The sequence below is a fragment of the Bubalus bubalis genome, chromosome 1 (genome assembly GCF_019923935.1).
Source record: "Bubalus bubalis isolate 160015118507 breed Murrah chromosome 1, NDDB_SH_1, whole genome shotgun sequence".
NCBI classification, from domain to species: Eukaryota; Metazoa; Chordata; class Mammalia; order Artiodactyla; family Bovidae; genus Bubalus; species Bubalus bubalis.
In genome coordinates this window covers 188,465,691-188,748,753 of record NC_059157.1, presented here as the reverse complement: position 1 = coordinate 188,748,753, position 283,063 = coordinate 188,465,691, and the positions used below count along the sequence as shown (strand labels likewise).

Genomic DNA, 283,063 nt, shown 5'->3' with positions numbered 1-283,063 from the left:
GGTCTAGCCCCTGGAGTCTCCTACTGGGCACCTTTCTCCTTTCTCTGCCATTCACCCCTCCCCTTGCACTCTCACAGATACACACACTTGCGTACCCAGGCTCACCATCACACTCACACATATTTGCATGCTCACACTCACAAGCCACATTTGGGGTCTGAGTTCACTTTCTGGGAACTTTATGCTCAAGAATGAGCTTGAGATCAGGCAAAAGAAAGCTGGCAGTCTGCCTGCTGTTTAACTGCTTCGTTTTTGTTTGTTATGCTGCCCTGGTGAGGCATCCGTCTGGTTTTTGTTTCGTTTTGATTTTACCTCTTAGGAAATGAAACCAGTGATGCTGGGAAGGCATCTGATGGCAGGAGGCACCACCCTTACCCTCCTCCAGCGGGGTTGGGGTGACTGCAGGCCTCTCCCCATCCACCCTGGGGGTCCAGACCCCACCGCAGGAGGATCCTCTCATCTTGCCCCTCCCATCCCACAAGGCCCAAGACATTGCCAGGTCACTCCAGATTAGATGTACAAAGGACAAGAACCCCCAGGTGCTGTGGTGGGGGCAGGGGGGCTGGCCTGGGTCCCCCAAGGTCAGGAGAAGGCCCAGGGATCCTGCGGGCAGGGCCAGCCAAGGCAGGAGAGCCTTTCTCACTCAGGCAAAAGTACAAGTGGGTGCCCAAAACTCAGCAGTGGGATAAACAATATTTTAATAAATCAAAATGGATGACCACCCTAATAACAATAACAATTGTTATTGTTTATTAACAATAAACAAAATGTCAAAAGTTTAAGTAGGACATCTCAGTGGGGCAGTGGCTAAGAATCTGCCTGCCAATGCAGGGGACGTGAGTTCAGTCTCTGGTCCGGGAGAATCCCACATGCTGAGGGACAACTAAGCCCCTGCACCACGGCTACTGAGCCTTTGCTCTAGAGCCCGGGAGCCGCGCCTGCGGGAGCCCCTGCACCACGGCTACTGAGCCTGTGCTCTAGAGCCCGGGAGCCGCGCCTGCGGGAGCCCCTGCACCACGGCTACTGAGCCTGTGCTCTAGAGTCCGGGAGCCGCGCCTGCGGGAGCCCCTGCACCACGGCCTCTGAGCCTGTGCTCTAGAGTCCGGGAACCGCACCTGCGGGAGCCCCTGCACCACGGCCTCTGAGCCTGTGCTCTAGAGCCCCGGAGCTGCGCCTGCGGGAGCCCCTGCACCACGGCCTCTGAGCCTGTGCTCTAGAGCCCGGGAACCGCGCCTGCGGGAGCCCCTGCACCACGGCCTCTGAGCCTGTGCTCTAGAGCCCGGGAGCCGCGCCTGCGGGAGCCCCTGCACCACGGCCTCTGAGCCTGTGCTCTAGAGCCCGGGAACCGCGCCTGCGGGAGCCCCTGCACCACGGCCTCTGAGCCTGTGCTCTAGAGCCCGGGAGCCGCGCCTGCGGGAGCCCCTGCACCACGGCCACTGAGCCTGTGCTCTAGAGCCCGGGAGCCGCGCCTGCGGGAGCCCCTGCACCACGGCCACGAGCCTGTGCTCTAGAGCCCGGGAGCCGCGCCTGCGGGAGCCCCTGCACCACGGCCACTGAGCCTGTGCTCTAGAGCCCGGGAGCCGCGCCTGCGGGAGCCCCTGCACCACGGCCACTGAGCCTGTGCTCTAGAGCCCGGGAGCCGCGCCTGCGGGAGCCCCTGCACCACGGCCTCTGAGCCTGTGCTCTAGAGCCCGGGAGCCGCGCCTGCGGGAGCCCCCTGCACCACGGCCTCTGAGCCTGTGCTCTAGAGCCCGGGAGCCGCGCCTGCGGGAGCCCCTGCACCACGGCCACTGAGCCTGTGCTCTAGAGCCCGGGAGCCGCGCCTGCGGGAGCCCCTGCACCACGGCCACTGAGCCTGTGCTCTAGAGCCCGGGAGCCGCGCCTGCGGGAGCCCCTGCACCACGGCCACTGAGCCTGTGCTCTAGAGCCCGGGAGCCGCGCCTGCGGGAGCCCCTGCACCACGGCCTCTGAGCCTGTGCTCTAGAGCCCGGGAGCCGCGCCTGCGGGAGCCCCTGCACCACGGCCTCTGAGCCTGTGCTCTAGAGCCCGGGAGCCGCGCCTGCGGGAGCCCCTGCACCCTAGAGCCTGTACGCCGAAGCAGAGGAGCCACCCCAGTGAGAGGCCCACGCACCCCAGAGAGGAGGAGTCCCCGTTTGTTGCAACTTGAGAAAAGACCCCACAGCAACGAAGATGCAGTACAACCAAAAGTAAATTAATTAATTTTTAAAATTTTTAAATAAAAGCAGAATCTGGCCCTAGCTTCACCAACCTTTTCACTCACCTCTCCTGACCCCAGCCCCACTCGTGGGCAGCTTGACCCCCAAAGCAGAAGAGGAAGGGTGGCTCAGGGGCCCGCGTGTGGCTCAGGGCTCTCTGGGCTTTGCAGCTGGTCAGGTCCTCCTGTCACCCACGTGGCAGAGGGCTTTGAGAAGTGAGTCGGGGTCGTCCCCTGGAATCCTACAGCCGTTGCTCTGGGCATCACCAATACAGATGTACATGTGTGCACACACACACAATTTGCATCCACACGTGAACACGTGTGCTCAACAGCCGGCCTCCAGGGAGCCCCTCCTCGCTGCCTGTGGGCTGGAGCAGGGGCTGCCACGTCCTCATTAGCCAGAGCAGATTTCCGGGTCAAAAGTCATCTAGGCAAGAACTGATGGAGGCCCAGGCCACCCATGGGGCTTAGTCAATGACTCTCTCTGACTCAGGTGTCAGCTCTGGGCACTGACCTCCCGGCAGGGACACTTCTACGTGTGTGTGTGTGTGTGTGTGTGCACGTGTAGGTGTGCGCTCAGCGTCTACTTCCCCGGCTGGACGTGATGTGCACAGGGCACAGCCTCTCATGCCACCCACCCCTCCACTCTGCAGCACAGAGTCGCTCACTCTGCTGGAGTGAAGGAAGGCATGACGTGGGCAGGGGCTCAGCAGGGTGTGTGCCTTTCTGTGCAGTCCATCCTGTGAAGCCCCCATGTTGCAGGGTGGACTGCGGTCTACTGCAGGCTCTGCAAGACCTCCTGTCAACCCTGTGGCTCTTCAGGGCCGGGGGGGAGGCAGGTGGGCTCCGGGGCCAGAGGTGCGATTCCCACCGGCCCCAGGGCGGGGACGGCACAGACAGCAGCACCCACATTGGCTGGGCTGGGAGCCCCGTCTCGAGGCGGGAGCAAGGCAGAGACGGGGCTCTGTCCTTGCTTCCCTCCCAGCCGCGATCCTCCGGGCCTGACCCGACCCGTCATGCACATTCATTACCACTCCCTTCTCGCAGCTTCCAGCTCCGTCCGCCGCACTGTTTATAGCTGACTGTTCTGGAGACACAAATGGCCACTGTGACTTGGCCTTTAAAATCCACTGAAGACACTGGGCTGAAACGTTTGCCATCGGACTTGGAGTCTGGAGGGAGGGCAGTAAAACTGTCTCTCTTCTCTTCAGTGCTGAGTGTCCTTTCATGTCCCAAGAGGCTTCTCCAAAAACACAGCGTATTTTAAATAAACCGCCCGCTCCTCCTTCTCCTAACCCACCATCCATGGGAGAGAAGCGTCGCTTCCATTTACGGGTTTAGGAAGGTCCCAGCTATTCCCACGTGGCCCCAGTTTTCCCAATTTCACAGCCTCTCCTTTGTCCTTGGAGGGCAACCTCTGTTCAGCACAAGCAGAGTGAAAAAAAATGATAAAACTTATCCACAACTTATCCATTATCCACAACTGCTCTGGGCCCATGTGCCTCTAAGTACTTTACACGCATCATTTCACGAATCCTCAGAAGACCCTGAGCCGGCGCGTTGCCAATTCCCAGGTGAGAGACGGGAAACAGGGCTGGCTGGCAGCGCACCTCATCCCGAAGCTGCTCTGGGCTCGACGGTCCTGAGGTGCCCGGGGCCTGAGCCCTGTCTGCCCCCTCGTTGCTTGTTAGGAGGCACCGGGGGCTGTGGGCTTCTGACCAGGTGAGTGTGTGAAGTGTGGGGGGTGAGGTGGGGAAGACCCCACGTCCTGGGGGCTGCTCACCAGGGACACTTTCATGAGCTTCCAGCCAAGCCATCCTAAGTGCCCACGGGACTGGTCCAGAGGCAGAGAGGGTCTCTGGGAGAGCCAGCTCACCTGGCCTCTCAGCCGGCCCCTCACCCCAGGCGAGGGGATCCCCCATCAGCGGGTCTCCCCCTCCCGCTGGGTTGCCGTGGCTGCCGGACGCTGCCCCCACCTGCACTACGGGCTGGATCAGGCTGCTGTCAGCCTGCTGAGCAGCCGGGCAGGTGGTGGGAGGGAAGCGTGGCTGCCGGCGGCTCTCTAGCCCAAGGAAGTACTGAGCGGACCTCCCGAGGCTCGTGCCCCAGGCCTGCAGGGCCAGCGCCCAAGAAGCACAGGGAGACAGGCACCCTCGCCTGAGCCGGGCGTCGGCCTGTCCGCCTCTTGGAGACCGTCACCCAGCCCTCTCCAGGAAGGAGCTGGCAGATACCCAGGCAGGAGACAGCAAAAGGGAAAGTCCAGTGAGACGACAAGTCGGACGAGGATGGCAGAGCCTCAGTGCTGGCCGGGGAGCAGGGGCTACCTCCTCCCTCCAGGACAGACGGGCCAGCTTTCCTGTACACACACACGTGCACATGCACACACACACCACACCACACACACACACACACATTCACTCTCATGCATACACTAACAGCACACACACACACGCCCATGTACATACACACCACACCACACCACACCACACACACACACACATTCACTCTCATGCATTCACTCACAGCACACATACCCAGGTTCACACATGTGTGCATACACACAGCATAGATACACACTCACATGAGCATGTGCTCCCCTGACCTGAGCTGTGTGTGTGGTCCTGTGGACCCATGCCAACTATGAACACAAGAGTGCATGTGGACGTGGGTAACAGCCCCGCCCCCACCATGGTCACACTGAGGACCTGGGACAGCAGCCCGGAGTCTGCTAGGCCCTAGGGGGCCCCAAGCTGAGACCCTGATCACACACACACACACACACACACACACACACACCGGCGCTGGTGCAGCGAGAATGTGTCCTGGAGGTTTGTGGCAGTGCAATTGTGGGTGTAGGCAGCCCAGGCCATCCAGGGGGCTTCCCAGGTGGGGAAGGGGCTCCACATGGCCATGAGCCATGGAGGAAGGGATGTCCCCACTGCACAGGGGAAGCCTCACAGTCAGTGTGGGAGTTAACAACGAAGGGGGGATGAAGTTCCCGTACAATGACATATACGTGGACCCAACAGGCGGCCCTGCAGCGGAGGACCCACCAGCAAAGTCTAGGAGTGGACAATTGAGGTCAGAGAGAAAGAAAGGGATGGAAGAGGGGCTCTGGGTGAAGAGGTATAGGCATTTCAATCTAAAAACAAATGAGTAAGTCTGGCAGCCCTGCAGCGGTTAAACGGAGTTTAAATAGAATTGAAAAGAGGTGTTCAAGACTTCCCTGGAGGCTCAGTGGTAAAGAACCTGCCTGCCAATGCAGGAGACACAGGTTCCCTTCCTGGTCCAGGAAGATCCCACATGCTGCAGAGTATCTAAGCTCACGCTCCGCAGCCACTGAGCCTGCGCTCCAGAGCCCATGCTGCACGACAGGAGGAGGCACAGCAGAGAGAAGCCCGCACACCACAACTCGAGAGGAGCCCGCACTCCCCGCAGCCAGAGGAAAGACTGGGAGCGACAAAGAGGCAGCAAAGCCAAAATAAATATTTTCAAAAACTGTGTCAATAATCTAAAAAAATAGATGTTAAAACAAAAACATGTCCTCCCAGGAGAGGGATGAAGATGGACCTGCTCCCACGACCATGGTGAAATCACAGCTATTCACAGAGCAACTATTGGTGAGAAAGACTGGAAGCTGAGCCGAAAATACCCAGAGTAACACACCCACGGAGATAAGAGTAGCTTAGTGGGTGTCAGGGGCTGAGGCTGGGTGGGGTGATAGGTAATGGTGCAGGGCTCCTTTGGGGTGACAGAATGTTCCAGAACTAGGTAAAACGGAGGGTGGCACCAACCCGGGGATGTATGAAATGCTGCTGACAGTAAATGTCACGTGATGTGTGTTTCCCTGCAATAAAAACTGCTTAGGAAAACAAGAGCCAGACCAGAGTAAACTACTGGCTCTCAGGAAGCAGGCACACTTGGGCCGTGACCTGTTCAAACACACAGGCGGTGATAACCGTGATGAAACCGAGTTTGTAGGTGAAGGATCCTCTCTGTGTGTTCGCTTGGGCCTCTGCCTCACACCTGAACCTGACCTCCTTCAGGGCGGGAAGTCCTGCCCCCTGAAAGCTGGATTCATTCTCTGCCTTCTGATGCTGGCGATGACACCGCTTAGAGGAGTGGCTGTAGAGGGTCGCGGTGGCCGGCCACGCTCTGCGTGCATGCTACCTGGACTCTCCACCCCGGTGACCTTGAAGTAAAACGCCAGACCCTCATTCTGATGGATAATCCTTTGTCTCAAAAACATCCCTGAGCGTACTTTCAACTCCTAGCAGGTGGTCAGTGCTCAGAATTTCTGAGAATCTGCTTCTCGGGTTAGAATCCTGAGTTTGGAGTAAAATTCCCTGTTTGATTCTTCCCATGGCCGTGAACTGAATTTTCCTGGCCCATCATGAGAAGCTGGGATGCTGGTTACCTGTGTGGCTGGGCGCGGCGTGTGGAGGGGCCTTAAGGCAGGACGGGGCAGCTTCGGGTACTGCTGTCTGGCCTGGATGGGCTCCCCCCATAAGCACGTTCCTCGTGGTTTCTATGTCTGGTTTCTAGGACCACAGGCTTCTGGATGCGCCCTGATGGCCGTGAGCCTCATACAGGGCAGCTGCTTGTCCCCTCCAACACACACCTGCTGCCCCTCACCTGCTCCCTCCCCATGGCTTCCCCGAGGGCTTGCCCATCTGTGGGTGCCTCTAAGCGTCTGTGTAACCCCCAGAGGAACAGCCAGCTGGCTCCTCTGAGCCCACAGACACGTCGGAAACAGGAGGAGGCAGGGCCGGCCCCTGCTCCCAGCCTCCTGTGTCCATGGGCGCTTGTGGGCAGAGCCAGCAGGAAGCCAGCAGGGGCGGGGCGGTCCTTCAGAGAGACGCCTGTCCTGAGCTGAGGACACAGGTAGGGGGCAGCCAGGCTGAGGGGGGAGCACTGTTCCATGCCCAGAGCCTGGCCAGTTCCTCAGCGCGGCTGCCCCCGGGCTCCCACGTGGCTGTCGTGGTGGGAGGGCGGTCAGTGGACGGGTCAGGGTGCGTGGTGGCTGTGCAGGCTGTGACTGCGGTCCGATACTGAGGCTGGGGTGACCCCGGTGAGCCGAGGAGGGAGCTAAGATCACTCAACGTGAGAGTGCACGTACTTCTCTCCAGGCTAGTCCTGGAAGGAGGTGGCTGCTTGCCATGGTAGGTCCCTGTCACCCGGGGCACACATCTGACCCATATCCCAGAAGGGCCTCCTGTGTAGACAGTGGGTTCGTAAGTAAGCAAGGGGCCAGCCTCACACAGGACGTGGACTTTTCATCTAGATTTAGGCTTTCTGTGTATAAACCAGAACAGGATGATTTAAAGCAAAATGATTTTACTTTTACAACATAATATAACCAATTGATCTACTTTGTTTTCATGTAAATGCTTGGCTTTTTAAACACATCCCATTTCCAAAGGTGGCAATAAAAGAGAAATCATGAAAATGATGTTTTCCAAAGCTTTCTTTTCCTTCTCACGGAGAAGCAGGTAACATCTCAAACAGATGAAAGAAGAAAGAATCGTACAACAAAGCCCGATGACCTCAGTGTCTCCCCACTTGAAGACTTGCGTGTGTCCTTCCCACAAGGGTGCTCTTGACCTTCCCTGGTCAGCCTGGAGGTCAGGAGACACGGGGGTGGGTGGCATCCAGCCTTTGCTCCTGCTCGAGTCCTCTGGGGTCCTGTGATGTCCTTAGGATCAAATCGGGTTCCCTGAGATCATCACTCTTCCAGCACAGTCCCGGCGACGTCTGCGTTTTCCTAGTGTGTTTACTGGCATCATAGATTCGGTCTATAGATGGAGACCAGCTGGTGTCTCCATTGTGCTTCTGCAGCACCCCACCCCCAACCCCACTTCTTTTCCTATAGAGTTTCTGTAAAACCAGGCTGCTTGTCCTGTGGCGTTTTCCCTGGACTAAAGGACACATTTCTATAAACAGGTGTCCGCTCTGCAGACCTAATCCATCCTGGATTCCTCTTCTTTCTTTCTAGACTTCCTTGCAGGCAGGGGTAGGGTCTCTGCCAGGAGGCACTACGGCTACTTGTTTCTCCTTTCACATTCATTGGTTTCCATCCCCCACACCCCATAATTCATCAGGGGCTGCACGATTCTTGGTTCTATCCTCCTGTCTTTGTCTAACTCTCTGTAGTCATCTCTCGACTGCCCTTGGGCAGGGGAGGGTCTGGGGGGTCTGGACAGGAAGGGTGAGGTTGGCGTGGAATCCTCAGTGGACCCCCCAGTTCAGTTCAGTTCAGTCGCTCCTGACCCCATAGACTGCAGCAGACCAGGTTTCCCTGCCCATCATCATCTCCCGGAGCTTGCTCAAACTCATGTCCATCGAGTCGCTGATGCCATCCAACCATCTCATCCTCTGTCGTCCCCTTCTCCTCCTGCCTTCAATCTTTCTCAGCATCAGAGTCTTTCCTAATGAGTCAGTTCTTCGCATCAAGTGGCCAAAGGATTGGAGCTTCAGCTTCAGAATCAGTCCTTCCAATGATACTCAGGACTGATTTCCTTTAGGATTGACTGGTTTGATCTAGTTGCAGTCCAAGGGACTCTCAAGAGTCTTCTCCAACATCACAGTTCAAAAGTATCAATTCTTCAGCACTCAGCTTTCTTTATGGTCCAACTCTCACATCCATACATGACTACTGGAAAAACCATAGCTTTGACTAGATAGACCTTTGTTGGCAAAGTAATGTCTCTGTTTTGTAATATGCTGTCTAGGTTAGTCATAGCTTTTCTTCCAAGGAGCAAGTGTCTTTTACTTTCATGGCTGCAGTCACCATCTGCAGTGATACTGGAGTCCAAGAAAATAAAGTCTCACACTATTTCCATTGTTTCCCCATCTATTTGCCCTGAAGTGATGGGACGGGATGCCATGATCTTCATTTTTTGAATGTTGAGTTTTAAGCCGTCTTTTTCACTCTCCTCTTTCACTTTCATCAGGAGGCTCTTTAGTTCCTTTTTGTTTTCTGCCATAAGGGTGGTGTCATCTGTGTATCTGAGATTATTGATATTTTCCCCAGCAATCCTGATAACAACTTGTGCTTCATCCAGCCCAGCATTTCGCATAATGCATAGAAGTTAAATAAGCAAGGTGACAATATACAGCCTTGACATACTCCTTTCTCAAGTTGGAACTATTCCCTTGTTCCATGTCCGGTTCGAACTGTTGCTTCTTGACCTGTATACAGATTTCTCAGGAGGCAGGTAAGGTGGTCTAGTACTTCCATCTCTTGAAGAATTTTCCACAGTTTGTTGTGATCCACACAGTCAAAGGCTTTAGCATAGTCAATGAAGTAGAAGTAGATGCTTTTCTGGAATTCTCTTGCTTTTTCTATGATCCAACAGATGTTAGCAATTTGATCTCTGGTTCTTCTGCCTTTTCTAAATCCAGCTTGAACATCTGTAAGTTCTCAGTTTGTATTCTGTTGAAGTCTAGCTTGGAGAATTTTGAGCATTACTTTGCTAGCATGTGAGATGAGTGCAATTGTGCAGTAGTTTGAACATTCTTTGGCATTGCCTTTCTTTGGATTGGAGTGAAAACTGACCTTTCCCAGTCCTGTGGCCACTGCCGAGTTTCAGCCCCATCCAAAGCCCACAGGTGAGTTCGCACAGCCCCGTCCACAGAGCTGACGTCTGACCCGTTAACCCAACAGCAACGTCCATCCTGGTGGATCTTCTCCATCACCTCCCACCTTGTGCCATCAAGAGCTGGGTGAGTTAGTGACATGGCACCAAGAACAGAAGGACGCTGACATTACGCTGGGGTCAGAGTTTGCACGCTGGGCATGACCTCAGGCTCAGTGTGACAAGAATGGAGGGAGAATGAGTGGGCAGGCTGGGGGGCCGTCCCCTCCCCACCCTCCTTTCTGAGCTGACTTCAACACAAAGCTAGTGTCTGCCACCATTTCGTTTCGTGCTGCTTGCGTTGGGACGGAGCTGCTGGGGGCTTCTGAGAAGCAGGGAGACTCTCCCCACCTTCCACCTCATGCAAACGCTGGCTGGTGTTTGGAAATAAAATCTGAGCTTGGCAGAGATTAAAACAGGCCATGAATTTCACAAGATGCCTTGTGGTCTGGGGACACTTGAGTTTCACAAAATAAACTGGCTTCTGTTTTCTGTTAGAATCTACAAGTGTCCATCTGGTCCCTACCATGAAGGAAAAAAAACAATCCTCAGAAGGATGTTGAGAAATACTTTAAGATTATTAATTATTTTCAAAATCACTGCCAAGGCAGGAGAGACCCTCTCTCTCTTATTAAGGCTTGGTTACTGCGCACCTCTGAGCACACTCCTTAGATACCACCAGCTGCCACCAGCTGAATGTGCCCCCCCAAATTCATGTGTTGACATCCTGACTCCCAGCATTTCAGAGTGTGACTCTGTGGAAAGAGGCAACTGAGGTCAGATGAGATCACCAGGGTGGGTGTTCACTCCAGATGAGTGTGTCCTTATGGGAAGGAGGTCAGGACATGGACAGGTACAGAGGGATGGCCTCACGAGGAACCAGCCCTGCACACACCATGGTCTTGGATGTCCAGCTTCCAGGCCGTGAGAAGATAAATTCCTGTCATCTGAGCCCCCTGTCTGCGGTACTTGTTAAGGTAGCCCCGTGACTGCCCCCTGTTACCACCCACCTCACCCTCCAGCCCTCCAGCCTCCTTGCTGTTCCACCAGCAGGCACAGTCCCCACTCAGGGTCTCTGCTCCTAATATCCACTCGACTCCTGGCTTTGCCCAAAGGTGGCCTCAGAAGACCACCCTTCGCCCTCTACACCTGATCCTTCTCCTCCCTCTACTGTCTCAAGACCTGCAGTCTCTGCCTCTAGAGTGTGGTTCCATGAGGACAGAGTCTGGCTGTATGAAGAGCCCCATCTGGGGAGCCCACGGCAGTGATACCAGGATCCCTGGGGGCAGGGGCCTAACTCCACTGCTGAAGCCTGGGTGGTCACTTGGGCCACTGGGCTCATGTCCTGTTTGAAATTCTGAATGATTATAAAGAGGGGCTGTAATCATTCATAATCTGCCCTGCCGATTCATTCTTTAGACAGGATCCTGCAAACTGTGGGCCTTGGGGACCCCACCACATTCTAGACTCGTGGGAACAGGCTACCAGACACCAATACCTTGAATGTTCTCATCAAGGTTGTACCCCAACTCCACGGTCAATGTCAGATTTGGCGGCCTCCCCCAACCAGCTGGCCTGGCCTCAGGAGAGTCCAACTCCTTAGCTGCCCTGCTTCAGGGCTCCCATGGAGCCAGGTGGGAGCAGGTCCCCAGCCAAACCAACGCGCAGCCACTCCTTCCCAGTCCAGCCTGCCTCCTTCCCTTCTCCCATCAGTCACACAGATGAGAAACCACTCCAAGCCATCAATGTCCCCCAGACCCCCTACAGGCAAACTTGGGGTCCACATTCCCCTGGGCTGTGTATGCCCCAAGTTCATGCAGAAACGGGCGCTTTCACAGCTCCCAGAGACCTGGGTGCAGCCGCCTCACTGCCTCAGGGACCCATCTGGCCTGAAGCTGGCTTCTGGCCAAGAGCCTTTTCTCCAGAGTCAGTTCACCGCCTCCTTCCTGGAACCTTCTGGAACGTGCTCAGACTCCACAGGGTCGTTACTCAGAGGGAGACAGGCAGGGACTTTGCTCTCATTTAGAGAGAAATGCATGAATGTCATCAGGACTTTCTGAAAAGGAATTCTCTGAAAAGGAAAAATAACAACAAAATAATAAAATCTCACCAGGCCTCTCAGCTGCTTCCAGCCAGGAGAGGAAAATGCTCACGTCAAATAGGCAGGAGCATAGCCCAGAAGGAGCAGGCCCCCGACTGACCACAGTCACCGCGCTGCCCACACGGGGAGGTGGGTGAGTCAGAAAACCCACCCGAGTCCTGGACCGGGGGCTTCAGGAGAGGGAGGGACGGTCAGGCCTGATGTGTCCTCAACAACACTCAGCTGCAGAGCTGACGGCCTGACTGCACTGCGTTTCTTCGCTTTGTTGCAAGTGCTGACCCTTTAGAGAGGGAGCCTGTAGATGTTCTTCACTCAGCCCACTCGATGCCTCCATCACTGCAGTGGTCCCAGAGGCTCTGCGGCCTGTGGGTGTCAGGGTGAGGCCCTTCCTCTTGCCAGTGGAGGGTCAGGGCAGTGTGAGACTCGGGGCCTGGGCTGCAAGCTCGAGACCTTCCCCAGTGTGGGTGGTCAAGGGCACAGGAACCCTGGTATGAGGGGACACCAACCACACAGGTCTGAGGACAAAGGACTTGACCATTGGTGACCTCACCTGAGGCCAAACAATTCCCAGAATCCTCAGGGGCAAGCCTGGGAACCCCTCCCTTGTGTAAGCCCACATGTGTCTAGGTTCTGGAGTTAATGCATTCTGAATCCAAAAGCCCCCCACTTCTGAAATTTAACCACATCTCCAATTCACATCAAGGTAGAATTTACTTAAGTTATTAAAAGGCCAGGGGCACTTCCCTGGTTGCCCAGTGGTTAGGACTCCACACTTCCATTGCAGGAGGCATGGGGTCACTTTGGGGAACTAAGATCCTGCAGGCCACATGGCATGCCACCAACCCCTCCACCAAAAAAAAAAATTAAAAGAACAGACACAGACTGCGATGCCAAAAGCCCAAAGCACAAACCCCTTGGCCTGAGAGCAGCTGAGGCCAGTCTCCCCAGGGAAAGGGGCTGGAGGCAGAGGCTCAGACTCGGACTGGGGTCCTGGTGAATCTGCTTGGCGCCAAGTCAAAGGAGCTGTGAGAAAGTGAGAGCTGGTCGGGCTGACCTGGAAGGCTCATTTCCTTAGAAACCGTGTTGCTGAGAGAAGTGCAGCCAAGCTGAGTGCCCTGGGCACAGAAAGCCGCACGCCGACGGCTGCAGCAGAGTTAGGGTTTACTGCAGGCGCCAAGCCAGCGAGGGGAGACAAGTCGGGACCCACCTCCACCGGGTCTCTGGGTTGGGGAATGTGTTTAGGGGAAGAGCAGAGCAGCTGGGGTGAATCACAGTCTCAAGACATTTCTGAGATGTGGTTTTGGGAGGCAGGAGGTTTCAGGTGGTCCATGGCTCAGGGGTTTGTGAGCTCATCTTGCCCTGGAGAAACTGCCTGGATGATGTGTACATTAAAGACCATGTTACAGTAGCAATTTAAGTACCTGCACGATGTTATCGCCAAGAGTACTCTCAGTCACCTGACTGGCTGACTAGGGTAGTTAGTGCAGGATTGCGGTCAGAGGGGACAGAAAGGGGGTAAAGTTTTGGATGAGAGATGAATCATAAACTCAGTATGGGAACTTGGCTTTAGGGGACGGGGTTCCAGAAGAAGGACCTGGCCTGGAGGGTAGGGAGCCTGCTCTCGGGGGGGTTCACGGAGTGCTTAGGTGAGAGCAAAAGCAAGACGTTCTGTCCTCACAGTGGGAGGGCTGTCAAGGTGGGCACCAGCCAGCCAGCCCCCACCCCCTCCCTGGAGGGACTCACCCCAAGGCAAGGCCCAGGCTGCTCAAGTGTCGGGAAGCACATAGGGCGCCTCCCCAGCACTGCAGTGTTCTCTAATCCTTTCACTCTCTGGCAAAGCTCCCAGGGCAAGCAGCTCTCCAGGGGCAAGAATCTTCTGCTCCTGGGTCAGGCTCTGAGGGTAAGACTCAGGAGAGAAAGAGGACATGGGGCCTATAGCATTGGATCTCAGGCGACACAGGATGCTACCCTGGTCGTGACCTCCTCCCCACCGCCCCAGGGTGTGCACACCTGCAGATACCCTCCCCCAGCATGGCGGGCCTGACCTCATCAGACGAGCTGGGGCTCGGGACGAAGTCAGAATGTGAGGCTTTCTCCTGCCAGCCACCAGTACGTGGCCAGGAACTGTGGGCCCATGGTCAGGAGCTGTGGGTGTGTGGCCAGGAGCTGTGGGCAGTGGAGGAGCTCAGAGCCAGTCTGGCTGACAGCCAGCAAGAAAATGTGAAGGAACCTCAACCTCGATCTTGGGTGCAAAGGGTTGAATTCTGCCAGCAAGAAGCGAGCTGGACAGGGCTCGGCAGCCCAGAGACCCCTGACCTACGAGGCTGCTGTTTTCATGCCACACTCGCAGTAATTCATGAGGGAGCACGGCTGTCTCGTACAGGACTGAATAAACATTTAGGCAGGAAAAGGGCAAGGGGACAGGGCAGGAAACAGGCAGGAGGGGCGGCTGTGGAGAGGGGTGGGGAGCTGGGCTGCCAGGGGGACCTCAAGGCCTGGGGTCCAGCTGGGGAGCACAGCCCCCCAAAACACCGAACGTCAAAGTTGGAAATCACATAGCTTAGACACCCCCAGGTGAGGTGGAGGAGGGGAAAGGGCGACCTAGGTCACCAGGTGGCATGTGGGCCAGCATAGCCCAGGCCCCGGGGGCGGGGTGGAGAACCACTGTGCAGACCGCCCAATTCCCATCCTCACTGTGGCTTGGTGATCCGGCGCTGGAGCAGTTGCGCCACACTGGGCAAACCCTGACTAGGGTGACTGCCTCCCGGAAAGGAGGACAGAGGTAAAGCTGGTTTCCATCACCTCTCCCCCAGGACCGGCCAGTCCACGAATCAGGGACGCTCTGTGAAGTCACCTGAGATCAGCAGCCCCACCCCGCGTACAGAGGACACAGGCCCAGAGCAGATGGGGACACTCCAGGGTGGACCAGGACCCAGGCTTGGCTGCTGGCGGGTCTGTCCCCAAGCCCACTCCATCCCATTGCAGCGGGGGTGGGGTTCGGGGGGGGGGGGGGGGGGGTGTGTGTCCCAAACTGCTCTGGCTGGTCCCTCCCCTGTGACATGCAGACCCCGCCTCATCCCCTCCCCCTCCCCCCGCAGCCTTTAGACTCAGCCGGGGCCAGAGCTCCCCACTGCTCGCTGCTCCTGTTACAGTATTACTTTGCCTGGCTCCAGCTACAACAGAGGGAGTTTGGGGAGAGTTTGACGAGCAAGCCATGGGCTGATGTAAGCACTTTAAGAACTCTGGGCTGTTGTTTTGGACCCTCCTTAGCAGGCCAGGATGAGAACAGACTTCAACCCGGGTGAACCCGGGTGGGAGCTGAGAAGCCACACGGCTGCCACCCTTGCCTAGCAGGACAGAGTTCCAGGTGGCTCCACAGGTGCTGACGCACAGAGGGGGCCCGGAGACGCCACTAGTGGACATGCTCCAAAGTCTGTCCAGCCTCCCGGGAAGACAACCATCAATGGAGCTGTTTAACCACAAAGCTGTAAAACACGCTTGCTACCTGACACTCTCCGGTCACTCAGACACAGGGCTGTTTGTTCTAGACCCCGGCTGCTCCAAAAAACTGTTAAGTGAACTCCCTAGTCTGGTGATCAATAATAACCACTGGACCTAAAGCCTCCCCAAGGGTAAGGAAACCCTGAGCACAGGGTTCCTTTGGGGGTCGATGAAGATGTCCTAAGAGGGGCCGAGGTGGTCACGCACGACCTTATAAATATACTAAGAACTGCTGGATTGCATCCTTTAACTGGTGGACTGAATGGTTATAAAGTAAATCTCAATAAAATAGAAGCGGCCCCAGTAGACCCTCATCCACAGCAGTTCCTCCCAGGGCTGGGGCTTCCTGCCGAAATGAGGGGTAGGGAGCGAGAACCTGGGAAAGGGTCTCAGGAACTGGCCTCAAGTTTCCCACTGGAGACTGAGCTCAGGATTAACATTCCTGACATCAATTGAGTACATATAATCCACTGGATTAGACAGGGAACCAGGAGCCCCTGACACAGGAGATCAGTGAGTAAGTAGCAGTTTGATGAGAAACAGTACCAGAATTTCAGATTCCCTTCTACAACACTGTCAGCCCCAGGGGGAAGGCCACTTTCTCAAGACCCGCCCCTCTCTCCACACACACACACACACACACACACACATGCAGGCAGGCAGGTGGAAACTCTGCCGACTGGACACACGCACACACAGGCGGGTAGAAACTCTGCAGACTGGGCAGGATCCGGGGAGAAAGCACATGAGATCTGGGATGTTCCCACCCGACGGCAGATCTGCACAGAGGTGTTTACTACTCAGCCCCAAAGGGAATGAAGTTCTGACACACGTCCCAGTGTGCGTGAATGACACGCACACTGCAGGAAGCCACACACTGAAGGATCCCCCCAATCTGAATATCCAAAATGGAGAAATCAGCACAGGAAGTAGGTCTGTGGAGGGGGGGGAGGCGCTGGGAGGGGACCAGGCATCCTGGGGGGTGGAAATGTTTGATGGTGCATTCATCACGTCTCAATAAAGTGCTTTAAAGGGCGGGGGGGGAGATACACAGGGAAAATAAAAACAATGCCCCCTTTTGAACACAAGTTTTCCAGGGGAAAATGGTTGGCATCTTTACCCATCTTGCCCAATGGGAACGTTTCCCAACACTGGAGAAACACTGCCCTTCAGAAAGACAGCAACCCACCGCCCACCAGCGCCCACAGTGACGTAACACGGTTAAAGTTGAAGGATCCTGAAGACACAGGAGGCCGTGGTACAGCTTGGCCTGGAACGATGACAGGAGCAGGGTGATGAGTTACGGAGGGCCAGGGTTTGAGAACTGCAATCAGGCATGACGCTTCTTCTTCCCCCCAGAAACTTCTGCAGGGATGATGGTTGCTTCCTTACTTTTTGATCAAAGGAATTCCACCGAACAGAAACCCATACCCACCTGCACCCACAAAACAGCGCCAAGAGCAGCAGGACCTCCCTCCCTCCCAGGGTCCCTGCTGAGGAGGGAGTGACGCCTGAGGGCGTCAGGCAGGCAGCCCCTTAACCAGCCCTGCTGCCAGCCCTGCGTCTCCTGAAGCTGCTCTGTGGAGATGACAGGAATGTTAACCCACTGAGGTGAGGGGAGGACATTCTGGCTTGTACAGGAGTTGACCTGCATCTCATGCGAACCGCAGCAGTCTGATAGTGGCCTATCCAACATACACCGTGACTGCGCTTTAATGACCGAAGAGAACGGCAGTCGTGAGAAGTAAGAATTCAAGAGTAAGCGCCTCTTTTCCTGGGACGCCAGTCCTTTCTAAGACTCCTGCCCGGTGCCGCGGCCCTGCTGGCTCACTGTGCACCTGCGGGCCTGGTTCTGAAACCGTGAAGCAAAGTGTCCCTGACTTGTCGGTACTTTGTTCTGACAAGACATAAACCTGTGTGGAAGACTTCCCTGGTGGTCCGGTGGTTAGGACTCTGCACTCCCAACACACAGGGCACAGGTTCAGTTTCTGGTCAGGGAAGACCCTGCAGGCCAGGTGGGGCAGCCAAAAAACAAACAAATTGTGCTGAAAACCTCGCTTCTCTCGGGCAGTGCCTCGGCCCTCTGAGAGGCTGTCCTCTGGGTTCCAGTCCTCAGTCTGGCTCAGATAAAACTCTTCTATTCCTATCACAGACTGTTGACTATTTCTGTCAACAGGGGAGAGAAGCACCGTAAACTTGGGGACTTAACACTCCCCTCCCCTCCAATGTCCCCCCCCGCCAGCCCTGACCTGGACTGGAAGGGGGCCACTGGGGACCTCCTCCTGGGGGCACGAGCCTGCACACAGCTGGGCTTTGTAAACTGTCAGCTCCAGCTTAATGGGCCCTCCCGAAGCTGGGCCTCTCGCTGGACTCAGCCTCACACCTCGGCCAGGGAGAGGCCAGCGAGACACCCACCTGAAACCCAGGCAGCCCTCTGCTGCGGGAACAGCTCCACCTGGAAGCCCCCCCAAGCCCACACTGCACTGCACCCCATTTCTATTTCCTGTCTAGTCAGGGCTCAGGCCAGGAGCCGAACCCCAGGGGAAAGGAGCAGGGGGCCTGGCGGGTAGGTGCCCATGGGACCTCAGGCCCAGCCCTGCCTCCAGGTCACAGAGAAGGGGTGGGTGGGGAGCCGACCCTCCCACCCACGTGACAAGGTTGGCGCAAAGCACCAGAGCACTGTCAGCTCTCACCCCGAGCTGATGAAATACACGTGCAGACGACACTGTTAACACTTGGCATCGTCTCCAGGGTCTGAGGAAGATGCAAACAGGCTCTGGGGGCACACCACCAAAACCGCCGGGCCCCTGCCAGGCCACGCGACTGGACATCCCGTGAAACCACACCAGGGCAGGACCAGCGTGTAGGCACCACGTGGCACGTTTATTTATCGACACCCGCCGAGTGGCCAGTCTCCTGCCCAAGGAGGGTGTCTAAGGGGCCTCCAGTCCCGGTTTCACGGCCTGGCTGCGGTCAGCACAGCCGCAGTGTTTCTGGAACGTGGGCACCAAGTGAGGGCCCGACCCCGTGAGTCCTGGCCTCGGCTGCCTCTTGACACAGTAAGATGGGGAGCAGTCAGTTTCTGGAGTCTCGGGGACCCGGCCCAACTGTCTTGTCCCCTCATTTTCCCAGGGGGCCTGGGAGATGTCACTTCTGGCCCTCTGGGGTCCGCTTCCTTTTCGCCTTTGGCTCCTGGCAACCGGCCATCTTTGCTTTGGCCCCCACCCGAGGCCGTCGCTGCCTCCTGGGGGCTCCTCTCCCGCCATGGCCCCCAGGCCGCTCCCGGGGCACAGAGGGGTCACTGCCTGCTCTCTGCCGCCGCCTCCTCCTCGTGGATCCTGGGCTCGATTCTGAATGTAAGTCCTCCTTTGCGTGTCTCCCTGAAACACAAGGCTGAGTGAACGAAGCATCAAGAAGGTCAGCTCTGACTCCTGAGATTGTCTGGGGTGCTGGGCCCGGGTGGCAGGGACACAGTGTTCAGCACGACGGCCCTGGGAATGGACCTGAGTCAGCCACCCAGAGGCCTGCATCAGTGAGACTGGAAGGTCCACAGCCACCAGGTGGGCACACAACCTATGGAGACTGGCCGGCAAGTGGGCCTTTAGGATGACCAGAGTGAGGACAGGACCGGGAGAGAGGGACATAGGCGAAGACGAGATGGACGGGGGGCCCAGGCTCAGTGCACGGGGGCGGGGGGCTGCTGAGAAGGTGGGGCTGGAGCTCAGTCAACATGACAGCTGTGAGTGGCATCCAGGGCCCAGCCTGGCGTGGGTGCATAAGACGTTCAGACTGCAGAGCAGCCTAGCATGAATGGACCCAGACAGGATTGGCTTGGGCTGGTGCAGGGGTGAATGGAGACCCTTCACAGGGCAGGTCACATTCCAGCCACTGGTCTGTGTACAGCTGGTAGGGAGGGGAGGAGGGAGGGAAAGGGGAAGGGGAGAGGAGCAAGAAGGGTGGGAAGGAGAGAGCACGGGGGAGGGGAGGGGGAGCCTCTAAAATCAAGGGGGTTCCTAAGGATGCTGCAGAGGAGCAAGGGGAGGCATGGAGCAGGTCAAACCAAAGACGGAAAAAGGTCAGGAAGAGGCACCAGACCAGGCCGCAGGGAAGGAGAATGGGGAGGACCGCGAGGGCGTCTGGGCCAGGGTGCCACATCTCCAGGACATGTGGGCAGTCGGGGGTGGGGCAGGGAGGCTTGCAGCAGGCTGGGGAGCGAGGCAGGGAGTCACGTCTAGAGGGAGACAGGCGGCAGTCACACGAGCAGGGGAGCATCGGGGAAAAGAACACGGGTAACGAAGCCAACATCACCAGGACTACCTGTCTTGTCCTGTAGCTGGGATCCGGACAAGCGCTTCTTCATTCTCACCCGCCTCCCACCCCGCGGATTCCGGTATGCTTCTTCTGGGATGTCAGGTTCAGGGAAGAGGCCTGCGGACCAAGGCAGGCGGTCAGGAGGCTGCAGGCCAGGGTACTTACGGTCCATGCGTCCACTGCCTCCAGCACCCCTCAAGCACCACGGCCATGAGCTTTGGACAAGGAGTCCTGGTCTGATTCCCACACGGCCAAGGGCAGCTCATGGGGCATTGCCAGACACTGTCTGGAAGAGCCCACGTGGAGCACTGAACATGTCACGCTCCGCCTCACACACACTTAGCTGGGGAGAGGCAGAAGATCCTTCAAAATACTGACAGGTTTGGGTCACATAAGCATACGTCAGTCAAAACCCACCAGACGAACCCCATGTTCATGTGCTCTGTAACTTCACCTAGAAAGTACTGCCCCAGCATGGAGTATTTAGAAAGTACGCTCTGACTGAGGGGTGGGGGTAGATATATGATCAATCAAAGATGAGAAAACGCTGATAGTAGAATCTAGCTACTCACCGTAGAATCCCTGAGACTTTGCATGTATTTAAAATTTTTCATAATGAAACGTTGTGGGGAAAACACTTACACCTTCAATCTTACGCTTTCTAGGAAGCTGTCTTTCAGAACAAGCCATACAGCTCCACTAGCCACACGCCGAGAAGGGGAACCATATGTTGCACCACAGGCAGCAGCGTGGCCGGCCCGGGGAACTTGCTAGAAATTCAGGTTCTCGGGCCAGCCACCCCCCACCCCGCACACTCAGCCCTGAGAACCCCTGGGCTTCACCAGGACGAGAGCTGCAAAGGCCCGCAGCAGCCTCCCCGAAATTAGCAGCATTGGCCTCCCCACAGCCACCGGTGCTGGGGGGTGAGCACGCATGGCCCGATCCACTCCCGGGAGGACGAGATGCCATTGCGCCTGGCGCCCAGTGCTCACCTTCTGCGAGGGCCTGCAACCTGGAAGGACAAGAGAGTCACTCACCACGCGCCTGACGAGGAGGGGTCACCCCGTAGGGAAGGCCCTCCCAACCTGATCTCTGAAGATGGGTGGAGCAGAGGGCTGGGGCACTCACTTCCGGATCACTTTGTAGAGGCGCTTCCGGTTCTGCGGAGGGGTGTCCTGGCGACTGGCCATCTCAAACAGTCTGTCGGCAACAGCCTTGTAATCGAACTGTTCAACAGAGAGATGCCGTGGAGGCTGTCAGCCCCCAGGGGCTCCCAGGAGGAGACCCACAGGGAACAAGCAGGAGGACCAACGCTCAGCCGCCCGATGCCCCCGCTGTGCCCCAACACCCTCCTCCACCCGGCAGATGCCAGCCCCAGTGGACATGAGGGGCTGCACGGCGAGCCTCTGCACAACTGTAAGTCCTCCGGGAGCCACGTCAAAACGAGCAGGATGGAACAAGGAAAATTAATCTGGTGAATTTAGCCCAAGACATCTAAAATCTTATTAACTCATCAAGTAATCAACATCTGACACTGACTAGGAAGGCCCCTACGGGTCCAATCCACCTGAAGTCCCCGATCTTGTCTGCTGAGCTCAGGCTCCGATGGGGACCTGAAAGGCCCCCGCTCAGCATGCACCACCCCAGTGGCCCCAGCACCCAAAGGGGCCGGGAGCAGAGGCGGGGTGACTGCCGAGCAGGGAAACCTGGGCTCAGCCTCCCGGGGCCCTGTCCCCAACTCCCCTTTCAACCAGTCTGTGTTCTGCAGATGAGCCTCTGGGGTCCCTGCCTCCCACCCAGTCCCAGGTGGACAGATGCCGCCCTACCTGATGTCCAGAGCCAAGAGCTCAGCCCACAGACCCAGCCACACACCTGGAGGACAGTGCTGGTGCTGTCCTCGTCGTCTTCTCCCTCCTGCTGGTCCAGGGGGCGCTGAGCCCTGCAGACCGAACCTAGAACAGAAGGGCCCCACGGACTTAGACACGCCTAGTACCACGGGAGTTACAGGCCCAACCTGGGGCCCAGGCACCCCGCCTGCCAGGGCCACAGCCGGGCTCAGGAGCTCACAATGGGATGGCAGGAGCGCTGAGGGCCTTGCCCCAGGGCAGCGGTGCCTCCACAGACCGGGAACCAAAGAGCCGTCCCAGAGGCGGTGGGGACTGATCACTTCCAGTGAAACCGAGAGGGGCTGACAAAACAAGGGTGCACCTCAGGCAGGACTGGCGGGCCAGGAGCCCCAGGAGGAGGAGGAAGGGGGCTGTCTGGCCACGGGGAGGCCTGGACTAAGAGGTGAGCAGGGAGAGCCGTTTCGGGTGAGGGAGCGGACACCAGACGCTTGGGGCCCTGCCGTCTCCACCTACAGAGGACAGCTTTGATCACCAGCTGGCCTGAGGGGCGAGCACATGTGGCAAAGAAAGACAACAGCAGGGTTGTGGGCAGGCCCTGGGCCACCATGGGCCCCTGGGTTCATCTGCGCTGGTCACTCAGGCTACTGAGGACAAGGAGGAGGGGAAGGAGGGCCAGGAAGGACGTCCAGGACGGCTGGAGAGTGTTGAGGGGGATAGCTGACCAACGAGAAAGCCAGGAGCGCCAGCAAGGGTGTCGGACTCAGAAGCTGCAGCAATCAACTCTTGCTCCTACCATCCAATGACCTCCCCCCAGGGCACAGGACCGTCCAGGGGCGAAAGGACGGTCCCTTCAACAAACGTGCTAGTATACCCAACATCAACACACAGAGAAAGAAGCTGGACCCTTACTACCACCACAGACTAAAATTAACTCAACACGGACCAAAGACGTAAAGAAAGAACCAAAACAGCGAAACTCAGATGCAAACATAGGGCAAAAGCCTCAGGAGACTGGGTCTGGCCACGATTTCTTGGACTAAAGGCACAGGTAACATGGAAAATTAAGACAACCAGACATGATGAGAACTTTCAAATCTGTACATCACGAGACCGTGAATAGGGTTAAGAAGACCACCCATACAGCAGAAGACTCCTGCACATCATAACCTGGGGAGGAGCTACAGCCAGAACATGGGAAAGAGCAAGTGTCCGACTCTCCGCGATCCCACGGACGGCAGCCTGCCAGGGCCTCTGTGCATGGGGTTCCCCAGGCAAGAGTACTGGAGTGGGGTGCCATTTTATCTCCGGTCTCCTGCATTGCAGGCAAATTCTTTTACCAACTAAGCTACTAGGGAAGATGCCAGAACATACGAAGGCCTCCTAAAACACAATGAAAAAACAATGACTCAAAAAATGGGCCAAGGGCTTGAATAAACATTCCTCCAAAAATACGTGAAGAGCCAACAAGCGCATGAAAAGGTACCTGACACCAACAGTCACTAGGGAAACGCAAACCGCAACCACGGTGATAGCACCCGCACTCAGGAGGAGGGCCGCCATCGAAGAAGGCGAGAGACTGCGAGGCGGAGGAGCCGCGGCCCTCTCGCGCTGCCGGCCGGGACGCGCGCGAGGCCGCCGCTGTGCAAAGAGGGTGGCGGTTCCTAGAAAGTTAAGCATGGCTTACCCGAGGACCCAGCCATCCCACTCTGGGCACAGACCAAAAGGGATTGAAAGCAGGGTCTCAAACAGATACTCGTACACTCGTGTTCATAATAGCACTAACCACAACAGAGAAACACGGAAGCAACCCCAAACTCCATCTACCAACAAAGGACAAAACATGAACTACATGTTCAGTGCTGTATCGCTCAGCCTCAAGCATTCCCACACACGATATGGCATGGCTCGGGGAACTCAGCCAGACACAAAGACAAAGACTGTGAGAGCCCACTGCTATAAACACAGACGCCGACAGGCGCTCACAGGACTGACGGCAGGGCGGCCGGTGCCAGCAGCTGGGCTGGGCAGAGGGAGGCACGGGGACAGCTTCGGTCTGGGAAGATGAGACGTTCCAGAGATGGACAGTGATGACAAGTATACAACGTGAACACACTTAGTGCCGCTGAGCTGTGCACTTACACACGGTTAAGCTGGTAGACCTCACGTCACCTGTGTTCCACAACAAAAGGCCGGGGTGGAAAAGTCTGCAGCTGGTGGAGGACACGCACCCCTAGAGGCACAATGACCCACCACACAGTCCCCCCGAGGACATGGCCATGAGCCTAGCTGGTGCCCCCCAAGGACCCACTTAGCACAAGGTGGACGGGCTGGACCGGACAGCGTCGACGCAGGCCCACGGGCCCCGCCTCCAAGGGGGACGCTCACTCGAGCTGCCTGCTACTCTTCATTCATACCCTCTCCCTCATCCAGCTCAATCCAGCGGGCCCCACTCCCAACACCAGGGACACACAGCTCCCACCCTGGTGGGTGGGGCCGGGCACCCAGTGGTGGGAGACAGGCCAGAAAGATGAGCAAGTGACTTATGTAATTTTAAGTAATTTACTCCAAAAAGTGATCCACCACGGAAATGCCCATTGAGCAAGCTGGGGAGGGACTGGGAGGCTGCACTCTAAATGGTGGGCAGGGCAGGGCAGGAGTGACGGAGGGCAGAGACCCCACAGGGGCGGGGCGGATACCCGGTGACAGGAACAGAGCCTGGGGAGTTGTGAGGAGGCGGGGGCCGTGGAGTGGGCCGGGAGAGCAACCGACACGTGTGTTTGTTTCCAAGGTCAGCCCAGCTGCCGCACTGAGAACAGACTTCAGGGGCGAGAGCAGAAGCGAGGGGGTGGGACAGGAGAGGAAGGTGGGGGTCCACCGCAGGCTGGGACCGGGACAGGCTGTCACCCTGGGGTGTGCGGTCCTCACCTTTAGGGGGCTCTCTGGACAGCACGCCCGGCTCCTGTGCCTCCTCCTCCTCCGACAGCTCCTCTTCCTCTGACAGCTCCTCCTCCTCCAGTTCATTCATGAGCTCTTCAATGGCCAGTGGGGCCTGCTCCACGATTGTTTCAAAGATGCCTTGAGCGATGTTGTGCAAAACCAGGGAGCTGAGGGAAAACACAGAGCCGCCGTCAGGCTGGACCATGAGCCTGCCCCTCCCCATGCTGGCCTCTGGACCTCGCTGGACTGTTGTGAGCACACGGCATCTTCCAAGGGCAGCTCCTCAGGGACTCAACGGAACAGAGGAGGCAGGCGGGAGACAGCACTCACTCCTGAGTCTGGGCAGCGATCGTGCAGAAGGGCCCGATGAGCCTGAGGTTCTGGTCCGCGGTCAGCTGCAGGGAGAGGGTTGGGGCTCAGCTCCCGGGCCACAGGCACCGAGCAGCCTGGCTACTGCCCCCTTGCCCTGCCCGGCTGCCGACCACCTACCTCGTGGGCGCCCACTTTGGTCAGCTCCTCCAGGAAGATCTCGATGAAGTGGCTTTTCACCCCGTTGGGGGCTTCACTGTCCGGGTGCAGGATCTCTGTCGTTAGCAGCTCCAGCATCCGCTCGGTTTGTCTGGGGAAGAAGCGGCAAGTCAGGCAGCAGCACCAGGGGCCGCTGACACCAGCAACACCAGGGTGCTGTCCCTGGACCAGAAGTGACCCAGGCCGGGGCCGGAGACCTCTCCTCTAGGCCATGACACACACATACTTACCGAATGTCACCCTCAGTCTATTACATGTGTGAGAATGGAAAAGGGCCAGAAAAGCAGATAAACTAGCTGTTTACACAGGACAACGGGAGGTTACCAGCTTTTTCATTAAGCATCTGAGGCTGAATTACCAGCAACAATGAAGATGGAACTACCTTCCTAACAACACCCCCCAAGTTAACACAAGTAATACCATCGCTTCCACTGAGCCCACTGCAAACCCTGCACCACCCCTGCCCCTCGACCAAGACAGCAGAGCCCTAAATCCTGATATGAGGGACACTGCCAGCCTCAGGCCTTCATAGGATTTTTAAGGATGAAAATTACTAAAAACCAGAGGCAGCCTGGCCCTAAACGTGGAGTCAAGTCACCCACAGCCATTCTCAATGTAGAAAAACAGCTCCAGTTAACTACAGTCCAACTCCTGGTGATTTTTATTGGCTGGAGGTTAGGCCAGGGGTAAGACTTGGACTCTGTGACCCAGAAGATGGAGAAGTCCTATAGCAATGCGGGCCGTAAGCTGCCCTTTCCAGTCTGGCAGCTGTTTTGACATCTGGTTCCTAGATTTATTATCCTTATGCTTAAAAATAAATTACTTTACCATCACTTTTTAAACACAAATCAATTCAAAATCTGCTGTTTCTAAGCCCTTTCCCCTAGCACCCGCCCTCCCCAAATTTGGTGGCGGCAGGACACTCAGGTGGGATGTTTGGACACACTTTCAGTAAAATAAAAAAGCAGTCTCTATAAATTCCACACCCACCTCCATGCCCCTTTTGTACCAAGCACAGAACACCACCATATTTTAAGAGTAATTGTCAGAGAGTCCCCTGGTGGCCTAGTGGATTCTGGCTTTCACTGCCATGGCCAGGGTTCAAACTGGGGTTCAAACCCTGGTTGGGGAACTGAGGCCCCACGACCCATGCAGCACAGCCAAAAAAAAAAAATTTTTTTTTTAAATACCTGTCTGCTGGAATTAAAATTGCTTTTCAATGTTTTTAAAAAGTTTTTCTGGGTTCTTTATACTGAGCACACATCCCCCCTATCATTAAAAAAAAAAGTTTTAAAAAAAATTTAATTTCAAAAACTTTATAACATGAATCTGCAAACTCATTTTATGTTGTAATGTCAGACTGCCCCCTGGAGGTTTGGAAACCTGCTGGCTGGCGGAACCAGGACGCAAGGCGGCGGGTGACAGACAGGTCCAGGCAGCAGTAGCCCCGCCCATCTGCCCAGGGAGCCCTGCCCACCTGTCTCCAGGAAGGACTAGCGGGGAGGGGTAGCTAAGACCAGCAGAGCCCTGCCCAGCCCCACTGGAGGAGTCCACCCAGCTGCCAGTTGCCAGGGAGGCCTGAGGTGAGCCAGGAAACACAGTCCCTCAGTCTGGAGGGATACAGATCACCCAGCAATGGGTGTGAGCAGCATGCGCAGCCGGGGCACCCACCTCTCGTCCCATCCCTGCGTCTGCAGCACCGTCAGGGCCTCGCGCAGGACCATCCGCATGAGCTGTGGCACAGGAGGAGACCCCGTGAGCAGCCCAGCCCAGACCTCCCCGCTGCCTGCCATCTGTGTGCCCACTGTGCACCATGGGCCCTCCAGAGTGGCCGGGGGCTGGGCCCGGGGCCGGGATGCCAGCCTCCCAGGAGCAGCAGGATGGATGCTGGGGAGCGACCGGAGCACCAGAACTGATGGCTATGATGGATGTTCCCAAAGTGAAAACAGGACGAGAAGAAGCCCCTCTGCGGGAGCGGAGCCTCCAGACACACAGGTCTGTGCTATGCGGTGTTTACCCCTCAGGGGCCTTGCCTTCGCCACTGTTGGGCAGGGGCGCCAAGACCAGGCGCCTGGATGCCGAGCTCGGCTCCGGGAGCGCTGTTCCCCAGCCCAGCACTGTGGGGCCCCTTGCGGGGAGCGGGCCGCATCCTCACCATGTAAAACTTGTCCAGACGCAGCCTGTCGATGCCCGGCCACTCACGGTTCATGGTCTGCCAGAAGGTCTGAAGGAACAGGTGCTCTGGGGGAGGGACAAGACCAGAAGGGTTGGGGGGAAGCAGTAGCCACCTCTGGAGGGCAGGGGAGAGCAGAGACCATGAAGAAACCTGGTCAGGAGGTCCCACACCAGTGGCCTTGGGGGCCCTCGGCCTGAGTGCGCTAAGAGCAGTGCTGTGGATCTGCCTTAAAAATGGGACTTTCAGGAACCTCAGACAGAAGAGTACAGCCCAGCCACAAGCCTGAACCATAGCCACATCCTCTGAACATCGAGCGTGAAGAGAAGGTGAGGCCTGGCAGGAGAGGCACTGCCCAGGCCGCACCTCCCCACACCAGCACTGCCACTGCGCCTGCCCCAGCACCAACTCCCCACCCCACCACTTACCCCACTGGATCCACTGACCTGATCAAACACAAAACCCTGCCAATAACAGGTGTGTCAGGACCAGGGGGCTGTGGGTTCAACCAGGTCCCCCGAAGTCCTAATCCTCAACTCTCAGTATATAACTATACTTGGGAGACAGCTCTTTAAAGAGGCGATGAAGAGAAAAGGCCACTGGTGATTCAAGACACAGATATGCACAGTCAGACGGCCACGTGAGGACACAGGAAGAGACGGCCATCCACGCTCCCAGAGAAGAGGCCTGAAGAGATCCTGGCCTGCTGATGCCCTGACCTCAGGACATGAAGGCCACCACTATCGCCTGCTGCAGAGCATCCCCAGAGACAGGGCTGGTCAGACAGCCCAGTGAAGGACAGAACTGCGTCCATTACCTCGCTCAAGTGTCACCAACTGGACGCTCTGTACCTGCCCTCATGCTGAGCACGGAATCGCTTCTGCACGTTCTTAAAAGGTGAAACTTACAGAGAATGGATCTCCTCAGAGGCAGTAGAGAGTCTCCCAAGAGAAGAAAGTAGTGTCTGTAACTGCACAACCCCTGCTTTTGATGTCTTTGGCTACTTAACCATAACCGAACTACACCTACCCACACAGCCAGGGCACCACCAGCAACTGTCCCAGTGGTCCCAAGGTCCAGGCCAGGAGCAGGGTAGGGAGGTCACAGATGCTGGCACATGGGCCCCATCCCCATAGCTCCGCTCAACAGGACCAGGGTCTACATACACATCAGGATTTCTAAAGACACAAGGCATGCCAAAGGGCAGGCGACAGGGCCGAGCATCCCTGATGCTGGTCCGAAGAAGACTCAGGAAGACGCACTGCAGGGAGTTCACACCTTCAGCTGCGGATGCTCCACAGCTTCCACCAAGATTCTAAATGGAAGGCATTAGCCCTCCGGATCTCAGATGGCTCCAGACCTCTGTCCTGGGTGAGTGAGGAACACATGCTGGAAAGCAGAGTAGCCTCTCCCGCACCAGCAAACGCTGGCTGGGATGGGGCCCTCGCTCCCAGTCTCAGAACGCAGGCCTCGTGTTCAGGGGCTGGGTCTCTGCGGATCCAGCCTCACTGCTGGGGCTCACCGTGGCAAGGATACTTACGTGCCTCTGTGGTCTGGAAAGCATGGACAAGCTGGGAAATGGTCCGGCCAAGTTCCTCCTGCACAGGAAACAAGACAAATGCCCTCAGTCCCTGAACAAATGGGATCCTGTGCAACAAGCATCGGCAGGAAGAAACTTAACTGTCCTCACTCATCGTGGGATCCGGCTCCACAGGGCCCCGCAGCCCAGCAAGCTTGGGGTCTGGAAGTCTCACACCACTAGAAGAGGCCTCCCCTGAAGGCCATGCCCACCTAGCCTCACAACAAGCAGGCGCAGGGACTGCCCTCCTGACCAAAGCCCAACACTTAGTAATGGAGACTGACAGTCAAAGAGGGGAGGGCAGCAGGAGCCTGAGAGCACACAGCCACCCGAGAGGGGGCTGAGGAGACCCCCGGTTAGCAGCTGCCTGCCGCCTCGGTGTACAAGCCCACCTAGGGCACTGGGCCCCAGTGTAGCATCTGAACTTCACTAAGTACCCTCACCACGCAGGGTGTTCCAAACTGCGAACAATTCCCACTGAGACACACCCCAAGAAAGGCGTGTCTTGAGGGCAGTGACACCACTCTGTAAGGTACACAGCGATGGACACACGCCATGATACACGTACTCAACCCACGGGTGGTACAACAGCGCAACCCTCACGGACTCTGGGTGCTGATGATGTGCTGGGTGGGTCCATGGATTATGAGAAAGGGCCCACTCCCATGGGGGTGTTGAGTACGGGGGGAAGTGGCATGTGAGAAATCGCAATACCTTCTCCTCTCGTGTTGCTGTGAAACTAAAACTGCTCTAAAACATAAGGCCTATTTTTATAAAAGACAATTAAGAAAAAAGGCTAGGGACTTCCCTGGTGGTCCAGTGGCTAAGACCATTCCATGCTCCCAATGCAGGGGGCCCAGGTTTGCTCCAAGTTAGGGAACTAGATCCCACACGCCGCAACTAGGACCTGGTGCAGCCAAACAATTAGAAAAAAGGAAAAAATACTTGTCTCAGAAGACTTGGATGCTGTCCCCTGGTTTCCAGCATTTTAGCACTCAGCTCATCATCTCTGACAAACACAAAACAGGCAACCCAGGGACTTCTCCAGTGGTCCAGTGGTTAGGACGCTAAGCTTCCTCTGCAGGGCGATGGGTTCAATCCCTAGTCCTGATCAGGGTACTAAGAGCCCACAACCGCTCCCACCCCCGGCCAAAAAAAGCCAGAAAACCCAATTTTCAGCCACAATGTACCCTGGCATTCACCAGCATCGCTATGGTGCCCAACTCACAAAGTGTGAGACCCTCCCTAACCCAAAGCCATGGCCCTCCAGGCCTTAAGGAAAAATAGCATCAAAGCTATAAAACTGCGCTCAGTACGTCTGCTGCAGCAAAACGAGGGCTGAAAACATGCTCGTCCACCCTCCCACTGATATTGTGGCCCCGGTGCCTTCTGTAGCCTCCTGGGCACTCACCTGCAGCAGTGGCTTGTCCTGCATCCACATGCAATAGAACAGCCCTTTCCACACCTTCAGCAGCTCATCATGAGTAAAACCACCTGCGCCAGAAACAGGACCATTCAGACTAAAGGAACACCATCTTTCAGTGCCAGAACAGCCAGAGAACTGTGACTGCCTGAATCAGACCAAAGTCCTCTTACTGTACAGGCGCCTGGCCCTCGCTCTCAACCAATCCTCTCAACCCAGAACCTGCTGGGCCAGTGGCTGCAGGGTCTCCTGCAGGTAACTGTTCTTTGATTCATTCAATAAATGTTTACCGAGAATCTCCAAGTATCAGAGACTGTGCTCCATTTTTCAGATTCAAAATTGAATGAGTCAGTTTCCTGGGCTGGATGGTGGCTATGCATGGGAACCTGTTGGCCACAGGTCACCCAGTGTTACACCCGGGCTTTGCACACTTTTCAAATTTTAAAATTACACATTTCCTCATTCAGGCTCGTTATGACAAAACTAGACAGCATATTAAAAATCAGAGACATTACTTTGCCAACAAACATCTGTCTAATCAAAGCTATGGTTTTTCCAGTAGTCATGTATAGATGTGAGAGTTGGACCATGAAGAAGCTGAGCACCAAAGAATTGATGCTTTTGAACTGTGGTGCTGGAGAAGACTCTGAGAGTCCCTTGGACTGCAAGAAGATCAAACGAATCAATCCTAAAGGAAATCAGTCCTGAATATTTATTGGAAGGACTCATGCTGAAGCTGAAGCTCCAATACTTTGACCACCTGATTAGAAGAATTGACTCACTGCAAAAGACCCTGATGTTGTGAAAGACTGAAGGCAAGAGAAGGGGACAACAGAGGATGAGATGGTTGGATGGCATCATTGACTCGATGGACATGAGTTTGAGCAAGCTCTGGGAGTTGGCCATGGGGTTACAAAGAGTCAGACACGACTGAGCAACTGAACTGAATGACAAATATATAAACTGACTGGTGAAGACAGATATATAAAATCACCCAACAAGTATAGACTGAGGTCTTAACTATGTTCTGGCAGTTCCAGAGCAGTGGTTCTCAGACTTTATTAATAGGATGGCATCACCTGGAGGGTTTCTTTAAAGATTCTTGGGCTTCCCAGGTGGCATGAGTGATAAAGAACTTGCCTGCCAATGCAGGAGACATAAGAGACATGGGCTCCATCCCTGTTGGTAAGATCCCCTGGAGGAGGAAATGGCAACCCACTCCAGTATTCTTGTCTAGAGAATCCCATGGACAGAGGAGCCTGGTGGGCTATGGCCCATAGGGTCACAAAGAGTAGAAGATGGCTGACAAGACTAAGCACATACACAGCCCATCTGCCAGAGCTTCTGATTCAGCAGGGATTGGATGGGACTCACAAATTTACATGTCTAGCAAATGTCCAGGTGATGCTGAAGCTGCTGATGGAGCCACGTTCTGAGAACCACTAAGGAGCGTGATTTCTGACAGCTGTATGCTGCAAGAAACTCAGACGACAATCCAACAATTACACAAGAAAACACTACCAACAGTGACAAATGCCGCTCTGAGAGAAAAAACATGGTGCCCAACAGTGGAGAGCAGGGCTAGCGGGATATACGGGTTGACAGGATCCTGCTCCCAGAGTAGGCAAGTCTGAACTGGAAATAGATTAGGGGCTTGGCTGGGGCGGGGGGTGGCCCTCCGCAGACGGACATATAGCGGCCGAGAACGAGGTGACGCCGCGCACCTTCAAATCAGTCAGCGTGGATAAGGGGATCAGGGCCAAGCGTTCAGGCGGGAGCGCGAGCGGTGGGGTAGGTGGGAGCATCGCCACGGCCCGACCAGGCTCCGCCCGGCCGGGCGGACCACGTGGAGGCTCCACGCGGTTGGAAAGTCAGCTAACTCGGGCCACCGGCCCCCAACCCGGGCCCCCGCGCCCCCAGCCCGGCCCGGTTCGCGAGACGCCCCCCGCCCACATCTCGCCAACCCCGCGCCAACCTTCGGCCCGCTGAGTTCTGGCGACGATGTATTTCCGGAGCTTCCTCACCGCCCGGTCCCGGGTCACCTGCTCGTTCCCCGCCAGCCGCTGCGCCAGCTGGATTTCGGGCGGGAGTTGTACTCGCGGACCCATGGCGACCGTGCAGAGACCCCACGATACCAGTTACCTCGCCGCTATGCCTGGGCGCGTTGCGTGACGTCACATGCCCGCGCCGGACTCGGTGGGATTCAGTGTGACGTCACGCTCTCGCGCCAGCCTCTCCAGCACTCGGAGTGACGTCACATGTCCGCGCCAACCTCTACCGGGTCGCACGCCTCCGTCTCCTAGTGGCAAGGCCCCGTAATGACAAGTGCGTGGAGCTCTGGCTCCATTCATTCTGCTGCTGCTGCTGCTGCTGCTGCAAAGTCGCGTACGACTCTGTGCGACCCCATAGACGGCCGCCCCCCAGGCTTCCCCGTCCCTGGGATTCTCCAGGCAAGAACAATGGACCAGGTTGCCATTTCCTTCTCCAATGCATGAAAGTGTAAAGTGAAAGTGAAGTCCCTCAGTTGTGTCCAACTCGTAGCGACCTCATAGACTGCAGCCTACCAGGCTCCTCCATCCATGGGATTTTCCAGGCAAGGGTACTGGAGTGGGTTGCTATTGCCTTCTCCCCATTCATTCTCAGTTGAGTTCAGTCGCTCAGTCGTGTCCGACTCTTTGCGACGCCATGAACCACAGCATGCCAGGCCTCCCTGTCCATCACCAACTCCCGGAGTCCACCCAAACCCATGTCCACTGAGTTGGTGATGCCATCCAACCATCTCATCCTCTGTCGTCCCCTTCTCCTCCTGCCCTCAATCTTTCCCAGCATCAGGGTCTTTTCAAATGAGTCAGCTGTTCGCATCAGGTGGCCAAAGTATTGGAATTTCAGCTTCAACGTCAGTCCTTCCAACGAACGCCCAGGACTGATCTCCTTTAGGATGGACTGGTTGGATCTCCTTGCAGTTCGAGGGACTCTCAAGAGTCTTCTCCAACACCACAGTCCAAATGCATCAATTCTTCGGCACTCAGCTTTCTTTATAGTCCAACTCTCACATCCATACATGACCACTGGAAAAACCGCAGCCTTGACTAGATGGATCTTTGTTGGCAAAGTAATGTCTGCTTTTGAATATGCTGTCTAGGTTGGTTATAACTTTCCTTCCAAGGAGTAAGTGTCTTTTAATTTCATGGCTGCAGTCACCATCTGCAGTGATTTTGGAGCCCTAAAAAATAAAGTCAGCCACTGTTTCCACTTTTTCCCCATCTATTTGCCATGAAGTGATGGGACCAGATGCCATGATGTTAGTTTTCTGAATGTTGAGCTTTAAGCCAACTTTCTCACTCTCCTCTTTCACTTTCATCAAGAGGCTCTTTAGTTCTTCTTCACTTTCTGCCATAAGGGTGGTGTCATCTGCATATCTGAGGTTATTGATATTTCTCCCGGCAATCTTGATTCCAGCTTGTGTTTCTTCCAGTCCAGCGTTTCTCATGATGTACTCTGCATGTAAGTTAAATAAGCAGGGTGACAATATACAGCCTTGATGTTCTCCTTTTCCTATTTGGAACCAGTCTGTTGCTCCATGTCCAGTTCTAACTGTTGCTTCCTGATCTGCATACAGATTTCTCAAGAGGCAGGTCAGGTGGTCTGATATTCCCATCTCTTTAAGAATTTTCCACAGTTGATTGTGATTCACACAGTCAAAGGCTTTGGCATAGTCAATAAAGCAGACATACATGTTTTTCTGGAAATCTCTTGCTTTTTCAATGACCCAGCGGATGTTGGCAATTTGATCTCTGGTCCCTCTGCCTTTTCTAAAACCAGCTTCAACATCTGGAAGTTCATGGTTCACGTATTGCTGAAGCCTGGCTTGGAGAATTTTAAGCATTACTTTATTAGCGTGTGAGATGAGTGCAATTGTGCGGTGGTTTGAGCATTCTTTGGCATTGCCTTTCTTTGGGATTGGAATGAAAACTGACCTTTTCCAGTCATGTGGGCACTGCTGAGTTTTCCAAATTTGCTGGCATATTGAGTGCAGCACTTTCACAGCATCATCTTTCAGGATTTACTGACAAGTAAAAGGAGGCCAGCATTTGCCCGCCTTTTGGGAGGCGGAGAGGTGCTGTAGCTCACTCTTGGCTGCTGAGAGAAGGCTCTTCTTTAGCAAAGAATGCCAGCGAGCACAGACAGAGGAATGGTGGCATTGTAGAAAGCCCCCAGTGAATCCAGTGAATGTTGGTTCAGGCCAAGGGCATCAGAAAATGCCATGATGCCAGGGGAGGGTAGTCACAGCGGGGTTTGCGCGAGTATCACCTACGCCCACAGTGGCCTGCCACCCTGGCGGGGCCCCCACGCTACAGCACCGTCACCCTTGGGCACACTGCACTGACCTCATCCACCCTGTAGGTCCGCGACCGGCCTGGAACACAGAAAGGCGGAGGAGGCACACAGAGCAGGGGGAGGCAGTCGCGAACCTGTTCCGGGACAGCACCCTTCAGTAGCCTTTTTCAGTAAGGGTCATATGTCAGGGGGACCCAGGATCCCCAGATTCTTTTATTCACTAGGAAGGCTCTTGGCTGTGATTTATTATGGCAAAAGGATTCAAAGCACAGGGAAAGGTTTAAAGAGCACGTGTTCCCCTAACTTTCCAGCAAACAGCTATGACAACACATTGAATGTCAGAAGGAGCTTGTTAGAGGTCAGAGTCTGGAGCTTTTAGGGGACTTCCCTGGTGGTCCAGTAGTCAACACTGTCCACTTCCACTGCAGAGATCCCTGGTCTCCTGCATGACTCAAAACACTGCTAAAAAGTTAAAACAAAAAGCCCAGAGTTGTTATTATGAGCTGGTCACAGCACCCTCTACCAGACACACCCAAATTCCAGACTCCCACAGGGAGAGCAGATGTTCAGCACCTGCTGTGTTGTTGATCCAAACGCCTTAGGCCCCTGAGTCACTCTTATCACAATTAGGGTGATGGGGTTGTTGTTGTTCACTCACTAAGTAGAGTCTGACTTTTTGCGACCTCATGGACTGCAGCATGCCAGGCTTCTCTGTCCTTCACTATCATCCGGAGTTAGCTCAGACTCATGTCTATTGAGTTGGATGCCATCCAACCATATTATCCTCTATCTCCCCCTTCTCCTCCTACCCTCAGTCTTTCCCAGTATCAGGGTCTTTTCCAGTGAGTTGGCTGTTTGCATCAGGTGGCCAAAGGACTGGAGCTTTACTTTCAGCATCAGTCCTTCCAAGGAATATTCAGGATTGATTTCCTTTAGGATTGACTGATTTGATCTCCTTGCAGTCCAAGGGAGTCCAAGACAAGAGTCTTCTCCAGCACCACAATTCAAAAGCATCAGCTCTTCAGTGCTCAGCCTTCTTTATGGCCCAACTCTCACATGCATACATGACTATGGGAAAAACCATAGTTCTGACTATACAGACATATGTCAGCAAAATGATGTCTCTGCTTTTTAATACACTGTGTATGTTTGTCATAGTTTTACTTCCAAGGAGCAAGCGTCTTTTAATTTCCTGGTTGCAGTTGAAACAGAGCAGGACCCTGTGGTCTTTGCCCCCTACCTGCCCTCCATGTCTTCTGCCTGCCTTTTGTATGTGGAAAACTTTAGTCAAAGAATAAGTTTAATCAGAGAAATGAGAACATGCGAAAACAAAGAAAACAGTCTAAGGAGACTAAGTAATAATAGTATAGTTGTTAAGCATAGTCATGGACCTTTAGTTCTGTCTCAAGGGCTATAGATAACATTCTGAATCATATCCTGTGAGCTGTCCTATAGATACCAAAACACCAGGTGAAAAAGTTAACTACATGATGACCAGACTGTACCCAGGACCTGAGCTGCCACAACTCAAGAACTGGCTGCAAAGAAATGGGAATAAATGGACCCTGGAACTGAATATTAACTGTACCTAAAACAACCCAGATGATGCTGGTCAGACCACTGACGACCAATTTGAAGATGACTGTGCTCTTTCTGCATGTAAGCTCTCCACCCCAACTCTGTCTATAAAACCTCTCAACCCCTGCTTTTCGGGGGGTAGCAGTCGGCCTTTGGACAAATGTCTGCCACCCTACCCTCCAGACAGTTATCAACATTTGAAGTAAAGCAAACTCTCCTTTCCACCAACCTGGCCTGTGTATTGGCTTTTGAGCAGTGAGCAGCCTGACCCACACACTATTCAGTACCATAGTGACCATCTTCAGTGATTTTGAAGCCTAAGAAAATAAAATCTGCTTTACTTCCACTTTTTCCCCATCTATCTGCCATGACGTGATGGGCCTGGAGGCCATGACCTTAAGTTTTTGAATGTTGAGTTTTAAGGGAGATGAGGAAAATCCCCGAATCCAGGTTCCCAGCTAAGGGTCAAACTCATTTGCTGGACTCCCTAAGGATAGCAGTCAGGCGTTATATTAATGCTTTTCTGCACAGGCAGGGTAGTCAATATTTCCATCTTTGTGGGCCAAAACAACTGCCCCTTTGGTGCCTAAAGCAGCTACAGGCAACATGTAAATGAATGGATGCGACGCTAATAAAAATTTATTTACAAAAACAAGTGATGGGCCAGGATTAGGCCCAGTGATTATAGTTTGCCAGCACATGGTGAAGAATGTCTCAACTTTTAGGAAATAACGGTGACGTGTTCGGTGAGAGTTAAATGTCGTGATATCAATAAATGGATAAATGATCACATACATGTAGTACACAAGCAGATATGGCAAAATGGTAACAAGGATTGACTCCAGGGGAGGAATACAAGTGTTCATTGCCCTATTCATCCAGCTTTTTCTGTTTGAAAAAGCTATTTAAGTTTTTCACCAGCAGTGGCACTGTTGAACAGGACAAGATCCCTGCCTCACCAGCCAGGACTCAGCAGAGGTGCCAGGCAGTAAAGTAACAAATCCTTGCACTCCAGAGAGGACAGTGCTCTGGGAAAGCCAAAAGAGAAAAGGGACAACAAAACCCAAAGAAAAGGGCAATTTTAATAGACATTCAGCGAACTTCCAACACAGAATTTCACCAAAATAATATAATGAAATGGAGCAACATATACTTTAAAAATATTGGGTTGGCCAAAGAGTTCAATTGGGTTTTCCCCTAAGATGTTACGGAAAAAGCTAAATGAACTTTTGGTACAACTCAACATACTTGACAGTGTATATAGCTATTAGATGCTGACAGCTGATGAAGGATTTCTTGCATATTCAGTGGAACTAAAAAATGCATGTCTTTGTTCAGATGAAATGAAATTTATATTTTAAGGCAGGATGAGAAAATGAAGCATAAAATTCTGTCCATTCAGGCCTCCTTCTGCTTTTGATGGCCAAGTGCATCCAAATTATACATTAACCAGACCTCCTCAAAGGTAGGAATGCCTGTTCAATCATAAAGATCATTTTTGTTTTGTTTTGTTTTTTTCTGACACTGGCAATGTGACTTAGAAGAATAGCATTCTTTCCCAACTTCGTAGGGGGTCATGGTGACTGGCTGCTGGCTTTGCTGCCTGGATTATGTATCCTTGGTGAACTGTATCTAAAATGCCAGTATGTCATTTTGATGGATGGTTCTTTGTCTCAAAAATGTATATGACCATGCCTTTGACTTCTAACAGCCAGAAGAGTCTTCAGAATTTTATATAAGAATTTTTCCTGCTTTATAGTCCTCAATTTGGCTCAGATAAAATTCTCTTTTTTCTTCTTGTCAGCTGAATTTTCCTCGACAATTCTACATGCCAAATTATCCTTCTTTAGGAGACTTTCCAAAATCTGCTATGCTTCGCAGGCAAGAACCACCCATGGATATCAATCAGTGGCAAAAGGGTGATGACCAACATGATATTCTTATAGCCTCAAAGGACTTTTGGTTAATGGCAAAATTAGCAACGTTACAATGGAGAAACCCCGCAGACACACCTTCATTCAAGATTGCCGGGGTCCAGCCCCGGCTGATCCAGGGTATTCGAAGGGGAGATGGCGTCGGTGACTATTTATTTATTTATTCATCAAAGATATAAAGAATAATAGAATGAGGATAGCTCAGTAGGAAAATTCAGTGGAGAAAAGAAGCTGAGTAGCTTGGTTTATGTGGAAAATCAATATAACCCGTGACACCAGGTTAGCTCTGACCACGGAGACCGCAGGCGCCCTCTCGAATAGCGGAAGGTGCCCCACCTTAGACACCTTCTCGAGTGGGTCTTAGAAGCCCAGGCAAATAAATGGTCGCAGAGGATAGCCACACTCCAGATGGAGACTCAGCTGGAAGTTAAGGGGAAGAATGACATGGGGAGACCAAGCGTTGGTGAGCAAGGCCCGTAGCTTTATTTTCAACAGGGGCTTTTATACGTTAAGTTACACATAGAGGAGAATAGGGGATGCAAAGTCAGCAGTTTTTGATCCTTATCAAAAACCAGGGTTTCTTTCCTGCAAATTTATCGTATACAAATGGTTTAGGTGATTTACATCATCTTCTGGCCAGAAGGCCTATTAACATTTTATGACTCTTGACAAGGACTTATCAACAAAGACTTATTTTCTCTAAGAGTAATTATTTTAAGGTTTGGCACCATTTTCTGAAGATAAAATTGCATTCCTATAGGGTGGATGTGTAATGGGTTTACAACAAAGGAAAGAATTTATTACCTTAAGGGTCTAAAGTTACTAACACCAAGGCCACTACTTATTTTTTCTACATACCAACTATTAATTAATACATAGTCAAGGATACAATTCAGGGGATGTGGAAACTTGGCAACAAACATTGGCTCATCGATGAAATCTTTTACTAGTTTTATTTTGACAGTTTCTAACTCTCTGAGAGGCTCTAAGCTATTTGAATATCTTAAGCTTCCTGTGCCTCTCGAGGCTGGGAGACTGTAAACAATCGTATGCATAGCTGTAGGAGTCCGGGTAAACTTGTCAGGTGAGTTAGAGAGCCATCTGAGGGGTTTGGATTTAAACACTCCTAGTTGCCCAGGAACTTTATTAATTGGAGCTGTAAGTTAACTCTTTGACAGAGAGAGCGAGATGGTGGTGGGGGACAGCCCCCAGTAAAGTCAGAGGTGAGCGCACAAAGCAATAAAGTAGGCAGACTCTGGTTTTGTGGGGGGTAGATGCTCGAGAATATCCAGGGGCACTCCTGAGGCTCGATCCCACCTTTGTGTATGCCGAGCCTCCTTCCTCATGACCTTTGTCACGAGTGGAATGCCTCACTGGCTCCCGGCATCTCCCCCTTTTTTATTTCTTAAAACAGCCAGATGTAGCTCAGTCGCGAGCCTCTGAATGCTCTGCCGAAGAATCCTGACATACAAGGAAGAATGATTATGAGAAGCAGAATTAAAGCAGCCACCGTAGCATAGCTAAGGACGTTAGACAGAATACTCTTTTCTGAGATGTAGTTAGAGAAAGTATGGAAGAAATCATTTGCTGTTCCAGCGGCAGTAAAATCTAATCGGGAGTGTTCCATGGTTGCTATTTGATTGTGAAGCTTCCCTAAGTCTAAGCCAATGTCAGAGCTGTTCCAGATACCTGAAATATGGTTTTTAATCTTTTCCCAGTCAAAATCTGTCTCATTTACTTTCAGGGGTGTTACACATATCCACCGGTAGTCAGCATGACAGGACAATGCCATTTTCACCTTTAAAGCCTGCAATTCAGTCCCAATATGTATTACTGCTTCCTCTAGGGCATCTACCCTCATTTCTAATTTTCTCTCTATAGCTTCCTGTGTTGCCAATGCTAAAGAAACATTTTTGGACATAGAATCAACATATTGAGCAGTATGTACTTGTTGAGTCAATGATATTGCTGCCACAGTAACAGAAGTGATTGCACTTATCAAAGCTGCTGTTCCCAAGATAAGTAAGCCCACAAACCGTCGTGTTTGCATTAAATCCTGTAGTTGTTGTAATACAGCAAGAGCATAACTCAATAAGTGGTTACATCATAAGATAAGGTGGACATTGTAACATTACAAAGGAGCAAACATTATATTGAGGATTTAAACAAGATGAGAGCATACATTGTTCACAACACCACCACAAAGGAGCAAACATTATATTGAGGGTTTAAACAAGATGAACCAGGGAGCAGCTGTAGGCATCGGCCGGGCAAGTTGGAATGGGCTCTAATATGTCCCACAATATATTTTTTATCTCTGTGTTTAATCTCCTTTTGTAAATCAGATAACAAGGAGAAGATAGTAGTTTTAATTTTTGGAATATTAGCAGTTTCAATATGAGGAAACAACCCTACAATATATCTGGAGTCAGTCAAAAGATTAAAGGTGTGGTCTCCTAAATGTTGAAAAGCCTAAATAACTGCTCGTAACTCAGCCCTGACATTTTATTCCCTTGAATTAAAAGATCTTTTAAAGGCCTTGGAGCTGTAATTTCCTGTACCCAAAAGGCTAGACCACTAGATCTAAATGTTTTGTGGCTCTTAGCTTGAGAAGTCAAGTTTTTTCTCATCTGATAATAAGGTAAAAGCAAAAGCTGTGTTACTCTTTGACCTTTATTAATTTGTACAGTTTTGGTAGGCGGTGAGATCAAGACTTTAATTTTTCCAATATAATCAGAATCTACTACACCATGCACCACCGAAATTTCTTTTCTTTTTTCTTTTTTTCTTTTTCATTTTTTGCAAAGAAAGCGAGCTACGCCCCAGGACAAATCTTACAATGTCCTCAGATAGGGGGCCAGCCACTCCGGTTGGAATTGGAGTAAGCGGCACATCAGGGGTTAATATTGTTATTAAATCTCCTTGCCTTTTCGCTTTTCTCCTAGCCTGGGTGAGACCCCCCTGAGGGAGTTTTCTCCAAGGAGCACGCTCTGCATATTGTGTACTAAAAGCTCCTTTGTTTAAAAAACTTTTTATCTTCCTCAGTCTTAGGCAACACTTTGGGAGGCTTTGGGGGCAAAGTGGGGAACTCCTGGGTCCTGGGAGGCACAATCGAAGGCGGTGGCAGTCGCCTTAAATCAGAAAGTGGTGGATAAGTTTTTTAAAGGTTTGCGCAGAGGGGGAGGGAGCTCGCCAGGGCTCTCGGCCGCAGCGTCCTGTAAGCCCTCTCCTTCCTCGGGAGGTAGACCACTTTCTCCCTCCTTTTTTTTTTTTTTCAATGGCAGAAAATATGATCTGTGCAGTAAATGGAGACTCACCACCATCCACCGCTATAGCCTCTCCCATAGGCTATTTAACAGTCTCATGACAGGGGTCCAGGACATTTCTAATCATATTTCACAGAGCCAATAAACATTTGTCTATTCTTAGATGCAGAGAAACCCTTTTTTTTTTTTTAATTTTAGAGAATATTTTTATTTATTTTGTACCCTCTTTACCCTATCTAAACTGCAGAGGGGACTAGAAAAGAAGCCTCAAGGTGAGGATCAAATTCATCCTTGGGACTAGAGAAAACCCTTTGCCAGGAAACTCCTAGCGGAGGCCCTTTACCCCCACATGGAGGAGGGGGGATGGGAGCATCCCCTATTTGTCCTCTCCTGTTCCGGAGATCCTTTAACTGCTTGGTGACTAAATCTTACGGACGGTGTGATCGGGGATGTTTCCCTCAAGCTCCTAGGAGCAGATGGTCTGATTAGGGATGTTTTTCTTAAACTTTTAGGAGCATCTTTAGCTAAAAAAGACCAATCCTCATCAGAATGGCATCGAGCTGCTGTTTCCTCTAAATCTTTCTCATCTTGAGGGGAGAGCTGATCTTTCTTCTCATCCCTATCTTGTACATGCTCATTGGCAGTCATAGCGGTTAGCCATTCGTTTAGCTGTCGATAGCTAGGTATAACTTCTTCATTTTTACTTTCTTTTATAACAGGTACCTTTTCAGATTCGCTTTTCTGTTTAACAGGTGTTTTTGCAACTTCACTTTCCTCTTTAACAGGTACCTTTTCAAATTCATGAGCTGGATCTAAAGCATCTCTAGTCATGTTCCACAGAGGAAAGGTGTAAGTAGGGATTTTCTCTAAGCCATGATGAGCACAATAAGCTCTTAGCTGTTTCCCTACTTTTTCCCAGATATCTAGGTTAACAGAGCCTTCATCTGGAAACCAGGGACAGCGCTCTTGTACAAATGAAAAAAATGATTGAATGGCAGATTTTTTAACTTTGATTCCTCTTTTATTTAATAACTGTAAGATTACTCCTATAAAGAGCTGTCTTGCATTTGATTCAGTGTTACCCATGTCAGAAAATTAAGTATAGTAAAAGATTTTGCTTTTAGCTATCAAAAGATCAGGCTTTTCTTTGGCCTTTTAACTTCAGAAACTGTTTTCACTCTCTAAGTCTAACTCTTTAACACTTTCAACACTTCCCACTCCTCTCGCCCTGTCTATTCTACAGGGGGGTCCGCGGCACCCTGAGTGGGGTCCTAGCCATCCCGAACACTGGAAGAACAATAGGGCTGATGACCCAGATTGTTCGAGGGAGGAACAGTAGGCTGATGACCTAAACTGTTCCAAGGGAGGAGGAGTAGGGCTGATGACCCAAACTGTTCCGTGGGGGAACAAGAGAGCTGATGACCCAGTTGTTCTGAGAAGGGGGAGCAATAGGGCTGATGACCCTAATTGCTTTGGGGAGCTTACCTTCAAAACACCTGTCTCGGGCGCCACCTGCCGGGGTCCAGCCCCGGCTGATCCAGGGTATTCGAAGGGGAGACGGCGTCGGTGACTATTTATTTATTTATTCATCAAAGATATAAAGAATAATAGAATGAGGATAGCTCAGTAGGAAAATTCAGTGGAGAAAAGAAGCTGAGTAGCTTGGTTTACGTGGAAAATCAATATAACCCGTGACACCAGGTTAGCTCTGACCACGGAGGCCGCAGGCGCCCTCTCGAATAGCGGAAGGTGCCCCACCTTAGACACCTTCTCGAGTGGGTCTTAGGAGCCCAGGCAAATAAATGGTCACAGAGGATAGCCACACTCCAGATGGAGACTCAGCTGGAAGTTAAGGGGAAGAATGACATGGGGAGACCAAGCATTGGTGAGCAAGGCCCGTAGCTTTATTTTCAACAGGGGCTTTTATACGCTAAGTTACACATAGAGGATAATACAGGATGCAAAGTCAGCAGTTTTTGATCCTTATCAAAAACCAGGGTTTCTTTCCTGCAAATTTATCGTATACAAATGGTTTAGGTGATTTACATCATCTGGCCAGAAGGCCTATTAACATTTTATGACTCTTGACAAGGACTTATCAACAAAGACTTATTTTCTCTAAGAGTAATTATTTTAAGGTTTGGCGCCATTTTCTGAAGATAAAATTGCATTCCTATAGGGCGGATGTGTAATGGGTTTACAACAAAGGAAAGAATTTATTACCTTAAGGGTCTAAAGTTACTAACACCAAGGCCACTACTTATTTTTTCTACATACCAACTATTAATTAATACATAGTCAAGGATACAATTCAGGGGATGTGGAAACTTGGCAACAAACATTGGCTCATCGATGAAATCTTTTACTAGTTTTATTTTGACAGTTTCTAACTCTCTGAGAGGCTCTAAGCTATTTGAATATCTTAAGCTTCCTGTGCCTCTCGAGGCTGGGAGACTGTAAACAATCGTATGCATAGCTGTAGGAGTCCGGGTAAACTTGTCAGGTGAGTTAGAGAGCCATCTGAGGGGTTTGGATTTAAACACTCCTAGTTGCCCAGGAACTTTATTAATTGGAGCTGTAAGTTAACTCTTTGACAGAGAGAGCGAGATGGTGGTGAGGGACAGCCCCCAGTAAAGTCAGAGGTGAGCGCACAAAGCAATAAAGTAGGCAGACTCTGGTTTTGTGGGGGGTAGATGCTCGAGAATATCCAGGGGCACTCCTGAGGCTCGATCCCGCCTTTGTGTATGCCGAGCCTCCTTCCTCATGACCTTTGTCATGAGTGGAATGCCTCACCGGCTCCCGGCACAAGATGGAGATCTACATCACCAGCGAGACGTATGGACATCACATGCCCTCAAAGTGACGCACTCAAAGGACAGCATCACTCTGGTGGTGTCCCTGCCCCAAACACACAGCCTCCACTTTATCAGGAAAAACATCAGACCAGCCCAAACTAGGACCATTCCTCAGCACAGGCAATCCACCCTCTTTCAATGTGTCAAGGGTATAAAAGACAAGGGCTGGGAACCTGTCCCGGGTTGATGTCTGCTCAGAGGACTTGACCAGGAAGGGCCAGGGGAAGGAACCCGGGCCAGGAGGACTCTAGTGGGAGGGCAGTGAGACGGGCCTGGATTCTGGACGTGAGCTCCTCCCAGGGCATCTCAAGGTTCACTTCCTGCTTTGGTAACTGCTATGTTTAGGCTTGTGTGAGAGTTTAAGGGTGTCCCTGGTGGCTCAGATGGTAAAGAATCTGCCAGCAATACAGGTTCGATCCTTGGGACAAATCCCCTGGTGAAGGGACTGGCAACCCATTCCAGTATTCTTGCCTGGAGAATTCCATGGACAGAGGAGCCTGCCAGGCCATAGTCCATGGGGTCACAAAGAGTCTAATATTGGCTGAGCAGCCAACATTTCAAGAGTTTAACATTTAGGGAAACTGGATGAAGAATTCACAAAAACCCTGTAGTATTTTTGCAGCCTAAAATTATTTCAATATAAAAAGTTAAAAAAAAATAAAGTTTAAAAAGAAAGAAAAGCAAGGGACTTCCCTGGTGATCCAGTGGAAGACTCCCAGCTCCCAGTGCAGGGGGCCCACGTTTGATCCTTGGTCAGAGAACTAGGTACCTCGTGCTGCAGTGAAGATCGAAGAGCCTGCATGCCACAACTGAGACACAGGGCAGCCAAATAGAGAAATAAAAATGAATATTTAAAAATTAGAAAAGCAAGAACAGAAAATCTGAGAAGGCTTGGGGAAACGAGGTATTTTCCCATTTCTACAAGCATTATACACCCCCCACCCCAAGGGCAAGGCTTTTCTCTGTCCTGCTTGTCTGTACCCAGGACGGTGCCCACGAGGTGACAGTGTGCAGAACAGATGTGAATAGCTCACTAGGTACAAATTAACAGAAGTGTGTTCACGTATTCGACAAATAACAAAACCCAGCATCTCTCATCTCCTGCAACATCGTGCGGGGCCGCTTCCCATCCTGAGGTTGCCCTGCTTGTGTTCGTTTTCTGGGACATGGAAAAACCCCTGTTTGTAGATCCTGTGTGTCTTCCTAAGTCATGGTCTTTCAACTCCAGACCAGCTTGGTGCAGACCGGAAAGGTGCGTGTGACACCTCTGAAGCACAATTTCGTATCTGTGCTAGGAAGCATGTGTGTTGAACCAGGGAGGGACTCCGTTCCCTGGAGAGGCTATAACAAAGTGCCCCAAACGGAGTGGCTTAGAACAATAGAAATGTGTCATCTCCCAGTTCTGGAGGCCAGAAGCCTGAGATCAAAATGTCCGCAGGGCCGCGCTTCCTCTGCAGGCCCCAGCGGAGGGTCCTGCCTGCCTCTTCCTGATGCGGGGGCTCCTGGTGCTCCTTGGAGTGTGGCTGAGTCACACCAGGCTCGGGCTCCATGCCCACATGGCCCCTCCCCTGTGGCTCTGTCCTCACGTGCCATTCTTCTTTCTGTTTCTCTGTGTCCCCTCATTTTCTTATAAGGACACCAGTCACTGGATTTGGGGCCCACCCTCAGCCACTATTAACCTTACCTTACCTCATTACATCTTTGAAGAGCTCATTTCCAAATTAAGGTTCCTTTCTCAGGTTCTGGGTGGATGTGACTCTGAGGGGACACTATTGAACTCATTACAGAAGGGGTAAAGAAGACGAAATAACTGACAGTCATGGCCACCTAACAAGTGCCTGCCACGTGCGAGGACTTACTCATAAAGCAGATAAAATCTCTGTAAACATTAAAAGAATCCTGCAAGGAAGGGATGGATCTTGCACTTTTAAAATAAATATTCATTGATTTATTTGGCTGCACTGACTGTTCATTGTGGTATGCGGGATCTTCAGCTGTGGCATTTGAATCCCGGCCCCCTGCACTGGGAGCGCAGTCTTAGCCATGGGACTGCCAAGGAAGTCCTGACTTTTGCACTTTAGTAGGTGAGGTAGGTGAGCAACGGGGCTTACAAGGGATCCTCTTGCCCAGAGTCTGTAAGAGATAGGTGAAGGTAACACCCAGGCCAGTCTGTGTGCCCACCACAGCTGTGGGCGCCCCACGTGTGGGCCAGGACCGCTTCACTGGTGGCAGGTGGTTCCTGTGCCCAGTTAGCAGCATGGGCCTGACCACAAGGGCTGTGCCCGGTGTGGCTCAGGTTCTGCCTTCGTGAGATTCTTGGTACTTTTAGAACAAGGGCCTGAAGACTCATTTTGCACATGCATTAGACAGCCCAGCTGTGGTCATGGCCCCGCCCCTCCTCCTCCCAGAGCCCCCACCCCATCCCCCTGCCCTCTGCTGCTCCAGGACTCATACCCACTCACTCCATACTGGCTGCTTCTCCCCCCATATTCATCCCTCCGTTGTTATTATAGAAGATTAAGGAAATAGAAAAAGTTAGGGGAGGGAATCAACCATGGTCTCATGCATGGGTGCTAAGTTGCTTCAGTCAGGTCCAACTCTTTGTGACCCCATGGAGTGTAGCCTGCCTGTCTCTTCTGTCCATGGGGTTTTCCAAGCAAGGATACTGGAGTGGGTTGCCCTGCCCTACTCCAGGGGATCTTTCCAGCCCAGGGATCAAACCCATGTCTCTTATGTCTGCTGCATTGGAGATGGCATGTTCGTTACCATTAACACCATTTGAGAAGCCTGTGGTCTCATGGTCTAAAGGAAAAATTTCTGACAGATCTGTTCTCTATTTTCTGTGCATAGGATTTTTATTAATTATATGTCAATTAAATAGAATCTATCTATTGCATTAACCACATTATATTGACTGTTTTTGAAACTGCTTCTCAATAACACATCTAGCATTCTCCCATGATGTCATTTACTCCTCAAAAATGAACACTATTCCAAAAGAAAACTTTTTTTTTCTAAAAACAAAGAGTCCTGGGACTTCCCTGGTGGTCCAGTGGCTAAGACTCTGAGCTCCCAATGAAAGGGGGATGGGTTGGATCCCTGGTCAGAAAACTAGATCCCGTATGCCATAACTAAGAGTTCACATGCCACATCTAAGACCTGGGACAGCCACACAAATAAATAAACATTTAATTTTAAAAAAAGAGTCTTTTAAATAAAGCTTTGGAAACACAGAAATTCACAGAGTGTTGTTAAATACCCATTCCCCACCTCTAGTGATGGCTACTGTTAGCATCAGTGAGTGTACATCAACCCCACAGATGCCTGGGCCCCACCAAGCCCCAGGGACTTGGAATCTAAAGGGCTGGGAACTCAGGGTTACAACAAGCACCCAGCGCTGCCAACAGCAGGGCCCTGGAAGACACAGTTCTATAGACACTTTTTCCCAACTACACAGGGCTCCTGGCTGTGGACAGAGGCTGGGCAGTGAGGGGGCTTCTAAATTCTGGGATGGACATTCTTATATAATAGCTAAATCTTCTGTCTCTCCATTAATTTTCCTTTAAAAAATTCCTAGCATTGCCTGCTTTCGTTGTGAAGTTTTATTTTTGATTTACAGAAGTGTGTAACTGTAAATGAGCAGGACCCTATGGGGCCTTCTCGGAACAATATGTATATGTGTGCTCAGTCATGTCTGACTCTTTGTGACCACATGGACTGTAGCCTGCCAGGTTTCTCTGTCCATGGGATTCCCCAGGCAAGAAAGCTGGAGTGGGTTTCCATTTCCTCCTTCAAGAGAATCTTCCCAACCCAGGGATCAAATCTGGTCTCCTACATTAGCAGGTGGATTCCTTACCACTGAGCCACCTGGAAAGCCCAGACCGTTCCCTTACCATCCTCTGCCCACTTCTTGTCTGTAGAAAAAACTTTAGCCAAAGAATATATTTAATTAGAGGAGTGAGAATATGCAAAAGCAAAGGAAAGCAGTCAAACAAGACAAAATAGTAAGTTTAGCCATTAAAGACAAGGATCTCTGGGGAATACCCTGGCAGTCCAAAGATTGGGACTTGGCACTTTCACTGCTGGGGGTCTGGGTTCTATCCCTGGGCAGTGAACTAAGAGCCTGCCAGCCATGTGGTGTGGCCAAAAAAAAATAAAAGACAAGGACCTTTATTTTCCTCTTTTAAAACCTATGATTAACATTCTGAGCCATATCCTTTGAGCTATTTTAGAGATTCTGAAACCCCTACCCGGTGGAAGAAGTTAACTTCATGCTGACCAGGATATAGCCATGATGTGAGCCGCTCCATCTTGCATAATTCTGAGAACTAGCCTCAAGGAAATGGGAACAAACCAGCTCTGGAACTGAAGATTAACTGTACACAAAATGGTCACAGGATGCTGATCACAATACCACATGACTGACTCCAAGATGACTGTCAAAGGGAGTGCGTCTGACTCCAAGATGCCTGTCAGCGCTGACTGTGCAGTCCCACACATGGCTCCCCCTCCACCCTGGCCTTGCACCCGTGGAGCTCCAATTTGAAGCTCTTGTCCCTGATCAGCAAGGGGGAGTTGATTCTTTGGGACACAGGCCTACCTTCTCCCCCGGATTGCTGGCTTCCTCATGACAGCCATCTTTCCTTTCACCCAACACTTGACTCCTAGCACTGGATTCCTGAGTGACAAGCAGCTGAACATGAGTTCCATAACATAAAGAGTCAAATGTTTATTCAATGCCTCCTTTGTGATGGGTATGGAGGTACAAACAGTCCCACTGCTGCCTGTCTGCTGGGGACCTGGACAAGCATCCGTATGTCATTAAGAGACACACACAGAACAGCTGGGTTGGCCCAGGACAGGTCAACAGGTGTATCCAGGGTGTCACCTGCCCCATGTAGGTCCCAGTCTTTCCCTTCTGATTCTCCTAAGCTTAGAAACGCTTTTGCCTACATTAGCTTATAGCAACAGCCCTTCACCATGTACATCTGTTTCCTCCCCGATTTCGGCACCTCCCTCCACCTTTCAGAGGGGGCTCAGGGCTGCCTCTGCTCGAGTCGGCTGCTTCAAGCGGCCTGGCTCAGAGGTACAGCCTCTCTCTGCTTTGCCTCCAGCTCACCTAGGCTGTCAGGCCTGTGATGGGTCCTGATGCAGGAGGTGGAGCAGAGATGTGCCCACGTGGGGTACCAATTTTCAAGTTTATATCTACTGATATTCCCCTTGCTACTGAAGATAAATAGGGAAATTTAATAAATGCTCAGTTGTTTTGATGTGTCATCTTTTTAATTTTTTTCTCTCCATTCTCCTCCTCCCCACTCCCGCCCTGTCAGAGGATTTCTTGGGCTAGAATTTAATTAGCAACAGACTCTGGGGCTGGAGTTTTTGCCTGATGGAACAGAAGCAGCTGAACAGAACGGGACACAGGTGGGTGAGTTGCCCTCCTCAGCATGTCGACAGGGATGCACATAAGCTGGGGTGGGAGGGGAGCAGAAGACGCCCTTTTGAACTATTTTGAGCTGAAGGCAATCAGGACCCAGTGGATCCAGAAAACATTATTACCTCTTCCTTAACTTCCCTGGTGGCTCAAATGGTAAAGAATCTGCCTGCAATTCAGGAAACCTGGGTTTGACCCCTGGGTCAGGAAGATCCCCTGGCGAAGCTACCAGTATTCTTGCCTGGAGATTTCTATAGACAGAGAAGCCTGGCAGGCTACAGTCCACGGAGTTTAAAAGAGTTGGACGTGACTGAAGTGACTTAACAACATAACAACCAGAAGACAAGCTATTATTAACAATAACTTTTTTATCTGACTTACCTGCACAGCAAGGCAAGCACTGACCACCAACCTCGCTCTCTGTATCTCCCTGTGAAGAGCCCTTCTCCTTCAGGGAGCCCCAGGCCCCCAACCTATTCCTCAGCTCAGGGTGCCATAGAAGCCTCAATTGCCAGACTCATCACCCTTGGTCTCAGATCTTTGGGGCTCCTGTATGTCAGAAATTAAATTTATATTTCTTCTCACCGTGGTGGCTTCTCTTGTGGCAAAGCACGGGTTGTAGAGACTGCAGGCTTAGTAGCTGTGGCCTGGCCCACCAGCTTAGTTGCTCCACAGTATGTGGGATCTTCCTGGACCAGGGATTGAACTTGTGTCCCTGGTGTTGGGAGGCAGATTCTTAACCACTGAACCACCAGGGCAGTCCCCTCCTATTTGTAAAAGGTGAGCACATGCAGACCAGTTCAGCAGGGAAAGAGGTCACCACAGGGAGGCATCTCAAGGTGGGCCACTCCCCCCAACAACCCCCATCCCCCAGCTGTAGAATGACAAAAGCCACAGAACTGTTTTCCTTGCCCTTTTTGCTCATTATTTTCTGATGTTTTGATTTCAACACAGAGTTTTCCATTTTTATGGGGTCAAAACTGTCTCTCATTCACTTATTAAATTAAGAAATACAGGAAATGGAGTCTGGAAATGGAGTCCTGTGACTTCAGAGTCATGCCCAGGTGTCTCTCTTATCTTGCCTACTTGTCCTAGTCAGACCTGTTCCATCACATTCTGTCTAATCAATAGAGTAGTGCAAGTCAGGGGCCTGGTGCCAGCGTCCCAATCAGCATCACTGTGTGCTGCTCTCAGTCATCTTCCAGGTAAGATAACCTTTTACAGAGTACGCTGAGACAGCCCCGGGGTCACAGACCACCATATCAAAGACATCCAGGCCATAAATGATTAAGACGATAACCCCAGGGTCTTCCCTGGTGGTCCTGAGGCCAAGACTCCACACTCTGCAGAGGGCGTGGGTTCAATTTCTGATCGGGGAAATTAAGATCCTAAGTGCCAGGCGATACAGAAAAAAAAAAAAGTTCCAATTCAAGGATACCACCTGTTTTTAATAATCTTTTATTTATTCTTTGGTAGGAGTTCTTTATCGGAGAAGGCAATGGCAACCCACTCCAGTGTTCTTGCCTTGAGAATCCCAGGGACGGGGGAGCCTGGTGGGCTGCCGTCTATGGGGTCGCACAGAGTCGGACATGACTGAAGCGACTTAGCAGCAGCAGCAGCAGGAGTTCTTTATATATTCTTATCAGATATGCATAATGAGAATATTTATCCCAGTGGATGGTTCATCTTTTCATTCTCAAAAAACCATCCTTCAGTGAATAGTTCTTTCTTTCCATTAAATGCAAATGATCAGTTAAAATATAAATAAAAACTGCTAACTCAGAGACTTCCCTGGCAGTCCAGTGGCTAAGACTTTGCCTTCCAATGAAAGGCTGCATATTCAATCCCTGGTTGGGAAACAAAAATCCCACATGCCTTGCAACCTAAAATACAAAACATAAAATAGAAGCGATATTGTAAATATCAATATCAATAAATATCAATAAAGACTTAAAAAAAAAAAAACACAACTGCTCAATCAGACCAAGGAGGGTGGACCTGAGGCTCTCTCCCCCTCCCTTGCTTTGCTGCAGCTCCTGCTGTCAGAGTGCAGCTCTCTGAGCTTGGGCCTTTGCTGGGTGTCAGTTTCTCCTTCCTACCTCCCCAGGGCTCAACCTCACCTGACCTCCCATGCTTCCCTGAATTTACAGACCAGGCTCTGCCCTGGCACTTCCCAGTCAGGCTCCTCTCCCTACACACCTGTTCACCAGCCACTCCCACTGAGGCTCCACGCTGGGCCCCCAGGAGGCAGGGCTGGCCTGCACCTGCAGAGTCAGCCCCCAGGGGTGGCAGAGGCCCAGCGCCCACTGAGAGGCAGCTAGATCTTTCTGATAGGCCAGTCCTGTCCAGACAGCTCCCAGCACAGCCCCATCCTGCCCCCAAAAGACAGGGACCCTTTCTTTCCTGGATATTACACATACTCTAAATCCTAAGCCTAACGGCCAGAACCAAACCCTTTACTAACGCCCTCCCCATGACCCCCACCCGGGCCTGAGGCCCTGGGAGTCATCGCCTCGCAGCCACTGGACTCCTTTGTGCTTCTTCTGTCCGTCCACGTCAGCCCTTCACCCTGTCCTCGGGTCACACGCCCATGGCGTGCACAGCAGACCAGCACAGGCAGGGCGCTGAGCCAGGCTTAGGGATGAGGGTCGCCGGGCAGGGGCTTCTACTCCCCTCGGCCCTGGGCAGCTCTCAGGGCCAGCTCCCCGCTCCTCTGCGAACCCAAACACCTCTCATTTCAAGACCCATCACTGTCATCCTGTCTGCAGACACCGGGTCAAAGTGTGGGCACCTGGAAGCCAACACAGGAGAGAGGGTCTGGGGGCCCTGAGTGGCCCGGGAGGCCGGAAGGAGGCAGGCTGGACCACCTCCACCCCGCTCGGAACGCGGAAACCTAGACGAGACCCACCGCTCAGCGCCTACCCCCGCGGGGCGGGGACCACCCCTCTCCCCGGACCCTGCAGACGGCGCCCCCGCCCACACCTTCTGACTCAGCCGCCCGGGAGGACGACACCAAACCCCGGGAGGGGGGACAGCCCTACAGCACACGACCCTTGGTCCCTAGACGGTACTCATCGGGGGTCCCGGGCTGCGGCCGTGCTCCTGTCCTCCTCAGTCCGCACTGGCCAGGACGGCCCGCGCTCCATTCCCTTCCGGGACGCCCCGCACCCCATTTCCGGTCCCGGTTCCCCCCCCACCCACCCGCCGCGCGCTGTGGTTTCGCCCGCACGGCCCAGAACCGCCGCGCCAGGTCTGTGCGCTCGACTCCACTCGACCACTCCCACGAGCGTCCGCTGCTCCGGCGAGTGTCCGCCGCTTCCGCGTGACTGCCGCTCCCGCGTGACCGCCGCCCGGTGTCCTCACGCTCCCGCCCCGCTTGCCGCCAAGATGATGTGTGGAGGGCCTTCCGCCACGCAGCCGGCCACGGCCGAGACCCAGGCCATCGCCGACAAGGTTCGAGCTGTGTGGGGCCGATGGGGTACTGGGGGCCGGGGGCGTCCGCAGGCATCCCCGCTGGGACGGAGGCTCTGCGCCCGAGCGCATCCCTCCCTGAGTCGGGCTGGACGCGGGTGGATGCACCTCCCTGCCTGCGAAGCTCTCTGGTGCGGAGGTGTCCACTGGGTTAGGGGGCGCGAGGTGACAGAGAACAGCACTTAAAGAGCAAAGGATACGGCAGGCGGGGTGAGGTCCTCATGCGTGAATCTGGGGTCCGGGTCCCAGGCGTCCGAGACTCGGGCTGGACTGAGTGTAGCCGGTTTTGTATTTGGAGTGGTCTCCAATAAAATGTTTAGAAACAGGAAGTAGCTGGGTCGAGGAGGCAGAGCCCGGTTCAAACCCTGGTCAGCTGTCCGGCCCTGCTTCCAGAAGAACACTTAAACTGGAGGATCAGGTTGGGGTGGGACGAGCTGGGCCTGTCCTGCCTGTCATCACAAGTAGGGCCCAGGAGGCTCGAGTTCTGATAAGAAGAGACTGAAGACAAGCTTTTGTCCTTTAACCTTCCTCCCTGGCTGCTTCCTCCTAAACGTGGGCCATGAGCTCAGCCCTGTTCCTCTTCCATGGTTGGGACCACCTGTTCCTCTTCCATGGTTGGGACCATCTGACTGTGGTAAAGGAAGGGGCTGAGTCAGTCTCCTGAGACCTGTGAAAAGTAGGAATTTGCTGGGACTCCTGGGAGAGCCAGATAGGAGGAGATTCCTAGGTTTTCCCCTGTGGCCACTCGGAGAGCCCAGCCCTCTCAGCCTCTTCCTGGGTCTCCAGGCTGGAGACTCCCTGCTGGTCACCTGAGCTTTGAATGAGTGTGAGTTCCCTCTGGAGACGAGAGTTTCTGTCACTATGGCCTGCATTTGGGGTCCAGCCCTTGAGAGTGGACCATCCTCACTGCCCCTGGGAACAAGGAGACCGCCCATGTGCTGGGTGGGCTCTGTGAGGGGCAGGGGCACCATCCGGTCACCTTCTGTTCTGAAGTTTTCATCAACAGGTGAGAAGTGAGGCCAGAGACAGACCTGTACCCACCACATCCAGTCCTATCCTAGGGCCCTCCCTGGTCCTCTGCACACCTAGTCACTCTGGTCTGAGAACTGACAGCTTCCTAGTGACCCGGGGCCTTCTGAGCTTTCCTTGGCTCCAGTCCAACTCATCTTTCTCCTGGTCGGAGCTGTGTCAGTGACCTGCCGTCCTGCAGGCCTCCACTTCCGCTGCTCCACCACCTCCACCTGGGCTTCTCCTCAGTCCTTGCACAGGGTGGGGTTCTCCTGCCTCCACTCCTGAAACAGGTGATTCCATCCCAGACCCCCAGGAGGGTCTGTGGGTGTCACTCGCCCCTCCCTGGTCAGGTAAACTGTCTGAGGGTCAATTCCCGGCACACTTAGCAGGAACAGGGGCTACACAGGTGAGTGTTCAGTCGAAGGTGGGCACTGGCCCAGGGGGACACACCCAGCTGATCACCTGAGGGCCCTGGCAAACTCGGAGGGAGCAGGCAGCCAGATTCTCACTACCTGACCCTCCCTCTGATCCTTCCCTCCACTTCATTCACAGGGAGCGCCCCTCTCTGAAGGCCTTTGTCAAGTGACTCACTGGCATTTATGATGGTGATCCCCTCGGCTGTCCAAGCAGCACACTCCTGGTCTTAACTGAACTCCTCCAAGCCCCACAACTGGTCTGAGAATTCCAGTGCAGTCAGCAAGCTCCTGTGGCTGCCAGTGGTCCAGACAGCAGCCTGAGCACTCGGAAACTAGCTTAGGTTTTCAAGTCAAGACAAAACAACCTGCTCTCCCCTTCCTCCTTAAAAATTCTCAGTTCCCCAAAGGCCAAGACCCTGGAAAACATGACTGATCTGAGAGTAAAGATCTGACACCAAAGATCAGAAACAGTCTCTGCCCAAAGGCCCTGCAACCTAGAGAGACCATCTAAAGATGCAGCAAAGCATTTTTTTCCTACAAAAGTGCTTTATCTGCTGCATATTTTGTCACAGAAGAAATTGGGATTACGTAAGAGAATTAAGGCACATCAATAAGATGGAAGATTAAATTTAATATTAAATTTTAACATTTTGAAATGTTTTAGTTTTCAAAGAGTAATTAAAAACTACATACTCTTTCAAATGAAGGTTCGAGTGAAAATGGTAAGGTACGAACTTATATACACTGTTGTAACCATGAGAATATCAACTATCCGTGTCTGGAAAAGAAAGGGCTAATGATACAGGCAAATGATACCATTGAAACCTCAGAATTAAAAAACTTTTCTGTACTTGAAATCAGGGCAAGCATTTTAATGTCTGCTCAGCTGTGAAGAACAAACGTGCTCTAGAAAGTGTGTAGAATGTGGGCCTTAGAGTTCAGCTGTAACCTCTAATACAGGTGAGCTCACCTGTCTCTCCCTTCTCCCCTTTCCCAGGTCAAGTCCCAGCTGGAGGAGAAGGAGAACAAGAAGTTCCCAATGTTCAAGGCTCTGGAGTTCAAAAGCCAGTTGGTTGCTGGGAAGAACTACTTCATCAAGGTGGGGTGTCCCCCTCAAAGGAAGGTTGAGCCTGAAGTGGGAGCTCATAGGTGTCCAGGGTAGGAGTGCTCAGCAGGGTCCTGTGGGAGCCCTCAGCTTCAGGGAGTTGGTGGCCGTCTAAAATGAGCGTGTGTGTGCAGGCGTGTGTGTGTGCACGTGTGTGCTGCAGCTGCCTTGGAGGAGAGGACCAAGCCTCTTGAGGCCCGCAGGGCTCTGCTGAAGTAAGTGTGGGTGAGGGGTGCTGGCTGGGCACCCCCTGTACTTGAAGGAGGAAGATGGGAATGTCCTCAGCCCAGTCTCTGGGGACACGAAGGGACGCAGCCTCCGGGCATCTAGGGCCTTCCTGCCTGTCCAGCCAAGTCCAGCGGAGCAGGGGGACTTGGGGTCAGAGGCCCCACCTGCCCCTCACTGGACTCTCCTTTCAGGTTCAAGTGGACGAGGATGACTTCGTGCACATCCGAGTGTTTGAAAGCCTCCCACACGAGAACAAGCCCGTGGCCTTGACCAGCTACCAGACCAACAAAGGCAGGCACGACGAGCTGACCTACTTCTAGGCCCGATTTTGCAGAGTCCATCACCCACGTGGGTCTCTCCTCTGCAGACCTGTCTGGGACCAGACGCGGTGCCCCTCAGGGTGGGGTGGTGTCTCTGTTCCCTGCTTTCACTGTGTTCATTTTTTTCTCCCAATCCATGATTTTAACTAAATTTCCTTTGAGGGGGGCTTGTGTTATCTTTAAATAAACATGTGTTTTCTGTTTTCACAAATTGTCTCTGTTGGGGTTTTTTCTTCATCTGAAGCTATAATCACAGTAGAGAAGTGTCAGCAGGTGAGAGGTGTCCTGGGTGGAGCCCCCACTGGGCCTCCTGCCGCTTGAGCCCCCTTCCCTGAGGAGCCGAGGAGGGGAGAGGGTGGCCCAGGTGCCAGTGGGCAGGTGGTATGGTACACCCAGGGTTCCAGAAACCTGTGCTCTAACCACAGCTCCACAGGTTGTCATGGTGACTCTGTGTCGTGTCTCCAGGTCTCAGAACCCCCCACCCCATCGTGTACAGTAAGAGGGGGTGAGAAAATCTGACCCTAGAGCATTAGTTCTAGATGCACTCATACATTCACACATTTCTGCTCGGGTAGAGATGCACAGATGTGTGCAGGGAGGCTGTGACCCGCAGGGCCCGCTGAGTGCCATGTCCTGTGAGTCCGGCTCCAACTACCCACTGACTGCCCGGGGTATGCGCTGGGTCTGTCTCAAGGCTTCCTGGTTTCAGCAGCTGGTTACTACTGTTAGTGAAGTCAGTCCAGTGGTGTGTTTGCCATGTGTGTGCGTTCGTGTGCAGTAGAATGGAAAAGTGCACCCTGCGTTGTAAGACTCAACGCTGGGGACAGTTCCGTGTGGCTCAGGGTCCAGGTGGACAGCCTGTTCCTGAAGGCGAAGTCTGTCCCCTTCCTGTCTCCACTTCATCTCTGGGGCAGGTGGTGGTCTGTGTCAGGCCTACTGCTGATGGATCGGAGGTGCAGGTCATGAGGGCTGAATGCAGAGCAGGTAAACAGTCCTTAGGGAGCAAACAGATCTGAGAGAGCAGGAGAAGGAGACTCAGTCAGGAGCTGTGGGTGTCCTGCCCTATCCTGAGCTCTAGGACAGAAAACTTGCATCTTGGGCTCTTGGTCTGGGAAAATAGAAGCCAGCGAGCACATTTACATTGACTTGAAGATCAGCTGTATTTCCACCTGGAGACTTCCAGTGAAGGGGGACGGGATGGGGGATGCTATGTAGGTGCCTGGACAGGGCCGACAGCCCACATCTCATAGCAGGGAGCACGGAGCACAGGGACAGAAGCAATTCTGATCACCAGGTTCAGACAGAGGGTCCCCCAGGTGTGTTCTGGGGGTGACAAGGTTTTGACACTAGAAGAGGTGGTTGCACGCCACTGTGAATACACTAAACACCAGAGATGTGCACACTGTCATGGTAAGCAGACTTCCCTGCCAGTCCACAGGTCAGACTCCACACTTCTACTGTGGGGACCACAGGTTTGATCCCTGGTCAGGGAACTTAGTTCCTGCATGTCACACAGGGCTGCCAAAACTAATTTTTTTTTTTTTTTTAAAAAAGAGAGAACCTACTTCAAAAAATTAAAAGAATAAATGAAACAGCAAAGTGTATGTTGTAAGAATTTAACCTCAGTTGAAAATTGACTCAGATGCAGACAGGACACCAGAGGCAGTTTGGGGCAGGGTGGCAGAGGGTTTGGGGGACTGCTGGGGGGAGCTCTGTCATTGCCCCCAGACCCAGTATCCCCATCAGCTGTGGGCACTGACCCGGTGCACACCCCTGCTCTCTGGCCTTTGTGGTCATAAACTTGACTCTGGTTTGGGAGACATTTGCTGAGAGATCTGGAGATAATCAAGCCTAGGAAAGTAGGCCAGGTGAAGACAGAGGGGGGATGGAGAGCTGTCTCGATGAGCCGAGGACCCCCACAGGGCAGGGAGAGATGGGAGGGGCTTCCTGCTGAGCCTGGGAGGGAGCGTGGCCCTGCTGACACCTTGACTCGGGTCTCTGGCCTCCAGAACCGGGAGTAAGGATATTTCTGTCGCCTTACACCCCCAGTGTGTGGGGCTTGGTGCTGCTGTCCCAGGAGACCCATCAGCAGTGGAGTTAGTGTGCTGGGTGGGTGGCATCCTCCCCTCGCCCGACTCATCCTCTCTCAGCAGCCCTAAGGGGGTTCTTCCTCTCCTGTGGGTTCCTCTGTTAAGTTGATGATTAATCTCTCTATCTGAAACTTTATTCCTTTTGGTGTTCTGCACCTGTTCCTCCTCAGGACTGAGGAGTATCAGAGAAAATGGGAGTCAGGATGGAGCAGAACCTTGGAGCAAACCCCCACACCCGCCATCCAAGTAGGAAAGCAAGCAGTGAACAATCAGATGGAGTCGCGGACTCGGTGCCTGGTTCACATCCGGAGCTGTATCACAGATGCCGTGTTGCTGTTCAGTCGCTCAGTCCTGTCTGACTCTTTGCAACCCCATGGACTGCTGTATGCCAGGCTTCCCTGCCCCTTATACCATCTCCTGAAGTTTGCCCAAGTTCATGTCTATTACATCGGTGATAACCATCCAACCATCTCATCCCCTGATGCCCCCTTCTCCTTCTGCCTTCATTCTTTCCCAGCAGCAGAGACTTTTTCAGTGAGTCGCCTGTTTCCAGCACGTGACCAAAGTAGTAGAGCTTCCGTTTCAGCACCAGTCCTTCCAATGAGTATTCAGGGTTGATTTCCCTTAACATTGCCTGGTTTTGATCCTTTCCCTGTCCAAGGGAGTCTTCTACGGCGCCACAGTTTGAAGGCATCAATTCTATGGCTCTCTGCCTTCTTTATGGTCCAGTTCTCAAAACCGTGTGTGATCACTGGGAAGGCCATAACCTTGACTATATGGACCATTGTTGGCAGAGTAATGTCTCTGCTTTTCAACACACCGTCTCGGTTTCTCATAGCTCTCCTGCCAGGAAGCAATCATCTGATTTCATGGCTGCCATCACTGTCCACATTTTGGAGCCCAAGAAGAGGAAATCTGTCACTACTTCCACCTTTTGACCCTCTTATTTGCCATAAAGTGATGGGGCCAGATGCCATGATCTTAGTTTTCTTAATATTTTGTTTGAAGCTGGCTCTTTCACTCTCCTTCTTAACCCTCACCAAGAGGTTCTTTAGTTCCTCTTTGCTCTCTGCCATTAGAGTAGTATCATCCACATTTCTGAGGTTGTTGATGTTTCTCCCTCCTATCTTGATTTAGCTTGCAACTCATCCAGCTCAGCATTTCTCATGATGGGCTCCATCTCTTCTTGATCTCTTCAGTGTCTAAGAGATCTGTCCTTTATAATGTCGATCTTTGGGCAAAATATTCCCTTGATATTTCCCATTTTCCTGAAGAGATTTCTAGTCTTTCCCCTCCTGTTGTTTTGCTCTATGTACCTACACTGTTCATTGAAAAATACCGTCTTGTATCTCCCTGCTGTTCTTTAGAGTTCTGCATTTCTCCCTTGATTTTTGCTTCTCTTCTGTCTTCAGCTATTTATAAAGCCTCCAGATCACCACTTTGCCTTCTTGCATTTTGTCAGGCGAGTGTAGTCTCCTCGGTTCTGTCTTATCTCAACAAAAATTTGAAGCGATGGACATTAAAGCCCTTGGCACATCACAGCTCCTGGACAGACCGTGTTATAGCTCTTAGACAGATCAGTGTTACAGTTCCATGTTACAGCTCAGTTTTATTTAGAAAATAGCAGGAAAATACATCCTCAAGGCGTGAGGGCGTCCTGGCCCAAAGACGCGAAGAGAAAGGAGAGAGAAAGCGAGAGAGTGTGTTCGTGGGAAAAAGAGAGAGACCTGGCCCTTTGGCTCGTCTTCTTATAGGTTCCCCTCCCCCTGGGCCTGCCCTGTGTAAATTATGCTAGCCAGTAGTGCTGTTTGTTCTACCTGAGGTCCTCACTCCGGTCCTCAAACCTTCCTTTGACCTTCCTTTCTTCTATTTTTGCGGGCTTTTCCCTTCCTTGCCTTTTAGCCACTGCCATTTTGGACTCCTGTTTCCTATTCTAACTACCTAACATTCCCCCTCAGGAGATAGGAGGCCCAATTCTCTGGGAACAGGGGCGTCGAGGTCTTTCCGGCTACTTCCTGCTGAACAGGGATGGCGAGGGGCATTGGGCCTCCCTTCTTGCTGGTCTCAAGCCTCAGAGTCCTTATAGCAGTGTCCACCTAAGGGTGAGTGATATTTTCCGTGGTCGGCTGTAGTTTTATATATCTTTGTTGAACTGGCACTGCATGTTGTAGCTTGTTGACCTGGGCAGAGACAAAACAGGTTGACAATTGATAATATATGGAACAATCATAAGCAGCATCAATATGGCATAACAAGGCCTAGTAGGGGCATTAGCCAATTCCAAATTCCCATCGCCAGGATGGCTCAAGTCCCTCCTTGTTCAGGGATCAGAAGATCTATCTTCTGTCTGTTTTGGAGTACAATCTCTACCAAGATGTGTTGGCGCTTTAGATCTGTCCTGAGAAATCTTCTCTCCAGAAACTAGATTTCGTTTCATTAGAATGATGGTGTTTGTTTCATTAGAATTATTTGTTTGATTCATTAGATTCGTTTGCTTCATTGATTCGTTTTATTAGAGTTAGGGTGTCCATTAGAACGGCGCTCATTTGCAGTCCTGAATAGGCATCTGAGATCCCCCAGGGGCTCACAGGTGTATTGAGTGTCCTCTTCTGTTTTCTTCCACGGCTTGACTCTCGAGTAGTGAATCCAGGAGTCATGTCCTGGCACCTTGACTGCTGTGGGGGCAGAAATTTTTCAGGGTAGGGGCTCTTCCATGTGGGCTGAAGTTGAGCCTTTAGGGACCCATCTTTTCAGGCTTTAATTAGGACTTGAGTCCCTGGAGCATATAGTGGTGACTCTTTAGAATCTTTTGGGTCCTAGTTCATACCCCACAAGCGTATATTCTGTTGGAATTGCCCAATGGCCATGGTATAAGATTGGAGGGTCTGAGCCTCTGGATCTAGGAAGAGGTCATTGACATAAACAAAAGGTCTCCCATATAGCATCTCATAAGGACTAAGACCAACCTGTTCCTTAGGGGAAATACGGGTGCAGAGGAGAGCTATTGGTAAAACCTCCTTCCATCCCAGGGAGGTCTCCTGGGTTATCTTTTTTATCGCTGATCATAAGAATTGGTTGGCTCTTTCTACTTTTCCTGAAGATTGAGGTCTCCAGGCACAATGGAGATAATAAGTAATGCCCAATGCTTTCGAGACCCCTTGGGTGACCTTAGAAGTAAATGATGTCCCATTGTCAGTTTGTAATGACCTGGGCAGACCAAACCTCAGAATGATTTCATGAAGCTGTGTTTTTACCACCTCTTCAGCCTTCTCAGTCTGAGTGGGAAAGCCTTCAATCCATCCTGTGAATGTATCTATCATGACTAATAGGTATTTATACCCTTGAGAAATTGGCATCTGGGTGAAGTCCACCTGCCAGTCCTCTCCTGGGTATGTCCCACGTTGTTGGACAGGCTGGGCCAGCTGGGGTCTTTGAGCTCCTTGGGGTTGTTTAATTGGCAAGTGGGACAAGTGGAGACCACTTGTCTTATAGTCATTTGGAGGCCTATTCTTCTGAAGGACCTTTCTAGTAATCTTTGGAGGGCCTTTCCCCCTAAATGAGTGGTGGCATGTAAGGAGTTAACCAACTTCCATTGGAAGTTTCCAGGCAGAAAAAGGATTCCCTCCTTTTGCAACCACCCCATATGATCTTCTTGAAAGCCCTCACTCTTAACTTTAAGAGTCTCACCTTCAGTATATGAAGGAGTTTCTGGCAAATTAGTCTGTGGAACTAAGGTGGCAACCCCTATTAGGTCATTGTTCTGTACTGCTGCTCTCTTGGGTGCCTGATCAGCTGCTTGGTTCCCTCGTGCCACTTCTGTGCTCCCTTTTTGGTGTCCTTTACAGTGGGAGACTGAAACCTCAGTGGGCAGATGCACTGCCTCCAAGAGTCAAAGAATCTGATCACCATATTTGATTGGGGAACCTCGAGTGGTCAAGTGGCCCCTTTCTTTCCAAATAGCCACATGTGCATGTAACACCAGAAAGGCATACTTGGAGTGAGTTTAAATGGTTATTCTTTTTCCTTTTTCCAGCTCTAAAGCTTGAGTCAGGGCTATGAGCTCAGCTAATTGGGCTGAAGTACCTGGTGGCAGAGGCTTAGCCTCTGGTCTCAAAATTGGAGACTACTGCATACCCGGTTCTTCTTTTTCCATCCAAGACAAAGCTGCTTCCATCAGTGTACCAGATTTCCTCGGGACTGGTCAGAGGATCTTCCGACAATCCCTCTCGGGGTTTTGTCCAGTGGTCCAAGGTTTATAGGCAAGAGTGAAAGGGAAGAGAGCCCTCAGGGGTAGGCAGGAGGGTGGCTGGATTAAGAACCTCACAAGGGGATATATATTGAGGCCTGGATTTTCCATCAGCACTAATTGATATCTGAGGATTTTTTTGATCAGACATCCCTAAATGGCCTTTCCCATCTAGGAGTTGTTTTACTTGGTAGCTGGTAAAAATAGTTAGTTTGCCCCCAAAGGAGAGTTTTAAAGCATCTTCTATCAGGATTGCGATAGCTGCAAGATTTCAAAGGCAGGGAGGCCAGCCTCGGGCTGTTGGGTCGAGCCTCTTGGATAAGTAAGCTACAAGCTGGGGCTCAGATCCCAACCTTTGAGTTAACACTCCCAAGGCTATTCTCTCTCTTTCATGGACATAAAGTTGGGATGTTTTTTGTGGGTCTGGCAACCTCAAGGCAGGTGCCTGAGTTCAGGCCTGTTTTAGTGTAGCCTCTGCCGCCAGGGTTTTCCTGGTGGCTCAGAGGTTAAAGTGTCTGCCTCCATTGCGGGAGACCTGGGTTCAATCCCTGGGTCGGGAAGACCCCCTGGAGAAGGAAATGGCAACCCACTCCAGTATTCTTGCCTGGAGAATCCCATGGACAGAGGAGCCTGGTAGGCTACAGTCTACCGGGTCACAAAGAGTTGGACACGACTGAGCGACTTCACTGTCTTTCTTACACTTTCTGCCTTCTTTTGAGGAGTTCCCCACATCAGTGGGATTGAATCGTCCTGTCCTTTTAAGCTTTCATATAAGGGCTGGGCAATTAGACCATAGTTGGGTATCCAGATTCTACAATACCAAGTTAGTGCCAGGAAAGCTTGCAATTGTTTTTGAGTCGTCGGGGAGGGCAACTGGAGGATTCCTCGTACCTGATCAGAGGACAGCCTCCTGGACCCATGTGTAATCTGAACTCCCAGGTAAGTGACCTTTGTCTCAACCATATGCGCCTTAGCATGGGAGACTTTATATCCCCTTTCTGCCAAAAAGTTTAGAACCTGAATTGCATGTTGGCCATTTTTCTCATCTGGAGAGCAGATTAGTAGGTCATCTACTTATTGTAATATTTTCCCATTAGGTCCCACGTCCAGATCTAGGAGATCCCGGCTAAGGGCCTGTCCAAATAGGTGGGGGCTATCTCTGAACCCCTGGGGTAATACTGTCCAAGTCATCTGTTGGTGTTTTTCTCCTGGGGCCTCCCACTCAAAGGCAAAAAGATATTGGAATTCTTTAGCCAGTGGTATGCAAAAAAATGCATCCTTGAGATCCAAGACTGTAAACCACTTGGCACTGGGTGGGATTTCTCCCAAGATTACATAGGGATTGGGTATGGTGGGATGGAGGGGGACTACAGCTCTTGATGAAAGTGAAAGAGGAGAGTGAAAAAGTTGGCTTAAAGCTCAACATTCAGAAAACTAACATCATGGCATCCAGTCCCATCACTTCATGGCAAATAGATGGGGAAACAGTAGAAACAGTGGCTGACTTTATTTTATGGGCTCCAAAATCACTGCAGATGGTGATTACAGCCATGAAATTAAAAGATGCTTACTCTTTGGAAGGAAAGTTATGACCAACTTAGACAGCATATTCAAAAGCAGAGACAGTACTTTGCCAACAAAGGTCCATCTAGTCAAGGCTATGGTTTTTCCAGTGGTCATGTATGGATGTGAGAGTTGGACTATAAAGAAAGCTGAGCATTGAAGAACTGATGTTTTTGAACTGTGGTGTTGGAGAAGTCTCTTGAGAGTCCCTTGGACTGCAAGGAGATCCAACCAGTCCATCCTAAAGGAGATCAGTCCTGGGTGTTCATTGGAAGGACTGATGTTGAAGCTGAAACTCCAATCCTTTGGCCACCTGATGTGCAGAGCTGACTCATTGGAAAAGACCCTAATGCTGGGAAAGATTGAGGGCAGGAGGAGAAGGGAACGACAGAGGATGAGATGGTTGGATGGCATCACCGACTCAATGGACATGGGTTTGAGTGAACTCTGGGAGTTGGTGGTGGACCAGGGAGACCTGGCGTGCTGCGGTTCATGGCATCGCAAAGAGTCAGACACGACTGAACTAAACTGAACTGAACAGCTTCATTTATGATCCGGAGATCTTGGGCCGTTCACCAGGTTCCATCCTTTTTCTTTACTGAGAGGATTGGGGTGTTATATTGCCGGGGTCCAGCCCCGGTGGATCCAGGGAATTCGAAGCGGGGACGGCGTCGGCGAGGATCAGGAAACAACTGCTTAATTAAACTTTAATTAAGGATATAGAGTAATAGAATAAGGATAGCTCAGTGAGGAAATTCAGTGGAGAAAAGAAGCTGAAATAAGGATAGCTCAGTGAGGAAATTCAGTGGAGAAAAGAGGCTGAATAATTCAGCCAGAAGGTGAGAGAAAAAACATGGGGAGACCAAGTTTCGGTGAACAAGGCCCGCACTTTATTTTCCAAAGTAGTTTTTATACCTGAAGTTATGCATAGAGGATAATGGGGGAAGGGGTAGAGTCATGCAGCAAGCCAGGCTTTCTTCCTGCAAACTTATCATATGCAAAAGCTTAGGTGATTTGCATCATCTTCTGGCCCGGAGGCCTGTTAACATTTTAAGACCCTTTCTTCAGAAAGCTTATTTTTCTCTAAAGGTGATTGGTCAGGAGCCACCCTCCAAAAGCATTAGATAAAGTTGCATTCCTACAGAGCAAAGGTGTGGTGGGCTATAACAAGAAAAAGAATTAACTCAAGGGTCCCAGGTTACAAACATTAAAGCTACTACTTACACCAATTTTATTAATCAATACACTGCCAGGGACACAGCAGGTAAGGGATATGGAAACTTAGCAGCAAACATTGGCCCAACAAGTGAAAATCCCTTCACCAATACAATTTCTAATCAATCTTTTAACTGCTCAAAGGAATCTGTGTTTAGACAGTTTAGAACATCTCATGCCTCTCACAGTTGGGAGGCTCTGAGCAATCACATGTGGCCGGAAAAACCTATTCAGGCAGGCTAGAGGATTTCCAAAGGAGTTTGTAGGTTGAAACACTGTCACACCCAGGAATTGTTAACTGGAGCTGTAAGCTAACTCTTTTTTCAGAGAGAGGTAGTGGGGGACATCCCCCCGTAAAGTCAGAGGTGTAGGTGAAAGCACAAAGCAGAAAGTAGGCAGACTCTGGTTTTGGGGGGTAGATGCTTGAGAATTTCCAGGGGGACTCCTGAGGCTCGATCCCGCCTTTGCGTAGGCCGAGCCTCCTTCCTCATGACCTTTGTCATGGGTGGAGCTCCTCACTCTGGCTCCCGGCAGTGATAGAATTCCAGTTGAGCTATTCCAGATCCTGAAAGATGATGCTGTGGAAAGTGCTGCACTCAATATGCAATATGCACTCAATATGCAATATGCCGGCTCCCGGCATTATATGGAAAATTGTGGGGACCAATAGTCCACAAGCAAGGAATTTGTTTACTAAAGTCTGTAGTCCCTCCTGAGCCTCTCTTTTGAGGGGATATTGTACCAAGTGGGATCTCGGAGGACAATGATGACCGGTTCAGCTTGGTGGGCTCGTCCAGGAGTCCTCTGGTCCCACACCTGGGGGTTAATTTTGTCCTCCCATAGTTTTTGGTCCCTCTCTATTGGAGAGGGTGTAATGGGTTCTTAAGTAGTAACCAGAAGCTGTAGGGCTCTAGGGGCTGAAAAGCTTTCCATCACAAGCGTGGTCCCCAGTTTAGTGAGTATATCTCTTCCCAGTAAGGGAGTAGGACACTCAGAGACCACCAGAAACTGGTGGGAAAATATTTGTCCATCCCAGCAACAAAGAAGTGCTCGGGTGAATCTTTTAGTAGTTGTTTTTCGTGTAGCACCCAAAATGGTACAGTTTTGGGAGGAGAAGGCTCCTGAGTAGGAGGTCAGGACAGACTAGGTAGCCCCGTGTCAACCAAGAAATTCTCAGACCTACCTGCCACATCCAGTTGCACCCTTGGCTCCAGCCCCGTGATGGTTATCTGTGACAGGCGGGCTGGCTGCTTAATCTTCTTGAACCATCGTGAGGGAAGGCTTGGCGCTTGACCCTGAGGCGCTCGGGTCCCGAGGGCAGAGTGCCACCCAATGTCCAGTTGATGGCATTTGTAGCAAGCCATTTTAGGAGATTTGTCATGGTTTGGACACTCTTTGGCCCAATGCCCCGCCTGTCTACAGATTAAGCATTTGCCTTGTGCCTTATCCTTCAAGGACTTGGGGTTTGCCACAGGGCTTCCCTGGAGGGCGGCCAGCATCTGGGCATGCCTGGTCTCTCCTTCTCTCCCACTCCTGAGCCTTGGCCTCCTTCTCCTGTTCTCTGTTATAAAAGGTACTGGTGGCTGTCTGGACCATCTCATCTAGAGGAAGCAGGGGCCTGCTGCTGTGGCTGTTGTAACTTAATTCTGATATCTGATGCACATTGGGACAGGAATTTGTCCTTTAAAATCACCTGTCCCACGTAAGAGTCTAAGTCCAGATTGGTAAACTTTTGGAGGGCCTCTTTTAGCCTTTTCAGAAAGGCAATGGAGTTCTCATCGGGCTCCTGAGTTATTGCTGAGACCTGGGCATAATTGATTACCTTTTGCTGGGCTGCTTTCAGTCCTGCCTTCACACAGATTAGAAAATAATCCCTTTCCCAGATGTGTTCAGGGTCATTATAATTCCAGTTAGGATCGGAGGAGGGGACTGCAGTTTTCCCTGCTGGGTATTTGTCACTTGACATGTGAAGGCCCATTGCATACCTTCGGGCTTCCTTTAAGACCCTAGTATGCTCAGGGTCAGATAAAGTTTGACTAAATATGACCATAATGTCCTTCCATGTCAAGCCAAAGGCCAAAGTAATATGTTGGAATGCATCTATATATTTGCCTGGGTCATTTGTATAGCTTTCCACGTCTTGTTTGATCTGTCTTAGTTCTAAGAGGGAGAAGGGCTTATGGACCCGGATTGGTCCAAATTCTCTTCCAGTTTCAACTAAGGGACATACTCAAGCTGGCTTTTGTGGAGGGGGTGCTCCCAGATATGGGGGCACGTTTGGGTACGAGGAAGGAGCACTAGGCAACTCAGGAGCTGTGGGAGGCTCCAGTCTCTTTGGGGGCATGGGAGGTGAGCCCTCATGGGGGTTTCCTTCTCTTGGTTGCCTGTGCCTAACACCATTTGTCTAGCAGGCTCACTTTTAGGGCATATAACAATCCCATACTTAAGACAGAGTTCCTTCATATCTCTTAGTTGGAAGAAAATTTGGACATAGGGGATCTCTGTCAATTTCCCTTGTCTTTTGCAGAATACTTCTAGTTGCAGGATGGTATTGTAATTTAAATTCTTATCCTCAGGCTAGTGTTCTTGGTCCCCCAGTGGATACTGTGGCCATGCAGTGGCACAAAAGAATTTTAAGCGACTTCTCCTTAGAGTTAGAGGATTGAACAACTTTCAGTTATCAAGGATGCATCTCAAGGGCGTCTGCTGGGAAGTGGATTGGTTATTTCCCATCTGAAAGACAGTCATGACAGGGAGAAAAATAAAAATAAAAAACTAATAGGCCTCCTTCAGTTTCCATGGGTGGACTTCCTTAGGGGTGAGTCTTTCTGAAGCTTATCCTACCCAGTACTGTTGCAACCTGAGAACCAGGCATCCCCGGGTCAGGGTGCAGATCCCCAGGCAGGCTGAGGTGTGACAGCCTCCTGAAGATCAAATCCCCAGGCAGGTCAAAGCAGGTCGGCCTCCCGAGAATTGGGTCCCTGGGCAGATTGAGGCGTGATGACCTCCTGGGACCCCTGGACTGGCGGATCCCCAAATAGGTTGAAGTGTGACAACTTTCCAAGGACCAGATCCCTAGTCAGGTCAAAGCAGGTTGACCTCCTGGGAGCCCTGGACTGAAGCTGGGCATCCCCAAGGTCTCCAGCATGACCAGTGCTAGGTAGGATTAAGGGGTTGTAATTTTAACTCATTGCCAGTTTGTTTGCTGCCGATGGGAATAGATACCCTGATGTAAAGCAATCCAAGCCTATGCCTTGAGACTGGGAAACACTGTAATAGTTATAAGCCTTATCCTCTTACTACTCTAAGGGATTTAAGTCATTGATTTCTTCCCCTATCCTCCATAAGAGCAGGTTAGGGTATCTCTGATGGTAAGCATTTTGTTGTCATAGACCCACTTTAGAAGTAGTGACAAAGGAGTCGGTTAGCTGGCCCTGTTAGGGGCATTAAGGTATTTTAATAAAAGACTGGGTGGAGCCTACAAGGGGGCAGGGTCCAGATTATCGGTGTTAGTAATTGGTTTAAGAACAAATTTGTTAAGAGGCAACAGACCAGATGTTCCATAACAGTGGAGTGGAGATTTGATCCAGGGGTATGTTTGTAACTTTAGGAGAAGGGTGGTAAGGGTTTGGGCCCAAACGGCTTGTGGGGCTAACTCCCAAAGTGGCAAACATTATCCCTGGAAGCCCAATCGTCTTTGAAGTGATGCCAACCAATGGACTTCCAGCAGGCACTGTGTGCCTGTCGCCCGTCCTAGTGGGTCCACTGAGAGATGCTGATGTTGCACATGTTGTAGGAAACATGGAAGATGAAGGCCTGAATATCCAGAGGGATTGGATATTATGCAGTATTTGCCTCCCAAGGGCCAGCTATATTCTGGTTGTCCCTCCAGAAGATTGTAGAGGAAATATTATGGGCCTGGATGGGGCTCAGGAAAGGAGCATGAAACAGGAGGGAAGGGGGCAGGGCACAACCTTTGAAAGAACGACATAGCACAGCATGCTGCTGCTGCTGCTAAGTCACTTCAGTCGTGTCCGACTCTGTGCACCCCATAGACGGCAGCCCACCAGGCACACAGCATAACATAAACCAAATAAAATCAGTTGGGTCCAAGATGACAAGTCAAATTCAAGTAAACCTTAATCCCCAATCTGTAAGCCAAAAGATGCACCCAGAGGTGGCAGGACAGCTCCAAGGCACTGTCAAAAGACAGAGGAGTGGGTGGTTCCCCAATGGTTGGGATGATCCTCCCAACTCATTAGCATATGAATTCACCCTGCTCATAAAACCTAGCCAGGCTTCATTCTATGGCCTGAGCCCTTGCCCTCTGCAAATGCCCATACCCTGCAGAGTGTGTTTCTCTCTGAATCCTAACAAATCCACCTCTTACCTATCACTTTGTCTCTCACTGAATTTTTGCAACGAGACATCAGAGCCTGAGCTTCATGGGTTTTGGTCAGGCTCGAGACCCAGGAGAGACAGCTGAAGGACAGGAGGAAAGAGCAGTAGGAAAAACGTGCCAAGGAATCCCCTTCACAGCCTGCCATGAAAATCTGCTAAATACCTGACCTGTGCTCACAGTTTTCATTGTCTTGATCCTTGGCACAAAGAAGATTAAGGACAGAAGAACCCCCACTGGCTTGGGTAACAGCTACCGGGGCTCAGCAGATAGTGGAGCCTTCGGGACACACTGAGGAGTAGCCTCTCCAGAGTCCCTCAATCGCACCCACTGCTGCCCGTCTGTTCCTGGGGGGTTTGAGGAAACAAGAAACAAAAGATTGTAAAGGAATTAAGATTTCGTTAGGCATATGTCCCTCCAGTCATGGGAGCGAGGACCTCCTGTCTTAACCGGAGGTCTTCTGGAATCTGAGAATGAGCCGCGTGAGCTTTCTGCTGTGTTCGTTTTTCGCTGTCCCGGTTTCTAACACACTGGGCTTCTTGTCACTTCCCCTGCGCTGGGTTTTCTTGGTGTTCTGCTTCTACTGTGGGAGCTTCACAGAGTTGGGCTCCTGTTGTGCTTGGCCCCCTCCTTGTGGGGGCCGCGCCGAGGTTGTTTCAGCCAGGTTAAATCCGAGTCACGGCACCATACATGTCAGGCAAATGTAGTCTCCTCGGTTCTGTCTTGTCTCAACAAAAATTTGAAGCGAGGGACATTAAAACCCCCGACACGTCACAGCTCTTGGATAGATAGTGTTATAGCTCTTGGGTCTCAAACAGACCTTGTTATAGCTCTTAGACAGATCAGTGTTACAGCTCTGTGTTACAGCTCAGTTTTATTTAGAAAAGAGCAAGAAAATACATCCTCAAGGGGTGAGGGCATGCCAACCCAAAGACATGAAGAGAGAGAGAGAGACATAAAAACAGAGAGTGTGCCCGTGGGAAGAAAAGACAGACCTGGCCCTTTGGCTCCTCTTTTTATATGTTTTTTCCTCACCTCCCTGGGTCTGCCCTATGTAAATTGGGCTAGCCAGGAGTGCTGTTTGTTCTACCTGAGGTCCTCACTCCCGTCCTCGGACCTTCCTTTGACCTATTGTGTGGGCTTTTCCCTTCCTTGTCTTTTAGCCACCGCCATTTTGGACTCCTGTTTCCTATTCAAACTACCTAACACATTTCTTTTTCTCTGGGATGGTTTTGTTTGCTTCCTCCTGTACAATACTATGGACCTCTGTACATAGTTCTTCAGCCACAATCTTCACTAGATCTAATCCTGTGAGTCTATTTGTCACTTCCACTGCATATTCATAGGGAGTTCGATTTAGTCATACCTGGCTGGCCTAGAGGTTTTCCCCACTTGCCCCTTATTCCCCACCCCCCACTTATTTCTGAGAGAGTAACAGGCAAGAAGGCCAGGGGTCTCCAAACGGAGGAAACAGGCTGCAAGTGTCAGACCTTTTTTCTCCTCTCTCTTAAGCGGCAGGAGGAAACAAACTAGCGTTATATTTTTTCCCCTTCTCTACACAAATTTAAAAAGAGGTTTCTCTTAAAACACTGTGTTGCCATAACGACACCTGGTTCCACCTGAACTTAACTTTTCTCAAATCTTGAGCTAACCAACACATTTTCTTATGGAAATGTTTGTCTTAAACTATGCTAATGTACTATACATTTACCCTAGACTCTGTCTTCAAGTCAGTTCTGCCTGAGAGCTCAAATTTAGGCTCAGAACTGACTTGACAAACCAGTATGTTATCCTCATACATTGTTCTCCTAATCTATGTAAATGAAACTATTTGTATAGTAATCTGCCTTTCTTAAAGATTCCAGTCAATCATTTTATGGCCTGAGATGACTCACTTAGTGCCAGCATTATCTGAAAATGCATCTTGTGGATGAGGGGCCTGGTGCCATTCTCTGAGTTTTGAGACATTTCTTTCTTTTATAAACAGACTGCTAGGTGGCTCAGACGGTAAAGCATCTGCCTGCATGCGGGAGACTCGGGTTCGATTCCTGGGTCAGGAAGATCCCCTGGAGAAGTAAATGGCAATCCACTCCAGCACTCTTGCCTGGAAAATCCTATGGACGGAGGAGCCTGATAGGCTACAGTCCATGGGGTTGCAAAGAATCGGACACGACTGAGAGACTTCACTTTCACTTTCAGTAACTATATAACATCCAGCTAAAGACTAGCAGGGGGGCACTCTTTCTGCCCCCTTCTGATGTCTATTTCAGAAGCTTTCTCTATCCCTTTTATACTTTAATAAAACTTTATTACACAAAAGCTCTGAGCAACCAAGCCTCGTCTCTGGCCCCGGATTGAATTCTTCTCCTCCGGAGGCCAAGAATCCTGGCGTCTTTCATGGTTCAGCAACAATCTTTCATTCCCCTTAGTATAAGCATGAATTTGCTATGAGAAGCTGCTGGTCTGAGCCACAGACAGTTTCAGGTCTTGTTTTTGCTGACTGTGTATAGGTTCTCCATCTTGGGCTACAAAGAATGTAATCAACTTGATTTTGGTATTGACCACTTGGTGATGTCCATGTGGAAAGTCATCTCTTGTGCTGTTGAAAATGGGTATTTGCTATGATCATTACATTCTCTCGGCAGAATTCAGTTAGACTTTGCCATGCCTTATTTTTTCCCCCAAGGTCAAACTTGCCTGTTGCTCCAGGTTATCTCTTCACTTTCCACTTCTGCATTCCAAGCCCTAAAGATGAATAAAACATCTGTTTTAGGTGTTAGTTTTGGGCGGTCTTCTAGGTCTTCATCAGTTCAGTTCAGTTCAGTTTAGTCGCTCAGTCGTGTCTGACTCTTTGCGACCCCATGAATTGCAGCACGCCAGGCCTCCCTGTCCATCACCAACTCCCGGACTTCACTCAGACTCACGTGCATCGAGTCAGTGATGCCATCCTGCCATCTCATCCTCTGTCGTCCCCTTCTCCTCCTGCCCCCAATCCCTCCCAGCATCAGAGTCTTTTCCAATGAGTCAACTCTTCGCATGAGGTGGCCGAAGTACTGGAGTTTCAGCCTTAGCATCATTCCTTCCAAGGAACACCCAGGGCTGATCTCCTTCAGAATGGACTGGTTGGCTCTCCTTGCAGTCCAAGGGACTCTCAAGAGTCTTCTCCAATACCACAGTTCAAAAGCATCAATTCTTCGGTGCTCAGCCTTCTTCACAGTCCAACTCTCACATCCATACATGACCACTGGAAAATCCATAACCTTGACTAGACGGACCTTTGTTGGCAAAGTAATGTCTCTGCTTTTGAACATGCTATCTAGGTTGGTCATAACTTTCCTTCCAAGGAATAAGCATCTTTTAATTTCATGGCTGCAATCACCATCTGCAGTGATTTTGGAGCCCCCAAAAATAAAGTCTGACGCTGTTTCCACTGTTTCCCCATCTATTTCCCGTGAAGAGATGGGACTGGATGCCATGATCTTCGTTTTCTGAATGTTGAGCTTTAAGCCAACTTTTTCACTCTCCACTTTCACTTTCATCAAGAGGCTTTTGAGTTCCTCTTCACTTTCTGCCATAAGGGTGGTGTCATCTGCATATCTGAGGTTATTGATATTTCTCCCGGCAATCTTGATTCCAGCTTGTGCTTCTTCCAGTCCAGCATTTCTCATGATATACTCTGCATATAAGTTAAATAAGCAGGGTGACAATAGACAGCCTTGACGTACTCCTTTTCCTATTTGGAATCAGTCTGTTGTTCCATGTCCAGTTCTAACTGTTGCTTCCTGCCTGCATACAGATTTCTCAAGAGGCAGGTCAGGTGGTCTGGTATTCCCATCTCTTTCAGAATTTTCCACAGTTTATTGTGATCCACACAGTCAAAGGCTTTGGCATAGTCAATAAAGCAGAAATAGATGTTTTTCTGGAACTCTCTTGCTTTTTCAAAAATCCAGCAGATGTTGGCAATTTGATCTCTGGTGACTCTGCCTTTTCTAAAACCAGCTTGAACATCAGGAAATTCATGGTTCACATATTGCTGAAGGCTGGCTTGGAGAATTTTGAGCATTACTTTACTAGCATGTGAGATGAGTGCAATTGTGCGGTGGTTTGAGCATTCTTTGTCATTGTCTTTCTTTGGGATTGGAATGAAAACTGACCTTTTCCAGTCCTGTGGCCACTGCTGAGTTTTCCAAATGTGCTGGCGTATTGAGTGCAGCACTTTCACAGCATCATCTTTCAGGATTTGAAATAGCTCAACTGGAATTCCATCACCTCCACTAGCTTTGTTCATAGTGATGCTTTCTAAGGCCCACTTGACTTCACATTCCAGGATGTCTGGCTCTAGGTCAATGATCACACCATCATGATTATCTGGGTCGTGAAGATCTTTTTTGTACAGTTCTTCTGTGTATTCTTGCCACCTCTTCTTAATATCTTCTGCTTCTGTTAGGTCCATACCATTTCTGTCCTTTATCGAGCCCATCTTTGCATGAAATGTTCCCTTGGTATCTCTAATTTTCTTGAAGAGATCTCTAGTCTTTCCCATTCTGTTGTTTTCCTCTATTTCTTTGCATTGATCGCTGAGGAAGGCTTTCTTATCTCTTCTTGCTATTCTTTGGAACTCTGCATTCAGATACTTATATCTTTCCTTTTCTCCTTTGATTTTGGCTTCTCTTCTTTTCACAGCTATTTGTAAGGCCTCCCCAGACAGCCATTTTGCTTTTTTGCATTTGTTTTCCATGGGGATGGTCTTGATCCCTGTCTCCTGTACAGTGTCACGAACCTCATTCCATAGTTCATCAGGCACTCTATCTATCAGATCTAGGCCCTTAAATCTATTTCTCACTTCCACTGTATAATCATAAGGGATTTGATTTAGGTCATACCTGAATGGTCTAGTGGTTTTCCCTACTTTCTTCAATTTCAGTCTGAATTTGGCAATAAGGAGTTCATGATCTGAGCCACAGTCAGCTCCCAGTCTTGTTTTTGTTGACTGTATAGAGCTTCTCCATCTTTGGCTGCAAAGAATATAATCAATCTGATTTCGGTGTTGACCATCTGGTGATGTCCATGTGTAGAGTCTTCTCTTGTGTTGTTGGAAGAGGGTGCTTGCTATGACCAGTGCATTTTCTTGGCAAAACTCTATTAGTCTTTGCCCTGCTTCATTCCATATTCCAAGGCCAAATTTGCCTGTTACTCCAGGTGTTTCTTGACTTCCTACTTTTGCATTCTGAGGAGATACCCCTCATCCAAGGTAAGGAGCAGTGGCTGCACTTTGCTGGAGCAGCCGTGAAGAGATACCCCACGCCCAAGGTAAGAGAAACCCAAGAAGATGGTAGGTGTTGCAAGAGGGCATCAGAGGGCAGACACACTGAAACCATACTCACAGAAAACTAGTCAATCTAATCACACTAGGACCACAGTCTTGCCTAACTCAATGAAACTAAGCCATGCCCGTGGGGCAACCCAAGATGGGTGGGTCATGGTGGAGTGATCTGACAGAATGTGGTCCACTGGAGAAGGGAATGGCAAACCACTTCAGTATTCTTGCCTTGAGAACCCCATGAACAGTATGAAAAGGCAAAATGATAGGATACTGAAAGAGGAACTCCCCAGGTCAGTAGGTGCCCAATATGCTACTGGAGATCAGTGGAGAAATAATTCCAGAAAGAATGAAGGGATGGAGCCAAAGCAAAAACAATACACAGCTGTGGATGTGACTGGGGATAGAAGCAAGGTCCGATGCTGTAAAGAGCAATATTGCATAGGAACCTGGAATGTCAGGACCATGAATCAAGGCAAATTGTAAGTGGTCAAACAAGAGATGGCAAGAGTGAATTTTGACATTCTAGGAATCAGCAGACTCAAATGGACTGGAATGGGTGAATTTAACTCAGATGACCATTATATCTACTATTGCGGGCAGGAATCCCTCAAAAGAAATGGAGTAGCCATCATGGTCAACAAAAGAGTCCTAAATGCAGTACTTGGATGCAGTCTCAAAAATGACAGAATGATCTCTGTTCGTTTCCAAGGCAAACCATTCAATATCACAGTAATCCAAGTCTATGCCCCAACCAGCAATGCTGAAGAAGCTGAAGTTGAACAGTTCAGATATAATCCCTTGAATCTATTTGTCACTTCTACTGTATAATCATAAGGGATTTGATTTAGGTCATACCAGAATGGTTTAGAGGTGTCCCTCCTTTCTTCAATTTAAGTCTGAATTTTGCAATAAGGAGTTCATGATCTGAGTCACAGTCAGCTCCCGGAATTGTTTTTGCTGACTGTATAGGGCTTCTCCATCTTTGGCTGCAAAGAATATAATCAATCTGATTTCCACTCTGATTACACAAGAATTATCTCGAGTCTGAAGTGTCTCAGGGCAGGAGGAGGGGATGGAATTTTTAGAGAACCATTGCCTGAAACCTTCCCCCACCCCCGCCACACCCCGCTGGTAAAAACACAATAATAAGCACTTGCCTGAGTTGTCTCAAAATAGGAGTTCCCTGTAAGATGTATGTTACTGAGAAGCTACTGCCAAAATCTAACTGGAGACTTCTGTGGGGCCAGAAGGAGGTGGGTGAGGCCAGCCTATACTATGTCCTGCCAACCTCCCAGAAACTCTCCCGCTGGAAACCATCTTGCCTGAGAGATGTGTGCACCACCAGGAAGGGCCTCAGAGCACACCTGGGCACAAGAAAGATGACTGACCAAGGACGACCTGGAAAGCTAAGCCCACCGATACCCAACCCGAGACTGGGCTGACCACAGGGCGGAGTGGTTCTCCTGGGCTCCCCTGACTCTGCTGCCCGCCTCCCGGCCCCCCTTCCCCACCAAGGCCTTGGCCTTGTGTCTCACTGCATGTGTGTCCTCAGATAATTGGTTCCCCAGGGTTACACAAGAGCCCAGGCTTGGACCCCAGAAGGTGCCCCCGCCCCAGCCTGGGGAATAGCTGAACCCACTCTAAATCCTATCCCACACCCATCAGAACCAAGTCCTAGTAAGTAACAGCATCCGTCTGACCCCCATGCCATCTGAGGCCCTGCAGTCATTGCCTCCCTGCCCCTGAATCCTCTGTGGCTCTTCTGTCTGCTCACGTCAGCCCTTCCTGTGTCTCCAGTCACACGTCCATGATGGGCACAGCAGCCCATAGGACAGGCCAGAACGGGTGGGGCGCTGGGCCTGGCTGGGGGATGAGGGGCTCCAGGGGGCACAGGCAGGTCACACTGAGGCCCAGGCGGCCCCTGTGGCTCTCCTCCAGCTCCTCCAGGTTCTGAGCTGGCGGGGGCTTCTCCTCTCCGCCCTTGGCAGCTCTCAGGTCTGCTGTTCCCGTGTCTCCAGACTCCTGTGGACCCCGAAGGATTGGTGATCCCCGTCATCCTCCCACCCGAGTGGACCCCTTTCTCTCTGGAGATTCTGTCAGTGCTGACCCCCCCCACCACGCCCATCCTGCAGGGAGCTCCCACCCCTGCCTTTTGACTCTGCCACCCAGAGGAAGATACCGAAGTCCCGCCCCCGCCGTGTCAGAGCATGTTCCTGAATGGGACCAGGACTTCCCCTCCCTGTTCCCTGTGCCTCAACCTAGGCACCTCTCCTGGCTCCACCCACGCATCACAGGACCATCCCTCCAAGTCTGGCAGTTTCCCGTTAGCTCACCCGTCCTGGGAGTGTCAGCAGCTCCTACAGCTCACCCGCCCAGCCTGCCGACTGCTGAGATGTGGGCACCAAATCATGGTGGGTTCTCAGATACTCAGGATGCCACAGCCGAGATCCAGGCCATCGCTGACCAGGTAGGGCTGCTGCGGACAGAAGGGGTCCCGGGACCACGGTGGTCAGCAGTCATCACCTCTGGGACAGAGGCACTGCACCCTAGCACATCCCATTCTCTCTTGAGAAGAGAGAAGGGGCAGAGGAGTTGGAGGGGAGGCAAGGTGACAGTTGGGGAAAAGCACATGGAGAGCAAAGGGCACAGCGTGGGGGAGGTCATCAAGAGTGAGTCAGGGGCCCAGGCCTCCGAGACTCAGGCTGTTATTTTAGCACTTTTGTGTAGGTTTGAAACGCTCTCCAGTGAAACGTTTAGCAACTGAAAGTAGCTGGGTCAAGTAGGCAGAGCCTGGATCAGACCCTGGGCAGCGGTCCAGCCCCTTTTCCAGGAAAACTCTTGCACCCAAGGGTCATGTGGGGTTGGGGCCTGTCCCTCTGTCCTCACAAGGGAGACAAGTTCAGGGCCTGGGGTGGGGTATCGAGTTCTGATGAGAAGAGGAAACCTAGGTAGGTCCCTTATCTTTCCTGCCCACTGCCGCCCCCCTCCCCGCTCCACTGCTGCCTCCTACATCCCAGGACGTGCTCTGCCGCGTCCTCGATCCTACCTTTGGGACCATCTGACAGCAGTCATGGAAGGGGTGAGTCAGTCTTGTGAGACCTTAGACACTGAGGGATCTGGGGGACAGCCAGTGAGAGCCAGGCAGAGGGTGTTCCCTGTTCTCCCCCTCCATGGCCACTCAGCCCAGCCCTCCCTTCCTCTTCCTGGGCCTCCAGGCCTGAGAATCCCCGCTGGCCACATGAGCTTTGAGTGAGGGTGAGCCGCCTCGGGAGACGAGGGTTTCTGTCTTAGGGGCTGCACTTGGGGTCCATCCCTTGAGAGTCACCTATCAGTGCACCGTCCTCACTGCCCTGGGAGCGAGGTGGCCACCTGTGTGCTGGGTGGGCTCTGTGAGGGGCAGGGGCACCATCTGGGGGCCTTTTGTACTGAAGCTTCCCTGAACAGATAAGGAGAAGTGAGGCCAGAGACAGACCTGTACCCACCACATCCAGCCATCCTTGCACAGAGCAGGGCTCTCCTGCTTCCACTCCTGAGACACACACAGAGAGATGGTTTCATCCCAGGCCCCCGGGAGGGTCTGTGGGCATCACTCACCCCCAGGGTGGGTAAACGGTCTGAGGGTCAGTTCCCTACAGCTCCGTGAAGAAGGGCTGCACAGCTGAGTGTTGAGACAAGGGTGGGCACTGGCCCAGGGGGACACACCCACACTGAGCACCCTGAGAGCCGTGGCAGCCTCATGGAAGAGCAGGTGGCCCACCTTCTCACTACCTGACCCTCCCTCCTCCTGTCCTTTCCCCCACCTAATCACCAGAGTGCCCCTCCCTGCAGGCCCTTGCCAGGTGACTCACTGGCTTGCATAATGGTGATGCCCTTGGCTCCCCAAGCAGCAGGCATTTGGGCTTCACCAAGCTCCTCTGACACCCAGAACTGGTTTGGGGACTTCAGCTCAGTGAGCGCCTGTGGCTGCTGAGCACTCAGAAACCAGATTAGATCTTAAAGTCAAGACAAAGCAATCTGCTCTCCCTTCCTCCATAACAAAGCTCAGTTCCCTAAAGGCCAAGACCCTAGAAAACCTGACTGATCCAAGGGTATCATTAACGTCTGACACCAAAGATCAGAAACAGCCTCTGCCAAAAGGCCCTGCATCCTAGTCCAGTTCAGTTCAGTTCAGTCCAGTTCAGTTCAGTCCTAGGGAGACCATCTAAAAAGGCAGCAAAGGACTACCCTGGTGGCCCAGGGGAGAAGAATGCACATGCCAGTGCAGGGGACCTGGGATCCATCCTTGGTCCAGGATGATACCACATAGGGATAAGCAAGTAAGCCTGAGTGCCACAATTCTCGAGCCCGAGCTCTAGAGCCAGGGAGCCGAGACTACTGAAGACCCCATGCCTAGAGCCTGTGCTCTCAACAGAAGCCCCCACTCTTTGAAACTGGAGAAAAAAAAAAAAGAAACTGGAGAAAGCTGGCATGCAGCCTCAAAGACCTAAGGCAGCCAAAAAAAAAAAAAAGAATAAGCAACTAAAAGTTAACAATGGAAAACCCAGAGTTATGGCACGTTTAAAAAATAAAAACTAAAAATAAATAAAAATTTAAAGTAGAAAAGCATTCTTTTAAAACTGTCTGCAGAAGAAACTGAGATTCTTAAGAGAACCCTGGAAAAGGAAATGACAACCCATTCCAGTATTCTTGCCTGGAGAATTCCATGAACAGAGGAGCCAGGCAGGCTCCATGGGGTCGCAAAGAGTCCGACACCACTGAGCGACTAACATTGTCACTTTCACTTTTTTTTTTTTTCAAGAGAATTAAGGCACCTCTATAAGATCAAACCAGTCAATCCTAAAGGAAATCAACCCTGAATATTCACTGGAAGGACTGATGATGGAGCTGAAGCTCCAGTCCATTGGCCACCTGCCAAAGAAGAGCTGATTCATCAGAAAAGAGCCTGATGCTGGGAAAAATCGAGGGCAGGAGGAGAAGGCATCAGCAGAGTATGAGATCGTTAGATAGCATCACTGACTCAACGGAGATGAATTTGAGCAAACTCTGGGAGACTGGAGAACAGAGGAGCCTGGCGTGCCACAATCCATGGGGTCACAAAGAGTCAGACATGACTTAGCAATTGAACATTAACAACAGAAGATGGAAGATTGAATTTTTAATAAATATTTATTTATTTTACTTTGGCTGTGCCACGTAGTTACTTGCAGCAAGTGGCTCTTCCTTGCAGCATGTAGGATACCGTTCACTGACCAGGAATCGAACTCGGGCCCCTTGCATTGTTGTTATTGAGTCTTACCCACTAGACCACTGAGGAAGTCCCTGGAAAATGATATTTAATGTTCGATTTAGTTTAATTCTTTAAAATATTTTAATTTTCACTTTTAAAAGAGTAACTGAAAAATGGTATGTGTGTACTCTTTCAAAAGAACTAAGTAAAAAGAAAAACAGGGTGTGAACTTATACACATTGTCTTGATGGTGAAAATATAAAATTCCCATCCTTGAAAAAGAAAAGAGAAATGATACAGAGAACATTTTTCTGTCCTTTATCATCAGAGTCGACAGTTGAGTGTGTCTGCTCAGCTGTGAAGGGCAGATGAGGTGTAGAAACTGTGCGGTGCCCAGGCATGAGAGTTCAGGGGTGACGTCTAATACAGGTGAGCTCACCTGTCTCTCCCATCCCCCCTTCCCCAGGTGAAGTCCCAGCTGGAGGAGAAGGAGAACAAGAAGTTCCCGGTGTTCAAGGCTGTGAAATTCAGGAGCCAGGTAGTTGCCGGGATGAACTACTTGATCAAGGTGAGGTGTCAGCCTCTTGGGAGAGTCTGGCTGAAGTGGGAGCTCGCAGGTGCCCAGGGCAGGAGTGCTCAGCAGGGTCCTGTGGCAGCCCTCAGCTTCAGGGGTTTGGTGGCTGTCTAAAATGAGCATGCGTGTGCAAGCATGTGTGTGTGCATGTGTGTGTGTGCACATGTGTGCTGCGGCTGCCTTGAAGGAGAGGACCTAGCCTCTCGGGTGACCAAGGGCTCTGCTGGAGTGAGTGTGGGGGAGGGGTGCTGGCTGGGCACTGAGGGCGTCCCTTGCACTTGAAGGAGGAGGGTGGGAATGTCCTCAGCCCAGTCTCTGGGGACACAAAGGGACGCAGCCTCCGGGCATCCAGGGCCTTCCTGCCAGTCCAGCCAAGTCCAGCAGAGCAGGGGGACTTGGGATCAGAGGCCCCACCTGCTCCTCACTGGACTCTCCTTTCAGGTTCAAGTGGACGAGGACAACTTCGTGCACATCCGAGTGTTTCAAAGCCTCCCACACGAGAACAAGCCCGTGGCCTTGACCAGCTACCAGACCAACAAAGGCAAGCACGATGAGCTGACCTACTTCTAGGCCCAATTTTGCAGAGTCTGTCGCCCATGTGGGTCTCTCCTCTGCAGACCTGTCTGGAACCAGACGCGGTGCCCCTCGGGGTGGGGTGGTGTCCCTGTTCCCTGCTTTCGCTGTGTTCATTTTTTTCTCCCAATCCATGATTTTAACTAAATTTCTTTCGAAGGGGGCTTGTGTTATCTTTAAATAAACAGGTGTTTTCTGTTTTCACAAATTGTCTCTGTTGGGGTTTTTTTCTTCATCTGAAGCTATAATCACAGTAGAGAAGTGTCAGCAGGTGACAGGTGTCCTGGGTGGAGCCCCCACTGGGCCTCCTGCCGCTTGAGCCCCCTTCCCTGAGGAGCCAAGGAGGGGAGAGGGTGGCCCAGGTGCCAGTGGGCAGGTGGTACACCCAGGATTCCGGAAACATGTGCTCTAACCACAGCTCCACAGGCTGTCATGGTGACTCTGTGTCGTGTCTCCAGGTCTCAGAACCCCCCACCCCATCGTGTACAGTAAGAAGGGGTGAGAAAATCTGACCCTAGAACTTTTAGTTCTAGATGGACTGAGATACATTCACGCATTTCTGCTTGGGTAGAGATGCACAGATGTGTGCAGGGAGGCTGTGACCCGCAGGGCCCGCTGAGTGCCATGTCCTGCGAGTCCGGCTCCAACTACCCACTGACTGCCCGGGGTATGCGCTGGGTCTGTCTCAAGGCTTCCTGGTTTCAGCAGCTGGTTACTACCGTTAGTGAAGTCAGTCCAGTGGTGTGTTTGCCATGTGTGTGCGTTCGTGTGCAGTAGAATGGAAAAGTGCACCCTGCGTTGTAAGACTCAACGCTGGGGACAGTTCCGTGTGGCTCAGGGTCCAGGTGGACAGCCTGTTCCTGTGGGCGGAGTCTGCCCCCTTCCTGTCTCCACTTCGTCTCTGGGGCAGGTGGTGGTCTGTGTCAGGCCTGCTGCTGATGGATCGGAGGTGCAGGTCATGAGGGCTGAATGCAGAGCAGATAAACAGTCCTTGGGGAGCAAACAGATCTGAGAGAGCAGGAGAAGGAGACTCAGTCAGGAGCTGTGGGTGTCCTGCCCTATCCTGAGCTCTAGGACAGAAAACTTGCACCTTGGGCTCTTGGTCTGGTGAAACAGAAGCCAGCGAGCACATTTGCATTGACTTGAAGATCAGCTGTATTTCCACCTGGAAACTTTCAGTGAAGGGGGACAGGATGGGGGATGCTGTGTAGGTGCCTGGACAGGGCCGACAGCCCACATCTCATAGCAGGGAGCACGGAGCACAGGGACGGAGGCAGGTGTGACCACCGGGTTCAGACAGAGGGTCCCCCAGGTGTGTCCAGGGGGTGATCAGGTTTTGATACCAGTGGAGGTGGTGGTTGCCAACCATTGTGAATGCACTAAACACGCTGAAGTGTACACTGTCAAATGGTAAACAGACTTCCCTGCCAGTCCACAGGCTCAGACTCCACACTTCTACTGTAGGGAGCACAGGTTTGATCCCTGGTCAGGGAACTAAGTTCCCACATGTCACACAGGGCTGCCAAAACTAAGTCAGTTAAATTTTTTTTCAAAAGAGGGAAACTACTTTAAAAAATAAATAAAATAAAAAGAATAAATACAATGGTAAAGTGTATGTTGTTTGAGAAATAAATACAGTGGTAAAGTGTATGTTGTGTGAATCACATCTCGGTAAGAAATTGACTAAAATGCCAACAGGACACCAGAGGCAGTCTGGGGCAGGGTGGCAGAGGGTTTCAGGGACTGCTGAGGGGTGCTCTCTCATTGCCCCCAGACCCAGTGTCCCCACCAGCCGTGGGTGCTGACCTAGTGGACACCCCTGCTCTCTGGCCCCCAGCACCTGCTTCAGGGACCCCCAGGGACACCTGGGCCCTGCCTGATCCAAGGATATCCTCTCCAGCCAGTCTCTCACTCAGCCCCAGCCCCTAACGGTCCCCCACCGGGAAAAGAATCTGCCCGGTCCCTCTCTGCACACGTGCAAAGGGCCCCTCAGGTCACCCACCCTGAGTAGCCTGTTTCCCGGACCAGACTGAGGTTTGTGCACTGGGGAGACACAGACACAGTGGCCCTCCCCACTCCCACCAGCCAGCACCCCAGTTCTCAAGCTCTCCAGACAGGGAGGAGCCCCTCTGGGTGGGCAGGCACCTTCCCCTTGCCCACCCCATCCTCTCTCAGCAGCCCTTGGGGGCTTCTTCCTCCCCTGTGCCCAGAATTTTGGGGCAATGCTTGGAGGTTCTGCCGCCCGGGTCCCCAGACTGCTGAGTGGCCAGCCCCTGTGTGATGTGGAGGCTGTGTCCCTGCTGCGGGTGGGTGGAGGGGAGTGTGGGACCCTCCAGGCTCAGCTCAGAGAGAGCAGCCCACGGGCACAAGCTCTCTGAGTGCCTTGGGAACGCAGGGTCTCCACCGACAGATGAGGTCCAGCAGGTGTGGCTGGTGGGGTTTGTGCCCTGCAGACAGCTGTGGCCATGGCCATCTGTCTCATCCAGCTGGAGTGTCCAGGGGGCCCTAAGCGAGGGGCTCCAGGGCTTTAGAGCTTCCTGCTTCTCAATCACCCCCACGGCACAACCTGGTCAGGAGTCTTGTCTGGGCACAGCCGTGATGGACTCTGCCGAGCTGAGTGTTTGTATGCCAGACCCCCTACTGGCAGGGGCAAGAGTGGACAGCAGGGCAACCGGGACCCCTCTCTAAGGAAGCTTATGATGTCGTGGGTGACCAGACACTGATAGCTTCCCACCTAGATCTGACCTCCCCACCTGCCCTGAGGAAAGGGGGACTGTATAATTGGGACACATGAAAACCCACACTTCCCAGACTCCTTTGCAGCAGGCGTGGTCACACCTGGTGAGTCCCAGCAGGCGGGACTCAGGCACAGCCTGATCAAGGGCCAGAGTATGCAGGGCCAGAATCTGCAGCAGCTGGCGTGGTTTCCCAGAACTCCTCTCCCAGGAAGCTCTGTGTGACCACAGGGACCGGCATGTAGGTCCACTGGGGTAGGGGGAGGTCCTGAGGGCCAACTAGAGGACATGGCTCCTCAGGAGCCTGGTGCCTGCCCTGGCGAGGCGGGTGGGGAGGAGCGGAATTGCTGGGCCCCTTTGGTGGAACCTGACCACGTCTGCCCTCCTTCTCCTCACTCTTCCCCATGGGGATGTCCCCCTTTGCCGCCTTTAAGGATAAACCATCAAGGAGCACACACGGGAAGGGCTGCCTGGTGGCTGGCCTGGCCAGGCCCTCAGGCTTCACGTGGCCCTGAGCACTCGGAGGAGGACGAGTTGCAGCCCCACCCAGTACACAGCTGTCTGTGGATATGGTGGCCTCCTGGCCATCGAGCAGGTAGGCCTGACAGGGTCTCTGCGATGAGGGCAGGATGGGCTTTTCCAGGGGAAGCAGGCCAGGGGCTCAGACATGACTTACGCCCCCAGGAGCCCAGGCCAGGCCTAGGCCAGGGCACTGCTGGGTGACCCATCAGCAGCCAGCTCAGCAGTCCCGGGCACTGTTTGCCCCAGAAGGTCTTTGTTTGGATGGGGGGGGGGGGGGCGGGCAGCCAGAGATTTAAGGGGGTGAAGCTTGGGGGATGAGCAGTCTGGCCACCTCCCTGGGTGGAGAGGCACAGCTTCTAACCGGACTGGAGTGCTGTGGGAGGGAAGGGGGGAACTCAGCCAATTGTGTGGGTCGGAGTAAGCCTGAGACCTGAAGGGCAGAGGGGCTGAGACCTGGCAGGGCTAGCCCTGGGGGCCCTGGAGGACGTGGTCAGGTTTGAGCCGCATACCTGGCCGTGAGGTGGGGAGGCTGGGCTGCAGCCCTGACCCCTTTGCTTTGGGCCAGTGGCCAATCTGTGTGTTTCAGGGAGCCTCTCAGCAGAGCTGGGACCTTGGCTTATAGAGGCAGCTCTCCAGTTCCCATCTGTGTCTTCTCATGGGCTTCTTTCCTGAGTCTGAGGTCTTAGGGCCCCCATCCCAGGGTGATCTCATTTAACTGAACTGTATCTGCAAAGACCCTATTTCCAAATAAGGCTGCATTCACAGCCAGGGCAGGGGGCTGGGGCAGGGGGCAGCAGTTAGGATAGACACTCTGGGGACACAATTCGACCCACAACTAAAGTCACAGATGGCCCACATCAGCAGATGTTCTTCTGTTGTAGCTAACGCACTGCACCCAGCCCTGTCTCCCATCCCAAGACTCCCACCCACCTGGTGTTCCCCATGTCTGCTGGCACCCAGGAGCTGGTCCTGTGCTCCCAGGGTGTGTAGGGCCTTCCTAGCAGCCCAGGCTGTGCTTCCTTCTCCACTTGGCTGAAACCTGCCTGGTCACAGGCCTGGAGCAAAGGAGGCAGTGGAGGCCCACCCGAAAGAAACAAGCGTCAGCATCTGCCTCAGGTGTGTGACTGTTGCTTGGTCTCCAGATGAGGGAGCTGAGTTTCCACAAAGGCAAGGGTAGTGGTCTGCTGCAGCATGGAGCATCCGGATGAATTAGGCATTGGGTTCAAAATCCTCAGGTGCATCCTTCAAGCATCCCTATCCCAGGCTTCGAGGCCCTCTCCTCCCCTATGAGGACCCTACTTTCAATGCACTGGGCTTCCCAGGTGGCTCAGTGGTAAAGAACCTGCCTGCCAATGCAGGATATGTGGGAGATGCAGATTCAGTTCCTGGGTCAGGAAGATCCCCTGGCAAAGGAAACAACAACCCACTCCCGTATTCTTGCCTGGAGAATCCCATGGACAGAGGAGCCTGGTGGGCTATAGTCCATGGGGTTGCAGAGTCAGACATGACTGAGTGACTTAACATCAACTTTCCACGCTATCCAACAACAATCGACTTCCCATGCAACCCACAGTCTGTTTCCAGGGCTGCCAGGCGCATCACTCGTCTGCCTCCTCACGTGTCTGCTTCCCTCAGCATCTCGTCAGGACACCAGGTACCAGATTGAGCCCCACCCTGCTGCAGTGTGACCTCATCTTAACTAGTTCATCTGCAAAGACCATGTTTCCAAATGTCACACTCTGAGGTTCTGGCGGACCTTTTTGGAGGACACCATTGATCTGGGGGAGACAGCTATCAAAGCTAAACTTAAACATCCTTTTCAGGGTTGCTACCTTCATAACAAGACCCTGAATTTTCATTCAAAGAGGGCAAACTGAAATGTGAATTGATCTCTGTGAAACTTTTAGGAAGGAAGGGGGGCGAGGGATGGATGGAGGGAGGGAAAAGTGCCTTCTCTCCTCTCCCTCTCCTCCCTCTCCCCCCACTCCAAGGTCACACACAAGGGCCACACCCCAGGGAAAGCAGACCAACAAGACAGAAGGGGCCGGGGCCAGCCTTGTGCTGGCTAAGACCCTGCTGCAAGGGCCAGTCTGAGTCTGCACCTCATGGGGAATTTATTCAATGCTGTAATTTAGGCAGAATTTCAGACAGGATGAGACTGTGTGGCTATGATCCCAGAAGCCCTGGGAAAGCTCCCTGCAATGCACGCCCTAGCGCCTGAATCCTATGGATGTACCCTACACAGCAAAAGGGACTTTGCAGATGCATCTTAAAATGAGGAGTTGGTCTTGGAGTAGCCAGCTGGGCCCAGCGTCATCACAGGGTCTCCATGAGAGGGAGGCAGGAAGGTTAGTGTGAGGGAGACTGAAGAGGCTATGCTGCTGGCTCTGAAGGTGGAGAAGGAGCCATGAGCCAAGGGGCGCAGGTCCCTCTAGAAAGATGGAAAAGGCAAGTTAGAGATTCTCTCTGGATCCCCAAGGAACCAGAGCCACCCACCCATTTTCAGACATCTGACCTCCAGGCTGTGAAAGGGTAAATCTGCGTTACTGTAAGCCCCTCGATTGGTAGGAATGTGTTACAGCAGCCATGGGATCGGTGTCCCAGCCTCAAGGGCCACACTGGACTGGTAGAAGGGGATTTGAGAGGTGGAGTCAGAAGTGCTTCAGACAAGACCTCGCATCCTTGCCCACCTTCTCCCTGCCCATCCGATGGAGCCTGGTGCTGCCTGGAAATGACCCTCGGACTTATTTGCAAAGGTGTCAGTAGATGGCAGGGAGAGCAGGGACGGCCGGGTTCACAAGACCAGTGTGCTGCCACCAACGAGACATGAAGGGAGCTGCAAGGAGCGTGAGGCTTGGTCAGTGACCAAAGCTGCTCCTCAGAATCAGGCAGGCGGGGTCAGAAAAGGGACCTGCACTCTCTGATCCCCAGCCCAATTCTGGGGGAAGCCCAAGGGCCTGGAGCCCACTGCCTGGAGCATCCAAACAAGCCCTGCCCCCACTTCCCGGGCAGAAAACAGAGAGGAGAAAACAGAGGGTTAGATGGATAGGACGTCTGGCCACAGGGGAATGAAGCTCCTCTGGGAAAAAGAAACCACACTTCAACAGCATCACCATGAAAATATTTATTTGTGATAATCATAAGTCAGTAAGACCAGAACAGACAGACACAGCCTCGACAGCGCTGCAAGGGGTTTATGTTTAAAACACATCCACAGGCGCACAGTAGGTGGGGCTGGCAAGTAGAGCACAGGGCTAGTGAAACCGTCGCCGGAACTGCAGGGAGCCCCTCTGGTCCCAAGGTTGTATCATTTCCCCCAGATTCTGGAAGGACAAGGTCGGCACCAACTGGCCCGAGTCAGAGCCTCAGTCCTCCTGCGGGTCCAGGTTTGTAACCGTTATGGGAAATCCCAAGTGAAATTCTAGAAGTATGCAGCTTTGAAGCCAAAAACATTCAACACGCCACCCACACACGCCTTATCCTTCAGGGGCTGCGTGAAGTAAGAATTCACTTCCACCTCCCCAGCATCAACACTGACGCCTCCCATTACCAAGACAATGGTCCCAGGTATTATGCAGAAACGCACACATTGCCCCATCCCCTCTTCACTCTCTGGGGCGCACTGGGGGCACTGCCGCCAGGCTCATCCATTCCCTTCGTCTGTCCCTCCTCCATCCTGGTCACGACCCACACTCACCTTCCTTGTGCCAGAAGCTGGGGGCTGGGTGAGAAAGCAACAGTGGTCCCGAACCCGCTGACCCAGCTCTGTATCCTTGGCTGCATGAGGACCAAGACCCCTGTCTGGGGGACTCCTGAGCAAAGGGCCCGAGGGCGGCGTGCCCCGTTTGCCTGATCATGCTGGGCGGAGGGCGGCTCTCCCAGGACTGCGCTGCCCCCGGCCAGGCTGAGTGGCCCATGGCATGTCCTTCCAAGCATGTTTCCTGCTGCAGAAAATTGGGCTGCTGAGGGGCCAGGAGCGTCCTTCACTGCAACCCTGGAGCTTGGGGCCCCTCCCTGAGCACAGGGCTCTGCTCGGCTCTGACAGTGGTGAGCTTTAAAAACGCCTGTTTATTCTGCCAGGAGTTAAAAAGAAAATTCTTAAAAGAACTTTCCGTTCATATAAAGTTTTAAAATATTCTCTAAGCCAGACCTAAAATCACTTGCCAAATGACCAAACGAACACACCCTGTTGTGAGCAAAGACCTCTAGTAAAAGGCAGGAATGTAGCTTGTAAGACAACGTTTCTTGATCGGTGTCTTTGCACATTAAGAACAAGACGTCTTGCACCAAGAATGAACTGCAGGAGTCCAGGGGAAGACAGGAGCTAAGGAGAGCTCAAGGTTTTAGGAACTGAGACCCTGGGCCATGTGGCAGACTCACTCAGGGCCCCCTCCCCATGCAGCGAACAGACTACAAACCCCGGTTCCAATCGCCAGACAGGAGAGCCCCTGAAGAAACATCCCTAGAAAGGTGGCAGCTGTGTTGCATCACGGGGTGGGGGTGCGGGTGGGGTGGGGTGGTGCACAGCAGGGCCTGTGCCCTCACTGCCCCCTGCTGGCAGAGACCGGAAGCAAGGCAGGACTCAAACCACAGTGTTAAGTCGCTTTAGTAGTGACTCTGTGCGACCCCATGGACTGTAACCCACCAGGCTCCTCTCTCCATGGGATTCTCCAGGCAAGAACACTGGAGTGGGTTGCCAAGCCCTTCTCTAGGGGATCTTCCCGACCCAGGGATCAAACCTGCGTCTCTTACGTCTCCTGCACTGGCAGGCAGGCTTTTTACCACTAGCACCACCTGGGAAGCCCTCCGAAAACAACAGAGCTGTCTACAAAAGCAGGCTCCTGCTCAGGATGCTCATGGCTGCAGAAGCAGACACTGACTCAGGCATGGCAGCTCTGCACAAGGCTGCAAGGCCACACGTGTGCAGGCACTCGATCCCTGCTTGGTGCGGGACCAGCCTGACTGGCTCTCATGGGCAGATCTGGAGAACATTGCAGGAGGGGGGCGGATTCTTCTGGGGAGAAGACATGCATCCTGACCAAGCAGGCCCAAGTTCAAGGCTTCCTGGCCTTGAGCCATAGATCTGGGCTCCCAGAGGGAGAAGGCCCGCCTTCCCGAGGGCCAGGGGTCCCTGAGTGCCCCCTGGCACATCCACCTGCCACCTCCCTCAGTAGACACGGGAGTCAGCTCTCCAGGGAGTCAGGATGCAGACAGCTACTTGGGGTGATGAGAAGGGAAGCCCCCACCAGCTGGGCAGCGGGAGGTGGTGTGGACCCGAAATGGGTGGGCCTGGGATCTCAGAACTGAGTCTGGGGGCCACACGGCTGCCACCCAGACTCAGAAAGCCAGGACCATGTGGCAGCGGCCCTGCTGCTGCTCCTCAACACACTCTGCTCCTCAACACACTCCCCTCCTTCTGGCCCAGGCAGGTGCTGAGGGGTCCTGAGCAGACCCCTCCCTGCCCCAGAGGGAGACCTGAGACCAGGCGGGCAGCCAGGGCGGGTTATTCTGGCATGGAGCACAGCCCAGTTCTGTGGTCACAGGCACTGTGATTCACAGATATGGGCCCCGCTGCCCCAGGCAGGTGGTCCCGAGAGGGCATGTGCACAGTGAGGCCCAGGGGCCTCCAGACAGAACAGTGTCCCCTCCTCCATGCCGTGAACTGACGCGCGAACAGGAGGTCCGGGCAATGAGAAGGTCAGGAGCCCCAAGACAGGCTCAGCCACTGCGAAATTAAACACACTCTGAAGACTGGGTCTGACAAATTTAAGGATAACAGAGCATTGTTTTCCACAATCGCCGACACTTCTCACAAAAACAGCACAGGCGAGCCTGGCTGCCTCTGCAGGACTTGGCACTGATTCAAGGCTGAAGAAGAAGGACCATGTTTTGTAATCTGTCTCTAAGGTCTCCAGGAGAAGGTTTGAAATCTACACCCTGGGAATAAGCAAGCTATTCAGGGCCAATATAGCTCTCATCTTAAATTACTATTTTTTGTTACTCAACTATATAGAAAGTAAAAAAAATAAAAAGGTTTATTCTAACTTGGACCCAAACTGTATCAGAACCCACTGCCGCCGGGCACGGGTAAGTTCTGGATGGGAAATTCTGAGGAGACAGCCAGGACGTCTGCTGTGGTCACGACAGATGGACTAGGTCCCCAGGGAAAGGAGCCTGTGATACACAGGTTCAGCAACATCACGACAGACAAAGAGCGCACTTTGCTTGCGTGGGGAGGTTGGAGGTGGTTCTCACAGAAGCTAAGGGTCTCTCTGTGGGTCCCAAGCACCCCAGACACTCCCGGGAGCCCCAGTTTCCTTCTCCTAGTGCCCCAGCCTCTCCTCACAGCTGTGGCTTCATGGTTCAAGGAGACAGAAGAGCTCACGGTTTTACCGGTGGAACAGTTCTGATCTGTGTATGATACTGAGAATTAAGAGCTAAACCCACAGTGGGGGCCAGGACCAAGAAGCACACTGTCCACCAAGTGCATTCTTCTTTAACTTCACAGTGCACACAAAACAAGCTGCTACCCCCAACACCATGTTTTCAGGGGGGGTGGTTTACCATCTTGTTGAGATAATCAAGTTTCTTGCTTACAAGTGTAAGTCATCTTACACGTGCTCTCCCTAAGTTTTTTTTTTTAAAAAAACAGGAAACAGAAAGAAAGAAAAAAAAAAGATTTCCCACAGGCTGGCGGTGCGGCCATCTCCGAGCTCTAGTTGGCATTGACCGTCTTTTCCATGAAAGGCTTCGTGAAGGCCAGAGCCCTGTGGGACTATGGTGGGTCCCTGGCTGCCCTACTCGGGGGCTGTCCCCCGCCAGGTCTTTCTGCTCCTCCTAGGCCAGCGGGCCTCGCAGGGACCAGGAACCAGGACAAGGACACATGCCCTGACCCACTGGCCACTGCAGGGAGCTGAGAACCCTGACCCTGTACACAGAACTAATGCCCGAGTTACAACATTCAGAACATGAGTGTAGTGGGGGAGAAAGACGAGAAGGGGTGCACAGAGTCCAGGGGAGACCAGCCTGCCTTCATCCAGGGGCATCTTCAACACAGGGAAGAAGGCGGCCCTGAGGCGGTGAGCATCCTGGAGACACAGGCCCAACCTCAGGAGGGGTCCTGCCTGCGGGGCCAGGGCTGCCCTAGGACAGCCTGCTTCCCCAGGGATGCCCACCTGGTCCCCGACATCCTGTAGTCTCCCTGCTTCCCTCCAGGCTGTGGGCTTCCGAGAGATGCAAACCCCGCAGGCCCCAGAGTCGGGGGTGGGCTCTAAGCATGGGGACACCCTGCCAGGATCCATGCTGGGGGAGGGTCCTCAAAGTTCTGGGTGGGAGCTGGGGAGGTCACCCAAGCAACGGACAACGGGACTGATGTCAGGGCTTCGCCCCACCCACGGTGGGGAGGGGTGGAGCTGCGCCTTGCTTCCTGGCACCTGGCGGGCACAGGACAGAGCAGCAGGGGAGCGGAGGCAGGGGGACAAGAGAACTGGGGGTGGGGTTGCACACACCAGCGGGGGGCGGCACAGGAGCCCACCTTCGCCTTCTGGATACATCTGTCACCAGCAGTGGGTGGCAAGTGCACAGCATGTGACTGACTGGCTCGACCGTAAGGAGCCTGAAGACCCACAGGCGCCCTCAGCCACACACCAGCCTCCGTCCCGTGGGGGTGCCTAGGGACGCTGAGTTACACGGCTGGCCCCCTCCCTGAAACACGAGAGATGTGCAGATTTCCGGGGTCTTGGGAAGGTCCCCGCCAAAGTGACTATGCAGCGTTTGTGCGTCTGAGCTTCAGGAACTCGTTCATATCAAGAACAGAAGCGGAGACCCTGAAACCCCCAGGGGCTGCCCTGCAGCAAAGCAAGACGCAGAAGGTTCTGAACGGGGAACACAGAAGGTGAGCTCAGAGCAAGGATAAAGACATTTACATCATTTTTTGGACATAAACACTAACCCCTGACTCGCTGCGAGAGGCGGACACTGTGGGTCTCCCTGGGCCCCACGCTCAGGAAAGGGACATGCCATGTGCCCCAAGCCAGCCCGGGGCCCGGAGACCTAACACGGAGCTGGTTTTCCAGGAACCTTGGGGGAGGAGAGCTGGGGGTCCCAAATTACAAATCTCTGTGATCACTTTGTTATTTTTAAAAAGCACGACTGGCACATTTTCACAATTAAGACCAGTGGATGCTGGACACTCACGAAAGAAAACAAATACCAAATTTCAGTCACACCTCTAAGGCAGACATTTTTCACAAGGTCGGAAATGGAGACACCTAACACTGGGCGTGACGGAGGCGGGTCCACGCGGCTCTCACAGCACCGTGGCCTGGACGACGATCTCGGGGCTCTCGATGTCCTTCTTGCTCTGCACCATCCTCAGCTCCAGCTGGGCGGGGCTGGGTTTCACTCCTTCCCCAGACTTGGCTGCAGGACAAGCAGAGCATTGACGACAGGGCCAGGGCCGGGGGGAGAGTCATTCCGAATTTCTCTCTTCCTTCCCTTTGCCTTTGGGGTGAGCCCCAACGCTCATCCCTGAGTGTCCATCTCTGCAGGGATGGACATGCTGCTCCACCGTGCTGCCCCTCCCCAGCCCTGACGGCCCCGGCCAGGGCGACAGCGGGAGCCTCAGCCCTGCATGACGCCGCCCCACACCTTTGCCTGCCCGCCCGCCTGCCAGCCAGGTCTACCTTTTGCACACTTGATGGTCCGCTGCAGAACGTGGTGCATGGCTGACACGGTCTTCTCACAGGCTACCTGCAGGGAGGGGAGGACACTGAGCCCCGCCCACACGGGGTGCTCTGCCCCCAACCCCCATGCTGCCCGAATGGACATGGCCCACCAACAGGGCGCTGGCTCCACGATCACATGCTCCCCCCACCAGGAGAGCCGAGCAGAGGGAACTGTGCGCTGAACAGACCACAGGCAACCGTCAGGACTGCCTGGCACATAGTAGGTGCCTAATAAGCACTTCAGGAATGAATCTGTTATAGAGGACATACACAGGAAAGAGCTCCTGCCCCCAGGCTGGCCAGAGTCCCTGCGTGCTGGCCTTTCAAAGTTAAAGACAGGGTTCAGCAGTGCCGGGTAGGCAAGCGGACTCCCTCCCCGACACTGGGATCTGGGCTGAGCTGAATGCAGGCTTGGCAGAGGGTGGCCCCATGAGGCCTCGGTCTAGGCATCGGGCTTCCAGCGGGCCGTGAAGCAGGTCTGAGCTCACCCTCTGCCCTCCAGGGAGGAAGGAGGAAGAGAAACGGAAGAATGTTGGCTTGGAGTCACAGCACTCACCCAAGCCTTGCAGGTGATGGGAAGGGCCCTGTCCCACTCTGCATTTCACAACAGCAAGCGGGTCACCCAGCCATGCTGACCACCGGGGAGGGTGCACACATGCCCCCAGTGAAGGAGGGCAGTGCAGAGGGAGGTCAAAAGACACAGTTGTGTCGCCTCTGCCTGACCACGCAGCACACAGTAAAGACGCCATTCCCCAGGTTACCAACCCAGTCTTGTAATTGCTCGCCTGGCCAGCACACAGGGGCGCTGCAGACATTTACACACTAAGTTGGGGGAGGGACAGACAGGGGACATTCCGTAGGAAGAGATGGGTCTCCAGCAGGTCTGACCGCAGGGACTGCGTTCTGGGATGCCCTGCCCCTGGATTTCCCTCCCCAGGATGCTTTTGGACCTTGAGTTGCTGAGGCCACAGCTCCCGTGTCCCCATGAAGCCCGAGATTTCACTGGGTTCAGGACCTCCCATGAGTTGGCCCGGCCAACTCCAGCATCTTAACGTGCTGTCCCCTTTGTGTCCCACTGACCTTGAGGTTGTTGGGGTGCTTGTGTGTCCACGCCAAGAGCATGGCAGCAAAGAGGTCCCCGGTGCCCACGAAGACGGCGTCCACCTTGTGCATCTCCATGCGGATACGCTGCGTCACCACAGAGCCGTCGGGAGCCCCTGGGGGGAAGAGTCCAGCATCTGGGGCCCCCGATCCTCGGCCGGCAGAGGCCCCGCAGTATGGCCTGGGAACTGGCCAGCCCTCCCCTGCACAGTGTCGGGGGCTCAGCCCGCCTGGATCCCCACGCTCCCCAGTGACCGCCCATCCCAAGTGAGAAAGTGAGGGACTGGGGCCCCAGAGGGCTACACAGTCAGAGCAGCCTGTGGGGGACAGTGCGCAGCCTGAGGACGAGGGGCCAGCACAGGCCAGGCTGGTGCAGCAGGAGCCGCAGGAGATCTAGAGTTGTAGGGACCACGTGAACTGGCTGAAGTGGGGGTGCGTGTGCAGGCGTGTGTGCATGTGCGTCTATGAGTGTAAGTATCCTTTTGCACAGACAGAAAGCCACGCATGTGGGACTGCTCTCTGGGCCAGTGAGGTGACCCCAGGCTTCTGTCGTTTTACGCTGTGGCAGCTGCATAATTAAAATACTGACACGGCAGAGTGTGAGATGAACTCCCAGTGATGTCAACACCAGGACCAGCTCCGAGGTCAGGTGGGGTGAGGGTGGGGAGACGCCTGGTTTCCCTAGCAGCTGCGCTCCAGCTGGCTGGTCCCCGTGACCCTGGAGTCTGTAAGAGAGGACGCTATCCAATACTGTGCTGCCAGCTTGGCAATGGACACGGAGCACTGTGTGGTGACCCTGGGGGAGCAGTCAGCACCCCATGCTCACTGGATCCCAATTCACAGAAACCTCTCCTGATTCTGTTTCCAATCTGGTCTTGGGAGAAGAAAGGTGTTGGGAAAAGAAAGCTGGCCACTGCCAAGTCAGGCAGGATTTTCTTCCCACTGAACCCAACCTCGGAAGCCTCGAGGGACCTGCAGCAGGAGGGAGCGCAGCGCCGGGTGAGGACCTACGTGTCCTCTGGCTCCCCAGCGCCATCAGGTAGTCACTGCCCCTCGGGGACAGCAGGTCCGAACTGGTGATGACCACTGTGTCCGGGCCCATGGAGTGCAGCATGTCCATCACCTGCCGGACACAGGGATCCATTAGCCACGCCTCAGCCACAGCCAGGGAGCTGCCCCCCACCGCCCCCTCATACCCTTCAGACTCTTAGAGTCTGGATGGGAGGGAGGCAGAGGCTGAGAATGTGCGAGCCGCACCCTGGCCTCTCCCAATGCCCCCCACACCCCCGTCGCCCAGCACTGACCGCTTGGCCAGGTTATAGCGGTATCCCAGTTCCCCACTCCCACCCTGAACTTCAAGTCCAAGGGTGCAAGCCTGTCTGCCCCCACCCTGCACGCCACCTGTCCCCAAACCCTGGAGGAGGGAGCCAACCCGCCAGGCCATGGTCCTCCCGTCTTCCCTCACCAGGGCTCTAGGGTGGCAGGAGCCATGCCCGGCAACCCCCAAGCAACAATAGATTACACCCCGTCCATCCTGGGAAGCTTCGAACTCATCTTTTATTCGTTCAACAGACACATACCCCCTCCCTCCCCAGCAGCACACGCACCGGGGGGCACTGTGTGGCAAAGTGCTGCTAAGCCAGTGGATGGAGGGGAGAGGGTGGGGCTCGTGCCAGGTGGGAGGAGGCGACCACTACTGACCCAGGGCCTGCGGCAGGGGAGGCCGACAGCCAGAGGGTCATGTCCTAATGAGGAATGGACACCCTGTCTTCCCCATGCCAATGCCTCAGAGCAGTGCGGGTTAGCCCGCGGGTGGGGGCCTGGCCAAGCAGACTCTGGGAGACGAGTCCTCTGTCACACACACACACACACACACACACACACGTGTGCACCCAGAGCACACCCATGCACATCCATCTGCATGCACCTACACACTATACTCGCAGACACACAACACGTGCACATACTCTAAATGTACGCATACTCTCCCCATACACTACACGTACACACCCTGAAGGCACGCACAGGATCACAGCACCACAAGGGGGCATGCCATCAACACAGCACCCCTGCACCGGGTACCAGAAATGTCCCCTAGTTCCCAAGGCGGGCCAGTGAGATGGGGTCATCCTGACACCCCTGGCCACTCAGAGCAAGACCCTCAAAGCAGCGAAGGGGCTCCTCCCACCCCATCTCCTGCCCCAGCGAGCCCTCTGCCTATCAGGGAAACACACACACACACAGCCACGGGTCCAGGTGTGACCACAACTGGCCGCCACCAGCTCTGACCCAGGGCCCTGGCTCCTTTGAGTGTGTTTCCTGGGCTGTGAAGTGAGCACAGCCTCTGAAGAGGCCCAGATATGGAAGGTATGAGGCCCTGGAGGCCCTGGTGCTCTGCACACTCAGCCCAGGGGTGGTAAGCCCCACCTAAGGCGGAATCCTGGCAAGAGACCTCTGGACCTGAGCAAGTCCCGAGGGAAGGCTGAAAAGAACTCTGATGAAATCTCACGCAGGGCTGCAGGGAGGCCCAGCCCCTCCTTCCTGTATGGACTCCGGACTGTGGACTCCAGAAACCCCAGCCAGCCCCCGAGGGACAGATCCATTCTGTGCAAAAAATCTTCACCCTCATTGTGTAGACACACCCCCACGCACTCTCACATGTGCACACAGATGGGACACACCCTGTAGATACACACAGACTGGGGTGATGCCCACAAGCCTGGGAACACCGAGGACTGCAAGTCACCTCCAGAGGGTGGGGGACAGGCCGGAAGGGTTCTCCTGCAGGACAGACAGAACACGGCCAGCCCACGGCTCTGGCCTCAGGGACCCTCAGAGCAAACTTCTGTTGTTCTAAGGCACCCTGTCTGCAGCACTTCGGGACGGCTGCCCTGGACCCTCCTATGGGGACAGCTGTGATGAGCAGTGCATGCGCCCAGACCCAGCAGGCACTAGGCTGCCCATGACCAACAAGTGGCTGAAACAGCATTTACAACGTGTCCCTGGCTGGCTGACGGGAAGCTGGATGCTGGCCATGAGGGCACCCATCTCCCATGCCTGAGGGCACGTGGCTGTCCACCCCACAAGCAGGGCTATCTGTCCCATGCCAGGTTCTGGAAGGTCTCCTTACCTCTAAGGCTTCTTCCTGGGTGTGGATCTTTCTCCCAGTCAGCAACCTGGAAGACAGACAGGCACAGGTGAGCCACTGCTTCCCCGGAGCCCACCTGTAAGAGTCCGGGGCTCTGGCGCACTGGTGACCCCTCCTGCCCACTGGGAACTGACTTGGCATCTGCCAGCCATCATGGACCAGGAGGATACCATGTCTGGGGTTTGACTCATATTACCAAGTCAGCTTTAAAAGGGACTCACGAGTCACAGCGGGTGGTGAAATCCTAGATTATGGTTGATGTTTGCACATTAACAATGAGGAAGGGCGGCCAGGCATGGTTACAGCAGAGTGCCCATGAAGGCGGCTGGCGTCCACACAGTCAAACAGCTGTAACCTTGGTTGGCCACGTTTGCACGAGCCACCACCCACCAGGGATAGCTGGGCGAGCCGCCATCCCTCAGGATCGGCTGGTCCAGGTCAGGGAACCCCAGTCCCCAAGAATCCAGGAGCCCCTTCCCTACTTTAAGGGGCGGTCTCGGAGCCCGAGGGGCTGTGGCTGCCAGTCCAACAGAGCCGGACGCTATGGGGAACCCACCCACTGCAGCGCTTAGCTGGCCCCACGGCCCGGGAGCCTACTTGTCACTCCCTGGACACCTGGCTCCCCCAGTCATCAGGGGGTGGCGGGGCTGGGCATCCAAGGAAGACCCCTGGACACAGGACACTGGGCAGGGGGATCGGCACAGTCCTTTCAACCTCAGGTGGAGATTTAGGACATGGGCTTCAAAGCTCCAGGGCGGCCTGCATCAGCTGCTGTGGGCTCTCCATCCCATAGGCTGTTGTCAGCCAGGTGTGTCCTCGGCTCCTCAGGGCACCTCTGTCCCTTCCTGTCCCCAAGAGGCGCCTGCTGTTCGGGAACACGGCTGGGGGACAGCATGACCTCAGGGAGTCGGGGTGAGAAGAGTAACCACTGCGGCTGATGACCAGCATCTGCCCTGGCACTCAGGTGGGCCCGGCGGCTCCCCGACACGGGAGGACCTGCCCCGCACACTGGGGCCGCTCCAGTTCGGTCCCTGTCACTTTCCCCAAGGGGTAGGGGCCTGATGGCCCCAGGGTGGTTCAGGGGACTTACTCAGCCTCGAACTGGTTGGGGGTGATGATGTCTGCGACAGGTACCACCTTCTCTCTGTAAACGGGGAGGAGGTCATCGGGGACGTACTGTGGGGAGAAGACGGAGCAGGCTGACCCGTGGGAGCAGGGGTGGGACCTGGGGGGAAGGGGGCAGGCTGACCCATGGGGGCGGGGGCAGGACAACTTAGCAGGGCTTATGCTGCAGGGACCCCAAGGCAGGGCTGGGAGAGCCCTTCCATCCTGATGATCCAGTCAGGTCCCCACCAGCAGCTCTCCACCCCCTCTCCATGAGGACACCACCCACTCTACCCCTGGTCAGGGGCCGGAGCCCAGGCCCATTGCCAGCTGGTGTGTCATTGGTGGGCTAAGAGTGACTTCTATGGTTTTAAATGGTCATGGGGGGTGGGGGGGCAGTCAAAAGGAAACCAGTACTTTGTGACTGAAGGCAAAAGAAGGGGGCAGCACAGGGTGAGATGATTAGACAGCGTTACTGACTCAATGGACACAAGTTTGAGCAAACTCAAGGAGATGGTGACGGACGGGGAAGCCTGGCGTGCTGCAGTCCATGGGGTCGCAAAGAGTCGGACACAACTTAGCGACTGAACAACATTTTGTGACACATGAAAACTAGAGCAAATTTAAGCTCAAGTGTCCACACCTAAAATCTGATTAGAAAACAGCCACGTTCATCCTTTTGCAGATTATCTGCGGCTGCTTGAGCTACAACAAGGACGCATGGCCCTAAAACCCCTGCCCTCGGGCCTCCACAGAACCCCCTCTGCCAGCCCCGCTGCTCCTTCCTGACAGGGCAGCCTTCAGGTCTGCGAGCAGCATCTCGCCCAGGTAGACACCTAGAGGGCACTGGTACCCAGCCCCGCTGACCTCCCCTGGACACGCGGGGAGCACTAACCATGGCGCCCTCTCCGTTGCGCTGGTCTCCCATCACGGGGTCACACACTGTGGATACAAAGAGCGCCTCATCAGCAAACCTGTGGCTGGCCAGAGGAGCCCCCAGGCTTGTTTGGCTAAGTTCCACACACGCAGCTAAAACAGGAAAAGTGCACTTCCCTGGAGGTCCAGTGGTTAAGAATCTGCCTGCCAGCGCAGGAGACATGGGTTCAATCCCTGGTCCAGGAAGATCCCACATGCTGTGTAGCAACTAAGCCTCTGCACCACAACTACAGAACCTGTGCTCCAGAGCCCGGGAGCCCACGTGCCTCAGCTACTGAAGCCCGAGTGCCTTACAGCCCGTGCTCCACAACAACAAAAGCCCACCACAATGAGAAGCCTGAGCAGCGCAACCAACAGCAGCCCCCATTTGCTGCAGCTAGAGAGCCTGGGCGCAATGACGACCTGGCACTGCCAAAAATAAAATCAAACGGGAAAAACATAGCACCCCCATCCTCGTTTTCCTCCTTACCTGGCATTTTACATTTTCTGTGAGGGCCCCACCTGGGGAGTCTCTCATCCTAACCCCCCAGCGACAGGGTGGTCTCGCATACACACCCAACCTGACACTGATCACGGCCTCTCTCACGCATCCCAGACCGACACCAGTTTCACGGTGAAGATGCCTTTCAGGCTCTCGTCCCTGGAGGCCCAGCTGCTATAGAGCCCAAGTGCCGGGAGTGGCAGAACATGGAGTTGGGGCACCCAGAAGGAAGAGCAGCCCAACACCTACCATACACGAGCCTGGGGTTCTGCTGCTTCAGCTCCTGCACGATGTCCACCACCATGGCCAGGAAGGACTTGTCTCGTGTGTAGCCTTAGGGAGGGACAGAGACTCTTGTCACCCAACCACGGCAGAGGTGACACAGCGCCATCACAGCTACCTCCTGCAGCGTGGTGGGCAGAGCCCAGATCCGCCGCCGAGACAAGCATCCCAACTGCAGGCACCCAGGGGACACCATGGGTGAATGAGCAGCATTTTCCTTCCTCCCCTCCACTTTAGAGTAAGCATGTTCACATCTCACCACATGTATAAATAAACGCAACTACGTGGGATTACACACCAGAGGCCTGCACGTCGCTCACAGGAGTGTTTTCATCCCTGACCCCTTCCCAACACTGTACCTGTCCCCAGCCATGGGCACGGGGACCCCGGTGTGGAGATGTGGCACAGCCAGGACCCCGAAGGTCACTACCCGGACCTGGCAGTCACGAGGGCCCCACTGAGCTCCTCCTGGAGGCGTGACCATCCCTCCTCGCGGGTGGCATGAGAGGGAGCAGCCGGGCTGGGGTGCTCTGGGTCTCTCCACCAGCCCACCTGGGCGGGAGGCAGGCCTGGTTCCCCGTCCACGCCCCTGGGCTCACCTGTGAGCACGTAGTCATACTGATTCACGCTGTTCAGCTTCAGCCCGTCGTACAGCTCCTGGAGCTCGTCTGAGTTCAGCACTTGGCCCTTCCAGTGTGAGTAGCCTGGTGGGGGTGGGGTGGGGGGCAGAGCAGACCACGTGAGGCCCCGATGCTGCATGAAGTCACCTGGGCACAGAGACTCGGCGGGTCCCCCCCAAAGCACGTCCTGGGGTTGTTATCACTGAGTCGGGGACCCACCTGCCCTTCCAGTGCAGTGAGGCCCACTCGGCAGCCCCTAACGACACCTGTGCTGCCTGCGTTGCATTGACAGATGGTTCGCAGGACTGCGTGATTTCTGCCCGTCCTTCAGTGGGGCACTAGGGGGTGGCCCCACACATCACGGTCCCCAGCTTTGCCAGACTCTGCTGTGTGCATCCCCTATCCAGGCCAAGTGGCTTGAACAGTCACCTGGGCACCCTGGCAGGTAGGAGCTTCTCGCGTCTCCGCTCCCATCCAAGGTGAGCTGAAACCTATCCAAATCTCAGGCCAAATCCTGACAGAGAGCCAGACATGAACTGGAAGGAGGCTGCAGCCTGGGTTCTTGGCCCGACAGGCACCCAGGTGAAGCCCCTACCCAGGCAGGCAGTGGGCCCTCACCTAGTCACCCACCAAGGACACCCCGAAGTCCACCCATGGCAAGTTTGTCCCTGGTGGCCCTAATGCCAAGAGGTACCCCTTGAATGGATGGGTTTCTAAAGACATAAGGTAGAGCCTCGGGAGGCCTGATTTCTGCAACAACAGAGTTGAGTACCGACCACAAGTACAGGACCGGATGTGGGCCTGGCGAAGGGGCTGCAGGGCTCTCCATGTGCGTGTGGGGTGAGGGCCTGGCCACCGCAGAGCAGCCTCTGAAAAAGCACACGGGGCAACGCCCGACGACCCATCAGCTGTTCTCCAGGAAAGCACGGCCTCTGGTGGATCCCCATTCACAGGCCAGGAGGGGCAGGAGCAGGGAGGGTCCTGAGGCAAGGTGACCCATCCCTCAGCAGGCTGTCCCCACAGGTTCTGGTTCTGCTAAGAGCCGGCAGCCCTGGCTGGATCCCCACAGGTATTGCTGCCACAGAATTGCATGGTCCAGGTGGGAGGAACCAGAGTCACTCCCGACCCGTGGTTTTCTGAACATCCTTCCAGACAGGGTGGGTTGTTTGTTGTGGTTCTCATTGTGCAGATCTTGTGGGATCTCAGTTACCAAATCAGGGACTGAACCTGGACACTTGGTGGTGAAAGCACCAAATCCTAACCAGTGGACCACCAGGGAATTCCTGACATCGTGGGGCTTGACCCCACCGCATGTGTACCGCGTTCTTGTCCGAGGACTGCTGTGATCGAGAACCACGGGCCTCTGTGGTCTTCGAGGCCAGAGTCCAGGATCGAGGTGTCGCAGGGCCGGCTCCTTTGCGCGCTCCATGGCCAGCTCCTCCTCTGTCCTCACGTGGTCATCCATGTGTGTGTCTGTGTCCTGATCTCCTCTAAGGACACTAGTCAGATGGGAGCAGGGCCACCCCAGTGACTCCACTTACCTTTAACTACCTCTTTAAAGGCCTCATCTCTAAACAGTCACATTTGAGGTTCCAGGAGTCATGACCTTGACAGGTGAATCGAGGGGACACAGTGCAGTCCATAACACGCAAGTCAGCCCCTGCGGGGTCTCAAACACCCCCTACTCCCACCCTGGAGGCCAGCTTCCTAACGAGATGAGAAGGTTCAGGCTCACAACGTTCAGAGCGCATCCCCGCCCGCCCTCCGCACCACTCCCCCCAACTCCCGCCACAGCCCCTATCCCTCCTCTCCTAACTCAGGAGACCCTTCTGAAAGATGGGCACTGGAGTCCTCCATCCATGCCACTCAACTTATAATTTACAAATGAAAGAAACCGCAGAGGCTGACCCCAAGGGTCCCAGCTCCTCCCTGAGCACCTGATCCGACCCCCCAGCGGGGGACACCACCAGGCTGGCAGCTGATTACAACCACAATCACACTCTGAACTCTACGTGCTGGACGGCTGGCCTGCCTCACCCACCAACCTCCAGCCCCGTCCAGTTCCTTCCAGCCGCTGCCCAAGGGCTGGGATAGCATAACAGGAAACCCCTGCTGAAGGAGCAACTGGAGAATGCTGGCCGCAGGCAGGGGCTGCCCTGGAGGGGAGGCTTAAAGTCTAAGCCAAATTGGCTCTTTTACTTTAAAAACAAACAAAAAGAAAAAAGCAAAAAAGAGGGCGGTAAAACCTATAAGCTCGGGGGAGGTTCACTGGACTGACAACTTCTGGGGACGCATCCAAATGTCACTGTGCCCAGTACACTGGGGGAAGCAATGGCAGGAAAGGCTTTTTACTGAGAGCGGTATGTTCTCCAGCTGAACCCAGCATAGTTCCTCCTCCATTGATGTCTGTTACCCCTTCCCGCCAAGAACCAGGCACCTTTCCACATTATCTGATGCTGGGCCACCTGCCAGAGCTTCTGGGACATTCTGTGCTCCGAGATTCCGTCTGGGTTCATAGTAACTTCAAAGAAGGAACGTGATGACATTTCCAAGAACTGAGAGGCTTTGTCCCCCTGATGCCATTAACTCAGGGCAGGGCGGCTCCGAGGCCACAGGGCCCTTGCCTGGTGTCTCAGGGGCTTTCCAAGGGCCGAGACCTCACGAACCCGAGCCAGCAATCCCACGGGCTGTCCTTGGGTCCCCGTACACACAGAGACACACTCACACGGGGTCCCCGAGGCTCAGGGTCTTAATAGAGAAAGCCAGAAACTTCTCTCCTCCTAATACCATCGGGGCCCGGTGGGGTTCCTCAGCACAAGGCCTTTCGGTGCCCCCATCTCTTTGATTATAGAAAACAGCCTTCACTCAGCCTCCACGACCTTCCGAGTTCCAATGGGCAGATTCAAGCAGTTGTTCACATTAGGGAAGGGAAGGGATGCGAGACCAGGGAGAAAAAACAGTCAAGAGCAGCCTTGGGCAGGGTCCTGTTTCTCCATCGCCAGAGTACACACAACAATGTCTCCCAGCTGTTTTTGTACCTCACCACCCACCCCTCAGAAGAACGTGGAGCTGATCGCTCCCTCTTTTACCATAAAACTCGTCGCTGTCTTCCCCAAGTTGGGACACTGGGTTTTGATGGCATGTGCCCACTGTGTCCCACTTTGCCTGGCAAAGCAATAAAGCTCTCCTTTTCTACATCACTCAGAACTATCTCTGAGATTCGATTTGGCACCGATGTTCAGAGAAGTGGAGCTTATGGCAGTGCTCCAGCCCACGGTGTCACCCAGGTGGGGGGCCCCTGAGCAGGTGCTTAGATCACCAACCTCAGCTCAAGGAGGAAACTGGGGACCAGACGTCACGTCACCCACCTGGGTCGTCCAGTCACCAAAGCAGCTGAGCTGATCTAAACGTGGAGCTGGCAAACTCACCCCCCACATGCTCTATTTCCTGTCTTTAAGATGAGGGGGGCAGCTCTCCGAATCTAAGGGACCACTTCCCATGCCCACACCCGGCTCTGCCAGGATGGCTGAGACCAACACCTTACCTGTGTGGTTTGAAAACTGGACAGAGTTCACTGCATCGACCTCAAACCCCAAAACCTGCAAGATGGACAGAGAAGGAGCGGGCGTAAGAGAGCTGGCAGGCCTGCACTGACACACGGCAGGTGCCTGGCACGGCCTGGGGCAGGCAGGAGGGTCTCCGACCTGAAGAACAGGAGGAGGTTCTCCCCAGGGCAGCCTCGGCACCCACAACTGCAGGGATGAGCATGGAGGTGATGGGGAGAGCGGGGAGCAGCCAGCCCCAAAGGCCGAGGCTCAGAGGCCATGGCCCACCTGCTGGAACTGCCACCAAATGAAAATGCTCAGAGACCAGCGCGGGATCCATCTGTTCAAACACTAAGGGCAGTCAGGCCCTCTCTGCTGAGGCCCCCACCTGGATTGGGGGATGAGGCCAAGGGCTCCCACTCCCTCCCCGGGAGCCAGGCTTGTAGCCCCTGCATTCTCCCAGGTCAGCTGGGGAGAAAGGCGCCCGGCTGGGGCCCAAGATCCAGAGACAACTGCAGCCACAGGCCCGCCCCCAGACAACAGGGACCCCGCCCACTGGGCCAGCCTCACTGGCCCAGCTCAGGTCACCCAGCCATTGCTGCGGCTTGGACGCCCATCTGCGTCACCAGCCTCTCCAGAGCTCTGGGGGCACAGCGGGTAAGGGAGGCGAGGGTGGGTTCTGGTGCCTGGCACCTGCCCGCACGAGGCTGCAGGGGCCACCTGTCTGCCCAGAAGGTCCCTCTTCTCCCGGACTCGCCTGACCCTCGTCTATGCTCCCCACCTTCTACAGGAGGTCGAGATCCCGTGCTCCCTCCTCCTCTCCTGGGCTCACCTGACCCCTCTTTATGCCCTCTCTCCCTGCCCCCCTTCTACACACAGTCGAGACCCCGTGCTCTGGGGCTGGCAGCACAAAGCAGGGTCTGATGAGGAGTCACGTGTTCACCAGACACACCACTCATGACACTCTCACGAGCCCCTCACTCTGCACCCTGGCCCCGGTCCCCAGTCCCTTCCCTATGCCCAGCCAGGTCTCAGCTGGGAGGTTCACTTCCACCAGCAACCCCAGCAAAGAAGCCACACCGAGGGAAGCGAGAAGACGGCGCCCTGCAGGGTGGGGAGTGTGGTGGACAGTGTGAGGGGCCCCAGAGTCAGGTGCTTGTCCCTGAGCTCCACTGCTGATGGGGGTGGAGGTGCCACCGCTGACCGGGGGGCAGGAAGATGAGGCTAGGGTGCGGGGAGCGAGCCTCAGGACCCACTGCTGGGACCCCTGTTAGACATGGCCCCTGAGCTTCAGGCACGCTCCCTCCACTGAAGATGAGAACAAAGGCCCTTGCCATAACTGGTCCAGTGGACAGACAGTCCCTGGCTGTCCCCCACTTCCTGTCCACCAGGAACTTACCAAACCCTCCCCCCGTGCCTTCACCCGAACACCAACAACTTCTGGGTGTCACCTCAATGTCCCCAAACAAGCAAAGATCTCTGGCCACAAGAGTGTCTGTCTCTGCGGGTGTTGGGGCAGGACTGAGGGTCCTTAGGTGTGGATGTGGGCCACACCCCAGCTCTTCATGGGGGCTGTGGTTACCAGGCATGCTCCTTTTGTGAATTCATTGAGCTGTACACTTACGAAGTCTTTCTAAAAAGCCAGTATTATGAGGACTTAAATCAAGGAAAAATTCCACAGTCTTCTTAACCTAGAAAGTTAAAACTGGCAATTTGCAAATTTTCTTGCCAGATTTCAGGGCCTCCTAGACAGACAGAGCTCATGGTATTTCAGATCCCTAAATTCTAATCAACTCCGAAGAAACAGATTTGAAGCAACGATGACACAAATCCTGCAAATCCTGCCAGAATACCTCGCTCCATTGCTTCTGGAAGCGTAGATAATTAGTCCTTCAGAGCCAGCACACGCGAAGCAGCTATTTTCTGTTTTTAAACGATAGCGCTAAGCGCCGGGCTGACATCTCCATTTCACACACCAGCAGCTTATTTGTTGGCATGATAGGCTCGTGTGAGGGGCCCTGTCAAAGCCTCGTGCAGGGTTGGGCAGGTGCAGCAAAAAGCCAAGACACAGGGCCCGGCTCCCTGATGGGAAACGGGGGACCCCAGAGAAAGGAGGTGCCTGTTGTTAACACCTCGTCTTCCACTCAAACCTCTGCTTCTGTGCTCAGCTCTGGGATCTGGGGCTGGGACCCTGGATGGCACATCTGTAATCAGCTAGGGGCTTCTGACGGGACACGGAGGTCGGGAGGGGTGGAGGGAGACCAGAGATGGAGGGTCCTGCCCCTGCTGGTCACCTTCCCCAGCGCCAGTTTTCTTTACCCACAGAGGAGGGGCCCCCGGAAGCAGCTGAATCCACACTGTGATCTCTCCATTGCTCCCAGCACCCCCATCGCATAGCCGTAAACATCCCGTCTCCCTGAGCTTTAAGTCCGGACTGTAAGCAGACAGGGGAGGTGGTTCCTGGAGAAAGAACCAGGCGTGGCTAGTCTAAACGTTTGGTCTAAGCCATGTTGTGACCCGAGCCTGGTCACAGCGTTTGCCCTTGAACAGGTCTCGGTAATTAATGATCTTCAGAGAACAAACGAATGCAGGGCAAACAGTTACTGAGCATGAGGAGTAACAGCAAAGGAAACCAGTCAGATGTAAAGAGCCCCGGCTTCACTTCCCCGCACTCACCCCTCTCCCCGTGCTTGCCCTTACACAACCCCACCGAGTGTGGGTGGAGCCACCAGGGAGTCCAGTCTATTCACATGCACCCTTAGGAGCAGAGTTCTCTTTCCCTAAGAGAAATAAAGGCAAAAATAAACAAATGGGACGTAATCGAACTTGAATGCTTCTCCATAGCAAAGGAAACCATAAACAAACCAAAAAGACAATCTGTGGGCTGGGAGAATACGTGCAAACAATGGGACCGACAAGTGGAAGACGTGGTGTTCAGTCACTGAATCCTGTCTGACCCTTTGCGACCCCATGGACTGCAGCACGCCAGGCTTCCCTGTCCTTCACCATCTCCTAGAGTTTGTTCAAATTCATGTTCATAGAGTTTGTGATACTAATGAAATAGTGCTCAGCCATAAACAGGGAATGAAATAATGCTATTTGTAATAACATGGATGGATGCAGAGATTATATACTAAGTGAAGTCAGACAAAGAAAGACAAATATTATATGATATCACATATATATGGATACTAAAAAACAATACAAAACCAGAAACAGACTCACAGACACAGAAAACGAACTTATGGGGAAAGGAAGCAGAGCAAGGGATCAGTTAAGAATATCCGGACATGTCACTACATCTAGAAGATAAACAGCAAGGATTTACTCTATAACATAGGAATTATATTCAGTGTCTTATAATAAAGTATCATGGAAAAGAACACACACGTATTAACCGGGTCACCATGCTATACCCCTGAAACTAGCACAGCATCGTAAATCAACTGTATTTCCACTTGAAAACAAGCCAAGCAAAGTTCTCTGACAGGCGGAAGAGGATGTCCATGTGTCCTGAAGGAGAGTTCTCAGCGCTCTGCTGGCCCTGAGCACGCAGGCTGCGTGGGGAGCAAGGCCGCCGTGCAGCCACGAAGCTAGCTCACCTGGCTCCAGTGACCTGTACACCAGTAAGTCTGGTACCTGCCCCAGCTCCCACCCCGATCAGCTGCGGCCACATCCTTGGCTCCAGCGGCCACTCAGCCTGTCTTCCAACCCAGACTGGCAGCTGGTGGTCAGCTGGCGGAATTACACCAAGGAAATCGGCCCTGCCCCACCCCCGCCAGCTTTTCACCATTTACCAGCAACAAGACTTGTTTTAAGAAAAAAGAGGAAGAATTGGCTAGTTCAGCATGGGGAGGGGAGGGGAGGCCTTCAGAGATCAGGGAGAGCACTATCTTGGGCCTAACCCCCCCTCCCCCACTGTCCCCAGCCCAGTGCAGCCAGGGGCAGGTGCTGCTGGAATTCTCAAGCGGGCCTGTTTCAAGTCCTAGCTCCCATCCAGGGAGCCTCTGTGCTGTCCTTCCCCTGCTCCCCCAAAGCACCCTGCAGACATCAACCTTTGAGGGTTACCCGTGGAATGAGGCCCAGACCCCAGGCTGTGCGTCCCACCAACTGAACTCCACACCACTCTCTGAACCCCCAAAGCCCTTCTGCCTCTGGGCCTCTGTGAGCTCCCCCAAGTCTGAAACAGGGACTCTTGGCTCCAAGACCTTGTTGGAAACCTTGTCTTCTCAGCCTCCACTAGAGCACCCAGGCTTTGTAGGGGGGTTTGGGAGTTTGGGCTCCCTGCCACTGTGACCCTCTGGGATGGGTCCATCACCCTGTGGGCCTCTGAATGAAGGCTGGGGGCCAAAGCCGTGCTTCAGGCTCCGCTTCAGAAAGAACTAGAGTCTCAGCCAAGAGGCTCCATGTCCAGCTGGTCTGCTGCCCACCGAGGTCGTGCCAGTTCAAGCTCACTCAGCTGCTGAGGAAATCTGGCTCCACGGGACCACGTGAGCACGTCTAATGCTGGGGACACAGTCTCAGACCCAGGATGGCCAACGAGATGCACAGGCAAAACAGAGGCCCTTCGGGCATCAGACAGGGCCCGTTCCTCAACCCCATGCTCCAGCTTCCCACCTCTCCCCCAGGGCAGGGGAGACCCCAATGGCTGGCGTGCACGCCCACCTAGAAGAGCACATTCAGAAGCTCCAGGGGCGTCTGCCACAAAGAACAGTGACATCAAAGACAACGTCCATGCAGTCCCCCGCGTCCCGGCAACGTGGACCTCAGTCCACCTGTTAGGCACAGCATCCCTCCTGAGGGCAGCTACATGTGCTGGAGGCCTAAAGCTACATCCGTACTTCCGCCTGGATGCTGAGTCATCAACCACTGCTGACAGCCAGGCACAGACAGCGAGAGCACGCAGAACACACAGCCAGGAAGCCCAGGCCACCCAGCTTCCTCCACGGGAGGGTCAGCGAGAGGGCTCACTTCACCATTTTCAAAACCTTCACCGAGGCTTGTTTTGCAAGACCTTTTCAGTCACTCTCCTAGGAAATCAGAATTAGCAAAGAGAGGACACAGGAAAGCCATGTGCCTGTGGTCCGACTGATCAGCCTTGGGTACTCCAGGGTCCCTTTCTCCACCCGCCCCTGGTCAGCCTGACCACTCAGCCCAACTCGCAACCACCCGCCCCTCATCTCCCACGGGAGCTCCAACAGGGAACAGCCCTGTGTCCCCTGAACAGCGCTGCCTTAAGTCCCAAGGCCACCTTTGCCCCACATGCGCCCTCGTCTCCTGGGCGGCCGGCCCCGGACCCCCTCACCCTGGCCCCAGCCCTGCTCCCAGAGCAGTGCACCCACCCCAGCTGCCAGGCCCCGCACACTCGCTGGTCAGGTTCAGCTGGGCACCGCCCTGAGAGAGGCGGTCTTGGCCCAAGCTCCCAGCAGCACCGGCTACAGACGGGGGACAGGGCTGCAGCTCTGGTCAGGGGACGGGAGGGGCTGTCCCTCCTCGGCTGAGCCCACGATTCTGTCCCGAGGCCGTGGCTCCACACATTCCTCTCTCCTGGACAAACTCCATCTACTCTACTCTTGGCGGCACTCTCCCAGTGCACTCTGAGCAGAGCTGGCCGCTCTTATTTCAAAAGCTCCATGTGGGTGAGCTCCAGGGACATCCAGGCCCACGAGCCACACCGCCAGGGGGTCTCTCTGTGTGCGGTCACAGAAGCACCTGCTCAGGTTTCCAGGCCAGGGGCCTCTCAGCACAGACCCTTCCAGAGAGGTCCCTGTGAGGGGTGGTCACGCCAGCATGAGGCAGACGTCACACCACACAACTGCACACGCGCGCCCACATGTACACACCCACAGCTGAGCACACACACACACGCAACACACTCGCACCGCATGGGTATACCCCCACCCCGCAGACCATTAAGTTCTTGCTTTTCTACATGACAGGCAAAGAGGAATGACACAGATTTCAGCCCCAAACTAAGAAAGGGTTACAAAATCAAGACATTGAGCAATTCTGGACTTTCTTGGGAAAATACAAAAGGCAGGAGAAATGCTGAATCAACACCTAAGTTCCAGGGTTGGGACGCACTGGACGAGACGGGGACTTCAGGAGGGAAGCAAGCAGAGCGCAGTGTCCCAGGTCACGGGGTTCCAGCCCTGGTGCGCTCCTCTGGGAAGTGGCAGGGGGCCCGAGGCGGGGCAGGAAGAAGGTGTGCTTTTGGGCACTGACTCCCTGGCACTGTGTGCCAATGCATGTGCCACCACGAAAACCTTAATGGCAAACACTACGTCTTTTAAAGGGCAGGTGACTTCCTTCCAGCATCTTTCAAACTCAGTCCTGACAGAAAAGGTCCTTTTTATCCAAGGAATTCTAAGGAAAAAGCGTAAAGATTTTCCAAGGACCAAGTGTTTTAAGACGAATCAAGAGAGCCTCTGAACAGGGCCACTTTACAGCTCAGGCGGTTCTTAAAGGGGAGAGGTGGAAAATAAGCTGCTTATGGCTGGAAGCGTCCCCACCACCACCAGTCACAAGCCTCTAAGAGGCCAGGGTGAGCCGTCCACACTTGCTTGCTGGGCAGCTCTGCGGCCTCTGCTCAGCTCCCGTGGCCCCATCACTAGGCAGGGAGGGTCTGAACCTAGGCTTCCAGTCCAGGGGCCTCTCTGTACAGTCAGCTGCCCCCCAGCCTACCCCTTCCTGCCAGGTGTCCAAGCCAGTCCACTGGCAAACAGGCCTGGCTTTGAGGTCCCTGCACAAGAAACCGTCTCCAGCCCTGCTGGATGTCTCGGCTCTGCTTCTGCACCGAGGGGCCAGGAGAGTCAGAGAACGAGGTGGGTTTCTATAGGCCCCCAAATGAGACAACCCCTGACCTACCTTCCAGGGCCGCCTGTAGTCTCAGCAACACGGAACTGAAATGGGTTCTGAGCTAAGGTCCCAAATCAGATTCTCAAGGTCACAGAATTATTTATGTGCCCCCCACCCCCGAGCATGGCCCTTCAAGGCGGCACCCTGGGCCTCCAGTGACCCCAGCAGAGGTCCTGCATGCCCGAGGCTACCGTGCCAAACCAGACACGGCCTCAGAAGGAAGCGCGCACCACACATCCGGCACGAGGCCAGCTACCACCTGCCTGGACACCCTCAGAAAGACTCATCTGCCCAGCAGAGTGGCTGTTGGCATCGCAAGTGCTGGCCACCCTGGCAGGAGAAGTGCCCGGCGGCTGGAGGGAGACACAGGAGTCATGGCTGATGTGGCAGCTCGACTCCCACCTGTGCTGTTCTTCCCAGAAAGGACAGCTTTTGGATGCTGGGGCTTTAATTAAACACCCAATTTGGGTCGCTTTTAAATCTCTCTGAATAGGCTCCTTTTAACTCACAGTGAATTGAACAGCAGCCCCTGAAATACATACTGGCTGAGGATTCATGCACATACTGAACTGGAAATTGGGTCTGGCAAGATACAATCAAGCTAAGCATCTCAAGCCAAGATGGCCCTGGATTATGTCAGTAGACCCCACAGCCAATGACAAAGGTGCTTATTTGAGACACACAGGAGCAGGCCGTGCAACAAGACGCACGGACTGGAGTGATGTGGCCACAAGCCAAGGATACCTGGAGCCCCCTAGAAGCTGCAAGAGGCAGAAAGGACCCTCCCCTCCAGCGTCTGGGGGAGGGATCACGGCCCAGTCAACATCCTAGCTTCAGACTCTTGGCCTCTAGAACTGCAGGAGAATAAATCCACGATTCTAAGCCCCTCTTTGTGGTACTCTGCTATGGCCGCCCCCCAGAAACTCATACAGAGCCTAAGGCCGTGTGTACCTGCTGTGTTTTTGTTTCTCTCTTTCTTTTTTCGACTGTACCATGTGGCATGCAGGATCTTACTTCCCAGACCAGGATCAAACCCAGGCCCCCTACATTGGGAGCCCAGAGTCTTAAGCACTAGACAACCAGGGAAGACCCCTGCTGTGTTTTCACCAAAAAAACCAGGAAGCAATAGGGCAGGAGTGGGGTTGTGGGGCTGCTGGACAATGGGAGTGAAGTGGAAGTGTTAGTCGCTTAGTTGTGTCCAACTCTTTGCAACCCCATGGACTGTAGCCCACCAGGTTCCTCTGTCCATGGAATTCTCCAGGCAAGAATACTGGGGAGGGTAGCCATTCCCTTCTCCACAGGATCTTCAGATTCTTTACTGTCTGAGCCACCAAGAGGATGGGTGGGACCTATGAAAACACAGGAGGAGCTGCTGGATCAACAAGCCTGTCTTCCCTTACACAGAGAGGGCTCAGAAGAAGTACACTTCTAGCCAGGAAGAACATGAAGTTTTCCACTTCCAAGAGGAAAGCAGCCCACAGAGTCCAGGCTGGGAGGAGGCCACACTACGTCCATCCACCCCTTCCCTTTTCTCTCCCTAGAAGCAAGGTCAGAACAGCGAGAGGTCCCAGGGTCTGCCTGGGGAAGGGGCCCCGGAAGCATCATAGGCATGATGCCCTTGACCTGCAGTCCCCACCTCCAGAGACAGGACAGGAAGGCACGAGCCCACCCTCTCACTTCCCTCGCTCACTGCCGATGAGGATCACCCTGCCCACAGCTCTACCTGCTGTTGCTGGTCACAGCAGCACGTGCCCCTCAGCCACTAAAACGGACTATGAACTCGAGCCCAGAAACAAATCCAAAACCACAGTCAAGGTTCTGGTCCTTTCTCTTCTGTGTTACCATTTTTCTCTGCCCAGGGAAGGCAGCTGCCTGCAGGCTACCCACCTGAGACTGCCACCAGCGTGCTGTGGTATTAAGTGTTAACTGCTCAGTTGCATCTGACACTTTTCGACCCTTTGGACTGTAGCCTGTGAGTTGTAGTCGCTCAATCGTGTACAACTCTTTGCGACCCCATGGACTGTAGCTCTCTAGACTCCTCTGTTCATGGGATTCTCCGGGCAAGAATACTGGAGGGGGTTGCCATTTCCTTCTTCAGGAGATCTTTCCCGCCCAGGGATAAAATCCGGGTCTCCTGCATTGCAGGCAGATTCTATACCATCTGAGCCGCCAGGGAAGCCTGTGGGGACCTGGCAAAAAGCAGTTTGAGAACCAGAGCCCTGAAGCCCAGACATCTAGCTTGCAGACGTCTAGCCAGGACAACCCTGGGAGTGGTGGGAGGTCCCTGGGCAGGGATCCACACTGCACCCCACCACAAGCAGAACCTGGGAGCTTGGCACCATGTTATCACAAACAGGACTGTTCTCACTGTGCAGATGAGGCTGAGAATGTCTAGGGGGCACGGCCGGCCCCTCAGCCATTTCTCCAAGACGCGGGCACCGGGTCAGCACCCCTCCACCGGCAGCCTCTCCACCCTGCACAAGTGCATATTTTGTCTCCCCACGTTTGTGGGGCCCGGCCAGACCCCACCTTCACCTGCCATTTCCAAGCTCTCTTCCCACAGTCAGCTGTGTGGGTAACCCCACCTGTGGCGTCTCCAGCTGTACAGCATCCATCAAAATTCAGAACATTTTCAGAACTTGGCACAGCTCTGTAGTCAGGGGACACCTGCTGGAATCGTGCAAGGCATGGCCACTTCCAGGCTCTGTTCACCCGCAGCCCATCCTGCCCCATGCCCTGCCCCTCTGTGCTCCTGCAGTGATCACATGTTGAGTGGGGAGCAAAATCCCTGCAGCAGACCCCACGGAGCCTCCTGTAGCCCTTACAAGAACTCGGCAGCCTAGCCAAAGCAAGCCTGAGCAAACTTATGGGGAATCTGGACTCTGGACAAGGAAGCACTAAGTGGCCATGGGAGAAAGTGTACAGTGAGCTAAGGAAAATCTCTGGAAATTGTTCTCATATGGGCTGAACTGTGTGTCCCAAGTGGGACCTCAAACGAGGATCATGTGAGTGCTCATGCGGCTGAAACAAAGTTTATTATTCTGAGAGAGTCAATTCCTAGGAAGGCTGATAAGAAGTCTGGAGGTCCCCAAAGAGAGAGGGGTCTGAAATTCTCAAGGAAGAGGAAAGGACAAACTTTTTTTTCCCTCTACATTCCTTAGGATTGCATAACAATAATGTATCCTGCTTGAGGGCAGTTTCTGGGAACTCCCCCCCACCCCTTCTGGCTAATCCTGTTATTTTAAAATGTAAATTATGGGAGTGGGTCTAGTAAGATCTTTACAACCTCCAGATATTCTTTTGATTCAATGTAATAACTAATTAAGGCAAGAACACAGGAGTGGGTTGCCATTTCCTTCTCCAGGGGATCTTCCTGATCCAGGGATCGAACCCAGGTCTCCCGCTTTGCGGGCAGACGCTTTAACCTCTGAGCCACCAGGGAAGCCCAATAACTAATTAGAAGTATATAACTCTATTGCTGGCACTAGTGAGGGGGAACTCTTTCTGCCCCCTTCTGATGTCTATGTCAGAAGCTTTCTCTATCTCTTTTATACTTTAATAAAACTTTAAAAAGCTCTGAGCGATCAAGCCTCGTCTCTGGCCCTGGGTTGAATTCTCCGGAGGCCAAGAATCCCGGCGTCTTTCGTGGTTCAGCAACAACCTTTCAATTCTCTTATAGCTCACACTATCAAGGTGGGCTTGGTTTGGTTGAGCATGTTTTGAGAGCCACCCTCTCTGCTTTCTTCCCCTCCTCAGCTTTTTCCATCCGCCCAAGGCTACGTTAGGAGGAGGAAATGATTAGGGCAAAGGACACAGGTAAGGATGTGATCCAGGCCTGATGGAGGCCCTGGCCTCCCTTAGATGCCCCAGGCACACTTGACTGCCCACTGGCCCCACTACCTCCCTGTCTGGTCTTTCTGCAGAGAGGACTAAGAAAAGCACCCTGGGCACTGGGGCCACCTCACTCAGCAGCCAGCACCTCCGAGGCACTTCCCAGGGATGGTCACCCTTATTGTGTCCTTGGAGTCAGGCTCTATGCCCATTCCACAGATGAGGCAACTGAGCACTAGAGAGCTCAAGGTGGAAGGTAGTCTCTTCAAGTCCCCAGCTTAAGAATGAGCCTCCAGGGGATTGTGAATAAATAACAACAAAAGAGCCTGGCTCACTTCCAGTTCTACAAGGGTTAAGTCTAAGCCACAGCAGCCCATCTGAGGAATTCAGGATATAAAAAACAGGAGCAGGTACTCAGTGCTTTGGATAAACAGATGTTAGATGCGTATCTCAGAAAGAATTTCAAATTCCTGCATCTTTCCATACTTAGAATACCACTAAAATCAATAACTTAAGATATCTATTCTTTGTGATTAGCAGTCATCTTTTACCCAGAAGTAAGCTTGAATGTAAGTATTTCCCAGCTCCCAAAACCTCATGTACAAACTGGCCTCTCCCTGACCTCTCTGGAGCAGTGCCCTGAGAGACTGTCCCCCTTATAGTCCTCAGAAAGTCCATGACTAAAACTCACACAACTCCCTTGCTGTGCGTTTTTCTTTAAACAGACAAGAGGAAGTGCAGGGATGGATTAAGTCAGAGATAGGTGCTACCCCCACCCTAGGGATACAGAAGGGGGATAGCACCCCCGATGTCTGTCCCTCAAGACCACAGGTAAGGATGCTGGATAGAGAAGAGACCTCAGGTAAGAACCAAGGTTCAGTCCTTCAGAGGCCCTTCCCAAGGTGGGTGGTCTGGAGGAGCATCCCATCAAGTAATTGGCAAAGGACATGTTGGTCTGCAAGTTTAGGGTCAGTGCCTAGAAATCAAGGAACAGATGATCAGAGGAACAACTTGCCCAGGGAAAGATAAAGGAGCAGCCGCAGGGAGAGACAGAGGCCCAGGGAAGCAGCAGAGTCTACACACCTCTGCACACTTCTGCCAAGGGCGGCTCCCTCTAGGCAGAGTGCAGGCGGACCACTATCTGGTAGGGAACTTCCTGTTTCCACCTTCTGGGGCTGCCCCTGCTTCAGGGATCCTGCACTTTCACCCCAGCACTGTCCCACCATAGAGGCCCTGCCCAAGCAATCAGTGACCAAGAGCTGGGGCCTCGGGACCAGTCCTGGAGTGCACCCTGGCTGCCCCCATGGTCTGCACCCCCGCTGGTGGGAATGGGAGGGCCAAGGGCCTCACATTATCTCCACGGGTGCTCAAAGATCATAGGCAGCTGGCCAGACAGGTCAGTTGGACTTGAACCCTTGTACCATTCCACCTTCAAGTCTTTGTTCCACTGCCTCCTCCTTGCAAGATGGGCAGGCCAGCCTCAGGTCGGCCCTCAAGCTCTACTGAAGGGTTCCAACCCTTCCCACGGCCCCTCCAGCCAGCTGGCACCTACAGGCCGTTGTGACTGGGTGGCCCTTTGTGATCTTGAGGGTCCAGCACAGGGCCCTCATGTACAGCATGCACAGCAGGGGCCAGACACTAGCTCCATGTTCAAGGATCGGACCCAAGGACAACGGGCCAGAGGTGCACCGTCCAAGAGAGCCACCAGGCCAGACGCACAGCCCCCTGCTTAGCCCACAGGGCAAGGAAGTGACGGTGACCCCAACGCTGACACCCCATTGCACCCAGGCCTCATCCTGACCCTCCAAGGGGCCACCCAACCACAACCTTGGGGCTGGGACAGGAAGCAGTGGGTGCTCACTAATGAACCACAGAGAGACCGTGAGCCCCTCATGGAGCACAGGTGGGGGAAGCGGGAGGAAGCGCGTGGGCACCCTAGTAGGGAAAGGCTGACATATGTAGGAAGCTGCATCTACAGCCAGACCCTGCACGGCCTGAACTGCCCTCTGGGCTTTACTTCTCCGGAGCCAACACCGGCAGGTAGGCCCCCTCCGTCCCATCCGCTCCCAGCGACCGCCCCACAACGGGCAGTCGCAGGGTGGAGCCCACCCTGGCCGCCCAGGGCCTCACGGCGAGCCTCCCGACCCCCAGGGGGCAGGGACCGGATGGGGACGGGTCGCCCACCAGGTAAGCAGTGCAGAGACCTGCTTGCCCAGCTCCCACCTTCGCTGGGTCTCCGGCCGCTGCTCCGCATTTTCCCTTCCCCAGAGTCGGGCCGGTGGGAAAGGGTGGGGGCTGGCGGGTGCTCACAGCACGCGCCCGGGGTCTTCATTCTAACATAGCGTCCCCACTCCGTCCCCATTCCACCCGCCTGGGTACAAGTGCGGCCCCGCCTCCGCCCCTGCAAAGTGCCCGCCTACCCCGCCCGCGTCTGGAACCCCGCGCTCCAGATCCTCCGGGCTGCCGGGCCAAGGTCACGCGGCCCGGCGGCGGCCACCCCTTCGCTGGCCCGCACTGCCGGACGCGGGGACACCTCCGGGTTACGTAAGCGTACCTGCAGCGGGAACGTGGCCGCCCGGTTGCCCACGTAGCCGCGGACGACGTGGCTCTGAATGGAGAGCACCCGGCACTCCTCCTCCATGCCGGGCCTGCCGCGGCGGCGCGGGGCCGGGGGGTCAGCGTCTCCGCCGCGCGCTCAGCTCGGCTTCGGCCACGCTCGGGCTCCGCTCCGCCGCGGCCCGGATCGGCGCAGGCGCTCGGCTCGGACGACAGGCCGCCTCCCTCTGACCTCAGCGCGGCTAGGAACCCGCGGGTCCCGCGCTGCGCCGGGGCGGGCCGGGGGCGGGGCATCCTCCTGTCTCCGCCCACTCCCGCCCCTCCCGGGCAAATCGTCTTCAGCAACCTAGGCCCGGGCAACCCACCCACATCTCTGCGCTACCGGCACGTGGGCGGCCACCCTCCAAAACGCCGGCTTGCACTTTCAGTTTTACCCTGTGGGGCGCAGCAGGCTACGCCAGCCTGCCTTCATTCATCGGTTCCTCGAGTCCTTCATTCACTCCACACAGGTCCGCCCCCTGGCCTGCACCACGCCTCTAACCCCGGGGCCGCACACTGCCGGCGCGGCAGGACCACTAGCCCGACAGACAAGGGCCCCCGCGGAGGAAGGGCACTGGCGCGGCGCCCTGGAAGTGGGCACGGACAGGGATGTCTGCAAGTGGGTTGCTGGGCTGGGAGTTACCGGGACCACTTTCCCCAGGGACCGGTGGAGCGCTGTGCCTGGCCCCAATTCCAGGCCCTGCAAGGCCCGGAACTCGCATGCGGTCCACCGCCCCTGCGGCCACCGCGCGGACCAGCGCCAGGACGCACGGGCCCTGCGACCCTCTGGCAGCACCAAGGATCCAGGCCCACCTTGCTAACCAGGCGCCCGTACCTAGGGCATGCACGCCTAATCCACAGCCAAGTTACACTGCAGAGGCCTGGGGGGCGGACGCCTCCACCACCATGAGAACTTTGGGGACCAAGGGCCCAGTTCCCCCACCTTGGACACATGATTGGCCTTCTCCTCAGGGTGTGCTGGGCCGAGCCACGTGGCCAGTGCCCACCCCACCCACCCTGGGCAGTGTCCTCCATCAGAACCTATTGGCAGGGCAAACCCATGTGGTGGGGGCCTAATCTGTTACCCAAGGCAAGTAAGATCATGTGTGCCACGCACAGGGAGGTCAAACAAACCTATCCTAGTTTGGGGCAGAGGAAGGTTTACTGCTGGGCGGAGTCAGAACAGAGTAGTGGTGGTGACTTAATTGCTGAGTCCTGTCTGACTCTTGCAATGGCCCGCCAGGTTCCTCTGTTCATGGGATTCTCCAGGCAAGAACACTGGAGAGGGTTGCCATTTCTGGTACCCCAAACCCTCAACTCCTCCATGGTTTTTTCGACTAAAAAGGATGCACAACTTGAGAGTTGTGAGTGAAGTTTTACTGGGGACAAAATGAGGACAGCAGCCCAGGAGACAGCACCTCAGATAGCTCTGGGAGACTGCTCCATAGAGGCAGTGGGAGAAGGTCAGTGTGTAAGATTTTGGTGAAGGAGTTCAATGCAATTAAGTGCTTACTTGACAAGAGTTTTCCACTAATCAGGAGGAGCTGCTGTCACCATGGACGGATTCGGTTCTTTCTAGATATGAGGAGATGCAAGGTATGGGATCACAAAATCTGTTCCTGAAAATATCCAACTATCTAAAGGCCTGTCCCACCAGGTTCTCCGGAGCACAGAGAGCCCCTCTCCACCCTGATCTCCCTCAGAGGGTGCGGGAGGTCAGCAGCTGCAGCAGCACAGGGTTCAGTCGACACAGAATCCAGCTCAGTTATTCAGTCGGGTCCCACTCTTTGTGACCCCACGCACTGAAGCACAAAGATTGTCACCCTGCTTATTTAACTTATATGAAGAGTACATCAAGCGAAATGACAAGCTGGAATCAAGATTGCCGGGAGAAATACCAATAACCTCAGATATGCAGATGACACCACCCTTATGGCAGAAAATGAAGAGGAACTAAAGAGCCTCTTGATGAAAGTAAAAGAAGAGAGTGAAAAAGCTGGCCTAAAACTCAACATTGGAAAACTAATATCATGGCATCTGGTCCCATCACTTCATGGCAAATAGATGGGGAAACAGTGGAAATAGTGAGAGACTTTACTTTTTTGAGCTCCAAAGTCACTGCAGATGGTGCCTCCAGCCATAAAATTAAAAGATGCTTGCTCCTTGGAAGAGAAGCTATGACCAACTTAGACAGCATAGTAAAAAGCAGAGACATTATTTTGCCAACAAAGGTCCGTCTAGTCAAAGCTATGGTTTTTCCAGTAGTCGTGTATGGATGTGAGAGTTGGAGTGTAAAGAAAGCTGAGCACTGAAGATGCTTTTGAACTGTGGTGTTGGAGAAGATTCTTGAGAGTTCCTTGGACTACAAGGAGATCAAACCAGTCAATCCTAAAGGAAAACAGTGCTGAATATTCATTGGAAGGACTGATGCTGAAGCTGAAACTCCAATGCTTTGGCCACCTGATGCAAAGAACTGACTCATTGGAAAAGACCCTGATTCTGGTAAAGATTGAGGGCAGGAGGAGAAGGGGACGACAGAGGATGAGATGATTGGATGGCATCACTGACTCGATGGACATGAGTTTGAGCAAGCTCTGGGAGTTGGTGATGGACAGGGAAGCCTGGTGTGCTGCACTCCATGGGGTCAAAAAGAGTCAGACATGACTAAGCGACTGAATTGAAATGTACTGAAGAACTAACCACCCATATTTCATGGCTGCTCACCTTCTGGAATGGCTCACACTCCACAGACCTTTTTCCCAAGGTCTTTCTTGCTTTTTGAGATGGGCTATGTATGGAATATGTATCTCTCTAACTAAACCACTTCTTACCTCTCACTTTGTCTCTCCCTGAATTCTTTCTGGGACGTGACATAAAGAACCTGAACTTTGTTAAATCCTAACACCAGGTGAATCCAATCCCAGGACAGTGGGTTCAAGCCCCAATCTGGATTGTGTGGTTTCAGAGCCACACAGTCTGGGTTGGATTCCAGCTTCTCCGATGGCTGCAGCATTTCTCCTTCAAGTCAGATCAACCCTTGGACTCAGTGTCCCCATTTCCTTAGGCAGAGATGTAATCATAGTATCGACATTCAGTGTATAAGGGCATTCAATGAACTGACCTGAGTCACCAGCTGAAAACATCCCCTGGCATGAGTGAGTGTTCAGTATGAGTTTCCTCTTCTCTGACACTAATCCCAGTCCCCCTGCCCTGCTGAAACAGAGGTTGGTGGAAAATTCCTCTTTTCTCGTGACTATTGGACTCCAGGTGCCATTTTTATGGATGAAGAATCTAGTTTGCAATCCTTCCATGCTTAAGAAGTTGCTCCATTGTTGAGGAACAGGCTTGGGATGTTTCCAGTTCCAGAATGTCTTTCTTAAAAGACAACAGCCAAACCTGAAACTTGGATTACCAGTTTTGTTTTTTAAATTAAGTAGGTTATTTATTTTTGCTTTATCTTGGAAATGTGTGTGTGCTCAGTCACTCAGTCATATCTGAGTCTTTGTACCCCCTGGGCTATAGCCCACCAGTCTCCTCTGTCCATGGGATTTCCCAGGCAAGAATACTGAAGTGGGTTGCTATTTCCTCCTCCAGAGGATTGAACCTGAGTCTTCTGTGTCTCCTGCATTGGCAGGTGGATTCTTTACCAGCGTGCCACCTGGGAAGCCCTAATCTTGGGAACAGCCAAGATTTTCTGAACCTTAAAAATACTTTGGGGTCCTCTCTGGTGGTCCAGTGGTAAACAGTTTGTGTTATAATGAAGGAAACATGGGTTTGATCCCTGCTCTGGGAACTAAGATCCCATTTGCCGTGGGGCAACTAATCCAGTGTGCAGTAACTAGAGAAAGCCCACATGCCACAAGAAAGATCCAGTTCAGCCAAAAAAAAAAGGAAATAAATAGATAAACTCTTTGGGCCACCAGAAAATGCCCTAGATTCTTTCCTGGGCTGTCAGTGTCCGTTGACATTTTAATCCTCAAACACACTTGTCTGGTTTGAAACTCACCTTGCTGTCTTTGGGTCACTGAGCTGATCCTTGTGATAGCGTCTGAGGCTCCGCTCAAAACAGCTACAGGCCATGGAGAGCTTTCAGCCAAGCGTTCACGGACCCGTGCGCTGAGTTCCTGTGCACGTCCCTGAGGGGCCATCACCACTCGGCGTCCCCACCCACAGAAATAACCTCGAGCCTCACCCTCTGTTCCCAGCCCACCTGCACTCCAGCGTTCCCTCTCTCTCCAGTGATACTCTGATGAAGAACAGATTCACAATCTGGGCCAACAGCCAAGAATTTTAGACCCTCAAGGGGGCTCTTGGGGCAAATGATTCACTAAGAAAGAGAAGAGAGAGCGTGAGGGAATTCTCTTTCACTGAATCCATCTTCCGTGGGGCATTTGGATTATCCTGTCATCTAACTGGAAGCAAGGCTTGCTGTCCTCAGCGGTTTGACTTCACTGTAGACTGCTTTTCTTTCCCTGCCCTGCGCCCCACAGAGGTTCTTAAACATCATTCACCGAGTCTCTAGTTGTAAGAGAAACGAGTGCTGTGGAAAGCTGGGGAGGTTACAAACATTAAGAAGAAGAAAACAGAACCTGGTCAGAGTGCCAGTGCCTCGAGAGTGTGTGGCTTTCTTCACTCTATGCACATCTGTCTGGTTTTACACCATACCTGGAAAGTATCTGATACATGGCCAGCACTCATGAAATGTACTAATGTTTGACACATTAAACATTGGGATTTAATGTACTATGTGTACACATAATATTGTATTTTCATACATTCAAGGTTGTCTCCAGTATTTCTCCGTGGTATTTCATGACAACATTATTTTCATCACATGGAGTTACAAGAATTTGTTTAATCATCTATTATTTGATAGTCTGTCTGTCTCCAGCTTCTCAGTGTTAAAAATATTTCACTGGACTTGTTTTTGTCCTTGTTCAGTTTTTGTCCTTGTTCAGTCGCCAAGTCATGTCCAACTCCTTGCTACCCCATACACTGCAGCACGCCAGTCTTCCTTGTCCTTCACCATCTCCTGGAACTTGCTCAAACTCAAATCCATCTAGTTGGTGATGCCATCCAACCGTCTTGTTCTCTGTCATCCCCTTCCCCTCCTGACTTCAATCTTTCCCAGCATCAGGGTCTTTTCCAGTGAGTCAGTTCTTCACATCAGGTGGCCAAAGTATTGGAACTTCAGCTTCAGCATCAGGTCTTCCAATGAATATTCACGGTTGATTTCCTTTAGGATTGACTGGTTTGACTTCCTTGCGGTCCAAGGGAGTCTCAGGAGTCTTCTCCAGCAGCACAGTTTGAAAGCATTGATTCTTCGGTGCTCAGCTTTCTTTATGGTCCAACTCTCACATCCATACGTAATTACTGAAAAAACCATAGCTTTGACTGTATGGACCTTTGTTAGCAAAGTAATGTCTCTGCTTTTTAAAATGCTGTCTAGGTTTGTCATAGGTTTCCTTCCCAAGAGCAGGCATCTTTTAACTAAAATTAAGAACCCGCTCTACCTGTATATATATTCTTTCTCATATTATTTTCCATTATAGTTTGTCAGAGTATTGAATATAGGCACCTGTGCTCTACAGTAGAAACTTGTTGTCTGGTTACTTTCTTATCATAGATTCTTTGAAGTGGAATGACAGATAAAAAGATAGTTTATCTTAGATTCCTAACATATTTGCCAAATTATACTCTAGGAAAGTGTGTGATTGGCACTCCTGTTAGTGACTAATATTTTTAGCACAGACTTATCAGGACTAAGTATCTTTTTAAAGGATGCTTGAAGACTGGAAAACAAAAAAACAGATTTTTTTCTGGGTGCATTGCATGGCATGCAGGATCTTAGTTCCCTGGTCAGGGACCAAATCTATGCCCCCTGCAATGGAAACCTGGAATCCTAACCGCTGGACCACCAGGGAATTCCCACAGGAGACATTTTTAGATGAGAACTTGTGTAAGGTGAGTTTTATAGAAGCTATATATGCAACTAAAAGGAATTGATCTAATTGTAGAAGCTGAATTTTTAGAGTGCTAATCAAGTATTCCAAGAATGGACGTGTGGTTGAAATAAGGAGGCGTTTCTTTGGGCGTGTTGGGACTGCAGCCTGGGAGACACAGATTCAAGAAGCACTTGAATTGTGTCCTCCGGGGCTGACTGTACAATGGGAGACTTAGAAAAGTCAAAAAAATGCAAGATTACAAAAATTGTTTGCCAAGAACTGGGACTGGAGCTGGTGAAACTAAGGGTGCTTGTTAAATAAGAACTGGTTGGGGTTCGAAAGGATTATATAGTTGAGAAGCGGGGGCGGGAGCTTTGAAACCCCAAGGTTGCCATTGGCAGCTGCTGAGAAATGCTGTTTTGGAAATGGTTTGCAGTGTCCCCAAGTCTGACACCGTTCAGAAAATACAGGTTCTTGGTGATGCAGGAATGTGTCTGAAACCACATCCACCATGGCCACCCGGCTCCATCCTGCATGCCTGAACCAAGTTACCCTGTTTAGGCTTTTGAATGATTTTGAATGTGTCATCAACAGGTATAAGGGGACTTCCCTGGTGGTCCAGTAACCACTGGACCGCCTGCCAATGCAGAGGACATGGGTTCAATCCCTGGTCTGGGAAGGTTCCACACGCTGAAGGGCAACTAAGCCTGTTACTGAACGCGAGTGCCCTGGAGCCCTGCTCCATGACCAGAGAAGCCATGAAAGTCAGAAGCTGGTGGTCCACAACTAGAGAGTGGCCTCTGCTTGCCGCAAGTAGAGAAAGCTAGGGCACACCCAAAACTGAATGTATAAAAATTAATTAATTAAAAAAAAGATGTATTGGTCTTCTGGGTGCTTCTGATAATCACACTAAACGAGCCAGTGCTCCTCAGCCCAGGGCTCACCCAGACCTGGGCATGCAGCAGGAGAGGCCACGAGAGCTACTGGCGCACCCACTTAAGGGCGCTTATTAAGGACTGTGCTGGCCAAGATGCACCCTCAGCTCAGCAGCGCCTCATCTGGAAAACATGGGTAATAACAGCATCCCGAGGTCATATTCCCAGGGGAATCACATTCCCCAGAGCTTCCCTGATATCTCAGACAGTAAACAATCTGCCTGCAATGCAGGAGACCTGGGTTCGATCCCTGGGTCTGGAGGATCCCCTGAGGAAGGGAACAGCTACTCACTCCAGTATTCTTGCCTGGAGAATCCCATGGACAGGAGGCTGGTGGGATACAGTCCATGGTGTCACAAAGAGTGGGACACAACTGAAGCAACTAACACAACATATTGACTGGCTTCCCAGGTGGCACTAGAGGTAAAGAACCCGCCTGCCTGCAAATACAACAGGAGATGTAACAGACTCGGGTTCAATCCCTGGGTTGGGACGATCTTCTAGAGAAAGGAATGGCAACCCACTCCAGTATTCTTGCCTGGAGAATCCTATGGACAGAGGAGCATGGCGGGCTACAGTCCATGGGGTCGCATAGAGTTGGACATGACTGAAGCAACTTAGCATACATGCAAGCACATGAGATTATACACGTGGGGCACAGTAAATGCTGCTGGTTAGTAAAATCGGCTCTTCCCACTAGCCTGTAACTCCATTAGGGCAGAGGCCAGTGCTAGCCTATACCTTGGCATCCGTACTGTGCCTGGCCAGCAGCAGTCAGGTGTTAGATGGAGGGAAGGGTGCGTAAATCAATCAGCTGGTAATAACAAATGCAAGTCTCAAAAAATTAAACATAGGATTACCAGATGACCAGCAAATCCATGTCTGGGTACATGCCCCAAAGAACTAAAAGCAGAGACTAAAACAGGTATTTGCACACTTATATTCCATGCTGGCACTATTTACAATAGCCAAAAGTGGAAAAGGTCCGACAAAGGTCCATATCGCCAAAGCTATGGTTTTTCCAGTAGTCATGTACAGATGTGAGAGTTGGACCATAAAGAAGGATGAGCGCCAAAGAATTGATGCTGGAGAAGACTCTTGAGAGTCCCTTGGACTGCAAGGAGATCAAACTAGTCAATCCTAAAGGAAAAGAAAGTGAAAGTCACTCAGTCATGTCTGACTCTTTGCAACACCATGAATAGTCCATGGAATTCTCCAGGCCAGATTACTGGAATGGGTAGCCATTCTCTTCTCTAGGGAATCTTCCCAACCCAGGGATCAAACCCAGGTCTCCTGCATTGCAGGCAGATTCTTTCCCAGCTGAGCCACCAGGGAAGCTCACCGTATAGGAAATCAACCCTGAATATTCATGGGAAGGACTGATGCTGAAGCTGAAGCTCCAATACTTTGGCCACCTGATGTGAAGAGCCAACTTATTAGAAAAGACCCTGATTCTGGAAAAGATTGAGAGCAGGAGGAGAAGAGGGCAACAGAGGATGAAAAGGTTGGATGGCATCACTGACTCTATGGACATGAGTTTGAGCAAACTCTGGGAGATGGTGATGGACAGCGAAGCCTGGCGTGCTGCAGTCCATGGGACACTAAGAATCAGGACTTAGTGTCTGAACAAAAACAAAACAGTGGAAACATCCATGAAAGCATGACTGTATAAACTAAATGTGGTGTATACATAGAATGCAATGTTATTCAGCCTTAAAAAGGAAGGAAATCCTGACATGTACAAGGTGGATGAACCTTGAGAACATTATGCTCAGTGATATAAACCAGCCACAAAAGGACAAATACTATATGAGTCCACTTACATGAGGTACTGGAGAAGGAAATGGCAACCCACTCCAGTGTTCTTGCCTGGAGAATCCCAGGGACGGGAGAGCCTGGTGGGCTGCCATCTATGGGGTTGCACAGAGTCAGACACGACTGAAGCAACTTAGCAGCAGCAGGACATGAGGTACTGAGATTAGTCAAAATCATAGAGACAGAAAGCAGATCAGTGGGTGCCAGGACCTACGTGGATGGGAATGGAGAGTTAGTATTTAATGGGTATAGAGTTTCCAGTTTACAAAGTGAAAAGAATTGGGACTTCCCTAGTGGCCCCTTGATTAAGAATCTGCCTTCCAATGCACAGGACCTGGGTTTGATCCTTGGTTGGGGAACCAAGATCCCACATGCCGTAGAGCAGCTAGGCTGGTGTGCCACACCTAGAGCAAAGCCCTCCCACCTCAACGAAGAGATCCCACATGCTGCAAATGAGACTCTGTAGCCAAAAATTAAACGCTGAAAAACAAAAGATGAAAAGAGGTAGGGAGAGGAACCGTGGTGATGTCTGCACAGCATTATGACTGAATTTAATACCACTGAGTTGGACACTTAAAATTGGCAAACTTATATTTTGTATATTTTACCATAGGAAAAAATGGGCAAGCAAGCTCAATGCATTATCAAACAGCATGAAGGCAAATTCCCTACTCTAGGAGCTGATACATCAGATTTTAGTGAAACAAACACAGTGACAAGCCAAGGGTGGTAAAACATAATGTTCACTGAGAGCAAAACACACAAGAGATGTGGCCAGGGTTCTGGTTCACCCAGGTGCTGGACAGGTGGAGTGGGGCCAGGACACCACGCCAACCAGAAGCTCCCAGTTGGGGTAGCCTGGTGCTTGGACTGTGCAAAGTCATGCCTGCTCCTCTTGGGCAGCCAGTCCCCAGAGGGTCTCTCTCCTGTGAGGTCCCAGGACGGAGGGGCACCCAGATGTCATCATGGGAGCTGCATCCCCAACCTCCCTCCCTTTGGCTTCCCTACCCTCTTCCTGCCTCTCTCAGGATGCTTCAGCCTGGCCTCCGCCGGCCTTCCACCTTCCTCCTCTGACCTCTGCTGACTCTCCTGCTGTCTGGCTCTCCAGGGCACCCTCACAGCTTCCCGGGCAGGCTGTTCTCATTAGCAGGCAGCACCTGGTGGTGCCCCTGTGACCCACATGTCTGTGAGCAGGACTCTCGGGCTTGGCTGGGCACCATCCAGGAGGAACCAGGAGCTCAGCAGCCGTGTGCAAGCCACCATGCCTTTGGGTGAGGATCACGCCAAGACAGAGCTGGGCCAGCCAGGTGCTGCCCCTCAGAGCAGACTGAGCAGGCAGGAAGCAGATGGTTTTGTTCCCCAGACAACACCGATGCCTGTCACTACGAGACTGCAGTCCTATGAAACATACAGAATGGGCAAATCCACGGGTCCTTAGAGACCCCAAGCAGATGAGTGGTTGCTCATGGCTGGGGTTCGGGCGGAGAATGGGAATGATGACAAATAAGGACAGGATTTCAGAGGGTTATGCCAAAAATTTCTAAAATTGGGTTATTCTAAAATTGCATGGTTCTATGAATGTACTAAAAATTATCAAAATGTGCATTTTAAATGGGTGAACTCTATCATGTGAATATTTCAATAATTGTTTTTAGAGACTTTACCAGTGGTCCAATGGCTAAGACTCTGCGCTCCCAGTGCAAGGGGCCTGGGTTCAATCCTTGATCAAGGAACTAGATCCCACATGCTGTAACTGAGAAGATCCTGCATGCCACAGCTAAGACCCACAGCAGCCAAATAAATAAATAAAATTTTTTTAAACCTGAATAAAGTTGGTTTTTAAAAATTTTAAGAAAATGACATTCAAAGCAAAACAAAAAGAAGAAAACTGAATGCTTCAAAGAGAAATACAGAAGAAAATAGATACACAGGGGAGGTCATTCTTTTAAAACAATGTTTTCTTTCTCTTTTATTTTCCTGTGCCTGCCTGACTGACAGGGAGGGCAGCCCCCAGCTTGCTGTCTCAGGTGAGAAGAGGAAGAAAAGATCCAGAAATGCTTCTGAGCTGATACCCAGGGACTTCCCTTAACATTTCTTGGGCTTCCCTGGTGGCTCAGTGGTAAAGAATCCACCTGCCAGTGCAGGAGACACGGGTTCGATCCTTGATCTGGGAAGATCCCACATGCTGAGGTGCAACTAAGCCGATGGATCATGACTGCTGAGCCTGTGCTCTAGAGCCTGTGTGCCACAAGAGAAGCCACCGCAACGAGAAGCTGATGCACCGCAACTAGAGAGTGGCTCCTGGCTCGTTGCAACTAGAAAAAAGCTCTCACAGCAAGGAAGACCCAGCACAGCCAAAAAGAAATACATGCATAAATAATTAACATTTCTTGCAAGGCAGGTCTACCGGCAACAAATGCCCCCAGGTTTTGATTATTTCACCGGATATGGATCTCTTTGGTGATTTTTCTTTGAGCACAGTGACTATTTCATTCCACCCCCCTGTTCCCGTGGTTTCTGAGGACACGTAGATGTAATCCCGGTTCTTGTGCCTCCATAGGTAAGGTGGTTTCTTCTTCTGTCCTCTTTAAAGTTTTCTCTGTCTTTGATCTCCTGCAGTTTGAATATGATATGCTGGGTATAGAGGTTTTTTGGCATTTATCCTGTTTGGTGTACTCTTAGCTTCTTGGATCTATGGTTTGATGTCTGTTGTTGATTTTAGAAAGTTACCAGCCACCGTTATTTCAGTCATTTCATCTGTTTCTTTCGTCTCCTGGTATTTCCATATATGGGCTTTCCTCATAGCTCAGTCCATAAAGAATCTGCCTGCAATGCAGGAGACCTGGATTCAATTTCTGGGTCAGGATGATCCCCTGGAGGAGGAAATGGCAGCCCTCTCCAGTATTCTTTTCTGGAGAATCCCATAGACGGAGGAGCCTGGCAGGGTACAGTGCATGGGGCGGCAGGAGTTGGACACAACTAAACCAACAATTTCCACAATATGTATACAATGTCCTACAGGTCTTGGCTCTTCTGTCCAGTGTTTTTCATTCCTTTTTCTCTATGCATTTGAGTTGGTCTCTACTGACATATCTTCAAGTTCATCGAGTCCCTCCTCGGTCACATCAGTCTACTGATGTCTCAGGTGCATTGTCTGTGTGGCCCTGCAGGGCAGCTGCCTCTTGTTTGCAGCTCTGAGTAACAGAGCCCTGTCTTTCATTTGTGTGAGGGTCATTGTGTTGTGTCCACCACCTAAAATCTTTACATCTTATAAAACACTGATAAAGAACCAGCATCCAAAATACACAAAGAATTTTTGAAACTCAATAAGAAAATAAACACTTCAATTAAAAATGGGTCAAAGTGGACGGAGGAGCCTGGTGGGCTGCAGTCCATGGGGTTGCTAAGAATCGGAGACGACTGAGTGACTTCACTTTCTCTTTTCACTTTCATGCATTGGAGAAGGAAATGGCAACCCACTCCAGTGTTCTTGCCTGGAGAATCCCAGAGATGGGGGAGCCTGGTGGGCTGCCGTCTCTGGGGTCGCACAGAGTCGGACACGACTGAAACGACTTAGCAGCAGCAGCAAAGATCTGAACAGACACCTCACCAAACACCTCACCAAAGAAGATATTCAGGTAAGCATGTGAAAATTTCTCAACATTGTACATCATCAGGGACCACAAATGAAAACAATATCACCTATTAAGACAGCTAAAGCCTGGAACCTTGACAATACCAAATGCTGATGAGGGTGTGGAGCAATAGGAACTCATTCATTGCTGGTGGGAATTAAAATGGTATAGTCACTTTGGAACACAGTTTGGCTAATAAAGCTTAATAAAGCTACACATAGTTTTACCATATAATGTAGTAATCGCACTCCTTGATACTCACCTAGGAAGTGGAAAACTTACATTCACACAAAAACTTGTACACAGACATTCATAACAGCTTTATTCCAATTATTATTCCAGTTGTCAGCAATGGGAACAACCAAGACACCCACAGTAGATGAATGGGTAAACGAAGTGAGGTCAGTCCACAGAGTGGGCTGTTATTCAGAAGTTAAACAAAAAAACATGGAGGAAACTTAAATGCACGTTGCTAATTGGAAGGAGCCAATCTGAAAATCTGCAAGCTGTATGATTCTAACTAAATGATGTTCTGGCAACGGTAAAACTACAGGATAATAAGAAAAAGTCGGCCAAGGGTGGGAAGGGGGAGGGATGAATAGGCAGAACACAGGGCGGTTTTAGGGCAGAGAAACTACTCTGTAAGAGACTATCAGTGGTATTTCATCACAAAGTTGTCGCAGTCCACAGAATGTCCAACAGCAAGAGTGAACCCTACTGTAAACCAAGAACTTAGTTAATGACAATGTTATAACCCTGGTTCATGAATTGTAACAAAGTGCTACACTAATTCCAGAGGTTAATAATAGGGGAACCCTTGGTTTTTCCAGGGGTCATGTATGGACGTGAGAGTTGGACTGTGAAGGAGGCTGAGTGCCGAAGAATGGATGCTTTTGAACGTGGTTCTAGAGAAGATTCTTGCGAGTCCCTTGGACTGAAAGAAGATCCAACCAGTCCATCCTAAGGAGACCAGTCCTGGGTGTTCATTGGAAGGACTGATGCTGAAGCTGAAACTCCAGTACTTTGGCCACCTGATGCGAAAAGTTGACTCATTGGAAAAGCCCCTGATGCTGGGAGGGATCGGGGGCAGGAGAAGAAGGAGACGACATAGGATGAGATGGCTGGATGGCATCACCAAGTCTATGCACATGAGTTTGGATGAACTCCGGGAGTTGGTGATGGACAGGGAGGCCTGGCGTGCTGCGATTCATGGGGTCGCAAAGAGTCGGACACGAATGAGCAACTGAACTGAACTGAACTGTATGTGCAAGGGAGTATGGAGAAATTCTCTCTACTGTCAGAACTATTCTAAGCAAACAAGCTCTATGAATTAAAATAACACAAGCTTATAAATAAAAATTGTGTGCAATTCTATGACCCATTGATAATATTTTGATGTAAATCTAGGATTTTTATGGGTTTTTTTCCTTTTTTTTTAAGAGTAGAAGTCGGGGAATTCCCTGGTGGACTAGTGGTTAGGACTCTGCTCTCCCACTGCCAGGGGCCTGGGTTCAATCCCTGGTCAGGGACTGAAATCCCAAGTGCCTTGTGGTGTGGCAAAAAAAAAAAAAAAAAAAAAAGAGGGTGGAAGAGTCAGATCTCTTGTGCTATTTTTTAAATATTTACTCTTTATTTTTGGCTGTGCTGGGTCTTAGTTGTGGCATGTGGCATATTTAGTTGCTGCATGTGAACCCTTAGCTATGGCATGTGGGATCCAGTTCCCTGACCAGGGATCCAACCTGGGCCTCTAGCACTGGGAGTGCAGAATTTTCTTAGCCACTGGACCACCAGGGAAGTCCGTCTCATGCTAGTTTATACCCTGCCATTTCCACTGATGTATGAGTTCAGTTCAGTCACTCAGTCGTGTTCAACTCTTTGCAACCCCATGGACTGCAGCATGCCATGCTTTCTTGTCCATCACCAACTCCTGGACCCTGCTCAAACTCATGTCTGGTGGTGTGCATCTTTCCATATCAATAATTATTTTATATCATCATTTCTTATGACTATATTTTACTTGAATGGATGCATATTTAGTTTTTTTCTTCAGCACATCCTAGTCTCAGTTAATGGGTGTTCAAGTTGTTACTGTTTCACAAGTTTAAGTTGTTACTCTTTCACAAGAATAGTTTTGTTTAAGCTACATGAGTTCAACTACAAGTGCTCAGCCAAAGAAAAGCCAGTGAAACCACCCATTAACAAAAGGAAAGGCAACACATGGAAACAGCCTAAATGTCCATTGACAGGTGAGTGGATAAAGAAAATGTGGCACAAAATATAATGGAATGTTTGCTGTTCAGTCACTAAGTTGTATCCAACTCTGTGATCCCATGGACTGTAGCCCACCAGGTTCCTCTGTCCATGGGGTTCTCCAGGTAAGAATATTGGAGTGGGTTTCCATTTCCTACCCCAGGTGATCTTCCTGGAGCAGGGATTGAACCCGCATCTCCTGCACTGGCAGGTGGGTTCTCTACCACTGAGCCACCAGGGAAGCCCAGTGGAATATGCCATGCTGTGCTGTGCTGCTGCTGCTGCTGCTGCTAAGTCGCTTCAGTCGTGTCTGACTCTGTGCAGCCCCATAGACGGCAGCCCACCAGGCTCCCCCGTCCCTGGGATTCTCCAGGCAAGAACACTGGAGTGGTTTGCCATTTCCGTCTCCAATGCATGAAAGTGAAAAGTGAAAGGGAAGTTGCTCAGTCGTGTCCGACCCTCAGCGACCCCATGGACTGCAGCCTTCCAGGCTCCTCCATCCATGGGATTTTCCAGGCAAGAGTACTGGAGTGGGGTGCCATTGCCTTCTCCGGAAGGGGGGTACTACTCAGCCATAAAAAAAATAATAATAATAATACCATTTGCAGCAACGTGGATGGACTTAGAGATTATCATATTAAGTGAAATAAGAGAGAAACAAATACCACATGATATCACTTATATGTAGAATCTAAAATATGATGTAAATGAACACATCTATGAAGCAGCAACAGAATCACAGACATAGAGAACAGATTTCTGGTTGCCAAGTGGGAGGGGGTGAGGGAGGGATGGACTTGGAGTTTGGCATTAGTAGATGCACGCTAGTATACATAGGGTGGATAAACAAGGCCCTACTGTATAGCAAGAGAACTACACTCAATATCCTGGAATAAACCATAAAGAAGAAGAATTTATATATATATATATATATAACTAAGTGGGCTTCCCTTGTGGCTCAGCTGGTAAAGAATCCGCCTGTAGTTCGGGAGACCTGGGTTTGATCCCTGGGTTGGGAAGATCCCCTGGAGAAGGGAAAGGCTACCCACTCCAGTATTCTGGCCTGGAGAATTCCATGGACTGTATAGGCCATGGGGTCGCAAAGAGTCAGACACGACTGAGCGACTTTCACATAGAACTAATTCACTTTTAATGTGTGAATATGTATTAATCACTTTGTTGTACAGCAGAAATTAACATTATAAATCAACTATACCTCAGTTAAAAAAAAATAGTAAAGGCAGTGGGTGTGGGTGTGGCTGGTGGTCTGGGGTGGGGCTCGGTGCCACCCCCCACTCTTCAGCTCCTCTCCTTCTGCCGTTTGCCCAAGGGGAGTGCAGATGAACAGCCAGTCTCTCACAACCAGAGACAATTTTTCTGAGCATATGACCTGGAAACACGAGGCAGACATTTCTCTGGCCATCAACCAGAGCACTAATGCCCCCATTCCCAACACTGGATGGACAGCCTTCATGGAGCTCCCAGGCCAATTCTGGCTTCACCCAAGTTTCACCAGCATGGCAACTGTGGACTCAGCCCCTACACGAGAACAGCTCCAGGAGTGCAAACTTGCACAGCCTTTGCACATACTCCTAAGTATTATCTGATGTCATATTTCTGGCAGTAAGATTTTGGGGTTAGAGGGCATGCATATATCTGAGATTCTGGATGGATATTGCCACACCACACTTGTATAAATGTGTGTCAAGGAAATGCCCACCAGCTATGTCTGACAATCATGCGAAAAAAGCAACATCTGAAATGAATTCAGCAATGGGTTTGTTGGGGGATTAGACATGGGTAGGATGAATGAACTGAAGGACAGATTAGCAAGAAATGTCCAAGCCAAGCATACAGAGAAAATAGAGCTTTTAAAAAGGAGGTTAAATGACATGTGGAAAGTAATAAGCCTAGTGCATGAGTTAAGAGTCCCACTTGGAGAGGAGGGAACAGCTGAGAAGCTTCCAAAAGACAACTGATCAAGTGAAGAAACACGGTGATCCCCAGGCAGGACAAATAGGAACTATCCCTAGGTCCCCCCTAGAAAAATCCTCCCCATCCCAGCCACCCCAACAGAGGGTCTTCTTTGACTTCCTGTGGACAGAGGTGCTCAGCCCCATCTCGGGGGCTTCCACCTAGTAAAACGAAGGGAAGTTTCACACACACAGAAGACCCTGCCACGCTTTCAAGTCTGCAAATTCCTTTTAATTTTGACCATAATCTAGATCCTGGGACTTCCCTGGTGCCTTAGCCGGTAAAGAATCCCCCTGCAATGAGGGAGACCCCAACTCGATTCCTGGGTTAGGAAGATCCGCTGGAGGAGGGATAGACTACCCTCTCCAGTATTCTTGGGCTTCCCTTGTGGCTCAGTTGGTAAAGAATCTGCCTGCAATGTGGGAGACCTGGGTTCAATCCCTGGGTCAGGAAGATCCCCTGGAGAAGGAAATGGCAACCCACTCCAGTACTCTTGCCTGGAGAATCCCATGGACAGAGGAGCCTGGTGGGCTACAGCCCATAGGATCGCAAAGACTTGGGCACAGCTGAAGTGACTTAGCACACACACATGTGCGCACAGCCTAGATCCTAAATGTGTTTTATACCTAAGCACAGCTGTGGACGGAACGGTGTCCCTCAGATCCACATGTGGAGGTGCTGAAACCCCAGTGTTCTGTATTTGGACTGAGACAGTAAGATTAAGTGAGGTCATAAGGGCGGGGCCCCTGATCCTATGGCATTAGTGCTCTTGTCCCCGCTCCCTCTACCAGGAGAGGATGACTATCCACAAGCCAGGAGGAGGGGCTCGCCCAGAGCCTGTATGTGGCAGCATCCTAACCCTAGACATCCAGCCTCCAGAACTGTGAGATGTAAGCCTTTATGGTTTAAGACACCCTGTTTGTGGTATTCTGTTCTGGCTTCCCAAGCTGACCAATATAAACATAGAGACATTTTTGCCTGGTGTTAACATTATTTTCCAGGAGTGCAAATGCCACGCAAATTGACAGAAGATTACACTTTGCTTTGTTCTGACCTTTACCTAGAGCTGCTCACCATTTCATAAAATCATGTTTCCAATGGCAACATCAGATGGGACTTGTGTGGCCGATTCTGTGCATCCATGTCTCTGGGTTTTGTAATTATTATTATTCGTTTTTATGTTTTGGTTGTGCTGAGTCTTTGTTGCTGCACGCAGGCTTTCTCTACTTGCGGCAAGCAGGGGCTCCTCTTTGTTTCAGTTCACGAGCTTCTCATTGCAGTGGCTTCTCTTGTGGGGGAGCGTGGGCTCTGGGTACATGGGCCTCAGTAATTCTAGCTCCTGGGCTTTGGAGCACAGGCTCAGTAGTTGTGGTGCATGAGCTCACTTGCTCCGAGGCATGTGGGATCTTCCGGGATCAGGGATGGAACTGGTGTCCCTTGCATTGCAAAGTGGCTTCTTAACCATGAGACCACCAGGGAAGCCCCATATAATCATTTGTTTTGATGGCTCTTTGTGTCAGCCCAAGCCTGGCCCTCATCCAGGCATGCATGTGTTGAAAGAAGTTGATCTAATTATAAATGTATTTCTCCTTTATATTATAGTCAGGGCATAAAAATATGTGAATGTTGCAGGTTTGTTTCCGGAGGGAGGTGTTCAGGTTTTGTCATAAGGAGGCCTTGGTCTGATGAGGGAGATACTTTATTCAGAAATAACTCCCCATCAGACACAGGATCCTAAGAAGCTCACCTCCTGAATTTGACTCCATCCCAAATGCAATGCAATTTGTTCTGATACATTTCAGCAAATCTCTATTAAGACGGAAAGCCAATAGACAGTTATGCCATGGTCTGGGTTCAAAACCAGCCACACCACCTAATAGCTTCTATCACCTCCTCTGCCTCAGTCTCCTCATTTGTAAAAGTGAGGCCTGTAGTTTTGCAGGCTGTTATGACGAAGTGCTACAAGCCGGGTGGCTGACAGCAGAGATTTGTTCTCTCATAGTCTGGGGGCTGGATGTCCAGGTTCAAGGTGAGGACAGGGCTGGTTCCTTCCAAGGACTCAGGGAGAATTTGTTCCAGGCTTCTGGTGTTGTGCTGGCAATCTTCAGGAGTTCTTTGGCTTCTAGAAGCATCACTCTGATGACTGCCTTCGTTTTTACATGGCACTTGGTGTTTCCCCATGTGCCTTGTCTGGGTCCAGATGTCCCCTCTTTATAAGGACATAGCCATGATGGAGTAGGGTCCATCCTAACAACTTCATCTTACCTTGATTGTTGGCAAAGACCTTGTTTCCACATCAGGTCACATACATGGGTGCTGGGGTCAGGACTTCGGCCTCATTTTGGGGACACAATTCAATGTACAACATAGGGTTAATAATACAGATGATGAAATGGAAGATCCGAATGCTGGACACACGCTCAGGTTAACTCCACGGGCTCTCGGGGCTCACAAATGTCATCTGAGATGCATCTATCTGAACAGTTCACAGGATGCTCAGCTGGGAGGTGCCCAGATAGCTCACCGTGCATTCCCATGTGGTCTTGGGATTCAGAACTGGCCGGGAAGGGTGGGAAGGCTTTCTAGCCAAGGGATCCCCGTGAACCAGGTGGGTACAGAGCAGAGCATATTTGGGGAACAGAAGGGAAGCTGTGTGGTTAGAATAGGGTAGGTGGGGCTGTGATGGAAGGTGGGGAGGTCAGCAGCTCTGAAGGCAAAGAAGGGGAGTCTGTCCAGCACCTTGGGAAAAACTTGCGCACAACACCCGAGTCCTGTCGGGTCTCACCTCCATTCTCTGCCACGATTTTATTGGCAGATTTCAACATGTCTTCACCCACCCATCATTTAAGATACAGTCGCTGGCTCTACTGTGTTAAAAATAAACTGCATTTCCAGAATTGCTCCAGTGTCTCTTCTTATGAACAGGAAGTCAGTTACTGGAGTAAGTCTGAGCTAGAATCTACTGCCTTTTCAACGTCACGGTCAGGGTGAGCCTCGGTGCAGGACTTGGGTGCAGTGGAAGTATCAGCAGCGCAGAAGGAAGGTGCCTGTAAAACAGGCCTGCAGCCCAGGAGCTGCCTGTTTCAACATTTCTTCTTAAAACTGAGCTCAGGAAGTACTGATAGGAATTCCAGATGGGCGGTCTGAAGCCTTAATCAGCAGGCTGTGACTAAAGCCAGGACCGATTGCAGAGGCCGCGAGTCCTGGGAACAAAGGGCTGTTCGGGCGTCTGACAAACACGAGGCTGAACTGAGTCAGAACGTAGGCCCCTGTGTCACTCACATCCACGGGCTGAGCTCGGGCCTCAGCGAGAGCTGCTTCCTAAAAGGGACAAGGTACAGTCAGAACTGCAGAGGGGGCGTGGCTGAATCAGCCAGAGTCCACCCCCACCACAGCCCCCAACCTGGAGCAAGCCGCTCCTCCACTCCCCCTGCAAGGCCCCGGTCCCCACCAGCCCCCAGGCAGCCAGGCCCGTCCGAGTGGGCAGCATGGGGATATCCCTCTCCAGGTGGCTGTTCCCAGAGGGGGTCAGAGGGCACCATGGTGCGTAGACTTGTGTCCCTGAAGGGGACCCCCGCTCTGGAGGCCCCTTGCCTGTTACTTCTCCTCTAGCCTGTTAACAAAAAATCAATCAGGTGATCTGAGAAAGAAATGGGAAATTTTACTCGAGCCAGATGTGAGGGCTGTAACCTGGGAAGAGCATCTCGGTGTCAACTACAAATTGCACTTGCCATCTACAAGGATTAAACCACATGGTGCTGCAGCTGCCGACTTTCAATATTACCTGAGAGGAGTTCAGGCTGGGGAGCAGAAGTGAGGCCCTCTGTGCTCTGGCAGGACAGAGCTCAGGTAGATATTTTTAGGAGCCAATTTTATAAGCCCAATTCTTTTATCTCCTCATATCTAGGAGAGCTCTAAAATCCTTCATGGTGACGACTGTTCCTCGTGACTAGCAGAAACCTTCTGGAAAGATGTGTGCTGGGTTGCATGTATTCCCTCTTCACCAGAATCACATATATACTGACCTCCCCCAACCCCAGCCGCCCCTGCCTCTTTGGAGCAGTCTCTCAGAGCTATCTGAGGCCCTGTTTCCCGGGCTGCAGTCCCCTTCTTTTGCCCCAAATAAAACTGAACTCAAACTCTCACGTTGTGCATCTTTTTAAGTCAACATGAGGAATCTCTAAGGACGGCTGCACCAGCCAGAAGTCAAGGCATAGGCAGATACAGTTTTTGAGACAGAAGCTGCACATCAAGGGATGTATCATTGACAGATTAAAAATCCAGGTCTGAGCGGCATCGCGGAGGGTCCCGTGACCCCTGAGCAGATCCAGAAGGGATGCGATCTTTAAGGACTGTTCTGTGGATGCTGCGAGAACGTTGCTCTTCCTGGCTGAGCAGGTGTTCCTGCCAATGGGGAGATTTGGTCGATGCCTAAAACAGGAAGCACAGTGTGGGGGAGGGAGGAGGCCAGAGGGCAGAGAAGAACTTTTATGTTTAAATTTTTCTTGTCTTGCCATAAAACATGGATTTTTATCCCACAAAAGCTCCCAGGGTGACCTTGGGTCAGCTCCTCAGCCAGACTGGGAGCCGATGGTGCCCAGTTGAAAGGCCAATCCATTTTGTAAGTCATTAAGGACAGGATTGCCTGCCACCCGGCTCCCAGTCCTCTGAGAAGGAAGGGAAAGGTGGTCCCAGTGGAGACAGAGGGTCCACCCTCTTTGCCATCTTCTGCAGGGCCCTTTCTCCAGGGAGAGAGCACTGCTTGGGGAAGTGGTGGCCTTCTCTCACCTGCCTGATCCCCCAGCAGGGTCACTACAGAAGGCTCATACCACGGTGTGCAGACCAAGCTCGAAGGTTCAGAAAACACAGCTAAGTCTCATCACTTCTCTGCATTCATATTGTGTTTCTGTTTCTTTTTTTTTTCTTTTTTGGCCATGCTGTGTGGCTTATAGGATCTTAGTTCCCTGACCAGGGATTGAACCTGGACCCTCAGCAGTGAACGCATGGTGTCCTAACCACTAGACCACCAGGGAATCCCCCACTGTGTTTTTAAACAAAAATTTGACTTGGGTTATGTTTCATTTACAGAAAAGTGATATTCAGTCGGGGTGTTGGTAAAATAATCAAGTTTATTCCCGGGTTCTGTCGACTCCTTACACAGCCCAGCCACGGCCAGGCCTGCCGCCCTCTATGCTAAACCAGGATTCACAGACCTCTGAGGTCCTGGGTATGTCCACAGCTTAGAGATGCAAGTCAGATGATAATTTGTGTGTGAGAGGCACGACCTCTTGGGGAGATAATGCCCTGATGACATCTGCCATGTCCCCTGGGTGCCTGGCTCAGGACCTGGCCAGGTGAGAACCAGACTCCTTGGGTTATTTCCCCAGAGAGACAGGACCAGGACAGACTGTGTGCCCACACTGGGCTGCTCTGGGGCCCAGGTCTCAGAGAAAACAAGTCTGTGCTCTGGGCACAGCTGGGGGACTCACTCTTTCCTGGAGTTAAAAAATAAGGTACCTCTCTGTATCAGCTGGCTTCCCAGGTGACCCAGTGGTAGAGAAAACCAGCCTGCTAATGCAGGAGATGTAAGAGACATGGGTTCAATCCCTGGGTCGGGAAGCTCCCCTGGAGGAGGGCATGGCAACCCACTTCAGTATTCTTGCCTAGAGAATCCCACGGACAGAGGAGTCTGGGGGGCTGCAGTCCATAGTGTCACAGAGTTGGACACGACTGAAGCGACTTAGCACTGTACCAGCTGGAAGGCGACGGTGGAGGTCATAGCAGCTAGCCCATCCATTCGAGGCTTCATCTGGCCAGCAATGTCAGGGGTGTCAGACTGCGGGTCTTCCCACCTTGGGGTCCTGAGACCAAGCAGAAAGGTCACAACCCCTGCTAGGCCAACCCCAGGGTAATCACAGTCCCCCGGGGGCTTGCAGGTCAAGGTTAGGCACTCTTCCCAAATGCAATGTGATGAGAAAAAAGGGAGGAGATGCTGCAGTGTAAGAACGTTTATGACACAATAAGTGAAGGCCGTGTGTGGTTACTGATTTCCTGGTTAGAAACAGCATGTGTGGGGCAACTAGGGGGAGCCTGGTCATGGATTTGTGTGAGAGAATGCTGGAGATCTCCCTCGGTCCGGGGACTGCGGCGATGTGCTCGCAGACAGTGTCAGTCTCTGGCAGAGCAGCTGAAGAGTTTGGCTAAGATGTCACGTTGTCCATCACTTGAGAGGATTCTGTCCAAAAGAACATAAACCCGCAGCCAATGTCATTGTCAGTTCAGTCCAGACGGCAGATCTCGGGATGTCTGTAGGGCTGTTTGTTCTGCTCTAGTGTAACTCCCAGGTGGCGCTAGTGGTAAGGAACCCGCCTGCCAATGCAGGAGATGTAAGAGACGTGGGTTCCATCCCTGGGTCGGGGAGCTCCACTGGAGGAGAGCGTGGGAACCCCCTCCAGTATTCTTGCCTGGAGAATGCCATGGACAGAGGAGCCCGTGGGCTGCAGCTCTGCTGCTGCTGCTGCTAAGTCGCTTCAGTCGTGTCCGGCTCTGTGAGACTCCATAGACGGCAGCCCACTAGGCTCCTCCGTCCCTGGGATTCTCCAGGCAAGAAAACTGGAGTGAGTTGCCATTTCCTTCTCCTGGGCTGCAGCTCACGGGTTCACAAGTCGGACACGACTGAAGTGACTTAGCACTCCAGTGCCTGACTTAGGCAGCCAAAGTCAAAGGACCTTTATCTCATGCAGCTCAGAAACTTAAAAGGCTGAAAGGAAGGCCGAGGACGCTGGCGGGATTTCTCCAGCCTGGACCTGGTGGATGCAGAGCTGAGGAAAACCGCTTTGCTTTTGTGGGTTTGCAGCCAGGGTCGACTCAGGTCAGTGTGTTTGTTGATCTTCTGCTTCGAGGGCCCAGGGCTGATGCTGCTCTTTTAGTGCCTCCCAGTGAGCCCGAATTCACTGGTGCTGACTCAGCGGGGCTGGGGTCTACGCTGTGGGGGCTCAGTGGTGTGGGGGACTGGATGGAACCACAGCTCTTCAGACGAGTGAACTGGGAGGAGACCCCTGCTCTGCAAGTGCGTCTCCAGGCCCCGCTTCCTTGTCTCTGATGGGGACGCATCATGGTGGACCTGCCAGGAAGCTGAGGACCAGAGCCTGCTAGGAGAGAGAGCCTCCAGGGAGTAGCTCCTATGCCTCCTGGGGCTGGAGGGAGACCAATGCTTTTACACTGAGTGGCAGAGCCCCCTCTATCTTAGAGTTTTAGAAGGTGTGACCCCCCCGGAGCACCTACACCAGCCCTGACCCTCCCCCTGCTCCCTGGAGCTGTGGAAGCAGGAAGGTAAGGTAAACGTTACTGCAGAATCTAGGAGGAAAAGCTCCTCCACTCCCAGCCAGTGGGGTGTGTGCGCTCAGTCGTGTCTGCCTCTTTGCGACCCCACTGACTGCAGCCTGCGAGGCTCCTCTGTCCATGGGATTACCTAGGCAAGAATATTGGAGTGGGTTGCCATTTCCTTCTGCAGGGGATCTTCCTGATCTAGGGATCAAATCTGTGTCTCCTGCATCTCCTGCATTAGCAGGCAGATTATTTACCTCTAAGCCACATGGGCTACCACTGGGACATGCAGGGCTACTGCTGACCTAATGAAGCCAGCCCTCAAGGCGTGGGGGTGGGGGGGGTGGGGGGTGGCGCCCTAGCTCTAACACCACGGTCTCTGTTCTCACCAAGGTTCTGTATGTATTATCGAACAAACACTTCTCAGTTTGTCCGGAGCCCTTTGCTCAATATCCATGGACTCTGCATAGCTCTTGGCTGATTGTGACTGGCTTCTCAGGTCTGTCCTGAGAGTGGCTTCCCTGAGCTCCTAGCTCTCTGAATTCAGAGAGTCTGGCCAACTTTGGAAGACTGCTCTCCAAATTCATAAATGTGTTACCTTTTGGGATTCCCTGGTAGTTGAGATGGTAAAGACTCTGCCTGCAATACGGGAAACCTAGGTTCGATTCCTGGGTTGTGAAGATACTCTGGAGGAGGCAGGGATTCAGAGCTCTCTCTGAATTCAGAGCTAGGAGCTCAGGGAAACCGAGGCCTTTGTACCTGCTGTTCCTTCTGTTGGTCACACTTTCTTCACCAACCATGGTTTCACATGCTCATCTCTTTTGTCCCTGTTCAAATGTTACCTTCTTGCTAGCAGTCAGGTTAATGAAGAAAAACATTAAAAATTAAAACTCGGTTTCAACTTAACCTTTGCCAACAGGTAATAATCAACCGCATGTACCCTGTCTTTTCATTTCTTTGTGTTTCAAGTTCAGTAGACACTTAAAAGGTCTACTTTTTGAGACCTTTTGAGAATTTGGAGAGCAATCTTCTAAAGTCGCTCAGTCATGTCGGACTTTGTGATCCCATGGACTGTAGCCCCGCAACCTCCTCTGTCCACGGAGATTCTCCAGGCAAGAATAATGGAGTAGGTTGCCATGCCCTCCTCCAGGGTATCTTCCCAATGCATCCACTCCTGGCTTTATTTTTTCCACACGGAGCTCTTGTGCCCAGCTCACAGGCGTGTATCTTATCTGTCTGTTCACTCACTGCTGCTGCAGCAGAGAAGGGCCTGGCCTCGAGAAGGTACTTGGCATCTGCTGAACCAGTGATTGCTATGGAGAGCACAGTCAGTACTGGAGGGAAAAATACCCATTTTGCAGTCTTGGGTTTTTTTTTTTTTTTTTTTTTGGCCATGCCATATGGCAGCTTGCAGGATCCTGGTTCCCCGACCAGCTATGGAATCCTACCACTGGGCCACCAGGGAACTCCTGGTCTGTCTTCTAAGGAGGGTGGTCCCTGCAGCCCTGTTGTCTGCCACACAGGAGAGGGGAGAGGGGGTGCTGAGCACCCAGGGGACTGGAAGGAGCTAAACTGATAAACCTTCGAGTGAGGGCACTGGCATGGGCTGGCAGCTCCAAGCTCAGAGCTATAGGCGAAGAGATGCTAAGAACCCCATAAATCCCACTGAGAACTGCTGTTTTAAGCATGCCTTTAGGTTGTGGTGGCCGAGTTACAGAACCCTGCACCTTCAGGAATGGGCCTGCTCCCTGGTGCCTGCAGCATCTTGGGGGTGTGTGGGCCAAGGCCAGGCCCTGTGCCCCACACTTGGGTGAAGGGATGGGAACAAAATGTGGGCAGAGGTGGACAGTCGGGCGCGGGTGTCCTGAGGACACAGACCCTGCATTCACCTCAAGGGTGCAGGGTAGGAGCCCTGACTGTATCATCAAGCGCAGCCTGGAAACCTCAGCTGAGGTCTGAGCTCCATGTACAACAGCAAGAGCCTGACTCCAAACCCTGGTTGCTGGAGGAATGGACAGATACAGGCATCTCGTGACAGAGCTCCCTGAGGTCTGGCTGCTGAGCCCAGTCAGGAGCACGCGTGAGGGGCGGGGGGCCTCACTGCCGTTTGGGTGTTATTTTATGGGTTGAGTGACCCTCTGTGGACATGTCTGGGGTCCAAACCACAAGTGAGGAGTCTGTTCGGGGAACATGTGTTCTGCTTGTCCAGGACAGGCCATGCTGATCCCCAGAAGAGGGCCCATGTGGGGAAAACAGACAGTGGCAGGCACTTCTCTGGGTGGAGCTTGGTGGGGGTACCCCTGGCCATCCTCACAGGTCGAGGCCCGAGGAGCGGACACTTCAGGCCTGGCACCTAAGGGCATTTGTGAGCAGTTGCCCCCTCACTGGCCCTGAGCAGTGGATGCACAAAAGGAAGGAAGGACAGGTGCCCAAAGACACTTGTTTTCAAACGCTTACCCCTCACCCCACCAGCTAAGCCCGGTCGCATTATATGAGTCCCCAAAGATGTGTATTTGTACATAGGCTGACAGTCAAGATCAAGTATAAATTTGAGGGCAAAGAACACTTTTTTTTTTTAATTGGATTTGGCTTTGATGAGTATTGACAAACCCTGTAGACGCGAATACAAAATGATTGTAAACAAACAGGCCTTGCCAGCAGAGTCAGGAAAGTCAGAGAAAACACACACACAAGTTGAGACAGAGTCAGGTTCACGTTCTTTCCCACACTGTGACAGCTTTCAGCTTTTATGCTTTTCTTTGTGCTTTCGCTTTAGTAAAAGTTAGGAAAGGTAACATGTTTGCAAAGTGAGATACCAAACTGTACAAAATCGATCAATCCTGTGGGGTTCAAGAGAAGATGATCGTTTTACAAAATACTGAAAGATCACCAGCACTGATTTAAGTAATTTCCTTTTCTGGATGCTCAAGTCTCCCTGGCAATTTACCGAGGAAAATGACATGCACCCAATAGAAAACCGGCATTCAGAAGACATTTTCATTATGGATACATTCTTGTTAAATGTATGGAATGAGAATTTCTAAAAATTGTAGCCCAAATTTATGCATTAAATATAAGCTGCAGTAAACCTACCGAGTTTACCCACAAAATGGAGTGAGTCAGAACAGGTTCAGAGAAAGACAGATGGAACCCAAGACACACTGTCACTCCTGGGCCCCGGCCCCCAGGACACTCTGCTGGGGCCTCAGGACAGACAGCTGACACACCACACGGAAGGAGAAAAGTTCCTGCCCTCGACTGGAGGACAAACGAGCCATTCTCGCCACTGGATGCCTCGCTAAGACAAGTCTTAACATCGCAGGATCAGACGGCCCATTTGGCTATATGACCCATCTTTAATGCTGAAATAAGAACTGTTAGAAAAATAATTTGACCAAGGATAATGAGACTTTTTTTTTAAATAAAAACTTAAAAATATCTGCGTGTTCAAATCTAACCTTTTCATACGATCAGTTTTGGTTTCGATAAGATTATATCAAAGGCAGCACACAAAAAACCATGCAACCACAAGGTGACCTGGTGCGTGAGACCTGGCGTTACAGCGACTATTTAACAGCACAGCAGCGATGACTTCTTCCTCGTGGCCTGACGTGACACAGCTTTATTAGACAGCAGTCGAGCACAAAGTCCCTCCTCCTCACCAGGGCCCCCTGACCGGACCCGGGTCTTGGCAGAGGCCCATACTGATCACGTGATCAAGGAAACTGAAGTCACACCAGCCCTGCAGCCCCAGTGGGTCCCTGTCACCCCAAGTCGCGGCTGGGACTACCGAGGTTCTCTGCTGGGGAGGGTGGAGATGCCCCGAGCTGAGACCTCAAAGTACGTCTTCCCCAGATTCTGCCCCCTCCTGAGAACTGTCAGCTCATGACGGGGCCGGGAAGGGGGTGCCCAGGGGCTTTCCAAGGTTTCAGATCAGCGTCCCGTCCATCACCCAGGCCCAAGGGGCAGACACCGTTTCCCAGGGCCTGAGCAACCACCTGGCCAGCACTGCTCTAAGCTGTGTTTCTGTTTTTCCAACTGAATTCTCAGTGTCCTCCACCCCAAATGCTATAATTAACTAAAATTAGAACTTTATAAAAATCTGTAAGTGCGAGCTTCAACATCTGAAAAAAGGTAGCTACAAACAAACAAATAAGCACAGACAATTCTTAAAGGCTGCTTCTTTGGCCTTCCGGCAGGAAGCCACACCAGCCATGGCGGCTGTGCTTCTGAAGGAAGGAGCCGGGAGTCAGGATGCGGGTGCTGCCGAGGGCCGCCAGCCACGGGGGTCAAGGATGGGGGTGCTGCCGAGGGCCGCCAGCCGCGGGGGTGAAGGATGGGGGTGCTGCCGAGGGCCGCCAGCCGCGGGGGTGAAGGATGGGGGTGCTGCCGAGGGCCGCCAGCCGCGGGGGTGAAGGATGGGGGTGCTGCCGAAGGCCGCCAGCCGCGGGGGTGAAGGATGGGGGTGCTGCCGAGGGCTGCCAGCCGCGGGGGTCAAGGCGCACAGCTGGCACGAGGACCTGGACGCGGGCGGGTGTGCGGTGCCTGGGAGGACCCCCTAGCCTGGCTTAGAGGTAGGAAACCAGGGAGGAGACCAGGCCAAGGCAGAGGGAGGGAGGAAACAGCCGGCCCTGAGGGCAGAGGCTCTCCTCTCCCGCCCCCCATGCCCTACTCGCAGGGTCACCCCGCTGTGTGTGTGGAGAGAAAGCACAGCGTTGCTGATGCAGCTATGTCATCTACCTAGGACTGCTGAATACCCACACAATGTGGGAATCGTGCTTCGAAAAACAAAAGACTCTTAAGACCACAAACCCTCAGAAAACCAGCCTCGCTCGCAGCTGCACACGCAGGGGCTGGAGGCAACCCAAGCCCCGGACACCACCAGGCACAGCAGCAGTGCTGGGGCGCTGGCAGCGAGCCCCCAGCCGCACGGCCTAGCGCCCACAGCCAGGGCAGTGGGGAGTGGACGGCTCACGTGTGAACACTGCCCGCAGCCTGCAGACAGGGCCGGGGAGCAGAGCCGAGGCTCACCCAGAGCCCCGGACGCACAATTCATGGGAATTTATAAAAACAATACAAAGGCCCCTGCCTTTTAAACGTTATAATTTATAGAACATTCTATACAAAAACAGTCTTTAAAAGAACTCTGACTATCTTAGAAGAAGTCCATAGCCGTTGGCCTTCTCTTTGGTGTGGCGGTCAGCGGCTTCTTGGGGCCCAGAGGGGTGCTGGCCGGCGAGCTGGTGGGGGTCTTCAGCACCCCATGGAGGGGCCTCTGCTCAGGGTTGAAGGCCACTCGGGAGGGGCCCGTGGGACTGACCAAGATGCTCTTGTCTGTCTTCTTGAACTCTGCCTCGGATGAAAGCCAGGCCACAGTTAACAGGGCACGACTCCTCTTATCTGCCCACCGGCCCCACTACTGCTGCCCCACCCTCCGCAGGCTCCTACGGGCCCTCAGCCCGGGAGGAGGGGCCGTCAGCGAGGCTCCTGCCCTCAGATGCCTCTCTTCCTCCATGGAAAATGCCCCGAGGCCACCTGGACGGGGCACTGGTGGGCCATGGGGTAGTTATGGATCATGGATGCTTGGTGAACCCCAAGTTTTAAACAGTTTCAGGAGGAGCCTTTCCTTCATGACAGATTTATTCCTCCTGTCTTCTCTAGGTCTAAAAACCAGAGTTTCTCAGGTCCCTTCCAGATAGTCCCTCCCCTCTGTGCACACACACCCTTACTTGTGGTCCCTAAACACAGCCAGGACCTAAACTCATTATGTACTCCTAAAAAGCTTGGTTTCCTCCTTTGAAAAAACAAAACCAATCACACCTGTACTAAAAGCAGTCAGACAATCCCCCCCAACCCTCCCTGACCCTGGACTGGGTGCCTGGACCAAGGCAGCCATGGTGACAGAGAGACCCACAGACAGACCTAACCCTAACCCAGGCTCACCTGCAGTCATGTTCCTGTTCAACCCAAAGGTCACCTTCTTGGAGCTGGACGGGGTTGTGTGTGGCTACAGGAAAAAATGGCAGGGCAAGGAGTGAAAAGACAATGGCTAAGCCGTCCCCAGAACCCACGGTGCCTCCAGGCATGGCACTGGCAGGCCAGCCACGCTCTGCAAGGACCGCCCGTCATGGGGTCCCGGGGAGAGAGAGCAGAGCGAGGACGGCTGACACCTCCGGGGAACACCTGTCCAGACCCCACAGCTCACCTCGTGAGTGGAGTACTGGGCGCCCTGTAAGAGAACCTAGCTCCTGTGGGCGATGGATATGCACGTCCCAACGTCCTGTGACAGGCCTCCGAAGGGGACCTGTCCTGCATTCTGAAGCACCCTGACAAGCTCCTGCTTAGAACGCCATAGTCCTGTCCACTTTTGCTTTAACATCACCAACATCTTAGGACAGAAACTTGGCTTGCACAAGTCTTGAGTCACTGAACTAATATCCTCAAACCATCTTAAAAGAACACATAAATATTAACACAGACAGTAGTCACTCTGCTGGTTCAAGTGGGTGCTTGTTAATTTTTCTGGCTGTACCGTGGGGGTACAGGATCTTAGTTCCCTCTCCAGGGATCAAACCTGTGCCCCATGCACTGAGAGCGAGAGTCATAACCACAGAGTCACCAGGGAAGTCTCCAAGTGGGTGCTATTTAAATGTCCACTTGCTGTGGGTGCCGGCAGGGCCAGCCAAGCACGCACGCCCACCTTGATGGCTCCACCAGGACCTGCGTCTTCTGGAGGCAGACTGGACGCAGCCCAGCAGCCTGGCCTGGACTTGCTCACTCTGAGCAGCACTCGGCAGAGCCAGCCCTGCTTTCCCGACCTGAGAACAGCCCCGTCCCCCTCCCACCAATGGGACCCCTCCCACCCTCCCCTCATGTCCTGGGCAGACCTACAGACCCAGGCTCTCCAGAGTTTCCGACTTTCCCGCTCACTGCCTATACGCGTGAATTCGAGGATGACCCCCATGTCGTGCTGATGTACAACAACAGCACCTTAAGTTCCCTGGCCAAGCCCTCGGTCTGCCTCAGGCCAGCCTGACTCCCTGAACGGGGGCCTGTAGGCCATGGACAGCAGCCGAGGCTAGAGGTTGGCTGCAGAGGGGAGGGGTCAGGGTGCAGCAGTGGGGCTCCAGCTGAGCCTCGGGAGTCTGCGGTGGGACTGTGTGGGGAATAGCAGTGTGGGGCAAGTACCTGCAGGGTGGGGCCCGGTGAGGGAGCGGTGCTGCCCTTGGCCTTCCTGAAGAACAGCGGCTTCGGGGAGGACACAGTGTCGAACGCTATGAAGTCCTTCTCCGTCCTCAGCTTCTTCTTCAAAGGGCCATGCACGCCACCACTGCCCTGTGTGAGGGGGATGAGATGGGGTCACTCCCACCCATGCGCGTGGGAAGGGAGCAGACAAAACAGAGGACCCACCCACAGGCTCACCCCAGGCCCCTCAAGAGCTTGCTTCTGGAGCAGACGTTGCAGAAACCCCGGTCTCCCTGCGCTGGCTCCGTGTCCACAGCCAGGGGTCTCCTGTCTTCTCGGCCACAAGAACCCACTTTTACCCATCTACAAACCTGTGCCCATGTCGGAGGGTTTCTGGCTTTCAGAGACCGTGTGCTAAGCTGTAGCTCACTCTCTCACTTCTGAACAGACCCCACTGCCCACAGAGAGTCTGCACCGAGGGCTGGTGTGAAGCTGTCAGGTTCCGTGGGCCTGGGACGGGCAGGCACAGACCCTTCCCTGGGACTTTACACTGACACCCGCCCACAGCAGAGCCCACTCCTGTCCCAGAGCCTCAGGGGTCAGGGAAACCCAAGGCGGCCCCTGCCACACAGTGATTTGGGCAAGTCCTTGGTGTTCCTGGCTCAGAAGTTTACCACCTTCCCCTGAAGGGAACCTGGAGCTGCAGACCTGGGCCAGAACCCTGCCCCTTGTGGAGGAAGACCTCCCCAGACCTTCCAATCGTCTCCGAGAGGGGCTGCCAGGGCAAGAAGAAAACTTCTCATCAGTTAAGGAAGACAAGCATCAATGACCAGTGGGTGACGGGCAGAGGCTGCAGAGCCCCGGGGAGGTGACACAGGTGCTCCAGTGTCAGGGAAAGTCTGAGGTGGGAGTGGACTTCCTGGATCCCAGCTGAATGTGTTTCCCACCCTCAGACCTCCCACTGACCCCTCAGGGGTCCTGCACTGTGAGGCCTGATACAAGTTATGCCCGCGTCCTTGCAGGCTCCCTAAACAAGGCCCTTGGGTCAGAAGTGCTGCAAAAAGCAGGAGCTGTGGGCACGCATGCTGGGCAGGGCAGCGAGCTGGCGCTGGGAGGCCTGGGGGGTCATGCATCCAGCCCCGCAGGGCGTGAGGACCGCCTCTGCAAGGAGTGGAAGCAGCCCAGGGAGACAATGGCTGCCCTGCATGGGCACAGCCACACGCATGCACAAGGAGGGCGAGAGCCGCACACCCAGAGTCGGCTCCTGCTTCTATCTGCTCCAGAGACCCAAGGGGAGAAAAGCTCTAGTGAAAAAGAACAGGAGTAAGAGTCTGGGGCTTTTTCTCTTGCCAATGGAGCCCAGGACTGGCCAGGAGCTGGAGGAACATGAGCTCCACACGTGATGGGGGCACCCTGCCTGTTCACTCCATGGAGGTGGAGCGCCCACTGGGCCACTGGGGCAATCCCCCAGCCTGATATTGGGCCCATCACACCTCTGATCACTGGGGGTGGGGGTGGGAGGGGAGGCACTGGATGCCCGAGACAGGTCACTATTTACTCCTTGGTAGAGGGTGTTAGGAGCCATGACGGCTCCTGGTCCAGGGTCTGACTGCCCCCTGCCCTGGGGCCGAGGGGGCGGGGCCCTGACACTCCTGCTTGGGAGCCCCCCTGTGCCTTACCAGGGCCGGGACGAGCTTCATTCCTCTGGGCTCCACCGAGTTTGACATCTCCTTCATTTTCTTCCTCTTTCTCAAAATGGCAGCTTTCTGAGCACACGAGTCATAGAGGTCAAGGCCGCTGGGCCCCCCACTCTTTTTCTTCAGTTTCCCGCCCAGGAGCAGGGAGGCGGGGCAGTCCCTTCTGTCTGCTGGGTTGGCTGGGGGCCCTTCCCTCCGGGGCGGGGGCCAGGCCAGCACAGGCGGGCCACTGCCGTTGACCAGCAGAGCTCCCAGCTCCCGCCTCCTCTTCAGGACCGGGGCACCGCTGGCTGGGGCCACTTGAGGGGCCACCCCCTCCAGAGGTGGCGCTGTCGGCTCCAGGCCCTCCACCTGGATCCTTGGTCTCCTCTTCCTGGGCCGCTTCCTCCTGTTGTGCAAGGAGGGCCGCTCCGAGCTGCTCTGCTCCTGGGTGCAGGGCATGGCCAAAATTCCCAGCTCAGCCCCACCCGCCTCCGGGGATCTTTTGGGACTGGCCTCCGGCTCCTGGCTCCCATTCTGTTCTGGGCGCGTGGATTCCCCACTGGGCCCTGTGCATTCAGCCTGGAGTTGCTTCTTCTTCTTCTTTTTCCTCTTTTTCTTTGGAATGCCACCTTTGCTCTCCTCTTCCTTGGCAGGGGAGAACATGGTTCCTAGAGACACAAGTCAGTCAACAAGTGCCCGGTGCCCAGGGGACCTGCCAAGGTTGGGGGTACCCACAGCACGTCGCCAGTCCCCGCCAGGTCCTTCTCTGTGTCCTTGAACCCAACAAGCTTTCTCACTTGCCCATCTCTTCCCCTCCCCAACCATGCCCGGAAACCTTTCTGAGGCCTATTTTGATGTAAATGGATCTGAAACAGTATTCAGATTCCTACTAACTTTCAGGCCCATATCTGGTAATAAAACAAATGCCCCAAAGGGCAATGTCCACCAAGGACATCCACATCCCCACCCTCTTCCTGCATCAGGAGTCTGCTATGCTTCCGCTTCAGCGAGGCTGGAGCATGGTCCCCCAGAAAACAACAGCTGGACAGACGCTCTCTATACATCTCAGCCCTTCAGAGTGATGGCTTCACTCTGCGGTGACCCGTGTGGACGTGAAAGGCGCTCCCTGGGCCGTGCTGGCCCACCGTGTGCTGACCGAGAGCTCTGCAGCTCACCTTTCTCTCCTGCCATGTCTGTCTTCTCCAAAAGTTTATTCCCTTTCTTCCTATGTATTCCTTGACCGTGGGTCTGGTCATCTTCGTCAGCAGTGGTGTCCTCAGCAAAACTGAGGCGAGAGAGACTGCCTGCTGGACACCAAAGACATCTGGTCAGCTTTCTGAGACAAGCACGGCCCTGCCCACCATGTGGGTAATTTTAACCGATTCCTGCTGAGTCCCTTATTGCTTCTCCACCCCCAACCTGAAAAGTTGCTGATGCAGGAATTATAGACTACGCTCTGTGAGTTTCTCAGCTGAGGCGAGGTCAGGGACTGCAGACCCAGGGCGACAGCCTCTAGAGCTCACCCCCTAGGGTTTCGGCTATGCCACCTCCACATCTCAAGGTCTGCGGGGTTCCCCAATTCGAAGCACCCCAAATGCACAAGAGGCAGGGGTAGCATACACATCCACCTGCTCAAATGTAATCCAGCTTCCAAGGAGCAGTTCCCCTCCCCGACCCCGGGGGGACTGGAGGGGAGGGAGGAGGAGAGGGATGGAGGCCGACTGATCCCAATGAGAGGGACTCCGAGACTGACCCTTCTTCTTCAGGAAGGCTAAGCTGGAATCGGCCTGTGAATCCCCCCCACCCCCACCCCAACAGGAAGAATGGCACCCGGCTCCATGTTGCCCATGTTCATTGAGAACATCACCAATTACAATCTTCTGATTTTCCTCACCTTCAGAGAGACCTTGGAATCTGAAAAAGAAAACAACAAAGGTTCCTAAAGAAATTGCGTCTTCCTGCCCCCCATAAACACATGCACTAACTTTTTACGATGTAAGAGATATGTTTTTCCTTAAAATCTTTATTGAGATATATAATTCACATACCAAACAATTCACCCATTTAAAGTGTACAATTGAATGCTCTATTATCAATATATATGTTTTTTCTTTTCCCATTTTCAATATATTTTTTATTGAAGTATAGATGATTTACAATGCTAATTTCTGTTGGATGGCACAGTGATTCAATTATACACATATAAGTTATTTTTCAAATTCTCCTCCATTGTGGTGTACCGCAGGACATTGAACACAGTCCTCTGTGCTATACGTTAGGACCTCGTCATTTTTCACTTGCTGTGTAAGAAATTAATGTGTAAGTGACACCTGGAGTCTGTGAAGTCACTTTCCTTCTTCTCCAGAAAGGGTGGTGGAGAAGGAAGGAGGTGTGAGGCAAAGGCCAGAAACCAAGGACGAAAGGGCCCTCAAGTATCACACGCAAGACATGAAGATCTAAGGCTTTGTCCTGGCACATCCCAGTGAGACTGGAGGTGGAAAAGTTTCCACCTCTCCTTACATTCCAGTTCCTCTTTGTTACCGAGCAGAGACGGCCAGCTGTGTTTTGTTCTACATGACTGTGCTGAGTTAGAGCAAAAGCAAGCGTGGAGGCGTGTGCCGGGCGGGGGCAGCGCCGGGGAGCAGAAAGGCCGAGCCCAGCCCCAGGTCTGGCAGCTGCAGCCCCAGGCGATAGCTGCCTCCTTGTACCCAGCTACCTCATCTGTCAGATGGGGCAATCCCAGAAGCTGCCCTGTGGGCTCTCCTGAGTGTGAAGTACTCTGTGTAAGTGCTCGGGACAGGGCGGCTCAAAGAGCGCAATTGGGCTCAGCTGTTACCTGTCGTTAGTTGCAACGAGCCGCGGGGCTTCGTGGTCACACAGGTGACAGAACCATGCTTCCGGCACACTGCCGGGGAGGTGGAGAGGAGGTAGCTGAGTTGCTCTTTTGACCCTTGCTGCCATGTCTTGACCTACAGACCTCCTCCTCCATCTATACCACATAGCTAGGGGGTGAGTGCAGCTGCATGGGCAGAGGGGAAATGGAGAGGCAAGGACCTCTCCGTGGAACCTTCCAGTGAACGTGTGTGCAAGGTGAAGGGCAGAGGCATTCGAGGTGAGTGGGTGAGAGCTCCTGCCCGAGTGAAACAGAAGGGTAGGGCTTGAACGTGGAGGACGGACAGGTGAAACCTTCCTCCCCAGTCACTTACTTCTTGATGAGCTCAGAGAGGCGTTTCCTGTTGAAGGGAGGGACGTTTTTCCTGTTGGTCATTTCCAGGAGTCGGTCAGCAACCGCCTTGTAGTCAAACTAGGTGAGAAGAAACACTACACGTCTGCCGGAAGTACAGCCCCACCTGACCCGGAATCATGCCAACTGGAGACCCGCAGCCCAGAGCGCTCCCCGCAGGACGTCCACAGTGTGTCTAAGGCTTGCCCACCAGGAGCCTGATAGCCACTGCCTTCGAAAACTTTCTTCCACTTATTCTTGGGGGAAGCTATTCTGTTTCATTTCTTCATGAAAATTTAGGGGGCTGTGTTGTTCTCTAAATTTAATCTAGATGTTCAATTTGTAATTGGTAACATAGTAAATTCCCTTTATTGAAAAAGTACCATCGGGCTGGCTTAATTGTATAGAAGACAACAAATCTCAGTTATTCAAGCCAAAACAAAGACTGACATCTTTCAAAATGCCATAGTATTTAAACCTGTCTCCAATAAGCTTGTTATAAGAAAAGTGACACCAGTGACCCAGAGACTAAAAAGAACCTTATGCATTAGGCCTGTGGTTTAATTATCTCTGTGGTTTAATTCCCCTTTAGTTAGGCAGCTCTCTACAAAGAGAGACAACTGCTACCAACCTGGAGAAGTGGCCTGGTGTCCTCCACACTTCTGCTGCCATCCTGTCCACCTTTCTGGCTGCCCTCCTCTTTTCCGGGGTGACATTTGCCTAGTGCTATCAAGAGACACATCCATAGACACAACTCAGATACATGGCCATGGCTCCCCCAAAGGAGCCACTGTCCAATTAGGTGTCTTTTGGTATTTTCAACCTCCAGACACTAAAAAGCAAAAAACAAACCTCATACATTTTGCCTTTTAATTACCTCACAGACAAAACTCCCACCATGAACTGCAGTGGAGGTAGACAGCAAACTTGTGGGCCAGGGGCTCGAGCCAGAGGGAGGAGTGGACAGTCTGTCCCGTTTCAGGAAAGCTGGGGCAGTGGCGAACTCTGCACAGCAGGACACTGACCCCCAGGGGCCACCTCAGGAAACACAATGACCTAATGCTAACACGATTTTTTACAAGTTTTTATTTTATATTGGATACAGCCAGTTGACAATGTTGTGACAGTTTCAGGTGGACAGCAAAGGGACTCAGCCATACATACACATATATCCATGCTTCCCCAAAGTCCCCTCCCATCCAGGTGGCCACGTAACATTGAGCAGAGTTCCTGGTGCTGTATAGTAAGTCCTTCCTTCCTTCCTCCCATTGTTCTTCCCTAAGTGTCCATCAAGAGAGGAAATGATAAAGAAGATGGTATATATACACAGTGGAATATTACTGAGCCATTAAAAAAATGAAACAATACCAACTGTAGCAACATGGATGGACTTAGAGACTGTCATACAGAGTGAAGTCAGTCAGACAAAGAAGGAGAAATATCATATAACATCCCTTCTATGTAGAATCTAAAAAGAAATGACACAAATAAACCTACAAATCAGAAACAGACTCACAGACTTGGAAAACTTATGACTGCCAGGGAGAAGAATGGGGGGAAGGGATAGTTAGGAATTTGGGATTAACATGTACACACTGCTATATTTAAAACGGATAGGGCTTCCCTGGTGGTTCAGTGGTAAAGAATCTGCCTGCCAATGCAGGAGACACAGGTCTGATCCCTGGCCTGGAAGATCCCACATACCAGGGAGCAACCAAGCCTGTGCATTACCGCTACTGATACTGAGCCTGCGCTCTAAAGCCTGGAAGCCGCAACTAAGCCCACGTGCCACACCTGCTGAAGCCTGGGCCCTAGAGCCCATGCTCTGCACCAAGAGAAGCCACAGCAATGAGAAGCCCGTCACCGCAACTAGAGAGAAGCCCCCAGTTGCCGCACCTAGAAAAAAGCCTGAGCAGCAATGAAGACCCAGCACAGCCAAAAAATAAATTATTAAAAAACAAAACAAAACGGATAACCAACAAGTACACCTAATGTGACTTTCACCATGTACTAAATAACTGAGCATCACAGCCATGGAGAAGCAGATGCACATTGCTACGGAGATCTCACAAGTGCTCACAGGTGTCCTGTCTCTGGTACACTCTCAGCTCGAGTGGTGTGGCCTCAGGCAAAAGCCTGGGCAGGTCCCCCAAGCATTTGATGGAGAACCTGGGAGGAAATCTTGGAAGGCGCTTAGGGAAAGGGGGAGCTCTGGTTCAGACAGAAACGTGGCGGCAGGAGAGGTCCAGAGACAACACAAAAGCGCTTGAGGCTGTTCAGCTAATGCTGTCGCCCACAGTGAATTTAAAATGAGAATATCTTGTCTTTTCTTTCTTAAAGATTTCTTTCCTTATGAAATAATAAAATAACATCATTGTACAGGACTTAGAAAAACAGACAAAAGCACAGAGGAAAATAAGAGATCACTCACAATTTTGCTATGCAGGCTAGCTCCTACCACCTTACATAGTCTTCCAGATACACACATACGTGTTTATATATGTCTATGTCTAAACATAAAAACCAGGCACTTCCCACACAGGGTTCTTGTTATTGTTCAGTCACTAAGCTGTGTCCAACTCTTGGCGACCCTCTGGACTGCAGCACGCCAGGCTTCCCTATCCTTCACTATCTCCGGGAGTTTGCTCAAATTCATGTCCATTGAGTCGGTGATGCCACCCAACCATCTCATCCTCTGCTGATCTCCGCTTCTCCTTGTGCATTCAATCATTCCCAGCATCAGGGTCTTTTCCAGTGAGTCAACTCTTTGCATCAGGTGGCCAAAGTATTGGTGATTCAGCATCAGTCCTTCCAATGAATATTCAGGGTTGGTTTCCTTTGGGATTGACTGCTTTGATCTCCCTGGCAGTACAAGGGACTCTGAAGAGTCTTCTCCAGCACAACTTGAAGGCAGCAGTTCTTCGGTGCTCAGCCTTTACGGTTCTCCTCTCACATCCGTACATGAGTGCTGGAAAACCGCAGCTTTGACTAGATGGACTTCTGTAAGCCAAGTGATACCTCTGCTTTTTAAAAATGCTGTCTAAGTTTTTATGTCTTGCTATAAAAATCTTTCCCTGGCCGTTAATTTTTGAAAGCTTTGCTTTTTAACGACTCCAGGACATTTCAAAGGCATGGGTACACCCTAAACTAGCCCTTCACCTACCGCTAAGGCACTGAGATGCTATCAACCACAAGAAATTCTGATGAGGCTGCAATTTAAATGCCCCATGTGAGTCCCATGGACATTAAACAGTGCTGAGAGCGAGGTGCATCCATGGTGGGTGTTTACACACCCTAAGGAAAAGAATCCTGGAGGAAGGAGGAGACAGAGAAGAGAGCTACAGACACAAGATTGCATTCCCAACACATCTGTAAATCGGGTCTCCGATCAGGGACCCTTCAACAGGCATGAGACCAGATTAGGATTTTTTTTCAAAAGCTGCAACATCAAAAAACACACAGAAACCCAGAACAGCAGCAATGGAAATGATGAAACCCTGGAAGAAAGCCTCGTGACCTGGGAGACGCAGAAAAGGGCGTATGTGTATGTGCAGGGTGACCAGGCTCCAGACCGCGCAGGCGTCTTAGCAAAGCCGTGCTCCCCTCCGTGGCTGATGCTCAAGGCAGAGGCCCCTCTGATGAACTCCAGGTGGTGGTCAGTGAGCTGCCAACGAATGCACTGAAAACTGTTCCTGTGACGTGAATTTTACCTAAGAAAGACCTTTCAAGTAAATTTCTCACCTGCTTTCTTTTTCCTGGCCGCTTTTCTCCAGGTCATCTCATTTCCAGACGCCTCTTCCTCTGAGAGGCTGCCGCCACCCACTTGTATCTTCTGTTCCTTGGCTGTCTCTTCAGGTACAAAAGGAGACTGATCTACAATGACTTCAAAAACACCCCTAGCTATAGTCTGTACCAAAGTCTGGCTGAGGGCGGAAGCACAGCAGAGAGAGCGTGTTAGCGGATGGCCTGGACTCTGTTCCCTCAAGGAGCGCAGTGGGCGAGAGGCAGAGCACGCCACTGCTCGCCCAGTCCAGCCCGCCAGGGACCCGTGGACCAGCGCTGCATTTCTAGCCACACCCTGTGCTGGCGCACTGCAGCCACGAGGGGCCATTAGTGCTAGGCGCTGTGTGATGGAGTGGTGGGACCCGGGCGCAGGAGGGGTGCGGGGAGGGGGATTCGTGGAGCCCCTGGGGAACACAGCTGGGAGAGCCCAGCCAGGACTCAGAGCTGACGGGAGTTAGCATTTGGTGCTTCTGAGTGCTGGCTGACCGTGCATCATATTCCACCTACAATTTTACCACCAGCCCCCATAAACAAGTACCAACTGAAGAGGTAAAAGAAACACATGAATCACTTACTCCCTAGTCTTGGCAGCGATCTTGCAGAATGGATCAATAAACTTGAGATTTTGATCTGCCAAAAGCTGTAACAAAGGAAAAAAAAAGGGGGGGGGGGAATGAGCCTTTCAGATATGTCCTTGAAAAAGGAACCACTGGTGTTTTTCAGACTGGTTGAATCAGACCCACACATCTCTCACAATGCCCAAAATTCACTCTGCTAAAAGTCATGGCCACTGTCCAATCATCCAAGCATCTTACTGGCGCAGTGGCCAGAGAGGACTGCCCACCCCAACCGGCACCGTTCCATCCTACATTCCTGACAGAGACTCCGTCCTCCACGGAGACAGGACACTCCCAGACACCAAGGTGAAGGAATTAAAAAACAACAACATACACTTTCTTTTAATTATGAAACAAAAGACAAACACATGTTCACTGCGGACACTTGTGAAAGAAAAAAGTAAATCACTGCTCCTCATCCCCAATTCAGATAATCACTGGCTTGCTAAAAACTGTTATTTCCTCTCTAGACCTGCGTCTTTAACAGGCCATACCGTTTGTGCAGCTTTGTCTACCTCTTTTCCCCCTACTTTTTTTCTGGGCCACGCCACACGGCATGCGGGATCTCAGTCCCCTGACCAGGGATTAAACCCACGTTCCCTGAGGTGGAAGCTGTCCTAACCACTGGACAGTCAGTCAGGGAAGTTCCTCCGTACTGCTATCTATCTATCCATCTCACACAATGCAGCTTTTGGGAATTTAGTTCCCCAACCAGGAAGTGAACTAGTGCCTGCTGCGGTGGAACTTCTAACCACGGGACTGCCAGCGAAGTCCCTTGACTTTTAAAAACAACCTCATGAATATCTCCTCGTGTTACAGAATTCTTCAGTGGACTATGTAAGTTGTTTTTGATTCTGGGTATCAGACTTCCATGTACACTGTTAGCGCACAAATCTTTGCCCACACGACCCATTCCCTGCTTAGGACACATTTCTAGATGAGGAAGAACTATGTCAAAGGACAGGCTGACCCATTCATGCTGCTGTGGCCGATGTAACTCTGGGCTCTGCCAACAGCATTTTACCTCCAGCCCGTGGAGCCCTCAGAGCAGGGCCCAGGCCCTGCCAGTTCAGGGGCACCCTGGCCCTGCGCACTGTGGCAGAGTGCCTGCCCTTCTTACCTCCTTCCCGCCCACCTTGGACAGCTCGTCCAGGTAAATGTCGATGAAGAGGAACTTCACTCCATTTGGAGACTGACTCTCAGGATGCAAGACCGCCTTCATCAAGACATCGAGGAAAAGCTTGATGCGGCTAAAGGGAAAACACACACAGCTCTACAACCCCTGCTGCCAACATCCTCTCCATCCCCAGAGAGAACATGACACTCTTGTGCCCAACTGCTAAACAAGCAATGCACAATGGAGTAAGTTCAACAATCACTGAAATGAGTATAGTGTTGTTGTGTGTGCTCAGTTCTGCGGGATTTGAAGTTCTTCAGGCATGAGGATGCTGGGCTCTTGGTACTCAGAGTGGAAGGCGTGGATCAGGTGACTCAGACTTGTTAACTGAAACACTTAGAAAACCACGCCATTGCCTTAAAAGTTTTAAGGCCCCCAAATGCTAACCCAGAGGGTTCACCAACCTTTCTTCCCAGCCATTTCGCTTCAGAACTTCAAAGGACTGCCTCAGGACCAGACGAATCAGCTAGAGACAGATAAGTTTTGTTACAAAAGGGAAATTGACAAACATCCATCAGCTAAGCAGAACGACAGCTACAGCCTGGATCCTCAAAGTGGAAAGTTCCTACAATAACAGTCAGCTTCTAGATCAAACAGTTAACTAAGGAGCCCCAGACTCACTCTGACAGGTGGAAGAGATAAAACTGACGCCTCTGAACACGTCCTCTAGCGCCTCCTGCCGGTCACCTTACCACGCACCGTAAGCCGCCTCCCCGCCCCCTCCCCGCCCCCAAGCTCCAGGGAAGGGGCTGCGGCCCCACCCTCACCATGTGGTATTTGTTCAGACGGAGCCGTTCGATGTCCGGCCACTCGCGATTCACGGTCTGCCAGAAGGTTTGGATGAACAGGTGCTCTGCAGGGAATAAGAGGCTCTGAACGCTCCATTCGCAAGGTGCCGTGTCACCACAGAACAAGAAAGTTCACGGAGGGAGACAGACTAGGATCTCTAAGGATTCTTGGGCAGCTAGACAATCTGGTTGGTAACTAAGTATGGTTGATAATTTTTTATATTTAAATAAAAGCTTATTTTAACAAGAAGTGGTAATATCTTAATGTTTGACTAGAAAGCTCTCTGGAGCGTGTTTCATTATCCACTGTAAAGCCATGATTCTGTTAAAAATCAAAAGATGTCCTGAGCCAGATACTGGCCCTTCTTGTCCAAATACACTTAACAATCAGCCCTAAGCCATCCACCTGACGGACACCTGGGGGGCCCACGCAGAGAGTCAGCCTTCTGTTTTCATGCTCAGTGTCAGCTAAGTGAACTTTAACAAAACACTGGTTTTCTCTTCTGAGCCATTAAACCGGCACTTTTTTTATCCCAAAATGGTTTGTTTTTTGCTTTACTTCCTTTTGCACAATTCTCTCTTGATATATGAAAAGCTACAGTATATCCCATGTATTTTGATCCTTACGAGTCAGCTGGGAGCCTGCTAAAATCCAGAGAATCACTGAGAGTTAACAAGGCCATTGGATGGTTCTGTTCTGAGGAGGGCTGGGCAAAAGCAGTGAATTCTGCCTCCTCTGCTTCTGTAAGTAATCAAAGCTGAATGTCTCAGAAATATTAATAATTAATTTCTCCCTTTGTTTATTTGTTTTGGTCAAGAGGGGTTACTTTACAGTTTGTTACCAGTGAAGACCTGACCTGAAATGGCTCTAGTACCAAGGAGGACAACCAGCATCCAGAGGTAACCACGGTCACCAGAACAGTCACACGCGGCTTCTGAGAGCGTTAAAGTAACTCAGAATGTGGAAACCCTGGAGGACGACTATTTTTTTAAAGACTCTTCTGAAACCTCTGAGACGCTGACTGCGATGTCCCCCAGGACACTGCCTTTGTTCACCCTCTCACTTGTCAGTATCTAAGCCTGACACAGGTTCCCCATGGGACGGTCTGTCACCTGACATTCACACTCCAGGTGCCCAGGCTCATGTGATGCTAGCCCCCCAGAAAATGGAAACTTTGAAGGAAGGAGAAGAAACGACATTGAGTAGGTTTCTTAGGCAAGTTACCAAATCTGATGAGCAGGTTTTGAAAGTCACGAAAATATCAGGACTTACGAGCCTCTGAGTTGTTAACAACATGGATGAGTTGGGAAATAGTGTTCGCTAGCTCCTCCTGCAAAGTGGGGTTGGGGAAAAACAGCGGGGTTATTACGTGGAACCATGAGAGGACCGCATCACGGCCTGTGGGAGGGGGTCATCCCCTCCATTCTCACTGTTACCTCCACTAACAAAAGTGTATCTGAACACCTGGATTGCATCACACATGAAATCCCCAGTTTCAACGGACTACTGTGCCAACTCAATGTGCCTTCAGAACCAGGCTGTGTGCTCACACACGCTATCCCTGGGGCGAGTTCAACTGACCCACACAAGAAACATCAGCTCTCAACTCCTGGCTTTCAACATATAACTTGGGTTGAGATTCCATCCGAATCCCCCCAAATAATGGAAACGCAGATGCCAACTGCGACGAGGGGGTGTCACTGGCAGTGAGATACCGGGACTGTCACTCCATGTGGCTCCCGTTGGCTTGCTGGCAGACAAGCTGCGGGGGCAAGGCGGCAGAAAGCAGAAGAGCCATCCTACTGAGGTGCACAAGTCTGTCTGGGGGAGAACTAGGGCTCTGGGTCTATGAAGAAACCTGCCTCTGGGAGTGTCCACAGAAGAATAATCCTCACTGCTATCATGGGGCCTTCACCTAGATTCAAGTCTTTCTCACCCATGTTAAATGAACCTCGGACTTGAAAGTGATGTTCCCATTCATCTGTTTCCTTCCTCCACTAAAGCTGTTGGTTGTCACTTTGAATGTAACTTAAAAATATTTCGCTCTGCTGTCCTACTCAAAACATGTTCAGCGGAGTAAAGGCAGGAAATCAAAGTGAGTCACTACAGGGCTCAGGGGAAGCGGAACAGCTGCAGGTAAAAGCCAGGCAAGTAAAAACCTACCTGGCATTTTGTGCATCAGGGGGCTTCAAACAGTGCCCCCAAAGCTGACCCTCTCCTGCTACAAAGACAGGCCTGCTTTCACACCTCAGGAAAGAGCTCTTCAAGAGCCTAAACCACCTGCTTTGATGGTTCTGGCGGCAGGGCTTGGTGTGCGCAGCAGACAGGGGTCCAGGTGAGTGCGCACACCTGGGCAGGTCTCCACTGCCTTTGTGATGAGACCATCAGCTCCAGGACCACTGCTCCTTCTGCAAAGACTCTGCCCCTGGCACAAGACTCTGCCCCACTTAACTGTGGCAGAGCTGGGCCCAGAGCCGGGTAGCTCACAGGATCTTAGACTAGCGTCATACTATTTTTGACCATGAATAATAAAGGAGGAAACAGAAACTTTATAATGTAAAACCTACCATGGAACCTATGAAACTGTGACAGAGAAATAATAAATCTAATTTATGTGTCTTTGTTTGTCTTTGAAAAGATTTCACCTCAATGCTTGCATCCCTTTCTCTATGGACATGTGGTGGCAAAGTGAACCTTTGAAGCAATGGTTTTCCATCTGTTTCCGTACATCAGGGATGGATACAGCATAAAGCGGGCAGGTCTCTCGTTCACTGGTGCCCCAAGTCCAGCAATATGACACAGGGAACTGTAGGTTACCTGCAGAAGCAGTTCATCCTGCACCCACATGCAATAGAACAGCCCTTTCCAGATTTTTAGAAGTTCTTCTTGGCTGAAACCTCCTAGAAGGCAAAAGACCAGAAAAGTCTTATTTCAGAGTCTGCACATTTCCTCCTTAAGTTTAGAGCTGCCACAGAAGCAGTGAGAATAATACTGAGCACATTTTCACTCTTTTACTTGCAAATGTCTTTTTTATTTGAAGCACACATTTTCTTGCTGTTATAAAACAAAGACATAAATGCTTTAGTTTTGTCAGCTATGGGGCAGGGCGGTGGCGGTAGAGTGTTCTCACGATCTGAGTAGCATAGGAAAGCAAACATCATCCACATACAGAATTAATTAATTTAGCTCACGAGTCATTTAGAGTTCCCTCAAGTGGTCCTCTGCCTGAAATCAGCAACCCCCTCCACCCCCGCAACACCGCCATTGTCACCGGTCTGGCCAAGTTAGACCGAAAATCCTGCAGATGGTCTGCCCAAATCCTTACAACTGGCCCAGGGGAACAGGCCAGGCTTTGGGATATTTCTGCAAAGATGACTTTTTTGGGACCCTGGCTGGCTGGACCTTGACCTCTTCTTTCCCGGTTACGGTTTTCACCCACCAGGTATGTGCAGTTTTAAGTGGCATCATCCAGGTCAGCCTTGTTCTTATTATTCCAGCCTGCCTTTCTGCCTGAACCCCCTATAGCCAAGCCACAAGTTGTGCACCGACTCCCACCTCCTGGGTCAACCCTGCTGCTGCTGCTAAGTCACTTCAGTTGTGTCTGACTCTGTGCGACCCATAGATGGCAGCCCACCTGGCTCCCCCGTCCCTGGGATTCTCCAGGTAAGAACACTGGAGTGGGTCGACCCTAGGCATCACCAAACGACTGCGGAGTAACCTAAGCACTCACGAGATCAAGTAAGTGAACATTCCTGCAGTCTCCAAGCCTGCAGAGGACAGACAGAACCCTCAAGCCTGATCCTGCTACAGCAGTCTTTATAATCCTTCACTAGAAGGTCCTGGGAAGAACCTTGTGGTGCAGCAAAGGACAGATGCGGTGAATATAAACAAGTATGTATTTAGAATCAATGTGATCTCAGGACTCGACAGGATTAGTTCAGAGTGATGAAGAGGTCCCTTCTGACAGAATGAGCTTTACTTATTTCATTCGGAGGAAGCTCAAGAGCTGTATAAGGTACTGATCTCCAAGTTACTAAAGACCTTTCCCATGCCAACAATTTCATCACAGTGTATTTTGATTGTGATAGGCTCTCATTTGCCAGAAACTATAGTGAAATTAAAAGACGCTTACTCCTTGGAAGAAAAGTTATGACCAACCTAGAGAGCATATTGAAAAGCAGAGATATTACTTTGCCAACAAAGGTCCATCTAGTCAAGGCTATGGTTTTTCCAGTGGTCATGTATGGATGCGAGAGTTGGACTGTAAAGAAAGCTGAGCGCTGAAGAATTGATGCTTTTGAACTGTGGTGTTGGAGAAGACTCTTGAGGGTCCCTTGGACTGCAAGGAGATCCAACCAGTCCATTCTGAAGGAGATCAGCCCTGGGTGTTCTTTGGAAGGAATGATGCTAAAGCTGAAACTCCAGTACTTTGGCCACCTCATGCAAAGAGCTGACTCATTGGAAAAGACCCTGATGCTGGGAGGGATCGGGGGCAGGAGGAGAAGGGGACGACAGAGGATGAGATGGTTGGATGGCATCACCGACTCGAAGGACGTTGAGTCTGAATGAACTCCGGGAGATGGTGATGGACAGGGAGGCCTGGTGTGCTGCGATTCATGGGGTCGCAAAGAGTTGGACATGACTGAGAGACTGAACTGATAGTGAAATTGGCTTATTAAAGTACCTTTCGTTTAGGGGTTAAGCAAACTGGTTTTCCTTCACCTGCCTGTTACAAATAAGACACACCTGGGGCTCTTCCCACTGAGGACACAGTTACACGTGAGTGGTGGGTTCCACCAGAGCACACTGACTTAGTCACGACTGCAGTACCTCTGGTGTGGGCTCCTGTGTTTACATCCAACCATGTTCAGACTAATGAATCATGGATCTATCTGGGCAGGGTCATCAATGGCGTTGAAACAGCAGATGAAAGGCTAGTGACGGGTTCCACAGTGCATGCGTCAGACCAACACCACCAAGCCCATTGGATGCCCCACGTGACACAGCAGGACGAACACAGAACTGCTTGGTAAGTATTCTCACAAAAACAAAAAACTGAACATACACTGCTTCAAATGTTAACTTTTAATACCAGTTTGCAGGAACTATAGGAGACAGAAAAACAGATTAAATGAGACCATGGGATGCAGTCAGCAAAACCCCAAATGGTTGGGGGGGGGGGGTCTCCATAGGACAAATGACCCAGTTCTTCCAACAAATAAGTGCAAGGAAAAGAAAAGCCGGATAAGAACTGTTAGAATTGAAGAGTCACTACAGACGTGACAACCAAACGCTATCGGTGGGTCTCATGTGGATTCTGATTTGTCATTGAGAGTGTATGAAATGATGGGAATGCACAAGATTGATATTTCATATTAAGGAAAAATTTCCTAAAGGTGTGACAATGTGGTTACATTAGCAGGGTCCTTATCTCAGAGGTACACACTTAGGTATCGGGAGGTGCAATGAGACACCAGGGGTTTGCTTCCCAAGAATCTCGTGGGAAGGAGGAAGTGGGCCAATCAAATGACCTGGCCAGGTAATTAATAAATACTGAAGCAAAGTACTTGTATTCGAAATGACACGTTTGAAATATTCCTTAAAGAAAAGGGAAAAAAAGAACTGCATGAGAGTGTCAAAATGAAAATGTTATCATGGGCTGTTTTCTTTCCTTTTTTTTTTAAACTGTTTAGAAAACTCATCATGATGAAACTTGAAAGGCATGAACACGGATGAAATAGGACTTAAACGACACCAGTTCCTGCATGAAGCTTGGGACTGGGCATCCTTGTTTCCGCTCGGCAGCTTCACTGTCTGCCCCCCTCCAGAGCTGCCCTCTTTCAAGGCAGGGCCTGGGAGGAAGGCAGGAGTGCCGGGGGCGGGGTGCTGGTCTGAGAATGGAAAGAAGATCCCCTCTCGTGGGTCTCAGGAAGCACTCTCTTCTCTCCTGGGAGATCTGAAGAGAAGATGAAGTTTGGAGCCGGCCACATGCCCGGGAGCCTGTCTAGGACGGGAGAACCTGGGGGCACAGAGCCGTCTGGGGAGGAGCAGGGCTCTGGCGACACCAGCAGAGCCTCAGCACGAAGCTGAGATTTGGTTTCTTCCCTGAAAACTGGTGGGGCCTGGGCATTCTGTCAGGTTTCTACTGAAAAAGAACCCTAAGCAGTAAGAACACATTTCTACTGCAAGAAAAATCAGACACGCTATCAAACCATACACTGAAGCTGCTAACTCGCTTCAGTCATGTCTGACCCTGTGAGACCCCATAGACGGCAGCCCACCAGGCTCCTCCGTCCCTGGGATTCTCCAGGCAAGAACACTGGAGTGGGTTGCCATTTCCTTCTCCAGTGCATAAAAGTGAAAAGTGAAAGTGAAGTCGCTCAGTTGTGTCCGACTCTTAGTGACCCCATGGACTGCAGCCCACTAGGCTCCTCCGTCCATGGGATTTTCCAGGCAAGAGTACAGGAAAGGGAGCTGGGAGTGAAAATGGGTTTTGACTTTCATCCTACGTGAAGTGACCAAGGACAGGGAGACAAAGCACTGGTCAGGCCCCGGGCCGCTCCTTACCGGCTGGGCCCTCCTGGAAAGGCCTGCGACACAGGTGAGGTTCACACTCGGGGTCAAGACTGAGTGCACAAGTGAGAGGCATGCGGCAGTCACACATTGCTGTCCCACATCCTCCACCACAGCCCAGTAGGTACTGCTGCTGCTGCTAAGTTGCTTCAGTCGTGTCCAACTTTGTGCGACCCCATGGACTGCAGCCCACCAGGCTTCTCCATCCATGGGATTCTCCAGGCAAGAACACTGAAGTGGGTTGCCATTTCCTTCTCCAATGCATGAAAGTGAAAAGTGAAAGTGAAGTCCCTCAGTCGTGTCTGACTCTTAGCAACCCCACAGACTGCAGCCTACAGGGCTCCTCTGTCCATGGGATTTTCCAGGCAACAGTGGTGGAGTGGGGGGCCATTGCCTTCTCCTCCAGTAGGTATAGCTCCCTTTAAAAACACCTGTTCTCAGTACAGGTACAGAAGTCCTTCGACTTTACTCAGGAACTTAACTGGGAAAAACAAGGCACCAATCTTTGAAGTACTTAAAGCCAAACAGAATGCTCGCCATCTGATGTGTCTTAGTGCTCTGCAGGTGAAGGACAATGTACCCTCATCACACGAGGTGTGACGTTTGTACGTCACCCACACACAAACTGTCACAACGTTGATTTTAAAAGCAGACTCATCCCACAGCTGCTTCTGGATTGGTCTCTTCTGGGGGTTGAGCCTCTTAAACTTAATGCAACTACGTTTCTAACAACAATACAGGTTTATTTACTTCATAATGAATGAGATGAACATCAAAGTGAGACCTGGACACAGAAAATCCAACAGCTCCTCTCATGGGGAGATCAGCCCAGGAGCCTGCTGAACCCCTAACACTCCACCCACATCTGTGTGGGAACAGCCTCAGCTACAGTCAATAACGCTCGACCCCACATCTGTGTGGAAATAACCTCAGCTCCAGCCATACTATTAAGTTCTGGGTCGAGAGACCCCAACCCTGCCAGTGTGAAGATGTACTCACTCCCTCATCACTGCCACTGGCTCTAAGACACCAGGAACCACAAGATGCACTGATATTTTACGTGCAAAAGAGAAAGCAGAAATGCAACCAAACTATCACACGTTGACTTTAAAACGTATCCGAGTGAAAGTGAAAGTCGCTCAGTCGAGTCCGACTCTTTGTGACCCCGTGGACTATACAGTCCATGGAATTCTCCAAGCCAGAATACTGGAGTGGGTAGCCTTTCCCTTCTCCAGGGGATCTTCCCAACCCAGGGATTGAACTCAGGTTTCCTGCATTGCAAGTGGATTCTTCACCAGCTGAGCCACAGGGAAGCGCTAAAGGCTGAGAGTTGCAGATAAAAAGAGGGAGAGATATTTATTCTGTTCACAGCTGCATTCCCAGCACCAAAAGCTGTGACCCAAACAGCAACAGCATACCTGCAGTGGGCACCCCACGGGTGTGCGGAACACACGAGTAAGTGAATAGGGACAAGTGAGCCCTTGTGAGCAAAACTGCGGTTATTCATGGCTGTGAATGATCAACACTTAAAGCAGGTAGAGCAACACTTAGTTGCTTTAAGCTCTACAAAGATTTTCAATTTGTTTTCAAACTAAGTTACTAATGGACAGTAGAGTGACATCTCAGTCTCTCTTTTTTATGCCTGGACGAGACACAATTGACCGGATCAGTGAGGTTCCACCGTCAGGCCAAGTTATTTCCGAAAGTATGTTTCTCTTCCGACAGGCACAGCTGTGGCAGAGACTATGTCCGTTCTGTCCCATCACCCGTCTAGACGTGCACTTTACTGCCGCTTTTCTGAAGGCCTGCTACACTCCCTGCATTGTGAGGAGCACAGGACAAGTAACTCAGACCACACCCCGGGCACTGCACGCCCCCTGGGTATCCTGCCCTGGGACCACCCCGGCATTTCAGACCCCGAGCCTGTTCACCAAAGGGGTTTGAACACCAGGCTCTGTCTGGTCGCCTCAACCCGTAGGCGCTGCATCTGGTCCTTCTTCTGTTCTGTACACAGGCCGGCCCTCGCGTGTCTGGATGCGCGCCCACTTCCAGCTAGGAAAACAGATGGAAGTTTACAGTGTTTTGGGCAGACAGTGATACACTGATAATTAAGAAGCAAGGCAGCTAAGTGCCACAACAGAGACACACAGGGTACCCCGGGATCCTTGTGGGGCAGGGTGAGGTGAGACAGAAGGCATTTTGGAGCGAGTGATGCTGAACTGAGTGCTGAGAGTTGGAGAAGTGTGGGGATCTTTTCAGAGAACGGGAGATGTAAAGGCAGAGGTGAGAATTGGTGTACTGAACATCAGGAACCAGTGTGGAGCAGTCACATGGGGAAGAGGGGCTGAGGTGTGGAGAGAAAGGCAGAACAGACCATGGTCCGCAGACCTGGGATTCTGACCTGTCCAGCTGTTTTAAGATGATGAGCCAGGATGGTTCCAGAGCAGGGGTTCACTGGGGGCAACTGGAGTTTAGATGAGCGAGGAAGCAAGCAACCACAGAAGTCTAGATGAGACGAGGCGGGGGTGGGGGTGGGGGTGGGGCTTCAGACAGGGGAGAGTAGTTCAGGAAGTGAGACAGCTGAGACCAGAGGACACTGGATGCAGGGTGGGGGAGAAGAGGCCAGCTAGAGTCTGGGTGGGGAGGGGAACTAGCATCCAAAATGAAAGAGCAGGGGCAGCAGAAGAGGTCTGGTGGTTGGGGGGCGGGGGGTGGGAAGAAAAATGAATCACTTTTGGACATTCTAGTCTGAGGACACACAGGTGGACACTGCCAGGTGAGTAGGGCACATCTGAGCTGAAAGCAGCAAAGGTCTGGGTTAGAAGACCAGGGTTAGAAACCTCCAGCATATATGGGATGAGTAAATTAAATCTGCTGGGGAGACGCTGAACAGAGTCAAAGTCTTTCTAGCAGACTTCCCATGAAACGGTACTTTCTCTCCCCTGGGTAGTCTTTTGTGGTTTCTCCTTAAAATAAAACATTAACTAAAGAGGTCAGCACAAGGAGAGATAACATCAATTTTTTGAAAGAGGCTCTATGTACCAGAACTAGCAATAAAAAAATCAGACTTATCTTGTATGCTCAGTCGCGTCTGAGACTTTGGGATTCCATGGGCTGTAGCCTGCCAGGCTCCTCTGTCCATGGGATTCTCCAGGCAAGAATACTTGAGTGGGTTGCAATGCCTTTCTCCAGGAGGGTCTTCCTGACCCAGGGATGGAACCCAGGTCCCCCACATTGTAGGCGGATTCTTTAACGTCTGAGCCACCAGGGAAGCCCAGACTTATTTTAGTGCCATACAAACCTCCACTGCACACTGTAGCTCATTCTTTCAGGAGTTTACAGATCAGTTAATGAAATCCTTCAACGGTACCCACTGCTGTTTAAACCCAAATCACAAAGCCCGGTGTGACTTCGCCACTGCCTACTTGTTCAACTTCACCTTCCCTCACCCTCCTTTACTTACTAACCTTCTGGCACTGCTAGCCCGCCTCCTCTCCGACCTTCTGAACGTCAACGGCCCATGTAGAGGATGGTTCTCTTTCCTTGGTTTTCGTTTCCTTTACTTTGCTTAAAGGAGCTCTGTTTCAGTTATAAATTCCTCCCTAGACTTCCCGGGACAACTCCCTCCAAAGTAGGGATTCTGACTTCTCTTTTGCAATCCCAGCTCCTAAACGTGTTGGTCAAGTGAAGGCGTGACTCAAAGAAGAGCGCACCAGAATCTATCAGGTGAGCATAATGATCCAGCGTCCAGGCTCGGGGGTGGACAGAACGGGTCTATCCTAAGCTTCACCACCCACTGTGACTTTCAACAGACCACCCGACCTTGTCGGCCGCAGCCCCTCAACCTCAGAACTGGACGAGACCCAGCAGAAAGCGGACACAAAAGCACACGCGGGAGTGCGACTCAGTACCACACGCTCTCCCCGCTCCGCCCGCGGCTCCCCCGGCCCGTCCCTTGTGACGCACCTCCCGACCGGGCCCCTTCCCGCACCCCCCAGTACGGCCCACCCCGGGCTCCCACGCCCGGCCGCCATGTGCGCGGCGGACCGCCGGCGCCCACCTGTCTCCTTTTGCGTCTTCACGCTGAGGTACTGGCGCAGCTTCTTCACCGCCCGGTCCCGGATATCCTTCTCGTGGGACGCCAGCCGCTGAGCGAACTGGATCTCGGCCGGCTGCATGGCGGGGGCTATCGTGTCCGTTGGAGCATCCCCCGCCGCAGCCCGCCGCCACAGAGCACCCGCCGCCTCGCCGCCCCGGTCGCGACTGCGCAGAAGGCTATGGCGCGTGCAGCGGCGCGCGGGCTGATGGCGTCACAAAGGCGCCGGCCGCCGCTCGCAGAGCGTTCTGGGAGCTAGCGCGGCTGCCCAGGCAGCCGGCTGAGCAGCGCATCCCTGGTTAGCTGCGCGCCTCTCCGCCTCTGCCGTCTCTCGGTAGCCAAAGCTCGTGGCAGTTGACGGCGAGGTTAGCCGGCGTTGCGTGTTGGGAAGAGTCCGATAGCCAGTTTTACGTGGTGTAGAATCTTTGCGCCCACTCCACTAAATCCTGGTCCGATTGGCAGCTCTTCCCCGGGAGACGCGGCACCGAGTCTTGAATCGCTTTGGACTCCTCGGCCGCCAGGGCGGGGTTGGAGGCTGGGGAGAGAGGCTGCCCTTGGGAATTTTGGCGGGATGTTGTGGGCAGCCCCCTCGAGGGCCGCTCTGGTCTCAGCGACATGCGACCCCCAGTGCCCGGTCCCGGCCGTGAGGATTGGGAGCGTGAGCTTGAGGTCCGCCCGCGGGCCTAGAGGGCACGCACGCTGGGCACTTGGCCGTGTCAGCTCGCGGCCGGCTTCAGACAGACAAAGTCCTAGTGGTACAGTAACTGGTACCTTTGAACGCATGGACACTGTGCGAACTCAGTGGACGTGTAGGGGCAGCTGAATGGACTGGGCGATGTGTCCCAGCTTACGGTAGCTGTTTCAGTTACGTACCAGCGGACTGGACTAAGTGGGGTCGCAAAGAGTCGGACACGACTGAGCACTGATCTGATCTGATCTGATCGAGGGCAGACCTCACAAGCAGTCTGGTGTCAGAAAGCTTTGGCCTATGCTCATGGAGCTGGGAGCTGAGTGCGGGAGCCAGGCGGCCGGCTGCTGGTTCCCTTGAACCTGTCACCCCTTGGTCTGACATCCCTCGCCGAACGGGAAAGGCCCTATTCGATTTATTTCACCAGACACTTACGCGAGGATCTCACTGTCCTTGTACTTTGCAGTTAACAAAGTTTACGAGTCTGGTTAAGCCAGAAGAGCTAAGGCGGGATCCCGGGGACCCACTCTGGGTCTTTCAGCCGAGAATGCTTCGAAACCTGCGGGGCCTGAGCCTCGCGGCTCTCCGTACCTGACTCTCGGCGTGGACGCGTTCCCGCGCTTTCTGGCGTGAGGGTCAGAGGGCGCGCCGCCGCACAGGCCGCAAGAGCGGAGGCCGCGACAGTCATGAACGAGGCTGGCGGCGCTGAGGAGACCTGTCGGGTTAGTGCGGGCATCCAGGTCTCGGCCTGTGGGCTCCTCCGCTCCCCCACACCGCTCCTCGGTGCCGTCCAGTGTGCTCGGGAGGGCCCTGGGCGTCGTCCGCAGACAGCGTGCCTTGGGTAGGGGATGGGGGGCGGCAACCCCTGCCTTGGAAAATTCTCCCAATCCTCGGGTGTGCGGGTTCCTCAGGGGGCCGCACGGGGGGCGGTGGGCGTGCTCCTGTGACCACCCCCTCCCCGGGCCAGGCCGGGCCTGGCCGCCCGCGAGGCCCTGGCCGTGTTGGACTTGTCAGCCTCGGGGGTGCCCAGCTGTCGAGTTCAGATCCTGGTTATGTCCGCGGTCCTGGGGTTCTTGAGAGTCACCTGGCTTCCCAGTTTCCCCGTTTCCCAGGGTTGTGGTCAGTACGAAGAAGGGCGGCCCGCAAAGGGCCTGGCGCACCCAGTACACATCCATTCCGATGCCTTTCTCGCCTGATAGCTTGCTGCCAGAGCATTAAGAAAAAGTTGCCCGCGTTTTCTTTGGCATTCTGGAATAGGGCCTTGTTTGCACTTTAAAAAAAACTGGCTCACTGAGTGAAGGCTGGGGCTTGAGCTCTCTGTATGTAATATACATAGGAAACAGTACATTAGGTAAAGACGTGCTTTGAAACTATTTTGAGCACACGAGGCCTTAAAGGAAGCAAGCTGAGTTGGGCTGCTGGTTTTAGTCATCTGAGGAGACCTGTAATCTTGAGATCTGCTTGTTTTTCTAGCACATGGGAACTAAAGAAGAATTTGTTAAAGTCAGAAAGAAGGACCTGGAACGACTGACAACTGAAGTGATGCAAATACGGGACTTCTTACCCAGAATACTAAATGGGGAAGTACTGGAAACCTTCCAGAAATTAAAGATTGTAGAAAAAAGTGAGTCATATTTCACCTTCAGCAGTCACGGAGGGTGACAGCAGTGTGTTTCAGCAGGTTTACTTTATGTAAATAACTGGGAAGCTGCGAAGTGATTGTAAATAAAGTCTAAGATACTGTTACAGTCTTTGTAATTATCTTTGGGAGAGTCAGATAAGACTTATAAGAATGGGCAAAAGGCAAAGCACTCGCTCAGTCGTGTCTGACTCTTTGCGACCCCATGGACTGTATAGCCTACCAGGCTCCTCCATCTGTGGGATTCTCCAGGCAAGAGTACTGGAGTGGGTTGCCATTTCCTTCTCCAGGAGATCTTCCCAACCCAGGGATCGAACCCTAGTCTCCCGCACTGCAGGCAGACGCTTTACGGTCTGAGCCACCAGGGCAGCTCCATAAGAAGGGGAGGGGCCCACAAATGAGTAACTTGGCCTTGTGTAGGTTCCTGTTGGAGGAAGGGTTGCCAACTTTCTGAGTATCTGTTCCCAGCTCTTTACCTTTTATCTTTGGCAGAAGGGTTTTATACTTTTATTATTTAAAAGCTCTGTTCTAAAAATTAAGTCCTTTCTTGTATACATGCATACAATCTTATACAAGATCCTCTTATGCAAAGGATCCTTCTTTGTAAAAGGATCTTGCCATTTAGCAACCTTGCATGGATTCAGGCGTGTCTAGGGATACGGTCTCTCTCGGTGGAGGAACCACTCAGTTCTAGCACCGATTTAAGTTGCTAGAACTTGTCAGTTCATGTTCTGAGATTTGAGCTCAGCCATTGCATCAGGTATTGATCTAGAAGCCTCTGTTGGAGTTCTTGGGGGTGTTTTGGATTGATTCGGTTACTTTCCTGACAGAGGCTGAGTTACTGTTAAACCAGCTGTCAGTGGTTAAGGCTGACTATTTGCCATCACTACCTAGCCTCTAGAAGAGGTGTGTCTGGGGGCCACGTCATATTGTTAGCTCTAGTCCAGACAAGAAGCTGTCTGGACTCAACAGTACATGTCTCTGGTTTGTGGAAGAGCATCCGGTCAGGGGGCTGGCATCCAGTTAGAAGCGAGAGTGCTATGTTCCCATGGCACCCTGCCTGTTTATTCTCCCTTAGGAGTCCTCAGATGCACTCTCCCTGGCCTGTGGTGTGCTCTGTGAGGCGGGCTCCTGCAGATTGCGTGCCTCTTCCTTTCTGGTTGCCAGTGAAGACTAACCGAGAGAAGGAAGCCATGGGCAGGAGGAGTTGGGGGTGTTTCCTCCTGCTCCCTCCATAGCTGTGACCCTTGGCCAGGGGCCTCCTCCACATTCCCAGCTCTCACCAGCCTGTAGGAACACTGTCCCCTCTCCTCCTTTCAGCTGGAGGGCTGCTGCCAGTCCCAGGTGCCTTACCATCCTTGTCGGGTCTCTGGCCCCTGCTCTACCCTTTGTAAGTAGTCCTTTCCATAAAGTCCACAGCAGGGCTTCTTTGTTTCTGCCTGGGACGTTGCCAGGTATGCCCCCATCACTGGTTACCGTAGCTCCAGGTCGCTGTCGACTGCATGTGCGTTCAGCAGCCTCAGAAGAGCAGTCAGTCATCTTGTGTGCCTGTGTCTTTAGGGAGGACAGTGTTGACGAGCAGCTGAGGATGTTAGCCTGCTGGGTAGGTATACTTCTCACTGCAGATTAACACACTGGCATTCTGAAAAACACAGGGACTTCTCATGAGCTGGTTAGCACAAGTCAGTTTTTGGAGATTAATCCTCTGTCAGAATCAAACTAGTGGTTACAAAAGCGAGGTCCGTAACTGCATCCGTGGTGACGTGATCACAGGCAGACTTTAGGAGGTCTTGTCTCATGGCTCTCGGCCTCCCCAGCCGTGTTGTCACCCCCTTTCCCATCGGTCTTCTCAGTCTGCTCTGCGGGTTCGTCCTCTGCAGCAGCTGTCCAGCTAGTAGAGGTGCTCAGGCTCTTCTGCCCTCACCGCGTGGCCTCTCCGAGGGCAGTCTGCACACTGGTGGCTTCAGTTGCCATCTTGATGCCCATGGCTCCTAGGCTTTCCTCTAGCCTCACCTCTTCTCCAGGGTCGGAGCCTGTTTCTGACTCCTACTTGGCATTTCTGCTTACTTGTTTCACATTCACTTCAGATTCTAAGTGTTTGTCTTAGTGTGATCAGCCTGCAGCCCTCAGGAAGGACCTGTGTTCTGACGAGGTCAGGTTACTGGCTGGTTGCAGTGAGGGGGACCACTCACTGCAGCAGAGGAACCGTGGGCCTCCTGCCACCAGAGGAAGAGACAAGTGTTGCTCTAGGATTTGGAACGGGGCGGAGTGTAGGTGGCATGTGGGCGAGGCTGTGTTCTCATGGGCTCCACGTGGAGTAGGGCTGTGTGTGAAGGGGTCAGCACTGGGTCTCACCACAGTGGCCCCAGGTCCTGTTTCCTTGGAAACTACAAAATGCAGATAGAAGAACATGAGGTCTAGGAACCTTTTATTTGAAGCCCTGCAGCCAGCTGGCTGTTCAGGCTGGGCTCCCCGTCACAGCAACTGCCATCCCACAGGCGAGTGCATGTGTTTCTTCCTTCTCACCAGTATAAGTCCAAACAGCAGAAGTTCTGGTAGTCCGGGGTTTTACAGGATAAAGCAAACCAGCCGCCACTGAAGGAGGGGTCATCATGACAGTTTCCTCTTGCAGTGTGTCCTTGGTAGAAATATTGTTTCCTGTTAACTTGGCAGCCAGCTTTCTGTGTCTGTTCTCCAAGCCCAGCAGATTGCAGGACAGATTTTCACTTTCTCAGAGGGAGGCAGTGTTACTTTCTCACATCTGATGCATGCTATCCCTCCCCCACCCCCCGACACTGGACTTTCCCAGCCTCCCCAGGGCACTGCCATCCAGAGACCTAGGATCTTCCTTGTTGCCCACCTCTCCTCTCACTCTTCACTCCCCTTCCACCCCTACCTGTCTCCCAGTGAGTCTTGTACTTTTTTCCTCGTGGATGCATCAAGAATTCCTCAGCTGCCTCCACTGTCACTGCCGCCACCCATGGCCAGGCCCCTGTCATTTTGCCTGAATCCCTGCTTCCCAATAGCTGTCACTCATTGCCACTCGCCAGTCCACTCTGAATACTGTAGCCTGATGTTTTTGACAATTCAGTTCAATTTTGTCATTCCCCTGTTTACATCAGTTATCAGTGGTTTCTCCTTGCTCTTCAGATAAAGACCAAAAAAATCAAACTCCCACCCAAAACCTCTCCCAGCTTAAACCTTAACACTGTACCACAGCTTGAAAGGCTTTGTGTTATTGGACTTAACCTCCTCCACAGACTCACTTCTTATCTAACCGCCTAACTATTATCTGTCTTCCTGTTAGATGCTCTCATAATATCCTGTACTTTTCCATCAGACAGTATGGTTTTAGCCCCCTCTTCCAGTGTAAGTTGGTATATTCTCTGAGCCTGGCTGATTCCTTGAGGAGTCACATGAGCTGGAGCTCTGAGGAACAGGTCCCTCAGAGCCTGTCCAAGGATTGCAGGGCAGCAGCAGGAGCTGTGTAGCACGTGTTTATCCCCCGTCTCTCTGGCCTGTGGTCCAGGGGAGCTCCTGGCTTTGTGTGCCTCCCATCTTAACCAGTGACAAGGGCAATGTGAAGATAGGAATGGGTGCTGGCAGGGAAGAAGGAGGGGGAAGCCACACACCTGACTTTAGGCAGGTTTCTTTAGAGAACAGGTGTGGGTTTTGGATGCTTGGGATGGGCTCAGGCTGCACAGGCCAGCCAGGGAACTCAGGATGGCGTGATGGGTGTCAGGTCTGCCTTTTGCATAGGAACTTAGTTTCCTCTGGGAAACTGGGCAGGTAGGTGGTAGAGGCTGGAATACTTCTGCAAGGGTATTGCCTGAGAATCTTTAGGGAACAGATGAGCATTGAGGGCAGAGGCAACATTAGAAGGAAAAGGGGAAGACTTTAGGCTAGGATGCAGCATGTATGAAAGTCACAAATGGGAGTGAGCAGGGTTGGGTGTGAGTTAAGCTCATTTTCCTGCTTGACGGGTGGAATAGAGGTTGGGGTAGTGCAGATGTCAGAAAATGTGAGCAGTTTATAGAAGACAAAATAATGATGGATTGTTTTAAGTTTGAAAGGAGAGGCAGTTGGAAATGAGCACTTGGAAATGATACCTAAATAGTGATCAAAAGGACATTTTCAGGGGAATGATTTTGTATCTGAGTGTAGGACATGTTGAGGACTTGGTTGGCAGATGGAGAATTAATGTAGACGGCTCCTCAAGGAAGGTCTCAACTTTATGTGAGGGTATGGACTCTGTCTTGTGACAGGATGTGAGGGGAAGTGGTTGGTTGAGAGTAACTGGGGGCCAAGCACAGCAGGAGGAATCTGAGGACGAAGTCCTCTGCAAGCTGCTGCTCATGAACGTCTACAGCGGGGGTGGCAGCGCTCACCTCGCTGCAGGTGTCGGGGTTGAAAGTGCCGTCCTTTTTGGCCCGTGCTTGACCTAGGCGTGCCTGGGACGCCCTCCCTCAGGTGGAGGGGCCCTGGCCGTCCATGTGATGACTGCGGAGCTGCACAGTCCTCGCCGCGGGTGTGGCAGCTGGCTGCAGAGTTGTGCTGCGGTGGGCCAGGGTCAGCCCTTCTGGCTCCCGTGTGGCTCAGTGTCCGCTGTGCACAGAGGAAGTGAGCTCGCCCCTTCTCTCCCATCCCTCCCGGGCTTATTGTTCCCGCAGTGAAGGAGTTATTACCACATCAATGTGTGTCAACAATTTGTTTTAAACTGGGAGAGCCCTGCCTTTTTTATTTAAATTAAAGTTTATGTAGTATGTGGTTGTTCAACCTGTAAAATAAATGGAGGTTGTATTTTATGCATAATTATTTGAAAAATTCAGTTTCGTAACACTTATTTTTAAAACCAGTGGGTATAGTGAAGGTGTTTTGATGAAAACAAGTGTACTACTAGAGATTTTGGAAGACAGTTGTAGTACTCAGTCCTATTTCTATTTTCATGCTGCTGGTTTTTTATTTTTGATCACACTGTGCAGCTTGTGGGATTGTGGTTCCTGGTGAGTGAAAGCTCAGAGTCCTTGCCACCAGACTGCCAGGAAATTCTCTCCAGTTTCACTTTTAATTTTGGTTGTTAAGTAGCAAGAAAAAGACAAATCCCAGAGGTGAGTTGCAAGTGAGAAAGCTTTTAAACAGCTCACTTTGCAACATCAGGATGGTTTTCAATTAAACTGATCTTGAAGCTTGGAATCAGATGTTTCTCAATTAAGTCACAAAGTCTTATTTCTTGTCTTTCCTAGTTGGCTGGTGTTCATTTTGGAGAGAGATGATGGAAAGGCCACTCAGCCTGTTTAAACTTTCATTGTCTTATAGAAAACACTCTCCAGATGCATTCTGTTGCACTTGAGATGCTAAACAGTACGCTTTGAGGACAGCTTGCCACCTCAGTGGTGGTCTGTCAGAGTCATCCGAAGTATTTAATTTTACATGTTGACACCAGATGTAAACTGCAGTCTCACTGCTGACATTTTAAAATTTGCAGCATTAGTTTTAACTTTACAAACTTCCTTGTTTAAATAAGTATGTTTAAATGTCAGCACTGCGAGCCAACTTGTTTTGTACATTGACTCTCAGCAGTGACTACAAAGGAGTGCAGCCATGATATACTGAAGAGTTATTTGACTAGTTTCTTAGCAGTGGAAAAAATAATGTCGTATAATTTAAAATCTGTACAGCAGCACCTTGCCTCTGTGAGCACAGTGCAGTAGCACTTGCTGTGATGGGGGCCGCGCGTGTCATCTGTGCTGTCTGTGTCTGTGTTACAAATAGCCACCGGCCACCTGTGCCAAACTGACCCAGTGCCTTTTATCGGAAAGACAGTTTTTCCCTCCTGTGCTAGTGTCTTTTGTCATGGTGGCTATTTATGTACGGGTCTGAGTCTCAGTTCTTTATTAGTTTTATGATTTATTTAAACATTATTTTTAGATGTTACTATGTATTAGTTTTTGTATTGATTTTCTACTTGGTGATGTTTTTACTCTAGCTCCCTGATGAAACTCTCTTATTGCTTGTTTCTGGAACATACTGATCACAGTTGTTTCAGAGTTTGAGTCTGATAAATCTACTCTCTGGATCACCTGTTGATCTGCTTATATTGTCTATTTTTCCTCTTGGTGGTCCTGGTAATTTTTTATTATTATTATTATTGATTAATGGAGTTTTTAAAAATGGAGTGTGTCGAGCCTCTGGAAAGTGATATTTTTCTCCAGCAAGGATTTTCCCCCCAGCTTCTCTAAGGATGGAGTCCGAGTAGATCACTGTAACCCAGTTGGGTTGAGCTGGTTCATGGCTGGTTTGAGCTGGCCTGTTTCTAGTTCTTTCTCCCTCTTAGGGTTTTGGGTCTTCTAGGGGATCTAACTGAGCGCTTGAGTCATTTCTCAGAGTCCTTCTGTCCAGGAGGCCCTGACCTTCAGTTCTGATCTCTCGAGTGCCATGAGACTGCTGGTAGCTCTGTGTGGCCTCCTGGGCTCTCTCCACCACACCCCCCACCTCCTCCCACCCCCACCCCCTACCCTCACTGCCTTCCTCTGTAGCTGCTCTACCCTTACATGCTACTGAGTGCCTGTGGGGTCTCAGCTGTCTCATAGCTCTGTGCTCGATTCCCTCTGCCTGGCGAGAAGCTCCTCCTGGCCTTGCTGCCTCTGCCTGTGCTGCTTTTGAGTGTGCAGGTGCCTGGGGAAGAGCGGCTGGAAGGCTGGGCTTGCTTCTTCAGTGCGCTCCCTCTCCTCTGGAGGGTCCTGGCTCTCAAGGCCTGTGTAGTGTGGTGACTCAGACACTTTGAAACAGCTTTTTGTGGTTTGTTCAGATTCTACTTCCTACTTGTTCTTGGAGGAAGATTGATCTGTTCAGTCACTGTGCTATCTGGAAACGGAAGTTCTTCCATGTATGTTGTTATGATTTTTAAATTGTTACAAATATCTTGGGATGTCATACAGAAAGGACAGGCTATGGATACATTCTAAAGATACATGACAATTAAATGCAATACCTGAAGCTAGACTCGATGCTATACCTTGAAGGAAAAAATGCTATAAAGGGCACTCTTAGGTCAAATGACAAAATTCTAATGTCCATGGTAGGTTAGATAAAGGTATTAATTTGTCTGAAGTTGACAACTTTATACTGGGTGTCTAAGACAGTATCCCTATTGGAAAATATTCCCTGAAGTATTCAGAAGTAAAGAATCGTGCTAATGTAACTTACCCTTAACTGGCTGAAAAATACAGTGTGTATGTGCTTGTGTATGGTTCAAATGATAAGTGAATGTGGTGAAATGTTAACCGTAGGTAAGTCTGTGTAATGGGTACATGGATATTCTTTGTATTATTTTAATCCATGCAACATTTTGTAAGTTTGAAATTACTTCCAAATAAAACATTGAAAAAACATATTATAAAATGGAAATACTAATTAAATGTTTACAGAACCATAAGCATTCCTGAGGTGCTTGGGTTCTTAGTCGTGGGGTTTGGAAAGCACTGCACTCCATGATTTCTAAAGCATTTGTGGGGTTGTTTTGAGATTAATTTCCCAGGAGCTTGATATGAATAAGAGGAGGGACCTTTGTTTCTGTTCAGAGTAGAATTATTCTGGCCCAGAGAAATATGAACTAGAGAGAGAATCATTAGAGCACAGTCTAATCATTAAAGAGTGAGTGCCAAGAAGAGATGTCTTTTTAAAGGCATGATGATTTATCACCACTTTCTGTTTTGGCTGTGCTCGGTCTTCACTGTGGCACGTGGGCTTCTCCAGTTGCAGTGCGCTGGCTTCTCTCGTTGTGTCCTGGGGGCTCCAGTGCAAGGCTCAGTAGTTGCCCCACAGCATGTGGGATCCTTGTTCCCTGACCTGAGATCAAACCCAAGTCTGTTGCATTGGAAGGCAGACTCTTAACCACTGGACCAGTACGGGAATCACCCCAAAAGAGATTTAATTTCATCAGAAGTTTATTATTCGCTTCCCTGACGGCTCAGCTGGTAAAGAATCTGCCTGCAGTGTGGGAGTCCTGGGTTCAATCCCTGGGTTGGGAAGATCCTCTGGAGAAGGGAATGGCAACCCACTCCAGTATTCTTGGCTGGAGAATCCCATAGACAGAGGAACCTGGTGAACTACAGTCCATGGGGTCGTAAAGAGTCAGACACAACTGAGTGACTAACACTTTCCTTTATTGTGGTCCAGATGAAGTATTAGCAGAATGTATCAAGTCCAAGTCCTGGCAGGAAACAGAAGATGTAAACAGAGTATCGTGAGGACAGACCAAGGTGGCCAGGTTTGGGGCACCAGGAGTTGGGAGGCAAAGGCCCAGGACCTGGAGGAGTGGGGCTCTGTGGCCTCCCAGAGAGCGGGCAGGTTGGCAGGATGGTGGGTGCTTGGCACGGCCACAGTCTCAGCTGCTTGAACCTGGCAGGGGCCATGTGGTGGGGAAGCAGATGTCCTGACCTGCCTCCTGTTCTTGTTTCCTGGGGGAGGCCCACTTTCCAAATTCAACAGGAATCCATAAGCAAGGGAGGCTGGTTGCTATGAATGTTGACTTCAGGCTTCTTACCTGTTGGGCCAGAGCAGGTTGGAGAGATCTGAAGGGCACATGGGGACTGTCCAGAATACACGGAATGGGAAAGGAGAAAATTGACTGTACGGGGCTTATGGGCTGAGGAGCAGACAGCTAGCCAAGGTGGAAGCGGTAGAGACGTGTAGTTGTTCAGTTGCTCAGTTGTGTCTGACTCTGCAACCCCATGGACGGCAGCATGCTAGGCCCCGTTGTCCTCCACTATCTCCCAGAGCTTGCTCAGATTCTTGTCCATTGTGTTGGTGATGTCATCCAACCATCTCATCCTCTGTTGCCCCTTTCTTCTCCTGCCCTCAGTCTTTCCCAGCATCAGGGTCTTTTCCAATGAGTCAGCCCTTCTCATCAGGTGGCCAAAGTATTGGAGTCTCTGCATCAGTCCTTCCAATGAATATTCAGGGTTGATTTCCTTTAGGGTTGACTGATTTGATCTCCTTGCAGTCCAAGGGACTCTCAAGAGTCTTCTCTAGCACCACAATTTGAAAGTATTAATTCTTCAGCCATCAGTCTTATTTATGGTCCAATTGTCACATCTGTATGTGACTACTGGAGAAACCATCAGTTCAGTTCAGTCGCTCAGTCGTGTCCGACTCTTTGCGACCCCATGAATTGCAGCACGCCAGGCCTCTGTGTCCATCAACAACTCCTAGAGTTCACTCAAACTCATGTCCATCGAGTTGGTGATGCCATCCAGCCATCTCATCCTCTGTCATCCCCTTCTCCTCCTGCCCCCAATCCCTCCCAGCATCAGGGTCTTTTCCAGTGAGTCAACTCTTCGCATGAGGTGGCCAAAGTATTGGACTTCCAGCTTCAGCATCAGTCCTTCCAATGAACACCCAGGACAGATCTTCTTTAGGATGGACTGGTTGGATCTCCTTGCAGTCCAAGGGACTCTCAAGAGTCTTCTCCAACACCACAGTTCAAAAGCATCAATTCTTTGGCACTCAGCTTTCTTCACAGTCCAACTCTCACATCCATACATGACCACTGGAAAAACCATAGCGTTGACTAGACGAACCTTTGTTGGCAAAGTAATATCTCTGCTTTTCAATATACTATCTAGGTTGGTCATAACTTTCCTTCCAAGAAGTAAGCATCTTTTAATTTCATGGCTGCAATCACCATCTGCAGTGATTTTGGAGCCCCCCCCCGAAAAGTCGCACACTGTTTCCACTGTTTCCCCATCTATTTGCCATGAAGTGATGGGACTGGATGCCATGATCTTCGTTTTCTGAATGTTGAGCTTTAAGCCAAATTTTTCACTCTCCTCTTTCACTTTCATCAAGAGGCTTTTTAGTTCCTCTTCACGTTCTGCGATAAGGGTGGTGTCATCTGCATGTCTGAGGTTACTGATATTTCTCCTGGCAATCTTGATTCCAGTTTGTGCTTCTTCCAGCCCAGCATTTCTCATGATGTACTCTGCATATAAGTTAAATAAGCAGGGTGTACTTATTTATTTACAGAATATACAGCCTTGGTGTACTCCTTTTCCTATTTGAAACCAGTCTGTTGTTCCATGTCCAGTTCTAACTGTTGCTTCCTGACCTGCATACAGATTTCTCAAGAGGCAGGTCAGGTGGTCTGGTATTCCCATCTCTTTTAGAATTTTCCACAGTTTATTGTGATCCACACAGTCAGAGGCTTTGGCATAGTCAGTAAAGCAGAAATAGATGTTTTTCTGGAACTCTCTTCCTTTTTCGATGATCCAGCAGATGTTGGCAATTTGATCTCTGGTTCCTCTACCTTAAAACCAGCTTGAACATCTGGAAGTTCACGGTTCACGTATTGCTGAAGCCTGGCTTGGAGAATTTTGAGCATTACTTTACTAGCGTGTGAGATGAGTGCAATGGTGCCGTAGTTTGAGCATTCTTTGGCATTGTCTTTCTTTGGGATTGGAATGAAAACTGACCTTTTCCAGTCCTGTGGCCACTGCTGAGTTTTCCAAATTGGCTGGCATATTGAGTGCAGCACTTTCACAGCATCATCTTTTAGGATTTGAAATAGCTCAACTGGAATTCCATCACCTCCACTAGCTTTGTTCGTAGTGATGCTTTCTAAGGCCCACTTGACTTCACATTCCAGGATGTCTGGCTCTAGGTCAGTGATCATACCATCATGATTATCTGGGTCGTGAAGCTCTTTTTTGTACAGTTCTTTTGTGTATTCTTGCCACGTCTTCTTACTATGTTCTGCTTCTGTTAGGTCCATACCATTTCTGTCCTTTATTGAGCCCATTTTTGCATGAAATGTTCCCTTGGTATCTCTGATTTTCTTGAAGAGATCTCTAGTCTTTCCCATCCTCTGTTTCTTTGCATTGATCGCTGAAGAAGGCTTTCTTGTCTCTCCTTGATATTCTTTGGAACTCTGCGTTCAGATGCTTATATCTTTCCTTTTCTCTTTTGTTTTTCCCTTCTCTTCTTTTCACAGCTATTTGTAAGGCCTCCTCAGACAGCCATTTTGCTGTTTTGCATTTGTTTTCCATTGGGATGGTCTTGATCCCTGTCTCCTGTACAATGTCATGAACCTCATTCCATAGTTCATCAGGCACTCTATCTATCAGATCTAGTCCCTTAAATCTATTTCTCACTTCCACTGTATAATCATAAGGGATTTGATTTAGGTCATACCTGAATGGTCTAGTGGTTTTCTCCACTTCAATTTAAGTCTGAATTTGGCAATAAGGAGTTCATGATCTGAGCCACAGTCAGCTCCTGGTCTTGTTTTTGCTGACTGTATAGAGCTTCTCCATCTTTGGCTGCAAAGAATATAATCAGTCTGATTTTGATGTTGACCATCTGGTGATGTCCATGTGTAGAGTTTTCTCTTGTGTTGTTGGAAGGAGTGTTTGTTATGACCAGTGCTTTCTCTTGACAAAACTCTATTAGACTTTGCCCTGCTTCATTCTGCACTCCAAGGCCAAATTTGCCTGTTACTAGAGGTGTTTCTTGACTTGCTACTTTTGCATTCCAGTCCCCTGTAATGAAAAGGACATCTTTTTGGGTGTTAGTTCTAAAAGGTCTTGTAGGTCTTCATAGAACCGTTCAACTTCAGCTTCTTCAGCGTTACTGGTTGGGGCATAGACTTGGATTACTGTGATATTGAATGGTTTGCCTTGGAAACGAACAGAGATCATTCTGTCGTTTTTGAGATTGCATCCAAGTACTGCATTTCGGACTCTTTTGTTGACCATGATGGCTACTCCATTTCTTTTGAAGGATTCCTGCCCACAGTAGTAGATATAATGGTCATCTGAGTTAAATTCACCCATTCCAGTCCATTTTAGTTCACTCATTCCTAGAATGTCGATCTCCTGTTTGACCACTTCCAATTTTCCTGGATTCATGGACCTAACATTCCAGGTTCCTATGCAATATTGCTCTTTACAGCATCGGACCTTGCTTCTGTCACCAGTCACATCCACAACTGGGTGTTGTTTTTGCTTTGGCTCCATCCCTTCATTCTTTCTGGAGTTATTTCTCCACTGATCTCCAGTAGCATATTGGGCACCTACCGACCTGGGGAGTTCCCCTTTCAGTATCCTATCATTTTGCGTTTTCATACTGTTCATGGGGTTCTCAAGTTAAGAATACTGAAGTGGTTTGCCATTCCCTTCTCCAGTGGACCACATTCTGTCAGATCTCTCCACCATGACCCGCCCATCTTGGGTGGCCCCACACGGCATGGCTTAGTTTCATTGAGTTAGACAAGGCGGTGGTCCGTGTGATCAGATTGGCTAGTTTTCTGTGATTATGGTTTCAGTGTGTCTGCCCTCTGATGCCCTCTTGCAACACCTACCGTCTTACTTGTAGCTTTGACTGCACAGACCTTTGGTGGCAAAATGATGTGTCTGCTTTTTAATATTCTGTCTAGGTTTGTCATAGCTTTTCTTTCAAGGAGCAAGCATCTTTTAATTTCATGGCTGCAGTTACTGTCTGCAGTGATTTTGGAGCCCAAGAAAATAAAATCTGTCACTGTTTCCACTTTTCCCCCATCTTCTTGCCATGAAGTGATGGATGCCATGGTCTTAGTTTTTTGAATGTTGAGTTTTAAGCTGGCTTTTTTTCACTCTCCTCTTTCACCTTCATCAAGAGGCTCTTTAGTTCCTCTCTGCTTTCAAACCATTCCTGACTACCTAGTTGTTAACATACTTTATGCTAATAAATGAAAAGCTAAAGTCCCTAACTCTTGGCTTAGGGAAGTACTTTATTAGAATTCATGTGAGTTCAACAAGATTGATCTTAGTTTTTTTGTGATAGAATTAAGTTGATATTCAATCAGGTAGGTATTCATTGTACGCTGGGTATTTGTTAAGCTCTGCTAGGTGACCTGGGGATATACACAGGATAAAGTCAGATCCTGTCCCTTGGTAATTCACAGGTAGACTGAGGAGCTCCTGCGTGGAGATGTGAAAAGATAGCGCCAAGTACAGTGGCGGCACCAGCCCAGCAGAGTCGTATTAGTCACGTGTTCTTCTTAGGAACCAGTGCTCCAGTGGCCTTTACGTTAGAAAAAGCAGCAGATTTTTGGCAGTGCAGGAAGAAAAAAAATGCTACTTCCATATTCTTATTCCAGCTCTCCTCCCCTACTCCTTTTGGTTTGTTTAAAAAATTGGACAGCTAATTAAAGTGTTGTTTGGCTAGAAATGCATTTAAAATCTTTAGCTGAGGGTTTTTTTTTTTTTTAATGAATCCTAGTATATTCTCATTTTTTCACTTTTTCAACTTAAATATTTTGACAGGCTGATTAGGTTAAAATGAGGTCTTTAGAATAAGTCCTAGCCCAGTGTGACTGGTATCCTTATTAAAAGAGGAAAGCTGGACACCGAGGGCGGCGTACACGGAGGGAAGGTGGTGTGAAGAGACGGGGAGGCAGCGGGATTCTGCTGCCACAGCCCAGGGATGCCTGGGCACCAGCAGGTGGGAGGGCCGGGGAAGGGTCCTTTCTCCACAGGTTCCAGAGCAAGTGTGTCCCTGCTGACACCTCGGTTCTGAGCTGAGCCTGCAGAACAACGTGAGGATGCATTTCTGGTCTAAGCCACCCAGTCTGTGGGCTTTGTTAGGGTAGGTCTAGGGAACTAATACACCATCCAGATCTTGGCTCATGGTAAGGATGGACTCTTATTATGAGACGATATGGTGTCTGACTCTTTGCAACCCCATGGACTGTAGCCTGTTTGTATCTTTCCTGTGGATAAGTTGATAGTTATTCTCATGTTATTAAAGCTATCAAAGAAGAATTCTGAGTTTCCGAAGATAAATAGATGTTGAACTGGCCCGTGAGTTAGGTTGTTTCTATGTCAGTTGTCTTGGCCATCCTTTTACTCAGTTAAGGGTTAGCAGGTTTTTGTTCCTTCACTTTGAATGCTAAAGCTTAGCAGTTGAAATCCAATCTAAACTGGGTGGCAGCCTCTTTCGTGTTCTAATACTGAGACTGGGTAAGATAATGTCTTGACCATAATGTACTGTTGTTTAGTCTCTAAGATATGTCCAACTCTTTGCAACCCCATGGACTGTAGCCTGCCAGGCTCCTCTGTCCGTGGGGTTTCCCAGGCAAGAATATTGGTTCAAATGAGGGTTTGAACCCTTGTCTCCTGCATTGGCAGGCAAATGCTTAACCACTGAGCCACCAGGGAAGACCATATAATGCACTGTATGTATTAGTGTATTATTTCTGTCTTTGATTAAAAAAAAAAGCAAACTGTAGAAGAATGAGACATAAAATAGCCAAGCTTTTTCTCTATTCAAGGATTAGCAGAAGACTCTGGTGGCTTAGATGGTAAAGTGTCTGTCTACAATGTCAGAGACCTGGTTTTGATCCCTGGGTTGGGAAGATTCCCTGGAGAAGGAAATGGCAACCCACCCCAGTACTCTTGCCTTGAAAAATCCCATGGACAGAGGAGCTTGGTGCAGGCTACTATCCATGGGGTCACAGAGTCGGGCATGACTGAGTGATTTAACTTTCATATAAAGAAGTAAAGTTCGTTTACGTGACAAATATTTATAAAGTGCCACTAGGTGCCATGTTCTAGGCATGTCGCACATGTTCTAAGTATGTGGGATTATCAGGACACAGGAGGATGCATGCCCACCTGCTTTAGGGGCCAAGCTGAACAAGCGAGTTTTGTCAGGCGGTGGCGGCAGTGCTCCAGTCTGGCCACCAGGTGGCAGCCTCCTCCTGAGAGCTGGGAGTGGGTGGCAGCCCTGACACAGCCTTTGAATACTATGGGGTGGGATGGGACGGTTTAACCTCATCCTTTTGTTGTGTTAACCTACAGTAAGGTCATTAGCAGTTATGTAGAGTGAGAGATTATGACATTATTGTAAAGAGTCTTCTGGGTGGTCTTAATTCCTTCATAGTTTTACACGTAAGACTTGTAGGAGTGTGATTTCCTATTTTCTTTACCGTGTTTGAGGAATATACAGTTTAGTAATAGAAGAAAACATTAAAAGTTAACTGCAAAGAAAAAGTTTTATGCTATTAATAATTTTGTCTTAGTTTTTTATTTTATTTTTTTTTGTCTGTGACCATTTGTCGTTCATTGCCATTCACAGTTCATTCATAATTATCTATGTTTTTGTTTAACATTGTTACAAAATGCAGATATGTAGTTTTCAAAGCATAGCACTTGTTCAGTATAGTTGGTTTCTTGGGTGGCCGGGACTAGTGGGACAAAATAAAGATTTCCAGTGCAAGTCATATTGTGCGTGATACATCCTAAAATGGCAGAAGAGAGACCTGATGTGAAGGAGAAGAAGGGGTCCCACGCTGCTTCACCCGTTTCTAAGAAACTCATTTTAAGAGAAGCTTTGCCAGCGGCTTCACAATCATTAACTGAATATCTAGCTTTAGGTTTTAATCTCCTGCTCTGGCAAAGAATCTCTGTAAAATGTAATGAAAGTGTCAGTTGCTCAGTCGTGTCTGACTCTGTGACCCCATGACTCTGTGACTGGAAATGGCAACCTACTCCAGTATTCTTACTTGGAAAATTCCATGGACAGAGGAGCCTGGTGGGCTACAGTCCATGGGGTCGCAAAGAGTCAGACAGAACTGAGCGATTTCCACTCCCAGGGGATTCTGATGTGCTGTAAAGTCTGAGAATCAATGTCCCGAAGTGTTCCTACTTCAGTGAGTTAACACCAGTAGCTCTGAACACACGTCCACTCAGGTCTTGGTATATGTTAGCTTTGAAACGTGATATCTTAGTCTTTGGGATCAAGGCACTTAAAGCCTTTTGTGTTTTTTAAATGGTAAACGCTTTAATAATAGACTGTTTTCATAGGCAACCAATTAGCAGACTAATGAGCCATTTAAATTTCTTTACTTAAAACAGTATTCAAGAAAGGTGAACCCCAAATGCAGCCTTGTACTGACGACCGCGGCTATGCACAGATGTCAGTGAGTGTGCCATGAGCACGCTGTGCTGTGTGCCAGTGAGGCGAGACCCCCCCACCCCGAGCTCTGGGCCCTGGCAAACAGAGATCAGTGATTGTTCACCGGAGGCACTTAAAACTTTGAGTTACCTTTTTTCTTGGCTTTCTGAATGTCAGTGTTTCTGTAGCATACTATTTTTTATTTAAATGTGATTATCTGGTTGATTTCAGATTCATGAACATGGATGTCTTTTGGGAATTTTGTTGGCCATGTGACTCATTATCTGGGTGAGTGCGGTGGCGAGGAAGCGTGCCCTCCTCCCCGCCTCTCACTGTGGCCTTTTCTCTTCTGTCTCTGTGGCTGTTGCCTCACTGCTCCATTGACAACGGCGGCAGCTGTTGTCGTGGAGCCAGTCTGCCAGCGGGTGAGACGAGCGTGTGAATCAGCCCGGCTGGCACCATCTCCTTGCTGAACCGCCTTCTGCTTTTTATGGAGCACATAGGAGTGTGTGCCACGAGACAGTCGGGCTGCCCAGCCCTGCCTGCACTCCTTTAAACAACACACTTTCCTAGAACCTTGAGTGCAAGTCTGGTGGTGAAATGAAGTCTTTAAAAAAAGCAGAAAACAAAGGTGCTTTCTGCTGTGGGCAAAAAGGTGACAAAAACTCAAAAAGCAGGACGTTAGAATGTTGGTTATCCCAGCACTGGTTATGTGAGTAATCCTACCTAAGAAATCAGGCTTTCCTAAGAGAAAATTAAGCAAAATGCATGGTCAGGAGAGATCAGTGACTTGAAATACTGAGTATTCTTGTGTCTCTTGTAGATCTGGAGAGGAAAGAGCAGGAGTTAGAGCAACTGAGGATGGACTGTGAGCACTTCAGAGCCCGCCTGGAGTCCGTGCAAGCGGACAGTGTGAGGGAGAAGAAGGTACGATGTTCACCAGGCCATGGGAAGCGCCCGCGCCTTGCTTGTGGCCACAGTCTAGCCCTTACGCCTCAAGACACTGTATTTTTAAATGTATTTATTCTGAATGGGTTGGAAAACAGTTGATCATTTGGATTTGACAATGATTTAACATGGAGGCTGTTTACTTGATGCCTTTTGATAGTCAATTACTGTTAATTTCTGTGTTAAAAGACCAATGCATGTCATTAAAATTCATAATATAATAATCCTGAAAAAATCATGAGGTAATGATTTGTAATTAGAGTTAGATATATAAATAGAAACATCTGTAATTAGGTCACTTCTGGTATTTTAGAAATAACCAATTGCATTTCATTTTAATATTTGGGGAGACATAGCATTTCTTAAAAGCTATGCATATTCTTTTCATGGAGTAAGTTTTTTCCTCTTCTGTAAAGCTAGAGCTGTTGGGCACTTCTGCTGAAATTTGGGGCCTGATTGTGTTTTTATTTTTGGACAGCACGGTAGAAACTGGTGGCAGCGTCCAGGGAGTGCTGCTGCCCGTGTTGCCTGTGTGCTGGGAGGTGTTGTGACTGCCGCGCCGCTCACTGGTTTCTGCAGCACAGCTGGGTCAGCAAGTGCTGTGAACCTGGAGAGATGCTGGGAGCCTGGCTAGACCCCACTGCGCGTGCGCTTAGCTCTGCTTCACACCTCATCCTTGTGTGCACGAGTTCTGAGTGTTTGTGGCCAAAGTGGAGGGTTCCCCAAACTGGTGGATTTTGTATAGACTTCATTTTTTTCCCCACAGCGCTTAATTGCTTATTTATCAAGAATAAGTGTTCCTTAGCCCAGATATTCATAATTTCATAGTTAAGGAATACAGGTAAGTGACAAACTTGCGTGGAACTCAACCCGGAGACATTCCTTACATTCCAGAATCATATTGCACTCTGAAAGATTGCAGCCTTCCTTGTTGCTGCAAACTCTTTTATGGATTGCCTGTAGACATTTCTGCATGTGCCTTCTTTTGTGATTCAGCCTAAGCAAGCTTACAGAAAGCTGCAACTCCCAGGGGTACAGCGAGTGCTCCAGCAATGTGAGATCGAAGACTCTTGGCCAGAGGACCATGCGTCTGAAGTTTTCGTCAAAGAACTGGGAGCCCTGGTAGCTTTTCTCCTTGACTGCTCAGTGATGACATCCTTCCAGACTGATAGAGTTTAATATCAAGCAAGTAGGGAGGATCAGGGAAAGAGTTTCAGTCTCAGAACTGTTAGGTCGTGTGTCACTTAGCGAAAGCTGACATTGTGGCTCAGTCATACTCGGTTTAGATTATGATAGACTAAGATGGGTACATGATTAATTTGTCTGGACCTAAAAGTTTCATTGTCTAAAAGAAGTTGACCTGCAGGCTAGAAGGAATTGGATAAATGTGAACAATGCAATCCACTGATTCAGTACTCCTTAAAATGCCGGGACATCTTTGCTAAGGCTGAAGCTTAAATTGGGCAGAATCTTAGACTTCTTGTTTCTTAAATTAATAAGCATAGAAAAAAATTCATGTTTTGCTGGCATTTTAGATGTTATGCTAAAAATAAGCCACCCTGGGAAAGTGCCAGAATAAAGGACAAATGGCTGCAGTGAAGTAGTGTCAGGTCACAGCATGGTTCTGCCCAGACACTTTGACCTTAGTTAAAATGTGGGCATATTTTAGGTTAAACTATTTCCAGTTAAGTTTCCTGTTTAATAGTCCCTCCTGTTTAACATGGGTGGGAGGCCCTGCGAGTGTTCTGTGACAGGGCTTGTCTCTTCCTGCTGTAGGGAGCTGGCCGCTGCCTTTTCTGCCCAGGGCTGAACAGATCGTGTGGCTAGACTCTGCAGGCTTATTTTAGAGTTGAGGAACCAGGAAAGAATGCAGGACTGGATCCTGAATTAGAGCATTGCTAGTAAGACTTCAGTCTGGGGAAAAGTCATGGGGAGAATGCAAATGGCACTCAAACCAGCATGTAAGGAAAGACCAGAAGTCAGAGTGTGGACTCAGAATTCTAAAGATGTGCGCTGACCCCCAGAACTCAGTCCCAGGGACCAGCAAAGTTTGGCTCCTGCCCCGCGTTGAGGTGTTTCCTCAGTGGAGTCAATGGAGGAGCCTTGATGGGTCTTGATGTGATCTAGGAGGCGGGCTGGGAGAGTTCTGGCAGTGGCAGCCTTTGAACTTGAAAGAAGAAAGAGCCAGTGAATTGTTGGGGGATATCTCTCTGAATGACTTTGGAAGGCTTGTGCTGTTGTTACAAAGCCAGCTGTGGCTTCCCGCCATGTCTCTGCTGGCTGAGATTTTAGTGCCTGACCCTGCTTCCCCGTGTGTGTGGACTGGCACAGACAATGGGCAGAGTCCCCGTGTTCCCTCCAAGGAGCTGCGTGTTTGTGGCTTACTTATGGCATCATTCTCGGTGTGTTTTCTTAGGCTGGCATCTTTCATACTAAATTAACTTAAATTCAGACTGCTAGTTTTGGTTTGTTGTTGTTCAGTAGCTCAGTCGTGTCTGACTCTTTGTGACCCCGTGGACTGCAGCACGCCAGGCTTCCCTGCCCGTCACCAACTCCCGGAGCTTGCTCAAACTCATGGGCATCGAGTCAGTGATGCCATCCAACCATCCCATCCTCTGTTGTCCTCTTCTCCTCCTGCCTTCAATCTTCCCCAGCACCAGGGTCTTTTCCAGTGAGTCAGTTCTTTGCATCAGGTGGCTAAAGTATTGGAGTTTCAGCTTCAGCATTGGTCCTTCCAATGAATATTCAGGCCTGACTTCCTTTAGGATTGACTCGTTAGATCTCCTTGCAGTCCAAGGGACTCTTGAGTCTTCTCCAACACCACAGTTCGAAGGCATCACTTCTTTGATGCTCAGCCTTTTTTATTGTCCAGCTCTCATACCCATACATGACTGCTGGAAAAACCATAGCTTTGACTATATGGATCTTTGTAGGCAAAGTAATATCTCTGCTTTGTAATATGCTGTCTAGGCTTGTCATAGCTTTTCTTCTAACGAGCAAGCGTCTTTCATAGCTGCAGTCATGAAATATAGTTTTGGTTATCTATATTTAGTTTTTAACCTGTTAGGAAAGAGTCACTACTTTTCTGATAATAAACGGGAAGTTGTTGCAAACATTGTATATTATTTCAGGAAAATTTTTAAAGAAAAATTAACTGATAATATAGTTCAGTTACAATCAGAAATGAACCTCACAAATATCACAGTTTAAATATTCTCCCATTTAAGACATTTGGGTTATTTCTATTTTTGGGGGGTATTATGAATAAAGGTATTATGAACATCTGTATGTAGGTTTTCGTGTGAATGTATGTCTCCATTTCTCTGGGCTAAATGCCCAAGAGTGCAATTACTGGGCTGCGTGGTAGGTACATGTTCAATTTTATAAGAAATTACCCAGCTGTTTCTCAGAGTGGTCATACCGTGTCATCACCAGCAGTGCTGAGTGATTCACTTCCTCCACATCCTGATTAGCATGTGGTGTTCTCACTGTTTTTTATTCTAGCTGTTCTGATAGATGTGTTGTAGTTTTAATTTGCATTTCCCTGTTGGCTAATAATGCTGAACATCTTTTCATGTGCTTATTTGTTGTCTATATATTCTCTCCTATACAATATCTGTTTGTGTCTTTTGCCCATTTTCTAGTTGGATTTTTTTTTTAACTGTTAAATTTGATGCGTTCTTGACATATACTAAGATTCTCTATGACCCACCTCCTAGAATAGTGGAAATAAAAACAGAAATAAACAAAGGGGACCTAATTAAACTTAAAGCTTTTGCATGGCAAAGGAAACTATAAACAAGATGAAAAGACAACCCTCAGAATGGAAGAAAATAATAGCAAGTGAAACAACTGACAAGATTAATCTCCAAAATATATAAGCAGCTCATGGAGCTCAATACCAGAAAAACAAACAACCCAATCAAAAATTGGGCAGAAGACCTAAAAAGACTTATCCAAAGAAGATATCCAGATGGCTAATAAGCACATGAAAAGATGTGTTTTCATCTCAACATTATCCATTATTAAAGAAATGCAAACGAAACTACAACGAGATGTCAGAATGGCCATCATCAAAAAAAATCTACAAACAATAAATGCTGAAGAGAGGGTATGGAGAAAAGGGAACCCTCTTGCATTGTTGGTGGGAATGTAAACTGATACAGCCATTATGGAGAGCAGTATGGAGATTCCTTAAAAAAATAGGAATAAAACTACCATACGAGCCAACAATTCCACTACTGGGCATATACCCTGAAGAAACCATCGTTGAAGAAAGCACACGTACCCCAGTGTTCACTGCGGCACTGCTTGCAGAGTTAGGACGTGGAGTGATCCGGATGCCCATCAAGATGAATGGATACAGAGATTATGGTACAGATACACAGTGGAATATTACTCAGCTATAAAAAAGAACACATTTGAGTCAGTCCTAAAGAGGTGGAGGAACGAAGAGCCTGTTATACAGAGAGAAGTAATTCAGAAAGAGAAAGTATCGTATACAGTACAAATATTGTATATTAACACATATATATGGAATCTAGAAAGATGATACTGATGAGCCTATTTTCAGGGCAGCAGTGGAGATCCAGGCATAGAGAACGGACTTTTGGACACAGTTGGGGAAGGAGAGGGTGGGACAAATGGAGAGAGTAGTGTGGAAACATATACATCACTACATGTAGAATAGACAGCCAGTGGGAATTTGCTGTGTGACTCAGGGAGCTCAGCCCGGTGCTGTGACAACCTAGAGGGCTGGGGTGGAGTGGGAGGTGGGAGGAGGCTCAGGAGGAAGGGCACACGTGTGCCTACGGCTGATTCATGGTGATGTCTGGCAGAAACCAGCACAATGTTGTAAAGCAGCTATCCTCCGATTAAAAATAAGTTAATTAAAAGATAAAGTGCTTTCGATATATTCTAGATGAAAGGTGAGTGTTATTGTGAATGGAATTATTTTCTTTGAGTTCTTGATACCATTGTACAGTTTGTACAGCCCTGTGTCAGGGCATATCTGCCTGCAACCGCCAGATGTGACCACAGAAGACAGTTCTGATGGTCATTCCCAACAGTTCTTGTTGATCTTACAGAAGAGCCAAGATAACCAGACTAATCACAGTGCATCCTGCTTCAGTTGTGAGAAAAGCTGGAATTCGGAAGGAAAGGCTGTGAATCGGCGTTTTCATATGTCACCACAGCTTGAGTGGCTGAAGTGCACATTTAGGAACCAGGCTTCTGTCCTGATGAAGGCAGATATTAAAGACCCAGAGTTAATAAATCACATAAAGCAGTTTTAGCAAGTGTCCTAGGCTCAGGGACCATTTTTCTCAGTAAATATGACTGTGTGGTGGCTCAGCTGGTAAAGAATCCACCTGCAGTGTGGGAGACCTGGATTCGATCCCTGGGTTGGGAAGACCCCCTGGAAGAGGGCCTGGCAACCCACTCCAGCATTCTTGCCTGGAGACTCCTAGGACAGAGGAGCCTGGTGTGGGCTACAGTCCATGGGGTCTCAAAGAGTTAGACACAACTGAGTGACTAACACTTATTAAGTCAGGAAACCTCAGGAAACATGGAAGAGTGACTCTGGCATTGATGGTTGGGGGTGGGCAGGAAGGCCCACAGCAGCCAAGATTCACCCGAAGGTGAACCTTTAGGAATGCCTGTGTGGACAGAGGCGACGTCAGGGGGACGGCTGCCTTGGTAAGAACCCTGGCTGACTCGTCAGCTGTTCCTTCAGGGGCTGTGGGAGATTGAGAAAGCTGGGCTCCATCTTCCTGTGACTCTGGGCTTGGCTTGCTGGGTCAGAGCATGCCCAGGAGGCCCTTCCTCCTCACTCCTCTCCTCCTTCTGCTCCCATCTTTCCTGCCTGGTCTTGACTGTGTCACCTGGCATTTTTATAGAAATACAGAAGTATATAATACTTCTATATAGATGTATAGAAACACTTCTCTATGAGAGAACTGCTGTGTTGGCTTGTTACTCTCAACAAGCAGTGTCCTAGGCAGTGCTGTCCTGGGTATAGCCCCTGGGACCTGAGATGCCACGTTTCCCATCTGTCTTAGAAGAAGTTGAATTCCTGTCTTTGGCAGTATTTATAAACTCTAGTGCAGTGGCATGTTCTTTGAGTATTCTTTTTGCCCCTGCAATTAAAAAAAATATGAGTTGTGCCTCACCCTGGGCTAATTTTCATTCGCTAGCTGTTTACTATATCCTGTGTTCATTTCTTTAAGAGTGTCTTCAAAAGGGGGAACACAGTACAGGTGCTTTGAGGCTGAATGCTGTCCATTTCTCTGATTTTATCCTGTTTTGGTTTCAGGAGAAACTGGCTCTCCGTCAGCAGCTGAACGAGGCGAAGCAGCAGCTGCTGCAGCAGGCCGAGTACTGCACGGAGCTGGGCGCCGCGGCCTGCACCATCCTGTGGGGTGTCTCCAGCAGCGAGGAGGTGGTCAAGGCCATCCTGGGAGGGGTGAGCACGCCACGGGCTGGCTGGACGCTTGATTCGTGCTTGTGTAACGTAGAAGGCACTGTGCCTCTGTTCGGGCGCCTCCAGACTAGACCCTTTTGCTTTGCTTGTCAGGTACTTTTGGAATCCCAGCTGTGTAGGGCCTGCGGTAACCTGGATCCAGGGGTGTGTCAGATGAAGGGAGTGAGCTCCCTTCTGTCCCAGAGTTGGTATGGTGTTGTGGAGGTAGCTCTACGTCAGGATCGTAACTTGACATCTGTGAACGTATAACAGACTTTTAAGTGCTTTTACATACCTTATTTCCAGGGGTAATATAATATTTCATTGCCTGAATGTTATATATTATTTTGTTGTTGTTTAGTTGCTGAGTCGAGTCCAACTCTTTTGCAATCCCATGAACTGTAGCCCACCAGGCTCCCCTGCCCATGGGATTTCCCAGGCAAGAATACTGGCATGGGTTTTCATTTCCTTCTCCAGGGGATCTTCCTGACCCAGGGATCGAACCCGCGTCTCTTGCATTGGCAGGTGGATTCTTTACCATTGCACCACCAGGGAAGCCCTTGTGTTATTTATCATATATGTATATATAAAATAGATGTTAATAGCATGTGCACACACAAGCCAAGGAACTTCACAGAGGAAGAGAGATTTGAAATGAACCTTGATTCACTGACACAGCAGCAGTAACAGGAAGTGAGGAGGGTGGCTCAGGAGGAGGGAAGGGTACTCAGGCCTGGAGTGAAACGCAGGGAGAGTGTGTGAGTCTCCTGACACAGGGTAGGGGTTAGTGTGTTGACGGAGCAGTCCAGGACAGATTCCTTAAGGCCTCTGGGACAGGATTCCTTAAGGCTGTTTGAATGAAAAAGTGACAAGAGAATTTGGGCAGCTTAACCTGACAGTGAATGAGAATGGAGGGGGGTGAGGCTGTGGATGTGGAGACTGGCCAGGAAGACGTCGGAGCCGCCCCTTCCCCCCGTCCCTCCAAGTGATAGAATAGGGGGATGGGAAGTGGGGGAGCTGTGTGGTCGAAGCGTGACTGGTGACAGGATGGCCTCCCCAGCCGAGAGGATGATGGCCTAGGAAGACTGTGCTCTGACTCTGGGGGATCGTGTGGTCCTGAATGGAAATAAACACCCAGGGTGCATGGTTGGTGGGAGGGCCAGTGTAGTACTTACTCGTCACTTGCAGAGATAGAAATGGTGGAGGGACTAAGTGTATTTTAAAGTTTATTGAGCTTTCTTCAGGTATAGCTTATGTATCATAAAATTCATTTATTGTAGGTGTACAACTTAGTGTTCTTCAGCTAATTTTTGGAGGTGTGTAATATGTCCACAATCCAGTAAGGATATTTGTATCACCTCATGTAGTTCTCTTGTGCCATTGTACAGGCTCTGGTTTTCAGACCGTTTCTTAGAACCCTGCTTCCTTTTCCTCCTTTCCCCAAGGAAGTGCTTTCAAGGCTCTGTGAACTTGGAAACTCTTTTTGCTGAGGAATGGAGATGTAAATGGGCTTCCATGCACGAGACCCTCATTTGATTGCTGGGTCAGGAAGATCCCCTGGAAGGGAAATGGCAACCCATTCCAGTCTTCTGACCTGGGAAATCCCATGGACAGAAGAGCCTGGTGGGCTACAGTCCATGGGGTCACAAAGAGTCTTAAATGCCAGATGAGCCTGTTTGCTGTCTTTTATGTGTTGAGGTTTCATTTAAGATTTTATTTGAAAAATAATTTCTGCCAAAGGTTTGAAAACCTCTGGTTTCATGCCTAGAATAGATAACCTATTTTTCTGGTATATTTCTAGTATATTTTTGGGTGAAATGTCCAAGTACTTCTGTCATTGTATAAATTTGAACTGTTTCCCATATGTATGGGCTTCCCTTATAGCTCAGTCAGTAAAAAACCCTCCTGCAATACAGGAGACCCGGTTTTGATTCCTGGGTCGGGAAGATCCCCTGGAGAAGGAAATAGCAACCCGCTCCAGTATTCTTGCCTGGAGAATCCCATGGACAGAGGAGCCTGGCAGGCTGCAGTCCATGGGGTCGCAAGAGTTGGATACAACTTAGCGACTTAACTACTACTGCTACTATATCAGTCTTCAAGGTAATTTTTCTACATGTCCCAAACCTTTTTTTCTTGATCTTTTCAACAGGAAGTTTTAACGAGGGAACAGATTTTAAAATACTGCTTCTGTAATTAAAACTGGAGTCTTCTGTGTCCTTCACTTTGAAAGTGTTTTCCTGCTGGTAGCCCTGAAAGGTTGTGACGTTCTCATTTCTAAACTTTCAGGATAAAGCTTTGAAGTTTTTCAACATCACTGGTCAAACAATGGAGAGTTTTGTGAAGTCGCTGGATGGGGATGTTAAGGAGCTGGATTCTGATGAAAATCAATTTGTTTTTGCTTTGGCCGGAATCGTAACAAGTGAGTAATTCCCTGTGAACGTAGTGACTTTCCGGGATATATTCCAGAGCAGTGATCACGGTCAGGGTGTGTGCGCATGAACACCTCTGGTTCAGATAGGCTCCTGCCCTGGAGGCGCTGACTCAGTGGACGGGGTAGGGACCGGGTGTGTGTTGTGGAGCATCACCCAGTGATTCTGATAAGTAAGCATCAGTGCATATGAGCAGCTCACCTTAGGAAACAGGACGGCACTGCATGTTCTCTTCAGTTCTGTCTGTTGACTGAAGTCAAAACTGTATGTTTAGCTACTTGTTGTTTGGCATCATCGTCATTTACTTATATCTACCTAAAGTAAAAGCCTTAAGCAGAGCTTCAGGTAGGCCCTTGCTCTTGTTTTGCTGTTGTAATTCAGTTCAGTTCAGTCGCTCAGTCGTGTCCGACTCTTTGCGACCCCATGACTTGCAGCACGCCAGGCCTCCCTGTCCATCACCAACTCCCAGAGTTCACTCAGACTCACATCCATCAATGTGCTGTTGTAATTAAAGAATTCCAAAAAATCTAAATTGTCTCTTTAGTGAGTTTTCCCCAAAGATTATAGTTACGATTAGATAGAATTCTAATGGCAAAACTGCTGCAAAGGATAAAGCCGAATGACTAAATAATTAACGCTAATATAGTAGAACATGATCTATACTAGTGAGTATTAAGGCTCTTTGTTCTGAAGTCAGTGAAATAGTTATAGTGCTATGACTTACTTTTTTACATTGTTCTTTCATCTGCTGTATGCTATGCTCCTCTTAGGGTGATTCTCTGCTCTTAAATAGAGGGGAAATGTTATTTTTCTTCATCTACTGAAATCCTAATGCAGTGGATCTCATGTAGACAATTTCTTCATAAGCCCTTAAGAGCCGGTGATATTCTTCATGGGCAGATGTTGAGACCCTGGTGTTGTCCAGTCCTGATTTGGCCTTTGTCTGCTGGAGGACTGCCTCATGCACTTTCATCATAGCCTCTTCAGCTGGTTGAGGCTTGCACTGCTCCACCTTCTAAAATTGCTGTAAGATATCTTTTCTTCTTTTCTTTTTTAAATAAATACTTAGGTATTTGGCTGCCCCAGGTCTTAGCTTAGTTATTTGGTGGCACGTGGGGTCTTTAGTTGCCGTGTGCGGGATTTAGTTCCCTGATCCTGGGTGGAACTTAGATCATCCGCATTGGGAGTGTGGAGTCTTAGCCACTGGACCACCAGGGATCCCTGGGGTCTCTTTTAGCAGAATGTTTAATACTTGCAAATTTGATGATTAGATTTTCTGCTGTGTGCAAGTGACTCCAAAAGTCTTTGATGTATGTGACTTTCCATTCTGCTGAATTGTGATTTTGAATTGCTTCAATTGCCAGCTGGTGTGCAGTGGTGAGGTCGTGGGCCAGTGGGCAAGGCCAGCCTGTTGCTCAGCAGACAGGCTCAACTTGGCTTTGTTTTTCCCTGTCTGGAGTGGCTCACTTAGGAGCCCTCACGAAGAGTCAGAAGTGGGCGTGTCTGCATGGCATTCCACTTACAGGCTGATGAACGTGATGCAATGTTCACGCGCTTGTGTTGGTGTTTACTGCTGCTCTCCTGAGGCCTCGGGCCGTCCGTGTCTCAGATACCAAGACTGTTCCACGGGGAGTAGGCAGGACAGCAGATGCCTTGGTTAGCTGTCAGATAGATCCTCTGTCTTTTAAACTTACCTGTGGGAAACTCTCCCATTACAGCTTGTTTTTTCACCTTGTTGCAGTCCTGCAAGTTTTGACAAATGCATGCAGTCACGTTACCACCACAGTGAAGACATGGAAAAGCTCCATTTCCTTGCTCTTGTCTCCCCCTTCCTCCCTGTCCCTTTTGCAGCCCGTCCCCCGCCCGCCGTCAGCACCACGCGGCTGCTCGTCTGGCAGTTTGCTGCACCTTTGAGCTGAATTTTCCTGGCTGGCCTGTCTGGTGTTCAGTGTCCACCCTAGGGGAGCAGGTGCAGGCCTCCCGTTTCTCCTTGCAGCCCCTGCCTTTTCCTATTTTTTCCTGTCAGTCGGTTGATTCTGCAACCTCAACTCTGATGTGTTCAGGATAAGTTGTGATTTTTCAAATCATCTACCCGCCTCTTTTTAAAGAATGGAGGTGTCGCTCTTTTCAGTTTAGTGCGTCCTAAGCAAAAGCTTGCTGTCAGAGATTGGTTTAAACTGTGAAATTAGTGAATTTTTCTTATCCATAGTCACTGTTGTTCATAATAGATTAATAGTAATACAAAGTATGGATTTTTAGGCCCAGCTAGTCCACTTCCTGGGATATCAGTTCTCTGGACTTTATTTTCCTCTTTATTTTTATAATGCCTGCTCAGTACCTTACACATTGTTGTGCACGTTACTGAGCTTCGGGTAAGTGGCAACATACTGTAACCCAGGGTCTTGTTTAACAAAGGGTGTGTGATTGTTTTCTACAGTTTTATAAGTGGACACATATAGAACTTAAAAGGAGATGGCAAATTGTTATTGCAACCCTGTGAAGGTTAACTTGCTTAGCTTACAAATGGAAAACTTATTTTTCTGACTACCTTTTTTACTTTTTGACTATTTGGAAGTTATAATTGCACTCCTTGTCTCTAAATTCTGGGTTTATTCATTCAAACAGTGTTAGGTAATGATTGTTGTTTAGTCTCAAAGTCGTGTCCAACTCTTTTGTGACCCTATAGACTGTAGCCCACCAGGCTCCTCTGTCCATGGGGTTTCCCAGGCAAGAATATTGGAGTGGGTTGCCAGTTCCCCAACCAGGGAGGACCCGGGCCCAGCAGTGAGAGTGCCGAATCCTAACTATTAGACTGCCAGAGAACTCCTCCAAGTTACTTTTTTGGTTGTTGATAATTTGTGGCAGGACTGGATCCAGCTCATCTGTCATGGACGTAATAGTTGCACAGAGCTTATAGCAGCGCGCCCTTGTGTCAGTGACCAGCGCTGCTCCAGGCCCCTCTGTGCTTCTGCCTCCTGATTCCCGCCCTCACGTGCTTGCACGGACACAGGGGAGCAGAGTCCAGTTCCTCTTCCACCACTGACCAGCCCCGTGCTCTTTACACTGTGACCCCCAGCTTCGTCTTCTGAAAAGAGAGGCTTAGGCCCCCAGATGAGGATGAAGGTCTGCCCCAGCCCTGGACTGCGGGTGCTCTGAGAAAGGAGGCTGTGGGCCTTGCCTCTGGGATCAGGTGGTGGCCTCTGAGGCCAGGTAGCCTTCACTGTATGCCATGTTCTTGAGTAACTGTCCCTAGAGCAGTGTTTCTCAACCTCAGCAGGAAATTCTCTGTTTTGGGGTGTTCTTTGCATTGTGGGGTTTAGGAACATCCCTGCACTCTGCTCTGAGAGTCCAGGAGCAGCCCCTGGGGTGACAGCCAAGAGTGTCTCCAGTGGTTGCCAGGTGTCTCTTGGCAGCAAAATTCTGCTCCCTTGCCACTTGGAGAACCACTGCCCTGTATCATGGCCTTAACCTGTCTTGTACACAGAAAGTTTATGATAATCTGGGATGTTAGAGGTAAATGCAGAGAGCTATTTTGACATGCTGAAAACGGTTTTGGTTTCTGTGTTCCCTGGGCGTGAATCTGACATGTTTGATGTCATCTATCTATATAGAGGTCTTGCTAATTCAGGAGAATTTGATACCTGTTATCTACAATATCCAGTTAATCACAGACATTGTCTTAGTCGTCTTTCAGTGGTTTGTCTTGGATAATTGGGGATACTTTGTAATCTCTCCTTAGATAATGCCCTTCCTTCAGTTGACAGAGTGTGACCAAGATAAGGAGCTGTTGTTTTGTGGAATTGGAGTGTTTCCTTGAAACTCATGTCCCTTTTGTAGCTAGCTCAGTTAAAAGATAAGCACAGACAGTTCAGTTCAGTTCAGTTGCTCAGTCATGTCTGACTCTTTTGGGAGCCCCATGAACCACAGCACACCAGGCTTCCCTATCCATCACCAACTCCCGGAGTTGACCCAAACTCATGTCCATTGAATCAGTGACGCCATCCAACCATCTCATCCTCTGTTGTCCCCTTTTCCTCCTGACCTCAATCTTTCCCAGCATCAGTGTCTTTTCAAATGAGTCAGCTCTTTGCATCAAGTGGCCAAAGGATTGTAGTTTCAGCTTCAACATCAGTCCTTCCAATGAACACCCAGGACTGATCTCCTTTAGGGTGGACTGGTTGTATCTCCTTGCAGTCCAGGGGACTCTCAAGAGTCTTCTCCAACACTGCAGTTCAAAGCATCAATTCTTCGATGCTCAGCTTTCTTTATAGTCCAAGTCTCACATCCATACATGACTACTCATAGCCTTGACAAGACAGACCTTTGTTGACAAAGTAACGTCTTTGCTTTTTTAATATGCTATCTAGGTTGGTCATAACTGTCCTTCCAAGGAGTAAGCGTCTTTTAATTTCATGGCTGCAGTCACCATCTGAAGTGATTTTGGAGTCCAAAAAAATAAAATCAGCCACTCTTTCCACTGTTTCCCCATCTATTTGCCATGATTTGATGGGACCGGATGCCGTTATCTTCATTTTGTGAATGTTGAGCTTTAAGCCAGCTTTTTCACTGTCCTCTTTGACTTAAGCACAGTTAGTCTTAGAGTTTTCCAGATTGATGGAATGTAAAAGGAGGACTGTGAGATTGAGGACAGGAGGAAAAGGAGACAACAGAGGATGAGATGGTTGGATGGCAGCATCAACTCAATAGACATGAGTTTGAGCAAACCTGGGAGATGGTAAAGGACAGGGAAGCACCTAGTATGCTGCAAAGAGTTGGACACAACAATAGAACCTTTCACTGATAGGGGCTCTGGGATTATAGTTAATTTTGTGGTTGTTTCTTGAATCAAACATAGTATGGGCAAATAATATTCAGGTTGGTTGTAATTTGTGTGTAGGAGAGTTTTCTAGGACTCTAAAAATTTTCCTTCTGTAGTGCCTATCCATTTCATTTACAAAATAAACGCCTATCTGTTAAACTTTGCAGGAGCTGTGTCCAGAGAGCAGGGGTGATGATGGTCCCAGAATGACAGTTAGAGATTGGGAGAAACAGAAGGTGCTGGGAGTCTGTCTTTCCTGAGAGTGCAGTTGAGTGTTAAGGGAAGGAATCTGAACAAATAGAAAGAAAGGAATTACACTTGTAATGGGCTGTTGGAAAGTCGGGGGATCTGCTTGGAGCTCTTTAATTCATGGTGGGTCAACAGGTGATAGCACCTGGCCGGCAGCGGAGCTCTGCCAGCATAGGCCTGGCCCTTGATTTTTCTTTGACTGGGTGCCCTAACAGTCTGAAAACACACTCTTCCATGGTGGAAATTTATCTAACCCAGTAAAGTAGGTTGAGCATCTTTTCATGTATTCGTTGGCCATTTGTATCTCTTCTTTGGAGAAATGTCTTTTTAAGTCCTTTGCACATTTCAAAATTAAGTCATTTGTCTTTTTATTATTGAGTTGTTAGAGTTCTTTGTATATTCTAGATACCAGTCCCTTATCAGGTATATTATTCACAAAACTTTTCTGTCATTCTGTAGTTGTCTTTTCGCTTTCTTGGTAGTGTCCTTTGAAGCACAAAAGTGGTACTTTTTGATGATATCCAGTGTATTTATGGCAACCCACTCCAGTGTTCTTGCCTGGAGAATCCCAGGGACGGGGGAGCCTGGTGGGCTGCCGTCTATGGGGTCGCACAGAGTTGGACACGACTGAAGTGACTTAGCAGCAGCAGCAACAGTGAATTTTTTTCTTCAGTTACTTGCTTTTTTGTTGTCATATATAAGAAGTCATTGGTTTAATTCAAGAATATGAAGATTTACCCCTGTGTTTTCTTCTAAGAGTTTTATAGTTTTAGCTCACACATTTGTCTCTTTGATCCATTTTGTGTTAATTTTTATGTATGGTATAAGATAGGGGTTCAGTCTTTTTTCTTTGCATGTGGCTATCTAGTTGTCCCAGCACCATTTGTTGAAAAGATTATTCTTTTATCCTTTCTCCATTCAATTGTCTTGATCCCATTCTTGAAAATCAGTTAATCATAAATTTGAGTGTTTATTTCTGGACTTTCACTTCTACCATTGATCTGTGTTACTATTATTATGTCTGTACCTTATTATGATTCCTATTGTAAAAAATAAGACAAAATAATTACAAGGTAAAGCAAAAGTATCATACATAATACCCCTCAACTTTTTATATTTTTTATCAGCATATGTAATTCACACTAGTTTCATTTCTTAAATTATATAATTACTATGGTAACTTCTAGAAGTACCTATAAACTTTGAAGAAAAATGAACCTAGAGGAGAAAAAAATGTGCAGTTTAACAGAAAAGTAAACCAGCAACCCTTCACAGTCCTAGGGCTAACTCATACGTATCCCAGATAGACTGATAATTCCCGGAGCTGTCAGTGTAGAACTTTGTTGACATTTATTTTACTTCATAGTTGCTCCTTCACCTGTGCTTAGTGAAAGGGAGGATTGGCCTTCACCCTTACAATACTGGATACGTGGGAAGGGACCTCACGCGCCAGTAAAGTTGCTGCTTCTTGTCGGGTGGTGTTGCTTGCTCTGGTACAATGTATGTTTTGCTCTGTAACTTTTTTCTTCAGTGACATATTAGTGATGTTTCTGTTATCTGTTGCTGTGTAACAAACTGCCCCCAAACTTTGTCATTAAACACTACCAGTCATTTATTTCTCTCAAGAACTTGCAGTTTGCTCTGGACTTGGCAGGCAGGATCTGCTGCTGCTCTGCTCTGACTGGGACCTCAGCTGGGCTGACTCACGTTGCTGTGGGTAGCACAGCGGGGGGTGAGCAGGCCTCCTCCTCTCCTTGTGGGGTCTCGGGCCTCTCCGTGGTATACTTGAATGTAGTTGCATCTCAGCAAGAGTTAGATTTCTTTCTTAGCAACCAGGGCTCCGAGAGCAGCTGGCAAGGGACAGAGGTGGAAGCTGCCAGGTTCTTTCTGTCTTGCCTTGAAAGTCGTGCAGTAGGTGGGTTGCGTTCTGCTGCTCATACCCAAGTCAGGAACAACACAAGGCCTGCAGACCAGAGGCGTGGTTTGTTGGCAAGTCATCTCTGGAAACTACTAAAGTATGCAGCTAGAATGTGTGTTTCCTTTCTTAATATGAAGAATGTCATCTCCAAAAACTTCCTTAGGATGACTTTGAGTTTATGACGCCCAATGCTTCATTTCCCCCGAGGTATTTCTATAGTAAAACTAGAGTGTTTCTTGTGATAGAAAATATAGTCATCAGGTTCAAATTCATTGAACAAATAACATCACATTTGTATCAGTGAAGGGTCCTGTCTTCAGTAAAGTTATCGCTGTCATGAAATGATATTCCAAATTAAATAGCATGAGGCAATTATGAGGCAAAAATTGCTGGAATACCAAGCAAAAATGGGAACAAATCTGTTAGGTTTAGGAGACTTTAATATTCTCGTTTGATCAGGAATGTCCAGTATCTGGTTCCATAGGGTTGGCCTGGTAGCATAGATGAAATTTATATTCTGCTATTAGATAACAGTTAATCAAAGACAGAGCAAGTCAGTGATAGAATTTATCCTCTATTCTTGATAGTTACTAGCAAATGAAAAATAGAAGAGTTCCTTAAACTTGTAGAGGGTCTTGCCAGAACCATCCAGTGAACACCACACTTAACTGGAAGTGCATCTGGTGAGGCCAGAAGCCTCCGGTGCCGCTGCCCTGTGTCTCCTCCAGCCAGACCGGCTCATGTCGGTTAGGAATTTCAGTCACTCTGAATCATGCTTTATTGTTAGACCTAGCCAAGGAAAAATCATACCGGCACATAAATAAATATTCTGGATTACTGACGTGTCCTTATAGGTATCTGAGAGTGACGGAGCCAGTGTTAGCTCCACAGTGTCCCTGGGGAGGCAGGGTGATGACTTGGTCTGGTTTCCTTGTTGGTTCTATGGGACCTCAAGCATGAAGAAAGGTGACACTTGCTGACCCACGATGGTGTGTACAATTTATAAAAAAAATTTTTCTTGTAATCAGTTTTTGTCCTGGTCTCTTGTGACCTCATGATTTCAGTTTGGTATTCTAGTTTAAAGTCATCAGGATTTCACTCCTAGGGTTGAAGGTGTATTTTAGTGTCCTTCGTCCCAGATAAAGTCACCAGCCCCTACCTTCTGTTTGGACCCTGACCGCTCATAGCTGTTTATCCAGTATTCCGGAGCCTGGTGTCCACTTGCTGTGCTGTGGCCAGACTACACCTATATTTAGACCCAGCACTCTGTTCCACTACCCAGCCCTTTGCTAATCACAGTGAACATTGCTCACCTTACAACTGCCATGCTCCTCAGTTACCCTATTCTGGCTGTTGGCTCTGTGGCTAACTATTCTGCGTTCATTAGGTATGTTAGAAGAAAGACAGCAACACTTCTCTGTCTTGGACAGACTTCTCTAGGTTTTGAAGTAGCAATGATTTTGACGCTCTGTGTCCTCTTTCTGTTGCAGATGTAGCCGCCATAGCCAGTGGCCGTGAATTCCTGGTTAACTCGAGTCGAGTGCTCCTGGACACCATACTGCAGCTTCTAGGGGACCTGAAGCCTGGACAGTGTACCAAACTCAAAGTGTATGGTGGCTAGTATTGAAAAGTTCACGTTTATTTACATATGAGTTGGAATTTGCTGATTGGGCCTCTTTTTCAAGCAAACACAGTTAATTTAGCTATAGCTCTAAAAAATAGAAGAAACAAATTTCCTGGAGAATTAAGGGATGCACTCTCTATTTGATACTGTTTTAGAAAAATAATACAAGCAAAAGGAATCTTCCTGCCTCAGGGCAATCAGTGAGCCCCAGATGCTGTCATGGGTGGACTTGAGACTAGCTGATGGCTGTGGCAGCACCCCGCTCCCAGGGGCCAGAAGCTGGCCTCACTTGCCACTCGTGTGTGACCAGTTACTACGCACCAAGTGGCTGAAACAACACCTCCTGCAGGGTCTGTAGGTCAGAGGTTTGAGTGGGCTTGCTTGGTGTCCCAACAGGGCCTCACGAGGCCCAAATCAAGGATGGCCCAGTTGGGTCTCTTTCCAGAGGCTCTGGGTGGGAGTCTGCTTCCACGTGCATTCAGGTTGCTGGAGGAACCCAATTCCTTGTGTTCTTAGGAGTCTGGTCCCTGTTTCCTTGCTGGCTGTCAGGTGGGGCCACGTTTAGCTTCCAGGGGTGATTGAATTCCTTATCACCTGACCCCCACCCCATCTTCAGATCAAAGCAACTCCCTGAATCTTACTTCACTTTGAAACTTCTTCTATTTCTTCTTCTCCTACCAGCCAGAGAAAGCACTCTGCTTTCGATGGGGTCATAGGTTTACATTTGGCATAGCTGAATAAACTCCTTTTTGATTAACTCAGAGCCAGCTGATTAGTGACCTCAGTTGTATCTGCTGAGTCTCACTGCCTAGACCAGGTGACTTAACACGTTGTTGTTGTGGTTTAGTTGCTAAGTCATGTCTGACTCTTTTGGAGTCTTCCAGGCTCCTCTGTCCATGGGATTTCCCAGGCAAGAATAGTGGAGTGGGTTGCCATTTCTTTTTCCAGGGAATTGAACCCAGGGATTGAACCCACGTCTCCTGCACTGGCGGGCAGGTTCTTTACTGTTGTGACACAGGGAAGCCCAACTTAACATGACCAGGGTGTTACGTGTTGGCCGCAGGGATTAGGATAGGAAACCTTGATCCATTTTCAGATTCTGCTACTGCACCATTTATTTCTGGTGTTTGCTTTTACTTCTTGGAGCTCTTTATTTAATAGCTTCTTTAAGTCTTTGTCAGATACTTCTTATATCTGTGTCATCTTCGCTTTGGTATGTTTTGATTCTCTTGTTCCACATGAGTTGGGATTTTTCCTGTTTCTTTATAGGCTGCGTAATTTTTGGATTGTATCCTGGACATTTGAATATTTTGTTTTGAGGTCCTGAGTCTTGCTTAAATCTTATGGGAAATGTTGATGTTTTGTTTCAGCAGGCAGTCAGCCTGGTTGGGGCCAGGTCACAAGTTCTGACCAGCCTTCTCTTTTTATGACTTCCATGTCAGTTCCATTTTTTGTTGTTGTTTTGGTTTTAGCCACATTACGTGGCTTGCAGGATCACAGTTCCCTGACCAGGGATTGAACCTGGGCCATGGCAGTGAAAGTGCTGAATCCTGACCGCTAGACCACCAAGTCCTGACCACTCCCATCAGCTCCACTTTTAAGAGGCCTTGGCAGTGCTGTTGGGTCTGCCCCTCGCATGTGTCCCTGTCCAAGACCTGGATGATGTGATGTTTTAGTTCTCAGAGTCTAGTATGTGCTGCTTATGATCAGATCCACACATGCATAGCTGGGGTGAGGCCTGGAGTCTATAGGCGACCTCGTGGGGTCACATTCCTGAGCTCCTAACTCTCCATGATGTCTTGGTGCTTGTTTGTTCTCAGGAGCCCCTCTTTAGTCCTTCCCCCGGAAGGCTGGTTCTCTGTGTCCTGAGGTGTCACGTTCCTGCACTGTGCCCACACCCAGGGCAAGTGCTGGAGTGAAGAGGATCCCAGTTCCTTTGGGTGGTGAGGACGATTCCCCTCCCACAGAGTCTGCGTTCCCCGAGGGCTCCCACTGCCAGCCTGGTCAGTGCTCCCCCTCATCTCCTCGAGCCTGAGCCCTGGGCTTCTCCTGGCATGCTCTGTGTGGGTCAGGGCCACTTTGGGCTTGGGGGCTGAGTGGTGAACTGCTGGTTTGGTGGTTCTTACAGTTATGGTCTTCTTCATAATCCGCCTGCTTCTGTTTCCTTTTCTGGGGCCTAACCTAGCTGCTCCTTGTATTCTGTCCAGAGTTTATAGCTGCATCAGAGACAGCGAGAGGGCGGGTGTGTTGATTCAGTCTTCTCTGGAGCAAAGCTCTCCGGTCCATCTAAGTATGTGTGCGTACATGAGCAGTACATGCAGTACAACGTGACATGTAACTTACCTAGTGGCGTGCGTATGTTTACAAGTTGTATGTGGATCTTCTTACCCTTGTAAGTATTTTGCATCAAAGAAAATGTAACGTTTGAATTATGTTCTCACTATGGATGAACATGTATGTTATTTTCATGTTTTACTCTACAAATGTAATGTTAAAGTGAAAATCTTTGGCAAACATGTCCTCGCTAACTTGTGTGAGAGTTCTTTGAAGAGTTTTCCCAGAAGTGCAGTGTTTGAGATAAAGGACATGCACATTCAGTTTTAGGAAGTGCTGCCCCATGGGTCACCAGAGTGCACAGTTGCATGCACACTGCACAGAGCTCTGTCCTCCCGCTCCCTCGTCAGTTCTTCATGGTTCTGTTCTTGTAAAGAACACTCATGTTATCTCTGTTTCTGTCTTTAGGTTTAACTTACCAGTGAGGGTGCGACTCTCTTCACATGTTCATAGCATGAGTTTTTTTTCCATGAATGCCTGTTGCCCATTTTCTGTTGGGTTGTCTTTTTCTTAATGATTTGTTATCATTCTGTTGTCTCCTGCTTCTGTGTCTGTACACGGTCAGTGTTTGTGGGGCCAGCCAAGCCCCTCTTCCAGTTTCTGTGGCACGGTGTGAGACCTGGGTCTCTTCTCGCGTCTCTGGATCTGGTGCATGGAACCCTCTGCCTCTTCGTCCTGATGGGCTCCTGCCACTGCAGCGGGAGCTGGGAGGACCGCCCGCAGAGACGCTTGCTTGCTTACTTGACAGGCTTCCGTCTGACTCCTGAGCACAGCGTGAGCAGCTGTCAGCCTCGAGCCCTCTTGGGGTCACTGAAGCAGGTCCCCCGCTTGGCTCTCTCCAGCTGCCTCCTGATATGCATGCTGTCACCCGCGTCCTGCATCGCTGTTGAAGTCCGGCCCCAAGTGCTCTGAACTAGGACCTCTCATTCCGCAAGCGCTTCTTTTGCTTTTTGACCTCTCCTCGACTTGACTGCATCTTGCCTTTTTCTTGGGGATTTTACTTTCCTTTCCACCTTCGTGATCAAAGGCTGCTCCTTTTCAGCAGCTTGGGTACCTTAGAGCCAGAGATGGGGATTAAAAAAAAAATTATTTAGAGCAAGTTTTTAGTTTCGCAACAAGATTGAGAGGAATATACAAAGCTTCCCCATAAACCTCTGCCCCTGCTCCCCGTGCTGCTGCTGCTGCTGCTAAGTCGCTTCAGGTGTGTCTGAGTCTGTGCAACCCCATAGACGGCAGTCCACGAGGCTCCCCCGTCCCTGGGATTCTCCAGGCAAGAACACTGCAGTGGGTTGTCATTTCCTTCTCCAATGCATGAAAGTGAAAAGTGAAAGTGAAGTCGCTGAGTCGTGTCTGACTCTTCACGTCCCCCTGGACTGCAGCCCACCAGGCTCCTCCATCCATGGGATTTTCCAGGCAAAAGTACTGGAGTGGGGTGCCATCGCCTTCTCCTCATCACGGCTCTCCCAATTATCAACATGACTCACGAGAATTTTTTTTACCAAGGCTGAACCTGCTTTGATGCATTGTAATTGCCCAGAGACCATAGCATATGTGCGTGCGTTCACTCCAGCTGTGGTCCATGTGTGGATTTGGGCAGATGTGTCATGACCCACGTTCACTGTTATGACAGCCTGTAGAGAGTCCTGGACTTTGTCCTTGTGTGACTGTCAGCCTGTGAGGTGGGCAGCTCTGTCTCGGTCCTCAGACACGTACTGCTGTCACGTTCAGCTCCTTCCTCCCGTTGCCTCCAAACCTTGCCAAGATTCCCGCTCCGCACTGCTTTTCTCTCCTCCAGTCACTCCGTTGGCCGCCCGGCTCACTTGGATCCGCTGGTGAGGCATGTCGGGGTTTCCCTTCCTCTGTCAGCGGCCCCAGGCCCCTCCGCACCATCTCCTGAGGGCTGACCTTGGACCAGCTGTCAGCTGCTCCCTTCCTGGTTGCCGTGGTGCTGGAGGAGGTTTCCAGATGCACAGTCATGCTGGTTCACCCTCCCCTGGTCCTGAACCCCCTGCAGCCCTCATCTGTCCTTTATTTCTCTGCAGCATAGGTGTGGGGGTCCCAGCAGGTGCCTTCCTGCCTGCTCCTCAGGGAAACCTGAGGGGTGTGGCCTGCGCTCACCCACCTCGCTGCCTCACTCTTCACCCGCCTCACCAGCAGTCTCTCACATGACCTTGTGGGGTTGGGGGGCTTTCACTAGCTGTCCTTTTGCTTAGTTGCTCTCTGGGACTTTGCTCAGTTAGGTGTCATCTCTTGCTTTGGCATCTCCGAGTTATCCCTCCCCACTGGCTCCTTCTCAGCCTGTGTTCTCCCAGCTGTGCTCTGACCACTGTCCATAGGACCCTGGGGTTCGTATTGGCCAGCTCTGCTAGGACCTGGGTGGCTTTGAATTTTCCACGACATGGCGCATCTTCCTGGGATGAAGGGCTGGTTCATGGCACCGTGTTCCTTTTGCTTCTCTTGAAGTCCCCATGGGCCCTGGGGGTCAGTGGCCATATAACAGACTTGACTCTCCCCAGGGGCCCCTCTTCGGTGGCGAATGGGACGTTGTTGTGACTTGGCCTCCATGAGTTCTTTCAATGTTATGTCCTCTCAGGTCGTTTAATTTCTTACTAGCTCCAGTTTATCTGCCTTTTTTTAGAAGACCCTTGTTAAACTCTCCAAGTCTAGAAACTTCTGATGACATCTGGTGGTTGGACACCAGTGGGCCCTGGGGCTTCTCAAGGTGCTTGTGCTGATGGCAGGGTGGCGGGGTTGCTGTTGGATGTATTGTTTAAGCCTCGGCATCTGTACCTCCGAGGGGATGACCTTCTTGCCACACCAACCAGGACTATGTTCTCTGTTGATAATTTTTACATCCTCATCAGCCTCTTTGGCGTCTGCACCATGTGGCCAGTTGATAGGACTGTGGGCAGCCCCAGGCCGGCCCGAGGCCAGGCTCTGTCTGTCGAGGCTGGGGAAGTGAGTTCTGGCAGGTGGTGATAAGCCACTGGGTTGGGGGCGGATCCTGCCCACCTCTTCCTCATGCAGCCAGCCCTCAGGGTGTGAAGTATCTGGAATTTCCCCATGCTCACAGCATCAGCCCTTACCCTTCCATCTCCAGCCATGGGGCATCAGTCTGGCACGCAGAGTGCCCAGCACAGGCAGAGTCTGGGCTGTTGCGTTCAGGGTTGTGCCCTGACCTTGGGATTGCTGAGGCCCCCAGGCGTCGTGCCGCCCTGGGTCTGGCACGGTGGACCCTCCGAGCCTCCTGGTTGCATCTTGTTTTCTCACTGGAGTCACCTGACTCTAGTGCTGCCATTCTCCTTGACGCTCAGTAAAAGCTGGAAAAACTTGTTCTGTGTTTCACATTGGAGATCTGGATTTCAGGAATTAGGGTTTCTTCCAGCCTTTTAAACTCTCCCCGGAGTCTTTTATACACAACTTTCTTATTGCCCAACCTGCATTATGATTTTACCAGTCCTGTTGACACAAGCCATAGGAAGCTTTCTGAGCTCTTGTTCTCTTTGCTTCTTAGGGTCAGTGTGGGAGCCAGACCTGCTGAGAGTGTCATTGAATGGGTTGGGTAAAGTCCCTGCTGGAGAGAGGGGGCCACTGAGGGATGAGCAGGAAGATGAAGAGAGGGAAGTCCTGGGGGGTGAGCTGGAGGTCAGTGGCAGGGAGGGGTTCTCCATAATTCAGCCACTGCTTAGTTCTCCATAAGGTATGCACACCCTCCCCACCCCGCTACCGGACCTGGTGTTCAGCTCCATGAAGTAGGTTTACTCTGTAGCAGCATTGGTCACTGACACGGCGTGCTTCACCGTGCAGGGGCCCCTGAGCGCACAGCATGTGTGGTCAGGAAGGGCAGCGGCTCTGCAGAGTGGGCTTGAGAAATTCCTCTGGGGATGGGGTGCTTGCTCCCCCTGCTTGCAGTTACTGTTGGTTTATACCCCCAGCTGTGGGCTGCCCAGTTGTTACCAACAGTTTAGTGAGGGAGAAGCCCCGCTTAGGACGTCTGTCGGGTCCTGTGGTGCAGAACCAGCTCGTGAGCACCGCAGGAAGACCCGTCCCCGTTGTGTGACCAGACCAGTCCTACTGCTTGTCGAGTAGGGGCAGCTCCAAGTGGCTGTGTCAGCCCTGCAGATCGGAGCCTCAGCGAGTGACGATTCACTGTCAGGACTGACGGGCTGACTTTGCCTGTAGACACCCAGCCTCCAAATGGGAAAGAACTGACCTGGGATAATCAGAATGCAGACTGTACTTCTTGGAAGGTGATTCTGGAGGCTTTTCCATAAAATGTCTTAAAACAGTAGAGATATTTTAGAACTGAGTTTAGGGCACTGAGCTTAGAGAGGGAGCTCTGAGCACACGCGTCAGGGTGTGTTCAGTGCTTTGTCGTCGTCTTCCATTCACTGTAAGCTTCTAGACAGCACAGGCTGTGTCCTCAAGGCCTGGTACACAGAGGTGCTCAGTGAATGTTGCTGAATGAGCAAATGAGAGGCAAATACTCACTTTCTGGGTTATGGTCATACTTGTTTGTTGTTAGAAGTTATACAATGTGTTACTGTGCATTCGGGTGGCCTGACACCTCTTCACTTAGGAGTGGCTTGATGCCAATTGAAAAGAAATCTTCAAACATGATCAGGTTTCTAAATGGTTTTCTAGTCAAAACTTTAGTAATATGGGATGGTAGAAAAGTTATCATTAAGGACATTATGAATAATTTATCATGATGTTGGTTAACAGTTAAATGTTTTGAAGAGAAAGGTACATTATAAAGACAAAACTTAAATATATTCAAACTCCTTAATTTGAAGTCATCAGCATTTCCAGATATTAACAAAGGTTAACCAACTTCTGAAAAGTTTATCTCCAACATTTCGGGCCTGGAACTAATGTATATTATTTTCTAGGCAGCAGAGCTTTCAGCCACAAAATGTTTACCATTTGTTGAGACCACATTAGAGCCTGAAAACCAATGCTGAGTATAACCTCAGTTCTTTTGAAAGGCATTTTTAGGGTTTTAGCCTATCAAGTTTGATCATTCTATGTATATTAAAGAAACAAGCAGGGCTTCCCTGGTGGATCAGTGGTAAAGAATTTGCTTGCCAATTCAGGACACTTGGGTTCGATCCCTGATCAGGGATGCCCCAGAGCATCTGCATGCCCCAGAGCAACTAAACCCGTGCACCACAGCTGAGCCCGTGAGCGCCCAGGAGCCACAGCTGCTGAGCCCGTGAGCTGCACCTACTGAAGCCTGTGTGCCCTAGAGCCTGTGCCCTGCAACAGACGCTACCACATGGAGAAGCCTGCACACCACAGCTAGAGAACAGCCTCCAGTCATTGCAACTAGAGGAAAGTCTGTGCAGTAATGAAGACCCATCAGAGCCAAAAATAAATAAATAAATACTTACTTAAAAAAAAAAACAAGCCTGTATTTGGCCTTCTCAGTAAGAAAAAGGTAAATAACAGTGCACTTTGGCTAGAGGACGTGGTCCGTTCCTCACAGAAGATGTGCTGAACTTCATGAACGTGGAGCAGATCCTTGACCTCAGCCTCAGAGCGAATCATAACCATGACAAGATGCCATTTCATTCCATCTCAGTGAAAACAGTCTTGAGTCTGGCAATTCTGAGCTTTGGGGAGGACATGAGTCCTGTCTGCTCCGTGCGTGGGAGGGAGATGAAACGGCGGGGCTGAATCTGTTAGCTGTATGTGCCTGGGACGGATGATCCACTTCTGCATACCTACTCCAGGGAAGGTGCTGCCCATAAATCCCATGACCGGCGTGTAGAAACGTCACAGCACACAGCAGCAAAGTAATGAAACCTCTGTCAGCTGGAGAATAGATAAACAGATTGTGACAGTATGCGGGGACACAGCAGTGAAAATGCATTTGAGCCTTTCAGACCAACCCAGCCAAACTTCTCATGGTGGGGACCACCAAAGCAGTCGGCTGCTGCTGGTGCACATGCAGAGAGCAGGATTGGTGGGGCACGCGTTGTTGTCAAGGTCTGTGGAGATTCACACCCCACTCCCACATCAGGTGAGGATAGTGGTCCCACCTCTCCGAAGTCTGAGTTCAGATGGAGTTCACTAAGGGGATTTGCTTTTTTAACCAGGGAGGTGGATGTTGTTCTTTTTGTGTGGCTTCTATGTTACATAGTTCAGTTCAGTTCAGTTGCTCAGTCGTGTCCAACTCTTTGTGACCCCATGAACTGCAGCACACCAGGCCTCCCTGTCCATTACCAACTCCTGGAGTCCACCCAAACCCATTTCCATTGAGTCGGTGATGCCATCCAACCATCTCATCCTCTGTCGTCCCCTTGTCCTCCTGCCCCCAATCCCTCCCAGCATCAGGGTCTTTTCAAATAAGTCAGCTCTTCGCACCAGGTGGCCAAAGTATTGGAATTTCAGCTTCAAAATCAGTCCCACCAATGAACACCCAGAACTGATCTCCTTCAGAATGGACTGGCTGGATCTCCTTGCAGTTCGAGGGACTCTCAAGAGTCTTCTCCAACACCACAGTTCAAAAGCATCAATTCTTCGGGACTCAGCTTTCTTTATAGTTCAACTCTCACATCCATACATGACTACTGGAAAAACCATAGCCTTGACTAGACAGACCTTTGTTGGCAAAGCAATGTCTCTGCTTTTTAATATGCTGTCTAGGTTGGTTATAACTTTCCTTCCAAGGAGTAAGCATCTTTTAATTTCATGGCTGCATTCACCATCTGCATTAATTTTGGAGCCCAGAAAAATAAAGTCTGACACTGTTTCCACTGTTTCCCCATCTATTTGCCATGAAGTGATGGGACCAGATGTCATGATCTTCGTTTTCTGGATGTTGAGCTTTAAGCCAACTTTTTCACTCTCCTCTTTCACTTTAATCAAGAGGCTTTTTAGTTCCTCTTCACTTTCTGCCATAAGGGTGGTGTCATCTGCATATCTGAGGTTATTGATATTTCTGGCAATCTTGATTCCAGCTTGTGCTTCCTCCAGCCCAGGGTTTCTCATGATGTACTCTGCAGGTACTTGAGTAAAAATACCTAAAGGAATTTAACACTGAATATTCACTGGAAGGACTGATGCTGAAACGGAAGCTCCAGTACTTTGGCTGCCTGATGGGAAGAGCTGACTCATTGGAAGAGACCCTGATGCTGAGAAAGATTGAGGGCAGGAGAAGAAGGGGGCGACAGAGGAAGAGATGGTTGGATGGCATCACTGACATGAGTTTGAGCAAACTCGGAGATGGTGAAGGACAGGGAAGCCCAGCGTGCTGCAGACTGTGGGGTCACAAAGTCAGACGTGACTGAGCTACTGAGCAACAAGATTTTTAGGCTCAACCTGAGTGAAGCGGGGCACCAAGTCAAACCAGCATTTCACTAATCAGTCACTATGTTCCTCTTTAAAAACTGATGGGCCTCCAACTATGAGTTTCTGTCTGTCATTCAGTCTGAAGTGTCTGATTGTATTGCTTTGCCAGTTACTTCTTTCTCACACGACATATGCAGCCTTTTCTAAGAAGTTTATTGCTCTTTGATCCTTAGAATTATTTGATGGTGCTAATTTGGCTACTTTAGATTTTAGTCAGTTTTGGATGACTGATGTGTCATGCCTCTGGTTTGTTTTTATGGCTGGTTTCTTTGGAAATCCTGGGTGTGTTTGTTCTTTGTTGCTTCCAGGTTACAGGTTACCATTTCTTTTACAATGAAGAATAAGGTAGTTAGTTGCATCACCTTGACTTCTGGTGACTCAGCCTTGGACGGCAGACTGTCTGGAGGGCTCTCGGGCCTCTTCCTGGGAGAGCCTTCTGCTTCAGATGGAGAGAGGGCCTTTTCACTGCAGAAGAGTTACTCTTGTAGCGTGCAGGTTACTCATCCTTTATCTCAGCCTTGCTTCAGTCCTTTTGCCGTCAATGGAGGATGTGTTTCAATCTCGAGACTTTGGAGACAAGGAAATTTGTAACCTATCTTCTGCTTAGGTTCATGGGAGAAAACAGAATTTGCCTACTTTTTTTGTCATTGGAAGAAAAATGACTCCCAGTATTGCAGTACTTTGGGAAACTACATTTCCTTTTAATACTGAAGTACCAGAAGAGTAAGATCATGGCATCCAGTTGCATCTCTTCATGGCAAATAGATGGGAAAACAGTGGAAACAGTGAGAGACTTTGTTTTCTGGGGCTCCAAAATCACTGTGGATGGCGACTGCAGCCATGAAATTAAAAGACCTTTGCTCCTTGGAAGAAAAGCTATGATAAGCCTAGACAGTGTATTAAAAAGCAGAGACATCACTTTGCTAGCAAAAGTCTGTATAGTCAAAGCTATGGTTTTTCCAGTAGTCATGTATGGATGCTGAGCACTGGAGAACTGATGCTGTTGAACTGTGGTGTTGGAAAAGACTCTTGAAAGTCCCCTGGACTGGAAGGAGATCAAACCGGTCAATCTTAAAGGAAATCAACCCTGAATATTCACTGGAAGGACTGATGCTGAAGCTCCAATACTTTGGCCACCTGATGTGAAGAGCTGACTCATTGGAAAAGACTCTGATGCTGGGAGAGATTGAGGGTGGGAGGAGAAGGAAGGGGGTGACAGAGGGCGAGATGGTTAGATGGTATCATTGACTCAGTGGATGTGAGTTTGAGCAAATTCCAGGAGATAGTGAAGGACAGGGAGGCCTGGTGTCCATGGGGTCGCAAAGAGTCAGACACGACTGAGCAGCTGAACAACACCAACCAGAGGAGTGAATTGAATGGAAAGTCTCTTTTGACCTGATTGTTGGAAATTTGATAGATTATTTACAGTACTTTTGGTTGGAGTAGAAACATTGGAACAGAAAGCATTTACATGAGAACCAGTGAGTGGTTCAGGGTTTGTTGTTTACTAAGTGGTGCTGTGACCTGGGAGTGGTCTGGTCTTCAGCGAGGTGGCCTGGCAGTAGCAGGAGGTCATGTGGTGCTGTGGCGGTTACGTTTGCTCCATTCTAGCTTCTTTGGGATGGAGCTGATGATGACCAAGTGTGAAATTTTAGAGATAGTTGTCAGTTTGTGTTTTTGTCACTTTAAACGAAGTCAGTGGAAGAATTTCAACTAGACGTATTATCTGGGGTTTGCCCCACACTTCAGTCACCACCCAGATATTAACAGCCTTTTAAAATCTAGAGAAGAAAGAGTGGCTTGTTTTCTTTTTAGGCTCTAAAGCAGGCTTGGCAAGCTTTCCCCAAAGGGCCAGATAGAAAAGTTTTAGGCCCTGTGGGCCATAGGATCTCCATTGCAGCGACTCAGCCTGCTGCTCTAGCCGGAAAGCAATGTGGGAAACACACTGGAGTCTGAGGAGTTCCAGCCGTCTGTGCTGGTGACCTGAACGTGTCTCTTCTTGAGATTCTGGATTAGAGAGCTCAGAAAATTCTAAATACTGTGTTGAATCAATCTTCCTCATGAATACATTATTTAAACATCTCTTAATAACTCATTAAATGAGTTACCAGTGTATAGATTTTGGATATGTGTAAAAGTTGTCAGGAAAACTTGCAAAGATTTGTAATTTTGGCTCATTGTGTGGCCTGCGAGGTGGCAGAAGATGGTAATTTGAGAACTGGGCATTGCTATTCTGAAGGAGGAGAGGACAGACTGTCTTGCATGCTGCCCTGCTAGGCTCTCAATCGTGTGGAGCTTGTTCAATTTCCATATGGAACTTTCCAAGTGCTTGTCATGTCCCAGGAACCGCACCAGCCTGTGTATCTATAAAGACCCATCAGCCATGAAGCTTGCTTTCGACAAGCCAAGTTGAGTGGGGAAGCCAGCTATTTTAACAGGAAACTGTAATACACATTTCCATGGCATCATGTATGCATATGCCATAATTTATGTAATTAATCCCTTAATGGGCCGATTGCAATCCCTGATTCTCCTTTTGCCTCAGGCTCCATTAGGTCTTGGCACAGTACTGTCACTGATCTCATCTTGATTTTAAATTTTGATATATTGCTTATTATGGAATTTTTGCAATAGTTTTGACTTGTAAAAGTTGCATTACAATATATTTTAAAAACTTTGATTAGTAAGCTTTTTTGGCACCCCATAAATTTGCATCCAGAACACACGCCTCGCTCTTCGCCCGCTGGTCTGTGGGTTAAATGTTCAGTTGTACACACTCCAGACACTTCGGGAGCAGGCTGTGGGCCCTGATTCCTTTTTCTGAAGAGAACTGATGTTTGTCCTAACTACCTAGTTAACTCCACCTGACTTCTCCACTCTGGCTCCCCATAGGCAGTCAGCAGCCAGATCTGTGCCTCCATCTGTGGTTTTCTTCTTCTTCTCCACTGGGCTCCTTACTGTCTGCCTTGTGCAGGGGGCGGTTCAGAGCTGGCCGAAGCCTGGGCAGATCTGCACTTGAGCCTTAGTGCTCCCCTTGTCCTGGAACCTGCCTTTCTCGGCTTCCTCTTTCCCAGCTTAGTTCTGTTTGCTGTCATTTCTTTAGCTTTCTTTTCTGTTCAGTATTTTTCCTTTCCCAGGTGTCAGTTGCCCTTGAGTTTTACAGTTTGGTTATTAAAGTTTTCTTCTATATTCTGCTTGGTTGTCTTTTGAGCTGCCTTTGTTGTTTATAATCCCCAGTAACTCCTTGATCTTGTTTTAAATTTCTTTTTGAATTATTTAAACCTGTTAAACACAGCTGTTTTCTATTTGGCAATCGATACTTGTAGTATCTGAGAATTTTTTTTTTTTTTTTAATTCTGGCTGTCATTGGTTCTTTGTGCTGTTACTTTAAGGACTTATTGTTCACGTGTTTTGTGACTTTTATGAGGAACTTACAGTTGTTAGCACTGTGTTTGTGGAAACTCTGGTGACCCAGTCGAGGGCCCTTTGCTTTAAGAGGCTGGAACAACTACTGTCCAGGGTCTACTTTCTTATCGACTTGTGGATTTTCAGGCCATACAGAAAGTGTGCATTCATGCCAAACTTGGAAGTTCACATTCTTCTGGCTTCCTGAAGCGGCCTATGCTCTGAAGCCCTGTCTCGTGTTGGTCAGAGGCTCTTCTTTCTGTCCCTTTGCACAAAGGCGCTGACACCGATGCTCCATGTCTCTGGAATCAGCCATCTTTAGGCCTTACCTTCCTGAATTTGAGCTCTCATTCAGTTCCTGGTAAGAGATGGTTTCCCTTCATTTCTTGCAAGCCCATTCGTTTTCAAGAGTTTGCAAAATATTTGTATAGCCTTTTCTGCTACTTTGCAGTATGAAGTTTTGGAGTTCTCTCTATTCTGCAGTACTGTCAGAAGTCAATCCTATAGCTTTCCAGTTTTTATTTGATTCTGTATTACTAGTTGTGGTCCGTTCCCAAGACCACTTGTAAAACCCTGTTTAACTCCAGGTCAGTAGGATTGTTGGTTGTTAGCGATGGTTGGATTGTGTCTTTCTTCATCCCTAAATGGTAGATTAAACAGGGTTGAATGGCCTGACGCGGCCACCCAGACTTCATGGGGTAACATTCATTGAATGAAAGGTAGGGTTAAATTTTAAACAGTGAATTGAACCTTTAGAGTACAGTATACTTATGAATTGAGGGTTGCCTGTATGTAAATGCAGGACTGGTAATAAAAGGTTCATAAAAGGTAAATACAGCTTTGAGGTTTCCTGTGCCCTCATTTGTGTCTCTTGATTATGGAAGTTCATAAAAGGTGGGACTACGTGGCACTGTTGTTCCTCCCTTTCATGAAGCCTCACAGAGACAGTATTATTTTGCATACCTTCTACTTACTATGCCTGTCTTCCAGATTGTAGAATTGGGTATCTCAAGTGTAAGGGCTCCCCTAAATGTGTTAGGGTCCTGTGAACCAGGAGATACATTGAGGGTGAAACTGTGTTGGGGGCCAGCATTTCAACACCATTCTCTTTTACATTTCAGGTTAATGCTGATGTCCCTGTATAACGTGAGCATCAATCTGAAAGGCTTGAAGTACATTAGTGAGAGCCCAGGATTCATCCCTTTGCTGTGGTGGCTTCTGAGTGGTAAGGAGGGGGTCTACCTGTAGGTTCCTCGTGCAGCTGGTGTACCTGTTCCTCTGTGGCTGGAGGGAGTGGTAAAGTATTAGAAGTGAGAGTGGATTATCCCAAGATGTTACCAGTTTTTTAAAAAACAGATTTTAGATTACAGAAAACTCCCTGGTGTGCTCAGTTATTCCTAGTTCTGATTCTGAAGTATTGCTTTCAATTTAGTTGTGATTCTGTGACACAGAGAAAAATTACCTAATAGAACAGCTCATAAGTGGCAGTCACCCGTTCCTTTCTTTGTGACCGGTACAGCACCATGTGTGTTGTCTGTGGCTCTGAGCACCAGGTGTAGAGAAACCCGTCATTAAGCAGCGGTTGGGGGGAAAGAAGTCTGAGAGACTGCAGCGCTGGAGGTCCATGTACACACACACAAACACACACACACACCTCTGTATAGACATGTATGTATATACACATGCATGTCAATATATATGTGTGTATATATACACACATACATAGACACACATATCAATGTATATGTGTATATATAATGTTTTTCATTTTCTTTGGAATAAAAAATTTCTTTACTCTTTCTCCTCTTCTCCCTTACCTCCAATTGAACCTAAAATTTTGCCCCCATCTGTTCATCATAATTTTTAATATGTTTTTAGTAGAAACGTATTTCATTCAAGTCTGCAAAATAGTTAACTTCCCTTTTTTTTTTTGTAATTCAGATCAGTCTCTATTTTTGAGCTTCAGTTGATAGTAAATGCTTATTTTTTTGGTAACACTTTTTGAGGTGTAATTGACATGCAATAAACTATACTCGTTTAAGGCAAACAGTTGGTAAGTTTACACGACTAAAGCGACTTAGCAGTAGCAGCAGCAGCATACATGGTGAAAGCATCATCACAGTCAAGATAACGAGCATCACTGTCACTCCTGAAAGGTACCCTTGCCCCTTGGAGCTCTCTTTCCCACCCCTGTGTTCCTCTTCCTAAAATCACTCACCTTCTCTCTGTATTACAGATTAGTTTTCATTTCTCCAGGTTTATATAAATGAAACCATGCATTTTGCGTTCTTTTTTGCCTCTTTTTCACTCAGCATAATTATTTTGAGAAAGCCATCTATGTTTTGTGTATTAGTAGTTGATTCCTTTTTATTGCTAAATAGTAAGTATCCTGTTATGTGGATAAACTGCAGTTGCTTTATTTATTCAGGTGTGGGTTGTCCCCACAGGACTTCCCTGGTGGCTCAGATGGTAAAGTGTCTGTCTACGATGCGGGAGACCCGGGTTCAATCCCTGGGTTGGGAAGATCCCTTGGAGAAGGAAATGGCAATCCACTCCAGTACTATTGCTTGGAAAATCCCATGGACAGAGGAGCCTGGTAGGCTAGAGTCCATGGGGTCTCAAAGAGTCGGACACGACTGAGCGACTTCACGTTCACATGGGTTGTCCCCAGGTTGGGCTTATGATAAGTAAAGCTGCCGTGAGCACCTTGTATGTCTCTGTGTGGACATAGGCTTCCATTTCTCCCGGGTACATAAATAGGAGTACAGTGTCTGGCTTGTGTAGTAGGTGCACGCTCGTTTTGATGAAGTTGCCCAGCGGTCACACATAACACACCGGTGGCGCTGTTCTGCACATGCACCCCCCACCCCTCCCCTGCCCCCGCGGAGGGTTAGCGCTGGCTGTGCGTCTTTGTCAGTGCTCTCTGTGCTCGTTCTGCTTAATTGTAGATGTTCCGGGGGTGGGGAAGTGGTGGGTGACAAACCTCACTCAGTCTCAGTTCAGTCGCTCAGTCGTGTCCGACTCTTTGCGACCCCATGGACTGCAGCATGCCAGGCTTCCCTGTCCATCACCAACTCCCAGAGCTTGCTCAACTCATGTCCATTGAGTCGGTGATGCCATCTAACCATCATCCTCTGTTGTCACCTTCTCCTCCTGCCTTCAGTCTTCCTCAGCATCAGGGTCTTTTCCAGGGAGTCAGTTCTTCGCATCAGGTGGCCACCAAGTATTGGAGTTTCAGCTTTAGCATCAGTCCTTCCAATGAATATTCAGGACTGATTTTCTTTAGGATTGATTGGTTTGATCTCCTTGAAGTCCAAGGGACTCTCAAGAGTCTTTTCCAACACCACAGTTCAAAAGCATCAGTTCTTCAGCACTCAGCCTTCTTTATGGTTCACCTCTCACATCCATATGTGACTACTGAAAAAACCATAGCTTTGACTATACAGACCTTTGTCAGCAAAGTAACGTCTCTGCTTTTTTAATATGCTGACTAGGTTGGTCATAGCTTTTCTTCCAAGAAGCAAGCGTCTTTTAATTTCATGACTGTAGATCACTACATTTATGTTATTACTAATTTGCGTTTAGTCATTACTAATTTGCATTTATGTTATGACTAATGATGTTGAGTGTCTCTTCCTATGTTTATTCGCCCATCCTGATATCTTCTCTGATTAAATGTCTGTTCACACTTTTTGCCCATTAAAAGAAAATCAGGTTGTTTCAATTGAACATTGAGATTCTTTGCGTATTCTGCATACAAATCCTTTGTCACATAGCTACTTTGCAAATAATTTTTCCCAGTCTGTTGCTTGCCTTTTCATTCTCTTAATAGCATCTTTAAAGAACAGAAGTTATTAATTTTGGTGATGTTTAATTTATTGTTCTTTTTCTTCTATGAATCATGCTCTTGGTATAGAAATTTTTGCCTAACTGAAGGTCACATGGATTTTTAAAATGTTTTTTTCTATCTTTTTGCATTTCTCCATTTCACATTTAGGTCTGTGATAAATTTGAGTTAGTATGTGTTGAAAGCTAGGACTCCCAAGTTGTGTGTGTTCTATTTTGCATGAAGCCACCACCTAGCTGATCCATCTACATTTGTCTGGAAGATTTTCCCTGCTCTGCAGGGCTGTGTTTGGACCTTTGCTGAAAATCTGATGACTTTCTATGAGAGTGTGTAGTTTCGGGCTCTATTATTCTGTTTTGTGGACCCATTTTTGTATCATGATGCCAGTACCATACTTTAGAAGAAATCTCTAAGTCAGATAATGTAAATCCTCCAACTTTCTTCTTATTTCTCAAAGTTGTCTTGACTGTTTCTAAAGTCCTTTGCATTTCCATACGAGTTTGAGGATCAGCTTGTCACTTTCTAAAAAAAAAAATCTTGTTGGTTAGGATTGTGTTGAATCGACAGTTCATCTTGGAGAGACTTGGCATTTTAGCAGTACTGAGTCTTGCAATCAGTGCAATAGTGTATACACATCCATCTATTTAGATATCTCTGGGAGAGTAGAGGATCTGACCTCCTTTTTTCTGACTGCATGTGCCGTGAGCACCATGAGGACAGAAGAAAGGGTGGGCGTGTTGACTCTCATGTGGGACGGGTCATGCTTCCCTCTAGGGGAGAGCTCTGGCAGGGCTACTCCCCCTGTGAAGGATGTGGCTTCCCTGAGCCCGCAGCCCATGGTGAGTGGCTGGCCCTGCGGAGCTGGGTCTCCCTGGCCTGTGCCGAGCCCCTGGATGTGGCTGTTGCTGTGGAGGAGCACTGTTCGTGGTCTGGGACACTGGTGTCTGTGTCTCCTACCAGCATCTGGCAGACTGCAGTATGCTGGCTCATAAACTTGCCAGTCGGGTGAAGCCCCACACCTTCCGGAGCTGGAAGGAGGTGGCCAGGGGAGGGGCCGTGTTTATAGTGCAGGATGACTCCTGCCCACGAGGGCTGGAAACCTGACCAAACAGCTTTTTTCCTCTTGAGAATGTGAACCAAGGAACCCATAGACTCAGAGGTCGGCCTTGGACTTGGAGGGGAAGGGGTGTCACTGTCGAGGCTGGTTGGTGTGGGCCACATGCAGGCAGAGGGTCCCAGCTGGAGGTGGGGTGGGAAAAGGGAGAGAATAATTAAATGAGTTCCTTGTACTCTTTGAATGCCAGTTACTGCTTAAGTGCTTTATGTGTGTTCACAGATCTAGTTCTCTAAGTTCTCTATGATCATTTATGTTTTGTGTATAGGGAAAGTGAAGCATGCAGGGGTGAAGTGACTTCCTCGAGGTCGTACCTGGGTGGGAGTCTGGGCAGCTGAGCTCCAGGTCCCGTCTCTCAGCCACTCTCCTGACCTCTGCCCTGCAGGAAGTGCCTCTAAGATGGACACTTAGTTCCGAGTGACCTTTTGCCTTCCCTTGTCTCCAGATCTGGCATGGCTCATCCTTAGAGATGATGTCCCGAAACCACACACCGTCTCTGTTTAAGCTCGCTTGCAGCCAGTGATCTTCCAGCACCTTCTGCTAGTTGTTCTATAAAAAGAAGGCCTTTTCTACCTGTGGTGCTCCAGAAATGTTCCAGGGCCAAGTGAAAGTCCTTCTGAGTTTTGTTTTCATTTAGGCTGCTCTAGGTAGCAGCAGCAGCAGCAGCAGGTAGCCAACAACCCATCAGTGTCTGTCAGTTCCAGACACTCACCAGAGGTGGCGTTCTTTGACCAGGGTGGTTTGTTCCTGCTTGAAGTGCGGGTCCCATGCAGTGGGGGGTGGGGCAAAGACGCCTTACAGTGTCTCTTGTCTCCGGCGGCAGGCTTCCTTGCTCATGATGACAGTGGTGGTTCTTTTGACACAGTGAGTACAGCCCAAGCCTAATCAGACTTCTGAAAGGTCCTCTTCTTGATGTCCTTAGAGTTATTTGTTACCGCAGGCAGATTAAAAACAAGGCCCAGGATGTTTGTCCTCTGAATTATGTTGAAAATTGCTTTAACTTAAAAGTTGAAATTTGTTACAGAATTTGGTGTGTATTTTAGGAAGATGAATATATATTTTATTACAGAATGAGAAAACAGAAGTATCCTCTGAGAAGCAGTATGTCCTTCTCACTGTTGGTCGTGGTGGTGTGGCTGTTTTCGAAACTCTAGACTGTCATAACTGCTCAGGACTAAGAATTTTAAAACTGTTTTTTTCTGCCCCTTTGCTTTTAGGTAGATCTGCTGTATGATATTGTACTAGAAAATAAGAATCTCTCCTAATTTGTAAAAGAAAAAGATTTAATTACTTCTTCCAGTAATTAGTTCCTACATTTATCAGTTTTCATGTTAGGAAATTTGATATGTTTTAAGGAACATGGATTTTGGGATTCCTTAAACCTGGGGAAATGACAGCTCTTCTGCTTGGGAACTTACCTTTTAGGATCTCCCTTTTCCGATCTGCAAAATGGGGATTTCTACCTCAAGGGTCTCAGTGTGTATTAAAACACAGTAGTGCCCGGGCCAACACCTGATATGGTAGGTGTTAAATAGGTGTTTCCCTTTTTACTTACAATCTAAATCTTTTATGCCATGGTGAAAGCACACTTCCTTTCAGTTTGTTTGACCTAAAGGTAGCAAGTTGCTTTCAAGTTTCCCGACTTCTTTGATCCAGGGTGCAGGACAGTTGCTATTTATCATCCCTGACTAAATAATCTCATTTCCTTTAACCTTTGCTGGCTTGCACTTTCCTTCCCTTTATTCAACTATGTGGCTGGCTTTTTCCCAGGCTTTCTGCAGATTCTTCACATTCCTCTTAAGCCGCAGAGCTGGCTTGGACCCTAGCACTTAGCTGATGGGACAGAGCGAGTGGGGCTGACGGGCGTACGTTCTGTAACTGTTAATGTGCACTGGCGTGAAGGCCTCACCTTTAGCTTTCCATGCTGCTTTTTCTGCTCTTGTTGACAGTGTTGAAAAGGCATGTAGGACTCCTGTCCTGCACGTATTTGGTTTATCTAAGTGATAGTAAACATTGATAGTTCTGCCCAGTTTGTATCTTTAGTCCAGACTCTATCCCCGACGCCAGGCTCACTTATCCAACTGTTTGACATCTCCACGGGGATGTCTAATGCGCACTCACACTCAGCTAACTAAGTCTCCAACCTTTCCCCACCAACCTCTACCGTGGCCTTCCTGGCTTTAGTTGACTCTTTCCACTTTCTCCAGCCTGTAAAGACATGGAGTGGTTTTTGTCTCCTTTTTCTCTGACACCCACATGCAGTCTGTTAGGAAATCCTGATGGCCCTACCTTCACAATACATCCATAGTCTGACCATAGTCCACCACTTCCACGTGGTTTTGAGCCTCCACTGTCTTTTGTTTAGAGGCCTTCAGTCACCTCCTGCAGATCTCCCCACAGTCCATCCTCGCAGGCTATGGATTAGAAGGCAGGGGGGTGATGGAATAGGTCCTGGACAACTCTCCTCACTGAAAACAGTCAAAATGTCGAGTGAGATGTTAAAACAGAAACATTTTAAACTCTTTCTCTGAGCTAGAAAAATAGTAATTATACCCAGAGCACAAAAGCTGAGTGAAAGCTGATGGTGGAGAGGCTACTGGGGACCCGAGCTAACTCTGAGGGCATCTATCCAGATGACCTTTAGTTCCTGTGTCCTCCCGGGGCCTGGGGACAGGAAGCAGAGCCCATTCCCACCGTCAGTGAGGAGCCTGGCAGGGCTCCCAGAGGTACTCATGAGAAGGGATTCACAAACCCACGGTCAGGGGCGTTTTATCCCACTCCACTCCATGCTTGATAACTGGAAAAGCACAAACGCCCAGTAAGGATGTGAATGCTTTGAAAAACACAGTCAGTCTGCCCCCTCCCCTACCCCAAATGCATAGAAGACTCCAGCTGTTGGCTTGTTTCAGACACATGTGGGAAATTTATGAAAGTGATCATTTTCTGGGTTTTGAAGCAGATCTCAATTTCATATGATCAGAACCGTATGGGATATCTTCTTGGACCATAGTTCAGTGAAGCTTGTGGCATGCTTGGGCTAGAAGTGCTAGCCTTGACTCAGTGTCTGTGGGGCTGTTGCTTGGGTCTGCTCAGCGTGGTCCTCTTGCCTTCTTCCCTGGAGTGGGCCTTTTACCTGGACCCCTGATTAGTGTAAGTTGGTAAAGAATCTGCCTGCCATGCAGGAGACCCTGGTTCTGACCATAGTCCAGAAGATCTGCTGGAGAAGGGATAGGCTACCCACCCCAGTATTCTTGGACTTTCCTGGAGAAGGGAAACACTACCCACTCCAGTATTCTGGCCTGGAGAATTCCATGGACTGTATAGTCCATGGGGTTGCAAAAAGTTGAACCTGACTGGGTGACTTTTACTTTCACTTTCTGGTTAGTGTGGGGCCTAGCAGTGCCGCAGTGATGATTGTAGTGATGGGCATGCAACCTGAACCAGACCAAAGTCATCTTCTAGGTGTGTTCCAGCTGGAGCTGCTGAAGAAGAGTATTTTTCCCAGTGTGGGCCCTGGAACTATTAGGTGTGACCCAGGGCTGCTCTGTGGCTACCTACCTGGCTGCCTGTCGGTCATGGCAGCCAGCTCAGAGTGCTGACACAGGGATACAGAAGGGAGTCCTCCAGTTTGCAGTTGGCTTCACTCTGCCCTTCCCAAGTCTTGGCTCTTTAGCTGGTTCTCAGATTTTGAGTTACTGCAACGTCTTCTGTGAGGAGCGTCTCTTGTTTTTCTGGAGTTAGTTTAAGCATCGTTTTCCCTCAGTGAGAGCAGCATACCTTCGTTCTGCCTGTCTCCTCGCTGTGGTTTCATGTTCTCCTTTGCGGAGGCACCAGCCACCTTCTGATATTCTTTGTAGTCCCCTGGTTGGTCCGCTTGTTGTTGACTGTTTGTCTGCCACACAGGAATGAGAGCTCCAAGAGGGCAGCAGTCCTGTTTGGCTCACTGGTAACCCCAGGCACCTGTAATCCACAGGACGTGCTCAAAGATACATCTCCAGCCAATGAAGGAAGCCCTTCAGCTGGTGTGCAGCGGTCCATCATCTCAAAAAGATGCAAAGCTCTGTCTGTAATTTGATTATATCACAGAGAATACTTGACATTTGGAAATATATATTTGGGTTATATGCAAAGTTAAGTTACATATTTTCAACATTCCTGTCAGCCCAATAGATGGCCCTGCAAGAGTCATGATTCTAGTAAGCTACATCTTTATTACATGAACTGTGATGATAACACGTGATCAAGAAGCAAAATATTTAAGGTCTTTATTTACAAAGATTTTCTATATAAATGTTTTATTATGTTGGTTAAATATTTCTCCTGCTACTGCTAAGTCGCTTCAGTCATCTCCGACTCTGTGCAACCCCATAGATGGCAGCCCACCAGCCTCCCCCATCCCTGGGATGCTCCAGGCAAGAACACTGGAGTGGGTTGCCATTTCCTTCTCCAATGCGTTCTCCTAATATTTCTCCTAATGCTTTGCATTAACACAGTGTTTAAACTGTTAGTGCAATGGATATGGTATTTATCTTTAAAAAAAAAAAAAAGCATTAAAAATCTCTCAAACATTATTGACTTGACACTTGGCCTTCAGAAGGTCCAGTAGGACAAATAAGTCAACCTTTCCACAGGAGATCAGGGAGTCTGTTCTCTTTGATTAATCAGACCTTACACAACGATTTTAATAGGAAACATAGTTTAAATGTTTGATTTTCAGTTGTTGATGGAATTGAGTGGTCAGATGACTACTTTATGCCTTGAAGGATGTCAGAAAACATTTGGCTTACCTGGGTCAAATCCAACAAGCTGAGAACAGTTGAAAATTACTGTAGTCTGTGATCAAAGTGTAAGTATAATTAATTCATGGTCACAATTTAGAAAGTGGAGATAGTTGATATAGAAAGATTAGCTTTGGGGACTTTCCTAGTGGCTCAGTGGTAAAGAATCCACCTGCCAATGCAGGAGACATGGATTCAATCCCTGATCTGGGAAGATCCCACGTGCCACGAAGCCGCTAATCTCACGCACTGCAGTTATTGAACCTGTGCTCTAAGAATCCAGGAGCTGCAACTACAGAAGCCTGCGTGCCCTAGAGCCCATGCGGTGCAATAAGAGAAGCCTCTGCAGCGAGAAGCCTGCACAGCGCAACTAGAGAATAGCCCTCTGCTTGCCGAATTAGAGAAAGCCTGTGCAGCAACAAAGACCAGCACAGCCAAAAATAAATAAATAAAATTACATATATATATATATATATATATATATATATGAGTTTGGTGTGGGGTATGCTCAGTTTGAAGTAACAGTAAAAGTACAGTCTGAAGGAACCTATTCAAGAGGTTGTTGGAGATGAGAAACTTGGGGTCCACGTAATGGGCCAGAGGCATAGGTGTGGGAGTCGCTCTTAGAGGAGTGATGAAGCAGAGGCCTGGGGTGTGGAGACTGTCGTATAGCAGAGCTGGCTCTCAGGGCTGGGGGAGAGGCCTGAGTACCAGGAGCCACCAGGACTGCAACCCAGAGACAGCAGGGAAGGCACGGCTCCTCAACTGGTTAGCCTGGGAAGGCGCCCTTGGAGCTCTGCTTCTGTTCCGTGAGGGATACAGGATTCTTCAGAGTCATGGCTTCCAGTTGGGTCAGATCACAGCCCTTGAAGATTGTCACCCCTGTTTTATAGGACGTTCGACTGTGCTCCACACAATACTGAGGTGGCTCAGTTCCTGAGCTGCAGCTGCTGGGTTAGGAGCCACCTGCCGGGTTAGGAGACACCTGCCTCTCTCTTGTGATGTATCTGGTCATGTCTGTGCATTCTGGACACTGTGCATGACTTACGCAGCACCCTAGGTCGTGTCCCTTCTGTGGACCATATGACATCGGGAAAGAGATCCTAAACTCCAGCAGGGGCTTTTGTGGGGAAGAAAGCTCCAGATGTTCAAGCTGGATTTAGAAAAGGCAGAGAAACCAGAGATCAAATTGCCAACATCCTTTGGATCATAGAAAAAGCAAGAGAATTCCAGAAAAACATCTACTTTTGCTTTATTGACTACGCCAAAGCCTTTGACTGTGTGGATCACAGCAAACTGGAACATTCTTCAAGAAATGGGAATACCAGACCACCTTACCTGCCTCCTGAGAAATATGTATGCAGGTCAAGAAGTAACAGTTAGAACTGGACATGGAACAATAGACTGTTCCAAATCGGGAAAGGAGTACGTCAGGTTGTATATTATCACCTTGCTTATTTAACTTATATGTAGAATATATCATGTGAAATGTTAGGCTGGATGAAGCACAAGCTGAATCAAGACTGCCAGAAAAAATATCAATAACTTCATGGCAGAAAGCAAAGAAGAACTAAAGAGCCTCTTGATGAACGTGAAAGAGGAGAGTGAAAAAGTTGGCTTAAAACTCAACATTCAGAAAACTAAGATCATGTCATCTGGTCCCATCACTTCATGGCAAATAGATGGGGAAACAATGGAAACAGTGACAGACTTTATTTTCTTGGGCTCCAACTGCCAATAGTGACTGCAGCCATGAAATTAAAAGATGCTTGCTCCTTCGAAGAATAGCTATGACCAACCTAGACAGCATATTAAAAAGCAGAGACATTACTTTGCCAACAAAGGTCCATCTAGTCAAAGCTATGGTTTTTCCAGTAGTCATGTATGGATGTGAGAGTTGGACTACAGAGAAAGCTGAGCACCAAAGAATTGATGCTTTTGAACTGTGGTGTTCAAGAAGACTCTTCAGAGTCCCTTGGACTGCAAGGAGGTCAAACCAGTCAATCCTAAAGGAAATCAGTCCTTAATATTCATTGGAAGAACTGATTTCAGCTGAAGCTGAAACTCTTACTTTGGCCATCTGATGCAAAGAACTGACTCCTTGGAAGAGACCCTGATGCTGGGAAGGATTGAAGGCAGGAGGAGAAGGGGACAGCAAAGGATGAGATGGTTGGATGGCATCACTGACTTGATGGACATGAGTTTGAGCAAGCTCCGGGAGTTGGTGATGGACAGAGAAACCTGGCGTGCTGCAGTCTGTGGGGTCGCAAAGAGCCAGACACGACTGAGTGACTGAACTAGTAACTAAAGAGAACACAGACACACATCCAACTCTCACATCCATACGTGACTACTGGAAAAACCACAGCTTTGGCCAGATGGACCTTTGTTGACAAAGTAATGTCTCTGCTCTAAATTTAATATGCTGTCGTTTGGTCATAGCTATTCTTCCAAGGAACAAACGTCTTTTAATTTCAGTGCACCCTACCTGTCGCTGATAGTCAGCTTTGGGTCCCTATCTGGAAGCTGTGACGTAACTGGTTGGGAGTGGGCCCGGGTGTCGAGGTATCACACCTTCCGGGGGACTGTACTGTGTAGGACAGGGTTGGGATCAGTGGTCTGAGGCAGTCATGGCAGTCCTGGCCTTGTGTCAGTGATTGGTTTTGGATTCAGGGCTTAGTCCACTCAGTGCATGGCCCTCAGTCACTGGTTTGGAAGTGGACGCATGAGCTAATGAGGCTGGGCTAGACCCGTGGAGGGTGGAGAGGCTTTCCCCTTGTTGGATGTGAGCTGGAGGCATGGAGCCCTGAAGCGTGAGCGAGTGCATTTGCCTTACAGTGAGGCAGTGGAGGGCAGGGTGGGGCGAAGAGCGGACCGAGGTCTTTGACAGTGTACCTGAGCCAGTGAATCCAGCTCTAGTCTGGACTTGATAAGATGTCATAAGTGTGATTAGTAGCTTACGCCAGTTTGAGTAGTAGTATTGTATTTTTAGCTGAAATGTTCTGACTCACCGTTTCTGTAGTGAATACAATAACATTTCCTAAATCAGTGCCAAGTTTCTGGACGTGCAGAATGAAGGCATATAAAGAAGGTGGGATAGTGGGAGGTGACATCTGCACTGGCTTGAAAGTGTATCCTGCCAGCATCAGTGTGCCTGCTTTTCTCTTCTTTATAAAATGTGAAGATTTAGCAGAGCCCCTGTGTGTGGTGGAGAAGTGCAGGTCGTAGATGAGGGGTGCAAATCCTACCTGTTAGCTGTTGACCCGAGTGAGTTTGTTGACCAGCCTCTGTGTCCACTCCTGGTCTGTAAAATGGTGACACTGACCCTTGCTTCGGAGTGACTACAAGACTTCAGTTAGCCCGTCCATGGACACAGGGCGCCCAGCGCAGTGCCTGGGCCTGGGGGTGGGCTGGGTCACATAGAACTGCTGAAATCTGTCCATTTTGGACATATAGAAATAGCAATTTCATATGGTTCTGCCGAACACATTTTTCATAATGGTCAGTCAGTTTAGTTCACTCGCTCAGTCATGTCCGACTCTTTACGACCCCATGGACTGCAGCACGCCAGGCTTCCCTGTCCATCACCAACTCCTGGAGCCTGCTCAAACTCATTTAATAATGGTAGCTGTTATTATCAAGAATAAGTGAAAACTGGGAACTGAACATGTCATCAGGATGGCTAAAAGCATTATTTTGGCTTCAAATAGTGTTCAGGGAAAGTTGTGTGTGTGTTTCATGGAGTTAGCTGTGTTCTCCTTCACATGATTTAAAACCTCTGCCAAAGAAGTAATTTACACGTTTAATTTTCAAGGCCATTTTCAAGCACAGTGCTTAAATCTCAGGAAGACAGACTTTAATGATTTCATTCTTTAAAGGTTCAGCATCGCCAAGGCAGGGTTTTCGTCTGTGAGACATGGTAGTGGAGGACTGCCTTCTGTGTACTATTTTGTCGAATATATGTGACTGGCTTATTTTTAATCTGGTGGCCCACACTCATGGTGCTTCCATGGTGAACAGAGTGGAGAGCACACGCGCGTGCAGCTCGTTCTCCGCACGCTCACTACGAGACAGCCCCTGGACTGAGCCTGTGCTGACTGTGCTGTGTGTGTTCTTCACAGAGGGACATTTATACCCAAGGTGCTGAGGCTCGTGGGAGCCTGGGCTGCTCTGAGGCTGCGCAGCTAGGGCTGTGGTGTTTTCGAGGAATTGATTCCATGTGAGTTTAGTGCTGGGGATGGCCACAGAGGCGTAGAAAAGCTTCCGTGCTTCTCCACTTAGAAATTTAAGCTGCTGAGCTCTGGGCCCAGCGGGGCAGGGGCTCTTTCTGAGGTTGGTCTCCTCACACGATTTCATGTGGGACTCTGGAGGGGGCTTTTGAGTTAGGATTTGAACACCCTCTGACTTTCACTGGGGTTGGTCCCTGTCTTCAGATGGCCCTCATCTCAGCCGCTCTTCTCCCTCCAGGAGGAGGAAAGCTCTTTGAGGAGTTCTCTTCCTCTGCAGCAGGATCCTCACAGCCCACTCCTCCTCTGAGCCGGGGAAGAAGCACCCCTTCCCTCTTCAGCAGGTTGTGTGTGCACGCTTGTGCGCGTGTGCTCACTCAGTCATGTCCAACTTTTTGTGACCCCATGGACTGTAGCCTGCCAGGGTCCTCTGTCCGTGAGATTCTCCAGGCAAGAACACTGGAGCACATTGCCATTTCCTCCTCCGGGGGATCTTCCCGATCCAGGGATGGAACCCGAGTCTCCTGTGTCTCCTGCATTGGCAGGCGGATTCTTTACCTCTGAGTCACCAGGTTGCTTGACAGCAGAGTGTTGGTTTCCCTTTGGCCTAAGGAGATTTTCCTTAAAGTAAAAAAGGCAGTAACGTGTGTCAAGACACTTTGTATGTGGTGAATTGCTCGTCAGATGTGAGTTATTTTTATCATGATCCCTTCTGGAAAGGGTCAGACCTGCAGTAGGTGGTCAGTTCTACATGTAGTCCCATGGCAGCTGGATTTCTGTTCCGCCCATCTCACGACTGGAGAGGTCAACGTTTCCTTGACTCCTGAAGCTGGTCTGAGAGCCCAGGTGAAAGATGGCATCCTCACAGAAGGTCACGGCTTCTCTATGGAAGTGCAGACTCTGAAAGAAGCTGCTCTGATTCTCAGGGTACAGGGAGGGTTCCACAGCCCTGAATGACGAGGTCCTCATGGATCTGAGAAAGCACTGTGTTTTCATATGCTCTGACCTCTGTCAGTAGCTGACCGCCTACTACCAGGACTATGATATAAACACTATAGCATTTGAAAACTGCTAAACCCCAGACGTCCAAATATTTTGAGTCTGATTCTTAAGTCAGAAAGAAAATAACAGGCTGTTTTAAAAGCACAGTGAGAACTTCACTAGAAGTGAGGAAGGGGCGGGAAGCCCTCTTGTGGCTCCTGGGCTTGGACCACCCGGTGCACAGGGCTCCTCAGTCCTAGAAGAGTGGCAGAGCGGGACACCCAGATCCTGTATATCTCTGGCTGGTCCTCCCAGACCCTTATTCTGTTCTTCAGTTGCTCAGTCGTATCTGACTCTTTGTGACCCCATGGACTGCAGCACACCAGACTTCCCTGTCCTTCATCCTTTACCATCTCCTGGAGTTTGCTGAAACTCATATTCATTGAGTCAGTGATGCCATCCAGCCATCTCATCCTCTGTTGTCCTCTTATCCTCCTGCCCTCAGTCTTTCCCAGAATCAGGGTCTTTTCTAATGAGTCAGCTCTTCTCATCAGGTGGCCAAAGTATTGGCGCTTTAGCTTCAGCATTAGTCCTTCCGATGAACATTCAGGGTTGATTTCCTTTAGGATTAACTGGTTTGATCTTCTTGCAGTCCAGGGGACTCTCAAGAGTCTTCTCCAACACCACAGTTCAAAAGCATCAATTCTTTGGCGTTCAGCCTTCTTTATGGTCCAACTCTCACATGCATACATGACTGCTCGGAAAACCATAGCTTTGACGGCCTTTGCCGTCAAAGTAATGTCTCTGCTTTTTAATACACTGTCTAGGTTTGTCATAGCTATTCTTCCAAGGAGCAAGCGTCTTTTAATTTCATGGCTGCAGTCACCATCTGCAAGGATTTTGGAGCCCAAGAAAATGAAATCTGACACTGTTTCCACATTTTCCTCATCTATTTGCCATGAAGTGATGGGACTCAAATGGACTGGAATGGGTGAATTTAACTCAGATGACCATTATATCTACTACTGCGGGCAGGAATCCCTCAGAAGAAATGGAGTAGCCATCATGGTCAGCAAAAGAGTCCGAAATGCAGTACTTGGGTGCAATCTCAAAAACGACAGAATGATCTGTTTGTTTCCAAGGCAAACCATTCAACAGTAACACCCAAAAAAGATGTCCTTTTCATTATAGGGGACTGGAATGCAAAAGTAGGAAGTCAGGAAACACCTGGAGTAATAGGAAAATTTGGCCTTGGACTACGGAATGAAGCAGGGCAAAGACTAATAGAGTTTTGCCAAGAAAATGCACTGGTCATAGCAAACACCCTCTTCCAACAACACAAGAGAAGACTCTATACATGGACATCACCAGATGGTCAACACCGAAATCAGATTGATTATGTTCTTTGCAGCCAAAGATGGAAAAGCTCTATACAGTCAACAAAAACAAGACTGGGAGCTGACTGTGGCTCAGATCATGAACTCCTTATTATCAAATTCAGACTGAAATTGAAGAAAGTAGGGAAAACCACTAGACCATTCAGGTATGACCTAAATCACATCCCTTATGATTATACAGTGGAAGTGAGAAATAGATTTAAGGGACTAGATCTGATAGATAGAGTGCCTGACAAACTATGGAATGAGGTTCGTGACATTGTACAGGAGACAGGGATCAAGACCATCCCCATGGAAAAGGAATGCAAAAAAGCAAAATGGCTGTCTGGGGAAGCCTTACAAATAGCTATGAAAAGAAGAGAAGCGAAAAGCAAAGGAGAAAAGGAAAGATATAAGCATCTGAATGCAGAGTTCCAAAGAATATCAAGAAGAGATAAGAAAGCCTTCCTCAGTGATCAATGCAAAGAAATAGAGGAAAACAACAGAATGGGAAAGACTAGAGATCTCTTCAAGAAAATTAGAGATATCAAAGGAACATTTCATGCAAAGATGGGCTCGATAAAGGACAGAAATGGTACGGACCTAACAGAAGCAGAAGATATTAAGAAGAGGTGGCAAGAATACACAGAAGAACTGTACAAAAAAAGATCTTCATGACCCAGATAATCACGATGATGTGATCATTGACCTAGAGCCAGACATCCTGGAATGTGAAGTCAAGTGGGCCTTAGAAAGCATCACTATGAACAAAGCTAGTGGAGGTGATGGAATTCCAGTTGAGCTATTTCAAATCCTGAAAGATGATGCTGTGAAAGTGCTGCACTCAATATGCCAGCTAATTTGGAAAACTCAGCAGTGGCCACAGGACTGGAAAAGGTCAGTTTTCATTCCAATCCCAAAGAAAGGCAATGCGAAAGAATGCTCAAACTACCGCACAATTGTACTCATCTCACACACTAGTAAAGTAATGCTCAAAATTCTCCAAGCCAGGCTTCCATGAACTTCCTGATGTTCAAGCTGGTTTTAGAAAAGGCAGAGGAACCAGAGATCAAATTGCCAACATCCGCTGAATCTTTGAAAAAGCAAGAGAGTTCCCGAAAAACATCTCTTTCTGCTTTATTGACTATGCCAAAGCCTTTGACTGTGTGGATCACAATAAACTGGAAAATTCTGAAAGAGATGGGAATACCAGACCACCTGACCTGCCTCTTGAGAAATCTGTATGCAGGCCAAGAAGAAACAGTTAGAACTGGACATGGAACAACAGACTGGTTCCAAATAGGAAAAGGAGTACATCAAGGCTGTATATTGTCACCCTGCTTATTTAACTTACATGCAGAGTACATCATGAGAAATGCTGGACTGGAAGAAGCACAAGCTGGAATCAAGATTGCGGGGAGAAATATCAGTAACCTCAGATATGCAGATGACACCACCCTTATGGCAGAAAGTGCAGAGGAACTAAAGAGCCTCTTGATGAAAGTGAAAGAAGAGATTGAGAAAGTTGGCTTAAAGCTCAACATTCAGAAAACGAAGATCATGGCATCTGGTCCCATCACTTGATGGCAAATAGATGGGGAAACAGTGGAAACAGTGTCAGACTTTATTTTCTTGGGCTCCAAAATCACTGCAGATGGTGACTGCAGCCATGAAATTAAAAGATGCTTACTCCTTGGAAGGAAAGTTATGACCAACCTAGATAGCATATTCAAAAGCAGAGACATTTCTCTGCCAACAAGATCCGTCTAGTCAAGGCTATGGTTTTTCCTGTGGTCATTAATGGATGTGAGAGTTGGACTGTGAAGAAGGCTGAGCGCTGAAGAATTGATGCTTTTGGACTGTGGTGTTGGAGAAGACTCTTGAGAGTCCCTTGGAGTGCAAGGAGATCCAACCAGTCCATTCTGAAGGAGATCAGCCCTGGGATTTCTTTGGAAGGAATGATGCTAAAGCTGAAACTCCAGTACTTTGGCCACTTCATGCGAAGAGTTGACTCATTGGAAAAGACTCTGATGCTGGGAGGGATTGGGGGCAGGAGGAGAAGGGGACGACAGAGGATGAGATGGCTGGATGGCATCACTGACTTGATGGACGCGAGTCTGAGTGAACTCCGGGAGTTGGTGATGGACAGGGAGGCCTGGTGTGCTGTGATTCATGGGGTTGCAAAGAGTTGGACACGATTGAGCGACTGAACTGAACTGAACTGATGGGACTAGATGCCATAATCTTAGTTTTTTGAATGTTGAGTTTTAAGCCAGCTTTTTCACTCTCCTCTTTCACCTTCATCAGGAGGCTCTTTAGTTCCTCTTTGCTTTCTGCCATAAGCGTGGCCTCATCTGCATATATGAGATTATTGATATTTCTTCCGGCAGTCTTGATTCCAGCTTGTGCTTCATCCATCCCGGCATTTGTACTCTGCATTTGTACTCACATGTTGTACTCTGCATACATGGTAAATAAGCAGAGTGACAATATATAGTTTTGACGGAGTCCTCTCCCAGTTTGGAACCAGTCTGTTGTTCCATGTCCGATTATGACTGTTGCTTCTTGATCTGCATACTGATTTTTCAAGAGGCATGTAAGGTGGTTTGGTATTCCATCTCTTGAAGAATTTTCCACAGTTTGTTGTGATCCATACAATCAAAGGCTCCAGTGTAATCAGTGAAGCAGAAGTAGATGTTTTTCTGGGATTCTCTTGCTTTTTCTATGATCCAAAAGATGTTGGCAATTTGATCTCTGGTTCCTCTGCTGTTGCTAAGTCACTTCAGTCGTGTCCGACTCTGTGTGACCCCATAGATGGCAGCCCACCAGGCTCCCCCGTCCCTGGGATTCTCCAGGCAAGAGCACTGGAGTGGGTTGTCATTCCTTCTCCAATGCGTGAAAGTGAAAAGTGAAAGTGAAGTCGCTCAGTCGTGTCCGACTCTTAGTGACCTCATGGACTGCAGCCTACCAGGCTCCTCTGTCCATGGGATTTTCCAGGCAAGAGTACTGGAGTGGGTTGCCATTGCCTTCTCCACTGGTTCCTCTACCTTTTCTAAATCCAACTTGTACATCTGGAAGTTCTTGGTTCATGTACTGCTGAAGCCTAGCTTGAAGGATTTTGAGCATTACCTTGCTAGCATGTGAAATGAGTACACTATGCAGCAGTTTGAGCATTCTTTGGCATTGCCCTTCTTTGGAATTGGAATAAAAACTGATCTTTTCCAGTCCTGTGGCCACTGCTGAGTTTTCCAAATTTTCTTGTATATGGAGTGCAGCACTTTAACGGCATCATCTTTTAAGATTTGAAATAGCTCCGCTGTAATTCCATCACTTCCACTAGTTTTGTTCATAGTGATGCTTCCTAAGGCCCACCTGACTTTGCATTCCAGGATATCTGGCTATAGGTGACCAATCTGGGTCATGAAGATCTTTTTTGTATAGTTCTTCTGTGTATTCTTGCCACCTCTTCTTAATATCTTCTGCTTCTGTTAAGTCCATACTGCTTCTGTCTTTTATCATGCCCATCTCTGCATGAAATGTTCCCTTGGTGTCTCTGATTTTCTTGAAAAGATCTCTAGTCTTTCCCATTCTATTGTTTTCCTCTAGTTCTTTACATTGTTCACTTAGGAAGGCTTTCCTGTCTCTCCTTGCTGTTCTGTGGAACTCTGGATTCAGATGGGTATATCTTTCCTTATCTCCTTTGCCTTTAGCCTCTCTTCTTTTCTCAGCTATTTGTAAGCCCTCCTGAGACAACCATTTTGCCTCTTTGGATTTCTTTTACTTGGGGATGTTTTTGATCACTGTGTCCTGTATAATGTTATGAATTTCCATCCATAGTTCTTTAGGCACTCTGTCTTTCAGATCTAATCCCTTGACTCTATTTGTCACTTCCACTGTATAATTGTAAGATATTTGATTTAGGTCATACCTGAATGGGCTTCCCTGGTGGCTTAGACTATAAAGAGTTTGTCTGCAGTACGGGAAGCCCAGGTTTGATCCCTGAGTCAGGAAGATCCCCTGAAAATAAAATGTCAACCCACTCTAGTATTCTTGCCTGGAGAATTTCATGGACAGAGGAGCCTGGCAGGTTACAGTCCCTGGGGTCACAAAGAGGTGGACACAACTGAGCAACTAACACACACACACACACACACACACCTGAATAGCCTAGTGGTTTTCCCTACTTTCTTCAATTTAAGTCTGAATTTTGCAATAAGGAGTTCATGATCTGAGCCATAGTCAGCTTCCAGTCTTGTTTTTGCTGACTGTATAGAGCGTCTACATCTTTGGCTGCCAAGAATATAATCAGTCTGATTTTGGTATTGACCGTCTGATGATGTCCATGTGTAGAGTCATCTCATGTGTTGTTGGAAGAGGTTGTTTGCTATGACCAGTGCATTCTCTTGGCAAAACTCGCTTTGCCTTTGTCCTGCTTCATTTTGTACTCAAAGGGCAAACTTGCCTGTTATTCCAGGTATCTCATGACTTCCTACTTTGCATTCCAGTCTCCTATAATGAAAAGGACATCTTTTGAGGGGTGTTAGTTCTAGAAGGTCTTATAGGTCTTCATAGAACCGTTCAACTTCAGCTTCTTCAGCATTAGTGGTTGGGGCATAGACTTGGATTACCGTGATATTGAATGGTTTTCCTTGGAAATGAACAGAGATCATTCTGTCATTTTTGAGATTGTACCCAAGTACTGCATTTTGTACTCTTTGGTTGACTATGAGAACTACTCCATTTCTTCTAAGGGATTCTTGCCCACAGTAGTAGATATAACGGTAATCTGAATTAAATTCTCCCATTCATTTTAGTGAACTAAAATTTCATTCATTTTACAGTTCACTGATCGCTAAAATGTTGATGTTCACTCTTGCCATCTCTTGCTTGACCACATCCGATTTACCTTGATTCGTGGACCTAACATTCCAGGTTCCTATACACTATTGTTCTTTACAGCATTGGACTTTACTTTCACCAGCAGACACATCCCCAGCTGGGTGTTTCCGCTTTGGCTCAGCTGCTTCATTCTTTCTGGAGTTATTTCTCCACTCTTCTCCAGTAGTATATTGGGAATCTACCAACCTGGGGAGTTCATCTTTCAGTGTCATATCTTTTTGCCTTTTCATACTGTTCATGGGGTTCTGAAGGCAAGAATGCTGAAGTGGTTTGCCATTCCCTTCTCCAGTGGACCACATTTTTCAGAACTTTCCACCATGACCCGTCTGTCTTGGGTGGCCTTGCACAGCATGGCTCATAGTTTCACTGAGTTAGACAAGGCTATGGAACAAGTGATCAGTTTGGTTAGTTTTCTGTGATTGTGGTTTTAAGTTTGTTTGCCTTCTGATGGATGAGGATAAGAGGCTTGTGGAAGAGGCTAGCCCCTTAGCCCCTCCCTGAGAGAAGGGAGTCTGGGCAGCTCTGGTGTGGGCTGTTCCTGGCCTTCCCAAGGGGGCCTCTGTCTCCTAGCAGGGAAACCAGGATCCATCCAGCAGATTGCCAGCTTTCCTCCTGGAGGCAGAGGAAAGTCTTGCACTCTGGGGTCTTCAAGGGTGTGTGTGTGGGGGGTGTGGGTGTGTGTGTGTGTATGGTGGGATGTGTGTGGGGGGTGTGAGTGTGTGGGGGTTGTGTGTGTGTGTGGGGGGTGTTGGTGAGGATTAATTCACAGTTTCTATCAGAATTTGAAGAAGGTTTCTTTAATTTTAAAAAAGATGATAAGAACTGTTGCTCCCAAGATAAACACCCAACTTGTCGACTTGCTGGTGTCTTGGGAAGAGTTGGGAGGTATGGGGCAGCCAACTGACTGATAAGAGGATATGTCAGTCTCTCAGGCGTATCCGACTCTTTGTGACCCTATGGACTGAGCCCACTAAGCTCTTCTGTCCATGGAATTCTCCGGGCAAGAACACCGGAGCGGGTTGCCATTTCCTTCTCCAGATAAGAGGACGGTGGATTGGTTTTTATCGAATTAAAGTGCTACATAGATTCGTCGGCTAAAGGGGCACAGTGAGGTGACTGTGATGTTTTCCAGGGCAGGCTGGCTAGAGGCAGTCTGCTCAGAGACCAGCGGGGCCCAAGCAGCTTACAGAGCAGGGGCTTGGGGAGTACTTGACCTCAGGTCGGCCATTGTGGGATGCCTTTGTCAGCGTCCAGAGCACCTTCTTCCTAATTGCTGAGTACTTCGCAAGCCCAGCTGCCCACCTCAGAGCTGCCCTGAAACCGTGGGCATGACAGCAGGGGAAGGATGTGTGGAGCATAGAGGCAGGCGAGCCAGGAAGCCTGGGGTCACCCGTCCCTCAGTGGCGCTCGGCTCCCGCGTGTGTCCTGCGTCCTGTGTGAAGACCCTCCTTACCCTGCCTCTTTGCTGGAACCTGGCCAGCCCCTCTTTTCCCCCGCCAGTCTGCCAGGGTGCCTGCCATTACAGGCACACGGTCTGTGCCCCACATGGTGCTCAGCCATCATCTGCAGCCTGACCAGAGCTCCGTCAGCTCTTGTCTGGCGCAGGAGGGACGTGGGTCTGGTCTCTGGAGGTTACTGCAAGGTCCCTGGCTCTCTGTTCATGTTTTTGCTGAGGTTCGTAGTCTGTCTGTTCTTGGTGTGTGGATTTCCCTCATTTCCCTCACTCGAGAGGGGAACGTTATAGACCAGTCCTTGCGGAACCTGTGTCCTCTGGGCTATGCACCATGTGGCCAGTTTACAGAGCCATGAGCCCACCACACATGGGACTGACTGTCACAGCCATGTGTAGAGCGGGTTGTGTTTGCTCCATCTGTCACCTTGGGCACAAATGTGTCACCAGAAAGTGTTTTTTTTCTGCAGTCACTGCTCGCAAATGGGGGGAACCCCAGTCAGAACCTGCTTTGCTTCCCCATGTGGCGTGTGGCAGGTGCCTGCTTGGAGAGCACATTCACCCCCATAATCTCTCACTTGCAGATTCACTCATCCATCCTCTAGACACTGTTGAGCACCTGCTGATTACCAGGCGGGCTGCTGGCCCTGGAGGTGAGGTGGGGAGGGCTGAGCCCTGACCTGTGCTTTCTCTGCTGGGCAGTAGCCAGGAGACTTGTCCTAGGAGGGGCAGGAGAGCTGCGCCAGGGGTCTTTCCAGACTCTGAGTAGGGCCCTTAGACCAGCGTCCAGATGTCCTGGACTCCTCGGGAAGGCAGACCTGGAGAGCTGTGGGACGAAGCTGTGTGGGAGGACTGGGGTGGAGGTGGAGGGTGCACCCCGGGAGCTGTGGGGCAGGGTGGGAGGGGGGAGCCCATAGGAGGGAGAAGCAGTGAAGGGAAGGGGTGTGGCCTGCGGGACCTCGTGGGCCTTCTGGGGTCTGCAGTGCTGTCTGGTGGCCTCCTGAGGACCCTGGGTAATCTGCAGTGAAGAGAAAGCTAAGGCACCTGTAGTTTTGAATATACACAGAAGTCTGTTAGGCCTGACTGACAGAGCGCAGGATGAGGTGTAGCAGGCCAGGTGTGTCTGACGCTGGGGGTTGTAACGCCACACGACACTGTTCAGTATGTTTGCCGTATGGTGCCTGTTCTAAGCTAAGTTGACATTTCCAAATATTTGGGGATTTTTAGATGTGTTTCTGGTATAGATTTGCAATTTAATTCTGCTGTGGTAAGAGAACATACATGTCTGATTCCAGTCCTTTTTTATTTATTGAGACTTGTCTTTTAGTGCCAGATGTGGTCTGTCTTGTGAATGTTCCACCACACTTGAAAAAGATTGCATATATTACTGTTTTTGGGTGGTGTGTTCTATAAACGTTAGTAACAACAGCAGCAACTTTCAGGTTGGTTGATATGTTGTTTACTCTTCTATATCCTTACTGATTTTTAATTTTTCTATCAGTTATCAAGAGAAGAATATTGAAATCTTTGACCATCACTGTGGATTTATTTTTCCTTTCCGTTCTGTCTGTTTTCACTTCATGTGTTTTGAAGCTCTCTTATTCAGTATGTAAACATTTGTGATGGTTATGTCCTGTTAATAGATAGAGTTTTCTTTTAATCATTTCAAAATGTCCTTCCTTATCCCTGGTAATAGTCCTTCCTCTGAACGCTACTTTACTTGAGGTTAGTATAGTCCCTGCATCTTTCTTTTGATTAGTATTAACTGATGGAGAGTCATTCAGTCGTATCCGACTCTTAGAGACCCCATGGTGTGTCTATGGAATTCTCCAAGCAAGAATACTGGAGTGGATTGCCATGCCCTTCTCCGGGGACTCTTCCCAACTCGGGGATCAAACCTGGGTCTCCTGCATTGCAGGTGGGTTCTTTACTGTCTGAGCCATCAGGGATTAGTATTAGTATATTTTAATACATATGCAAAACATACATGTATAAAACACATTTGTATGTATATAAAATTTTAAAAAAATGTATTTCCATTCCTTTACCTGACTGTTTCTTTATATTTAATGTGGATTTCTTGTAAACAGCATATAGTTGGGCCTTGAATTTTTTTAATTAATTAGAAAAATCTCTGCTTTTTAATTGTAATGTTTAGATAATTTATTTGATTTATTAATTTCTTTGGGTCTAAGTGTCATTTTGCTGTTTGCTTTCTACTTGTCATATCTGGTCTTTGTTCGTTTTCACCCTTTTTTTTTGATGAATTTAGTAGTTTTGTTTGATTCCATTTTATCTCCATTACTGGTTTATTAGCTACTTTTCTTTTTAAAAAGTATTTCTTATAGTGGTTACTTTGGTGCATAAGATATATACTTATCACAGTCCACCTTCCAACTGCTCACGTGTAGTGTTAACAGTATACTTCTTTTCCCCCTTCCATTCTCTTAAAATTGTCATATGTGTGTTGAAAACCTAGAAATACATTTTTATTATTTTTGATTTAATCAGCTCCCTTGTAAAGAGATTGAAAAGATGGGAAGAAAAGCGCGCGTGATTCCCACTGCTGGTGCTCCCATTCCTTTGTATGGATCCTGGTTTCCACCTGTAGCGTTCTCCTGCCTAAAGGACTTCTACCGTTTCTTGGGGCGCAGGCTTGCCTGGGGTAGAATTCTCTCCATTTCTGTTTGTCTTACAAAGTGTTTATTTGCCACGATTTTCAGAGGATACTTTGTTGGGTATGGGCTTCCAAGTTTCATTACTTTAAAGACATTGCCCCTACCCTCTGGCCCTCACGTGTTCTCACCAGGAGTCTGCTGTCCTTCTTACCTTTCCTCTGCCTCAGGTGGTTTTTCCTCTTTTCCCTTCTGTGAGTCTCTCTTTGTCACTGGTGTTCAGACATCGTGGTGCATCAGACAAGACAAGCCTTGGTGCAGCTCTCTAGGTTTGTGGTTTACCTCACATTTGGATGTTTGGGGCTGTTGTAGCTTCACAGTGTGTTCATGTCTTCCAACCCCTCTCCTTCCAGGACTCTTAACAACAAGTTTGGTGTTATCCTACGGGTCACTGCTGCCCTTTACTTTTTTTTTTTTCTCTTTTAGTATTTTTTCTTCTTTGTGTGAGGGCACAATTTCAACAAAGAAAATGACAGCAGAAGTGAATTTGGTAGCTTTGTATTTCCCTTGGGTGTGTGGTGTGGCTGCGCGCCTCCTCAGGAAGCGCTTGGGAGCAGGCCATCTGTGCGTCCAGCCCCCAGCCTCGTCTTCTCATCCCAGCCACTGCTTCCCCCACGCCGCATCATCTCCGGAAACAGACACCGCTGCTGGCACAAACCCTCTTGCTTCAGATGGACCATCCATAAGCTAAACTTCCCAGAAAAATAACCCGAAAGGTAACCCTTGGAAGCTCCTTTAGGTAAGATGCCTGAATCCTGACAGGCTGTAGTTGTGTGATAATCGTCACAGCTGGAGGCAGCACGGCAGCCAGTCAGAGTCTAGCAGCCACGCTTATGGGGCTCCTGCTCCACCCAGCGTGGGCTTATTATATGTGTTATCTCACATGCCTCTCAAACCCTCTGAGATGGGCGTGTGTCCTGGGGCGGAGACTCAGAGAGAGTGAGAAGTCCTTCCTGGCCAAGGCCGGGCAGTTAGAAAGGTACCCTGTGTGTTGGTCACATCCTGGCCCTCTGACTCCACACTCCCCTCCTGAGCCTATGTGTTCTCTCCTGGGCCATGCTGTCATTATCGTTTAAACCTACATTTAATTTGAGATGTGAAAATTGTGTGTTGCCTTCATTTAAGAGATGATACACCATTCTGAGAATTCTGTGTTTTCCGGCCATACTTCTGTTACGGTTACTGACATCTGCTTATTTTAATGTGTTTTGACGAGTGTTGAAGTGGGACTAATTTGGGTGTGAGTCAGGCTCTGCGTGTGTGTCAGAGCTGACCCATCTGCTGTGCGAGTGTGTTTTAGAAAAGGAGCAGGTTCCTAGCTGGGCCAGGTGACCTTTTCCCACTTCCCTCTGTGTGTGATTTGTTGTCCGAAGTATTGTGTTAAGAATATGGAGAAAGTTGAGAAGTGATTTGGAAAGAGGGCAGTGCAGAGTCTGCTGGAGGGCAATCCAGAAGCAGATGAGCTGATGGAAGAAGCCAAGATCCTCACATCCTATAATTGGTAAAGGTTGACATTATAACATGTTTTTGGATTTTGGAAAGAAAAAATGAGAAATAGGATAAATGATTAGATGCTTTATGTTCCCAGATCTTCAAAATCCAACTTGAAAGCATTCTCTAGGGAACCTTTCCAGATGTCCCACCCCCAGACTGATCATTCCTTCCTCAGGGTGTCATGGCGAATATTACCAACAGACTTGTGTTTGTACTTTCTCATCTTTTACTTGTTAATGGCCTGCAACTACTTTACTGAAAAAAAATCCCCAACTAGGTAAGAGAGTAGAGACTGGAGGCTGTATTTATTTTGTCTCCCACAAAGTACACTGCTGCGCTTGGCATCTCCTCTGCAGACCTCACTGCTGAGTTGGGAGGGGCTTCCTCTGCCCCCAGGGTGGCAGGCACCATGGGCAGGTGCCCTCCAGCCAGGAGCGCTCGAGCAGCGCCTGTCTTACAGGTGTCCCTGAGCGCCAGTCCTGCCCTGGGAACTGGAGGTTCAGAAGTGACCAGGCCAAGCTCTTCCCTCGTGGAGCTTACGTTCAGTCCGGGAGACCTGACGACCAGCAGAGTGGTGGAAATCTTCTAGTAAAGACTGGGTAGTGAGAGGGCTCCCGGGCCAAGTGGGTCTTCTTTGTGGGCAGTGGAGACCTGAGTGAGGCGGAGGAAGAGCCATCAGAGCTCTGTGATGAGGGGTGGTGCGGGAAGGCTGTGCAGTGGCCCTGGGCTGTGAGGATGTGGGGGTGAAGCAGCCAGTGTGGTAGAGAGGCATGGGGGAGTGTCAGGAGAGGAGTTCAGGGAACCCGTTGGGCTGGAGTGGCCTGTGCAGGCAGAGCAGGGATGGCCCTGGGCTGAAGGGCCTTCTCCAGGCTCCATCTGGCTGCTGCGAGGGAAACGGGGCAGGCGCGGGGTGTGGGTGAGAAGGTTGTGGTAGTCTGGGGACGGCAGGAGTGGTAACAGTGATTGACGTGCCTGGATTCAAGATCCATTTTGAAGGGACGGGAATATGAGGGAGGGGAAACCAGGTTGATGCTTAGGTTTGGGGCTGAGTAGTTGGTCCCTGGGCTTTCCTGGTGGCTCAGTGGTAAAGAATCCACCTGCAATGCAGGAAATGTGGGTTTGATCCCTGGGTTGGGAAGATTCCCTAGAGAAGGAAATGGCAACCCATTCCAGTATTCTTGCCTGGGAAATCCCATGGACAGAGGAGCCTGATAGGCTACAGTCCATGGAGTCACAGATAGTTGGACTCAACAGTCCATGGGGTCACAAAGAGTCAGACATGACTGAGTGACTGAACAACAATCTTGTCCCTGGTGGTGCTGTTGGGGGGACTTGAGAGAAACAGTAATTCTTCTCATGTTAAATTTGGGAGGCCTGTTCCATGTTCAAAGGGAGATGTGAAGGGCACAGTTGGATTTGTGAGTTGAGTCACGCAGAGGCTGGGGCTGGAGGCCACCCTGTGAGCAGTCATGGTAGAGGACGCTTGTGCGGCTGCAGCCATGGACACCATCCAGGGAGTGAGAGGGTCTGAGGCTGGGCCTGTGCCGCACCAGCGTTTTCAGTGCAGGAGGAAAAGGAGGAGGAGGAAGCAGGGAGAGAGAGGGACCATGATGAGGCAGGACGAAGGGGAGGAGAACCCAGAGAGTGCAGTGTCCTCCAGCTCCTGTGAAGACCGAGTAGCCAGATAATGTGAGTAAGCTGAGCAGCAGTCGGAGAGCCTGCCGGCCTACCTGGCTGAGGGGCTCAGAGGGGAGCCTGCGGCTAGGTGGTCAGCAGCCCGACTCGGTACACGCCAGGTGTTAGCATCCTGATGTGTCTCAGACAGTGACCCTGGTATTTGGGAATGGCTCCCAGACTGGCTCTGAAGGCAGCTGCAGGAGGCGTTCTGGACGCTGCTGAGCAGTGGTGGCATGTCTGTTGGTGCGGTGGCCCTCACAGGTGACCGCTCGGTGGAGAGCAGCCTCTGGTGTGAGAGCTCTGGCGCTCGGCAGAACGGCTCCTCTCCTGCTCTGCGTGCTCTGGAGACGCCTTGGGCTGGCCGTGTGGCCAGGCCTGCCCTGGAGGGAGAGCTGGCAGTTCCCTCTGACAGCTGCTGGCCCCCACCCTCGCGTGCTGCATGCAGCCACACTGATGGAGACACCAGTTTCCTTCTGTTGGTTTTGTTTCATTCAGCAGATTAGAGTGTCATGGAGAGCGATTAAAAATCAAGTTGTATTTTAACTATTCTTGTGATTTAACAGGATTCTGTGGTCAGACCTTTTGTTGCTGCTGCTGCTAAGTCACTTCAGTTGTGTCCGACTCTTTGCAACCCCATGAACGGTAGCCTACCAGGCTCCTCTCATGGAATTCTCCAAGCAGGAATACTGGAGAGGATAGCCATTCTTTTCTCCAGGGGAATCTTCTCAACCCAGGGGTTGAACCTGGGTCTCCTGCATTGCAGGCAGATTCTTTACTGTCTGAGCCACCAGGGAAGCCCATATTCCCTTATTATTTCTTTAGTATCTGTAGGTTCTGTAGTGAAGTCGCTTTCATTCCCAGCGCTTGTAATCTGTGTCTGTCTCTTCTTCCCCCTCCTTTCCTTGTTTGGCCTGGCTAGAATTTTTTCAGTTTTGTAGATATCTTTTTAGCAGGGTCAGCTTTGGGGTTATTTTTTTTTCCCCTAGTTTTTTGTTTGTCCTCGTTTGTCTTGATTTCTGTTCTTTATTTTTACTTTCCCTTGGCTTGTTTTTGGTTTGATTTTTTACTTTTCTATTTAAAAATGTATTTATTTTTGGCTGCACTGGGTCTTTGTTGGTGCGCGTGGGCTTTCTCTAGCTGCAGTCAACAGGGGCTGCTCTTTCCTGTGGTTCACGGGCTTCACTGTGTGGCTCCTCTCGTTGGGCAGCACGGGCTCTAGAGCTTGGGCTTTGTTAGCTGGCAGCCTGCGGGCTCAGTAGTCGCAATGCACAGGCTTAGTTGCCCCGTGGCATGTGGATTCTTCCCAGAGCAGGGACTGAAGCTGTCTATGTTCCCTGCACTGGCAGGCAGATTCTTAACCACAGGACCACCGGGGAAGTCCCCCCCCCTCCACTTTTTTTTTAAGGTGAAAGGTAAGGAAATTAATGTGAGACCTTTGTTCTCATCCAACATAAGCATTCAGTGCTATAATTTCCCCTGATAAACAGTGATTTAACTCTGTCTACAAATTATGATAATGTGGTTTATTTTCATTTCAATCACAGTAATTCCTAGTTTTCCTTATGACTTCTTATTGATCCACAGATTATTTAGAAAAAAATTCTGAATAATATTTGGAGATTTTTTTCACACATTTTCTGTTATTTATTATGTATTTCTGTATTTCTAACTTAATTTTTTGTGATCACAGAACATATTTTGAATTCTTTTGAATGTGTATTTGGTCAAATTGGTTGATACTGTTATTCAGGGATTCTGTATCTTCACTGATTTTCTTTCTTCCTTTTTTAAAATCAGTAATGGAAATAAAAGTATTAAATTTCCAACTCTTATTGTGAATTAATTTATAATTAGTTATCTATCATATCTAATATGCCACTTTAATGGCAGAAAGGAAAGAGGGACTAAAGAGCCTCTTGATGAAGATGAGAGTGAAAACAACTGGCTTAAAACTCAGCATTCAAAAAGCAAAGATCATGGCATCTCGTCCCATCACTTCATGGCAAATAGATAGGGAAACAATGGAAACAGTGAAAATGAACAGCCCTTTATTTTCTTGGGCTCCAAAATCACTGCAGATGGTGATTGCAGCCATGACATTAAAAGGCGCTTGCTGCTTGGAAGAAAAGCTATGACAAACCTGGACAGTGTATTCAAAAGCAGAGATATCACTTGGCCGGCAAAGGTCCATATAGTCAAAGCTATGGTTTTTCCAGTAGTCATGTATGGATGTGAGAGTTGGACCATAAAGAAGGCTGAGCGCCGAAGAATTGATGCTTTCAAACAATGGTGCTGGAGAAGACTCTTGAGAGTCCCTCGGACTGCAAGGAGATCAAACCAGTCAATCCTAAAGGAAATAAACCCTGAATATTCATTGGAAGGACTGATGCTGAAGCTCCAATACTTTGGCCACCTGATGTGAAGAGCTGACTTATTAGAAAATATCCTGATGCTGGGAAATACTGAGGGCAGGAGGAGAAGGGGACGACAGAAGATGAGATGGTTGGATGGCATCACTGACTCAATGAACATGAGTTTGAGCAAACTCAGGGAGATGATGAAGGACAGAGAGGCCTGGCGTGCAGTGGTTCATGGAGTGGCAAAGAGTCAGATACAACTTAGCAACTGAATAACAGCAACAGCATCTATGATATTTTGCATTGTTTCTCTTGAAACTCTGTTGTTAGATACATATCTAATTAAGTCTGCTGTGTCTTTTTGGTCCACTGACCTCTTTATAATTATACAATGACCCTCCTAAGCACATGGTAATATTTTTTGTTCTGAAGTCTACATTGTCTGATAATACAGGCTTTGCAGATTTCTTTTAATTAGTGTTTGCCTGGCATGTTTTTTTAATATTCTTTCATTTTTAACCTGTGTCTTTATTTTAGGTGCCTTGTAGACAATGTATAATTGAGTCTTGATGTTTTATGCATTTTATATCTTTTAAAAATCTTTTATTGGAGTATAGGTGCTTTACAATGTTTAGTTTCTGCTGTGCAGCATAGTAAATCATTTATTCATCTGCATATATCCACCTTTTTTAGATTTCCTTTCCATTTAGGTCACCACAGAGCACTGAGTAGAGTTCCCTGTGCTGTAGGTTCTCATTAGTTATCGGTTTTATACAGAGTCAGAGATGATTGAGCGACTGAACAACAACAAAATATGTCAGTCCCAATCTCATAATTCATCCTGTGTATTTTCTATCTTTTAATCAATGTATTTATACAGTTTTCAGCTAATTTATATAGAAATACAGAAATACTTGTAGTTGTTTCTTTTCCCTCTTTTTTGTCTGCTGTTGGATTGAGTATTTAGTATTCTATCTGCACTGTTCGCTTATCATTTACATTTTAAAGTTGTTTTTTTTTTTTTAGCATTTGCCCTAGGGTTTATAATACAGTCTTTAATTAAGATTATGTCATGCGAAATGCCAGGCTCGATGAAGCACAAGCTGGAATCAAGATTGCTGGGAGAAATATCAATAACTTCAGATATGTAGATGACACCACCCTTATGGCAGAAAGCAAAGAGGAACTAAAGATCCTCTTGATGGAAGTGAAAGAGGAGAGTGAAAAAGCTGGCTTAAAACTCAACATTCAAAAAATGAAGATCATGGCATTGATCCTATCACTTCATGGCAAATAGATGGGGAAACAATGACAGACTTTTCTTGGGCTCCAAAACCACTGCAGATGGTGACTGCGGCCATGAAATTAAAAGACGCTTACTCCTTGGACGAAAAGCTATGACCAATCTAGACAGCATATTAAAAAGCAGAGACATTACTTTGCTGACAAAGGTCTGTATAGTTAAAGCTATGGTTTTTCCAGTAGTCATGTATGAATATGAGAGATGAAACATAAAGAAGGCTGAACGCCAAAAAATTGCTGCTTTTGAATTGTGGTGCTGGAGAAGGCTCTTGAGAGTTCCTTGGACTTCAAGGAGATCAAACCAGTCAATCCTAAAGGAAATCAGTCTTCAATATTTATTGGAAGGACTGATGTTTAAGCTGAAGCTCCAATACTTTGGCCACCTGAGGAGAAGAACTGACTCATTGGAAAAGACCCTGATGCTGGGAAAGAAAAGACTGAGGGCAGGAGGAGAAGGGGAGGACAGAGGATGAGATGGTTGGATGGCATCACCGACTCAATGGACATGGGTTTGAGCAAGCTCCAGGAGTTGGTGATAGGGGAGCCTGGCGTGCTGCAGTCCATGGCATTCCAAAGAGTCAAACATGACTGAGTGACTGAACTAAATTGACCTGAATTATTACTAATTGTGTTAATTAATCAGAGTTGATTTTAAATTAAAACATTAAAAATCTTTAAATAATAACGTACTGCTTCAGGTATATTGCAAGAACCCTAAAACAGTGTTTTCCCATCTATTGATCATATTTATTTCAAATTCCTTTTCTAATTGTTTCTACATCTAGGTTATCTCTGAGTCTGGTTCTGTTGATTATTACTTCAGTGGAGTTTTATTCCCCTTGCTTTGTCACTGTAATTTCTGATTGAATGGTGGGCCTTGTGTGTAGGGCAGTAGAGTGGAGGTCAGCAGGCTTTTCCTGTAGTGAGCTAGCTGGTAACTATTTTGAACTTTGAGAATCACGTGTGGTTTCTGTTGTGTATTATTCTTCTGTTTGTTTTCTTTTAAAATAACCCTTAAAAAAGGTAACAGCCACCCTTAACTCACAGCCTGTGTGGAAATATGGGCTGACTTTGGCCTGCATGCCAGCCTCTGCAGGAGAGAATGAGGTAAAGTGTTCACAGGTCCTATTTTGCTGGGGTGGTGGTGTCGGGGCTGGGCTGGGCTTGGGGTTTGTTGCTGTGGTTACCTCTGCACTGCTGCTTTCAGAACATCTCCTTCCTGTGCTGACGGTGCAGACTGAGTGGCCAGAGCAGTCTCCACCCTCAGCTGAGGGCCTTCCCTTTGGTCTGTGTCCCAGAGGGATCCCCTTCCGTGCTTTTGCTCCCTGCTGTAGACTGCTCTCCTTGGCTGCTGGGTGTTTGCTGGGCCACTGCAGGTCGTGGGGTGAGTGGGGGGAGCTCCCTCTTGTGCCTCCATCCAAGTGGGCGCCTCCACAGAGATCCTGTCCTCCTTCCCGTGGCAGCCGCTCTGCTTGTGTCTTTGGTTGTTTCTGTGCCAGAGAGTTTCCTTCCCGTCCCCCCCAAACAGAAGGATTTCACGGTCTGGACCCCGGGGGGTTTCTGCCTCCCAGCACAGCAGTCTTAATGTGTCTCGGTGCTTTTGTTCAGTAAAGAAGGGCTCGGGGCAGGGATGTGTGTGTGTGTGTGTGTGTGTGTGTTCCATGGCAGTACCCACTGAGCGCTTGTTTAGTCTACTCTCTTCAATCCACTTACAGCTTAAAGGTTTTTAAAGTGTAGTGCTAGGAAAGAGGTACAGATTTTGAGTCTGGTTCCTATTACAGAGTCTAATGAAGAAATGACTCCGTGGCATGTTTAACATTCCCATTGGAGAGCCATGGTGAGGAGAAGGGGATCCGTGGTGGTCAGGGTTACAGCTTGCTTGGGGCTCTTGTTTCGGTCCAGCTGCTTCTGCGTGCCTGCTGTGGTCCGTGGCTGCCAGCTCTGTAACTCCAGGGAGCCTCCCGTGGAAAACGGAAGGCAGCTTGAGTGTTGCAGCCGTGATTTTGCAGAGCTCAGTGGCCTGAGCGATGCCTCGTCAGTATGTGGTCTCTCGGGTTTGCTGAACTTGGAGTGAAAGTGCTCGTAAAAGTGAACAGAATTATAGCAGACTACATGAAAAGCCCTCGTATTTTTAGTTCAGCATTTTAAAATTACATGCTTGTAATAGTCGAAGGTGGAACATTACTAAGTAGAAGATGTTGTTTTCATGTGCCTTTCGTGAGCTCAGCTTTTACGTCAAGAAGTGACACCATTTTGGGTCAGTTCATAGTTCAGTAAACTGTCCAATCCATCGTTCCCAAAGACCAGGAGGCCCTGAGGGTGGCTTCTGCCCAGGGTCCCCTTGGAAGGTTTTATTCTAACCGGAGCATTGCCTCTTCCCCAGATCCCGACGCAGAGGTGTGTCTCCACGTGCTGCGCCTCGTCCAGTCTGTGGTGCTGGAGCCAGAAGTCTTCTCCAGGTCAGCCTCTGAGTTCCGGAGCTCCTTGCCCCTGCAGCGCATCCTGGCTATGGCCAAGAGCCGCAACCCCCACCTGCAGACCGTGGCCCAGGAGCTCCTGGAGGACCTGCGTGCTCTGGAGCGTGATGTGTAGGGGCGCTTGTGCACCATCTTCTCCCCGGGTCCCCACTTTGTCCTCCAGAGTCACCAGCCGTGTGCCATGTTACACATGCAGATGTGATGACTAGCGATGGGTGTGAATTGATATGTATCTACAGGACTTCCTCTTGGAAGTAAAAATTCTTGTGGGTGGTTGGTTAACCTTGCCAAAAGGGGAGCCTGAGGAAGGATCTGTCCTTCTAGAAAGGCCCATGTCAGCTGCAGACGGAAGAGGGCCTTCTCAGAGCGGCTCCTGCTGCCCAGGAGACTCTGAGACCTGTTGGCTCCCTCTGAAAGTAGGAGGTTAAATAACCACCTACCCCATTGGTCAGCACTTTCCTGAGATACATTTTTTGAAAAACAATTCATTCTAATGATTACAATTAATCCCCCCAGTTCACGTTTACCTTTCAACCTTTTGGTGAACCTATTATTTCAGATGACATTGGACATTTTAGTTCTGTATTTTTTTGCCTCTTTTGTTTTTGAATAAATAAAGCCAGCAGAGTCATTGATGTGCTATAACCGTTGTTTTCTGAAGTATTATAAACTTGGTGTTAGGAAGTTGCATATTACAATGCATATACGTGGCTGGAGAAAACCTCTCCTTGCACTGTTCTGGGCCCTTTGGCTATAAACTCAGGGATCCAGTTTTTCATACAGCATTATCATGGAACAGGCCTTCACACAGTTGCTTGAAGTTCTTTAAATGATGTGCACAGGTGTGTGTCCTTCTCAACTGCATCTGGTCCTGTGGCAGAGAACAGAGGAGGGAGCTGTCTGTTTCTCGTGGGTGCTGCGATATGTGGGCAGAGTCCCCTCTGTCATTCTTAAAGCCACGGCAGCGTGTGCTGTGCCCATCAGGATGGTGTTGCAGGCCCATGGGCTCTGGGAGTTCTGCAGCTGCAAAAGCACAGGCTAGCGTCCTTTCCCGCGGCAGCCCCAAGCATGTGTGTATGCTGTTTCTGTGTGCGTGGCAGTTTGGAATAACTTCATTTTCCTTTTAAGCAGATTTTACAGGCTTTGTGCAGTTTATGGCTGAGTCTGAATGAAGGAGCTTATATATATACACAGTTGCTTGAATTTCACAAGCTGACATATTGTGGAACCTGGCTCATCAAAAGCAGAGAAAAGTTGTAAAAGGCAATTTAAAATTCACGGAGGCAGACATTGGTCCATCTGTGCTGTGTGGTGCTGTGGGCCCTGATGACTGGCAAATAAAATTGAGGACGTTGTGTTTTTGTTCTTTTTCTAGCATAGTATCATTTTCATTTTGGTTATTTGCTTGATAAGGTAATGGGAGATAAACTAGTTGTAATTAGTTGTGCTGTCTCTAGAAATGCAGGGTCTTTTTCCTGCCAAAAATGGGATCGGTGGCATATAGAGAAAAATGGAACTGGGCCAAGCCCGTGACTGTCGTGTAGTTTAGCTAATTAGTAGATGAATGTGATTAAGAAGGATATGTTTTTTTTCCTCCTAATTTTAAAGTGCTAAAGATAGCAAGGGTTCTTACGAAAACTCCTTCAGAAAGAAACATGTCAAATACATATTTTGAATGTATATCACAAGAAAAGTACTTAAGGCCAATTTTAAGGAGTGACTAGCCTTTCTAATATTTCCACTTTTCTTATGAAGGTCAAGGGGAAAACATGGAATCTTCATTTTTTTTTTTTTTTGCATCTGAAGATCTAAAGAAAACTCATTTTATTTTTTTCTTGTTTATTTTTTTTTTACTTTACAATATAAATAAAACTCATTTTAAAAAGTAATCATTGAAGTATATACGTGGCAGTGTCTGAGGTTGCTTGTGAATTTTAAAATCAGAAACAACAGCAGTAGAATGGTATCTGTTTTTTAAATTTAAGCTTTAAATAATTCCTTTTCTATTTATTATGTCAAGGAACTTCTTCTCCTTGGTGCTGTCAGTGTGTAAAGGCGTGAAACCTGCCAGGCCCACAGGCAGACCTCACTCCCTCTCCAGTCTCTCCCCCACCCCCCAGCCGGTGAGCAGGGAAGGCCTCTTGCCATCCAGTCTACTCTGTGTTCTCAGAGGTTAGAAAGGAGCCCATCCTGTTAGGATGCAGGTCAGTGTGTCTGTGTGTGGAACGAATTGGGAGGAGCATAATGGTATATTGAGTTAGTCTCATCCCAGATCCTCTTACAGCCCCGTGTCTTTCACTTGTTCCAGAGGCCTTTAAAATTAATTAGAGTATTAAGCATAGCATCACAAGTCTGGGACTTGAAGGAAATTGGCCAAGGCCTGTAGTCAGACCACAAACAAGGAGGGTTTTTAACGAAAGTTGTAAATGTGGCCCTTACACTGTAGCTGTACCGCCATGATATTAATACAAGTGGAAAGGCTGATCAGTACTTTTGTAGGCGTACTGATTTTCTGAGAAGTTCTGAAGTTGAAGTTTGCACTGTTTTGCTCTCTTCCAAGAAGTAGATGCTTAGACAGCTTCCCAAGGACCTCTAACCAACGTAGGGTCTCTGACCTAGACCCTGGTACAGTGTATGACACGGGATAGGATGCAGCATTCTGTGGGGACAGGGCAGCCTCAGAAGGTGCGGTGAATGACCCACTGAAAAGTCTCCGGATACTTCTTAAGTCCAGACTTCGGTGAGGAGGAAAGGTCTATCCTTACGGCCCACAGCTCTCTCTGCTCTGAGAATGTGCACATTCAAACTTGTCTCCAGATGTAGAATGAATGTGCTAGTGCGTGTTACACAGTGAAGACTCTTACTGTCTTTTTTGTTGTTATTTGTAGTCCTTCAAGTTTTTTTGAATTGTAAAATTAACCACAGAAATGTAGATGGTGAACATAAAATTTACCATTTAACCCATTTCTAAGTGTAGAATTCAGTGGTATTAAATACATTCACGGTGTTATGTAACCATCTCCACTGTCTATTGCCAGAACTTTTTATTGACTCAGACAGGAACTCTGTACCCATTGAATAGTAACTCATCATCTTCCATCTCCCAGTATCTATCCTCTGTTCTACTTCTGTCTCTCTGAGTTTGACTTCTCAAGTACCTTGTATCGCTCGCTATCGCTATCGCTGAGTTGCTTCAGTCGTGTCCGACTCTGTGCAACCCATAGACAGCAGCCCACCAGGCTCCCCCGTCCCTGGGATTCTCCGGGCAAGAACACTGGAGTGGGTTGCCATTTCCTTCTCCAATGTGTGAAAGTGAAAAGTGAAAGTGAAGTCGCTCAGTCTGTCCAACTCTAGCGACCCCATGGACTGCAGCCTACCAGGCTCCTCCATCCATGAGATTTTCCAGGCAAGAGTACTGGAGTGGGGTGCCATTGCCTTCTCCGACCTTGCATAAATGGAATCAAATATCTGTCCTTCTGGGTCTGGCTTATTTCACTTAGCAGTGCAGTGTTCATCCATGTTCTAGCCTGTGTCAGGACTTCATTCCTTTCCATCATGCCTAATATTCCGCTATGTCATTGTCACACGTTTTGTTTACCCATTTGTCTGTTGATGGACACTTGTTTTAACCTTTGGCTGTAGTGAATGATGCAGTGAATGTTGCTGTACATGTATCTGTTTGAGTTCCTGCTTTCAAATCTTTTGGGTGTGTACTTAAATTGAAATGGTTGTATCATATGGTCTAGGGTTTTCTCTATGTATAACATCATGTTGTCTGCAAATAATGATAGTTTTATTTTTTCCTTTCCAATTAGGATGCCTTTTATTTCTTTTTCCACCTGATTGCTCTGGCTAGGACTTTCAATACTCTGTTGATAAGAGTGGCAAGAGTGGGAGCCTTCTTCCTAATATTAAGGGGAAAGGTTTTAGTTTTTTTGCTGTCAAGTATGATGGTAACTGGGCTTGTGCCCTTTATAGTGTTGAAGTACCCTGTGGCTCAGAGGTGAAGAATCTGCCTTCAACGTAGGAGATGTGGGTTTGATCCCTGGGTCGGGAAGATCGCTAGAGAAAGAAAAGGTAGCCCATTTCTGTATTCTTGCTGTGAAATCCCATGGACAGAGGAGAGAAGCTTGGCAGGCTGTAGTTCATGGGGTTGCAAAATAGTCAGACATGACTTAAGGACTAAACAACAACAAATGTTCCGTCCAGGCCCACTTTGTTGAGAGTTTTTATGATAAATGTTGGATTGTTTTCAGATACTTTTTATGCACCTATTGAGATGATCATATGATTTATATTCTTCCATTTGATAATGTGGTATATCACATTGTAGAGAAGGAAATGGCAACCCACTCCAGTACTCTTGCCTGGAGAATCCCATGGATGGAGGAGCCTGGTGGGCTACAGTCCATGGTGTTGCAAAGAGTCGGACATGACTGAGTGACTTCCCTTTATATCACATTGACTGATTCGTGGATTTTGAACTGTCCTTGGCATATTAGAATAAATCTCACTTGATCATGGTGCATGATCTTTTTATTCTTGTTGAATTTGGTTTGCTGATGTTTTGTTGAGGGTTTTTGCATCTGTGTTCAGGGATTGTTGTTCAGTTGCTAAGTTGCGTCTGGCTCTTTGCGACCCCATGGACTGTAGCACTCCAGCCTCCTCTGTCTTCTACTATCTCTCAGAGTTTGCTCAAATTTATGTCCATTGAGGAGATGCTATCTAATCATCTCATTTTCTGCCACCCCGCCTCCAATCCTTCCCAGCATCATTATCTTCTTTTCCAATGAGTTGGCTTTTCGCATCAGGTGGCCAAAGTATTGTAGCCTCGGCTTTAGCATCAGTCCTGACAATGAATATTCAGGGATTCATTTCCTTTGGGATTGACTAGTTTGATTTCCTTGCTGTCCAAGGAACTCTCAAGAATCTTCTCCAGCACTATGGTTCAGAAGCATCAATTGTTTGGCCCTCAGCCTTCTTTGTGGTCCAACTCTCACATCTGTACATGACTACTGGAAAACCATAGCTTTGACTATATGGATCTTTGTTGGCAGAGTGATGTCTCTGCATTTTAATACACTCTCTAGGTTTTTCATAGCTTTCCTTCCAAGGAGCAAGTGTGTTTTAATTTCATGGCCGCTGGATGTTGTTGCTCAGTCGCTACGTCATATCTGACTCTTTGCATCCTCATGGACTGCAGCATGCCAAGCTTCCCTGTTCTCTACTATCTCCTGGAGTTTGTTCAAATTCCCGTGCATTGAGTTGGTGATGCCATCTAACCATCTCAGTATATTGGCCAGTAATTTCTTTTTGTTGTTGTTGTTGTTGTTCCCTTGTCTGGTTTTGATACCAGGGTAATACTTACCTTGTAAAATAAGTTTGAGAACATTCCCCGATTTCAGAAATCCCCGATTTTGGAAGAGTTTGAGAAGGATTGGTATCAGATTTTCTTTGAGTGTTTGGCATAATTCACCAGTGAAGCTGTCTGGTACCGGACTTTTGTTCATTGGGAGTTTTTCTGATTACTGTTCAGTGTCCATACTAGTAATCAGTCTATTCAGGTTTTCTGTTTCTTTATAATTCTGCCTTGGAAGATTGTATGTTTCTGGGAGTTTATCCATTTCTTTTAAATTGGGCCAATCCTAACATCCAATTTGTTGGCATATAATCATCGATAGTCTTATGATCCTTTGTATTACTTTGGTATCAGTTGCAATTTCTCTCTTTTCATATCTGAATTTATTTGGGCCTTCTCTCTTTTTTTCTTAGTGAGCTTATCTAAAGGTTTGTCAATTTTACCTTTTCACAGAAACAGCTCTTAGTTTCTCTGTTTTAGTCTCTATTTCATTTATTTCCACTCTGATCTTTACAGTCTCCTTCCTTCTATTAATTCTGGGTTTTGTTTGTTCTTGTTCTGGTTCCTTCAGCTGTGAAGTTAGATTGTTTGAGGTATTTATTGTGTCTTGTGGTTGGGCTGTATCACTATGAACTTACTTCTTAGAACTGCTTTTAGCATATTCCAAAGATTTTGGTAGGTTGTGTTTCCATTTTCATTTGTTTCAGGGTATTTTTTTTTTTTAATTTCTCCTTTGATTTATTTGTTGACTCATTGGTTGTCCAGGAGTATGTTGTTTAATCACCACATATTTGTAATTTTTCCAGTTTTCTTCATGTAATTGATTTCTAGCTTCATACCATTGTGGTCAGAAAATACGCTTGATATGTCTTTAGTCTCCTTAAATTTACCAAGGCTTTTTGGTGGCCTAGCATGTGATATATCCTGGAGAATTTCCCTGTGCGCTTGAGAAGAATGTGCTGCTGCTTTTGAATGCAAAGTTCTATATATACTAAGTCCTTATGGTGTAATGTGTCATTTAAGGCCAAAATTTGCTTATAAATGTTCTGTCTGGATCATCAATCTACTGATATAATTGAGGTGTTCTATTATTTTTGTATTGCTATCAGTTTCTCCCTTTGGGTCTGTTAAGTACCTCTGTTGGGTGCATGAATGTTTACAAGTGTTATGTCTTCTTGATTAGATCAACCTCTTTATCATTATTTAATGCTCAATTTTGTCTTTTATTAGTCTTTAAAGTCCATTTTGTCTGATGGAGTTAGCTATCCCAACTTTATTTTGGTTTCCATTTGCATGAAAAATTTTTTTCCATCCCTTCACTTTCAGTCTTGTGTGTGTTTTTATGTCTGAGGTGAGTCTCTTATATGCAGCATATAGATATGAGTGTTTTTTTTATCCATTCAGCCACTCTGTCTTATGATCGAAGCATCTAGTCCATTTACATTTAATGTAATTATTCATAGATACGTACTTATTGCCATTGTGTTCATTGTTTTAAACTGTCTTGCAGTTCCTCTGCAATTTTTTCTTCACTTGCTTTTTTCCCTTATGATTTAAAGACTTTCTGTAGTGTTATACTTAGATTTCTTTCTCATTGTTTTTGGTGTGTCTACTATAAGACTGGGAGCTGACTGTGGTTCAGATGATGAACTCCTTATTGCCAAATTCAGACTTAAATTGAAGAAAGTGGGGGAAAACCACTAGACCATTCAGGTATGACCTAAATCAAATCCCTTATTTGATGGAAGTGAGAAATAGATTTAAGGGACTAGATCTAATAGACAAAAGGCCTGAAGAACTATGGACAGAGGTTTGTGACATTTACAGGAGACAGGGATCAAGACCATACCCAAGAAAAAGAAATGCAAAAAAGGAAAATGGCTGTCTGAGGAGGCCTTACAAATAGCTGTGAAAAGAAGAGAAGCAAAAAAAGCAAAGGAGAAAAGGAAAGATATACAGAATACAGAACTCTGCATTCCCATTTGAATGCAGAGTTCCAAAGAATAGCAAGGAGAGATAAGAAAGCCTTCCTCAGTGATCAATGCAAATAAATAGAGGAAAACATTAGAATGGGAAAGACTAGAGATCTCTTCAAGAAAATTAGAGATACCAAGGGAACTTTTCATGCAAAGATGGGCTCAATAAAGGACAGAAATGGTATGGACCTAGCAGAAGCAGAAGATATTAAGAGGTGGCAAGAATACACAGAAGAACTGTACAAAAAAGAGCTTCACGTCCCAGATAATCGCGATGGTGTGATCACTCACCTAGAGCCAGACATCCTGGAATGTGAAGTCAAGTGGGCGTTAGGAAGCATCACTACGAACACAGCTAGTGGAAGTGATGGAATTCCAGTTGAGCTGTTTCACATCCTAAAAGATGATGCTGTGAAGGTGCTGCACTCAATATGCCAGCAAATTTGGAAAACTCGGCAGTGGCCACAGGACTGGAAAACATCAGTTTGCATTCCAGTCCTGAAGACAGGCAATGCCAAAGAATGCTCAAACTACCGCACAATTGCACTCATCTCACACGCTAGTAAAGTAATGCTCAAAATTCTCCAAGCCAGGCTTCAGCAATACGTGAATCGTGAACTTCCAGATGTTCAAGCTGGATTTGGAAGAGGCAGAGGAACCAGAGATCAAATTGCCAACATCAAATGGATCATCAAAAAAAAACAAGAGAGTTCCAGAGAAACATCTATTTCTGCTTCGTTGACAATGCCAAAGCCTTTGACTGTGTGGATCAGAATAAACTGTGGAAAATTCTGAAAGAGATGGGAATACCAGACCACCCGACCTGCCTCTTGAGAAATCTGTATGCAGGTCAGGAAGCAACAGTTAGAATTGGACGTGGAACAACAGACTGGTTCCAAATAGGAAAAGGAGTGTGTCAAGACTGTATATTGTCACCCTGTTTATTTAACTTATATGCAGAGTACCTCATATGAAATCCTGGCCTGGAGGAAGCACAAGCTGGAATCAAGATTTCCAGGAGAAATATCAATAACCTCAGATATGCAGATGACACCACCCTTATGGCAGAAAGTGAAGAAGAACTAAAGAGCCTCTTGATGAAAGTGAAAGAGGAGAGTGAGAAAGTTGGCTTAAAGCTCAACATTCAGAAAACGAAGATCATGGCATCCAGTCCCATCACTTCATGGCAAGTAGATGGCGAAACAGCAGAAACAGTGGCTGACTTTATTTTTGGGGGCTCCAAAATCACTGCAAATGGTGACTGAAGCCATGAAATTAAAAGACGCTTGCACCTTGGAAGGAAAGTTATGACGAATCTAGACAGCATGTTCAAAAGCAGAGACATTACTTTGCCAACAAAGGTCCATTTAGTCAAGGCTATGGTTTTTCCAGTGGCCCTGTATGGATGTGAGAGTTGGACTGTGAAGAAAGCTGAGTGCCGAAGAATTGATGCTTTTGAACTGTGGTGTTGGAGAAGACTCTTGAGAGTCCCTTGGACTGCAATGAGATCCAACCAGTCGATCCTAAAGGAGATCAGTCCTGGGTGTTCATTGGAAGGACTGATGTTGAAGCTGAAATTCCAATACTTTGGCCACCTGATGTGAAGAGCTGACTCATTTGAAAAGACCTGATGCTGGGAAAGATTGAGGGTAGGAGGAGAAGGGGATGACAGAAGATGAGATGGTTGGATGGCATCACTGACTCAATGGACATGAGTTTGGGTGAACTCCGGGAGTTGGTGATGGACAGGGAGGCCTGGCATGCTGCAGTTCATGGGGTCGAAAAGAGTCGGACATAGCTGAGCGACTGAACTGAACTGAACTATAGGTTTTGCCTTGTGGTTACCCTGAGGCTCATATGTAAACAGCTTTCATATATATATATATTTATTTAAGTTAATCTATTTTAAGTTAATAACAAATTAAGTTTGAACACATTCTAAAACTCTGGGGACGTCCCTGGTGGTCCAGTGACTAAGACTCTACGCTCCCAGTGCAGGGGGCCCAGGTTCTATTCCTAGTTGGGGAACTAGATCCCACATGCCACAACTGAGAGTTTCCGTGCTGCAACTAAAGATCCTACATGCTGCAACAAAGACTGAAGATCCTGGCACAGCCAAATAAGTAAATATTTTAAAATTTTAAAAATAAAACTCTGTATTTTCACTCTCCAGGCCATGCTTTAAGTTTTGGATGTCACATTTTATACCTTTGTATTTTGTGTACCCCTTAATTAAATGTAGTTATAGGGTTTTTTTTTTTTTACAACTTTTGCCTTTTACCCTTTATACTAGATTTATAAGTGATAATCTACTTTATCTATATACTTAACCTTTTTGTTGTTTGGTTGCTAAGTCATATCTGACTCTTTGCAACCCCACAGACTATAGCATGCTAGGCTCCCCTCTCTTTCACTGTCTCTCAGAGTTTGCTCAAATTCATGTCTATAGAGTCGATGATGCTAACTAATTAGCTCATTCTCTGCTGCCGCCTTCTCCTTTTGCCTTCAGTCTTTCCCAGCTTCAGGGTCTTTTCCAGTGAGCTGGCTCTTTGCATCAGGTGGCCAAAGCGTTGGAGCTTCAGCATCAGTCCTTCCAATGAATAGTCAGGACTGATTTCCTTTAGGATTGACTGGTATGATATCCTTGCTGTCCAAGGGATTTTCAAGAGTCTTTCCCAGCACCCGTTAACCTTTCCCAATAAGATTTTTACTTTTACATGTTTTCTTGCTACTAATTGGTGCCCTTTCTTTTCAGCTTGAATAAATCCATTTGATTTTTCTTGTAGGGCCAGTTTAGTGATGATGAACTTTTTTTAGCTTTTGCTTGTCTGGGAAATGGTTCTTCTTTGATTCTGAATAACCTTGCTGGGTAGTGTTCTTGGATGGAAGTGTTTTGTTTTGTTTTGTTTTGTTTTCATTTTAGTCCCTCTGGCCTGCAGTGTTTCTGCTAGGAAATCGTCTCAAAGTCTTGTGGTGGCTCTCTTATATTATAACATCTTATGGCAAAACCCCATTTTTTGTTTTTTTTTGCCAAACCAATATGAAACAGCTTTCCAGGTGGCTCAGTGGCAAAGAATCTGCCTGCCAGTGCAGGAGATGTGGGTTCGATCCCTGGTTTGGGAAGATCCCCTGGAGGAGGAAATGGCAACCCACTCTAGTATTCTTGCCTGGCGAATCCTATGGACAGAGGAGCCTGGTGGGCTACAGTCCATGGGTCACAAGAGTCAGACATGACTTTGTGACCTAAACAACAACAATAATATACAGGAAGTTGTTTTTCTCTTGCTATTCTTAAGATTCTCTAACTTTTGACATTTTAATTACAGTGTGTCTTGGTGTGGGTCTGTTTGGGTTCATCTTGTTTGGGTCTTTCTGGGATTCCTGAATTTGATGTCTTCTTTATTTCTCAGGTTGGGGAATCTTTCAGCCAATATTTCTTCAAATAAGATTTCTGCCCCTTTCTCTCTCTTTCCCTTCCTTCTTGGGCCCTTATAACGTGACTGTTATTCTACTTAAGGTTGTCCTGTGGGTCCCTTAAGTTATCTTCACTTTTAGTTCTTTTGTCTTTTTTGCTGCTGTGTTTGTATGAGTTCTCTGCCCTGTCTAAACCACTGATCTTTCTTCTGTTCACCTAGCCTGCTGTTGGGTCCCTCTAGTATATTTTTCATTTCAGTTACTCTACTCTTTAACTTTGATACTTCTATTGGCTACTTTCTTATAGTTTTCTATCTGTTTGTCCAAGTTCTCTGTATTCATCCATTCTTTTGTGTTAAGTGAGCATTTTTATTAATATTACTTTGAATTCTTTATCAGGTAAATCAACTTATCTGTGTCTTAGAACATACAAAGTAATTGTTCAAAAAATGACTCTCAGCCTTAGTTTATTATGTTTTTTTAATTGAAGTCATATTTGCAGCCCAGCTTTTCAGAATAAATTACTTAATGCAGACTGTTGCTCTTGAATACCTGTAAGGAGAGTCCAGGTGGCAGGACACTTGTTTTGGGACTGGTTGAGGACAGCATTGAGAGACTTCCCTGGTGATCCAGTGGTTAAGTATTCACCCTTCTAATGCAGGGGACATGGGTTCCATCCCTGGTTGGGAAACTAAAGTCCCGCATGCCATGGGGCAGCTAAACCCATGCACTGCAACTATTGAACCCATGTGCTCTAGAGCCCATGCTCTGCAACAGTAGAAGCCCCCATTAACTGCAGCTGGAGCAAGCCCATGTGCTGCAAAGAAGAGCCTGCAACACAGTGAAGACCCAGTGCAGGCCGGGCCCCCGGGATGACTTCAGGGTTCGCTTTGTGTGATAGCGGATTGTTGGGGACCTGGGAGCAGGAGCAACATCTGATTTTCATTTAAAATGTAAAAAAGATCCATTCCATTTTTGAGAGCATTTAGTTTCCTGGTAGCCATCAGGGCCTGTGTCTGTACCAGCCCGGTGCTCACAGCCACTTTCTGCAGGTGAGGGGACGAGCCCAGAGAGGCTGCGCTGCCTGCCCACGTGGTCCAGCCACGATTCAAGCCTGCCTCCCTCTTCAGTAGCCCTTAACCACAGTGCAGTCACTTCCCCTCCCAGGGTGGTGTCCACCCTTGTCTGGTCACTTGTGCTCCAGATCAGAGTCTTGTCCTGCTCTCCGGCCTTCACAGTTCTGGCAACCAGCATTTTTGGTCCCTCTGGCATCCTCTTTGGCCACCATGCTCTGGGTGCCACCAGCAGGCCCACAGGGTGGTAGAGGGCGGGAAAGAAGGGAGGCAGGGGACAGTGGCCAGAGGCCCACCCGTTACCCCTCTGCCCACCTCCATGTGATGTTCAGACAGCACATGCTGGCGTGCCACAGGCTCCTTAGAAAGGTAGGGAGAGACGCAGATGAATCATCAGTGTTAAAAGTGTTGATTTTAAAAACATTCTGTTCAGTGTTTGCAGGTCGATTTGCAGGATTAACATTCTTGTCTTTAACATTCTTTGAGATCCATAGAGCTAAGGCAGGGGAGGCCAGGAGCAGACAGAACCTCCCACCTGCTCTCGGCCAGAAAGCCAGCTCCAGATGCCCCAAGACAAGATCATTAGCTTCCTGCCTCCTGCTGTAGGGGCAAGGCTGCAGGCCCAGGGAGAGGTGACCCCTGGCAGGAAGCACTGGTGCTTTTTCTTTTTGTTCTTTAACCAAATGCCAACAGAGGAGAAATAAAGGGTAGCTGACTCTTGGAAGATCACTTAAGGGTCAGAGAGTAAGCCCCTTGGGCTGGCACGAAATACATGACAAGCGCATTTTTTGTGGCCCTGGACCTCACCTCTTCAGCAGCAGTGCTGTTTTTCGAGGTGACCCGTCACCCTGACATTCTTATATAAACAACACATCCCAAACCTGCTGCCTTTGGATATTGTACCTGGCACATTAACTCTTCTTGAGCGATCAAGGCCCTCGCCAGCCAGGGAGCAAGTTTGGCATCTTGGTTCTACACTTGCCACATGGGCCCAGAACCGTGGGCTTCTCCCTCCAGACCCCCTGGTCTGCAGGAAGGTGCCCTGGGGAGCAGCAGAGCCCCTGCCTGCACCGCCCACACCCAGACCGTGCCTGACACCCCTGCACCGCGCCCCACCCGCCACTGGCTGGGCCGCAGCCCTTGCTTTTCTGCCATCTTGGTTCTCACCTGGCTCCCCAGGAGGGGAGGAATAGCCAGCCCTTTGAAGGCCTCTGCGGCGAGGCCTGGGCTGCAGATGTCCTCTTGCCCTGGATTTTATCCTCCTCTGGGGCACATGTGCATCAGATGGTGGGATGCTGCAGCTGAAGCCACGATGCCCACTTTTCTGTGGCCTCTACTCTTGCTGCTGAGCTGCTCTGCTCCCCTGGCCCACTCCCCCGATGTGCACACCAGTGTGGAGTCTCCTCGCGCCCCTGCCCCCCTGGCACTTCCTGCCTGGACCACATGTGAATATAGGTCAAGTTCAGTAATGATGGCCCTGGCATGACCATGAGTGGTTGCAGCCACAGTTCTTGTCTGGGAGTGTGTGTATCTGTGTGCGTGTGGATCCAGGTGTGCGATCTATACATATGTGCACATGTGTGTATCTGTGTGGGGTTTGTCATTCCTTTCTGCGATGCTGAGCAGGTGGCCTGGCCCTGATTACCCTGTTACACCTGGTCTCCAAGCCCATGAAATCTGGCAGGAATTTGGCCACAAATTAAAACCCAAACCTCAAGGTGTAGATTTCTTTCCAGGAGTGGAAGAGATGCACGTAAAAGGGTGAAAATCCAGAAGCAGCAGTGTCCTTGGAGATTGTCCTCCAGGGAATGGCCTCAGCCTCAAGTCAGTGGCACAGACTGGTTGGGGACTGCTCACGGGGCTGACCATCACCCATGTTTTGTCTGCATGGACCTGTCACCGAGGGATTGTTATTTTCTGTCTGACGTTGCAGTCAGGAGCTTCCAGCGCTGAGCCCAGGAAACCCATCGTAAGCCAGGGCCTCTGCCGAAGGGGCTGGACTAGGGTTCAGGTTGGACTCTTGCTCTCCTGCCCCCTTGCTCTGTGACCCCAGGTTGGGTGGGGCCTAGGGTTTGTGTGTTTATGGAGGGGCTGTGGCTGCAGGTCTCCAGGCAAGTGAAGACCGCCTGTGTCCCTGGGGCTGTATACCTGGTTAGCTGTTTCTGGCTGTGGACCAAGTGTACCATGCTCTGACCCTGGGACAGGCTTCAGGGGGTGGCGACGATGACAGATGACAGGCCCCTGAGCCTGCAGGACAGAAACTCTGCGATCAGGTGTGCACTTCCCCTTGAACCCAGCAGAGCGAGCAGTATGCAGGGCTGGAGGCCGGCCTGAGGCAGAAGCCCATCTGCTCCTTGTTCTTCTCCCCTCGGTCCTGAGACCTCAAGCCCCTTTCTTAATCTGGGCTTCCCACCTGTGCTGGAAAAATCCCGCTCCTGGAAGTTGCCCGGAGAAAAGCCCTGATGTGTCGTCAGGGAATGGGAGTGACAGGGAAAGGAGCAGACCAGGTCCCGCCACTGGAGGCAGAGAGAAACGCTCTGGGGCGAGGGTCCGCTTTGAGGCCCAGCTGCCTTCCCGCCGGCCCCTCCCGCCTGGGGTCGGATGCCACCTTCACCCCACTGACTTCTGACATCACAGCTTGAGAGACTCAGCGCCCAGGAACACAGGGCCCCCGATGCTGTGGTTGTGTAGGAAGCGCTGCCTGGGCTCTGGCAGGTGGAGCGCCTTCCTGTTTGTCCCACAGTTAGTCACAGCGACTGTGACCAGGACGCGCTGTCTCGGCCTGTTAATCCCCAGCGCCCCGCCTTGGGCTTGCACAATTGGCCCTTGAGGGCAGGATAGCTTCTGCTTTCCCGGGAACCTGCCACCCTTGCCCCACTGGGCACGCACTTCCTCTTCCAAGCCCTCCCGGAACATTTTGGCCTGGGCCATGCTCTGCCCTGTTTGGGAGGGGCAGCCTTCATTGCGGCGGGCAGAGCCACTGCTCCCATGTCTCCAGCCAGAGAGGCTGGGCTGGGGGGGCTAGGGGGCAGCCTGAGCCCCTGGCAGGTGAAGGGACTCGCCCACTCCGGGTTCCTGAGGCTTGAGAAGTGTGCTCAACAGGAAGGCAAATGGGCAGAAGTTCCACTGGGTCCTGCTCTTTTGTGAGGGCGTCCGTGGAATCCCCTGAGACCATGGCCTCTGAAAGAGAGCTGGATGATGCCCACGGGTGGTTCACATGGCTCCCGCCCACGGCACCCAGGCTCCCAGTGGGTGGCCAGCCCCCCTAGGGCCCAGACACAGACAAGGGGGGAGAGGGGCAATGGGCTGGTCCCCACCCGGGGTGGGGGTGTGTGTGTGTGGGAGGAGAGAGTGCCTCCCACAGGACTCTGCTTCCGACTCCACCCCCTGATCTCCGCCCACCAGGTCAGGGAAGTGCAAACTTGACCTCAGGTGACAGTTTTTCATTCTTAGAAAATCCCTCAAATGGGGCCATTTAACAGAAAGGGGCTTTTCCACACTGTCCATGGGGTTTTCCATGGGGATTGAAAGCAAAAGGAGAAGGGGGTGGCAGAGGATGAGGTGGTTGGGCGGCATCACCGACTCAACGGGCATGAACTTAAGCAGGCTCTGGAAAACGGTGAAGGACCGGGAAGCCTGGTGTGCTGTAGGCCACGGGGTCGCAAAGAGCCGGACAAGACTCAGTGACTGAACAACAACAGAAAGGGTGGGGCCCTGGAGCCACGCTGCTGCTTCAGGTTGCATACAAGTCAGCTTTCACTTTTGCGTTTGGAACGTGTCTTTGGTCTAGTTTCCATTTCTCCCCAGTGCGTTTTGTCTGGGCTCCTGCTGCAGCCTATCTGCGTTTCTCTAGAACGCCCCAAGCACACAAGTGGTCAGATGCTGATGCTGCCTGCAGGGCGAGCCTGTCCTCAGGCAGTGACCCTGAGGACACTGGACAGACGCCCTGACCCCACAGCCTGACCAGCAGGATGGCCCACCCATGCCCCTGCCGCGTTGCTGGCTCCCGGCCTGTGCGCGGCCGTGTGGAGAGTCTTGTCTGAGATTCACTCGACTCCTCACCTCTGACCAGTTCCTCAGAGGCCCGCCCGTCCAGTGTGTCTCTGCTGTCGGCCCTTGTGTCTCCCAAAGGGACAGGCTCCTGGGGGCCTGGTGATTTCCAGCTTGGCATCTGAGCTTCTCAGCGCAGGGATTTCCTCTGCGTGGCCCCGAGCAGCTCTGTCATGGGGTGTGGCTCTGAGCCCTGGACCCCGGCTCATCTTCATTCCCACTGCCGTGCACAGGTGTGGCTGGCGGTGCCCCCATTGCTGGCCCTTCGCCCTCTCCCCAGGCTCCTTGACAGGCCCCTGGGGCTGCCTGGCCAGCACTCCAGGGTTGAGTGTGCCCTGCCTGCTGCCGGCCAGGGTGGTCGACGGTGCTGGGTTACGTTCTCCCCAGCTCCTTGGGGGCCCCAGAGCTTTAGTCGCTGATATGGTCTGAATGTTTGGGTCTCCCTGAATTTACATGTTGACCCCCAAAATAATGGCATCAGGAGGTGGGACCTTTGCCTCGTGATGGGACAGTGTCCTTGGAGAGAGAGATGACCTCTTTCTCCCGGGTGAGAACACAGCAAGAAGGAAGCGGCCATCTCTGGGCCAGGACAGGGTCCTCACCAGACCCCACATCTCGGATGTCCAGTGTCCCAAGCTGTGAGGAGTGAGTGTCTGTCGTGTGGGCCGCCCGCCACGGGAACCAGTCAGTGGCTGGTAGAAACGACCCATGGGGATGCACGTGCGGCTGCTGCCCTCTGGTCCCCAGCCCCCCTCCTCAGCCTTCTTCAGAAACATCCCAAGTCTGCTCGTGAGCCCTGTTTGTCCTGGGGCAGAGGGAGTCCAGGAGACGCCCTTGTCCTGCCCGCTGGGGCTGGAGTGTGCCTGAACCCTTGAGCGCTCACACTTGGAGTGAGGCGCGGCAGCAGGCGCACAGACAGGCAGGCCATCTGAGACCTGATCTCGGCATCCCCTCCTCCCTGAGGACTCCCCCAAAATGCTGGGCATTCTCCATACCAGGCCTCTGCTCTGGCCCTGGGCTAGCCCTGCTGGTCAGACCCAGGCAGATGCACTCCCTGAGCTCAGCACATGCTCCCCACACCGGGCTGCATCCGGTCCCTGGCGCAGCCTCCCCAGACCCAGGCAGACGCACTCCCTGAGCGCGGCACATCCTCCAACACCTGGGCCGAGTCCGGGCCCTGGCCGCCTCCCGCAGACCCAGGCAGACGCACTCCCTGCGCTCAGCACATCCCCCAACACCTGGGCCGAGTCCGGGCCCTGGCCGCCTCCCCCAGACCCAGGCAGATGCACTCCCTGAGCTCAGCACATGCCCCCACACCTGGGCCAGTCCGGGCCCTGGCCACCTCCCTGAGACCCTCCAGGCAACGACTAAACTGCCAGTTACTCTTTCACAGGCAAGGAAACTGAGGTTTTGAGAGGTTAGGTGTTGCGTCCAAGGTCATGTTTTTAGGAAGAGCGGGTGGGACTTGAATTGGGCAGTTAGATGGTAGAGCCTTGGCATATGTGATCGGAGAAACTAGGGGTCGGAAGGAACACAGGTGCTGCCTGAGCCGGTCTCTGCGGGGTGCTCAAGGCTCTGCCAAGGGCTTAGAGGACGGGGCGCCTCTTGGAGGGGCGTGAGGGCTGAGGGTGTCCCCAGGCCTGGACGGCCTTCAGGGCCAGCGTGGCCTCCCAGCTCGTGTGTCTCGTCTCCCCACCAGGCTGTCCTCTTAGGTCCCTGTGTCTGGCAAATGGTGCTGCATTCAAGTGAGGGCCGCTTAGCCTGGAAGGACGGTTCTGCAGGGAGCCCATCCTGGGGGTGTCGGGACACGAGGACACACACTCTGGGCTTGTGTTTGGAATGACTGAGACAGTTGTGCAATGGATGGCCCACAGCTGCTCTGTGGAGGCTTGGCTGTGGGGATAAGGACCCGGCCTGAAGGGTCGTACCGTGGGATGACACACACACAGAAGGATGGCTGAGTTGTTCCTGGGGGGCGGGCGGGGAGAGGCCAGGAAGGGAGGTCACCTGCCAGAGCTTTCTCCAGAAATCACAGGCTGCCTGGAAGCCGTGGGCCACACGCTGTGACTGGGTCAGCGTTGCAGGGTGACGGGAACGGGCCCCATGGAAGTGTTCTTTCTTGACAAAAATCTTCTTGGCATGAACACCTTTCCTGTTCCTATGACGGGTGAGAAGGGACCCGTGGTGCAACCCTGGCCCTGTGTGGGAGGCTGGCAGGGGTGGACACAGGCCTTTCAGGGCCAGCAGGCAGTAAGAGCTGGCATGGAGGGCAGTGTTCTAGAAGGAGGGGGACCCATCTGAGTGTGGGTGCCGAGGGCAGGAGGGGGCAGGCCTGCTCCCTGGTGGGGGAAGCTTCCAGCATCGCACCACCCTGGACCCGCCTCTCTGGGCTCTGCCTTTTGTGAACACCGGCCCCCACCGCTCCCGGAGACAGACGTCAGCAAGGCCTGCACTTCCTAGAAAGCTGGTTACCAGATCTTTCCTGCAACACATCCATTCTTGGGAAACACGAGGAGGGCAGAGCATGGACGCTACCCTGTCCTGGCGTCTGGCGTCATATCTGAGTTGGCAACGAAGGGCTATTGCAACACTCCTGGGCCCGCGTCCCAGCCCCTCTCCTCACTGTCCCTGGTTCAGATCTGCAGGCGGGGGAGGAGGGTGGTGGACAGCGGAGCCCTGCACACTCGAGGGCCCTGGTCCCGAGAGTGTCTGGTTCTGGGTCTGGGTGGAACATGGGCTGAGCAGCGGTGGGGGTTGTGCGTGCCTGCATGTATGTGAGCATGCGGGTGGGCGTGTGTGTAGACATGTATGTGTGGACTGAATCCAGCTTGATGGAGCCCTTCTCTCCTGGCCCTCTGCAAATGTGGCTGCAGCCGTCCAGTGGAATGGGTGGGGGTGGGGGTGTGGGGAGCAGGGGCCGCCTTCCTTGGACTGTTCCCCCCCTAGACTGCTGCCACCATCAGCCTCCCTGCCTTACGTAGGGTTTCTGTCCAAACTCCCAACTGAACTCTCCTCCAGGGGCCTCCCCGGAGCACACAGGGAGATGGGTGTTGGTGGGGGTGGAAAGGGGGTGTTCTTGGCTTTGCTGGGAAATGAGGTCGGTGCCACCCTCAGAGGTTTCCTAGTGCTGGAGCAGGGCACATGCCTGCCAACCTGGACTGTGAAAGCTGCCTGCACGGGGTTCCGCCTGGTGCACAGTGGGGCGGGGCATCAGTGGGCAGAAGAGGGCATGGAGGGGGTGCGGGTAGGAAAGAAGAAAGGCTTGAACAGGCCTCCGCCCCACTCTGGTGGGTCCCCTACCCCTCTGCCTGGACATATGGCTGGCCGTGCACTTCCCCCACGTGGGAGGCAACAGGGCAGCAGATTAAACCCTGGACACCTCCAGTCTGGCAGAGGGCCGGGGTGTTTGATCACTGAGTCCCTCCAGGCTTTCTGTGTGTAGTGTGTCTCATGCATCCCGTATAATAGAAGCTGTGCATGTTGACACTCGTGTGAATGTGTGCACACGCAGTTTGTGCAGGTGGGTGAGTGGCTGTGGAATCCGCCTGCCTGGGTCCTCGCACCGTCTCACTCGGGGAGCCAGGCAGCGGGTGGCAGGAGAGGAGAGGCCAGGACTCTTTGCGGGGAGAGGGTGGCACACCTCCCCTGTGATCTAAGAACTCCCTCCAGCCTCCCCGCTTCCCAGGGAGATGCCTGATGCATGCCGCCTGCCTCCTTTCAGGGAGGCCGTCCTTGGCTCCATCTTTGCCAGTGAAGACGCCAGGGCAGGGAGGTGCTTGAGCGGGTCACCCCGATGAATGACTTTGACCCCATCTCCTTGGAGGTGCACTGGCCCCCAAGCTGCGGATGCCAATCTGTCCCTGCTGGTCAGACATCAGACTCATAGGAAGGAGTCCCCTTTGACACTGTCACTTCCATGGGGACCAGTGGCTCCAGGCTGTGAGGGGTGGCACCTGGCTGGATGCTGGGGAGGAGACAGTGGTCATCAAGTGCCCGGGGAGAGAGAGGCTGGTGGCCTCCAGGGGGATTCCTCCCCACCGAAGCAGCAGGAACAGGACACTGCCAAGGGGGATGTCTCGGGGGGCCTGCCTGCTTCAAAGCAAGGAGCTGTGGGCTGGGGTTTCCACACTGCCAGTCGGCCTCACAGGTGAGTGCGTGCGTGTGTCCAGGTCTCAGCTGGCTCAGGCAGCTGTGACAAACACCACCGACGGTACGGTCAGCCACAGACACTGTCTCCAAGCTGGACACTGGAGTCCGAGGTCGGGTCCGCCGGGGCTGTTCCTCCAGAGGCCTTGCTGCTGGGCGTATAGATGGTTGTCTGCTCCGTGTCCTCACGGGGTCCTCCTGTGCCTGCCAGTGTCCTAGTCTCCCCCTCCTCTTAATCAGGCACCAGTTCTATGGGATCAGGACACCAGCCCCCACTGCCACCATGACCTCATTCTCCCTCCATCACCTCTGTAAAGACCGCATCTCCAAACATGGGCCTGTCCTGAGGTGTGGTGTCCAGGGCTCCAACATACACACCGGGGGTGGAGGGGGCACACAGAGCCCCTCCCATTTTCTAGGAGCTGTGGGCACTGCTTTACCTGTGATACTGTGCCTGTTTCCATTTCCCGTTTTTCTCTCACGTTTCTTGGAGGTGCAGCTATATCAGCTGGATTTCCAGGTGGGGAGGCTGAAGCTCAGAGACAGGAAGAGACATGTCCACAGACCACGTGGGTCCAGCAGAGGGGAGGATGTGGACGCTAGGCCACAGCACGACATGACAAATGCTCAAACAATGGCTCGTATAGAGGACAGTGGGGACAGGGAAGGGCCGGGTACCCTGACGGCACGTTCCCTCGGGACTCATGGATGCCCCGATGTGTGCTTTGTGAGCATAGGGTCTCTGCTAACCCTGGACCCTGGGAAGTGAGCACTGCTGGAGAACAGGCACAGTCAGGTGTCACGTGGTCACCACCTCCAGACAGTGTGGCCGTCTGCGTGCCAGTCCACAGCTTCTGGCACCTTCTGTTCATGCTCCAGGTTTGTGTGGAGGGTCCAGCCGTGCTCTGCTGTTGGTAGCACCTCCGAACCCTCCTCACCGGCATCCTGTGCTGTTGGGACAGACGTGACTCTGAACGGGGCTGCGACATGGTCGCTCTGCGTCTCGTCATCCCTGATGCCTTTCCGTCTCGAGCCGAGGCTGCAGCCCCGAGTCCCTCTGCTGAGCCGTGCTGTCCCCGCTGGACGCCGGGAGCAGGTCTCAGGGCTGTGCTGGCTCAGGCCTGCTGGGGCTGGCTGGGCTCCTGGGCCCCCTCCGTGGTCAGCTCTCTCGCACGCTGGGGCTGGCTGGGCTCCTGGGCCCCCTCCGTGGTCAGTTCTCTCACGCGCTGGGGCTGGCTGGGCTCCTGCTGGCCACACACCTGCGAGGATAGAGTGGAGCTGTCCTGCCTCTGCACAGCTGACCTCTGTGGCCAGTGCAGGGCCTATGTCCTCATGAGCTGCACCCGCATCTCACCGACCATACGACCAGAGACTCCGTTGGCCAGCCTGGCTTGGAAGGCCCTCTAGCTGGGTCAGCTCTGACCCTACCCTCATGCCCCCTCTGCCCTATAGACCCTCAGGTCACAGTGCACACTGGTCCCCACTCCTGGGTCTCCACCCAGCTCAGCCAGGAGGAAACCCTGGTGGATTGGAGTTGATGTTAGTCTGATTTGTTTGGGGGTATCCCTCAAGGCCCATCCCCCTTTGTGAGACGCCCCGAGCAGCCGTCCTTTCCTGGGTCTGGTTGTTACCAGGCAGGAAGGTCCCTTAGAGCTCGAGGGGGAAGGGACCCTCGTCTGCTCTGGAGCAGTTTCTACCTGCAGGAAGAGCTGCTATGCCAGCAGAAGCAGACAAGCATGTCGCCTCATGGAGAAGTTTGTTTGGTGAACGTTTGCAGACCTGGAGCAGAGGGATTCATCCACAGGGTCAGAGAACTCTGACCACGGGGCAGGGCATGGGTAGTCCCAACAGCAAGTTTATCCATTAAGAACATATGTTTGTCTAGTACAGAGACTCCTTAAAAAACTAAAAGTAGAAATACCATATGACCTTTCAATCCCACTCCTGGGCATATATCTGGAGAAAAACATAATTTGAAAATAAATATGCACTCCTGTGTTCACTGCAGCACTATTCAAAACAGCCAACCTAAATGTACATCAACAGGAATGGATCAAGATGTGGTATATACACAGTGGAATGTTACTCAGCTGTGGAAAAGAATGAAATACTGCCACTTGCAACAACATGGGTGGACCTAGGGATTATTACACCAAGTGAAATAAATCAGAGAAAGAGAAATGTTGTATTATATCACTTACATGTGGAATCTAAAGGGAAAGTGAGAGTGAAGTCGCTCAGTCGTGTCTGACTCTTTGCGACCCCCGTGGACTGTAGCCCACCAGGCTCCTCCATCCATGGGATTCTCCAGGCAAGAATACTGGAGTGGGTTTGCCATTTCCTTCTCCAGGGGATCTTCCCAACCCAGGGATCAAACCCAGGTCTCCCACATTGCAGGCAGATGCTTTAACCTCTGAGCCACCAGGGAGGACGTGGGATCTAAAATATGATGTAAGTGAATGCATTTACAAAACAGAAGCAGACTCACAGCCCTCAAAAACAGATGTGGTTACCAAAGGGGAAAAATAGGGGAGGGATAAATTCCGTCAGTTCAGTCACTCAGACAAATATGGTTACCAAAGGGGAAAAATGGGGGAGGGATAAATTCTGTCAGTTCAATCACTCAGATTCTTTGTGACCCCATCAACTGCAGCACACCAGGCTTCTCTGTCTGTCACCAACTCCTGGAGCTTGCTCAAATTCATGTCCATCAAGTCGGTGATGCCATCCAACCATCTCATCCTCTGTCATCCCCTTTTCCTCCTGCCTTCAATCTTTCCCAGCTCAGGGTCTTTTCCAATGAGTCTGTTCTTCTCATCAGGTGGCCAAAGTATTGGAGTTTCAGCTTCAGCATCAGTCCTTCCAATGAATGTTCAGGACTGATTTCCTTTGGGATTGACATGTTTGATCTTGCAGTCCAAGGGACTCTCAAGAGTCTTCTCTAATACCACAGTTCAAAGGCATCCATTCTTTGATGCTCAGCTTTCTTTATGGTTCAATTCTCACATCTATACATGACTACTGGAAAAACCATAGCTTTAACTATATGGACCTTTGTTGGCAAAGTCATGTTAATTAGTTTGGGATTAATGTATACACACTTGTTATTCAGTTGCTAAGTTGTGTCTGACTCTTTGTGACCCCATGAACTTCAGCACACCAGTCTTCCCTGTCCTTCACTATCTCCCTGACTTTGCTCAAACTCATGTCCATTGAGTCAGTGAGACCATCTAACCATCTCGTCCTCTGTCACCCACTTCTCCTCCTGCCCTCAATCTTTCCCAGCATCAGGATCTTTTCCAATGAGTCGACTTGTCACATCAGTTGGCCAAAGTATTGGAGCTTCAGCATCAGTCCTTCCAATGAATATTCAGGGTTTATTTCCTTTAGGATTGACCAGTTTGATATCCTTGCAGTGCAAGGGACTCGCAAGAGTCTTCTCCGGCACCACAGGTTCATTACTATATATAAGTAGAGAACCAACAAGTACCTGGTGTATAGCACAGAGAATTCTGCTCCATACTGTGTAATAACCAACAAGGAAAGATTCCGCGAAAGAAGAGCTATCTGTATATGTGTAACTGAGTCACTTTATAAACCAACTATACCTCAATATAAAAAGTTAAAAAAGAGCATATGTTTATTAAACAATTTTAGGAAAATGTCCAGGAGGGCGGCGCTCAGGGGGAGGGGAGAGGTGTTTGTGGCATGTACAGTTGACGAGGCTGCTGTGTAAAGACCCAGGAACCAGTGAGAAAAAAATCAAGAACCTGACAGAAAAACAGGTGCCAGACACAAGCCGGCATCTCACAGGCATCTGTCAGTAAATGTGGGAGGGGAGGGTTTCCTTCACGTGTGGAGACGCTGTCCCAGCTCCAGGTCATCAGGTAAGACCCTTGGGCCCTCCATCAGCGCCGCTGGAGGAGCAGCTGGTAGGACATGGTGAGTATGAGGGATGCCAGCTCCACAGCCATGCGCTCAGGGTGAGGGGACAGGGCGCATGTCCGAGGCCCTGCAGAGGGTGGGGTCCCTTCCAAGGCTGCACAAAGGAGACAGGGACAGGTAGACCGCTGGGCATCAGTGTGGGTGTGGTGAGAATGCTCCTGGGTGAGTGGGGTGAGGGTGGGTTCTGAGCTTTGGGTCCTGGTCCTCTCAGTGGTGTTCGGGGTCGGGGGAGGCTCACAGTGCTCTGCGCCTGTGAAATCAGTGAAAAGCCAGGCTTGGGCTCCATGGGGTAGACGGTGGGGGTGGGGGGGGGGGGTAGCCCACCCCCACACCACAGCCTCCGTGGGCCCCTTCCTCTCTCACAACAGCCCCCTGCCCTCGTGGGCACCGGGCACCCTGCAGACACCAGTATCCACCCCTTCCCTTCCTGCCGAGTGCTCAGCAGACGCCCTGCTCTGGCCTGAGCTTTCCTGCAGGGACCACGAGGCGGTGCAGTAGCTGGGTGTCCAGAGCATCTTCAGAAGCCAGGCGGATGGAGGCCTTCAAGGGCTGCCCTCCATCCTCACCACGACTCCGTGTGGAAGCTGTCCCCTTGCCTGCAGCACACATGGGGACCTAGGAAAGCTGGGAGCATCAGTGCCGACAAGCCCCGCCCCCAAAAGGCCGCTTTTCCCCTGGCTCAACCCTGAGATGGGAGGGGGCACTAGTGTGGGGTCTCTGTCCTTTGTGAGGCACATGGCCCCGCCCCCCTGCCCGGTGAAGGCCCACCGCCTTTGCTCCCTGCCGGTTCTGGGAACACAGGAGATGGGGGAGCAGGCTGTGCTTCCTGAGGAAATTTCTTCAGGAAATGCACAGGCCTCCGGGGAGCCCAGATCTGATGCTGGACACAAGCCTGGGGGCCGGGCTACAGCCTGCGGAGCAAGGGGGTTGGGTAGCAGGGAGCAGGCCAGCCCAGCCCTCACCTCCCCGTCTTCCCCAGGAGCCCAGCCCAGGGCCAGCCTCCGTCTACACTCCAGGCCAGGATAGCCTGAGCTGCAGGGACCAGACTTCCTGGAACCAGCCCAGCATGGGGCTCTGGCCAGGGCCTCGGGCAGGCCAGAGCTTGAGTGCCTTCAGCCCAACTGTCCCCCAGGACAGATGCCTGGCCTTCCAGAAGATGCCGGCTCACGAACCCTGTGCTGATCTGTTGGTTTCAAAAGGGAAGTATCAGATTCAGGCTCTGACCTGGCCTCAGATCAATAGTCCTTTCTCAGGAAGGGCTGGGAGGGGGCAGAACAGGGACCCTGGCTGGAATCCAGGGCAGGACTGCAGCCCGGCAGGCCTCTGTCACCCGTGGTGAGATGAGGCCAAGCCCCATCCCGAGACTCTGGCTCCAGGGGCCCCGGAGCAGCAATGCTGTGGGTTTGTAGGGGCTGCCCCCAAGGCTTCCCCCAGGAGGGGCCGTGTAGGGGCTGCTAGCCCCAAGTGCTGCACCCAGTGGAGCCAGGTGGGGATTGAGACCTCGTGGTCCTGCCCACTGTCTGGGGGATCCTCAGGGCAGGGCGAGGGCCTCTGGCAGCGGCAGGGTTTCCCCGGCCTGAGGCCTCATAGAAGAGAACTAGCCTCAAGTGAAAGTCGGGGGCCTGAGCACATGGGGCAGTTTGTGCAGGAGGGGAGGCAGAGGTGGGGAGGCCCACTTGGCTCTGTGGACAGACTAGGGCCACTACTGACCCCATGGGGGTGCCTCCCACAGGGTGGCTGCGCCAGGGGTCCTGACGCCGCGTCTCCAGGAGCCACGGAAGCCTCACTTCCCAGACCCTCTGCCCCTGCCGTCTCCCTCTCACCCACTCAGCATCTTACTGCTGGGCACCCTGGTGGACCCCAGGGGCTAGGCGGGACACAGCAGAATCAAAGGGGGCGGAGACAGCAAGTGGATGAATCCTTGATAATAACCACCCCCCCCATGGGGGGAGGACATCAGTGGAACAAGTGGGCAAAATGAGGGCAGAGGCCCCAAAGCGGGAGAGAACCGGGTGCCTGGGGACAGACCCGGAAGCCAGTGGGGCTGGAGGGGCCCGGAGTGGCGCAAGGTCGGAGCACGGCCGCCCCGGCCCCGAGTGAGCAGATAGTCAGTAACCTCTCCAGTGACCAGTGACCTCCCCCCAGGGGGTGACCAGAGGCCAGTGACCTCACCCTGGGGACCCGATCAGCAGAAGTGACCTAGCAGTGTGGTCACTGGCCAGTGTGGATGTCCTTTTTTTCTGGGAAACCAGTCCAGGAACACACGGATCTGCCTTCCTTCCCCCGGACTCCCAGGAATGGGAGGGTGGGGCAGGCTTTCCACTCCCTGCCTTGGGGGTGGGGGTGGGGCTAGGAGTTATAAATGGAAGGAGAGGCTGTTGCCATGGTGACCAGGGCGCCTGCTCCTAGAGCAATCCCCGTTGGCGCCAAGACGCCCCCATGGCCCCTGCCCGCCCTGCTGGGAGCTGGCGGCTGGACGCCCCGGCCTTTTAAGGGCATCTCTGGATTGCTGAAATGCTATCTCTCTGCTGCTCTCAGGAGGAAGGAAGTTCTTTGGCTGAGCGGGGGCCCCCACAGGCCCCCTCAGTTTGGATGAGGGGGGCGCAGGAGAAGCCGGCTTCTGGCGGGTAGCAGGGGTCAGGGCCCCGTGATCTTGTTAGATGTGGGGAGTCCCAGCTCCCCTCTCTCAGCCTGAATTCAGGCTACTTTTCACAGCCAGCAGGAGGCTCTCTGCAGGAGGGAGAGTTTGGGGGTGCCCACAGCCAAACCACTCAGGGTCTCAGGTCACGTTTGTGGGTGGGGGCTGGGCAGGGGCAAATGGCTGCGGTCTCAGGCAGCCTGGGAAGCAGCCTTTCAGTGTTCTAAGGGTCCCCCCAGCTCCCCAGCCAGGCCCCACCAGCGTCATGGCAGAAGAGGCCCCTGGCCACGGCAGAGGGGCCACACCGGGCTCTAGAACACTGGGCGCAGGGAACACTTTGGGGGTCAACCCCTGAGCCACTCGGGGAGGCAGGTGAGACCTGGGAGGTTCCTCAGACTCCTCCTCGTGCCGCCGGTAAGCCTGCGCTCCCCGAGTGCCCCGGCTCGCTCCCCACCCACAGCGGTTCTCCTCGATGGTCAGTGCTGCGGCTCCCCTGAGCATGCCTGGGCTCTGCAGCCCGTGACGTGTCCTCCTCTGTGGGTGGGTGAGGGCGGCCCCACGCTCTGTGGCCCACACGTTGCCGGGGGAAGCGGACAGGCCTCGGGTTTGCCTATTCAGACGGGGAGGGGAAGCTGCATTCTTGCCGTAAAGAGCTTTGACTGTAGTCCCCTCCTCCTGCACTTTGTGCCTTGGGAAGCTGGGACTAGAGAGGGACCTGCCTGAGGCTGAAGAGCTCACCCAAGCAGAGGGGGCCGCGCTGCAGCATCCACACGGTGACTGCAGTGGGTGGGATGGGCACTATGGCTGAGCAGCCCCGAAACAACACACCTGGTGAGACACGCTGCCGGGTACGGATTCAAAGTGAGTGTTAGTCGCTCAGTTGTGTGTGACTCTTTGTGACCCCATGGGCTGTATCCCGCCAGGCTCCTATGTCCATGGATTTCTTCAGGCAAGAATACTGGAGTGGGTTGCCATTTCCTCCTCCAGGAGTTCTTCCCGACCCAGGGATCGAACACATGTCTCTTATGTCTCCTGCATTAGCAGGCAGGTTCTTTACCACTAGAACCACCTGGGCAGCAAGGTTCAGTTCAGTTCAGTTC

The 283,063-nt window shown here is 50.3% G+C and overlaps 6 protein-coding genes across 9 annotated transcripts; 3 read left to right on the top strand and 3 right to left on the bottom strand.

The window, feature by feature from the left end:
- Positions 1 to 18,321: 18,321 nt before the first annotated feature.
- RRP1 (ribosomal RNA processing 1) lies at positions 18,322 to 32,453 on the bottom strand. The gene is made up of 13 exons (XM_006060770.4): positions 32,231 to 32,453; positions 30,244 to 30,326; positions 28,794 to 28,851; positions 27,236 to 27,321; positions 26,752 to 26,813; positions 25,042 to 25,171; positions 24,883 to 24,947; positions 24,541 to 24,719; positions 21,641 to 21,720; positions 20,897 to 20,994; positions 20,761 to 20,780; positions 19,775 to 19,885; positions 18,322 to 18,837 (listed from the first exon to the last, which is right to left on the bottom strand). Exons 1-13 carry the CDS (start codon positions 32,361 to 32,363, stop codon positions 18,605 to 18,607), a joined length of 1,338 nt encoding a protein of 445 aa, XP_006060832.3. The 5' UTR covers positions 32,364 to 32,453; the 3' UTR covers positions 18,322 to 18,604.
- A 17,148-nt stretch (positions 32,454 to 49,601) lies between these two features.
- Positions 49,602 to 56,422, top strand: LOC102416352 (translation initiation factor IF-2). Its single transcript, XM_006060769.4, has 4 exons — positions 49,602 to 49,650; positions 52,429 to 53,113; positions 55,556 to 55,657; positions 56,083 to 56,422. The coding sequence occupies exons 1-4, from the start codon at positions 49,616 to 49,618 to the stop codon at positions 56,209 to 56,211; spliced, it is 951 nt and encodes a 316-aa protein (XP_006060831.2). The 5' UTR covers positions 49,602 to 49,615; the 3' UTR covers positions 56,212 to 56,422.
- A 20,905-nt stretch (positions 56,423 to 77,327) lies between these two features.
- On the top strand, positions 77,328 to 81,629 carry LOC102416020 (stefin-C). The gene is made up of 3 exons (XM_006060768.3): positions 77,328 to 77,514; positions 80,741 to 80,842; positions 81,290 to 81,629. Exons 1-3 carry the CDS (start codon positions 77,440 to 77,442, stop codon positions 81,416 to 81,418), a joined length of 306 nt encoding a protein of 101 aa, XP_006060830.1. The 5' UTR covers positions 77,328 to 77,439; the 3' UTR covers positions 81,419 to 81,629.
- A 6,158-nt stretch (positions 81,630 to 87,787) lies between these two features.
- PDXK (pyridoxal kinase) lies at positions 87,788 to 118,110 on the bottom strand. Its single transcript, XM_006060767.4, has 11 exons — positions 117,865 to 118,110; positions 104,621 to 104,675; positions 101,056 to 101,160; positions 100,424 to 100,507; positions 99,653 to 99,699; positions 98,744 to 98,829; positions 97,636 to 97,681; positions 95,517 to 95,628; positions 94,485 to 94,621; positions 93,363 to 93,429; positions 87,788 to 93,099 (listed from the first exon to the last, which is right to left on the bottom strand). Exons 1-11 carry the CDS (start codon positions 117,949 to 117,951, stop codon positions 92,987 to 92,989), a joined length of 939 nt encoding a protein of 312 aa, XP_006060829.1. The 5' UTR covers positions 117,952 to 118,110; the 3' UTR covers positions 87,788 to 92,986.
- Positions 118,111 to 146,871: 28,761 nt separating this feature from the next.
- On the bottom strand, positions 146,872 to 172,283 carry RRP1B (ribosomal RNA processing 1B). The gene is made up of 18 exons (XM_045165317.1): positions 172,187 to 172,283; positions 171,393 to 171,442; positions 170,872 to 171,112; positions 163,056 to 163,138; positions 161,511 to 161,568; positions 160,217 to 160,302; positions 159,854 to 159,915; positions 159,393 to 159,522; positions 158,231 to 158,295; positions 157,614 to 157,795; positions 154,504 to 154,598; positions 153,856 to 153,953; positions 152,544 to 152,563; positions 151,825 to 151,953; positions 150,650 to 151,317; positions 148,974 to 149,120; positions 147,729 to 147,792; positions 146,872 to 147,134 (listed from the first exon to the last, which is right to left on the bottom strand). The coding sequence occupies exons 1-18, from the start codon at positions 172,281 to 172,283 to the stop codon at positions 146,941 to 146,943; spliced, it is 2,469 nt and encodes an 822-aa protein (XP_045021252.1). The 3' UTR covers positions 146,872 to 146,940.
- On the top strand, positions 171,127 to 256,007 carry LOC102414350 (heat shock transcription factor 2 binding protein). 4 transcript variants are annotated; one of them, XM_006060763.4, is made up of 9 exons: positions 171,127 to 171,272; positions 172,062 to 172,317; positions 173,069 to 173,219; positions 189,991 to 190,094; positions 196,429 to 196,578; positions 198,862 to 198,994; positions 207,481 to 207,598; positions 221,831 to 221,934; positions 255,269 to 256,007. In XM_006060763.4, the coding sequence occupies exons 2-9, from the start codon at positions 172,282 to 172,284 to the stop codon at positions 255,475 to 255,477; spliced, it is 1,005 nt and encodes a 334-aa protein (XP_006060825.1). In that variant the 5' UTR covers positions 171,127 to 171,272; positions 172,062 to 172,281; the 3' UTR covers positions 255,478 to 256,007. The 4 variants fall into 4 exon arrangements, with proteins under 4 accessions (XP_006060825.1, XP_006060827.1, XP_044803444.1 ...); XM_006060765.4 differs by lacking the exon at positions 172,062 to 172,317 and having other exon boundaries at positions 171,134 to 171,272; XM_044947509.2 differs by lacking the exon at positions 171,127 to 171,272 and having other exon boundaries at positions 172,297 to 172,436.
- Positions 256,008 to 283,063: the final 27,056 nt, after the last annotated feature.

What these genes read in the sequence shown, in the direction of transcription:
- RRP1 (XM_006060770.4), bottom strand. Translation starts at nt 32,363, where the DNA reads ATGGGTCCGCGAGTACAACTCCCGCCCGAAATCCAGCTGGCGCAGCGG. An exon ending in GTCTGGACAAGTTTTACATG is followed by an intron (nt 26,814 to 27,235) that starts GTGAGGATGCGG and finishes CCTGTGCCACAG; the next exon opens with CTCATGCGGATGGTCCTGCG. An exon ending in GTTGCAGGCCCTCGCAGAAG is followed by an intron (nt 19,886 to 20,760) that starts GTGAGCACTGGG and finishes CTTGGTCCGCAG; the next exon opens with GCCTCTTCCCTGAACCTGAC.
- LOC102416352 (XM_006060769.4), top strand. Translation starts at nt 49,616, where the DNA reads ATGGAACAGAAGCAGCTGAACAGAACGGGACACAG. An exon ending in CCCAGGCCATCGCCGACAAG is followed by an intron (nt 53,114 to 55,555) that starts GTTCGAGCTGTG and finishes CCCCTTTCCCAG; the next exon opens with GTCAAGTCCCAGCTGGAGGA. An exon ending in GGAAGAACTACTTCATCAAG is followed by an intron (nt 55,658 to 56,082) that starts GTGGGGTGTCCC and finishes CTCTCCTTTCAG; the next exon opens with GTTCAAGTGGACGAGGATGA.
- LOC102416020 (XM_006060768.3), top strand. Translation starts at nt 77,440, where the DNA reads ATGTGGGCACCAAATCATGGTGGGTTCTCAGATACTCAGGATGCCACA. An exon ending in TCCAGGCCATCGCTGACCAG is followed by an intron (nt 77,515 to 80,740) that starts GTAGGGCTGCTG and finishes CCCCTTCCCCAG; the next exon opens with GTGAAGTCCCAGCTGGAGGA. An exon ending in GGATGAACTACTTGATCAAG is followed by an intron (nt 80,843 to 81,289) that starts GTGAGGTGTCAG and finishes CTCTCCTTTCAG; the next exon opens with GTTCAAGTGGACGAGGACAA.
- PDXK (XM_006060767.4), bottom strand. Translation starts at nt 117,951, where the DNA reads ATGGAGGAGGAGTGCCGGGTGCTCTCCATTCAGAGCCACGTCGTCCGC. An exon ending in GCAACGGAGAGGGCGCCATG is followed by an intron (nt 98,830 to 99,652) that starts GTTAGTGCTCCC and finishes TTCTCCCCACAG; the next exon opens with TACGTCCCCGATGACCTCCT. An exon ending in AGCACCCCAACAACCTCAAG is followed by an intron (nt 93,430 to 94,484) that starts GTCAGTGGGACA and finishes CCCTCCCTGCAG; the next exon opens with GTAGCCTGTGAGAAGACCGT.
- LOC102414350 (XM_006060763.4), top strand. Translation starts at nt 172,282, where the DNA reads ATGAACGAGGCTGGCGGCGCTGAGGAGACCTGTCGG. An exon ending in ATTAAAGATTGTAGAAAAAA is followed by an intron (nt 173,220 to 189,990) that starts GTGAGTCATATT and finishes TGTCTCTTGTAG; the next exon opens with ATCTGGAGAGGAAAGAGCAG. An exon ending in TTTGGCCGGAATCGTAACAA is followed by an intron (nt 198,995 to 207,480) that starts GTGAGTAATTCC and finishes TTTCTGTTGCAG; the next exon opens with ATGTAGCCGCCATAGCCAGT.
- RRP1B (XM_045165317.1), bottom strand. Translation starts at nt 172,283, where the DNA reads ATGACTGTCGCGGCCTCCGCTCTTGCGGCCTGTGCGGCGGCGCGCCCT. An exon ending in CCAAAGCGATTCAAGACTCG is followed by an intron (nt 171,113 to 171,392) that starts GTGCCGCGTCTC and finishes TGACGCCATCAG; the next exon opens with CCCGCGCGCCGCTGCACGCG. An exon ending in CTCTCTGAGCTCATCAAGAA is followed by an intron (nt 152,564 to 153,855) that starts GTAAGTGACTGG and finishes TTTCTTTTTCAG; the next exon opens with ATTCCAAGGTCTCTCTGAAG.